General features: G+C 36.8%; 3 protein-coding genes and 1 non-coding gene across 18 annotated transcripts in view; 2 read left to right on the forward strand and 2 right to left on the reverse strand.

Annotated features, from left to right (window-relative positions):
* Positions 1-21,211, reverse strand: part of Alx1 (ALX homeobox 1) — a 21,703-nt gene extending 492 nt beyond the window's left edge. Inside the window, exons 1-6 of one of the 2 annotated variants that reach the window (XM_006513529.3) lie at positions 21,027-21,211; positions 20,592-20,715; positions 20,043-20,509; positions 16,797-17,101; positions 13,839-13,967; positions 1-1,170 (exon numbers count right to left, since the gene is read on the reverse strand). The exon at positions 1-1,170 is cut by the window's left edge and continues 206 nt beyond it. In XM_006513529.3, coding sequence (XP_006513592.1) covers positions 850-1,170; positions 13,839-13,967; positions 16,797-17,101; positions 20,043-20,268 — 981 coding nt within the window. In that variant the 5' untranslated portion in view covers positions 20,269-20,509; positions 20,592-20,715; positions 21,027-21,211 and the 3' untranslated portion in view covers positions 1-849. Of the gene's footprint in view, positions 1,171-13,838; positions 13,968-16,796; positions 17,102-20,042; positions 20,510-20,591; positions 20,716-21,026 lie in introns of those variants that run through there. The other variant, NM_172553.4, reaches the window with a different exon arrangement.
* Gm34298 (predicted gene, 34298) lies at positions 20,647-24,193 on the forward strand. Its single transcript, XM_006514426.1, has 4 exons — positions 20,647-20,718; positions 20,863-21,000; positions 21,396-21,525; positions 21,771-24,193. The coding sequence occupies exons 1-4, from the start codon at positions 20,647-20,649 to the stop codon at positions 22,235-22,237; spliced, it is 807 nt and encodes a 268-aa protein (XP_006514489.1). The 3' UTR covers positions 22,238-24,193.
* An 11,845-nt stretch (positions 24,194-36,038) lies between these two features.
* Lrriq1 (leucine-rich repeats and IQ motif containing 1) lies at positions 36,039-228,037 on the reverse strand. 14 transcript variants are annotated; one of them, XR_871734.2, is made up of 28 exons: positions 227,682-228,000; positions 225,675-225,819; positions 218,838-218,964; positions 216,542-216,633; positions 215,355-215,472; positions 212,898-213,121; positions 209,740-209,814; positions 206,122-207,774; positions 194,020-194,172; positions 192,219-192,369; positions 181,494-181,687; positions 179,009-179,136; positions 173,476-173,549; positions 170,384-170,477; positions 164,879-165,058; positions 162,083-162,520; positions 153,371-153,572; positions 147,999-148,118; positions 137,866-137,955; positions 137,069-137,190; positions 136,463-136,561; positions 136,144-136,226; positions 128,769-128,870; positions 62,712-62,862; positions 60,547-60,625; positions 55,051-55,171; positions 40,952-41,259; positions 37,751-37,835 (listed from the first exon to the last, which is right to left on the reverse strand). XR_871734.2 is itself a non-coding variant. In XM_011243593.2 (27 exons), the coding sequence occupies exons 2-27, from the start codon at positions 225,813-225,815 to the stop codon at positions 37,693-37,695; spliced, it is 5,154 nt and encodes a 1,717-aa protein (XP_011241895.1). In that variant the 5' UTR covers positions 225,816-225,819; positions 227,938-228,037; the 3' UTR covers positions 36,039-37,692. The 14 variants fall into 14 exon arrangements, 13 of the variants coding, with proteins under 13 accessions (XP_011241895.1, XP_030101198.1, XP_030101197.1 ...); XM_011243593.2 differs by lacking the exon at positions 40,952-41,259 and having other exon boundaries at positions 36,039-37,835; positions 227,938-228,037; XM_030245338.1 differs by lacking the exon at positions 40,952-41,259 and having other exon boundaries at positions 36,039-37,835; positions 60,565-60,625; positions 62,712-62,844; positions 136,463-136,558.
* On the forward strand, positions 112,898-113,030 carry Gm25376. The gene has a single exon (XR_003949106.1). It is a non-coding gene; the product is annotated as a small nucleolar RNA SNORA17 (small nucleolar RNA).
* Positions 228,038-288,358: the final 60,321 nt, after the last annotated feature.

The following is a 288,358-nucleotide window of genomic DNA, read 5'->3' on the forward strand; positions in this document are numbered from 1 at the left end:
AAAGTTACCCTTTATTTGCAAGATACGTTTGTATGCGATTGAATCAACATGATTTTAGTATAAAAGCAACAGCACGTTTACTAATGAGTTCTCAGTTTTAATCACAAAATTGCAGTCTGCCTGCTGGCCTCTTCAATTGAAAGTTGGATTTATAAATCCTGTCCAGTTGACTAGACTTTAAATCATACGCGAATACTTCAGTTGTCACCTTTAACCACATGGTTGCAAGAAACTGTGCCCAGATATCCATGCAAATACAGAGCAGTTCAGAAGGACTTTTTTTTCCGACTGAGTGGAAATTCACCAAAACATTGAAAGGTTAAAAGAAAAGAATCTTGAGGCTGCAACAGAGTGTATGACCATTGTGTCTTGGAGCCAAAGAATTGAAAATGGCATTAGCTCTCAAAGCCCCCTGTATCAATACTGCCTTTTTCCCCCCGGGGTGTTTCCTCGTTTATCAGGTATCACTTTACAAGGGATTTCTTGTTATACAGAACAAGCATAAATCAATCTATCACAGAAGGATTTGTTTAATACATTTATTCCTTTAAGAAGTTGCCTGACCATATTTCATTGACTTGTACAATAGGAAAAAAAAAAAAACCAAAAAACTTACTACTAAAACAGAGTCTGTGGAGGCTGGTGCATGGTAAACCTATTTAGTCCTTTCAGGGATCCATTCTTAGATTTAAATGTTAAATAATAACAACTATTCATGTAAGCTGGTCTCACCGTATATCTTGACCTTTAGCCCTTCCACACACAGCAGCTTATTGTGGTATCCTTTAAATACGAGAAATAAGAATGTTTTACTTTGCTATGAAAAGAAAAATAAAAGAGTACTGTATGTTACATGGCCCATGAAATATTGGCGGTGTGCTCCTTGGCCTTCATTCTCAGAACAGCGATACTGGAAGACCTCCTTTCAAACTCCGGCTTTGTTTCAAATGCGTGTCCGTTGGTAGCTCCAGTGAGAAGAGAGTCAGTGAAAAAATTATTGAGGGGCACGTGGCTGAACTGATTCTGGTGGTTCGAAAACCCCGTATAACTGGAATCTGTCCGAGGCGAGTGAGAGTAAGGTGTCATGCAGGAGGACGCGTCACGTGGTAGCATGCATGACGTAACCACAGAACCACCGCTAGCATTTCCTGCCCACAAATTGTTCTGGATCTGGAATATATAAAACAACAAAGATTACATTTACACATTCTCACTTTCACACTCTTATTTTCCTTACATTTACAAAGTTGGGTTCGTTAGTTAGTCGTTTTTGTTCCTATGAGGAGGCTCGTAATTTCCTTCTAAGGATTCAAATCAATAACGACAACAAAAACAACAAAAAACATTGAGAAGTTACTATTGTTTTTTACTATAATAGATCATCAGAGCTCACATACCTAGCCACAGAAAATACTCTCAACACAGGAAAGTTTCTTAGATGTTCTGTTTATAGCCATGATTTCAAGGTGCATATAGGATATTTAGTCATGAGCCATGGCTTCTACTAAATCTAAATATAATACTCATCTTTCTAGACACGATGATACAGTTGTGATTTTCTTTTTCAATTCTGAAGCAGGAGTCAGCACAGAAGGTTTTTTTGTGTTTGTTTTTTGTTTTTTGGGGTTTTTTTGGGGGGGGTTGTTGTTGCTGTTGGAAACCATTGCTGACTAAATTTAGGCAGTTTTGTCTGAAGTATTTTTAATTGAAATCATTCAGAAAATATTTTCCCTCTCATTGATTATGTCCTATATCTACCCTTCAATAAATTGCTGAGAGCCTGAAGAATACACACTTGAAACATTTATTCTACTAAGCATATAAGAAATAGTGAACTCAAAACAGACATGTGACATGTAAAATCTATAATCTTAAAGCATAAGCCATCACAAAATAATGGAAGCACAGATGAAAACTGAAAATGTTAGGAAGGGCCGAGTGAGCACAATTATTGTGCTACAGAATATTATATATATATGTGTGTGTGTGTGTGTGTGTGTGTGTGTGTGTGTGTGTGTGTATATGTATGTGTATATATACGTATATATACACATATGTATATATATATTTCTATTACTAAATTTCTAAAGAAAATAATTACACATGTTAATATCATTGAGCACAATTTTTTCATAGTACCATATTAAAGGAATACTAAGACGAATTTTAAATTTGAATTTTAAATAAAAGTATCTCAACTACAATAGACAAGCTAAATAAACAACAACAGCAATAATGATTATAATAATAATAACAGACCATAGGAATTACTGGAGTACACAGGAAACCCTGACAAGCAGAAGAGAGGACAAGAAAGACTGGAGACTGTGACCTGGAGCAGCAAGGCAGAGATGCAGCCTCGGGAGATGAATAAAGCAGACACATGGTTTGTTTTTTGTTTTGTTGTTGCTGCTGCTGTTGTCTGGGGGTGGCTTATGATCTTTCAGTTTTGCTGTCTGAGACAGAGACTGACCGTGTAGCCTGGATATACCTGGAACTTGCCACGTAGCCCAGGAAGTGTTCAAGTTCCCAATCCTTCTGCATCAGTCAACTGAGTACTGGGACTACCAAAATGTGCCACCACCCCAGGCACGTTGCTTTGGCAACCTGTGTATAGTATTTTTAACCTAAACATGGCTCCACTCTGTGTTGTCACCACATCTGGCTTTCTTTTTCTAAGTCGTGATAAAAAGTAGAATCTTCAATGGTTTGGACACATATGGATATCTTGTAATTTGCATATTCCAGGCTTCTGCATATAGCCTCTGATGTTTTCTTACAGAACCCAAGCTGAGTAACACTCTGTGACAGGCTATGTCTACTAATGATAGAACATTTAGTAAATCTAGCTTACACTGATAGAGACATTACTTTGTGTCTCAAAACAGGTTGGTATTCCTGTTTCCAAAACATGAAAGAAAATGTAACCTTTTTAAAACACTTTTTGGGGGATTTACATGAATAACAAAATACAAAAAAATTATTTCTGATTTGTTCTAAAATTAGTTCCCTATATAAAGATAAATTGTGTATATCTATGTAAATATAAATATAAATTCACAGAATGGACCAGTATACCAACATCTAGATGTATATAATTATTTGCATACATGATTAATTCTTAAGTCATTATGGGCTGTTTTGTTTTACTTTTGACTTACTCCTCTGCACACATTAAACGTCAGCCAAAATGATTGCTGGGTTATATATCTCAAACCAACAAGAGGGCTGTTAATGTCATTACTCCATCGAACTAGCTCTTCCAATGTAATCTGGATACTTTTCTCAACATTTAATCTAACATCATAAAACATCTCAAAAGCCACAGTAACATGCCTGAAAAGGAAAAGTAAACTTGTTTGCTTATTTAAAAAAAGAATAATGATAGGGAACATTACTTGCTTCTCCTCTTAAGGTATTTCCTAATTTATAATGTCATTAAAATTTATTATAGCCATCTATTATATTGCCTATGAATAGGTAACACAGCTAAATGAAAGGGCTTATGGGCAAAGAAATGATCCATAAAGTTAAATTAAGAAAATATTTAATTCTGAAAAGAATTAGCATTTATCTACTTGTAGATCTAAAAACAAAATCTGAAATCTATTACAGTGAAAAATTAAAGGGTAAATGATTTTGTTTTGTCATAAACTTATCTGGATCTGATCAAGCATATCAATATATTATTTGTGATAGAAAAAAAGGTTTCTGATAGATAAGGAGTATTTTCTGAGCAGACCAAATTGATAAAGGAAGTTACTCATAGCAATATTTTAGCTCGGATATGCAAATATTTTGAAGACTTTACATTTTTTTCCTTTTCCAGACACATTAATGTGGCTTTTGAGATGTATTATGATGTTTGATTGCATGTTGAGAAAAATATCAGGATTACATTAAAACAACTCTCAGAAACTTTCCCTAATACATTCTTTTATTGTACTATCTATCCTTCCTCAGTCCTATCCAAAATATGGCTTTTATTTAGAAAAAATATAACTTCAGAGGTTTAATAGTTTTCTGTAGCACAACTTCAGGTGAAAATTATATTATATATCTCAAGAAAATATGATTTTATTTTCTCTAAAATATTCCCTATGGACATTTATATATTTAATAAGGATGACTAGTGCCTAATATATGACAGTGTGAGTCTGTGAATTGCCTTCTTTAGTGGCATAAACTACAAACACTTTTATTTTAACCCACAAATACATGGATATTTTACTATTTGTAGAAGGTAAGTTTATAAAAGCAGAGACCTAAAAATTTTACCCAAGATTTAATAATCTGTAAGGTCAAATCTAACCCAAAGAAATCTAAAGAAATTCTAAGGGAATGTGGCTACTACCTTTATAAGTAAGTTATAATTGCTTATTTATTTATGCATACTCCCAACTTTATAGTTCATAGGCTGTACCATTTAATAGACTATCGAGTGATTATTGATTGTAACTATTTCCATATCCTACCCTACAAAAATAAATAATAAGATACCATAAAATATATTGATTGATTATAAAGCTACTAAGAATGTGAGATGTAAACAAATTAATTTCTTCAGGTATGGTTTTTTTAAAATGGGAACTAGATGAACTAATATATTTAATTGTGTTTATGGCTTTAAATCTAAATCACCACAGGTATAATCATAACAAAAATCAGATTCATATTCCTGTATCTTGTTATCCATACTTACATGCAGGGGTTTGTCATCCATACCTATTTTGCATCACAGATGCATTTTAAAGGTACTTACTGTTTAAGTGTATAGTATCAGCTCATGTGATCTATATTAAAATGATAGTGATAATTTACAGTGCTATTTTAAAAATCAACTGAAATGAGGAAGCCCTTCTTGAGTCCCACTTCCTAATCCCAACAGCTTTAATTTTATTCATTTCCTGTGGACTTAAGCTCTTCTTTTATAAGAATTCCATTCTTCCATTTATGTTCCATAAAATGACACAAACTTATTTTTTTACATATGGAAACCCTAACCTTTCATTTGGCAACTGTAACAATCCCCATATCTGTCTGTCTGTCTGTCTTCTTCTTCTCCTTCTTCTTCTTCTTCTTCTTCTTCTTCTTCTTCTTCTTCTTCTTCTTCTTCTTCTTCTTCTTCTTCTTCTTCTTCTTCTTCTTGTTATCATCTCTGGTCCTCTCAACCACTCCTCAAATGGCATGATGTTAGACTGCCTCATTGATTTTGTTCCTACAGACCCTCTTGACTTGTCAGTCACTTTCCCTGTAATCAACACGCAGCTTCTACAGTGGGTTCATTTTAAAACAAGTGTGATGTAACCACTGGAGGACACGTGAAGCTGCTATTATTGCTGGTAATCCCCTATTTTTAGCAGATTAGTGCTCAAAGACAGTATTTGATACAACATCTAAATCTACTACAGTCTAGGCAAGCCCTCTTCTTACCTAGGAATATGACAGCTCTATTAAAGTGTGTCCTGGAGTCCATAAGTTGCATCATCCATAATTGTGCATTGCTTCGTCAATGGCAAGCCTAAGAAACCCTTATCATCCCACACGTTAATAAAAAACGCTCCATGTTTTTATTAGTTTTGGAAGAAACAAATTATTTTACTCCTAAATAAGGCAGCATTGTTTTTGGACTGTTTCACAGACATGGCAATAGCCTGTAGCAAATGCTTATTTGAATGATTTGGGGGATCTCTAAAGTGCATAATATTCACATGTTGTATCACATGTTGTACAACTATAAAATTCCCTTGTGTGTATTTACTACACAGTGTGGGAAAAGGCTTTAAAACATTTTCAGAGTTCTAGGGAGGTGTTCAAAGCACTGTCCAGGAACTTAACCAAATGCCTCTCATCAGGAAGATTTGAAGCTCTGCTCAGCTACAACACTCTGTTTAATGTGTTCCAAATCAAATAGAAAACCTAACACATGTAATTGGAATTATTAAGAAAGTTGTTTAGCTTGATTCTTTAAGGAGAAACTAATTACACTCATTTGCTTCGAGACATTGAAAACATCAGAACAGAAGTGTGTGTGTGTGTGTGTGTGTAAATTTAATGTTTGCTATTTAATTTTTATGAAGCAACCATGTTCATATAGTACATTTTCCAGACATTTCTCACAGTTTCTTCATAGATTTCAAAGTGTGCATGACAGTTTGATCCATCAGTGCTTGATTTGTTTTCATTAACATTTTTTTATTAAATTCAAAATAACCCAGAAAAAAAGCTAAAATTTTCATTTGTTCATAAAGTGTACCTTATGCATAAAATCTATAATATAAAACAAATGCTTTAACTTTCATAGAATATGTTTAATACTAGCTACTCCCTTTTGGAGTCATATTAGCGTTAGATGTATTCATTCAAACCTGAGCAGTTATTAGTTTTATTCTTGTTGTTTTGTTGTTGCTGTTGTTTTGTGTTGTTTTGTTTTGTTTTGTTTTAAGACAGGGTCCTGCTTTTCAGCCTTGGCTGGCCTGGAAATTCTTAGGTATATTGAAGTTGGCCAATTCACAAAGATTCTGCCTCTGCCTCTGCCTCTGCCTCTGCCTCTCGCCTCCTGCCTCTCGCCTCCTGCCTCAGCCTCTGCCTCTGCCTCTGCCTCTGCCTCTGCCTCTGCCTCTGCCTCTGCCTCTGCCTCCTCTGCCTCTGCCTCCTCTGCCTCTGCCTCCTCTGCCTCTGCCTCCTCTGCCTCTGCCTCCTCTGCCTCTGCCTCTCTGCCTCTCTCTCTGCCTCTCTCTCTGCCTCTCTCTCTGCCTCTCTGCCTCTCTGCCTCTGCCTGCCTCTGCCTCCTGCCTCCTGCCTCTGCCTCCTGCCTCTGACTCTGCCTCTGCCTCTGCCTCTGCCTCTGACTCTGCCATGAATGTTTGTATTAAAAGCATGACCTACCGTACCTGGTAATTTTATTTATTTTTGAGCTGAATTTTATTATTTTTAATTATTTTTGAGACAAAAAAAGCCGACCATTTTTCTTCTTCTCTTTCCTTCCTTTAACAATTCCTATGTACCAGCCCTTGATATCTCTCAAATGCATGATGGGCGGGCTCTATTTATTTACTTATTTTTAATGCTTACACACACACATACTGTACTAAAGATATAACTAGAATTTTATTTTTTGTGATATTTTTTAAATAACTTGATTTTGTTTTTAGAAATCTATAATAACATGAGGAATAAAAATAGCATTAGACCCAGCAGGGCAGCATAATGAGACACTACATCAAAAACAGATACATTAATTAAGTTAAGTATGATACAGGTAAAATTTTAAATAAGAAGTTAGACAAAATTCTCAGAGTAATGAAAATGAAATTCAGGTTTTAATTCATCTGTTCTGGTAGACAAGCCAAACTTTATTTCCTATTGGGCTCTTCTCTATTCTTCCAAGAGATCATACACACACACACACACACACACACATATATATATATATGTGTGTGTGTGTGTGTGTGTGTGTGTGTGTGTGTGTGTATGTATATGTATATGTATGCTATTTATGCTAATATATTTGTGCTAACATGTATATGCTAATATCCCCTTTCATGTTTTTATGTATACTTGTGCTCTATTCAATTAACTGGTTTTTTTTATTTTTAAGGTATAAAAGAGATAAGATAAAATAATTAAATCTCATATTATAACAGTGCACACCTACTTATTTTAAGCATTGAGGAAAGGCCATGAGTCTTCATTCAATTACAATTTGAAACTTGCAAATCAGTATTATCGATATGATTTGTTGATCTCATGACACTATGGTTTCGGTTCTTGCTGTAGCATTTCATGACTGACCATACCAGAGTTATTTTATAAAGTAAGAAGATTAATTTTCTGATATACCAAATATAATTTTATAATTAATTACTTTAAAAGATATTGATTCACCTACTTTAAAATTTTTGAAAAGGAATACAATACATGATAAAGTGACTACACGTGCATTGGGTAAAATGGACTTAGTGACGTCTCTCTTCCCACAGAGTATACAAAACTCCCTTATATTTTAGGTAGTACAAGTGAGACAAAACAATGACTTTAAGCCTTTTACTGAAACGTTTTGTGAAAACATTTTCTTCATAAGAAAGTTATTGTGATGATTTCAATCTTATGGATCCAAACTTCCAGTTACCATGATTTGGTTGTCTTAGTTTAACCTGAAATGTGCAGTTAAAGGAATGTGATTTTTTTCCTTAAGCCCTTAATTAGTAATTTTCTCTCATTGGATAAAATTAAATGCTACAGTTTTAAAAGAGCAAGTAAATACTTTTTAAAAAGTAACTATTGATAACCAGAGGCTATAAGGATCATGGCCACTTACAGAGAGCTTGTTGTGTGCAAGTCACTGTCCTGAGGACTTTGCATAAACTACTTTATTCAGCACTCACAAATGTCATCTGAACTTTTATTCTCATATCCTAAGTGAGGAGAGATGTTCCTAGAAGTTAATTCACTTGCCAAAAATCTGAAAGTGATTAAGTGGTAAAGTCAGAGTTTGAATGCAAACCATTATGTTAACCCTCAGATGTCCTCACATCCCAGGCCTCAGCTCCCCAGGAATCACATAAGCAAGGGCTTTTATATTCAGAAATCAGTTTAACCCTCAGAATAAAGGAAAACAATTATTATCAGTTGTGGTTCTAGTGTCTCCTGCGTTAGCGCCAGAAATACTTCTAAGTTTGGAAATAAAGACTCCAGAGGAAGTCTTTATTACCAAAAGCACCTTGCTAGTACATAGCACAGTAAATATCCCTGTGGTCCAAATGGAGCCTGACGGTGTGAAAATAGCAAGCTTTTGTAGGAATAATGGTTGGTAGAAAATATTCACACCTGAACAGAAAATATTTCCTTCAAATATCATTTTAAATACTTTAATTTTCTCAATTATAAATAAATGAGTATCTAATGTTGATAGGTTCATGCTCACTTTTTAAGTCCAAGTCTAAAACCATTTAAGTCTCTAGTTAGTTGGGTCTTGTTTACGTGCAGAGGTGTGTGTGTAACTTAATATAAACATTTCCTAGCTTGTGATCTACCTACAGAGCAGAGGATTTAGTCTAAATGATTCACATATCCCTTATGCCTAAAGCAGTGAATAACATGAATTTGTCGATTAAAATATAAATAACATTGGAAAACCAATATGATAAAATGATGGAAATCCAGTCTATTATAGAAGGAAACAGGGGAGGGGTCAAGTACTTAAACTGAAAGGATTCCATCTGATAGAAACTGCAGAATCCATCGACTTTACTGATATTTTATTTTGGTTTAATAGTAAAAAATATTGAAGTAAATCAGTACTCTCCTTTACATCTGTTTACTTTTTAATAGTTTGTTTACTATTACTGTGATAGAGAGGTGATTGAAAAATGGGTCATATTTTTTAAAGACTACATTGAAGACCTATAGAGATCTTGCATACCACACAGTTCTCTGCCTCAGAGGGTTCTGATAGAGGGAGGACTTAAGAAGGTCAAGGACCAAGTATTGCATGGGTGGGGAATGGACTTATCATAGACAAGCAGAATTCACTCAAACAATGAGATGTATTAGAACAGTCATGTCCTGAGCAACAATTAATTTAGTTGGATCACGGTGGTACCTGATATGGTCGGCCAAAGCAATGGACTTTTAAGAGAAAAGCTTTGTTTTGTTTTTAACTATATGACTGTGTGTGTGTGTGTGTGTGTGTGTGTGTGTGTGCCTGTAAGCATGTGGACACAGGTGTCCAAATGAGTGGAGTTGTGAGTCTTCAGACCTGGAGCTTGGGAATCAACCTCAAGTTTTTACTAAGTGTAAGCTCCAGTCTTGAACTCACAGAGATCCGATGATCTCTGCCTCCTGAATGTTGGACTAGAGGTGTGTACCACCATGTCTAGCTTTAATGTATATGGAGTGGTTAGTTGCTTGGTTGTTTGGGTTGGTTGGTTGACTGACTGGGTGTTTTGGCTGGTTGCTTGTGTGGTTGAATAATGTTTCTTGAATCCCAGGTTGACCTTAAACTCATAAGTTAAAATGACCTTGAGCTCTTATTCATTTGGCTCAGCTGCTGAGTGCTAAGACTATAGGTACAGACCACATACTTAGTTTAAACTATCTTCGGCACATTTAAAAAAAAAAAGTGACCTTAATGTATGTGGCTCGAGAAATTATTCAGCTCATCTTGTTCATTTGCAACAAAAGACATGCACAATTGTTTAAAAATATATCTTATTATACTCTGGAAAGTTTCAACACTTTTGAAATATTCTATATTATTCCTCAATAAATTTTAAAATGGTAGAATTTTTTGATTTGCAAATCAAGAAAGTCACATTTTAACGTCAAAAGTGAGCATTTCCTTGTGTAAATTTGAAAGACAATATTGCAAAAATAGCTCTTGATGCCTAACCTCAGAGAATGTGAACTCAAGTGGGTCTGTGTCAATAAGGAAGAAATATAATAACTGGGTTTAAATAACACCTGGGTTGTTCACATTTACTGATATTTCTAGAGTAAAATTACTACTGCAAAGTAATGAAAGCCAGATGAAACATGTACTTAAAACATATTCCCAGCATTAATTACTGTTTATGTCCACTATAGACATCTCTCTGCAAGGTACAGTGATTTTCCATACTTCAAAATCTGTATTTTTAAATCCTTTCTGTTTTTCTTGTATTTCTGTGTATGCTTTTGCTTCCCTGCCAAATTGTTAATTCTTTATTTCTGCCCTGCCTCCAACATTTTCCAGTTTCCAACTTTTCTGCAGTTAATACTTTTCTTCCCGCTGTAATTAGTAACAGTACCAAATTCAATGTCTTATTGCTCTGAGTTGGAGGATGCTATTTCAGTGCCCATTTCTCCCGTTATGTTTCTATTTTCAGGCTGCATGGTAGAAAACATTTCCTTTAGGCTGAAACTTGGAGGACCTAATCTTGGCATATTTTTTTTCAAAGAAACTAAAAACAGTCTACTCTATACTTTTAAGTTGAAGGAAAATTCTTCCCTGGCTTTTGCCAACCTGTAGTGTGACATCTGCTTGATTTCAGAGTTCCTGACCAAAAAGAAATTTAAAAATCACTAATACAGAATAGTATGAAACTTTGTTACAATGTTAATTTTATAGGCATTTATCAACTTCACTGTCAAAATAAATTCAGCACAATTACTCTGTATTGCCATGCTTTAGTATATAGCCAATTTATTCAAATGTTCAAATCCCTTGGAATTTAAAAGAAATTATAAGATCGCCATAATTTATGAAAGTGAAAAAAATAACTCCCCAGTGTTCTCCTAGACATACCATGTTCTCTTCCTGTCTCAGCTGTTTTCCTGCCTTACCGTATTGTGTCCACTGATGCACAAAGCTTTAAGTTGAAGCAAGTCAATGACAAAAGGATGCTAGGAAAGGGGATGGCTAGTCACTGTTGGAGGCCCTCACGAAGATACTAATTGGTGCCAGACCCTATTCAAAATGTTTTACAGAACAGCAAATAAGAACGAGGAGCCAAAAAATAAATAAGGTAACCAACAGTCAGGAACACAAAATAGAAACTAGAAACAGGGATCCAAGGCTAAGGGATGAAGACAAGTAGCAGCATTCAAAATGAGGGAATCTCAGTCAAGACTGATGCAGGGAACTTACTAAGTGCAAATGCTTAAATTCTACTGGAAAGCAGTTCACAGTTTGGTGTCTTTCTCTTCTACAGTCTGCAGTTAGTAGCTTCAAAAGGATGTAAACATAGTCTCACTCTTCCGTTCCTTATTTTATTGCCTTGGTGTACATTCCCTGCTCCCCTGAAGTAAACTGTAGAGTCTAATAATGGAGCTCACCACAGAGACTGTTTTATAATTATGTTTCTGATAATACAAAGAGTGACACCTGTTCACTTGGAAAGACAGTTTATTGTATGAATTAGGGTCAGCCTTAAACCACTCTACAGAAGCAAAACAAAACACTCTCAGCAGGTGTGTGTGTGTGTGTGTGTGTGTGTGTGTGTATAAATGAAACAATCATAACTGAAGAAGAACACATTGTGAATTTTAGAGTAAGTAGGGGACTTGGGAAGAATTGTAGGAGGAGGCAGGGGTGAAGTGATATGATATATACTATATCATATAAAGTATTTGTGTCTGAAATTCTAATAAGTATTTAAATGATGTTTTCAAATAGAACTTGTTGAAAGTTAGGCAAAATCAACATGGTTAAATGTATACCTCCTATTCCTGTGCCTCATTTCCTTAATGTGAGAAATGGAGAAAATTATGGCCCCTTACATAAAGCTATTGTTTTTTGTTAAGTAAGTTATTATGTAACTTTGGATAGTACATAAGGGTCCTGCAGTAACAAAAACTGTAAGGTATGACAGTTTCTCTCCCCATGATGTTGTCAATTCAGAGGAGAAACATATTCAAAACATTTTGCTTTGAATTCAACTAAGTTACCCAAAAAATATGAGGTGAATAAAATTTCACTAGCTCTGTGACCATAAACAAGCAACAGATAGCCATGCTTTTAACCAGGTAGAAATATGGTTACTGCTTTTAGATAAATTTTATAGTATACAAGATATACTAATGGAAGCATGTGGCAATGATTCAAATCATTTCCAAAATACTGGCCTCTGGAAAAGGCTGATGCATTACAGTTGCTTATTGGCTGCCCTGTAAGACACCATGGATGTGTTCATAAGCCAATTCCTTAACATAACTAGGTTTGTTTTATTCTAAGTTTTAAAAGGAAGGAGCTGAACCTGGTACTGACCAACAATCTTTTTAATGTATAAAATTTCACAATAAATTTAAGTAATTATATACAAGCAAGAAGTTCCTCAAATCATTTTTAAGAGAAATTTTAAGGACAAAAGAATACTGGGAAAGAACATTATTAATGGGCTGGACTTACAGAGAGGGTGTGAGTTTACAGTGGAACGGAATGGCTATTCTCACATTTGGAGCCAAGGTGATCTTGATACAGAACCACTAAGGCACTTATTGAGAAGACATTTCACCTGTGTTTCTGCAGCAACGGCTTATAAAGCATGTACCAGTAAGTAACAAGGAATAAAACAATGCATAGCTTGCTCCAGAAAATTCCCATGTCCTTTATCAAGCATCAACAGTGCAGTTCTAACACCATTATTCCATATCAAGACAGATTTCTTAAGACGATAAATAAAACTCATGTGAGTATCACAAAGTGTAAAAATGGAGAAAGCCTTATTGATCAAAAAGAAAACAATGAAAAAAGTGAAATATCAACACATTTAAAGATGAAAAATATTTCTTACCTTAATTTTTAAAATTGGCTGTACAACCATGTAGTTTTAAATAGTGCTCTTTGAGAGAATGAGTGATATTAAATGTGAAAAAGGAAGTTGGCAGACGAATAAAGTTTTGAAGTAGAGTTGAGCATTTAAAGGCCACATTTAACCTCAGTAGTTTGCATGTTGCACGAAATTATGGCCACAAATTTTATGACAGGCAACATATTGTTTTAAATTAATGAAGCAAATAAGCTTGAATACTTAAAGTACACAATAAAATTAAGGCATATTATTAAATGCTATTTCTTTTTTTTTTCTCTTTTTCCTTTCTTTTTCTTTTTTTGCAATGTATAGCAAACCCAAAAGGCACAGACCATGAAATATTTTTCAGTGACTGACTCTGAAAGAAAATAATAAAAATAAATGAATAATTTAGTAGATAAAAATTTGTTAAACATGGAAAAAGTTTTCTGGAGACTAGACTTTCACTCCTTACTATTGCAGTTGGTGTAATAAAACCCTAAGCTCACTCTCTGAATCAAGCCACACCCACTGCCCTGCGAGAGCATTCTGTGTCATGGACCATACCTGTGGGTAGCTGTCCGTCCTTGGTAAGACTGATATGTCGTACGTGGCAGCGAAATGGCTTTTAGCTTGCTGTATTTGGCCGTATCGTTCTCTTTTTCTCCACTTGGCCCTTCGATTTTGAAACCAAACCTAGTGTATTGTATTGGGGAAAAAGGAGCATAATTTTAGCTGAAGAACATTACATAAAGCAGACTTGACATTCAAATTTTCAAGTCAGAAAGAAAAACAGAGCTAATAAAAATTAACAATTTAAAAAAACTGAATTTCTATACATCCAAACTGAATCCACGTGTTTTACTTTCTCTTGTATACTGATATCATGGTACATCAGTGAGGCAACATAACTTAACAGAAAGAACCAAACCAGCCTTCAGATAATCCATTTATGTATGTGTGTGAGTGTGTGTGTGTGAGTGAGTGTGTGTTTGTGTGTGTGTGTGTGTGTGTGTGTTTAAATATGTCTGTGTATTAATTTGTGGACATAAAACCAAAAAAAGGCAAATTTGTAAATATAATCATCCTGTTGTCATGGTTACTCACTCATCCTCTAGGTGGATACAATGAGCCAGATAGACAATATGGTACCATACTCTCTTCCAGCCAATTCATAACACAATTATCACCCTTGTCTATACACAAATTATCTTTAAAAGGTGTAATAAGCCGAAGACTCTTCTGAATCATATTTAAACTTAAAGAATGCTATAAAAATTAAAAATTTGTATTTTATCTAAAATCGCTGACAGCCATAATACCTTGATTCTTTACAAACTGCAAATTAAGATTATATATCTGTCATAAGACTTGACAGGGAAAGTTCTACTTGACGCTAAGCTGTGGTTTTAAAGCACATAACTGCACTCATTACGTACAGTGAAAAATCGCTTATAAATAGTTAAGTAAGGGAGCAGATAGCACCAAGTGTCATGAATGCCTGAGTCAGTATGCCTCTCTCAGCTCATTAGCCTTTCTTTCATGATTTCCCTAATTATATCTTAGAAATCCTGGTCCATAGAACTATATCCCTAAAGGGGGGGGGGATCTTCATCCTTGCTTGCTCTTGAATTTTTTTTTCATTCTCATATTGCAGTATTTTAAAAGGAGAAACAGAATATTATATTTGACATGGAAGCTTTGATATATTTGAATAAGCACCACCTGGGCAGCATTCAGAAATCGCTCACTCCTCTTTACACAACTCTATGCAGATTAGAAATTAAGAATGAATAAATATGCATTGCAGAAATCTTTTCATTAAACTTTACTTGAAATTTGTGGATACATTTTCAATAGTAAATCCTAATTTTGTATATTTTATGTTACCACAACTTTTGCTGCTTACAGTTCACGGCCTACACATATATAACAATTTTAGTATTGTTTTTTGTAGAGTTTTCTGAAATTAAAGCAAGACGTTAAGAAACTATCTGTTATCATTCTCAAGTTAAATTACTAGTATCAAATATTGGTCCTGGTTTCCAGGAATGGAGACATCAACAGAACACATATTTTCCTATATTCTACACAGAGAGGCACAAAGAATATTCTGGAAATCATGTCTTTTTTTAAATAGGTGTGAATTTCTGCCCTTCTGTAGAGCGCATGAAAGAGAACAACATGAGTTAAAATGGATCAGGTTGCTCTCTCTGAGTGTCCTCGAACAGATATGAATCTGCACTGAAGCGGGAACATGGATGGAACAGCTGATTCATCTGCATGTAAACATATTTTTCTATGGTTACAAGTATAACTAATTTAAATAATAGTCACAGGACAGAAAACACATGCAGACCTGGTGTTAATACGAGACAAGTCTTGCCTTCTTAGTGTGAACTTTCTATGTTATTATTTTGCTGAACTGTGATAGGATTTCCATTTGTTTCAGTAAAGTCAAGCACAACCTGCTGCCTGTCATCCCAAGTCACTGTGTGTGGTCAGTGATGACAAGCGGACCTTACAAGCAAACTAACTATTAACAAAAGGAAAGAAAACACAATTTATACATCTTTCCATCATAAGCGTGTATGGAAGAGGGAATTCAATACTTTCCCACTTAAAGCAAAGCAATAAAAGTAAATGAAAAAAGTCCTTTCTTTTGATTTATTACTGTCTTTCAAATTAGTACTTATTACTTGACAACTAATAAAGTGTAATTTTAAAATATCAGCTCTACTTACAAGAAAATACTGCTGAGAAAGCATGCAACATTTTATCTAGATCTTTTTCTTTTTAGTTTTTTTAAAGAAATTAAATTCATTGAATTATAATTATTTGACTAAACAATTTCTAAATATAACCAAGGGCATGCAAAATTACTTAAACTGCATTATTAATATTTATGCTGAAAAATATGTATAATTACCTAGATCTTTAAAACTAAAATGCAGTATTACGTGCTGAAGTGGTTGGGCCTAAAGAAAACTCTAAATGAGCCATTCTATGTATCTTAAATCTTATTAGTAAAAATAACATATGATATATAATATATAGATACATATATATATAGTTTGTGCTCTTATTTTATTTTCCATTACAATAATTCCAACTAAAATAAAGCTATAGACCTATGGGATAGTATATAAATAATTTGCATATAACTGGTATATAATCTAAAATAAAATATGAATAGTTGAAAATAAAACAAAAAATAAATTAAATATATGTATTTATAAAGTAAGGATAAGTTTAAGGTTTTATTTTTAAATCACATGTATGTTAATTCTGGGGTTTTTTTTTTTAATGACTTCATTATTAACCTTCTGAAATACCTCCTGTCCCTATACTTAGTAAGTTTTCAAAATTTTTGCAAGTATAAAGAAATTTTTATTGGCCAATTTCCTCACATGTTACTTTGGTACAAGTCTTAGCTGAGAATGCTTCTTCCTTTTTGACAAAATACAAGTATTTAATTATTCTAACATTATCCCACCCTGAAAAGCCCTGCCTTTTGGTGCCTACCTGGACCCTGGCCTCAGTGAGCTCCGTTCTCAGGGCAAGTTGTTCTCTGACATATACATCTGGGTAATGGGTTTTCTGGAAAACTTTCTCCAGTTCCTCCAGCTGCAAACTGGTAAAGGTAGTTCGGTGTCTCCTCTTTTTGCTGCTGGATACATTGCTGTCACATTTGTCCCCAAGTTCATCCAGTTCGCTCTTCTCTGGCATCCCTTTCACGGGAGACATCCTGAGATTGTTGCAGTTATCCATTGCTCTATTCAGCTCGGTGTGAAGGGGCTGTCCTTCCACTTTGGTGATTCCATAGTTCACTGTACTCGGGAAGGAAAACAGCGATACTCAGGGTGGTGAAACATACTTTGATGAAGCAATTAGTGTGAAATAATTTAGAGCATCAGAAAATAATAACAGCTAATGATTTATTTTGCCAGTATTAATTCTATCATCACATGATGTGCAATGCATTATTAATTCACTGTGGATCGGATTTAAAAAGAGTTCTAAACGTGTACGTGAACTCAGGACTTGTCAAAGTCCACAGATCTATTTTATATGGCTAATGTACTGTTTATGCATATAGTTTATAATCAAATTAAAATAGTCAAGGGAAAATTTGCTCCAGACTTAAAAAAAATCTAAACAGCCATGACTTTTTAAATATGGATGTACAAAACTTATAGCATATACATCTTTTTACATATGACAAAATTAAAGTCCTTCTGGTCTTCAGAAAAAATTTACTTCAAATTTAAATAGTATCTCTCTCCCAGTACCACCCACATCTTACAAAACAAAGCTGTGCAGAGACTGCAATGAGGTATGAATCCATTACATTGTACACATTCTAGTTCAATGAGTTAGTCGTGACTGAATTTAAGTTTTCTTCAGAAAGAGATCTACTATTTTTTTAATCCTTATCAAGTTCTGAAAGTACCTTTTACTAGAAAAGTATAAGATTTAAATACATTTCTTTACATTAAAAACGACTTCCATTCCTTGAAGACTTTATACTTCCGTTTAACTAGTGCATAGTTAGGACAATATATATATATATATATATATATATATATATATATATATATATATATATATATTGTTTACTCTAGGTACGCTTAGAAATGAAAAGCACAAAAATACAAAAATAAACAAGATAAAATTTAAAACAACAGTTTGCATTCTGTCAAGAGTTATGTCAATTTTAATAATTTACTTGAGATCGGAGTTCAAGCTTGCAGCATGACAGGAAACATATATTGCATCATAAAAATTTACAGACAGATACAACGAACATAAGGAAATAGTGCAGTTTGGGCTTGTGTTGTTGTTGTTGTTGTCGTTGTTTTGTAAGAAAAACAAAGTTAACCCAACCAGAAGAGTGATTTCCCAGGACTCATCTATTCTTATTTGCTTCTTTAAAAGAGGGTGGGGGGTGGTGGGGGGGAGGGGGATTCCTCTTAACTGTTTGAAGAACCTTTTTATGTGTTCCACGAATACATTGAATTTTATTGTCTACATAACATATATTGCACATCGATTTTATGCAAAGGAGGATGTGCTGTAAAAATAAATATGAAGACAGCTATGACTGATCAACAATAAGGTTTTGTCTTCGCAGACAAGAGTTAAAACCCGGGAACTGCGGCAATTAGAGGGGGGAGGGGAAGCCGCAAAGACGCTGGGGGCAGGACTGGAGAAAGACCGCTTTTTCTTCAACGTAGCCGATAACCATCCTTGTTCATTTTATTCCATATTTTCCAGTTAAAAATTCTTCCCAACAGGGTGATGAACATTTAAAAGTAAATGAAGCACTCCAAACCAATCACCATTCCTCTTTTCCTTTTCCCCGACAATTTAAAGCACGGTGGGGTTTCTCTAGCAGTTAACGCAGGCCACTACAAAACCATTTGTAAAAATCCTGTCAGTTCAAATAACTTCAGGCACGCATCTAAGAGAGCCGAAAACACTTAACACCACCGAAATGAAGCCAGGAAGCCAAAAAGTTCTTGTATGTAATATTGGTTGTTCCAGTCTTTCCAAATAAACGATTGAAATCCACTAAAAAAAAAACACGGGCATTTATTATGTGCATTTTTTGTTCTAACCGGCCAAGTCAAAAGTCGCCCTCTGCACTGAATAAAACGAGTAGAATGTGAGATTCGTTTAAAATCTGTATAGAGTGTTGTGCGAATCAGCTCCCGAAAGTGAAAAGGTCTTGCCAGATTTTTGAACCTCCATTAAAATAGGGGGCGGTGGCTTGTTGTAAATATTTCACACTTAATTCGTTTGTTGTTTTAAAGCGCCCCGCTTCTTTCCTTGCCATTTAAGGGCGGCGTATACACCATGATAAGGAAAAGTCCTCTTAGAATCATAAACCTGTTTTAACTGTCGGGATGTGAAATGATAGGGATTGCACTGGGCTACAAGATAGAAAAAGATAGATGGTTTGTTTTGATAACATTTTGACTTGGAGATAGTCTGGCATTCAGAGTTGAAGATTCTGTCCAGAAACACTCCGAAAGGCTCCTTAGGTGACATTTTATGTGGAAGAAGAAAAACAGACAATGCAGAATCCCCAAGTGAGTGGTTTTTATCCGGAATGCTTTGCCCAAAAGCTAAAATGATTAGGTTTTTTACCAAAATGTATGTTTGCTCATCACAAACGCAATAAAGAAGTAAAGAAAATCGGCAGAAACTTAAGTTCACACAAGCTAATATATATATAGCAACAGAGAAATACAATAAAAATGTCGTCACTCCTAGGACATTAAAAACGGTTTCGTAGCTTCCCACTCATGCACACATAAAAGAGCTCAAAGATTTTGGTTTTCCTGACCACTATGACATCTAGTGATGGATTTCACATCCCCGAGCCCCGGCATCCTGGAGGGTTCACAGCGGTGGTGCGGTATTTTAACTCAATTATGACTTATTTGGAGTCCTGTTAACCTACACTGTGATCCTGGTCAGATCCTTCTTGTCCAGTTGTGAACTCTATCCGAAAGTGAAATAGAATCCGGCAGGATTTAGCTCTGGACCCCGGCCGGTTGCGGGAGTCCCAGAGTGCGCGGCGCCCGGTCCCCAGCAATCTGGATTCCTCTTGCCACATTTCTTTACTTCGACCCGCACCGTACCTCACTTCGGGGAAGGATGGCTGAGACTGGGGCTCAGTTTGGAGCCCTGGTCAGGCCGCTAGGGAGTAGGGATTAGGATGGGGTTGGGGGCTGGAGGTCAGCCGGGGTGCTGGTGACTTACCGCTGCTGTCCTGACAGGGCGAAGTCCTGTCCAGGCGCACGTGATGCTCCGCTCGCGGCAGCGGCCCGAAGGCCTGCACGCATTTGCCAGCCGTCGCTTTGCCGTAAAAGGACTCATTGTCCAGCGTCTCCATAACGTGCTCCAACGCGCCTCCTGTGCCCATGTAAAAGTCACTGTTTTTACTTGGCGGGCTCTTCAGGGCAAACTTCTCGCTCAGAAACTCCATAATCCTGGAAAGGCTGTCCGCGAGCTCTCCGGGGCGTGCGGAGGCTGGAGGGCGCGGAGGGAGGAGGGAGCAGTGGGCGGGAGTAGGGAGGGTCAGAGAGGAGGGAAAGGGGAAGCGAGACCTGCGACGCCAGGAGCTGCCCAGCTCCCAGACTCTTAATACGTCCCGGCTGCAGAAGGGGCACCCGAAGTTGCTTTTATATCTTGAAACTCAGCTGGGCTCCTCCGGCAACCTCCCAGTCCTAATGAATATGAAAATAGGCAAGGACTAACTCCACCCCAGGCCCCCTCCTCCCCCACCCCACCCCCATCTTCCCTCCTTACCCAGGGTAGGGCGCGTCCCCGGCCTAGTTCAGACAGACAGTTCCATTTCAGACAAATGCCAGGAGAGACAAGGACACCCAGAATCGTAGTCGCCTCGACAGTGGGACTGGCATTGCCGAGGAGCCTGGTGAGAACGCAGAGCGGTTAACGCTCCACTCCCAGAGGCCTTGCCGGGCCATCTCCCCCACCCCCGCTACCCCCCACCCCCACTCCCCCAACACCCGCTGTACACCCCGCCCCCACCCCAGCCACTCACTCCCAGAAGATTTAGAGGCATCTTAAGAACTTGAAAGGAAGTATTGCTCTAAAGAGCTTTTATTTCATCCGTAAATCGTTTACATGGAAGATCCACATTAATCTGAGCCCAAGACGCCGGATACAGCGGCGGCTGTTAACCGGCTTGCTGGAGGTAAAGGGGCCGAGGTTGCCTCTAACCTAAAAGGCTGGCGTCGTGGCGGCCGCAGCGCTCTCCCTTACAAGGCCCTGGCCTTCTCGTTTGCTGTCGGATGCACCGGAGTAAGGATGCAGTGGCATCTAACGGAATGGAAGGTTGAGGGAGAGTCTTTGAATATTTGATTTTACCAATACCAAACAATAACCACCTCATTCTTGGTCCACACGAATCATTAGGACAAAATGTATTGTTGTTGTTGTTGTTATTATTATTACTATTATTGAAAATTCATAGAGACAAGTGGCCCTGAAACCCCTTTCTTAGTGGAGGTCAGAGGAACTCATCACGCAAAACAGCGTTGGGAGATGAATGCGGTCAGAGTGTTTTAACAAAAGTTGTACTATATACAGGTTTCAAGAGTTGGGGCGGTGCCTTCGAAAAGAGTGTTGCAGAAGCTAGTGGCTCCGCGGACTGGGGTTGGACTCACAGTTGCGGACCCAAAACCCTTCCTTGGTCCAGCTGACCGGGATGCTAGCGAAGGTAAAACGGCGCTTTGGAGATGAAAACCATTCTGCTTGGCCTTGTGCCCCACTTCAGCTTCTGAGGAGCCCGAGGCGTCTGAGGCGGGGGAGGGAAAAAAAAGAGTTCCTTGCCTTGGGCACACTCAAGAAGCCATTTGCAATAGATCAGCCAAGCTTGCAAATTTGGTGAAACTCCCCTACAAATTATGGACAAGGGAGGTCTCTGCCCACCGATCCTGACATAACCTTCCTCTCTCACCACAGAGGCCTTCCACAGCGGCTGCCCCTTTTCTCCGGGTTACGTTGGCAATTACAGCAGAGCCTTAGTCACTTCGGGTAACCTCGCCGCTGCGGGTGGCCTAGCCCTTTTCAGTCGGGTGTCTGTCCGCCAAGGTTCGGAAATTTCCACATTCTTCTTCGTCCTCGATCCACAGGTGGGACCCTCATTGACGCCCGACCTGGACACAGCTTGCGAGCAAAGATCCCAGGCACAATGTTCTGCACAACTGTTGCTTAGCACTGCCCCAAAGGCGGGGCTGCCAGTGAAAAATGAAGATTCCATCCGACAGGACCTGAGAAAAAGTGTCAGGAGCAGCAGCCATGTTCACCCGGTTCACCACATTTCCTCCCCAAGAACGGACCCTTTGCTGAGCTACCACCAATTGACACCGTTTTGCCTTTTAACGGGTTCTATGATATTTTTAATTGTTTTCTCCGGAGCCTTGAGATAGCACCATCAACAATGAACTGACGAACTTCCAAGAGTGCGGGGGGGGGGGGGGGGGAGGTTAAAGAAAAGCAGGGACTGTCCTGGGCTCTAGCGGAAGGGGAGTCAGGGCTCTAAGATGGGCATTCTCCGAAGTGCGAGGCGTTGCTTGCTCCACCTTCTCTGGGGTGGCCTGCAAGTGGGGAGGAAAAACCCAGGAAATGTGTGCATCAAGTTTGCTTACAAAGAGAGAAGCTGTATTCTTCTTGACCCTTTATCAGATTGTTCCTGGTGGAAGGTAGACTGAGTTGAGTTGGCCACTCATTCCTTGTTAGCTTGGTCAGTTTGCAGGATCTCCCTTTTAAATCTATCTTACCTCTAAATATTCTGAAAGTCTGCTTTGCCCTAATAAACGCGAGAAAGAGGAAAGAAACAAACAACCTTTGATGGGTCTTTCAAATATTCACAGCGGCAAGCGCTCCTATGACTGATGAAGAACTATGCAGAGAATTCTCAGTTATAAACGTAGCTATGTCATGGAGCTTTGTCTGTCTGTTTATAAATATGCGTTTTAGGAGCCCCAAATTCCCTGAAAAACATTCGGTGTCTTTTAAATCAAAGACATATGATACAAGCTCTCCAGCACTTGTATACCAATAGACTAGGTCCGATTTAGGGGGAAACTTCTGTGTAGTCCGGGTCAACTGCAGCTTCGGAAGCCTTTTCCACCCCATTACCCAAACCCACTTTTGACCGAAGTGGTTTCAGGGGTGGGGTCCAAGGTGTCACCCACCCACTTCAGATCCCGGAAACCTCCTGAAAATTCAAATCTATTACACGGAACCCCCTTGCGTTTTGTGACATGTAACCACATGAGCCCATAACAGAGGCAACAGTTAATGGCAAACTCCCATAACGAATGCATAATCTGCAGGTTTTGGCAAGAAGCTGGGTCTTTGGTTGCCAAGAGTTGCATTAAATAAATTTTGAGGGGTTGAGATAGAGTTTATAGCAATGACACAGCCCTAGCCAGTTGAGCATTAATATTAAATTTAGGATACTAATTAAGGCAATAATAATTGAATGGTTTCTGGAAATCACAAAGAAGTGGAATCGACTGGGAGGTCACTGCACCTGGGCTGCGCTGGCCTGATGTTTTGGGACATAACACCAAATATAGACTGAAATACTTGGATAAGTGCTCTCCTATATATGTAGAACCAGCATGCCACCCACTCAGTTTTTAAAATTAGCTGCTACTTCTAGTTTTTGCACCATCCTAACCCTTCCTGATTTTTAACCACCTAAAGTAAGCGGTCAACTGGGAAGGGGGAAGAACCAGTTAAGTATGAAGTAAGGTGGCTTTTTTTTTCCCTCTCAGCCCCAGCCTGTTATTTCAAGCTTCCCACTTCACTTAACAGTTCTGCACATACTTTGCACTTCACAAACCTTGTGATCTAAAGTCAGGATTCTCTTCCTTCTTTTTACTTAACCCAATCTGTCAAAACTTTTTCTTATCTGCTTTTTTTTTTCACGTTTGAATTTTGAGGGTAGTGTATCCACAGAGATTAAGGGACATTTCTTTTTTTTTAAGCCTGAAAGCATGCCGGACATCTCAGGATTCCAGCCCTCTGGGATCCCTGGGAGTTTCATAGCCTTTGCAGGAGTCTCAGCACCTGCAGAGGACTTCAGGGTGGAGGACCAAGAGATCTGGAGAGGGGTAGGAGGAGTCTTTGGGCTAAGGCCTTGGCTGTTTGCTCCTCTGGTGATTAAGATCTGTCTGGTCGGCTAAAGCATTCCTCTGCTTACAAACACGGAGAGGGAATTTCGTGGAGAAGATTGCTCCCTTCGCATGTCACACCTAATATTGTTCCTGCAGCTGGCAGTCTCCCATACAGACATGTGATTTGGGTGTTTTTGAAGTTTTGCTTGCTTTCCCTTTAAGGAATGAATATCAAAATAAAATCAAGAGCTAAAGCTATTTGAAAATTCTATTGAAATTATTATTTTACACTCTTCTTCAGGAGTACCAAATTAGAAGTTTAGGTGGGTGATTTACCAGAAAGGGCAATTTGACTCATTTCACTTAGAAAGAGAGAGAGAGAGAGAGAGAGAGAGAGAGAGAGAGGGAGGGAGGGAGAGACAGACAGACAGAGAGACAGAGAGAGACAGAGAGACAGAGAGAGACAGAAAGAGAGAGAGATTTACAGATTAGAACTGCTTTGAATGATTCTCTTCCCTATGCAAATGTAATTTTAATTTTGGACATGAAAGATACTTCTACTTACATCAAAGCTATAGCAAGGATAACATGTGGACCCTTCTAGTTTTTTTTTTTTCTTTGCTCACATAATGAAATATAATGCTTATATGGTAATAGTGGGCATGTCAAGATAAGATTCCCCAAATTTACTTTTAGCACTTTCATATTGTAGGGAGAGTTTTGGGCTTATGGGTAAAGCATGGGGTAGAAGGACATGCATGCATGCTAAATCAGGCAAAGTATACCAAATGTAGAAAAGCAATGGTCTGGAGAAGAAAGGAGGAGCTGCTGAGAGAGAAACTCTCATGAAAAAGGACTAAAATAATTGAATGTCATGTATCATGGCAGGAAGCCAGGTGGCCTATGTTTATGTGTTCTCCTTCCCTGGCTTCATCTGTAGTCTTCCTGCAGTTCTGTAGAGGAGTGATACAGACATATATACTGCATCAAAGCAGCTTGGTAGCTTACACACACATGCCCACGCACACGCACACACACACACACACACACACACTACTGGGGAGAGAGTGAGGAGAGAGAGCGATTTAAAATATGTCTCAAGTTATAATAATCCCTGGAACACTTGCCTACAGACCTACAGACAAGTGTTGAGTTTGTCCTGTTTGAGGAGCCTTGAGTCGTACACAATAATGCTGTGAATGTTAAATGAATCTTGAAGTCTTTCAACTGTGTGGTTACAAAGCCCCCTGACATTACGAATGATGTGTATCTTGACATAATGGTAATATTACTTGGTATTTCAAAGAAACTCACGAGTTTTCAGAGCGATATATTTGTTCATGAATTTCAGCTGGTTCCAGGAATAGCTTTTCAGAATTGACTTTTCATCAAAAGAGAGGGAGTGGCATTGAGTTTAGTTCTGTGGTTCTACAGGATCCAAGTTAAATTTAAAAGATTCCAGTGATAATCTGACTTATTTAGCAACTGGTAATATTAAAGGCATTTGCTTCTATTGTGTTTCATTATGATTTTATATATATATATATATGCATATATATGTGTGTGTATGTATGTATGTATGTATATGTATATATTTACATATATATAGTAGCTACACAATAATAGTTTATTTTATTATATAAAATAATAGCTATGTTTGAGATAATAAAGATAACTAACTCCATTTCTTTTTAAAATTGTGTTAGTTGTTCTAAAGTGTTCTGGACATAGAAGATTGTTGAAGTTTTCACATGACATTTATACTTTTAAGTGGTAAAGAAATTCAACTAAACTCAATTCACCAATCCCAGTTGCACTATTAAATTATTAATCATTCAAAACTTACTTCCTAATATCATATTTGGTAAACAATTTGCTTACATTTCAATTCAGTACATTTTGAGTTTACTTTCCTTAGTGATTTTTTTTGGGGGTATGTCTTAAAGACAGACATGCTTATTTTCATGAAGCTATGTGTGAGTATCTGTAAGCTTTTTAATCTCTCATGTGCAAACTTTTTAAAAAGAAATCACAGTATAGATTTTGAGCTCCGTTGACAGATGTTTCCCCTTTGCACTAGAATTAAACTACATTAAGTGTAAAGTCTACGGTCATTAAAACAAGTCCATGAGGGTGAGCCACATAGGCAAAGTCAAGGCAGGTTCAAAGAGAGAAAAACCTTCTCCTGTCTGAGTACCTCCCCTACCAGGCACCTCCATTCCTCTGCCCTTTGACTCCACTCAAGAAGACAAGGTTTGGAAGCTGAGATGGTAAATTTGGCACTGTTTGGTAGGCCTGACATTTACTGGAAATCTAACAACTTCTTAATCATGGTGTTTCCTGCTTCATAAACCTAAGGACAGTGACGACAAAGATGGCAAGAACACAATTGTTACACCAGGGTTTATTTCTAGAGGGAGAGTAAAAGGGGAGTGCTCAGAAAAATCAATAAAATAAAAGAGAGAGAGAGAGGAGAGAGAGAGAGAGAGAGAGAGGAAGCTCAATAGGCAGGCTTCTCTCTCCTCAAAACTGCCTTGCCTCTCACAGTGAGAGCATTTGGATAAGTGATTTTTATCTTGCAGAGTTTTCTAAGTAGAGTTTGGTAAACAGAGGTCTCCGGATCTGTAGGAGGTGCATGCTGGATAGGGAGCTGCAAGGAGAGTCCCTCTCTGAGTGAACTTGACCCCTGAGCCCAAGCCCTCACCTGGTAGCTTGCCAGGTCTATCTGATTATAGTTCTTAGAGCTTGTTACCTCACGGAGTTGGAGGTGAATCTACTACACCTGGTGCTCACCTGAGTAAGACTCGCCCTCCAGGATAGAATAACCTCCCTCAGGAAGTCTTGAGCAATGGAGGTATTGATCATCTGAAGTAGAGGCAAGGTTGCCAAAAGCAGTCTAGAGTCGCTAGGCAACCTAGGCAATGTGAACTGCAACCAGAGAAGCGTCTTTGTATAAGCACGCAGAAGGGGGGTCTCTTGAGTGAAAGGAGCGGAGTTTCCGCTTCCAAATGGAAACTTGAAAATGCCTCTTCTTGAACAAGAAAGAAGTTAGTGGTTAACCGATTTGTTGCTAGCATTGCATAAGCGGTGCTCCCCGCCTTTAAAGTCTAACTCCTGGAAAAACAACATATTTTAAGCTTTCCATCCAAATATTGATGTTGGCAAACAGATAATCTAACCGTCCCTTGGCAAAGACAGTGCCGTTTTTGTTTCACAGATTAGGAATCAGAATTAATCCACATACAGGAATTCCTGCAGACTTAGAAATGGCAAAAGGAGGAGGGACGCAGGTATGTTTGACAGTAGCTCCTTAGCAGCCTGGGTATTTGCTTGTGTGTTTATGGATGCGGTGAGTGGAAAGATAAGTTCCCTAAATTCACATACCTTCACCAGATCAGACAGTGGATCCGCTCTCAGCACTTCGGGAAGCCAAGTTTTCTGCGAGTCTCCTTGCTGTTTCTGACTTAATTCTGAAATGCAGGGTTTCCTCCCCTTAGCTTCTAAGATTGTGCTCTCAAGTAAAAATTTCTTAACATCAGCGAAAATTTTCTGTCATTTTTCATTCAACAGAGCTGACATTTTACCTTTACCAAGGTGCTGTGGGTGGTGCCAAGTTTTCTACAAAAGAGGGGTGCCCCGATCGCCAGGGAAATGTGTCATCTTTTAAATTCTAGCACCACGTGCTCACAAATGTACTCTTTTATCAAGTCAAAAAAAAAAAAAAAAAAAAAGTAGATGGAGTCCTGCTTCATAGATGTTCTCTAAAACCACACAAGCTTGAACGCAAACTTGTTTATCATGAGCAGTCCCAATATTTACTGTTGCTCCTGTAACCACTAAGGTGACAATATTTATAAGATACCAAAAAGAAAGAAAATCCTTTAGACATTTTTTCTTCTCATTTTCTTGCTTGGTTTTCACACTCGTGCAGTAGCAAACCCATTATAATAAGGAGGATTTTAATTGTAAAAGCGACTGTTTGGAGAAAATGGCTTTAATGCAATTAGTTATAGGGGAACCTAACTCCAATAGTGTGTGCGTTTCTGATTGAGGTTCTTGGAGTTCTTTCACACTGTATTTGATTCATATGTGCTACTTTTGGGGGGAGAATTATACAGCCCGTCTTTCTCTGTGTTAGGATTGGCTCAATAATTGAATTGAATTAAGCAAATCTAAGTAACTCATTGTTCTATTTTGAGTAAGAATGCTCTTTAATCTCGAATTCTAATGTTAATAAATCTTGAACACGGTCTTAGCATTTTAAAAGAAATGCAAATCTTGGCAAAAAGAATTAAGGGAAGAAACTTTAAAGTACTTTTCATTTTTAAAATGAAAGAAAGTGGGCTGTGTCTCCTTTAAGGTATGCAGGTCTCATGGCGTATCTAACCATTTAGATCACAGTTGAACCAAAGCACTTTTAGGATGCAAGGGGATCTTTACAATTAATTATGCAACGTTTTAGCTCCAGAAGTAATAATGGATCAAGTAAACTCTCCTACTTTTCTGTAGCTTTGCTGTTGATGAGCATTAAATTAATTGAAAGTCAAAGGATACTCTTTTTAGATAGTGTGTTTGTTTGTTTATGCTAATTAATTTTTAAAAAAAGATCTTTGGGAGAGGAAGGATGGCCTAATGTAATCAGTGGAGAGAAACACCAAGTTGTAAATTAAGGTTCAAAACATAAAGGAAAAAAAAAAGCTTGTGAGGTTCTGAACAAGGAAGGTCCTAGGATACTTCAAATCTACCCTGTGACTTAGTTACTAAGCCAAAACAAATTTTACTTACCCTACAGGAACAGAAATGAAATTGGTCACAGAAGAAAGTTCAGATCCATACTGTAAATCATGCTATGTAGAAATCTTACGCTGAGAGATACTTTGGAAAATGTTTTTGTCGACTAAAGTCAGGATTTAATTTTTTTTTTTTTTTTTTTTTTTTTTTTTGGTAGTGGCTGTGACTGAGTCAAAAAATAATTTAAAAGTCTACCCTAAGAATGGTTGAGGGAACTGGAGATTTTTGACCCAGGAGAAGATACATGGATGGATGATTAAATGCTGGACAGCTTTGGATCAGAAATAAACTTTTTTGTGTTAAAAAAGTTTTTAACAATTAATGATCCCTATGGCTATAGTGGGATAGCTCTCATAGCTGCACACTACTGGAGATTTTATAGTGGTGCATATGGGTTGTATAAATGTCTTTAAAATCAGTGTTTCCAAATGATATTCTTAACCCTTGAAGACATGTCTATCTATGGAATGGCTTTGCAAGAAAATCAGAGTACCATTGTTTTCTAAATTAGGATCAACTTTTACTAAGAAGAAAAAATGTTTTTCTGCCACTAGTAATTTCAAAATATGTAACATTTGAATGTCCTATTAATAGATGTTTGAATCTCTAATGATATACATGTTGGTCATAATAGAAGTTCATATCTATTAACCCATTGTGCCAAAATAGTAATAATTATGTGAGGGCTAGATTCAAAGTCGCAGCATGTATATCCAGATTTTACCACCTGTTTGCTGAGGATGATGGAAAAGCAATATCAATGTTCTGGTTCTCCATTATTGTGTGCAAAATGGGGATAATTTCCATCCCAGGGTAGAAAGTGAATATAAAGACAGCTAATATGCTTAGCTATGTAGGGCAGTGATCAGTTTTATTTTTTAATGTAATTTTCAAAATTGATGATGGAAAAATCACTCAATGAAGTCTATGAATCAAGAGGATATAAGCTAATGGTGATATGAAATGAAAATGGTTCACTGAAGAAGCAGTGTAATTCAACCATTAAAGAAAATGAAATTTGCCACACATGGTGATACAAGACTTAACTCCCAGCACCCAGGAGGCAGGAGCAGGTAAATCTCTGTTTGAGACCAGCCTAGTCAACAAAGTGTGTCCCAAGACAGCCAGGACTGTTACACAGAGAAACCCTCTCTGAATAAACAAGACAACAACAACAACAAAAGAAATGTATAATTAACTGGGCTTACTGCACATGCTACAGTTGTATAAGTTAGTCTTCTCCCTGGGACTCCTGACAGTGGAAGCAGGGGCTGTCATTTTACTCTGTTGCCTGCCTTTGGAACCCTTTCCTCCTACTGGATTGCCTTGTCTGGCTTTAATAGGAGAGGAGGTGCCTAGTCTTTTGCAACTTGATATGCCATGGCTGGTTGAGATCCATGGGAGGTCTGCCTTTTTTTTTTTTTTTTTTTTTTTAAGAGAAACAGAGGAGGAGTAGATTGGGATAGGGTGGAATTAGGTAAAGGGGAGGAGCAAAGAGGGGAAGAGGGAGGGAAACTGTGGTTGGGATGTAAAAATAAAAGAGAGGGAGGGTGGGATTTAAATCAAGAATCATACATAGGAAACACATTTCATAATATTGTTACGTCCAAGGTATGTGTGCACAGTGTGCAGTTAGGCACTGAGATATGTGTACCATGAAAATAAGTGTACTTGCTGCCACTTGCTTTTCAGTTAGGATATAAACATTAAGTGTTGCCTGTAACACACATTTTCCAAGACCTTTGTCACTCAAGAAACTAGTGTCTTACTCTTAGCTTTGTTAACTATCCCTATAACCAAAACCAAATGCAATTACCACACAAGGGCTCAGTTTCTACAACAAGCTATCATTGTAAAACTTTTGAAAAATACTACATTGATTTTTTTTGGACAAAATGTATTGCTTTAAGATGTTTCTCTGTACTAAAGGTATCACTCTTCTTCTTTTTTAAAAAAAAATTATTACATATTTTCCTCAATTACATTTCCAATGCTATCCCAAAAGTCCCCCATACCCTCCCCCCCTCTTCCCTCCCCATCCATTCCTATTTTTTTGACCCTGGCATTCCCCTGTACTGGGGCATATAAAGTTTGTGTGTCCAATGGGCCTCTCTTTCCAGTGATGGCCTACCAGGCCATCTTTTGATACATATGTAGCTAGAGTCAAGAGCTCTGGGGTACTGGTTCGTTCATAATGTTGTTGCACCTACAGGGTTGCAGATCTCTTTAGCTCCTTGGATACTTTCTCTAGCTCCTCCATTGGGGGCCCTGTGATCCATCCAGTAGCTGACTGTGAGCATCCACTTGTGTGTTTGCTAGGCCCCGGCCTAGTCTCACAAGAGACAGCTATATCTGGGTCCTTTCAGCAAAATCTTGCTAGTGTATGCAATGGTGTCAGCATTTGGAAGCTGATTATGGGGTGGATCCCTAGATATGGCAGTCTCTAGATGGTCCATCCTTTTGTCACAGCTTCAAACTTTGTCTCTGTAACTCCTTCCATGGGTGTTTTGTTCCCAATTCTAAGAAGGGGCTCTTCTTTTCCAAATATATGTGTTAGAGGAGTATAATCAATAGGCAGCATTCAGAGATGGAGTCTTTGGAAGAAATCAAGGTGAAGTTAGGTCAAGAGGAAGAGTCTCATGATGGGTTTTTTACCTTTAAGAAGAGATGAAGGTTGGAGAAAGTATTTTCCCACTCTATGTAGCCCACAGCACAAAAATGGCTTCCTTCAAACCATAACCAAGACTCCAGCAGCACTTTGCACTGTGATGCTCAGCGATGCTTATCCACAACTATGAGAAGTAAAACAATCTGTTGTTTCATCCCTTAGGTCTGTGGTACTGCCATGTAAGATAAGTGCCTCCCAATGTTTGGAAATACTGTTAGGAAACTTTAGCTTTTTCCCAGGCATCCTGGGTTTAGAAGCAGCACAGATTGCTTGAAAGACTCAAGGAAATCATATGTGGGGTAGAGTTCTTCACTCAGATTTAAGCATCAACATATAGAACTCTTACCAGAGTTTTAAAAGTTAATAATGTTCTCTGTATATCATTGGGATTTTGTCTTCCAAGGACAAATAAAGGAACCATTCCATTCTTTAAGTAGGACCTTTGATATAGGTAAACCTACAGATTTAATGTTAATCTCACACACACATACACACACACACACACACACACACACACACACACACACACACACACACACACATATATATAATTAATATTTGCTTATCTCAAAAAAATCCTAATAGTTACTACTAATAATACTCCTCGGGAATATTATTGTGGATGTGTTTTCAGAAACAATCACAAAACATATAAAGGCCACACCGGGATGGAACCAAAAGTTCTAAGGCTCTCAGTGTGCTTTATTATCCCTTGTTAGTTACATCTCTCCATCAACACCCTTCCATCTCTCCATAGGCACCGAACTTCTTCCCTATCATCAACTCCCTTGTTTCTGCTGCTTTCTATTGCCTGTGTGTGTGTGTGTGTGGCAGATTTATTGGTCTTAAGATATTTTGTTTTGGATGCATTCCTTTGCCAAAAAGGATTCAATGACATCAACTCATCCTTCAGGATGAAATAGAATATGGAAAAGTCCTTTCCATGACCATCCTCACTTGGAATTAATTCTTCTTGTCTCCAGTTTTAAACGTTGCTTTAATATTAAAATGAAAATTCAAAAGAGTATTTATTAAGTATAGATTGATACTCACTTAAAAGTTAATATATGAGAAGAAAAGGTTTTTTTTCTACCCAGTATAAAATATATCAAGATTTAAACACTGAGTAAAGATTAAGACTCAAACTAAAGAGTAGATGTTATTTGCTTTGTATGCCTAGAGGTGAACCAATATCATTTTCATTGAAAGAAGGATGAATAAAAAGAATATGGGCATTCTAGTTAATTATGTGACATACCCCTTGTGACTCTGGTGATGAAAATATTTCATTGGTTAATTCTGTGGCATAAAATGGTGCCTACAGAGTACTAGGCTGCTGGTTTTATTTTCTATAAATATAATTTTATTTGCCACTGTAAAAAAATTAATTAACATGCTATTAGAAATATATACTTTGGGAGCAAGCAAGATGTCTCAATGGGGAGAACTTTTTATTGTTTACCCCAAAGGCCAGAGTCTGATCCCAATCCCACATGGTAGAAGGAGAGAATTGACTCATTACAGAATTCAAAAACAAACATAAATAGATTTAAAATAATTTAAAATAAATATATTTTATAATTCCAAAGTATTATACTGGCTTTTAATGATGGGTAGTCAAGAGAAGTATTCAGAGGTTGCATTTTACACTCACCTCAAGATAGATCTAGAGAAGGCAATATGTACAGATCTTTTAAGCACATATTTCCATCAGTCATGGAAAGACGTACCAAGTACGCTATTCAGAATTGATCTACTTTTGGTCTGCTTAAAGAAATTTTGGGTTCAGTTTGGGAGATTAGTCTGCAAAGCTTTACTGTGCCATGATACTATTTATTGTTGACAGCATACAACCAAGAAACTGAGACTGAGGCTTCTCATACAATTTATTATTTGACCTCATAGAGGCCTGACACTGTGAATTGTATTGTTAATTTAATGGTAAGAAAAAACCTCAGAGAGTCTGTCACTTTTGCAAGATGATTCATCAAAGTGAGGAATATAACACGGGTCAGGCAGATTATAAAAAACATGTTCTTTTCACTTTCTTCCATATGCTTCATACCAAAATATGTACTGAGCAGGGTAAGGCTGCTGGGCTGAGTTCTTACTTTGTTCTATGTATCCTATTGAGTTATTCTAAACATTGGTTTCATTTTGAAGTTCATAAAAAAAAAATCCATGGTTAGACCAAATTTCAGTGATGCAGAGAGATGAGAAACAGACCCGGACTTACTATGTCTCCTTGTAATTTTCTGATGCTACATGAAGTTTGGTAGAGAAGTCTAGAATCCAGTAACTTTCAATAGAAACCTCAAATCCACTTCAAAGTTTAAAGTAATAAATTTGGCCTTTATGTATTTGATTTGGAATATGTTTAGTTACTTTATTAATAGTTATACATTTATAAATGTGTAAATCTAAAATTTCCTTTAATCCATAACTTTTATTATGTTGTAATGTTAAGGGATAACATAGTTGAAGTTTTCTACTGTAAGACAAGTTCCTCTCTATCAACCTTACCCACACATGCTGATCCTGCACATATACACAGCTTATATAAGGGACTAGAGAATGTTAGTTATATAATATGGGGTTCTTAAAAACCAATTGCTTGTGAGCAGTGAGGCGTATATAAAAGACTACAGAATATAAAAAGACTTTTATCAGTTTTTGGCATGTTTGCTGTAGCTGTCAGAAACTTTACATATGTTCCTCCTACTGCATTTGTAATTCCCAGGGATGGACCAGAGTAGTTCTGATAGGATCCGAAAATAACCCTGATAGTATCTTTAACAGAAATTATAGCAAATTCATAATTCTCATTAATTCCAGTCGCGTACTCATTATGGACAAGACGTTCCATTTACTTATCTGGTTACATCTAGCAAATGAGGCAGGATTTTGTAAACTACTGATGGACTTGCAGTGTTAAAGGTCTCTGAAGACACAATGTAGTAATGCTGATACAGAGGACAGCGACTCAGCAATTGTAAACATAAGTCAGGGAGAACAAGGGGTATTTTTTATGTTTTATTAATTAATTTGTCACCCCCGCTGTCCCCAGTTTCACAGAAAAACTGAATGAGGGTGTTACAAATGCCAGACGACCCCATTAAGGCTGAGGGCAGATGATCTCCATGAGTTCAAATACACCTTGGGCACTTTGTGAATACCAGATCAGCCAGAGCTACATACCAAAAGCCTGGCGAACAAAATATGAAGGTTTCTAGAAAGAATCCCCTTATAGTGCTTTACCTAGTGCTTAGTCTGGAGAAAAGGACAATGATGATATAGCAGACATGATCAAACTGCCCACTAGTCCAGGCTGCTTCATGAGGACTTCCTCCCTGAGCGCTGACAGGACATCATGCTTACCTCACACAGTTCTTTTTGACTTCTACTAGAAAACTCTTGACACCTATTGTCCTTTGCCCTAAACTGCTAACAACAGGGACATGGGTTCTAAGAAAATCAAACAAAAAGCTTCACTTCATGTTTTGGTTTAGGGAAAATCTGAGCTCCTTACAAATAGCTGATCACATGTGTATTTGGGAGGGAGGGCAGAAGCTTGATAAGAGGTGTCACACAAAGCTTTTATACATTTATAGGTACAACTCATTTGTTGTACCTATAAATGTATAAAACTGAGGAGCACAGCTCATAATGAAGTGGAATGACTTGCAGTAGGCTAAAGATATTTGTAACATATCTTAACAACAATTTGTTTACTGTGTTCACAAAGGTGGAGTTGGTGGCCCAGACTCTGAGCAGGGACTCTTATTACAAGCCAGTGTATTTGACTTTCATATCAAAAACATTTTGGAATCTCTAAATAAATCATCTAACACTTTCATCAGGCTTTTATTGTATAATGATTTAGTATAACCATTTCTACCTAACAAAACAAAACCAAAAACAACAAAAAACAACAACAAAACAAAAACATAAAACGAAAAAAACCTGGTTAGTCCTCTGCACCAGCAAGAGGATATAGAAAGGAAGAGAAGACTCTAATTCAGGTGTTAAAAATAAGACAGCTTCCCATAAAGAGAGTCAGTTGGACACTTGAATAGTACCAATGACTAGGTCTGCTACTGTAAGTATAAAATTCATTGTCAGATACCTGATAAGACAGGCTGATGTATTTATCTTCTTGAATTCTAAAGGCAATTATTTGTTTAAAATGCCTCAATGGCTAGCAAGATGGCTGGGCCTGTAAAGACACTTGGGCTCAGTGCTGACAAGGTAAGTTCCATCCTGGATCCCACAAGGTGGCAGGAGAGAACTGACTCCTGAGAGTGGTCCCCTGGTGTCCACTACCTAGTCTCTCTCTCCCTCCCTCCCTCCCTCCCTCCCTCCCTCCCTCCCTCCCTCCCTCCCTCCCTCCCTCCTTCCCTCCCTCCCTCCCTCCCTCCCTCTTTCTCTCCCTCCCTCTCCCTCCCTCCTTCCCCTTTCTTCTTCTCCACAAGAGACAGAGACAGAAACAGAAGAAACAAGAACACACCCACAATAGATAGATAGATAGATAGATAGATAGATAGATAGATAGATAGATAGATAGGTAGGTAGGTAGGTAGGTAGGTAGGTAGATTGATAGACAAACTTTTAGGAGTGTCTCCTAAAGAAAACAGAAGGGAACAATTCTTTGTTCAACCACTTAATGTTTTATTAAATTTCAAAAATATCAGTTTCATGAACACAAACATACTACCAGTATGACAAAATGACAGGTTTCCTTGGCTGATCACTTTAGGGTAGGTACAACAAACCACATTAAAAAGAACTTCTGATTTAAACACCATAATTCAGAAACAGTTTTATTGACATTTATTAATCATTGTCTACAAATTCAAGAGCATCAATACCAATGATCTTCACAGTTATTATGAAAAAAATCACAAAAGTTACAGAAGAAAAAACTATGAGGTTTATTTTACATATGAAAACAGTTTAATAATAAATATCTCATTTCTCATACTAGCCTTTCCACTTCATTGGGGAGGTTCATGAACCATAAAACCCTATCAATGTCAGTTTTTATGTGGTTTTTCTCCTTCAGAGTTGAAAATAAGCTGAGATAAAATATTTTCCATCATTACTTTATGCTGATTTGTGGATGTTGTTAGCAAAGGGATGGCCCAACTGTTCACAAAATAAATACATGTAGAGCTCAATTTCTAGGTTGAAACATATGAATCAATGTTTTCTTTATAGATTGACAGCTCAAGGCTCATTAACATTTCTATCTCAATCAGGTTAAAAGAGATTTACAGGTTTGAAATGCAACAGGAGACCAAAAAGTACATGGGGGATTACGTTTAAAAAAAAAAAAAGTAAACAAATTATGTTGAAATCTGTTTAGTCATCTCTGGGTAAAGAATTTCACTGGAGAGCAGGAGAAACAAAGGAGAAACCTGAAGTTCACTGGATCCTATTACACAGAGAAACTACCAAGCCTCCCTGGAGCACCCTGGTTTAACTTCCTGAAAGGCATTCCAGATGCAGAGTAAAAGCACCTCTAAGCCCAGAGCCCAGTGCAACATTCTGCTTACTGTATTTGCTGAGATAACAGGGGAGACTTACCCTCACACTAGTAAGACCTTGCTAAAAGTTGTCTGAAATTAAAGAAAATATACTAATATTTGCAAATGATCGTTTTCAGGTGTGAAAACAAATTTCAAATGGCAATTTAAAGGTGCTTTAACAAAATTTAAAGTGATTGGGCATGTGTGAGTGAGTTGAACTGTTCTAAAGAATTGGAATACACATTTACCTCTTATAAGCAAGGATAAAACACAATTGAGTAAAATATTACAGATATACGTTCAAATTATTAGGTTGATAAATGTTTAAATTCATCTTTCACTTTAACTTAAATGGTACATATACTTTTTGACCATAATAAATTCTAAGATACTAAGAATTTTTGTAGATTCAAACTTATTAATGCAGTAATTATCCACTAACATTTCTCTAAGCAATATCAACATCCATTCACATATTATATTAAAATAGCTAAAAGAATAATTTTGAATATATGTGTCATAAAATATAAATGAAAGGAGAAAGTGTACATACACATTTCCCTGAGGTGTCTTAAAAATTATTTTGGGATTAGGCCATTTCACAAGAATGCAAGAGGAACTGCAAATGCTGGACGACAACATAATAAATTATCATAATGAAACCAAAAGCGAAATGTTCCAAAACCTTGTTCCCAACTGATAACAGGCCCAGATATCCACAGAGTTAACTAAATCATGGGCTTGTGTTTGCAGTGCTGGAGATGGAAGTATTAGGTAGAGAATTTCGCTTTCTTTTTGCCACTTCCCCAGCTGCCACTGAGTCGAACAGGATTGTCACGGAATGATATGCGCTCTTTAATAGAAGGTCTTGTATGTGTTATCGCTGGTGCAATGATTCCCTTGCTTGAGCAACCTAAACAGTGATATTAAATATGCTTTCACTTATCATGATCCAGTAGACTTATAATCTAGAGTAAGAGGTCGTCCTAAACCAACAACAGGTACTTGAAGTTCTTATATTCTCCGAGTTTATTTTTAAAAAGTTAAAAAAAAAAAAAAAAAAAAAAAAAACCTTTGTTAAGTTTCCAAAGTGATAGGATAAAAAGGTTGGCGTGAATTACATTTAGGTTAAATAAAAAGAAATTCCATGAGATAGAACAGATGTGTTTGTTTCCTTCTTTCTATTTAGATTGTTCTATTTTCCTGGTTGTGGGTTCAATACGACAAGACTATGCCATGGTGGGAAATTATAATCAATCTATACATTTCTATGTTTCAAAGGCTACTATTCGGTGGTGTGTATTTTATAAAGTAAAGCATATATTAAAATTGTCCTAAAAAGTTGAATCATTGGATTATTTCTTAATATAAAGATTTTGTGAGAGAATCTACAGTGCATTAAACATAGAAATGGAGAGCATCGACAGAATTCAATCTAGCAAAACACACACGGAGACACACAGACACACCCCAGTGCTGTTGTATGTATGAATGAGGATACACAGGCATTGCAGGTTGGTGTGGGAGTGTCTTTGCAGCCGTATTGCAGTGACAGCAAACTGTCAGGCTATTTTGTGCCCAGGTGCTATAAAATGTTGTCAGCAGTGTGGGTGTGGGTGGGGTTAAGACTCCTTTATCTGGATCCAGTTATGGATTACTTGTAGAGAAGTAACAGCAACTGCTAGAGGTGGAAACAAATGGTGGTGGCAGAAAGGTGCAAGTGAACAAAGCATGTTTTGTTCTGCAAGATCCAAAGGGGCTATATCAGGAATACTGTTAAAGACTTCTGCTCATCTGCTTCAAATCTCCTGGGGATTAAGCAACTGGGCTGTGTTTGTGGGGAAAGCACTGTAAAAGCAGCAGAAAGACACATTCCAAGGCTTCCTCAATACTGGCTTGAGGCAAGGGTTCAAACCACAGGACTTAACATTCTGATGCCATCATAGCTAAATAAGTTTAGACAAAACCAAACAAACTCCCCCAAACCTTTTTCTGTTTAGGCTAATACATTCTAATAAAAAATTTCAATAAATTTTAAAACATTCTAAAAGAATTAGCACAAGGATAGTCCTTTGTGGGCAGTGCTTTGTGATTTAAATTTGATATAAGATAATGTGAGTGTGAACTTCAAAATGATTTCATGTTTAAAAATATTTTCATAAGCATTGTAGTACCTTTTAGGTTCTAGTGTTAATATCATGACTAAACAAATTCAAATAAGTTATTAAGGGTCTGCAAAGGAGTTTATTTTACTGACAGTCTACAGAAAGAGTATTTCTGGAAAGTGTGTGTTTGGGGACTAAAACCTATTGTTTTGGGAAATGGCATTTGGGACATAAAGAGGCTACAGTTCAGGAGCTGAGAGACTTTTCAGCTGGCATCCCCTGGATGCAAATCTCAGCATAGAAACTAATAAGTGAGAGAAATGACAACTGAAGTTAGCCTCCACATGTGGACAGGCTTAGCCTGTGTTAATCTATCCCTGTTGGTGAGACAGGAGAAAGGGATAGGAGGGGTGCACTCAAGTAACAGGTATGAGCTGGACTCGAAGCAGAGATTTCCCAGATGATAAACCAGTGGCCTAAAGCCTGCCAGTGGAGCATGCTGACAACACAGCCTCTTTCACAGTGTTATAGACTGGAAAAATTTAATTTATTTTTTCCCCAAATAAAAGAATGGAAAGTCTACTTTAGCCTTTTTAAAAAAGCGGTGAGAGAAAATTGTCATTACACTCCAGCAGCTAAAACTCTCAGAACAAACCATGCACATTTTTATTAGAATATATATATATATATATATATATGGGAATATATATGGCTAAGACGGTGTGGGATTGTAAGGCATCTGAGAAATAATATATTAAAATGACATTAATAGAGAGTGAGCATTAATTTCACTAATGTCTAGACAAATGTGTTGCTCAAATAGAGAGAGATAAATTAGGTTGTTGCAAGCACTATTCAAAGTAATAGGTAGAAATAAGTATGAGCTTTAAAACTGAAGCCAACAACGTAGCTTATTATATGGTTAATAGTATTCTTCATGAAGCTATCAAATTGCATGTATTATTCAAACACTTTGTTCTTAATAAAAGTTTGAAACCAAAATGCCAAAGAGCATCTAAACAGTATCTCTACATTATTTAAATATTTATAGATAATTTTACATACTTCCAGAACAATTATTTTAAAATTAGATTGAAATTAATTAAAACAGCATGTTAAAGACAGAAAGAGAGAAAGAGAGAGAGAGAAAGAAAGGAAGGAAGGAAGGAAGGAAGGAAGGAAGGAAGGAAGAAAGGAAGAAAGAAAGAAAGAAAGAAAGAAAGGAAGGAAGGAAGGAAGGAAGGAAGGAAGGAAGGAAGCAAGCAAGCAAGCAAGCAGCTTTTAATTAGAACAGTGTTTCTGCATCCTGAAGAATTCTCTTACTAAAAATGTACCAGGTGGCCTATTGGTTTTCCTAATACTGCTCTCAGGCCATTGTCATTTTGGATTTACTGATGAGCCTTCAGATCTTGTACTTATCCTCACTCTGCTCCTGTGTTTACAAAGGCTTTTTATACAGTTTTTTTCCTAGTACAGTTCATTTGGCAAATAATAACTACAATTTAAAAAACATTATGGGCCAAATTCACCGCAATTGTGAAGTATGCTGTTAGTGAATTGACAACGGGGGAATTAGGCTTTAAAATAAGCAACTGTGGTAAACAGAGAGCATTTTCTAAGACAATAGTTTAGGTGTGATTAAGAGCTTGAGTTTATTATCTTGCTATGTGAAAGTGAACAATTTAAGCAGTAATCCATATGGCTTATTTTCTCATTGCATTAGTGCATGTCTTTGTTATCATATGAACTCTTAAATCGCTAGACACGTTGAAAAAAATTGAAGAGCAAAAACAAATGTGAAGGAATCACTTATTGGCGCTCATAACAACATCATTACTTCATCTCATGATTACTCCAAGAATGAAGCACAGAAGTAAAAGGCAATTTAATATGGTCAATGTATAATCGTTCTAAAATTACTTACCCACATAGAAATAAAATAGCCAAAGGTTCTTGCTTCAAGAAACTGATAGTGGAGTTAGACATACCACACTGAAGAGATCTCCAGGAACAGAAAACTATGGCCAAAGGGATTTTAGCAGTCTTTTTCTGCAGTATAATTGTTCTGGATTTTACTTTTTAACAACAATCTACGGAGTATTCGCAGCTGATTGTAGAAGCCAGACAATTGTTCTCTTCAATTTGTGCGGAAAATGTTTCCTCAAGAGTGGGCACTGCTCCCCAAGAAGCTACCTCTTTGCCACATGATCTATGTTTTGCTCAAGATTTGTTCTGGTCATAAGAAAAAAATAAAACATTTTTTTTTATTTTTTTTAGATTTAATCCTTGGTTCCTTAACCAATGTCAAGGTCTAAATGTACTGTGTTTTGACAAGTAATTTAATATGTAAGATGCTCTGAATGACTCTCCTGGTATGTATAAAAATAACTGTTGAACAGGTCAGAATAGAGATCTCATGATGTATAGCCATACGTCATTGGATTCTCATCAGTGTAGCCCACACTATGTGTCTGGTTATAAAAACCTTTTCAAAGGCCTTCCCATATTGTAATACTTAACGGCAGATACAGGGTAAGTAAAGCATGGAGGGGGAAAAAAATCAACATTTTCATGAAGGTGACCAGAACAAATTTTTAGCAGCAATGCATTCACAGCAGTTTAAGTGCTATGAATTAGTTTATTGGTCAAGCTCACAGCAGAGTAAATAGGACAGACTTCAAATGACAACATTTTTTTTAAAGATATTTTCTTTATTTACATTTCAAACGTTATCCCCTTTCCTAGTTTCCTGTCCTATCCCCTCCCTCCTCCCCCTGTTCTCCAACCCACCCACTCCCATTCCTGCTCCTGGCATTCCCCTATACTGGGGCATAGAGCCTTCACGGGACCAAGGGCCTCTCCTCCATTGATGACTGACTAGGCCATCCTCTGCTACATGTATAGCTAGAGCCACACGTTCCACCATGGGTTTTCTTTGATTGGTGGTATAGTGACAACATTCTTAAAGATGACTGCTCTGTTCAGTCTTGGATCTGAAGGAAGTTCAAGTAGGTAAATTTAAAATTCAACACCAAGAATCCAGGTAATGATGCCCAGGTGACATAGGCCACATGCAGATCTCATCCCTCTTCTGCTTGCTTTTGGGATTTTAAATTTTATTTCTATAGATTGCAAGTTATTAACAGAATCTTTCTAATTCCCAAAATTGCAACTAATCAATGAAAATTATACGTCCTTTTTTTATTGTTTTGATGTTGAAAGAGTATAAATCTATGTAGCCCTGGCTGGCCTGGGAGCTCACTATGTAAACAAGGAAAACCTGGAACTCAGAGATCTGTCTGACTCTGTCTCCTGACTGCTGGCCTTAAAAGAATGCACCATCAAATCTGGCATATTTGAATTCTTCTTACTATTTAAGAGACAAATAATAAAAACAGTAGGCTGTATACACTTTATAGTCACAAAGACATCCACGGAGTTCATTATCAGTGTTACAATACATAAGGTACCTATGTTTCTGTTTTCTTTGTATTTTGGGGACTTGAAAATTTAAAATGTCAACATGTATAACAGAAATATTCAGCATTGACAAAGAATAGTTATTTTGAAATAAGAACACACAAAAATTAAAATGTATCACATAGAGAAATTTATCATGTAGAATATCTTGCATGTTTAGAGCTTCTATAATAACCATGTACACTTGACTTAGAATCTTTTTAAGAGACAATATGCAGTGTTTTCCAACTTCTAGTATATGTTTGTTGAATTAATTATCCTTTATCATTCCCTGTGTCCTCTTTCTGGACAGACACACAAAAATGGCTAGAATATGTAGCAAACAAAGGGCGCTAAAGTCTTGTTCTGTTCCGATATATTCTCTCACTATTGTTCATCTTAATCTTTTTCCTCCAGGAGTATTTTGACTGTGGTGTTTTGATTTGGCTAATAAAATCTGAACACTGTGTGATTTGTTTCAGAAATAGCCTGCTACCCTCCTATACAGCTCCAGGTTACCCAGAACCCTTCCTTCTATTGGTAATTGTTTTTCATTACCCCAATTGTTGTGGTTTTATGATCTCTCGACTTCATATTAGGTAATTATTGTACTTTTATTAAACACATCAGCATGTAATCAAAAGTGCATCTCATTATACACAGAGTGAAATTTAATAACCAGTACTTCTAACACTCACTTTCTCCTAAACTCTTTTATTCTTACACAGAATTTTAAAAAGTCAGACTACATAAGTACATTTGTCATGCTGATTTGGGTGAAGTCTATTTATAAAACACTCCAATCATTTTTAAAGACATTCTTTCCAGAACTGTACTCTGCTTCCATATATTGACATCTATGAGTCCACATGTGTCTGTAACTGAGGAGCAGTGACACTGATTGGGTAAATAATTAAATGTGTATTTTTATCTTAGCTTGACATAGGTGCTCATTTGATTCCTTCTTGCTCAGATGTAACACTGTATTTAAAATTTTAATTATCTTCTCTCTTCCTTGCTTCACCTTAATTTTGCCAAAGTAAATTTGAAGCAAAATGGTGCCTTTTGAGTAATCTCTAAAATGCCTGTTATAGCCTTTAAGATGCGAACCTCTAAAGCCTCCACTGCAGTTTCCAGTTCACTTGCTATCTTCAATTGAAAACACTGCTTCGTTCACCCATCCACTCATCATGTGTGTGTTTGTGACTCTTGTGTAGACTCTGTCCTTTTCCCGTTGTTCAAGGAGAATTTCTTGTCAGTTTACTTCTGTGAAGCAAATACTATCAGGAACTTTTATACTGTAGTGGGTTCTCATGTGACTCTACTCTCTGAATTTCATCTTTACCGTCCTCATATGGAACTTGTACGAAACAAATTCTTATTTCCACATCCTCAGATAGTGAAGACTTGTGGATAGGTTTCCCAAAAGTTTTTCATGGAAACTTTCATTATCCCTGTTCATGCTTATTAGTTCTTAGCAGAGGGACATTTGGCAACAATAAACATGAATAGCCTGAGGATTTATTATATTGTTTCCCTTTAGTTTCATTCATTTGACAAATGCATTTCACATTTGACCATGCCCATTTATTTTTGTACCACATTAACTGGTGTAAGAAATTGGCTTGAAAGCAACAACAATAATAATATAAAGGGAAAAAATAGGCTAAAATGATCTATTTCAGAAAGGAAATTGTCATGAAAAATTAGTAAGAATTAAAATGTTATAGCTAAAACATGCTTTAATCTATTATCAATAGAGCATGAATGGATACTGTCCTCAAAAAAAAGTTACTTTTTTTTTATTCAAAAGGAATAAATGTAGCTGACATGCTCAGCTATTTTCTCACAAAAGGGCAGATGAAGTTTGTCTTTCTTTGGACTGTGCCACTCTATATTTAAACTAGCTACTGTTTTAGATCTGAAAATATTATCCTTGGATTACTAATAACTGTTATATATAACTGGCCTTAAGACCATTGCTCACTGTTTCCAAAGGCTGTTTCAGACCTTGGATAGTACCAATTGGTTCCAAGACAGTAAGACAAGAGTAATTTCTTCTGTGTATCCTTTCTTATTAAGAGAACTTTAAATATGATTTATATTAGAGGAGTGCACTAATGGTATCAGCACCATCCAGTTTCATAACTATTCATTTTAATAAGTTATTTCAATGTTAGTTTGTTAATTGTCAAGTACTTCAGAGATAAAATATGAAGATTTAACAAGTCTGTATATTTTAAGTCCTTGTCCAATACCTTTTTACGAAAGGAAATATCAACAATTCAAAAACCATAAGAAAGAAAAAAAGAAAATCCTCCTCCTCCTCCACCACCACCACCACCACCACCACCACCACCACCACCACAACAACAACAACAAACCCAGATGCACACATTCTAAACAAGAATAAGAGCGAGCCTCAAAATAGGAAAAGTATATACTTGCAAGCCTACTGATCTGAGTTCACTCCTCTCCAGGTTGAAGGAGACAGTCATTTCTCACAGTGAGCTCACTTCTACAAAAGCAGAGTATACTGAATGTGTGAGTGCACATGCCTGTGCACACACATGCGCACACACACACACACACACACACACACACACACACACACACACACGTCATAAAAAAATGGAGCCTTAGAGGTTAAAAATTTACATTGCCACAGACCAAACTATAATGTAGTGGTTCTTTGTGATGTGTATATAACATTTTTCTTGATATATAGATTCTTGTGATGTGTATATAACATATTCTTGTGATGTGTATATAACATTTTTCTTGATATATAGAATAAAATGAGAATAAAATCTTTGATTTTATTGTATAGTATAAAAGTTTAAATCAGCCAAAAAAACCCCGCCCATGTTTAAATTTATGACTACATTTATTTCTTCACTTGTGTGTGGAGAGTGGAAGCAGGCACGTGCCACAGCCCTCCTGTCGTGGGCTGAGGACAGCTTGAAGGAGGTGTTTCTCACCTTTTACCTTGTAGTGCGAGGCTCGAACTCGGGCCCTTGGTCTTGGTGGTTTTAGCCACTGAACCATTTTGCTGGCAATGGTCACAAATATTTGTAATATCTAAGCTTATGTTTAGATCTGGGAAAAATATAATCTCTAGGAAGGATTATAATTAAATTTTTATAGACAGTATGAAAATCAGTTGGACATGTGCTATGATGGAGTTGTACAGTTTTCACAAATTGTGAACATCTCGTAATTGTTTTAGTGAATCTTGTAGGAAGAACATAGTTGCTATTAAAAGCATATATATATATATATATATATATATATATATATATATATCTGCACTAGGCTTTTAAAATTAAAATTACATTTTATTATTCAACTTGCTTACAGAGAATTTCATGTTTTTCCATATGCTTCATCACCCATATTACTATTACTGAAAACACCATACTGAAGGAAAAGCATGGGGGTAGGAATGTACGATGTCTCAAACTATTACTTGAGGCTCCCACTTTGATATCTCTGTAAAATATAGACCACTAATTTCATTTGCAAATTGGAAGACACAGGCAATGTAGTCTCATTGCTCAAAGGTCAATGATAGTAACAGAATTTAAATTTAATTTTGTATGACTGGAGTCTTTCTCTTTTCTCTTTCCCTTCCTTCCTTCCTTCCTTCCTTCCTTCCTTCCTTCCTTCCTTCCTTCCTTCCTTCCTTCCTGTCTACTTTTTTTAAAGGCAGGATTTCTTGGTGTAGTTCTGGATATCCTGGAACTTGTTCTGTAGAACATGCTGGTTTCCAACTCAGAAATCTAATCTGCCTGCCTCTCCCTTCTACGTATGGGGAATAAAGGTGTGTGTCACTACTGTCCACCTGACTAGAATTTATTTAAAGAAGAAATTTTGCTTCATATTCAGTAACAAAGCATGGCTTTAATAAAAATAGCAATATAGACAAAATCATTGGAAAAGAAAGAAATGTGAGGTGGATATCTGCTTATACAAGCATTGGGTAGCGTTTTTACCTTATATAGAAATCAGGCATATAAAACTAAAAATGAAGAAAAGTAATCAGTGTGTTAACACAGTAAAATCTCTGTCTATCTGTCTGTCTGTCTATCTGTCTATCTATCTATCATCTATCTCTATTTATTGTCTATTGATTTTATACCCTCAACAAAAATTTTAACTTCATAATCACTTCATTAAAAGATATTTTTAGATTTCTGAATCTTTTATATGTATTGAACCAACTTCCTGTCTACTACTAAAAGCCTTGGAAGATTTCTGTTACTGAATCTTTTAATGTTGAAAGAATACTAGGATATATTTGTGGTTATGGTCATAGAAGCATAAACATACTTTGAAAACATTATGAATAGTGTGTCCTGAGAACCTTGTAAAAGTAGACAGAAAAAAAAAAGATTTCTTCATATCATATTCCTTAGGATAATGTTTGTAGGAAGGATTCTAGCGTTATATAACTACATGAATTTTTTAATTATTCACTTAAAAATTTTTATGTTTACTTTAAAAAAAGCCAGGTATATGTAAAATTCTAGTCATTAAGTGGAAAACTGCAAAGAAAATTAATTTATTATTTTAAAAATATGGTTTAAGTTGATATGAAAACATGCAAGCTGGACATAATTAAATATAAGTAGAATATGTTTGGGCATCAAACACTGACAGATGTTTAACATAAGTCTAAGAAGTAGCTAATATTTAGTGAAAAAATCATGTTTATAAATTCAGGTTTTGGAATGTGAGGGACCTATAGAAAATCGCATAAATATCTAGATAGTCAAGTGCTAGCTGGAGTTACTGAAGCTTTGATGTTTTTTAAAAGGGGCTATATGTTAGGAATAGGCAAATACTCTTGTAAAATATGCTGATGAAATGAGTGGGAACACCCATCAAAGAAATGATAGTATTTGAAAACTTTATAAATCAATGTGTAGTTATAAATAGTCATGTACAAAGAATTAGGAGGTGGTATTCTCTACATTTCTATTTTACATAGTGTTGTCATCTTTCTTATCCAATGTATGTATGCATGCATGCATGCATGTAGGTAGGTAGGTATTTATATATTTATGTATGTAGAACTGTCATCTATCTATTATCTATCATCATCATTTGTTGATATTATAAAATATAAAGTTATACTTTTATCTAATTAATGTGGTACTACCAAGTGTCACATGATTGTGCTTTTCTCATCTTTAACAGCAAGATGTTCTGATGATGGTTCAATCATTTTGGCTGGTGAGATACAATCAAGTATGACCTGCTATTTATTTTTGTATTCCAAATGGTTTCTTTGTTGACCTTAAACAGGTGCTATTCCATAATGAAAGCCATATTAAGGTGTCAAGGTCCCCCTAAGGAGGCTCTCATACCAGTAGTCCATTAAGAATACTCCTAGTGATAGTTACTAGATCTACTCAGAGGACAACTTATAAAAGTAAAATATTAAGGAGTTCTGCTCAGAGGGAACACGTGCTATGTTTGTTGGAGTTTCTTTGAAAAACACACAACCTCATTTAATTAAGCATTCTCACAGTTGAAAGAGCTAACTGGAAGCTACATGCATTGGTTCTTAAACTGCAAAAATCACTACTTTGAAATATTAGCACATTTGTATTGAATGGAGTTTATTATAAATGCTTCCAGAGGAAAAAACAAAGGTATTTCATACAAGAAATACTGATATTTTTAAAATTTCTTGAGATTTTCACAATTTTGAAAACAAAATGTAGTTCTCTTTTCTATTGCAAAATCATAATTTTTGCTGTGGTAGACATAATTATGAGATATAGAGATGGACTAGTGTTTTTTAAATATTAGAATTTAGGAATTTAATTTAATGGAGAATTATATTTACAATACATTATAGTCACTGATTTATACTTGATGATCAATAAGTATTTGTTTAGTGACATACTTTTTTCTCAAATTCATGCCTAAAATACTGTGAATAAAATAGCATCTAATATTGTGCAAGATGAGAATGGTAGACTGGATCCAATTTACTTTTTATACAAGTGTTCTTTGTATATACTCTCAACATCTATACATCTATATGGTCTTCTAGTCAGAAAGCAATAATTTAGCACATGAACTTATAAATTATGTCCATTATCAAGTTATTACCATCTACCAACAAATGCAGCTTCACAATATGAACTGCAATAAAGGTATTGCTTTAAGAATTTCTCTTTTGTAATGAAATCCATTCTTAGCTTGCTCATGAAAATATTTTTAGGAAAGCGTTGCAAGAAGATGAAGATTTGGAATTTTTTTTTATGGAAGTGGTAATACAGTATGCCCTCCAATAAGCTTCCCTGAGTTTTGGTACCAAATCATGAGCCCAAATCCCCAGCAAATATTTATATAAATCAATAACTCTGTGATGGGTAGACAGGGTGGTCTTACTCTGTACTCTTCTTTGTGTGATATACTCAATCAACTAAGTGTAACCCGAATTCCCTTTTGAATGAACAAATGACGGCTTGACTTCACATAAATAGGAACTACAGAAGTTGGTACCTCATGACTGGCTTATTTGAAAAACTTACATGAAATGAAACCCTTCATATACTGACAGGTTGTTGTCATGAATGCTGATAAATGTGAATACTTAGGGCATGGCAGATACTCTTGGACACTAGGGAATCAACTGTTGGATTTCTATCAAGGTTTTTAGCTTCCTATGACAGCATACCTTTACCTCCAGTGAAGGAAGAAGAAAATGTCAGATGCTATCCTTCTTGGTTGTAATGGATTCAAGAATTTCTCATCGGCCCATACCTTCACTCCACATTCACACAGCCAATATACATTAAGGATCTACTCTAGTGAGAATATTCCATTAAATTCCCCAATGTGGAACATGCACTTTTGGAGTAGAGAACAAGAACCATTAACTTAAGAAATTAGTGTGGCATGACTATGACCAATAGAACCTGTTTAGTGAGTCTGGGAGAAATTTTTCCCAACTATAGAGTCCAAACTCTTAAAAATCTCAGATTCATTTTGGTTGAATTCCATCATAAACCCAGTTCTGGTACATGAAAACCTTTTATTATCACTCTAAATCACATATATGCTTTGAAGAGTTGTATATAGTTGTTTTGTTTAGCAACAGAAAATATGCACTGAAAGATAAAGTAATAAAAATATACAATTATAAGTTTAGCAGTACATCTATATTCTCAGTGTGTCTCTGTGTAAACATTGTATAAAAGACGACTTTGTATTTATTAGTGGCTTGTAGGAGTGTTTGACACATTGTAGATATCCAAGCTGCTGTAGGGATGTGTTGTTTATATAAGAACCCAAATATATACATCACAATACTTAAGCATTGAATTCATTCGCCATATGATCATAAGTATAGCTTAGCTCAAATAAGGTGCTCATATGTATGTATTTATATAAGTAGACATGTATCACTATGCAATATGTCAATGATTCCTGATTTGAAAAACTTTAAATTATATTATTAAATGTGCTCATTTCATTTGAAATAAAATTAGTGATCATTTTTAGAATTTACTTATAATTTAGATTCTACTACAGAATCTCAGTCTACATTAGTATGAAGATCACTATTATTTGCTGTTTATTCTTTTATTTATTCAGAATGTGGAATCTCTGACCCAGAAAGATTGCTCAATGGCCTTACAAACATATATTGGGTTTTACTATTTGCCTCTGCTTCAAAGGATTTCTTTCCACTTCATTCATTTCCCAATTGTCTTTCTCAGGACAAGGGAAGCTCACTGCTTATGAGAGGTCTACCACTCTCAAGGCAATTACACTTATTGAGTCATCTCTGAACAATTTTTACTTCCATGTCAAGAAAAATAAATGCCCGAGGGAAAGGGTTAACAATTCAAGAGATATTTCTATGTATCCAAATGAGGACAGGATTTGTGGTTTGTTCTTCCCTGTTACTTCAGAGCTATCATGGATCTCCAGTTCTTTGCTAAATGTACAAATGAAGGCTATGCAGAAAGCATAGTGATGATCAGAAGTCTCCATGGTGAGTATGTAGAAACAGTGGACTTGAAATAACTTGAACTGTTTATATTCTAGTCTTTATCAAGTAAGATATGACTTGGAGGATGCAAGTAGCTACTTTCTCATTTTGGGGACGGGGTGAGAAATGAAATCTAATTTTTTAAATTCTTCAAAATTATTTATATTATCTAAGAAATTTTCAAGAGTAAATGAGAGGAGGTAAGAAAAGGGAATGGTGTGAATGCTACCAAAATATATAAGTCATGTATTAAATTATTAGTCAATTAAAATTTTGTTTTAAAAAACAAGTATGTGAAAGGGAAAAAACTTGACTTTTTTTTTAAAGTGAGATCTCTACAGTTCTATTTTGCTTTAAGCAACTCGAAAACAAGATGGTCTTAAACAGTCTTTACAAATGTCTCAACATAAGCCTGTAAACGTGCAGACATGTGCATAGCTAAGCACTGGTAAGAAGGGTGAACAGCAATTACAAAATCTTAATAATCTACTCTTGGTGCACCACTCTGAAATCCAGCATGAATTTCCTGTACAGAGTCCAGTTAACTGACACCTTAAATGTCAGTTTGAGTGTTGATTTAATAAATAATGAGGAATTCTGAATAAAGAAATATTTTAAACTTCATGTATTCACAGCAAACTGTTTGGAAATAAATTGGCTTCACTCTTCAAAAAAAAAAAAAAAAGAAATCTAATCATGAAATATAGAACATAATAAAAGTATTTTAAAGCTATAAAACATATTTACAGTAAAACTATTATTGTGATATACATTAGATAATAGATATTAAATGAGAAAAATAGAGTAAGCCAAAATAATAAAATAAAACACTTTGCCTAACCCATTACTTAAATAAGATACTCTCTTGACATTCAAGTGCTGGACAGGAAAAAAACAAAACAAAACAAAAAACAAACAAGCAAACAAACAAAAAACCTCTTCTTTCTTTGCAAATTTTAAGATAGTTTGGAAATCTAGACAGTGATGGTGTACTGGCTAGTTTTGTGTCAACTTGACACAGCTGGAGTTATCACAGAGAAAGGAGCTTCAGTTGAGGAAATGCCTCCATGAGATCCAACTGTAAGGCATTTTCTCAATTAGTGATCAAGGGGGAAAGGCCCCTTGTCGGTGGGACCATCTCTGGGCTGGTAGTCTTGGGTTCTATAAGAGAGCAGGCTGAGCAAGCCAGGGGAAGCAAGCCAGTAAAGAACATCCCTCCATGGCCTCTGCATCAGCTCCTGCTTCCTGACCTGTTTGAGTTCTAGTCCTGACTTCCTTGGTGATAAACAGCAGTATGGAATTGTAAGCTGAATAAACCCTTTCCTCCCCAACTTGCTTCTTGGTCATGATGTTTGTGTAGGAATAGAAACCCTGACTATGACAGATGGTAATCTGGACTTCTTTTAATGAAAAGTTAAGATGAAAGGGACAAAATTAGTAAGTTCTGTAGGCCAGGACATAATTGGTTCTGATGGCTGGCACAGTAAAAGAACATACAAAAAGCAGGCAGTTCCACTGTGGGTTTGTTTTAAAATCACATTAAGACACAAAAGCTACAACAATAGAGGAAAACAGTGGATCTGATTGTTTCAGCTTTTCAAAATGTAAAATAATGTCACCTGTTCTTCGCATTTTTACTCATTTCTTCATAATACCCTGTGAGAGAAACATTCTAACCTCCACTTTCCAGAGGCAACTTCTCCTTAGAGTTTAATTTACCCACAGTCATATGACTTGTCTCTGATAGTAGATCTAGGATATTACAACCAGAATTCATCTGTTCACAAAGAATCCACACTATACTATTATTGTAACAGTGAAGGGAAATGTCTGGAGGAGTCCAAAGGCTCAAAGAGGGGTTCACAGCTGTGACCCATAAACCACTCTCTAGATTTGGCCTTCAAAGTAACAAAGAAATGCTTTAGTTTTTTAACAAGGTGACAAGCTTTGAGAGAGAGAAAGAGAGAGGGAACGCTCAAGGAGAAAGAGCTTTCAACACTATAAGTGGTTGGCCCAAGGCCATGAAAGTGCAGTTTGTAAAATCTTTGAAGGTTAAAGAATCTCTATAGACTAAAAGGCTAAGCTAACTATTTTTGGTCAAGTGACTAAGAGTAAAGTTCACACACACACACACACACACACACACACACACGGAGAGGGAGTGGGAGAGGACAAATGAGCCATTTATTTGTACCCTTGAGATCTCAGTATAATAAGTCAGCTGTCATTCCTTGGTGATGATTAGCAAAACAGTTATTATCTCTTATTTTGACCTGATATTATTCTAAATGCTTTCTATTTGATTCTAATAGCAACCCTTTAGGAATGACCAGGAAATGTTTGGTGACAGAGCTCACTGCCTTTACAATTGTGTTCTGCTTATGTCAGAGTAGATGAGTAATTACAATGACTACGTATTTATCCAGTCATTTTGTCATTTAATATAATCGTATCCTAAAGGGGTTTATTATAAAATTTCACCTGCTGAACATATTAAAAGATTGTTAGTGTTTGTGATACAGTCATCTATTGCCAACTACTAGGAATTTCATGCAATTGCTATAGTGTTCTTTTAGTATCTTATAGGTTATATTTGGTTGAGATGGGATTCTGTGGAAGATGGGGTAGAATCAAAGAATGTAGGAGGTATTCTAATATGTTCACAACACATTTATATGATATTGTTAATAATTTAAAAATAATGCAAAAGTAGGCACAAAAAATAAGCTAAATCAAAGAACGGAGCTCACAGATTTTATTTATGATTATGTATACATATGTACACATATGTACACATATGTACATCCATGTCCTCTGAGGATCAATGTCATACGAAACATAAAGTCATGTGCTAGAGTATAGTTGTTGATTTATTGAGCCATGAAGTTCCTGGTGGCATATGATGAACAACAGTTTCTTGATAGTGTTCAATTTGTTTCTATTTATATTTGGTTAGTGATGGGGATCAAACATAAGGTCTGTGAATGCTAAGCAATCTCTCTGCCAGTAAACTACATACAAGTCCTGATGAAAAGTTTTTATACTCTATATGGGGAAAAAACAACATTTTGTTTCTTGTTTTCATCCTAGATTGTCCATTTTTACCTACAGTGGTTAAAACTGATATTCAGTGTGTAAGGAAGACAGTATTATTCATATATATATATGTATATATATATATATATATATATATATATATATATGTGTGTGTGTGTGTGTGTGTGTGTGTGTGTGTGTGTGTGTGTGTGTATGAGTGTGTGCGTGTGTGTCACATTTGAAATCAATGTGATCAAGATATTCTAACAAGAACCCAGGAATTTATCTTCAATAAGGAATTTTATTTATGTCAACAAAACTAAAATATTTTTAAATCATGTAGAGAAATTTACCAGATTCTGTAATCAAGTAACAATAATGCAAGATTTGTAAGGTCTTAAAAGTCAGGAACATATGCAAACTAGATATTCAAATAATTTATAATAATTTATAAAGGTAGACCAACATTTGTCACTGATAAGTTAAGTTCATAAAGGGATTTAAATTCTTCTACCAAAGTCCAGGGACCTGGATGAAAAGTGGTAGCCTGAGAATGATTTTCAGGTTTTATCTGGGAAGTACCAACTATGGAAATTTCATATTTAATAGAATATTGATTTGTATAAATATAAGGAGTATTCAAGCTTTCAAAAGGAGCAATTACAATGTCATATGACCTTATGTATAGACTTGAATCTCACTGTGTTTTGAGAAATTAACACATATAATATGAAATAAAACACTTTTTGTATTAGTGTGTAATTACATATTACAGTATACTTCAAATTGTCTAGGATATAAATTAATGAAGATAGAAAAATTTAGGGTTTATTTTCCTAAAATGCCAATATTTTTCAAATTTTTCAATTATTTTCAAAGAAATATTTGCTGTTCCCAGTATTTCTAGCTACTATACATTTTGTTGATATAATTTATATATTAGTAAATCAAGCTGTTTTATTTGTAAATTAAATATAGCAGATAATAGACATATTGAGGTAGGCATGCCTATAAATTCACCTGTAACATAATGGCATTTTACAAATAAAAATACTTTTAAAAACTATCATCATTTGACACTTTATCATGCAAGATTCTGCTATATTTGAATTTTTTCTTTAAAAATAACTTTCTTTACAACAGTTATTAATGATAAAGTCTCAAATGCTCTGATTGAACATGCAAATTTAAATTTAAAACGTTAGCCTAAAAACTCTCTTAGAAAGCAGATCAAGTAATTCAACAGGCTCAGGAGCCTGGAGGAGTGAAGCAGCTTCATTTCCATAATATAATTAAAGAAACACTGATGCTGTTACATTTACAAGTAATTTAATTTAGTCTATATCAAAGGAGAAATGTAAAGGAAGAGAAGAGGCCAAAGGCTTCCTTGTGGGTAGCACAGGTGGCTAGCACCCTACCCCCTATCTGTAAAAGAAGTCTTGCTGCTGCCATTAGCCTCGGTCGATTCATTTGTGATTTCTAAATTAGCTCTGAAGGAAACCATAGCTTACTTGAGGATCCAGTCGAGTATCTGTGTGTCTGGCTCTTTTTGTCTTTGTTCACAGACAAAGCACTTGCACTGGTCATGGAAAAAAGGTCTAAATCCGTGTCTTCTCTGCTTACAAGCCTTGCCTGGGAGCAATGGGGGAGAATGTATACAATCATGAAACAAAATATGGCATTTTCTGAATGCGGCTCACATTACCCCAAATAAATAAACAGGTTCTGTCAAACAACCCTCTTCAAAATGATACCACAATCCTTTATTGCTGCCCAGGCAGAACAAATGCACTATGTCAAAGCATTTTTTTTGCAAATAAGAGCCGATTTTAAAATTGAGGTTTGCTATTTGAGTCTGTACAACAAAAGAAAACATTTTACTACAGTCATTTTGATGAAAATCAATCTTAAAAGCAGCGGGTGAAACTTTAAACAGCTTAACATCACTTACTGACCAAGTATATTATTTAATACTAATTAAATGTTAGAAATGTCATGTTAGATTATTTTTCCAGTATTTGTATTTAAACTAGATTATAGTGGTATTTTCTATCAACAACTCTCAAAATCAATTTTCCATATTTGTGTACCATTGCATTACAGACAATATACATCCTTTCATTATAACCATTATCTGTGTAAAATATTATACTTTAAATGATCTAATTTTGAGGTCATGTTAAATATATAATAATTACAAGACACATTTAATGCACCCAATCGATTGTTCATTTCATCTGAAATTATTTTTGTTCTTTTATTACTATGTAACGCTAATATTTAGCATCAGTATAGAGTTGTTTCTTACCTATGGGGTCTTCTCTTACAGAATGTCAGGCATCATTACGAATTTATCAAGACTGAGCTGTGAACTGGGGAATATGCTATTATGGAAAATATAACAGCCTCTAAGTGGATGGGATCTACCCCAAACCACTGCATAATTGAATCCCTGTGAGAGACTATTGTCCTAAATGTTTGATGGAAGGAAAATTTAAACACAGTGAAATAAAGACAAGAAACCACCACAGTAGTTAAAAAGTTATCTGTGTAACGAATTACATAGACTCAAGGAAACAGAATCTACGTATCTTCTTTCACTTTTTGATATTACCTCCTCCCCTCTGCCTCCCCTCTACCTTCATCTCCCTACTTTAACTTCAGAGCTCTTCTTTATTTCCTTTCCTTCATCCTCCTCCTCCTTCTCCTCTTCCTCCTCCTTCTCCCACTCCTCCCACATCTCCTTCTTCTTCATTCTCCTCTTCCCTCCTCCTCCCCTTCCCCTGCATACTGTCCTTCTTCATTCTCTTCTTCCCTCCCTATTCTCCCCCTCCCCCTTTATTCTTTGGAACTGTCTCCTCCTGATGGTCCTAGAACTTTCTAGTGATAAGATGACAAGCAGACACTGCATCTGGTTTGCCACTTTCCTTTCTTTTCTTCTCACACTCACTCACAAATGATGTAAAATATTGTGTTTTCTCAAATAAACTTACTTTTGACATGCCATTTGTGCATATTTATTCTGTATAACACATTTTAAATTTGTATACACTATGGAATAGTTCCAAACAGCTATTGACATATGAATTAATGAGCAAACTTATCAAGCCCGCCATAAACAAACCTTCAGACCGATTCTTGAATTCAAGCCATAAAACATAGAAAATCACATTTAAAGTTAAATGTAACAGTAACACATGATTTCACAAAACTGGCATCCAACAGCTTAAATTTAAACATGCAGAATTTTTTTGTCTTATTTCATGGAAGACAATGATCCCGACAGGTGGGATGCTGACAGCTTTCTCCTACAAAACCTAGGAATCATATACCGAGACTCAATCCATGCCTGCCAGTGAATATGGTATAGCCCATAGATTATTAATATTTAAATACTATATCCAAAATGTTGGCTTTGGCCCTGTTCTATCCACTAAATCTATGTGTCTATGTATCTATGTATCTATTTCTTTTCTACTGTATAGTTTCTGTTACTGGAATATGATGAATTTTCCAAAAGGCTCATGTTTAGCTTGGTCTGAGATAGTAGACCTAGTCTTCAGTGATTGGATCATGAGGCCTCACAGAATCTGTGGCTTAATCCACTCATTAACTGGAAATCTGTTGGAATAATTGGGAGATGGAAAAAATTGGAGGGTGGGCAACTTAAAGGGAGAAGTAGGTCACTGGGGGGCCGTTTCTTGTCCTGGGGGCTCCTTCATGTTTCTCTCTCTCTCTTACCTGCTATCACACATAATTCCAGAAATGCAGACCCTAGTGACTATGGACTGGAATTGCTGAAACAGTGAGGTTTCCTTCATTAAAATTTTCTTTCATGTATTTGCCACAGTAACATAAACATAGACTGAACACAAAAAAATTACTTCTGTAGCATTTCCTCTGAATCCACAGTTTCTAGGCCCCTGGTAAACACTGAAGATGACAAGTCACATATGTCAAATGATAAAATGCTTACATGTAACTTACAGAATCCATCCCTACAGTTTAAACATCAATACATTACTAGTAACAACGAATACAATATAAATGCCATGTGGGTAGATGTCATAGTATGTTGTGTAGCGGCAATGCAAAAGAATCATTTACAACTTCAGTACACAGTGTATTTTCCCAAATATCTTCTTTTGTATTTTAAGTCAAGCAATATGAGTTCAATGAATATAAAGGGATAGCTGTTCTTAAAGCAATGTAACTAACCACACATTAAATATTTATGTTACAAAAGTATATGTTAAATATCATAATGTTAAATAATGGAATAAACAAACTTAATTTATATAATATTATAAATGGAATTCTATACCAATTATTTACTAAACAGTAACTTTGAAAATAATCTTTAAAATTTTTTTTTCTGGACAAATTTCCTTTTCTAGTCCATCTGTGCAGTTCTAAAGCCTATACATATCTCATGGAAAGGACAGGAAATTTGAAAAGAGCTCTTTAAATATTTAGGGTCTGATTTACCTATAGCTGCCACAATTTAATCAACAAGAGAATTTTACATTATTTATTAAAGAACAGGAACAGCTGTTTAATCTACGTGATTGTGAGAAATATTTAAAGCTTTTGTACTTTAATAAGTGGATATAAAATATTATACTACTTTAAATTCTTATATATCTATTTTTTAATATGTATGTTTTTTACCTGCATGTACATAGATGTATTACTTGAATCCTGGCATGGAATAAACCAGGAAAGGGTGTTGGTTCCCCTGGAACTGAAGATACAGATTGGGCGAAACTCTATATGAGTGCTGGGAATAGAAGCCATGTCCTAATCAGGAGCAAGCAGTTATTTCAAACACTGAGCCATGTCTCTAGCCCCCTAATTTCATACTTTAATATCCAGGTGTTTATTACACAGATTTTATTTTAAGAAACAGAAAAGACAAGTGTTTTAAAGATGAAATTTTCTTGTAAGCTCTCTTGGGTTTTTGTTGTTTGTTTTATGAATTTTTAAATTGTTGTTGTTATTGGTGATGGTGGTGGTTGTTTGCTTGTTACATATATACGTATCCACTTTTGGAAGCATACGAGCATCCTTTTAGATGGATGTTTCAGTCATCAATGTATTTCACTTTAATACTAGTCCCCAAAGTTATAATAGTGGTGAAAATTCTTATGCCTATCAACATTATATCTATTGAAATACTGATATAGATCGATTCTCCACACAGACAATCACATAAAAGCATAACAATATAGTTATGTACATTACATAATAATTGACAGAGATAATGAAAGACTGGATATTTATTAGCTACTGGATATTTATTAGAACTGGAGTATAATTCAACTTATAAAAAATGTAGGCTGGCTGTATAGCAGTTTGCATGCTATACCAAAACTATTTTCTTACATATCTTGCATACTTTATATATAACTTATAAAAAGAGATCACATCAAGAGTTGGAGTAATGCCATGCATGTGTGAGTAAGTGCAGTATATTAAATCACACAGAAAAACCAACCAAGATAATAAAATTCTGCTCAGTCAGTGTCACTGTTAAGCATGACCTTTTATAACTAAGATGAATTCTAATAATTTCCTCTAAGAAGCTTTTTCACTGTACATTGTGCCTGTAAGATCTAAACTTAGTTTACTCATCTTAAGTGTTTCAATAATTTGCAGATTTAGTAAAATCATTACACATACTACAAATATCCTATCAACTTGACTGTTTCTAGCTGTTAAAATCCTTACTTATGTGGGGTTAAATTATGATGCTGTTTTCCTTCTTAGTAGATCACTATCATTGCACTTATTCACTTTCTTATTAATAATGCAGAGTGAGTGGGAAACTATGTTTGATGAGTGTGGGAAAGATAATTTCCATGTATTAAATATCTATCTATCCATCCATCCATCTAAATTATAGGCAACAAAACTCATAGAAATTAAATAAAGATCTACATTAATAATTATTTTCTGCCTTTTAAAGCTTTTTCCCTCCTTTGATTCTCAAAAATGGTCACTAACAAATATGGGCAAAATATCATTTATATATATGTGTGTGTGTGTGTGTGTGTATGTATGTATGTGAGTGTGTGTATGTGTGTGTGTGTGTGTGTGTGTGTGTGTGTTTGTGTGTGATATTCAGGAAAGCAGGAAAGAGCAAGAAAGTCTTGAAATTTCTTTCAAGAAATGGTATGTGAATGCTCTGAAAACCATATTATTTTTGTCATAAAGAAAAGTATATTTGGACATGAAATAGTTCATGGGAAACAAAATGGCAATCTATTTGATCAGTGTATAATCTTAGCAAGGAATATTTGTTAGTTTTCATAAATGGGAGGCGTTATCCACTTTCATCAACTACGGTAATACAACATACTCACCTCTTCTTAAAAGTTTCTGAGATGCTACTGAAAATTTCCCATTTGATGAGACCCACTTTTCAAGGTCCCATGGGGGCTTCTTTTCTCTATTTCTTCCAGTAGCTTACAGACAAGTGCATTTACCATGCAAATACATTCCATTTTCAAGGCTACACTCTTGTCATGTTTAGAATCTGTCCTTAAAGCTTCAATAATACTTATCAAAGTTTCACAATACTCCATAAAACTTAGAAGAGGTAAGCTAATGAAAATCACGTGTTTGTTTGAATAGGGCTTGATTCTCCAAAATGGGAACTCATCTTGCTGCTTTTTTCTTGTGTAATCTACAAATTCAACTCTTATGAATTTCAAGACTATAATCTCATTAAGCAATTTCCCATCTAGAGTATCTTTGTTTAAAAAATGGTGATAAGTTAATATTTTTACATATGTCAAATAAAATTATTATTTTAAACACTGTCGTATTTTAAATTTATATTAGAAATCAAGAACATATATTATTCTTTTAACACGTGGCATTTGAGGTTGCCCTAAAATAGATACAGTTGTCAACTTTTTATAGTTTAAACATATTATGAGCACACTCTACAGTGTTTTCTTATTGAGCACTTGTGTCTATAACATTTTCCATTTTTCTCTAACCTTAAACATATTTCTTACCACAAGTTGAACTCTTCCACCATTAAGTACATCTGGATCTAACTCAGGCAAAAAGTGATTGCTACATGGTGGCACCGGAAAAAGAAAAACAAGTTACAGCATAAATATTGAACAGGAATGTTTTAAAATGCTCAAAATGTCTTTATATAAAATAGAACAGCTTCAGTCTCTGTTACATGTATTAAATGCACACATACACATTACATACACTCACACACATTACACACACATCACACACACACACACATTATACACACATGTATTTCCTCTATTATATATTAATTTTTACAAATATAATTTCTAAATAATACTTCGAAACTATCATTTGAAAATATAGACATCAATGAACAGAAATCTGAAAGTATTAACAGTAAGAGTTATCAAATTTTAGAAAAACTAAGTGTATTTAAATTAGATTTATTTCCTATTCCTCCTTTTTCTTTGGCTCGTTGAAAGAGAAGTGATACAGCCCAGGCTGGACTCAAAGTCACCATGTAGTCAAGGACAAGGTTGACCTCCTGCTCCAATTGTCTGTTCCTCCAAATACTGTGATCTCAAGCCTGTATCATCACTCTTAATTTTTACAGCCATAAAATTTCACTTGAGACTGCAAAGTTTTCTACCTTTAATGTTCTACCATGTTTAGTGTGCACCATTAATATTTATAGTCAAGTTTAATTTGATCAGAATACTGATATATTTATTTTCAATAAATTTAGTCTTTGGAAGTTACAGAGAAAGACAAGTAACTAAAGAGCTTGCCATGCAAGCACGAGAACTTCAGGCATGCTGGTCAATGTTTAGAATCACAGAGCTGTGGTGATGAGAGCTGGGAGTATAGAAGGATCCCTAAGCTTTTTTGAACAGACAACTTTGCCTAAGCCAGTTATTCCCAGTCTAACAAAAGACCATATCTTTTCTCTGTGTAGCCCTGGCTGTCCTGGAACTCACTTTGTAGACCAGGATAGCCTTGAACTCAAAAATTTGCCTGCCTCTGCCTCCCAAGTGCTGGGATTAAAGGCACGCGCCACCATGCCCAGCAAAAGACCATGTCTTAAAAAAAATATGGTGGCGTACGTCTTTAATTCCAGCACTGGAGAGGGAGAGGCATGCTGATTTCTGAGTTCAAGGCCAGCCTGGTAACAGAATGAATTCCAGGACAGCCAGGGCAACACAGAGAAACCCTGTCTTGGGAAAACCAAAACAAACAAAACAAAACAAGAAAGAAAGAAAAGAAAAAAGAAAAAGAAAAACAGAAAAAAAATATTGTGGTATTAAAGGAAAGGACACAAATTGTCAAATTGTGTGGGTGGAGAAGGGGTTTTGGATCTGCTAAGAGCTGGGGAAGGAATTGACTATGATATGGTTCAAACACATGGTGAAAAATGGTTCAAGAACTTATAGTAATAATAATAAAAAATAGTAATAGTAATAATGATAATAATAATAATAAAGACTGACAGTTTCCAAAGAAGGACACTAAAGGTTGACTCAAATATATATGTACCCACCCCAAAATGTGTACCCAACACACAAACAGAGAGAGAAAGGGATAGAGAGAGAGAGAGAGAGACAGAGACAAAGAGAGACAGAGACAGAGACAGAGAGAGACAGAGACAGAGAGAGACAGAGACAGAGACAGAGACAGAGAGAGACAGAGAGGAGGGTTGTTCCATTTTTAAAAGTGAATTTTAAAATATAAAGAAATATTTTATATATGATAAATAGAAAATAGAGATTCTGAGCAATTGTTTGTGTCTTCTACTAGAGATTTTATTTTAGAGTATATTGTCATAAAATTTTTCACTTAGAATTTCAGCTTTCAATGTTAAAACTAATCATTTTTTTTTAAACCTATATGTTGACACAGCAACAGTTACTGAATACCACACATTTTCTTTATGAAGTAGAAGAGACTGCATGGTTCATGTGTTTGTTTTAAGCATTACAGAATAGAGTTTTTCCTAAACATTTTATGGTGAAAACTATAAAGAACAATTAAATCTCCTCTGTAGGAAAGCCTCTGGCGATATGATGTATTGGCTTTTGGCTATGAAGTTGTGTTTGTTTTAGCACAATTAACCCAGGTTTCACTTTTCAAGATATGTTTACAGTACAGAAATCTAATTGAAAGGCAATGACCTCACCATTTCAGGTTCCTGGAACTGGTTGCTTCAGGAAAGCCAACTTGTGTATGAAGCCACTGGTAGGTGTACTCCTGACTCCGTTCTAACTTTTCCTTTGCAGCAGTTGCCTTGGAGACTGCCTCTTCCTCCTCATCTTGGGAAGAGATGTGTGCTATTGTTATTCAATGAATTAAAGTTAGGGCAGGTAGCTCACATAATCTCACAAATTTCATCATAATAAAAGAGGCAATATACTGATTAAGGCATGGTGAGGAAATAATGTCCATAATTAAAAATTAAGTATCTTTCCTATTTGAGTTTCAATCACATCTATATTGAAGAATTAAAAAAAAATGAATGCAGCTTCCACTGTTAAGGTTAAGTATCAATTAGACAACTGGGGGTCATTTTTGGGAGACAGTAGACTTTTACTCTTACTGACAGGCTTATTTTTGGGCTTAATTTATGATTTCAAACTGTCATTATAAACATATTCATATACAATGGAACTTATAACAAAGGTATTTAAAACAGAATTTTGATTATACAAAACTGAATTTTTGTAAGTTAATTTTCTTTTCAATTATGAAGAGTGCATATAAATTCTCCAAAGTAAAGCTTTTCATAGTAATATTTGCATATATGGTAGAAGGAGAAATTGATTCTCAAAGGCTGTCCTCTGATCTACATATGCCACATATAGGTGAATCATATTGAACACATACCCAAAGTAAGTATAAAAAACAAACAAAGATGCAAAAACCAGCCTTTATGCTTTATTACAAGCATCTCTTGTCTCTGTTTCTCTCTCTCTCAGTGTGTGTGTGTATGTGTGTATGTGTGTGTGTGTGTGTGTGTGTGTGTGTGTGTGTGTGAAAACATGGCAGCTATGCCTACTCTGTCAGTGCCACACAATTTAGAGTTACACCAACAGGCAGCTGTTGTGAGCATTGCTTTGCACCAGGGGCTTGCTCTCTTACTCTGCTTCTTTCTTTGAGCCTTCATTAACTGCTAAGGGCTTGCTAGCTTTGTGACCTCAACAGACTACATGTTTCTAATATCAATTCACAGAAATTAAACTCCCAAGAATATAAAACTGCAACATCTGGTGGATAAAAATGCTAACTTCTCCAGGTACAATGTAACTACAGCATTTAGAAGAGCTGATACAACACTGCAAGTCAAGGCTCCTATAGGCTCCTGATCATTGTCAGACAAACCGAGACAAGGGACTGTTGATTTAAAAAAATAATAATAAAAAAAAAACTAATAAGTAAAAGAAAGTCAGATGTCAAGTCATTAATTCGAGACATTCTTTTACTTACTGTTTGACCTAGAAATCAGGATATTTGTAAGTTCTTTGGAAAATGGAACATATCTGAAAGATCATAGCAAATGCAAATAATACCCTGTGTACACACAGCATGGTACACATAATGCTGAATATGGTGTGAATGAACATCTTACATCAGTCGTTCCTGCATAGGTCAGTGAAAGCATGCTGGTTTTCAAATCGAGATTTTTAGAGCCAATATTTAGGGAAGTCTAAAAGAAAAGTGCTATTTTTCTCTAATGTCTAACTTCTTTTTTCTTCTGGTGTGCCCATCTGATTCTAAAATATCCATAGCTCATGTCTAATATCTCAAGGCAAGCTTGTCTTGGTTTTTACAACTGAATGAAGACTCCTTCATTTGCCTGGGCTGGCCAATAAACTCATGAGGAGAAATATTTGATAAATAGCCACGTGGGTACACAGAAAAATATAAATCAGACTGCCACCAAAGGAAGATGCGTTGTCACAGTTACTCTGTAAAGAATTCCCTCTGCAGATACTGGATTGTGATCTACCTTTCTTGCTTGACCATTTCAGGTACAGTTCAGACATTAAGTAAGTAGCAAGACTTAAGTGAGTCTTGTGATTAGCCAAGCCAAGGCTTGAACCTTAATCCTCAATATGTAGAAAACAAGTTATAATAAGTGTATCTTGCTTAAAAAATATGTTGGTCTACATTCTTCACAAATACAGTTCACTGAAACTTAGCTTCATGTTGCCATGTTAAATACTTAAAAAGCTATTGAAAATTCAACAGTATTGTCTAATTATGGCCATGCTATCTTTCTTTACTGCTAAGTAAACAGCATTAGCCCATGTGGTTATTTACTAATTTTATATTATATATCACAGAAAATGTTTTTTCATTCTTTCAGGTTAGAAACTGCCTGAGGGTATAGGCATCTTAATTTATATTGCTGTCTAAACATAAATCCTCTCTCGGTCATTAGTAGTGATAGTATATTTCTGGTTCATTGTTGATTTCAATTTCTACTCTTTTTTTCAAAGACTATCTTTCTAGGCATGCAAACTTGTGTATGCTCTAAAGGTCCTCAAAACTGCATGTCATTTTCTTCCTGTGATTTGTGGCTTGCATCTCTGAATTCAATAAACTGCATGAAGTACCGGACTCTGGGAGGAAATTCTACACATTTTCAGTGATCTGTCTTCTACCAAAAAAGCCTTTCATTTATTCTTGGTCTTTATTTTTTCACTTTCTGTTCTTTTGTAGTTTACTACAATATTATTTTGCTAAATTGAAATTGGACTTACTAAGGTTTGAGGGCTGGACATTTAGTTAAGTGGTAGAGAGCTTCCCTAGCAGTCATAGGGTGTGGGCTTCAGCTCCTAGTCTAGCAAAGCAAAAAATAATTTGTAAATGTTATATCCTATACCTAAGATGGATGTGGCGGATCATCTTTATACTCTCATTATTCTAGAGATTATGGTACTAGGATTGATGTAAATTTACAGCTAGCCTCTGCTACACCAGAGTGAGAAATGTTTCAACTATCTCCAAAAGATATAAGGCTTTAAATTTTATCTTATAAACACATTCCACTTATTATCATCATTGCCTTCTCTGTTGAATTAAATTACACAGACCAGTTCTCTTCTTTCATATATTTTGATTGCTATTCTTTAGGGTACTTCATAGATAATTTTTTAGAGGTTGGTTTATTGGGGTCTACATAGATAATGGGTCCCTTACTATATGCCTCATAGCGTGCTGCCTTCTGATGATGAGAGGATAGACCTATCTCATAGGGCTAATACATTGGACAGCTTAGAAGAGATAATTTCCATCTTACTCCTAAAAATATTTCATCTTTTCAGCTGAACTTCAGAGGCATTACTTGTATTCATCATCATCATCACCACCACCACCATCACCACCACCATCACCATCATCATCATCAGGTCTAATTTTGCTATTGAACTTCCAAGTTACCTAAACCAGAAATCTGCAATGATCCTTGGCTACTCCCTCCTTGTCACTAATAACACATAAACTGTAGTGAGTTTACCTTCATGATATACCTTTAACATTGTCCCTATTATCCACAGTTTGACCATTTTGAAAAGGATTAAGCATGCTTTCTTCTATCCCCATTACCTTCCATGATAAAGCCCTTCCCTCCACCAAGTGCTCCCCTACTCCACTTTCAGGTATTTTAGTGCAGGTGACTCACTGATTTTGAGTAGGGCTGTTAGCAATAACACAGATAGGTTATTTGCTGGAGCAGACTCTACTTTTCTGTACCAACTTCACTAAAGATAATGGCATTTCTTTGCCAACAAATTAATTGCAACTAGACCCTTAGTTAGGGATGGAGACTCTCTACACTTTCACTGATGAAATGTTGTAGATCTGGCCTAGTATAGGCCTTGTGTAGTCTCTTCCCTTCTCAGCCTTCTCTTCCACCTCCTCTGTCTTCCTCCACCTCCTCTCTACTGGGTGCTTGTGGATCAGTTTGTACCTCTCAGTCACTGTTCAAATGATAGGCTTACTCATGATATGTTTCTTACCATGAGGCTCTAACCCTCTGCAACCATGAGCCCCAATAAATACCAAGTTGTCTTTGTTATGCTGTTGCCTTGTTGGAGTAAGTATGGCCTTCTTGGAGAAAGTATGTCACTATGGGGATGGGCTTGGAAACCCTTCTCCAAGCCATATGGGAGCCAGTGTTCTCCTGTTTGCCTTCAGATCAATATTTATACCTGTCAGCTCCTCCCCTGTGCCATACCTACCTGGATACTGCCAAACTCCCATCTTGATGATAATAGATTGAATCTCAGAACTAATAAGCAAGACCCAATTAAATGTTGGTTTTTATAAGACTTGCCTTGGTCATGGTGTCTCTTTACAGCAATGGAAACCCTAACTAAGACAGTGACTCATCATTGAAATAGAAAAGTAGCAATGACTTCAAGACATTATTGTTATTATACCTCAACAACTTTGTTTCCTCTTGATTTTGTTTCATTACACTTGCCCATTTTTCTCTTTTGTAACCATACAAGAAAGTTACATTTGAGGGTTTAATTTTTGTCAGTATATTTGATCTCAGATCATATTCTTCCACTTAGATCATACCTTACTGTTGATCTTTTGTCTTTGACTATGTAGTATAATGCTAATACTGGCCCTCAAGATCTTAGTTATACTGCCCAGGTAATGTGACTTCACTCACATTCTTGAATCACTGTTTTTATCTCCTCGTTAGATAAAGGGCTTCTGTATGGTTTTAATCTGTAATGCCCTCAAAGGCTCAAGTATTCTTCACTGCAACATCCTTGAGATTGGAGTGAGGTAGTACTAGAGTCAATCTTTACTAATGCATAAATCCACAGGAAGCACAATGGTTAAAGGGGCAATGGAGGCAGCAGAAACTGTGAAAGGTGGGGTGAGCTAGGAAGCCTTTGGAGGGTACATTCTCTCTGTCTCTCTGTCTCTGTCTCTGTGTCTGTCTCTCTCTCTCTCTCCCTATCTCTCTCTGTCTTTCTCACATGCAGCTGAGCATCTTTGTTTTTGCATCTCCTCCCAACTATGATGCTTTGCCTTCCCTTTGGCACAAAACAATAAACTCCATAAACTGCAATCTCTGATGTTGTGAGCCAAAATGAATCTCTCTTTCTTTTAGCTTAATTGTTTGTCACAGTGATGAAAAGCTAACACATCTCTTACAAACAATCCACTATCTATCTTCAAATCTAAAACTGAAAATTCGAGGTGCTTTTTATTTTTATTATTTATTTATTTATTTATTTATTTATTTATTTATTTTTGTTGTTGTTGTTCTTTTTTATCTGGTACTGGGGATGGAACCTCGTGTATGCTAGACAAGCACTTTTGAGACCAACTAGTCACATCTATGGCCCATCTCTTGTTCTGTTATGATGATTTTGAAGTCATTTTCCTCTTTAGCAAACCAGAAAATTGGTTATCTTTCACTTTTCATTGCCTTGTAGACTGATGCTTAACATTTATCAAGTATATTCACCTCTTAACTTCATTCATGTGACATATGGAGTTTTAAATTATGTTTTAGACTCTATTACTTTCTACTTTGCTGTTTTGTACATGCTCAAACCTGGATATCTGCCATAGCCATTTACTTAATTTAGAGCCCATTATTTCTCTTCATGGTCTCAACAGGCTACGTATTCCAAGATTCCCAAAAGCTTCTTGTGTGTAGATAATTCGAGGTGCTTTTTAAATAGTACAGACAAGTCTTGTGCTAAATCTTGTGAGGCATCTTTTAAATTCTTACCATAATCCACCAGACACACTACAGTTACTCAGTTTCTTGTGATTGCATGTTTTCTCTTCATTAATGGCATTTCTACTTCAAGGCTTAAAGTATGTTTCTAAAAACTATACTTCAGAGGAAACTATCTGAAATTCCAACTATGTACTTTGTATTTAAATTAGGTTAGGTATTGGTATGGTTTGAACATTTGGTCATTAGTTGACTGTGCAGTTTTGGGAGACTATTGAAGGTCTTAGAATTTAAGCCATTATGGGCAGGCCTTTGAAGGTACAACCCAGGGTTATGTTGAAGTCTAGCTTTCTGCATCCCGACCCCTCAAGACACAAGAAGACCCCTTTTCCTACTTTGAATGCTAGTACTATGATATAACACGAACCAAAACAATGTGGGAAGGAAATGGTTTGAGTTATAAATCCTTATCATTGTCCATTACTGGGGGAAGCTGAGGGGGTAAGTTTAACCAAAAAAGAACTCTGGAGAGAGAAAGTGAATCAGAGACCACTGAGCAATGCAATTTTTGGCTTCCTTCTCATTTCTCATTCATAGTATTTTCTTATGCAACCTAGAATCACATGCTCAAGTGTGGTTCTGCAAACCATGGCCACGAGTTTGCTCATCAAGCATTCATCATGGAAATGTCCTACAGACTTGCAAATATGATGGAAGTATTGCTTCAGATGAGGTTCCTTACCTTTTTACACATGACTGTAACTTGTATGAAGTTGACCAAACAATAGCACAATTTATATATTTTTCAGCTTTACACCTAAACCTGTCAGTATTAAACTATAACATATTGTTCTTTTTAATCAATATAGCATTTTAATTCAATAAAACATAATATAAGTTTAAAAGTTCCATAGCTCTTAAAAATTCAAATAAATTAAGAGCACATTTTTAGATTTTCTCTCTGGTGACTGTCTAAGGCTGGACCAGCCAGGACCAATTAGGATGCAGGAACAGTATCTTGGAAGAGTTTTTCCTGCTTCCATCTGCATCCAGGAGCTGGAGCTGTTCTGAAGCCCTCTCTCCACTGTTCCTGCCAGGGGTAGCTGGTCTCACAGAACTGCTGACACAGGCTTATAAGGCCCACAGGAGGGACAAGCTCAAGCCAGAGATAGCAAGACCAACTAACATCAGAGATAACCAGATGGCAAAAGGCAGGCGCAAGTCTATTACCAACAGAAACCAAGGCTACATGGCATCATCAGAACCCAGTTCACCCACAACAACAAGTCCTGGATATCCCAACAAACAGGAAAAGCAAGATTTGGATTTAAAACCACATCTCATGATGCTGATAGAGGACTTTAAGAAGGACATAAATAACTCCCTTTAAAAAAAAATACAAGAGAGCACAGAAAAACAGGTAGAAAACCTTAAAGAGGAAACAAAAAAAATCCCTTAAAGAATTGCAGGAAAACATGACCAAACAGGTGATGGAATTGAATAAAACCATCCAAGACCTAAAAAGGAAAGTAGACACAATAAAGAAAACCCAAAGTGAGGCAACGCTGGAGATAGAAACCCTAGGAAAGAAATCTGGAACCATAGATGCAAGCATCAGCAAGACAATACAAGAGATGATGGAAGAGAGAATCTCAGGTGCAGAAGAAGAAATAGAAAACATTGACACAACAGTAAAAGAAAATGCAAAATGCAAAAACCTCCTAACCCAATACATCCAGGAAATCTAGGACACAATGAGAAGACCAAATCTAAGAATAATAGGTATAAAAGAGTAAAGATTCCCAATTTAAGGGCCACTAAATATCTCCAACAAAATTATAGAAGAAATTATCCCTAACTTGAAGAAAGAGATACCCATGAACATACAAGAAGCCTACAGAACTCCAAATAGATTGGACAAGAAATGAAATTTCTCCTGTCACATAATAATCAAAACACCAAATGCACAAAACAAAAAAAATTAAAAGCAGTAAGGGAAAGAGGCCAAGTAACATATAAAGGCAGACCTATAAGAATTACACCAGACTTCTTGCCAGAGACTATAAAATCCATAAGGTCCTGGGTAGATGTCATACAGAGCTTAAGAGAACACAAATGTCAGCACAGGATACTATAACCATCAAAACTTGCAATTGCCATAGATGGAGAATCCAAGGTATCCCACGACAAACCAAATTTACACATTATCTTTCCACAAATTCAGCCCTTCAAAGAATAATAAATGTAAAAGTCCAACACAAGAAGGGAAACTACACCTTAGAAATAGCAAGAAAATAATCTTTTAACAAACCAAAAAATAGGATAGCCACATAAATACAATTCCACCTATAACAATAAAAATAATAGGAAGCAACAATCACTTTTTCTTACTAACTCTTAATATCAATGGACTCAATACTCCAATAAAAAGACATACACTAATAGACTATGTAAACAGGACCCAACATTTTGCTGCATACATGAAACCCACCTCAGTGACAAAGATAGACATTACCTCAAAGTAAAAAGCTTGAAAACAACTTTCCAGGCTGGAGAGTTGGCTCAGCGGGTAAAAGCACTGACTGCTCTTCCGAAGGTCCTGAGTTCAAATCCCAGCAACAACATGGTGGCTCACAACCATCCGTAATGAGATCTGATGATCTCTTCTAGAGAGAGCTATAGTGTACTTATGTATAATAAATCTTTGGGCCAGAGAAAGTGGAGTCAGAGAGAGAAGACAAAGTGTATGAAGACAGCTACATATAATAAATAAATAAATAAATAAATAAATAAATAAATAAACAAATCTTTTTAAGAAAAGAAAAGAAAACAATTTTCCAAGCAAATGGCCCGAAGAAACAAGCTGGAGAAGCCATTCTAATATTGAATAAAATTGACTTTTAATCTAAAGTTAACACAAAAGATAAGGGAGGATATTTCATACTCATAAAAGGTAATATATACCAAGATGAACTCTCAAGTCTGAACAGCTATGCATTAAATGCAAAGACAGCCACATTCATAAAAGAAACTTTTCTAAAGCTCAAAGCACACATTGAACCTCACACAATAATAGTGGGAGAATTCAACACCCCATTCTCAGCAATGGAAAGATCATGGAAACAGAAACTAAAGAAAAACACAGTGAAACTAACAGAAGTTTTGAATCAAATGGATTTTAAAAATATCTATAGAACATTTTATCCTAAAGATTACAGCTTCTTCTCCGCACATCATAGTACCTTCTCCAAAAATTGGTTACAAAACAGGCCTCAACAGATACAAGAAGATTGAAATAATCCCATGCATCCTATTAGATCACCACGGCCCAAGGCTGGTCTTCAATAATATCGTAAGCCCACATACATGTGGAAGCTGAACAACACTCTACTCAATGATAACTTGGTCAAGGATTAAATAAAGAAGGAAAATAAAGACTTTTTAGAGTTTAAAGAAAATGAATCCACACCATACCCAAACTTATGTGACACAATTAAAGTATTCCTAGGAGGAAAACTCATAGCTCTGAGTGCCCCCAAAAAGAAACTAGAGAGAGCATACACTAGTAGCTCGACAGTACAACCAAAAACTCTAGAACAAAAAGAAGCAATTAGACACAAGGGGAATAGAAGGCAGGAAATAATCAAACTCAGGACTATAATCAAACAAGTAAAAAGAAAAAGAACTATACAAAGAATCAACCAAACGAGAAGTTGGTTCTTTGAGCACAGAGCACAGAGACACTATCCAAATCAATGAAATCAGAAATTAAAAGGGAGACATACAATAGAAACTGAGAAAATCCAAAAAATAATCAGATCTTACTACAAAAGTCTATATTTAACAAAACTGGAAAATCTCAATGAAATGGACAACTTCCTAGACAGATACCAGGTACCTAAGTTAAATCAGGATCAGATTAATGACCTAAACAGTCCCATATCCCCTAAAGAAATAGAAGCAGTCATTAATAGTCTCCTAACCAAAAAAGCCCAGGACCAGCTGGATTTAGTGCAGAGTTCTATCAGACCTCCAAAGAAGACTTAAAACCAATACTCTTCAAATTATTCCACAAAATAGAAACAGAAGGAACACTATCTAATTTGTTCTATGAAGCCACAATTACTCTGATATGTAAACCACACAAAGACCCACCAAAGAAAGCAAACTTCAGACCAATTTTCCTTATGAATATTGACGCAAAAATACTCAATAAATTCTCGCAAACCGAATCCAAGGACATATCAAAACGATCATCCATCCTTATCAAGTAGACTCCATCCAAGGGATGCAGGGGTGGTTCAATATATGGAAATCCATCAATGTAATCCACTATATAAACAAACTCAAAGAAAAAACCCACATGATTATTTTGTTAGATGCTGAGAAAACATTTGAAAAAATCCAACACACCTTCATGATAAAAGTCTTGGAATGATTAGAAATACAAAGCCCATACCTAAACATAGTAAAAGCAGTATACAGCAAACAAGTAGCCAACATCAAACTCAATGGAGAGAAACTTGAAGCAATTCCACTAAAATCAGGGACTAAACAAAGCTGTCCACTCTTTCCCTACCTGTTCAATACAGTACTCAATGTCCTAGCCAGAGCAATTAAACAGCAAAAGGTATACTTAAGTGACCCATAAAATTCCACCAGAGACCTCCTAAACCTGATAACCAACTTCATCAAAATGATTAGGTATAAAACTAACTTGAACAAATCAGTCACCTTCTCTACTCAAAGGATAAACAAGCTGAGAAAAAAAATAGGGAAAAAACACTTTTCACAATAGCCACAAATAATATAAAATATCTTGGTGTGACTCTAACTAAGGAAGTGAAAGATCTTTATGACAAGAACTTCAAGTCTCTGAAGAAAAATCTAAGAAGATCTCAGAAGATGGAAAGATTTCCCATGCTTATGGATTGGTAGGATTAATATTGTAAAATGGCTATCTTGCTGAAAGCAACCTACAGATTCAGTGTAATCCCCATCAAAATTCCAAGTTAATACTGTTGTTCCAACTTTATATTCCTCAGTACAGGGGAACACCAGGGCCAAGAAGTGGGAGTGGATGGGTAAGGGAGTGGAAGGGGGAGGGTATAGGGGGCTTTGGGGATAGCATTGGAAACGTAAATGAAGAAAGTACCTAATTAAAAATATTCCAAGTTAATTCTTCATAGAGTTAGAAAGCAATTTCCAAATTCATCTGGAGTAACAAGGAACACAGCATAGCAAAACCTATTCTCAACAATAGAAGAACTGAGGGAATGACCATCCCTGTGTCAAGCTGTACTACAGAGCAGTTGTGATAAAAAACAAAACAAAACGAAACAAAAAACCAAAAAGAAACAAACAAACAAACAAAACTGCATGGTACTGGTATAACGACAAACAGGTAGATCAATGGAATACAATTAAAGACCCAGAAATGAACCCACATACCTATGGTCACTTGATCATTGATAAAGGAGCTAAAACTATCCAGTGGAAAAAAGGCAGCATTTTCAAAAATGGTGCTGGTTTAACTGGCAGTTAGCATGTAGAAGAATGAAAATTTATTCATTCTTATCTCCTTGCACAAAGCTCAGGTCCAAATGGATCAAGAACCTCCACATAAAATCAGATACATTGAAGCTAATAGAAAAGAATGTGGGGAAGAGCCTCCAGCACATGAGCACAGGGGAAAATTTGTGGAACAGAACACCAATAGCTTATGCTCTAAGATCAAGAATTGACAAATGGGATCTCATAAAATTGCAAAGCTCCTGCAAGGCAAAGAACACTGTCAATAGGTCAAAATGACAACCAACAGATTGGGAAAAAAAATCTTTACCAATGCTACATATATACAAAGAACTCAAGAAATTAGACTCCAGAGAGCCAAATAACCATATTAAAATGGGGTACCGAGCTAAACAAAGAATTCTCAACTGAGGAATATCGAACGGCTGAGAAGATTCTAAAGAAATGTTCGACATCCTTAGTCATCAGAGAAATGCAATTCAAAACAACCCTGAGATTCCACCTCATATCAGTTAGGATGGCTAAGATTAAAAACTCAGGTGAAAACAGATGCTGGCAAGGATGTGGAGAAAGAGGAACACTCCTCCATTGTTGGTGGGATTGCAATCTGGTACAACCACACTGGAAATCAGTCCAATCAGAAAATTGGACATAGTACTACCTGAGGACCCAGCTATACCACTGAGGACCCAGCTATACCACTCCTGGGCATATATCCAGAAGATGCTCCAATATTTAATAAGGACACATACTCCACTATGTTCATGGGAGCCTTATTTATAATAGCCAGGAGCTGGAAAGAAAGATGTCCTTCAACTGAGTAATGGATACAGAAAATGTGATTACACAATCACAAAAGGACACACATAATATGCAATCACTTATAAGTAGATATTTGGAATATCCAAGATACAATTCATAGACCACATGAAGTTCAAGGAGAAGGAAGACCACAGTGTGGATACTTCGATCCTTCGTAGAAGGGGGATCAAAATACCCATGGGAGGAGATACAGAGACAATGTTTGGAGCAGAAACTGAAGGAAAGGCCATCCAATGACTCTCCCACCTGGTGACCCATCCCATATACAGTTACTAAACCCATACACTATTGTGGATGCCAACAAGTGTTTGCTGACAGGAGCCTGATAGAGCTGTTTCCGAGAGGCTCTGCCAGTGCCTGACAAATACAGAAGTGAATGTTCACAGCCATCCATTGGACTGAGCACAGGGTCCCCAATAGTGTAGTTAGAGAAAGGACTGAAGGAGCTGAAGGGGTTTGCAGTTCCGCAGGAGGAACAAAAATATGAACCAACTAGTACCCCCAGATCTCCCAGGGATTAAATCATCAACCAAAGAGTACACATGGAGGGACCCATGGCTCCAACCTCACATGTAGCAGAGAATGGCCTTGTGTGACATCAATTCCCCAGTGTAGGGGAATGCCAGGACAGGGGAGCGGGAGTGGGTGGGTTGGTGAGCAGGGCGATGGGGAGAATGGGATTTGAGGTTGTCGGAGGGAAAATGAGGAAAGGGGATAAAATATGAAATGTAAATAAAGAAAATATCTAACGTAGCCCACAGCTTTAAACAATATATCTTTCAACTATGGGATCCTATAAATAATAGTAAGTTCCATACTTCTTTTTTCTCAGAGGGAAGTACCAGGCAAGGTTATAACTAGATCAAAGCAAATCAAAATTCAAACAGTGCCAAAAGCTCACTGTCCAGTGTCTGGAACTCAGCCATGATGCTCTGGGTTCTAAAGGTCTTGGGAAGCTCCACTTCTGTTCTACTAACAGCATAATCAGTGTCCTGTAGGCTCCATCTTGCTTTACACCTGTACTTTTCATAGGTGAACTCCCACTCTCCTGGCATCTCCAACTTTCTGGGGTTCTCTATTGCAAATAAGGATATAGTCTTACCAATGACCTCTCTACAAGGAATTCAATCCTGATAGACAGTGCTAAACTTCAGCTGTCAAGATCAGTAACATGCGGGAGAGTCTTCTAGTTTACCAAGCTTGGCTGACTCCCTTAATTTCCCACCCAGTGACCACAGCTTCTCTATGCTGACCTTGAGGAAAGAGTCCCCAGAAGGTTCTTTTTTAAGGAAGGCTGATATCTCAGTCCTTCTTAACTATGATCAGTTGGCTCAGTAAACCACTTCCACTTGTATTTCGTGGTTCCCATCTCTTAATCACTGCTGTTTCTTCAGCCCCAAGTGACCAGAAACCAGAGGCTGTTAATTCAAATATGTCACATGAGCAGCCCTGATAGTCTTCACTTCTGTCTGAGATGTCATAAGACAAACCCCCACCTTTGAGGCATCTGTGAGTATTATCTTTCAAGTTCTCACAAGAGCGTATTAAACTCTGTGCACGCAATGGCTTTTCCAGCTGCAAACTCTAAAATCCTTCTGTAATCCATCCACCAAAATTCATGATCAGTCCAATCTCAGCCCAACCTCACTCTGTGGTACCAATTTGTCCTATTTTAGCTTCTGTTGCTGTGATAGAACACTGACCAAAACCAATCTGGGGAGGAATGTACTTATTTGGCTTACACATCTTAATTACTCTCCATCATGGAAGAACATGAAGGCAGAAACGCACACAAGGAAGGAAGCTAGAGGTAGAAACTCATCCAGAGACCATGGATGGGTGGTGCTTAATGGCTTACTTGGATTGCTTTCCTATATAAGCCAGGACCACTGACTGGCTCAGAAGTGTCACTACTCAGAGTGGGTAGGGTCCACCTGAACCATTTAAAGAAAAGGAATGCAGGTATTTCTAATAGAATTTTCTCAATTAAGGTTTTTGTTTCGTTTTGTTTTGTTGTAATTTTTCTTTCTTTCTTTTTTTCTTCCCAGATGATCGTATCTGTGTCAAGTTGACAAGAATTTGACAAGCACACCCCAACATGTTGCTGTGGACATCGTGTGCCACATTTACCCTGCCGTACGGAATTGAAGCCATGGAGCAAGTCCTTCTCCCTTTGCTGCTTTGGTCCAATACTATGTCACAACAAAGAGAAACACGACGAGCACATGAATGCTCATTTTAGAGGACCCAAGGAGAACTCCAGCACACTTTTCCAATGTCATAACTTGTGTTTTGCCTCTTATAGGATAAGCTCTTGATAATACTAATGCATAGTATGATGCCTGGTGTGCATAACGCATAGCATGAGGCTCAGTAAATATCGGTGAAGAAGGAGCATCTGCCACAATTGCTCGTTTTGTTCTTAAAAAGAGCTGAGCTAAAATGCAAAGGTTTTTAGCAGTAGATAAGCTGGAATATTACAGAGATAGCATGTGTCTAAACATGATAAATTTAGTTACTAGATTAGGAAAGGATCCTTAACTCTGAAGGTCAGAATTGCCTCAGAATTTAAAATAAAATAAAATAAAATAAAATAAAATAAAATAAAATAAAATAAAATACAACTAAAATTGGCAAATCAAATCAGAGTCAAAAGGATGACCTCTTCATAGACTCACAGTGCACATAACCTAGAGGAGAGCACTTTTATTTAAGAGGTTCACCAAAGAAATGAAGTAATTTGAAAATTCATGGAAATATTATTCTTTTCTTCATAAAGGGCAATAAAAGGTGCTCATTAAATCCATATGCTTCAAATAAATCAATTTCTAAATTTTCTGCATAATATCCTATACTGAGGGAAATTAAGATTCAATTATCATTTATGGCACAGAGAAATAAACTAAGTAGTTACATTTTAATTCATGTGCTAACTTTCCCATGACCGTTTCCTTTTTATCTAATGGCTTTTCTCCGTAATATAATTTTGAACTAGTCTTGGTTTCATGAGCAGAGATGAGTTCATCTGTTTACCAAAAGCTTTTGGAGGACATTGTTGTGGCTACACAAAATGCTTCTTCTTGTGCTGTGAAATATTTTAAGTCATTTTGATAAATGGTTGATTCTATGTAACTCATACTAGAAATACTAAAAATTTCTTTATAAAGTACAAGTGGTTTGGATGTGTTTACCAAAGAAATTATTACCTCATACCTCACAAATAAAGGACAACCAAAAGTGGAATTTGGCATAAATACACTAAGAGAATTTGAGTTTCATTAGCATCTGTATAAATACTTGTTGATAGGCTGTTTACAGCTTCTTCCTTAACTAAGCCAATCTGCGGCTGGAACACAGACAGCACTGGCAGAAAACCAATAACTCTCTCAGAGCCACTTGAATGTGACAGCAACATCACTATTCCTTAAAGACATAGTTAAGTATACATGAACTGGTTCACTGAGGGGAAAAAAATGACTTAATGAATAAAGACCAGGACTGTTGGTAAAAAGATTAAAAACAGAAACTAAGGGAGGGCAGCCAAAATTATATATGTAAGGTCAAAGGCTAAGAACAGCGTTAATCATTCCTTTACCCAGTTCATTCAATTTTTATGGCCAAACAGATTTAAAAAAAATAGAATGAAAGATACTTGTGAGTTTCTGACTTCAAATTAATTCTCAAAACTGGGTTGTTTATAGAAGGGTGAAGTGGGTGAGTTATAGAAGGAACACAAATGACTTTTACAAAAGCCCCACAAAACCACCAAATAAATATATTTACATATTTTATATAAATGAAATATATATGAAATATTTTTATATAATAGAATTATATAAAATAAAAATAGATAAATAAACAAATAAAGGTATTTGTGGAGCTATATATCTTTTGGATTTTATAAGATTGTTCTTTAAAAAGAATTGCTTGATGTGGTAAATACTTTTGAAATAGCAAAATAAATCCTTTAGTTTAATAGCTAATTACAAAAACTATTCTACCCAAATATAGAATATTTTTAATATTGTATTCATCAGCGATCTGTGTCATTTTGCTCATGTGTATATAATGTACTCTTAAAGATCCTTCCATAGTTTCTTTCTTGATAGCCACATACATTGAAAAAAAAACTTAAGTGGTCTAGATCACATATTCACAAACATTTGTAACTGTGCCTGGGACTAGGTTAAGGTAAGGAAGACAAGAAAGCTATTTTAGTTACACAAAACGTTTAAGGGAATGCTAAGAACCAAGAAATATTTTGATAAAATATATCTCTATATATATTTGATTAAAATTTATATACTTCATATATATGTATTATGTATTTACATGTTAGAAGAAATATTTATCAAAATTAATATTTTACTGTTATGTTGCTTAATAAAAAATTAATGACAAAGTTTTAGGGTCAACTGTTGAGAATCAGTAACAGTACTCGGACCAGACACCTGAAGCCTTGAGGCTCATGCCATCCTGATCCTGCGTCATGCTTGGTGTGCACTATTTCTAAGTAATACTATCAAAGGTGCCAACAGGACATCATTGTTAGAACTATGAAATAGCTGCTAGTTTACATTTTCCCCTGATAGTTTCATGTGAAGGTGTCACAGCACTTCATTATTCATAAACATAGGATTTGAGTTGTGGCATATAAGTTGATTTTGAAACTAATTTAAGGGATGTTTTTGGAGTTATATTTCATCTGTATTGTACTTACAAGAAAGTAACTTGTACAGAGAAAACTGGGTTTTCACCTGCAGGCTGTGTAGTGATACACAGTTGACTTACAACCTCTCAGCTTCTTTTTATTCTTCTTATGGTGAATATACTAATAATATAAAACGAATAACTACAGTACCCCTGATATATAAGTATTTTGTAACTGATTTTTCTCTATAAAAGACGTGTGAGAATCCTTACATACTATGAAAGAAAACATTTTTTAAATTTATGCTGAAGAATTTTTATGATTAGAATTTTTTTAAATAGAAGCTCCTGGGCCAACCTCTGGATTATATATACTCCCATAATATTGAAAGAAAATGTATTCCATTTTGAATGGCCTTAATATTGTCTTGCTTGACACAGGTCAGATCTGACCAATCATGCAAGGAAAAGATACATTTGAGTTAAAGTTTTCAGGGTCTTAATGGAAGGAAGGGAAGTATTCAGAGTTAGTCACAATGGTAGGGAGAACACTATTCTGTAAATTAGCCCTGGAAGTCCTCCTTATAAAAATTCTAAAGCTTCAGCAGATATTTTTAAAAACTATATTTTCTTTCATAATAAGTAAGGGTTCTCACATGTCTTGTACAGAAAAAAATCAATTTCCAAGAGATAAGAAGGGTGTATGGTCCTAATTGATTTTAAGTTATTTCAAATAATTTTTAGCAATTGCTTAGTAATAACCATGAAGGAGGTTCCATTGACATGATTCTCTCCTGTTTCACTCTTTTAATTTAATTATCCTTGGAAAATATTCCTCTGTCTAACCTAGATTCCCTCAGGGAGTGTTAATATGGTAGGTCATCCAAACTAGGGCCCACCCAAAAGAATAATCAAGAGTAATGATGTAATTAGGTTGGTTTTCAGAATAGTATAGTCATATGACCATATAAGTAGTATTGACATTTATTTTTATAGTTCATTTTTTTCTTGTTTTGATATAAACATGAATACAGGTTTTTGCTCTTTGATAAAAAGACATCTATAATTACATTTATTCATATATGTTTTTATTAATTGGTAGCTAAACTAATGACTTAATTTCCTTTACCTGTTTTATTTCAATAGAAGATAATAAGTGACACTATATTTATTCATTAATTCTAGGAGCTGAAATAAGTTATTTAAAATTTTCATGATATAATTGTAATCATAAACTATTTCATAACAATGTAACAGAAATATTTCTATAGCACACACATACATATTTATAATGAACTTCTCATTGTGCCTATTGCAATATTTCAATTATTTTTATGCAATGGTTTTTATGTTTTTAAAATTAAGTGCAGATGGTTTTGGTCACTAAAAATCATTCATATGAAATGCTAAATAGATCTTAAAATATTCCTTACATCATAAATAAAAATAAAAAAATCTTTTATTTAGTATATTGAATCGATACAGCCTAAAGAATATAAAGTCAATTTTGTTCTGCAGAGACCTCAGAAAGATACATTCTATTCTTATTACTTTATTCACAAAAAGATGTAACATTGTTTCTTGTACTAAGATTTTATTGTACACAAATAATGTCTTTCTGATGGATTTCACATTTTTCGAAACAAGTTAAGGACTTCTGATGTTTATGCTCATAAGGAATCCCATAAAGACAGTATGAACTAAACACAAAAGTCACTCTCAGCTTCAAACTATTTCAGAACACACAAAATTTTCTACTATATTTAATTTAGTTATTGCCCTGCTTTTAATTCCGTGCATGTACTATAGTTCATCAATAGCACCGTCCTTTGACACATAGACAGTTCTGTAATTTCTAGAAGTTTTGATTGATGACAGTTTACATGTATGACAAGAACTTATCTCTAGAGGTTTTATTTCACTTACTCGTGCACTCAACTTTCCACTCAAATTATAAACTCTTATTTGCCAAGTTTATATTTGGAAAATAATCTCTAAAAATTTAACTGACATTTTCCTGTTCCTTTAAGTCAATTTTGAAAAAATTAATACCCCAAGTGGATACCTTATGTTAGAAATAAAAACAGCACCGGGAATGAGTTAACCCTTTAATCTCTTGGTCATTGGGGTCCCATGGACTCCCAAGCATTATAGTCCACAACAGTACTCTTGACTCACCTCCTGAATTTGACAGTAAGATCCTTTTACAAGGGACACTGTATAATTGAGAAACATAGAATAGGGAAATCAGGCTTGTATTCAATGGAAGCTTCATCCCTACTGGCTAGCTTTCATTTTATTGGAAGGTGTTATATACACTACCAAACAAGATTGATCATAAAACACACTGAACTGTGACCTGCAAGATCCAGTTATGACTAGCCTAGCAAGATATTCCCGTTGTTTAAGTAGTGGCACAAATGTTATGAGAGTAACCAACCACTTTCTGATTGGTCCTAAGAGCCACTTCATGAGGTGAAACACTTATATGGGGTTAAGGGGAAAAGAATTTGTGTCTAGAGATATCATAGGCCCTAGGGGAAGGCCCAGTACTATTATTTTCCTAAGTGGACAGAGTATTAAAACTACTTTTAATGATCTGTGGCTATTAGGACAGATTGGAGCACTTCTCATCTCTTCTTAGAAAAGCTTCTTGCAGTAGATGACTGTCAACACAGAGACCTTTTACTAGTCAACATAGAAAGAGTATGTGTCAATGGAATTCTTTGTCCTAAACTGGACATATATATCACACCTCTTCTCTTAATATTCAGAGTAATTTTAAGAATAGAGCTATAAAGTAGGCATGACAGTTGTACATGTGAACACACAGTGATTATGACAACATTCAAAAACTTGTATGAGCTTAAAACAGATAAAATCCCAGCACAGAGGAACTAAGGTCAGAGTGAAAGCCCACCACTAACTGAGGGTCTATTGCCATTTAATGGCTTCCAAAAGAGGGAGAATAAGTTTTCTTTAATGATGTGGCCCCTAGGTCACATCACAATATGCCTGGCAATTGGGCTACACAAACTGGGCTTGATGAGCCCTGGAAAGAAGAGGAAAACTCAAAGCTGATTAGGAGGAGAGAGAAGGGTTGGGAGGATCGTTATGTGACAAGCCGTGGGTAGCGGAAGACTATATCCAAATTACATTGTATGAAATCATCTAAGAATTGATAAATGATTGTTTTAAAATATTTAAAATTTAAAGTCTTTCATTTCATACAAATACCTCTATAAATATTAATAGTTTAGGAAGCCGGCCTATTCACCACTGGTTTAGACAGCTATGTCACCCCCCCCCCAATGAAATGTTAACAAAGCATAAATGCAGGAGTCCCTAACTTGGCTCACAATTCTGTTGACCTACATAGCCACCTTACAGTAACAACTGTGCCATATTTCAGTGCATTTATAGTCTTAATTTCTGCAATCGTTTAGCAAATTGTATATTGACATGGTGACTTCTTTGTCATTTTAAATCTATTTCAGTAGTTTATGGATTTTTTACTTCATAAACTAAGCTTTGGATCTGCTTGTCTATTTCAAAAAATTACTGTCACTTGGAATTTATTGACTTGTATTATATAAGATGTTAACTTAAAAAGACTATATTTTATGACCAAATACATAAATATATATAAGGCTCTCCTGTAATTTTCAAAATGTTAACATTCCCCTCACAAGAAATTATACACATTTTAAGTGATATATTACTTAAAGTTATAGTATTGTGAGTTTATTTATTAATTTATATATTTATATTTAATATATATTTATCACTATTGTGCTTTAAAGTTATAGTATTACATTCCTTTACTCTCAGCACTAAGGAGGAGGAGCCAGAATGATTTCTGTGAAGTCAAGGCAAGTCTTGGCTACATAGTGAGTTCCTGGTCATTCGGGACTATGTAGTGTCTAATTGAAAAACTTTTAGCTTATTCATATGGTTATCTTTTAAATTGGATTTGGGCTGGTTTTGTAAGGTTTTTCTCAGTTTGTTTTGTTTTAATTTCTTCCATTTTTTTCAAATACATTGATATAAAGTCATTGCAATATCTCTAATTCCCCCTCTTTTCCTTCCACAAGGCTGCATCTGTGTGGTTTTCTCATGAAGGAGACTTGTCAGTATGCATCTAATTTATTAGTATTTTTAAGTTAATTATGCTTTATTGGTGCAAAATAGCATATTTTCCTGTGCTTTAAATTAACCACAGATCTTAGGAAATATTGCTTTATTATTGTATAATTCCCTTTCTGAAAGATAGTTATAATTTCTTCTATATATAATTCTAACAATTTCTAAACCTATGACCAAATGAACATCATTTTTGTTAGTTTAGTGCTATTTACTTATAACTTAATAGCATTACATTCAGAAAATGCACTACACAAGAATTTCATCTTTAATAATTTTCAGTCCTTATTTAATGCCAGCAAGATTTCATGTTTGGGAAATATTCTTTTGTGCTTCAGGATAACATGCGCTTTCAGACAATCAATGCACTATATGTGACCTTCAGCCATAATTTATTTAACATGTTTATCAGATTGTACCCTTACTGGCTTTTTGAAATAGTCTATAAATTCGTGAAAGATATGTCACGAATACAATATAATTGTTGAAATCTCTTCTTCCTTTTACAACTTTAATTTTCGCCCTCTCTTAGCACTGCATGTTATCCTACTTCATAAGAAATGAAGTGCACGACGACTGCATTAGTCACTTTCCTCTTCATTGTGACAAATTTCTTCCAAAAAGGATGGAAGACATGTTTTTCTTCATGGCTTCACTAAGTTTTGTCCACGATCATTTGTCTTCATACGTTTGGATACAGCTTCACTAGACTGTGGCACATTGCAGAACATCTGCACCACTTCAAGTTGGACTAGTTAGCAGAGAGAACTATGCGGCTACCCTGTCCTGTCACAGATAGCCTGGGCTCCTAGGCTTCCTTGTAAATATTTAGCTTAAATATGCATAACTTTGTACCACTCATATTGTTTTGTGTTTTCAACATATATATGTATTTAAGTTGTGTAAATAAGGTGAAGAGGTGTTATATGATAAAGCATTAACCAGGCTATTTGGATCATGGCTGCAGTTGTCTCTGAATGTCTGCACAATTGAGCACAGTGAAGGAAATTCAGTGGAAACAATATATATATATATATATATATATATATATATATATATATATATATATATATATATATATATTACTGCTCATAAACAACACTGGTTCTCAGAGATGATCTCTTCTCAAAGATAGACTATCAGATAAATGCATCTGCAATATTCTGACAATTCCTGACATTTCCTCAAGACATCTTTCATATTTTTCCATTATTGTCTTACCTGTTCATTAAAATACTAGGCCATCTTTAAATATTCCTCCCCTCTTCTCTCTCATATATTACATAAAAGGGTTTGCTGTTAATTTTAAGGTTACCATGCAAAGTGATGGGTGTCATTATAGAATTTATATACATAGACTTTTTCATAATTCATTTCTCCCCAATGACATTCTCACACCCATACCCGTTCCCTTTTCTGATGTCCTCCCTCTCTCTAAATAATTGGCTTCTTTATAACACTCATCTCATTGCCATCTGTATATTCCTTAGCCTAATAGCCTTTTATAACCACACTCCAAATTTTTATTCTTCCCGCTGTCTTTACCCCCAATTCTTACATCAACCCTTCCTTAAAAATCGGTAGTAATTATGCCACAGCTTGAGAAGTGAAAATTTCTCTAAGTAGCTCATCACATAAAATTAAGTCTTCTCCAATGTCTCAGGACATGAACAAAATGGAGATGCATTTTTTTCTGATAACGTATTGTGAATAGCTTTTAATAAAAGTTTAAACACTGTATTTATTCCCATATGTAATCTCATGACCACAGTGCTTGCTGTCTGAATTCTGTGCATTCTGATGTCCAGAACTCTTAACAGAACTACAAATTTAGTAAAGCTTGCAGAATTCTGTGTCTCCAAAATCTTCTGAATCCCAATCATGAATCAGTTCCCAGCATTTAAGGAGCACACAGTCATATTTAAACATGGCAATGACTCCACTCTAATAATGTATTTTCCATATTAGCTACTTTTCTAGTTGCCCTGACAATGTTTCTGACATAAATAATTAAAAACAAAAAGTGTATTTTTTTTTACTTCATGAGTTAAAGTCTAAATCACATGACCATATGGTTGGGCAAAATTTATGACTGTAGAAGCCTTTGAAGGTGTGGTTCTGTAGCCCTGAAGGCTGGGATTCATGCAAGCATAGTCTTCAAGGCAGACTTCCTTTTTCTTCTTTGGTGCAACTTCTAAAATATACATACTCACTCCAAATAAAATGAGCAGCTTTCATAGTTTGATCTGTGAGAAACATTTTATATTCTGACTAATCCTATCTTTCCTCAATTAAAGACTGTTCGACCTGATTTCTTTAGTGTTTGTCGTGTTTAGAAATTGTACTAACAAAAATGATTTCCTCATGTTTTAGATTGCTTAACCTAATCCTAACTGAATCATCTATAGCTAGGTTGGGTCGTCTAAGAAACTGCTGTTGTTTGAAATATCATTAAATTTTTGGCTGTTGAAAGATACTTGCCTAGTTCTCAATACTGTGTGTGCAGGTGGCATCCTTGTGGGGAGAAGTAATTTGTAGAGCCCACCTCCAGCAGAAAGGCAGTGCATCAAGTGAGGGGTGGGGTTGCCATCCCACACTCACAACTCTGACCCATAAATTGTTCCTGTCTGATAGAACTGCAGGGATGGAAATGAAGAGGAGCCTGATGAAAAGAAGATCCAGTAACAGGTTCAAAGAGGGAATCCAGCTCAAGGGATGGTCTCAAGGCCTGACACTATTGCTGAGGCTATGGAGCGCTCACAAAAAGGGACCTAGCATGACCAGACTCTGGAAGAAGCTGAAAGAGTCAGATGCAGATATTTGTACCCAACCAATGAACAGAAGTTGCTGACTCCTGTGTTTGAACTAGGGAAAGGCTGGAAGAAGCTGAGGAGGAGGGTAACCCTGTAGGAGGACCAGCAGTTTTAATTAACCTTGACCCCTGAGATCAATCGGGCACTAGACCACCAACCAGGCAGCATACACCAGCTGATGAGGCCCCCAACACATATACAGCCAAGGACTGCCAGGACTGTACTCAGTCAGAGAAGATGCACTTAAAGAGACTAGAGACCCCAGGGAGTTTAGAGGTTTAGTGGTGTGGTGGTGGGGGACATCCTCATAGTGACACAGGGTTGGGGAGGAGGTATGGGATATGGAACACTCAGAGGTTGGATTGGGAGGGGAATAAAATCTGGAATGTAAAAAAAAAGGTTAACTAAAAAGCAAAATAATAATAATAATAATAATAATAATAATAATAATAATAATAGTGGTGGTAAGTTAAGGGGAGTTAAATCATCAGGTATGTGCCATGAGGGGGATATTGAATCCAGAACTTGTTCTAACTTTTCTGCTTTTAGATAGCCACCATCATAAATATTGACTTTTCCCAGATCCCTTAAACAGACCCCTGGAAACATGGCCTGAAACCACAGGATTTATGAGTCAAATTTTCCTACTCTAAGTTGCTATTCTCAAGGAATTTACCAAGAAAATGGGAAACCAACTACTACAACTGATACATGTGAGTTGCCTGTACCAGGTCCTTTTGCTTGTCTTCAAATTGTATTGCCTGCTTTTTCTTCTTCTTCTTCTTCTTTTTTTTTTCCCTTACTACTGTGGAAGTTAGTTGCACCAATCCATTTAGTTTCTAACCCTAGAAACCACAATGCACATATTAGACTTAACAAAATATATAACTAACCATTTTTTTCTTTTTCTACTTTCAAACATCATTCTGTTATATAGCTTCAGCCAACCTAAATGGAGACCAGGATAGCTTTCCACTCAGAGATCATCATCTCCTTCCCCTGGAGAGCTGAGTTAAAGATGTCTTCCACCAAACTCAGCCCTAATTGTCCCTCTTCTTAAGGAATCTAAGACTAAGTTTATATCCATCTGACTGTATATTAATATTTCTTTCTGTAATTTACGTATATGCAATTTCATGATGTTATTTTCCAAATTCTTAACTTATGTTTAATTGTAAAAGAGGATTTTCTTGCTCATGTTTTATATCTTCTGTAACAATACATTTTAAAAAATATTGCTAGACCCTGAAGAGAATTAACTCTACCAGATGTTACCACTGAGTTAATATGCCTTGATATCATTTCAGTCTACTTACTTAACCTGATATTCAGTGTGTACAAAATTTAACTACTCACCACGACCACCATCATCACCACCACCACCACACCACCACCATTACCACGACACCCATCACCACCTCCACTAACAATCTCCCTGACTTATCTGTTTTAAAATAGTTCTATTTAATAGGGCTCTGCTAGAGAGTTCGGATGGTTTTACCTGAAAATATCTAACAGTGAAATTATATTTCTATGTTACAGAATTCTAGCTTGGTCATCACATTTCCTACATCAATTTTCTGGCTACTGTCAGCCTTGTCAAGTTTTCATCTTGGTGTTAAGACATCAACTTTCAGTCCCAGTGTCTGCTATTTAAAGGTGACAGGTTCTGCAAAGCAGAAAATCTGAGTACTTTAATCATAACTTACGAAACAGAAAACATACCTTTCCTGCAGTCTTACCCTGATAATTCCAGCTTTAAAGCTTATTAGTTTTTAAAATGCTTGTTCTTCTGAAGGATGCTTGATGCACCAGCTATGGATTTCTTTCCAAGCACATCCTATGTTCACCCTCATGGATGTGTTTTTATGCACTTCAGGATAATTTTCATTTGCCACCGTGTTGTATTTTACTTAGCTGCTTCTTTACCTGGAACTTGAATTAGCCACAATTTAGACCAGTCCTTCTCAACCTAGCTTTGAATATAGTTCCTCATGTTGTGATGACTCCCCAACCATAAAATTATTTCTATAGCTAATTCATAACTGAAATTTTGTTACTCTTATGTATTGTAATGTAAATATCTGTGTTTGCCAAGGGTCTTGTGCGACCCCTGAGGAAGAGTCATTCAACCTCCAATGGGTCAACCCGCAGGTTGAGAACCACGGATTGAGACCATCTTTGTACTCCTCCTGTATTTTGCCCTCTTTGACTTTTAACCCTTTGCACAGGATTTTGAATGTGTCCTCACACGCTTACAAATCCATTTTGTCCTCTGCCTGTGGTGGGGTTACAGCTAGACGATAGTATTTTAATTTTACTTGTATGATTTATATTTCTAAAATTTATATTTGTTTCTTCTTCAACTATTCTTCCATGTGCAAATATTTCCAAGATGGTGTTTGTTCACTAATGGAATATTATACTTGTCATTACCTGTGTCTATATGTAATTTGTAGTTGTAATAATTTTTGTGCATTTTTTTTTCTGATGTCATTTGTTTCTGTTGATTACTTATGGTGTCTTTTATATATAGTAATTTATTTTGACAGAAATGATAACTATATATTTTCACCACATGTGTGGTATATGATTAGGTTCATATTATATACATTTACATACTAAGCATGCTTAATGACATATTCATTAATGCTTCTTTGAAAAATGTATTGTAATGGTTTTCTTTACTGCTTCAAAATAAAATGCTGTAGCAGTCTTCCCATCAAAACCTTTTATTTTATATTAACTTCTCCAAAACATAAAATTCATATCATCATTTTCTCAGGAGTATTTCAGCACTTTAACTTTCCCATTTCTCAACATTTTGAGGCCTATATATATATATATATATATACATATATATATATATATATGCATATTATTATCTTTTCTAAAGTCAAGGAAAATGACATGACTGATGATCTCTATGTAGAAGCAGTGGTAACTTGAGGAGGTTTCCATTAATAGACGTTTGGCCTCTAATATATTACAGAAGGTTAAAAGAGTATCATTATATTATTAGACATTTTTGAATGGCTTAAATTTAAAATAGCCTGGTATGGCATATAAGGAATTTAGCTGTGAAGCAGGACATCTATTAGAACTTTAAATTATAATTTCACCAACTATGAAACAAGAAATATACACATCTTAAGTATTGTAGAGACCTATGGAGTCATTTGAGTTCTGTTGAAACTAAAGAATACTACCTTTTTCTTGTTTTTCTTCTTTTGAGAGCTCTCTCACTCTAGTTCAGGAACATTCTTTTTGAGTGGGCATGCATTTTTTTCTCTTTTCTTCCTTTTTCTTTTCTTCTCTTTTCTTTTTATTTTCCCTTTCTATCTTTTTTGACACGTTTTTAAGTTCTTCATATATTCTTGATATTAAACCTCTGTCAGATGTATTCATACCTAAAATTCACTCCCACTCTGGACTTCCTTGTTAGCTAACTGAATCTTTCTGTAGCTTTAGAGAAACACTTTAGTTTTCTGAAGTCCCAACTTGGCAACTGCTGGCCTTACAGAGTGGAATCTTATTCAGAAACTCCTTTCTCACACATATTTCATGAAGAATACTGCACTTGTTTTCTTCTGACAATTTTTGCGTTTCAGATTTCATGTTAAGTTCTTTGATCCGTTTGGAGATAGCTATTTATAAACTGATAGCTATATGAGAGTAATATCATTTTTCTGTATGTGGACATTCACTTTTCCTAGCAATATTTGCTGAAAATGGTTTCTTTTCTTTAGCATATGTTTCTGGTATCTTTGTCAAATATTAAAGCTCTGAAGTTATTGTGCTCACATTTGTGTCTTTACTTTTGTTCCATAAGCCTATATGTCTTATCCTCCACCTTCTCTTGTTCCCTCTCCTCTTCCTTTCCTCCTCCTTCTTCTCCCAATATCATATTGCTTTTATTACTATGGTTCTGTATGCCTGTTGAGATCTAGAATTGTAACCTCCCCAAACAGTATTTTTATTTTTAGAATAGTTTTGGTTAACTGGAGTTTTTTATTGTTCCACTGAAATTTAGGATAATATTTTCTATTTCTAAAAAGAAGGAAATGAGATGGATTTCAATTGTGATGACATTTTCTATGTATATAGTTTTTGGTGAAATGGTAATTACTATATTATTAATTATTCCAACCTTTGTACACAGATGTCTTTACAATTTTTAGTGTTATTATCTTTTTCTTTGGAAATTTAAAAGTTTTCATGGTAGAGGTCCTTTACTTCCTTGCTGATTTGTTTTATCACGAGAATTTTTTTTTAAGGCTAATATGAACAGGAGTGCTCCTATGATCACTTTATAGTTTGTTAATTATAGAAATGCTATTAATTTGTACAAGTAGATTCTGTATCTTGCCACATTGATGGATTAATTTATAATTTCTAGAGGTTTTCTATTAGAATTTTTGGAATATATATGAATATCACATCATCTGCCAGTAGGTAGTTTAAATCATAACAATAATTAATTTAAAAAGAGTCATATGTTTAAGAGAGAGCAAGACAGTATATATGGGAAGGTGTTTGTAATGAAGAAAAGGAAGGAAGAAATGATGTAGTTATGTTATCCTCTAGAAAGTGAAAGCCACAATTAAAAAAGAAAAACACATATAAGACATTACTATTATATCCTATTGGCAGCTATTATAAACACTATTTTCTAGATGATGAGTAAATATTCCTTGTGCCTAATTTGGGAATTTTCAGCAGAAAATGCTCATTTAATATCTTAAGGTAAATATATTTCCATCATTTTATTAACAGTATTATTTTATTAACAATAGAGTGCATGTTTTATTAGATTAAAGTCATCATGATTTTAATTATGGGCATAATTATGCTTTATTATTTTATCATTATACTATATTATTATGGTTATTACTATTTTATTACAATTATACTGTATTATTAGTTTATTATTATCTTGTATTATATTATTATTGTATTGTTATTTTACTATTGTACTGTATTATATTTTCATGAGTGTGTATGTGTGTGTTTATATCACTACATTGCGAATTTTTCCTTCTTGATTCTTAGCAACATAACTTTGTGTTTTCTTGTTACAGTGTTTCAATTTCACTAAAATTGAATATATTCTCTGATAAAAAACTTCATATTTTACAATATTATATATATTATAACTAAAAAAAGACTACTGCTGTATTATTTTTCTGGGTGGATACAAAAATAGAAAAAGGAAGTTCCATTTACTAAGCCAAGTTTTGTCTAACTTCAAGTTTCTCTCTGCTATAGAAAATGGCAATCTCTGAAATAAGCTTGCACTAGAAATCATATCCATAAAATCATATACTTCAATAATAGACAAAGACAGATAAATTAAAAGTGTTATATCACAAAATACTGTAAATTTTGTTTATAAAATCTATTATGGGCCAAGAAGTGGTAATTATATGTCCACTATTGCCAAAGAAGTCCATAATATGAATTCATAAAAAAATGGAAACCAACTTTGTACCTGAAGTGATAAATAGTTAAGTAATTTGAGAAACAGTCATGAGGATGGGAGTTCAGACTGAAGTCCCACAGGTAGCAATTCCATGCCTACCTGGAATGCCAGGCTTGATGAAGACAGACAAGAGGTATTGGGGGCTTGCTATCTTCTAGCTCAGCTTATAAAGCATAGAGTCCAGACTCAAAGTGGACACGCCTCAAAGGAAGTGTTAACAAGTGATAGAGGAGGCTGTCTGAGGCACTACACAGAGATACATCCACACATAAATAAATTAAATGATATAAGATTCCTATGTTAAAGCATGAGCATCAGGAAACTTTTATTGGTTCACTTCATCTTGCAATTTCAATAATGTGAGAGAGATGAGGATACTTCCCAGGGCTGGTCTTGTGTTGTAGCTAATAAGGTTATTTTCTTAATGGATAAACCAAACTACCATGTAGACCAAAGCATTTTCCAATACATTTAAAAGGAAAAATAACTCCCCCTGCACCACTCAAAGCTCACAAAGGAAATCAGTTCTAGTCTCAGCTCAAAATATTCTGGTCCTTAATAGTTTTCCAGAAGATGATCTTCAGAAAGCGATTACCATAGGAAGAGTGTAGCATTATGGGATATGTGGGTTTTGACCAGCTCAGCCATAATTCCCTATGGCTAGAATGTTTACTGCACTCTGCCATTCTCATAATTTAATATCAGGATAAATTTAGAAGAAATGTACAAAGTCCTCTGAGAGTAAATATGAGAAAATTGTATTCTAAAATTTCCCCCTTATTTTCCAAAAGTTATTCACAGGAGAAAATAAAATTTTGTGGGTTTTTTTTTTTTGCAGCTGTTATATTAATAACATAGTAAAAACCTTATGTGTTTCCATGTTTACAAACAATCTAAAGATGTTCTGTGGGAAAATACAGAATTTTAGTTACGTGTAACTGCCATATGTGGGCCTTTGAGTCATAAAGATAGAGGTGGAAATTCCAATGTATCTTTTCCAAGTGAAAAAAAAAAACCCTAAAGTTTCATTTAAAAATAGATGTTCTTCTCTTAAGGCTACTATCAAGATATAATTTTCTGTACAATAATATTTGTTTTCTCAACAAATGACACACTATGCTTTTTTCTCTTGTGGCATCTGTCTCAAAATATTAAGAATATTTGAAAGGTATATAAAGAAAATATCTAATAAAAAATAAATAAATAAAAAAGAATACACATACCTTATATATAAATTTGTTACCTGTAGGTATTTATTAGAGTTATTCTGTAAGGGATATGATTTTGTGTGGCAAGTGAATGATCTACTTCTGGTTCTGTGTCTATAGAATTGTTAAGCTAAGAGGTGACTGATCTTCATGGTCAATGGAGTTCAAGAATGATTGTGAACACATTTTTTTGAGATACAGGGATAAAAACAGGTAGAATCATCTTAAAAAAACAGAGCCAATATTTTAGGTAATAAAAGTCCTGGGGAAGCATATAATTTATAACATTTGGTGAAAATCTAAAATACAATTTGTGCCTGTATGTCAGATTATCAAGTTCTTTGTGTACACGTATGTGAGTGTGTTTGAGTGTGAACATATGTGTGCATGTGTGTGTGTGTGTGTTTGTGTGAGTGTGCTTGTGCATATGTGTGTGTACTTGTATGTGAGCTATTCTAAGTTCCCTTAACTTGTCATTACCTTTGTCTATTAGTTATTGTCTTCATTGTTAGAATCACTTCACAACTCTCTCTCTCTTCCCTCTTTCCCCTCCCGTACCCTCTCCCTCGCCCTCTATCCCTCTCCCTCCCCCTCTATCCCTCCACTTCCACCCCCTATCTCTCTGTGCATTTTTGTGTGTATGTGTATGTGTGTTTGTTAGTATGTGTATATGTATTTAGGACTTCACTGGGATTTGAGTCATCAGAAGATGGAGGGAAATTTTGTTTTCTAGTCATTACTAAGTGTTGATAAGTTCTCCAACTTTTGTTTTCAAATGAATTTGTTTCTATATTCAGTGTCATTCATCTAAAAGACATATTATTTAAGATATGATTATCAAGGTATTGTACTAACGAGCCAGTTTAATTTCAATATTTGTAGATGCTTCAATATATGCTGTACATGACAATACGTAATTTTACATCAAATGAAATAAAAGTATCCTGGAGTGGTGGGAAATACTTTGTTGACTCTCAGTGCATAGAGACAGAGGCACATGGATCTCTACGAGTCTGAGGCTATGTAAGGCTATATAAAGAGACGTTGTCTCCAAAACACAAAATAAATAAGTAAAATCAAAAGCAATATATGGAAATAAGCCAGCAAACACATATGTGAGTATAGTTTTTCTTATCTTTGTCAACAAAGTAATCATATTATTCTGTTCAGCAAATGACCCCAAACACCAAGCACCCACATACAAAAAAGAGAAAGAGGGAGAAAATGCCAGAGAGCTTGAGAAAGAATATGAATTAGATGTAAACCATCACATTTCATAATAATTTACATAAATTGAGGCAGATATACATATTAAAGACAAACTATAAAACTTTTATGAGGTAACATGTTATAATGTTTAGTTGGGCATGAGTTTCGTAGTGCATTTTAGACATAAAAGAAAACACATGATTATCAAGCAAAATAACTGATGTTATCTATTTCATTTTTAAAAATCATTCTGCTGTGTGAAAGACAATGCAAAGAAATAAGATTGCAAGTCACCAATAGAAAGAAAATAGTCGCAGAAGACACCTATGATAAATAATTGCTTTTCAAAAAATATAAAGAATTATTAACACCCACGGAAGCAAGCCATTTCATAAAAGATGGGCAAAAGACATTGATACATAACACTGAAAATATAGACAGCAAATCAGTACGGATAAAGATGTTCAATTTCTCATATCAGTAAGAAATCCTAAGAATAACATGACTTGACTACATTTGTACCAGAAAGAGAACAATCCAAAGCAAGAAAACATCAAGTGAGGAAGAAGATGTGAACCGATGGGGAATACATGCATTGTTGCTGAGAATGTAAACTGGACACACTTTAGGAAACTGCCTGGCAGCTGAACAGAAATTAAGTATATTCTAAGCATAGCACACAGTAATCACTCTTTGGATTTTAAAATGATTCAAAGGTTATGGACACAATGCACGCTACAGCTTTATAACTGCTAAAATATTCAGTAGGTGGGTGGATGAATGAGGTATATCTAACCGTGGACAGCTAATGAGTACTGAAGGGAAGGAAGATAAATACACAAACAAAACCACTCCCACCACCATCAAAACATGAGCTGGTGATAGCGGTCCTCAATTATAATATTACAACTCAGGAGACTGTGGCAGCAAGCGTGTGTCAGAAGTTCACTACTCTGGGTATGTTTCAGGTTAGCTGAGGCTACAAAATGATCTACTTATGAAAAAGAAGTTAAAAATCATAGTTATAAATTGATATTAAATACATATCAATAGGTGAAAGAAGCCAATCTTAAAAGTATTTATGTTGATAAATCCAATCCTATGATGGTTCTCTTTTTTTCAATTTTTTTAGATTTTTTTCTTCATTTACATATAAAATGCTATCCTGAAAGTCCTCTATACCCTCTCCTTGCCCTGCTCCCCTACCCGCCCACTCCCACTTCTTGGCCCTGGTGTTTCCCTGTACTATATAGTACATATAAAGGGCATATAAAGTTTGAAAGACCAAGGGGCCTCTCTTCCTAATGATGGCCGACTAGGCCATCTTCTGATACATATGCAGCTAGAGACAGAAGCTCTGGGGGTACTGGATAGTTCATATTGTTGTTCCACCTATAGGGTTGCAGACCCCTTCACAGCTCCTTGGGTACTTTCTCTAGCTCCTCCATTGGGGGACCTGTGTTCCATTCTATAAATGACTGTGAGCATCCACTTCTGTATTTGCCAGGCAATGGCCTAGCGTCAAACGAAACAGCTCTATCAGGGTCCTTTCAGCAAAATCTTGCTGGTGTATGCAATAGTGTCTGCATTTGGTGGCTGGTTATGGGATGGATCCCTGGGTTGGGTAGTCCCTGGATGGTCCATCCTTTTGTCTTAGCTCCAAACTTTGTCTCTGTAACTCCTTCCATGGGCATTTCTAAGATGTCACAATTACAAAGAAAGAGAAAAAAATCAGTGGATGGCTTACAGAGAGGGAGTGTGGAGTTTGGGAGAAAGGAAAAAAAGGTATAATGTCAACACAAACTTAACACTATGGTGATGTCATGCTAAAGTAGCTTCGACCACTCTGATAGTGATAAAGTGACTCCTACTGACATCCTTTTATACTCATAGATCAGTATCTTGCTTAGCCCTCACCAAAGAAGCTTTCCCCTGTATCAGAGAGAGCAAATATAAGAGGGGGGATGAAGGGAGGGAGGGAGAGAGCAGAAAGGAAGGAGGAACACCCAGCCCTAAGTTTGATGATTTAATTAAACTCCTCTCCTGAGAATTCAGGAGAATATTGTAGAATAGAAGGCAGGAAGATTACAATAAATAGACGACCCTAAGAAAACAAGATCCTTTAAATCAATATAATCAATGCTCCTATAATTTCACAGAAACTGAAGCTGCAAACACAGAGCCTGCACAGGGTCTCTGTATGTATGTATGTATGTATATATATATATATATATATATATATATATATATATATATATATATATATTATGGCTTCCAGTTCAGATATTTTGGGGGGTGGGGCAGATTTCCAAGTTGTGAACAAGAAAGTTTTTGATTTTTGTTCCTTCTCTTGGGTTCTTTTCCTTCTGTTTGTTAGTTTTATTCAACTTCTATGTGGGATTTTTTTGTTTTACTTTATTATATTTCACTTTATTATATTGTATTACTATTTCTTAGAAGCCTTCTATTTTTTATCTATTCTTTTCTCACACATTACGTCTTGACCTCAGTTCTCCCTCCCTCCACTCCCCTCAGACCACTCCCACCTCTCCTCTCCTCCAATTTACTCATCTTTTTCCCTTAAGAAAAGAGCAGGTCTCCCTGGGCTATCAACCGAACATGGCTCAAAATGTTACAGTAATACTAGGGCACATACCTTATTATCAAAGCTTAATGAGGCAAACCAGTACGAGAAAAGTGTGAAAGAGTCAGAGAGACACCACACTCCCAGCATTAAGAGTCCTATTGTTTAATGAGACAGAAAGTAACTGGACTTGGATAAGAAAGGAGGTGAAAAGGAATGGGGAGGTGTAGATAGAGGTGAAACTTATCAGGATATACTATGGGAGAAAATAATCGATTTATTTTCATTTAAAAAAATGGGTACTTGTTGGGCTACGCTGTGTGAAATTGTGTCTCTGTCCTTCCTCATCTACTTTAAGTCATTCTCTGATTGGCTTTAATAAAATTCTGATGGGCAATTATCTGGACAGGAAGTGGAAAGTGCGGCTTCCTGGGAGGGAGAAAGGGACCCTGGGAAGCAGGAGGAGGAAAGCTTTCTGCCAGGAGCTATGACATCTCTAGAGCAGATGGAGGAGTTAACTCAGATGTCCTAGCTGAGCATCTGCCCAGCTAAGGCCTAAGCTTTGAAATATTGAAGATGTCTCTGTGTGCTTATTTGAGGAACTACCCGGTTAAGGAATGATTGCCACCAAATAAATGTTCAGCATTAATTAATACATACAAAATTTAATTTAATCTACTTGTGCTAGAAATAAAAATAAAGGAATTATATATGGCCAAGAAAACTATATGTGTAAGATACACAGGAAATATGTACTCTCTATTCAATTTCTTTCTAAAATTAAATGACTGAAGACTCTATTTCAAAATGAACATGAACTTTTCAGGTAAATGGATCTAGAAAAGACTATACAGAGTAAGATAACCCAGACCTAGAAAAGCTACACCCATAAAGTATCTTTCATAAAACACATTGCCAGAAATACACATTTCTACAATTTGCTGAGGAAGCAGAATGTCAATTCTTCGGGGACATACATGACGAGCTTTAGGGATGCATGAGAGTCTGCTATGCTGGGGGTAGGGGGCATATTTGGATTTGGAAATAAGATTCTAACAGCAGTAAGGGTTAAAGTTATCTAGAAGGGTACCACGTGCCCAGCAGCCTTCTGACAAGATTGTAATGTCTTTTCTTGTAAAAGTTCCAAGAAATAGACATAATTTTGCCATTTAACATACACACTTATAATTTTAGAGAACACACAAATGAATCCCATATCACATTGTAGAAATTTTAATTTAAAATTTGTCTGAAGCTCCTATAACACATTAGTGATACAATCAAACTATTTGATCTTGCCAGACAAAGAGTATGTTATTTAGTTCATTCATGTCTAGTTTTATGTGTACAGCTGGAATTTCAGTATTAATTCACATTTTATTTAGTCTGTACTATGCATGCTTAATATTTAGTATATTATGGGTGGGGATTATTGTTGCTGTGATAGAACACTATTTTTAAAAACTGTTTGGGGATAAAGGGGGGTTATTTCATGTTACGACTTGGGTCACACTCCATAAGGACTCAAGGCAGAAACCTGGAGGAAGAAGCAATGGAGGATCGATGCTTAATAGGTTGTTTGTTGTTCTTGACTTGTTCATTTGGTTTCCTTAGGCAACCCTATAATATTTGTCTAGGGGTGGCATTTCCCCAGATGGGCTGGATACTCCCAATTCAATCATTAATTAAGAAAGTGTCCCACAAACTTGCTTACAGTCAACTTGATAGAGGTATTTTCTTAATTGAGACTTGACTTCCCAGATAACTCCAACTTGTGTCAAGCTGATACAGAAAATTAGACAGGGCATAGAGCATTATCTAGTATGTACTATCATGTATATCTATGTTGTATGGTGACTTTCATAGGCTTAGTATGGACAGGACACACATTAATCCTTAATTCCTTGATTTCACAATCCATACACATTTTAATCACAACCCATGCCATTTTTATCAACATGTTTTTCAAATTTCTAATCACACCATTAATTTTTAGCCTTTTATATTCCCCGACATTATGCCTACTGTTTCATTTTCCTGGTTTACTATATTATAGCATGAAGATAGAAAACATCTTCTAGAATTGTGAGAATCTGAGTGGCAATCTATAGTGCCATTTCTTGGAAAGATCATGAAAAGATCATTCCATTGACAATGTAAAGACAGAGCTGATTAGAGAATCCAACGTATCTTAATATTGAAGCTGATGTTACAGCTTTCTTAGCATCTTCTGTAGGTTCAAAACCATGCATTTTGGGATATGAGAGACATCAATAAAAAGCACACTATAGCATTAGGCCGAGAGACACTTTTGAATTAGTCACCTATTTACCTTTTCTTTTTATTTATGTTCTCAATTTCACATTTATTTCCTGACTGCATAGTGTCTTGTGCTCTATCTTTGACTTTTCTTTTCTGCTTTTCATTGTTTGTTTGTTTGTTTGATTATTTGTTTTGTCCTACTATTCTGGCTATGTCAATTTGACACGTTAGAGTCATCAGAGAGGGGGAATTTCAATTACAAAAATGCCTCCAAAAGATCTGGTTGTAGGCAATCTGTAAGAAATTTTCTTAATTAGTGATTAGTGTGGGAGGGCCAAGCCCATGGTAAGTGGGGCCACTTCAGAGCTGGTGGACTTGGCTTCTATAAGAAAGCAGGCCGAACAAGCTATGGGGAACAACCCAGGAAGCAGTATTCTTCTATTGACTCTGCCATGTTTGGATTCCTGTGCTCATTGCTCTTGATGATGAACTATTATATGGACCTCTCAGTAAAGTGAATTCTTTCTTTCCCAAGTATGTATTCGTCATGGTGTTTCATCACAGCAATAGTAACTAAGACACTGGTTCTGGTTTGCTTTTATTTTATTTTACTTTACCCATTATTTTAGATCCTTATTTTATTTTCTCTGAGAAGGAGGAAATGGAGCGGTAGATTTGGGTAGACAGGCATGTGGGGAGGATCTGAAGGAGGAAAAACTATTATCAGGACATATTGTATGGAAAAATCTATTTCAATTCAAAACATAAAAATTAATTTACAACATGAAAAGAATGCTTATATTATCATCGTTGTTTATATAGAAATATTTTCTTTAGCAACAGATAATATAATTATCCAAAGCTACCATCAATATATAGTCTGGGGGTGGAGAGATGGTTAAGCTGTTAAGAGCACCGACTACTCTTCCAGAAGTCCTGAGTTCAATTCTCAGCAACCACAAGGTGGCTCACAACCATCAGTAATGGAATCTGATGCCATCTAGTGGTGTATCTGACCACAGCTACAGTGTCTTCATATTCTTAAATACATAATTCTTTAAAGAAAGAATCATAATCCTTGAACTTTAATAATTAGGATTTCAGTGAATTTTAAGTAAATTGCTTCAGCTTTTATTGAGCACTTACTATATAGCAGGAATTTTTCTTTTTTCTTTTTTTTTCTTTTTATTAGGTATTTTCTTCATTTACATTTCCAATGTTACCCCAAAAGTCCCCCATACCCTAACCTCCCTCCCCTAACCGCCTCCCACTTCTTGGCCCTGGTGTTCCCCTGTACTGAGGCATATAAAGTTTGCAAGACCAATGGGTCTCTCTTTCCACTGATGGCCGACTAGGCCATCTTCTGATACATATGCAGCTAGAGACATGAGCTCTGGGGGTATTGGTTAGTTCATATTGTTGTTCCACCTATAGGGTTGCAGAGCCTCCCAAGCTCTTTGGGTACTTTCTCTAGCTCCTCAATAAAGTATAGTTATGACACTACAGAGTCCTAAACTTTAAGCAGGATATGAAAAATAATTACTTAACACATACTACACAGAAAATTTAGCACAATAGATAAGCACCAAAGATATGTTAGTCCTAGGAGTAACAAATGAAAAGATATGGAAGTGGGGCCATTTTTTTGTCAAATTACACTTATTATTCATTGTGCTATGTGAAGCCACAGAAACTTTTGCAAATGGAGCCTAGTGTCTATTACAGAAGGTAACTAACTGATCAGATCTACTTCCTAGACCAGTGGTTCTCAACCTTCTTAACCCTTTAATACAGACCTTCATGCTGTGGTGACTCCCAACCATAAAACTATGTCTTTTCTACTTCATAAATGTAATTCTGCTACAGTTGTGAATCATAATACGAATATGTCTGCTTTCTATGGTCTTAGGCACACCCTATGACTCTCCCAAGGTCACGTGACTCTCCCAGGGGTCGGAACCCACAGATGAAGAACCACTGCTCTAAATCTCTAAATCATCGTTGCTTTACACTACTTTGAATTTCTGAAAACATTTTATGTGAAAAAAAGAACTTTGTGCTAAAACATAAATTTCAAAGACCATTAACCGATGGACAATCACTAAATCTGAACATGGGGATACTTGCTAAGTACTCCAGCCAAATGCTCGCTTACACTTTGACGTCACATAACTAAACTACATGTAAACCCATAAAATACAAGATGAACAGACCGATGGTTCCAAATAACCCTGATCACTGTGTTCAGTTAAACTATAAATAAAATTATATGCATCATTATTTTAGATTGTTTAGTATGGAACAACCTTTATTCAAGCAGTCATTAGAGGGATTTGAGAAAGGTCTGGTACCTACCAATGTGCAGGTTACAGACACTTTTTCCGCTATGAGAGACATAAAATGAAATAAAACAAACAAACACATATACAAGTACACTAAAATGTGGTAGATGCACCTTTTGGACACGTGACTACAGACACTTCTCATGATTTGAGAACAAACTCTATAGAATCCGAAGGTGACATGCATAAGATACAACTGATAATCCCACCCAGCTGTAAAAACTATGAACCAAAATAGTGACCATCAGAGCAAGAAGTCCGGAGGGTGCGACAGTAGTGGTTACATCTTGGAGCCAAGCAACAATCTCCTGAATGGACTTCATGTCCTTTCAGTAGGAGGAAAAGAAGTCATGCCGTGGTACTATAAAGCTACCCCACATCCATGGTGAGGTCATGAACACTAGATAATAACCTACTAGGGTCATTTTCCAAAACCAGTTTGATATCTAACTTCAATCCAAAAGTGTATCCTTATAATCACAGATAAGTGTAACACTCATTTATCATTAAAGAAACTTATTTTTACAACAGACAGACACTATTATGGAAAATCTCAGCTTGGCCAAAGTAGAACGAATAAATGACTGTGGTGTATCCAGCTTCAATGTACACTTCTACAACACAGCTGCGATGACATGGGAGGCTCGGGAAACATTGTGGAAGACAGGGCAGAAAGACTGTAAACTCCACAGGCTCAGAAAATCTGCTGTGAGATAGTGTTTTCTATGTGAGACAAGAAAGCAAGATCCATGGAATCCTGACAATACGGTTGCCTAAACAAGATCCATCCAGTGACACTACCAATAAGTCATGGCAATATGGGTGGAGCAAAACCTAAGTCCTACCAGATATAGGGCTACAGATACTTAGTGGCTATGGAGTGAAGGATAATAAATAGGCCGCCTAGTTCCAAATGGTCAGCTATAAATTTAGCATACATATATGAGTAACAATGGACTTTACAAAATGTGTGTGTGTGTGTGTGTGTGTGTGTGTGTGTGTGTGTGTGTGTGTGATAATTAAAGAGGAAGGGTCATGGATTTGAGGAGTGGAAGAACACAAGAGAAGATGGAGGGGAAAAGGAAGAATACAAGTGATGTAAAAGATGGTCTCAAGTATGAAATTCTCAAAAAAAAAAAAAGAAAACAAAGTAACACCACCCCCAAAACAAACTTATTGTTGAAAGCTGTACCAGGTTTGCTACATTGTGTTCATTTCATTTCAGTCTAACAAAATTCTAAATAGTAAACTTGACTTGGGGGTAAAATAGAGTCTAAAGATGGAGTGACTTGCCCATAATGATAGTGATGAGGCTGAAAGCCAGCTCTGTATTTGTCTTTACTAACCATTTTCATGAACTGATGCCATCCTGTCCCTTGGCACCAACTTTATTACCTCGACGTGATCTGATTAAGGGACTTGGCAATGGAATGTAAAGGCAGATTTCTCTGAGTCAAACAACAACAACAACAAAAAGGTAAGAAATTGTTTTTTAAAAATATAAAATTTTAAATATTCTAAAGCCAGCAAACCTTTTGGATAGCAAATGAATATTCTCTAAGAAAGAATAAAAAGTGAGAAAGCAATCACTATATAATTCATTAATATTGAATGTTGCTATGAAAGTTCTCCAACAGATGTATGGGGAATAACACTGGTATACCATGGCAGGAGAGGTAGCACATGTAATTTGCACAAATCGAGGCAGCCTGAGCAGCCTTCCTGGCTAAAAACTAGGAGTTACGCTTGTTATGGGGAACTCTCAAGGGTACCGTGCAATCAGAGGTCACAATCGAGGCAACAGAAGCAATGTCACCATATCACAGAATGGGCCAATTCAGAGTGGCTCATGACAGTCACTGAGGTCAAGGCTTGCAGCGAGTAATTGTGTTAAGTGGGAATACCCCCTGTATAGTTTTAGAACAGTCATCTGAACAAACAGGTCCAGGTCATCTATAGGTTACATCTGAGTTCTTTTCCTGGTATTTAAGATTTACTTTCTTGCTTTAATCCCTCACAGTTTTTTTTTTTTAAATCTTACAACTGAAACTTTGTTTTGATCAGGTAGATGCATCCAAAATTTCTGTTGTCTAACCTGAACTCCCACAACCAAACAAAACATTTAATTTCAATGTCTCTTTCTGTCACTTAATTGTGTCAAGGTTATTTGTTCTAAAATGTATTTTTAAAATTCTGTCACAGTAACAGAATATACATGATTTAAACCCAACATTTTAGTGTATTACACTTAATTACATTATACTTAAAATAATAAGAAAGTAATTGTCTGCACAATTGAAAAAGTTCAAAATTCATGTATCATATGGTGTGTTTTACTAATAAGCAACTAAAATTTAAAAAAAATTTTAAAAATCTATAAAATTTATAAGTATTATTTAGTACGTAGAAAAGATATCTGTAAAGTTGTTGAAATATTATATAAGTTAAATAACAAAGATAAGCAGAATATACTTCTCTTTAATTTTATATGAGACTTATGTTGCATAATATGCTTATAATTTCCTAAAAATTCAATTTATGAATTATTCCTATTATTTTTGAACCACTAGACAATATATTTTAAGTTGATAGTAATATTTAAAGCACCCACATTGTGCTACAGTTTTCATTTTTTATATAGTTTTAATATCTAAAGTTATGCTTATTATTTTGAATATGTATTCTTATTTTTATATGTAGTTTCCACAAGTAATGCTTGAGAAAGATTATATTCTAGGGCATTTCATTTGTTTAAAAACTGATCAAGTCACTTGATGAATAGTTATATTTAATAATGATTTCTATCTTCTTTTTGGATGTCTTTAAATTTACACTTTAAGCAGAAAATAGATGCACACAGCTCCCCACAATAGTTCCAAATAAAGCTCACCACAAACCAAATTATGATATCTTAAATCATAATTTCAGATTGTGAAAGCAGCAGTCAACTAAACTGAGGGAAAATCTTTATTTTTTCATAACTTTTCAGTTAGTGTATTACCAAACTGTGAATATTGGGTGTAATGTGCCATGTTACTGTCGAGAACACATTAGTCATCTTTATAGTGAGTAGTTGTCTATTTTTAAAGCATTCTTTAGAATGTGCCAGAGGGGGGAATTGAGAATTTGTTGTCTGGTAAGTATGTGCTCATTGTCAAAAGTATACATTTCAGTTTACACAGCTTATTGTAAATGTCAATTTCAGTGACATCTTTCAATACGTGCATTTTTCAAATCATACTTTAAGGAATTTAGTTCTATTATATTTTTGATCTATGACTTCATTATCTATACAAGGAAGAAAAATATCAACCCTATGTTAAACATAAAACTGTTATTTTAAGGAAACACTTCTTGACCTCATTAAAACAATTAACATTTCATAACATTATATTTCACATCCAAGTTATGGAAAAGCAAAAAAAAAGTTATCAAAGCAAACCATGGTCAATTACATTTTCAGATCAGCAAAATGCACTTGTAAAAGTCTTCCTTCCCTTAATTCAATTGTCTAAGGTATTTTAACAACTCGGAAGGTGATTAGACACATTCCTGCCTGCTGTGGGGCAGCGACAAGCTTCTCTCTTTGTTCACCTTCTGTCTTTCCATAGGTACTAATGCTATCAGAGAAATAAGACTACACACATACATGTGTGTATATCTATATAAAATTAGCTTATTTTAATATAACTTATTTGTGAGTATAATGATGAGTAATTATAATAGCACTATTGTCATGTAGAGGGCATTTTAAATTTTATACTCTGAATTACTTTAATAGAAGGGTAATGAGAAATTTGACTTAAATTCATATTTTAGAAATACCTGTTGATTTTTAAATCCTCAGGAACAAGAGGACCAGTGCCCCAACAATTTTAAATACAATACACACTTAGAGGTAGCTCACATTATTTTTATACCCTTGTATTTAAGAAATAATTTCTTTGTTTTTTTGAAAGAAAGAATTTGGTGAAACACCCTTCTCTAATTCTATGGTGTTTGATTTGTTTCTAAAATTATCTGGGTTTCGCACTCTTAGACCTGGGTCACAACCTTATGGAGGGACAGGAAATAGTTATCAGGTCACCCAGTGGTCAAATGAAAAAGGATTTGAAATGCTTCAGCATTTCAAATAGTCCTCAGTGGACCCTATTCATTCAAGTGATTGACTTCTCCACGGAAAAGGTTGGAAATTCTTTCCTAGATCTAGGCAGCCTACACCTCTACAATTACTGCAAAATTAAGAAAAATGTAGTATTAGCAGAACATAAGACTGTCAGCAAAAGCCTCATAGGTGTACAGAACAAACGGCCTCTGGAACTGGCAGGGATAGTTTAATTAACAATACTAAGTTGGACTCTTTTTGGTAGACTTGAGCAATAAAATGGCGGTGCAAAAATACAAAAGGAAATAAAATTATCTCTTTATGCTGTATTTCTTCTCAGTGGTTTTCAAACTCTGTGCGGAGTGAAAAGTACAGTATAATCAGGCAGGATGATTTTTCCTGCGCATGTATGGCTAACGGCATGCACATGGTAACTTCTCTTCTGTTTTTATATCCGCTTGATACTATTTCAAGGAAATTTTGAAAAAGGGGAGATGGGATGAAGTTGAGGGGGATGGAAAATAAATATTTAAAAAGAATTACTCCGTACTAGTCAATTTCCCTTAAGTTCGAATCACTATTGATAAATAAAAATCATTTTTTTGAACCAGTAACCAAATGTCTCGGGGTTTTGATACAATGAAATCTCATCGCTTTAAAAAGTATTTTAAACCTATACAGGCAGGGAAGGAAGGCAACCAACCCAAAGTGTTGACGGAACCCACTCATTTCTAAACATCGACACGCCTACGGGGCAGGACTTACGAACCTGAAGACCACATGAAACAAAGGTGTGACGTATCCACAAATCCATCTACCTAACCTGCCTGAAATTAAAAATCAGCCGCGATGCTTTGCTCCACAAAAGTGGAGGCCAGAAGCCCTACCACTGACAGACAGAAGGTTGGAAAATTAAGTACAGATTTTATTTTTAAGTTTTATTTTATAATAAGAAACCAGGCCACTAAAAGTCTGTAACCGTAGCTGAAGTGTGTGCACTCGAAGGCCCCTGAAGTCTTTTACAGCTTTTCAGAGGCCGTGGTTGTGAACTGGGTTTGCACTCTACCAGCAGAGCAGATCTGACCCATGGAGAGCACTCTCAGATCAACACTGCCTCGGGCCTTTCTGCTTTCTCCAAGAAGTCTTACGTTTCAGGCATCAAGTTGAATTTCTTCTGGAGATGATTAACCCAAACCCATGACAGATTTTTTCCAAGATATCCAACCCCTTATGTTTATTTTATCCTGGCTCTTTTTTGGATGTACTGGACACAAGTAACTTACTCGTTTTACATGTTAAAGGGCTGGTGGGGAGCCATTAATTCCCTTAAAAATGAGAAAATATTTCAGTGTGCGGGGCTTGATTGTGTTTGCTCACATTAGCTATAGGATTTTGAATTTTAAGAAAGATTTTTCTCCTGTACTATAGATTTAAAAAAAGAAAGAAAGAAAAGAAACATTTCACTGCATCTCAAGATACTGATCTTACTTGTTAAAGGAGGAGGGGACGCATTCTTGTGATGTCCTAAAAGACACAATGTCAGAAGGATCAGTTTCTCTTTCCGTAAGCTCAGTTTGTAGGGGGTTTCAACTAACCTAAATCTTGGCACACACAATTTCAGTTAATAGTCAATGAAAACCTATAAAGAGTCTATTCTCCATGTGCTATACCAGCCAAGCCAGTCATTGTTTTTGGTCTCCGAGTTTTCTTCTTATCAGTGAGATGAGTAAGTCAGGTGCTTGATGCCATGCTTGGTGTGGGGGCTTTTAAATTTCAAGATGATTACACGAATTTTTAAAACATGGCTATTGCTTTTTAAAACAAGTTTCTTTTTTTAAAAAGAAGCATTACAAAAGATGAGGTCAATACAGCCTTTTGAGGATGTATTAGGACCAGTGATTCTTACTAAAATAGTCATAAATATTTTTAAAGTATTTTATACATTAAAGTATTTCAAATATATTAACTGTCAGCAAACAGCAACTAATATTGTATTTATAACATTATAAGAACTATTCTTATACTTGAAGAACTGTATCATAGGAAAATGTGTAAATTCTAATTTAACATTACATACTAAGAAATAAATGTATTTTGTCAGATAGTAATATGAGCAAATGCGTATCTGTGAAGACTGAGGAAGAATGGCACAATCTGAGCTGGGGAATTCAATTTTGCACACCACCACAAATAAAACTCCATTTGGATATAAGCTTGACGTTTATTTATTCATATTGTTTAAAGTTTCTTGAAACTTGGATTTAGCATTTGGCTTATGATAAAAATTCTATCCAAATATTAAATATAGCTTTGTTTTTTAAATTTCTTAAAATTAAGTTTAAAAACTTATCATAGAAATCCATTTAATATATATCCAAAGAGTATTTCACATAATCTTTTCCATTAAAGAGAAATATTCTCATACAAAGCTTATAGTCACAGTTATAAGAAACACAGCAGATATTCTTAGGCAATTCTCAGTGATTATTTCTCATACTAATAAATATCTTTAAGATGTTTTAAAATTCTAAAATCATAAGAATAAAAGAAAATTAATTCACTCTATGTACTGAGGAATTCTAGAAGTGTTAAGTTTTCTCTGCGCTTGAATAAAATGGCAATGCAAATTTTGTCTTTATAAAACATATATCAATATCTGAATCAACAAATTTAATCGCTAGGTGAAGGATAAAACCTAAGTTAATTTTTGTAATTAGATTTATTGCTGGAATGTTTAGAGATATCAAGTTGTTCTTTAGTTCATGCTTCAGTGGGCTACCTAAGTTCAGGACCTTGTATAGGGCAAGGAGAAGAAATAGCCAGGGACAGCATATAGACTGGGGCGGCAGGTTAATGCCAGAGGTGTGGCTGATTGACTGATTGACATCACCTTGAAAAATCTGGATTAAGGCACCTTATTAAATTAATCCAGGTAAAAATTTAAGAAGAACGGATCACTGACTGGATTCAGCAATTTACACACTTGCCACAACCTGGAAAATTCCTTTACTTTCAAAAATAATTCACTATGCAGAATAATAAATGTCTCGCCGCACAACCACCTACCTATGCAAACTATATTCAATATGAAATGTACCAAAATGTACCCAGTTACTCTAATAGAATTAAATGTAAATATAATTTTGTTACAAGTGGCTACTGGTTTTGAAATTGGCAAGAGTTAAATGCGGTTCCAGTATTTTATGTGTATTTGTTTTCTAAGCTCTGAATTATGCATCACTTCTCTAAAGTTTACCTAGTTTAAAACTAGCAGACACAGGAATCCTGAAGAACAGAGGTGAGACTTCAATCTAAGAGGTCTGAGTCCACAGCCCAAGTTTTGAACTGTTAGGTACTGTTTTATTATTTTTTTAACCACTTAAAATCAGGTTGTTGATATATCTTGTAGATGAGAGTGAAGCTTTAAGATAAAACACAGGGTCTTGAATTTTCCCAAAGCTAACATGAGATCTCTATAGGAATACATTAATCTTTTAGCTTTTTCTGACAGATGGGACACATAATGACTACAGGCTTTTGGGGGGTGGTTGATTAATTTTATTAAATATACAACACAGAGCTCATATTTATTATATAAATGATTTTAAAAGGTGGGGGTGTTTATTTGTTTGTTTTTTGTTTTTTGTTTGTTTTGTTTTTCTTTCTTTTTAAAAATTTTTAATTAGATATTTTCTTCATTTACATTTCAAATGCTATCCCAAAATTCCCCTATACTCTCCCCTCACCCTGCTCCCCTACCCACCCACTCCCAGTTCTTGGCCCTGGCGTTCCCCTATTCTGGGGCATATAAAGTTTGCAAGACCAAGGGGCCTCTCTTTCCAATGATGGCTGACTAGGCCATCTTCTGCTACACTCTAGCTGCATATGACTATATGCTTAATTTTATTCTTTCTGATAATTTGGAATTTTATGAAACCCTAAAACTGATGAAATCTTGAAGACAAAGGAATGATATCTGTACTAAAGTTTTAAGCTCAACACCCTCACAGTTGGTTAGGCTCTACGAGGATATCATTGAATGAATTGAGAAGTTTGCTAAATAGATCTCAGGGTGGTGGGGCAGTACAATGGACACCTTGAATATGAACACTGAATGTAGAAGCTTTAGCTGGAACAGGCAAGCATCTGAGTTTGAGGAATAGCAATTGACAGGAGGAGTGCTTATAAGGAACCATTTTTTTTTTTGAAGTCAGAAATGCAGTTTAATCCACTAAACAGTTCTTTAGTATAGATGAATCCAGTACTGGTTAGTGGATTTCTAAGGAATGGAGGAAATGACATGTGACCTACATTTAACCCCCGACTTTGAAATGACTAATCATCTGGACGAGACAGATAATAACATGTAGTCACAGGGTAGTGGGGAAACAAGAGTGGGGCCTGAGAGAATTAGGAATGACTGAGAGATAAAATGATACGCATTTGAATCATGAAGAGTAAGTACAATTGACAGTGGAAAGTTGAGAAGGGCATTGCAGATAAAAGCAATGGCATGCCCCCAATGGAGGAGCTAGAGAAAGTAACCAAGGAGCTAAAGGGGTCTGCAACCCTATAGGTGGAACAACAATATGAACTAACCAGTACCCCCAGAGCTCTTGTCTCTAGCTGCATATGTAGCAGAAGATGGCCTAGTTGGCCATCATTGCGAAGAGAGGTCGCTTGGTCTTGCAAACTTTATATGCCTCAGTTCAGGGGAAGGCCAGGGCCAAGAAGTGGGAGTGGGTGGGTAGGGGAGTAGGGGGGAGGGTAAGGGGGAGTTTTGGGATAGCATTGGAAATGTAAATGAAGAAAATACCTAATTAAAAAAAAAGAAAGCAATGGTATGAAAGAATGAGGATGAGAACTAAATTTATATATGTTTATGTTGTTATAGCCTATATAAATCATATATGTACAATAAGTTTATTAATATCTGGAGAAATGTTGAAGTTTGATAGTCCCAGAATCTATTTTGGGGATGAGGAAGAATGTTATAAAGTCAAAATGGAAAGGTAGTTTACAAAACAGGAAAGCAAGGGCGTAGCCTCCTGAAGACTTGGGATTTTAACTAGAGGGAATGACGGGGCTGAAAGCAATGTTCACTGACAGCGGCAGGCAAGATTATGGTACAGCAGGTAGGCTGGCTTTTGATCCTATCACAGGAAAGGCTGAGGCAGGAAGATTATACAAAGTCAGAGTAGGTTACATAACGATACCCTGGCTAAAAGGAAACAAAGAAAGGAACATGGAGATAATAAAACAAGAATTATGGTTTAGAAGAACATAGCAGTAGAACTGTGGATAATAGCTTTTTGCAAGACAGATTGTAAATTTTGGAATGAAAATGGGCTATTTCAAAACAAAGGGATGTGAAGGGCAGTTCTTAGATTTAAGATATGAGGCTTAAAAAATGAGGAATGACTTAATATTGTAAGAAAAAGTAAATGAATGATCAACGATCCCTTTAACAAAGTGTAATACAATGAATCAATTAGGTGTGGAGTATGGAAAGACACTTCACAGTACAAATGTCAGGCTTGAAATTATGTAGAAATGTTAAAGGGAGGATGACTGCCGGAGATGTGGTTGTCATCACCTATGACCACACGTTTTGGGAAAGAATTGCCTCCCTGAAAAGATCCCCACATAGAATCTTTATATTGTATTGTAAGGACTGTCTCCCATGGAATTACCCTGTGAGGGTCAGGTCCCAAGTATCACAAAGTTCCTTGTGGTGGAACCATTAAGGAGGGACATAGTACGAAGCTGGATGTCGCTGAGTTGTTGAGGAGAACATATGGACGGATTTATGCTTTTCTTTTAGAATTGATTAATTCTCCAGGAGTTGGTTGTTACAAAAAAGGAGAATTGGCCATTTCCCACTTTGGATGCCCTCAGTCTCTGTAAGTTCTTATCTTCACACACCTCCCACTAGACCATGCTACCATCTGTCAGGAGGGTCTCAGGGGAAGCTGAACAGGTGAGGACACATCTAACTCAATCTCCGACAACCGACTTGATTTGAATAAACATCTTTGCTTTGTAAGTTCCTGAGTTTAATTTGTTTTGTTTTGTTTTTGTTATAGGACTGTAAATGTTCAAAATCTGAAGCAAAGACAAATACCCAGTCATGGACAGGAAAGATTATTTACCACTATAAAGGGTATCACTAAATGGAGCATCGCTTACTGAGAAGTAATGTTATCGAAAAATTTGTAGGTGATAATGACATATAAAACAACCACTCTCCATAGTGATAACTGTATACTATGCCAAGTGATGACCTTACACCATGCATGCACCATGACTGACATACTGCAGTTTTCTTCAGTAGATACAGGCAAGGTGAACAGACCTGCCTCATCTCCATGCCTCTTCTCTCTGAGTTCTACGGTAACATCTCCATCTGCCATAAACTTGTAACTGATAGCACCATCTCACTTAGTCCTCACCAGATGCCCCCCCAAATAACTTGATAGAAAACTGATTATTTCAATTTTTTTTTTGCTTAAAATCTTATAATGCCTTTTGGTTTTGGAATACAGGAAGTGAAATTCTCAAGGTATACTGCAAAAATTGGGTTAGCATTGCCTTGCCCCCTGCCGTGTTATCTAGTTGTACTTCAAACTTTGTCCTGCCTCTACTGTGTTTATTTTAGTTTCTTGAGTGGCCTCACCAACACCCACTTCTAAGGACCACGTCATTAATCAGATCACTCGTGTTACACAACTGTAACTTGCCTTTCTGTACTTTCATTCAACCTTCCAATTCTTCTCCAATGGCCATTTCTTCCCTAAACCTTTGCACTAGTGTCCTATTGGATTTTCTTTACTTTTCTTCCACAGAACGCTATTCAGTTGTTTTCATAGACTGAGATAATATTTACCATAATAGACAATTCCATCACCCAAAATCTGTGTTTACTTCATTTACTAATTCTCCATTCTAATTCCCATGCACAGTAACAGTGTCAAGGCAGCATTTCAATGAATGTGGTCATGGACTAAACAGCTAAGTGTATCTCCAGGACCTAAGTTTTAAGGGCTAATTCATTCCAATTTTTAAAAAATAACTTTGCTTTTTTACTGGGGACTTTATGTGGTACATATTATTTGTTTATTTGTTTTAGAATATATTGGTAAAACAAATTAAGTTTTTAAAAGTACTCAAATTAAATCTATTTTAAAATCTCTGCTAGCAACTGCTCCCCACCACCACCACCTCTCTCCCTCATTCTCAACAATTAGAAATATAAAAGAATAAAAGGAGTGTAAAGCAAAAGAAAAATATGTTTGGGACATGACAAGAAATTTGATTCTTAAGTAAGAAACAAACTGAAGTCTTTCATAGGTATTTGTAAGGGGGTTAATTCCATGAGAACCCTACGACCAACCTTATTTCCAAAACGTAAGTTTCACAAATTTCCCATTATAAGAAAAGCTGTAATATTTACATATCACCTATGTATATTTTCCTGTGTGCTTTAACATTCTCTAGAGAATGACTAAGACATTGCAAGTGTGTGTATCTGTTGTGTCACAACTGCATCAGTAGTTGTCAGAGAGGAGAGAGGCTGTGTCGATACTCAGTGTTCTGACCTGTGAACATCTGAATGATTAGTAGCCTAGCATTCCTCCAAAAAATAGTAAGCCTGAGATGACCGCCAGTCCAGCATCATGGGTATCAATTAGAAAGCTATCCAGTGACAACCACAAGTCTACTGTCATGCAGGCCTTAGGGAGAGGCATTAATGTCCAAGATTACTCCTGCCCAGTGCCATAACTCACAAGCATGGTGTTGTACTCCAGAGACCACTCCTAAGATGACCCTGGACACTCAAGAGACCACTGAGCATCACTAAGAGAATCAAGTAAGTGGAGGATAAATGGATGAGAAAGAAAAACGATACGGGGACAATGAAGAGAGGCAGATGTGGAGATTCAAGGTAGTGAAGAACAGTCGATGTGAGTAGCCAGTAACGCCACTTAGGACCATGGTTGGGTCCTGGCCTGTACTGCCACCAGTGGCCATGTCTATGTCCCTGATGCTGCAGCTGCAGGGGATTGTGACCCTCCAAAACCAGGAAGATATCTCTAGTCTGTACTGCCATCTAGAGACATGTAGATGTCCGATGGCTGTGCAGAACTGCCCCTACCCCTCAAGTGGACATCAATGGGAGAGTTGGTCCTAACAAGGTGAAAACAATAGAGCTTGCCCCACATCTTTTCAGCTGCAATACCCAGGAAAAATGGCCCCACATATTGCAGGAGTTGCAGGTGAGCCCGACTGAGGATGTGCTCATGAAAGAACTGGCACTGTCAATCATCTCCTGAGGGTGACATGGAATAAAGAGAGATGTCTTCCTCCCCTTCCCCCTTCACTATCTGACACAGGTGGGAGAGCTGGCCCTGGTGTCATGAGAGTCAGAGAACTGGCCCTGCCCCTCACCTGCAGTAGTACTGGGAAGTCTGGGTCCTGCACCTTGCCTGGGCACCACAGTAGAGCTGATCCTGATGGCAGAGACACAGGTGAGCTGGCCCAGTGGAGTGAGTATGGAGCAGTTGCCTCTGAAACTTGTATGCCATGCTGCAGATTGGGTGAGGAGTGCTTGTGTGTTCCATTTAGAGCTGAGAAGTATACAGTCTTATATTTTCTGTTTGTTGACCAACTGTGGTTCTCTAAATTAATCACAACCTACCACAATAAAGGCTTTCTGATTTATAGAGTTGTGTGCATGTATGTGTGTGTGTGAGCTTCTGTGCCACAAAAGTAATAGTTACAGAAAAGAGGTCATAAACTAGAGAGAGAGTAAGGGGAATATGGATAATATGATAAAGGGGGATAATATGGGCTGTGTTAAATTGAAGAAAAGAGTAGGGAGCAAGTGATATAATTTTATACTAACCAAAAATAAAATCAAAAAGAGGCTTCTTTAATTAGGTGAAACGTGTACTAACACATCAGTATAAAGATAAGAACCTAGGAGGTCCTTTAGCAGAATAATAAATTTAGGTTTTCCTATATGGAGAGTAATTAGCCATGTGTTTCAGACACAGTTAACAGTATCAGGCATACATTGTCACTTGTATATTAATTATATGTCTTAAATCTAATGAGGATATCGTTGGTTTCTTCCTACTATTTCACTAGTAGGTATAACTTGCCAGGCTAATTATCACTGAAGCTCACGTGGCTCAGAGTTGACTAGGGCTATTGAGTACTTTTCTCTTCCAAGACCACTCATAGAAAGTTAGAGCACCATAAACCAGAACAGTAGGGAACAAAGCTGCTAGGTCACTATCACCTTGATCTTTTCAAGACCCATCACTCAAATGTGTGTTATCGTCAATAATAATATCTTACCATTAAGCAGTACTAGAGTGTAATTAAGAGCTATGACATAATATCTAATGTTTTGGGGAGGAATTTGATGGAACTGATCAACAACTTGAAAAGTGGTAACCCATACTGGGCCCTGGGAATTGAATTAGATAGCCAGTGGTGTCTGAGAGACGAACTGCCATTGTTCCTTCCCCCATGTTATACGTTAAATCCATTTATATTGCTTGATATATGTATGTATAAATATTTTAGAGACCTTAGAGAGTAGTTGGCCCTCATGTGGAATTCTCAGAGGTCTTTAGTGTTAGTTATCCTTCCTCGTGATATCTTCTTGACTCTATGCACCCTGAATAGAACTTACTGTTCAACTCTGCCTCCTTTTTTAGTGGTTTGAAATATGAGTTCTCAGCTTTTCCTACTGCCTGTCTTCAGGCTACCAGAACATTTTCTAACTCTCTGGAAATTTAGGCCCAATTACATGGTTTCTTCTTAAAGTTTTCTTTGTCATACTATTTTATCACAGCCCTGGAAAATTAACTAATACAGAAGTTGGTACCAGGAAGTGAACTGTAACTGTGACAAACCTGGCTAAGTTTGTGTGTGTGTGTGTGTGTGTGTGTGTGTGTGTGTGTGTGTGTGTGTGTGTAAAGGTAGAAAACTTTGGGATTTTTGAATTAGAATAGCATTTGAATATTGTAAGTGGAGCTTAATATGACATCCTAGTAGAAGCTTAGAAGACAATTATGAGGCCGGGCAGTGGTGGCACACGCCTTAAATCCCAGCACTTGGGAGGCAGAGGCTGGCGGATTTCTGACGTCGAGGCCAGCCTGGTCTACAAAGTGAGTTACAGGACAGACAGGGCTATACAGAGAAACCCTGTCTCAAGACAAAAAACAAACAAACAAAAAAAAAACAAAAAACAAAACAACAAAAGACAATATGAGAGCTATATAGACTATGAAGTCTTGTTACAGTTATAGATCGTTTCCTTGTACCAACTTCTGTACTTGTTATAATTAAATTTTAATAGTAAAAAAGTGTGGCAAGGAAAAGTTGGCTACAGATCATTATTATGATATTTTGGCAAAGAATGTGGGATTCTTTCTGCCCTTGCCCAGAGAATTTGCTTGAGTCTAAATTGAAATAACAGACTCATATCTTTGGCTAAGGAAATTTCAATCCTAATATTGACTTTGTTGTGTGGTGGTGAATATGAATAACTCAAGTGTTCATTTACAATGAAAAAGAGTAAGGGAGACAAAAACAGCAACAACCAAACTCAGAATATGTGTACAATAGAGAAAATAGTACCACAGAATTTAGTGAATAGAATAAAGGGAAGCCTGTCCTTGGGCAAGCAAGGGGATGCCCAGTGAAGCTTTAGACTTGTGAAAAGAAAAGGTGTAAGAAATTTGCTGATCCTGAAAAAAAAAAAAAAAACAACCAACCAACCAACCAAACAAACAAACAAACAAAAAAAAAAACAAATGAAAGCTGCTGTTAATATGATTCCATCTCAAGCAAGGAGAAGAACTCAGCACTGTCATCCAGGTTGCTCTGACTTTAGAGTCATGAAGGAGACACTAGTAAATGAGTTTGGAAACTTCTATTTAAGGAGAATCACTCAGGTTAGTCAATATGTGACAGTGTAGACCATGCATAAAGGCCCAACAGCAAGAGGTATTAAGAGACTGTGAAAGTGTGAAAGCTGTGAAAGTGACGAATAATGTGCAATAGAAACTGTATGATGTCAGGGACGTGAGACATCTGCCAAGGAGATACAGACAATAAGTAGAACCAGACCAAGAGAGAAATGCATATTGCAGGTACCAGAGCCAGAAGGGTAGAGTTATCTGTTCCTTCTAATATCAGATATGAGCTAAAGGATTTGAGGTTTGTTCTGCTGGATTTCTGTCTTCCTTTGAACCAGTATTTCCTCAATATTTCCATAGACTTCCATGTAGGAGTGCTACTGTATGTTGGAAGTATGTAATTTGCTTTTTGCTTTTTACAGGGGTTATGGCAAGAGATTGCCTTGAGTTTTAGAAAAGATATTGAACTTTAGGCTTTTAACCAGTGTTGACACTGAAATACTGAGGACTTTTGAAGGTAGACTAAATAAATTCTGTGTAGTAATATGGCCTAGAGCCTATGGGGGCTATGGAGTGTAAGGTCATTGTTTGAATGAGAATGACTGCCATAGGCTCATTTAAACTATTCATTCAAGGTTTTTGGAACTATTTGAGAAGGATTACGAAGTGTAGCACTGATTGACGAGTTGTGTTACTAAGATTGGCTTGAATGGCTTGGGCCATTTCTAATGTGCTACCTGCCTAGGCTTTTGATTTGTGATGTGAGCTCTTGGCTCTTCTGCCACCCTGCTTTCACTCCACAACCATGGAATCCAACCTCTGGAATCTTAAGCCTAATTAAACACTCTTTTTAAATGTTGCATTGGTTATGGTGATTTATCAAAGCAATAGACTAGTAAACTAATAAAGAAGGTACTACAGGAAATAGGTTTCATCCCCATTCTTTTGAAGTATGCCCCACATTGAATTTTACTACTTCCCTTACTTCTATTTTTACTCCAATCAAACATATATAACATCCACATATAAGGGAGAATATGTACTACATTTTTTTTATTTTGGTGTGAGTTATCTCATTAAATATGATTGTGCAAGTTGCATATCATTTTCTCTTGTATATGTTGTATTATTTTCACATAACGACTTGTATAATTTTCACATTCTTTTCTTTGAATTGTAGAACTCCAAATTCTTAGTTAGAAAAGTACATCTTCTATAATCTCTCTTTCTTTCTCTCTCTCTCTCTCTCTCTCTCTCTCTCTCTCTCTCTCTCTCTCTCTCTCTCTCATTCACACAGACACACACACACACACACACACACACAGACACACACACAAACACAATTTCACTATAGCACTTTCCTGTAAAGCAGTGCATGCACTGTCTTATGATCTCAAGGACGCTACACAATTAAGGTTCCTTTACACAGTTTTATGACATCTTTCCAAGGTTTGTCAAAAGGATGGATTTGGTTTCTTTATCTTGACATTGAATGCGTCATCTAAAATCTGACATAATGCAAGTGTAGGATGTTTCTAATGATTTTGCTGATTATAGCATTTCATCAATTCATTGTCAACACTGTTGATGCTTCTAAATTCCTGATTATTTTTCAAGCTGGAACTGCCTGGACTGTGGTGCTGCTTTATGTATTTTCTATCAGGTTTCTTTTTAATTTTATATTCACAATGTGTTCTGAAATGTCTTAAATACTAACTTTTGTAACTATTTTCTATACAATAATTTATATATTTTTTTTTTACTTCAAGAGACATGTTTTTCTTTTTCTGACTTCTCTCTTTCTTATTGAAGCATCTCAACTTAATTTCTGAATATATTTTTACTTTATATCTATGAAACTATTCATAGCATTTTAAAAATTTCCCCTAGTACAATAGTTGATTTTAATTTATATTTTCTCTAAATTCATGCTGTAAGTTTAGTTTTTTAGTTTGAAATTTGACAACTCACACACAGACATACACGGACATACATGGACACACACACACACACACACAGACACAAGCGTAAGGGCAATAGTTAGAGAACTTCTATTTAAGATGACCCACCTGAGTCTTGGAAATCCCTGATGTTAATGGTAGGATGTATAGATAAAATTCTACAGGAATTCTGTTATACCCTCTTGCTTGCTCAGTAAGTGTCTTGAGCTAAATTTGTATCCACATACAATCTCTCCATTGAAGCCTTGTCAATACAATGGTGTTTAGAGTGAGCTCTCTGGGGATGTAATTTGTGTTAGGTTAGGTTATAGTATTAGTTCGTATTCTGATGTTATGGTAAAACTGCTCAGACACTGTCAGAATTTATTTGTCTATGGTTCTAGAGTGGTAAGAGTTCAACATGGGGAGGAAGTCCAGAAACAAGCTGCAGGCATGTTGGCTGGCAGAGGAGGCTAAAACCTTACACCATCAAATGCAATCATGAAACACATAGCAAGCAGTAAGTGAGGTCAAGGTATGAACACTAAAAGCCACCCTCTGTGACATGTTTCCTCCAGCAATGTTCCATCTCCCAGAGTCCACAGTCTCCCCAAATACCACCAACTGGAAAAACAGCATCTAAATACCTGACCCTGTCGGGCACAATTTTCATTCAAACAATCCAAGTCATGAAGGTAGGGTCATCAATGGGTCTCCCCCACACCTCTCTCTTTCTCCTTTCTTTTCATGCCCCCTACCTCCTCTGTCTCTTTGTTTTCTCCCATCTCTAGGAAAGCAGCAATTTGGAAAGCAGAAAGAAAGCTATTGATAGGAACTGAAGTGGCTAGATTCTTGATTTAATATATAGACTTAGAGGAAAATAAAGTTCTGCTAAGAAACTTGGTTTTTGAAAATATTCTCATACACACTCTATAGCATAAGGTTTGGTGTACATGTCTATGTTTCCACTTAGTGTTACCAAAGTGACAAGGGCTAGTACTATTGAAATGACAGGGTTATCAACGAAGCTTCCATGTTCTTGAGCTAAAACACTCTATTTAGAGTTAAGGTCAGCAAAACACTTTAAAATATAGCTCAATGTTCAAGAGTCTGCAACTAAATGTTAACTTTTTATGCTAATCCTTTCTTCAGTCCTTACTTCCCTAATAGTTGTTTTTTTTAAAAAGTAGTTTATAAACCAATTATAATGCTAATTCATTTTAATTCCTTGCATATAAAAGATTTTCACTTATATCTAGTCCCAAAATAATGAAGATGTTTCTTTTCTTGGATCATGAAAGTTTTTCATGAGGATTACAGTAGTTATAAAGATAAAAAAACACTTGGAACAATGCATTATACAAACTGTAAATGACAGTAAAAAGCAATGAGAGTATTATATATTTATTATATTGTAATATGTTATAGACAAAACATTATTTGGAATATGATGGAAATGTAGTGAATAATGGCTTTAGGAAGTCTTTCAAAATGACTGATTTTTGAGAGAACAAAATGAAGGTAAATGAAAGGATCTTCTGATATTGTCATAAAAACAGACATGTTAATCAATGGAATCAAATTGAAGACCAAGATGTAAATCTACACACTTATGGACACTTGATTTTTGATAAAGCAAGACATATACAACGGAAAAAATAAATCATTTTCAACAAGTGGTGCTGGTCTAACTAGATGTCTGCATGTAGAAAAACACAAATAGATCCATATCTAGTACCCTGCACAAAACTCAAGTCCAAGTGGATCCAAGACTTCAACATAAACTTAATCTGATAAAAGAGAAAGTGAGGAATTAGTCTTGAACTCATTGGCACAGGAGACAACTTCCTGAACAGAACACCAATAGAACAGGCACTATGATCAACAGTAAATGAGACATCACAAGACTAAAAATCTTATGTTAAACCAAGAACACCATCAATAGGACGAAATGGCAGCCTACATAATGGGGAAACGTTGTGGGTGAGGGGAGTTGAGGGTGAATCTGGAGAAGAGGGAAAACATGCAGGATGGGAGAAGCCTGAAGGGAGAGGAGGGAGGAGAAACTGCAGCTAAGATGTAATATATAAGAGAAGAATAAAGAAAAAGAAGAAGTGAAAGGATTTTCTGGGTTGCAGAAAGACAACCATCCATTAGGACAAAAGAAGGCACATGCTTAAAGACATGAGCATCTTTAACCTCAGCTATATTTGAAATTATTTAAGGTCAGGGGTCTGTGTGTTGTTACTTATTCAGAAAACCACTTACTGATGACTTACTATTTAATGGTTCTATTTTCCCAACATACATTTTAAAATAAGGTACATTACAGACATGTTTAATATTGTCATTCAGTGTTGCATGTGAGCATTTTTCTTGTCTTTTATACACATAGGAAGCCAGGTCAAATCCAGTAAATGGCATACATTTCTTCATGGTTCTGTGGCCTAGGGCTCTACAAATAACATCAGGGGATATAGAGATGATATAAGATATTCACAATGTGGTATGAATGTAATAATTCAAATTATAGTAATTGTAGGAAACCAAGCTACTGAAAAAAATACACCACATTTTATAAATCTTCTTATCCTTGTCTATTCTGATCATTAATGTGTTTTTCTCCACAGAAATAAGACTGCAGAGATCTTTTAGCAGGATGCTCTTAGGTTTTCTTCACTGGCACATTCCCTGTGGTTAATACTAGTCAGTCTGAATGTTAGTAAATCTCTGTTAACTCTTAATACATAAACACTGCGCACCATTAGCAAGTATTGTACATACAGCTATGGAAACACAAGACCTACCCTAAAACAGTCTGGATAATATGATTTTGTGCTCGAACCTGTCATTAAAGAGAGAAAGCAGGAGAAAATGCTTGTAATCATAAAGCAAAAAAAAATACCACAAAAGAAGAAGGTTTGATTACAATGCTCTGAAGTAAAAATTATAGAAATTAAAGTTTGTCAAAAGTCTTCATCACTTGAAAATTTAACACAAAATATTTAAGCATGTATGACATGTAGGAACATATGGTATCTGTAAATGTTCTATTTTTCACGAAGACAAATAGGATTCATGTTTGCGATGACAGCACCGGACTGGGATTTAAGAAAACTTGCCTTTAAAAATCAAGTAAAATTGTTCCAGGGAATAAAGAACCGAGGTTTAAAATTATCTTCCTGAGAAAGTTGTCAGGCTAGACCCATTTTTTTTTCTGGCTTCATTTTTATCCTCTGGCGAATCCCAGAATTCTAAATTTGCTATAGATTTTGAGGCAGCCAATTTAGAAGTAGATGAGAGTAAGCAAGATTTTCATTTATGCATAAATATAAATGAGCATTGATGAATAAAAATACACTGTTCACATTGGGGCTGTGTGTGACAGTTGCTAAGATGAATGGATGTGAAGTCAAATATTTCCAATAATTATCATGAAACCAGAGTCAAGTAGTAATTTGGTTCTCAATAATGTAACACTATCGTAATTTTAATACTATTACCTAATACAGCACAAACACCAAATACTAGTTGCTATGACAGCAGAAATCTACTCCCTCATTTATATTGATGCTAACAAGTATATAGGAATTAAAAATGAAGTTCACCATCGGTCTCCTAGTCTGCATTATATACAATTAGTCTTTACATTTTCCTCAGGTTTTTTTTTTTAAACATTTCAGAGTTACTCTGAAATCTTGTTCTTCAAATTTTACATTATATTTTGATTTCTCTTGTTTTGGTTTCATGAAGAATTTAGGTCCCTTTTAAAGGCTTTTACTTCCTATAAATGTATAACTCTCTATATATGACTTTGGACAAGTCAATTCAAGACACTGGCTCCCTACTTCTGAGATGGGGACAGTTATAATACATGTCTCTCTTAAAGAAATTAGCCTCATAGTGCTTAGTAAGAAATGCAAAGTTTAATAAAAAGCCATTAACTTAAAATTTATAAATGTCAATAATTACAGTTTTTGACCACTTCCTACATAAGTATATTGGGTATTTTTGTACTTCACAAACACTATCTAGGGCCATAATGTCCATATTGACCAAACTTTCTATAATTATTAACCAATTCTATGAATGTAGTTAATGACTCAGTAGTAAAGAACATCTTCAGAGACAAACTATAGTTCAATTTTCAGCACACGCACGCACACACACACACACACACACACACACACACACTTTTAAAAATAGCAAAAGTAAGCTTTAATTAAAATAAAACGAAATACATAATGAAAATTGACACAAAACAGTAAATTAACATCACTTTGCCTCCTGAAGACCACAGAGCTGGTAAATGTTAAAGTTTAGATTCAAACCGTTATGAAAAAAAATGGCATTTATCTTTAGGATGTATGAATGTTGTGACACATGAAACTTAATAAATATGACACAACATATTAACAAAATGAAGGATATTATCCATAGTGAAAATTTGAAAGCTTTTTCTTTAAAATAATAGAATAAAAATGACTGCTCTGACAACAGTGTGCTAGTAATCCTAACTAGAGAAATTAGGCAAGAAAAAATATAAAAGGTAGTCTATGGAATTGACCCTAGGTGAGATTCCTACCAGCAAAGTTTATAGAGACTGAAGTGGCCATTGCCTGTAGCCAGGCAGGACTTCCAGTAGAAGTAGGAGCCATAAACCCAATCACAAATCTTCAACCCAAAATTTGTATTGCTTACAAGATGAACAGGGATAAAGATGGAACAGAGACTGAAGGCAACAGTGAACCAATGACTGCCCAACTTGAATCCCATCCCATGGGAGAGAGCCAACCTTTGGCACTCTTAATAATACTCTACTATGCTTGCAGACATAGGCCTAGCACAACTGTATCCTGAGAGGCTTCATCCAGCAGTGAGTGGAAACAGATGAAGAGAACCACAGCCAAACATCAGGCAGAGATTAAGGAGTCTTTGGAAGTCTCAGGGCTAGGGCTTAGGAAGCTAGAGGGTTCAAGGACACCACAAGAAGATCTAAATAGTCAACTAATTTGGGCCATCGGGGCTCACAGAGATTGAACCATCAACCAAACAGCATACAAAAAATGAAATCAATAACTTGCTTACAAAGCAACAACAATAAAATCTTTCTATACAAATTTAGTTACAGAATTGAAAAAGAACTCTATTTTGAAGGAATATCAAACACATTAGAAACACAGCCAACTGAAGAGTATTTCAGAAAATAGAAAGCTATTCCAAGCTAATAGTCTATAAGTTATTTTTTCCAAACATCTTCATACAAAATTTTTGGATAGATTCAACATAATTGTTTCAAAATTCCAAGGTTATTTTTCCACAGAAATATAATAAAATTATTAAATTTGCACAGAACCACAAAGGACTTAAAGCTATCATGAGCTTAGAGAATGAAGCTTAAGGCATCAAATTCCCAGATTTCAAAACTTATTAGAAAGTTATTGTCATCAATACAGCAGAATGCTGGCATGCATACAGACACATTAGCCAATGAAATGGGACAGAAAACTCAGAAGCAAACCCACACATTTATGGTTAGTGTCATTTATGCACATGAGGTTCAGAAATATACAACAAGGAGCATATAATGTTTTCAATAAATTGAAACTGGATCACTAAAAGAAAACAGGGGGAGAACTCTAAGACACAATTTAAAGACAGAACTTTAAAATAATCTATCTATCTATCTATCTATCTATCTATCTATCTATCTATCTATCTATCTATCTATCCATCCATCCATCCATCTATCTATGTATGTATCTAAACAGTATCCATACATTTATCCACTTATCCATAATCTATCTATCTATCTATCTATCTATCTATCTATCTATCTATCTATCTATCTACGTATCTATCTATCTATCTATCTATCTATCTATCTATCTACGTATCTATCTCTATCAATCTAGAATCCTTTATATCATGTATCCATTATTCTATCCTTATTTATCATCTATCAATAATTTACCTATTATTCTTACCATCAAATTATCTATCTATCTATCTATCTATCTATCTATCTATCTACCTACCTACCTACCATCTATCTATCTAAAAATATGACATACAAATGACAGACACGTAAATGAGAAAATGATCATAATCACTAACATAAGGATAATGAAAACAAGGATGATGTTGCTACTTTACAAAAACAGACGATAAGAAGCCATCATGTGGAGAAAATGGAACAAATATCCATGGCTAGAGGGATATAAATTAGTACAAGCTATTGTTTCAAACACTGTGGAAATTCCTCAGGAAACTAAAAGTGGAAATAATATTTGATCTAGCAATCTCACTACTTGACAGTTATTCAAAGGAAATGAAGACAGTAAATTAGAAGTAACTGCAAATCTGCATTATTGATGTAAGTGCATTATTCATAGACACCAAGATACGTAAATAACTGGAGTGCATATTACAACACGAATGTATAAGGAAAATATGGCACACAAGCGAAAAGCAATATTGGTCAATTAAATAGGCTAAAAGGAATCCCATTATTTGTGACAACATGAATGTATTTGAAGGAAATCAATGTCAGTAAAATAATATAGTATAACCAAGAAAAGGGGAGTATCACGGAGCACAAATGTAGAATCTAGTAATGGTGACCATATGATCATAGTGGAATCAGTCACCAGAACTTCGGGTATTGAGGGTGAAGGGAGTGAGAAACTACTGATCAAAGGCTACCAACACAAGAAAAATAGGCTCTGAGATCCACCATATAGCAAAGCCACCACAGAAAGTAGTGATGCGGGATATGCCTCATAATAGTTAATAATAATATAAAAATTCTAGATTGGATTGGAGAGTTAATAATATACACTTTAATTGGCTGCATAGAACCATGTCACATAATATAAATATGATAAATAACACATTGTTCCTCATAATTTTGTAAAATGATTTATCAATGAATATAATATTAAAAAGCATAAAATAACTTAAAATAGGAAATATCAAGACAGTAGTGACACAGCCATCTACATACCATTTTTTAATAACTGAACCTGAAAATATCTTTTGTAAGTCAGTATAAAGAATTTCATTCTAAAAATATTTAAATATAATTGCTTTGATTAACTGTGCTTACATAAATTGATTAAAGGATATAGTTGAAACAGCTAATTTTTTTAAAAAAGATTTATGCTGTGTTTGATAAGTTGTGGCATATATACTTAAAAGACGATGACATTGTTTCCTCTTAGGTCAATGACAAACATTGAAGAGTGATTCCAGGAACTGTACCTGTTCACTTACAAGGAAACAAAACAAAATATGTCTTCAGAGACTTTCAAGGCAAGATTAGATATTAAACCCCAGTGAGAATTATCTCTGATAAGAGAGGTAGGCTGAGGTAGGTACCTAACAATCAATTGAGCAAACAAACAAACTGTAATAACTACAGACTGTACAGTCTGTAGGCCTTCAGTCCTATAGGAAGAACCAGATGATATCGATCACATCGTCTATACGTTTGGTTACCTTGGATACAGATGTGGTCAAATCTTAGCCTTCATTAGGTTTAAGGTAAAGATGTATTTTACATTTCATGTAAATGTAAAACTATATAAAGAGGTGTTTTATAAATATGGACTGATGAAAGCTAAGGTTGTTAACCTTGTACTATTTAATATAATCCATATCCAATATTCCACAGGTGTAACCATAATTTTCATTTGAATATCTTCATTTATCTATTGACATCTAGAAAAGAGGCCATAGTAATAATCAAAGCATTTAATACAATTTACAATATTCATGAAATTTTACATGGTCATGACTGTAAAATTGAAAAAGAATGTTTTTCTATAACTCATACCATGTTACTATAAAATAAATTAGAATTATAGAATCAATACTCAAATAATACTATGATCTAATTTGAAGAAAATCAAAAAATTATTAAACAGTGCTGGCGTACCATAGTTCTGAAATACTATTCCACATGGAATTACTTAATCTGACCTATAGCAAATTTAATTTTGATTTCTCTCATTGGAGGGGGGCTCAAATTCCCACTATTAATTTTATTTCATTTTTTTCTTAAGGGAAAATAAGTTCTAATGTTCTAAAATAAAGAGGTAAAGCTGGTTACATAACACTAAAATTAATTGAATTTTAGATTTATACTATATATTATAAAATAATATATAACTATATTCATATAAGCAATATACTATTCTATTTTATAACACTGTATACTCTATAACAGCTAAGCTTTATCTCAAAAGACTTGGTTTGAGAATGCAGCCATGACTGGGCAGCTGCAGCAGGTCAGCCTGCTACCTTTTATCTTCTACATTACTGAACATATACTTAGGAGCAGGTGGAGTTCAGAGCAGTATTTCAGACAACATGGGGTTCAACGCAACAACAACAACAAGCATTTTATCTTTAACTCTTCTTCACAAAGTAAGACAAATGTTAACATGTTAACTGTAAATTGCCATTCATGTAGAACAATTATTGTCAAGCTCTTCTTAAAATCAAAAGCCTTAAAATAACCACAATAGTTATTATCCACTAGTTAGGAAATCTATATGTACATAACATTTATTCAAAATAATGAAGGAAGTTGCAAATATTTTGGATTGCAAAAAAACATAAAACAAGAAGACAAGTGCATTTCACATGGGAGGAAAAAAACTAAAACCAATACCAAAAACAACTTTGCTGATAAAACTTACATGCAAACACTCAGTGCTCTTTCGTATATGCCTGTCTCCATTGTGAACATTTCTTTGCCTAGCTTATTTTTGTTCATAGTTTGAAAAACATTCTGTTCACATGTAATATTATGGGGAGGAACACACTAGAACATTTTTTAGAGAGCTTTTCTTTCTAAATATCAAAGTCATCCAAATTAAATGTTTTTCTCTTCTAAGTATTTCTCTTCTATAATAAGGGTGTCTCTGTATAACAGGGAAAGGTTATCTATGTAGTTAACACTAACCTCATCACAATTGCTACTATTTACTTCTAGAAACAATGAACTAGTAAAGTTAACATTATAACAAGAAAAAGAATGCTGTTTGAAAGTTCATTTTTATTTTATTGGGAAATGGAACTTAACTCTATTAATAGATTTCTCAACATTTGAAGTTTTTATATCTTTTAATTTTAGGCATATAGACCATTTTGCTTGCATGTATATCTGTGCATCACATGTGTGTGTAGTGCTTGAAGAAGACAGAAGATGGTTTTGAATATCCTAGGCCTGGAGTCACAGGTTATTGTAAGTGAAGTATCCAAGAAGATGCTGGGACATGAAACCAGAGCAGCTACTATGCTTAACCGATGACTGATCCCTCAAGTCCCAATACTAAGTTGATCACCCTTAATGTGCACAAGATGAAGTTGTCTTACCATGAAAACAACTGTAAATAATCAAACAATAGAATGGATACCCATACCATATACATATATACTTGCCAACTTGCCATAATCTATGTCTGCAACAAACTCAGTGAACTGCCACACCTGTTTCACATGTCTTTCTAAGTATGTGTTTATTACTGCAAACGTTCAAGAAAACTCCAGATGTCATGTGTTCTGATATACCATCTTTAATATGACTCTCTATATCATAATACTATGACTCTCTATATCATAACAAAGTAGTCACTTCCAAATCATAGTGAAATGCAAGTCACAATGAACCCCTTCAAAATCAGGCTACTCATTATGTGTGTGTGTGTTTTAAGATTAATTACATAAAAGATACAGAAGACAATAGTTACTTTCCATTCAAAAATATATACCCTTTGCCCCTGTTATAAATGATTATCAGAAAGTACAGGGAGAATAAACTGTAAAAAAAAAATGTTAGTTCTACAAACAGGTATGAAACTGGTCACATTGTGGTTCTGTTTAATAATATAAGTCTAAAAGTCTTATGAATGCTGAAATCAGAAATGCAAACCATCATGAAGCTATAAATATAAAGTAACAGAAAGCTTTCACTATTGACTATGTATGATATAAAGGATATGTTGACTATACTGTCTACCCTGTTAGTCAACAGATTTGTGTAGCTTGAGGGAATGCATTTTAAATAATAGAGTATTATTTGTACTCTTTAATAAAATTTGAACATGCTAACTATAAGTATATTAAAATATCATTTTGGCTTGTGATCAATCTCACTAATTGAAGCTAATAAAATTTGCACCTATAAATATTTTGTATAAACATTAAAAGAACTGATGATGTAGTACTATAGGCTTATTTACACAAAAGAAAGGGCATTTAAAATCTAGATAACTCAAATGAAAAAAATACTAATATTAATGCTAATAATGTAGCATGATGAATAGGGGTTTTAGTTTGGTAAATATATTTAATTCTTATTCAAAGCTAGTTAACATATATATCTTTCATATGTGTACTGTAGGTCTTATAAGGACTGAAAACATTTTAATAACACTTTTTCTATTCTTAGAGACCTTTCTCTTTCTGCTTCTTTCATTAAACCTTACCTTCAAAGTAATTGTCTCTTCTGAGCTGTGTCTTCTTTGATGACTTTGTAACAGAAACTTTATTTTTGGCTTTTTTGAATAATGCTAGTCGCACAGAAGGTTCTAGCAGAAAAAAGATAAAAAGACAACCTCTAGGTTATTCCTTCTCTAACATGGCCATATGTTTCCTTTATCTTGTTACTACATGCCTTTAGATTACATTATAAACATCTTGTGGAGCTCTTGAAATAGATGATGCCTTCTTAAATTTGATAATCTAAAGTAATCTCAAACCAGGTGTGGTGGTGCACACCTTTAATCCCAGCACTGGGGAGGCAGAGGCAGCCAGGGTTACACAGAGAAACCCTGTCTCGAAAAAAACAAAACAAAACAAAACAAAACAAAACAAAAACAAAACAAAAAAAGTAATCTTAGTCAGAAGATGCTCTAGTATAATGACAGAAATATTAATAATACAGTGACATTTTGAATGCATATATATTTTTCTAGGTGGCATTTTCTTGTTTGGGAGTCATGCTGTTTATTGGAAGATGATATAGTCAATACATCCTTGCTACACTACACAGAGAGCACATATGAGAGATGGTAGCATGACAGCAAGAAAATAGGTAATAGAATAATTCTACATGCAAAGTGGTGTTTTCTCCTTTGTCTTAAGTAATTTTTGTAACAAAGAAGTTATATGAATTCTTTCTTTATTTTAAAGTTAGAAATAGTATTAATCTAGCATATTAAAAGTGAGTCATTGTGAATATAGGGCCTTGTAATTTCCTCTTAATAAAAAAGTGGCTTTATGGAATGTGAAAATAAGATCAGGCATTGCATTATTTAGAGGTTTTTTCCTAAAGACTCAGAAGAGAGTGATGTAAGCACCAGAAGATGAAAACACATCTATTTTTTTTCTTTTAACTATCATATATTATTTGGAAAAAGCCAAAGAGTAAGAATCTTTTATATAATATCTAGTATAATAGAATTAAATATATCAAAGAGAAAAGTCAAAATCTTAATTAACAGCATAATTACCAAAGCACATTAATAGCTTAATGCAAGGTAGAAAGGTTCTGGCTGTACACTGGGAGGAAACAGAACAGCATCTGTGGAAGGATGTTCTGTGTTGAGCACTCTGGTAATCTGTAATAGTCTTCCAGCAGTAACTGAGCCCCATTGAGGCTCATTTGTGTGTTTATAAACGCTATGCTGAAATTATCAATCAGCACCTGGCTCCTTTCTGAGGTATCTGTGGCTTAAGGTACTATGAGATTTGGGAGATTTTGTTTGTTTGTTTGTCTGTTTTTACAAAAATTCACTATGTATTAGCAATGATCAATGCACAGACGTGCCATAGCACAGGGAGCATGTGTTGTATAAGCCATTCACATATCTGGAGAAATCTCAATATATGTCTAAGTCAATTTGAGAAGGTATAATTCCAGAAGCTTATATTACAAACTCAGTTTTGATTCACTACCTTAATGCCATTATTCTCACACAAAATATCATAAAAACGTAGTCATTGTGGATTTTTTTTTTAATGCCAGGGTCTCATATAGCCTAGGGTAGTCGCAAACATTTTGGATAGCCTTTAGCATCAACCTACTTGCCTCTACCTTCTGTGGGGATTTCAACCATACACAAATACGCACAGTTTTGTGAGCTGTTGGCTTCTGGCCCCAAGGCTTCTTGAGAATAAAACAAAGATTCCTCATGCTGACCAACTGTGTTCGCTACTTTTATATTGTTGTAATAAGACACCAAGACCAAAAGCAACTTAAGAAAGACAGGGTTTATTTTAGCTTATGGTTCCTAAGGGATAAGACCTCATTAGTGCAGACCAGAGTCATGGCAATCAACAGTGGCCATGGTCACAGGGGCAGGGTACTGGGAGCTCACATCTTGAACCAAATGCACAACACGGAGAGGCAAGATTTAAAAACCTCCTCTCCCTACGTGAGTTCTCTACACCCTAAACATCTCCAAACAGTGTTATCAACTGGGGATCAAGGGTTCCAATGCCTGAGACTGTGGGGACACTTCTGACTCAAACTGCTACAGTCAATTCCCTAGGCATAGTGTTATGTCTAGATATCATTTGAAATTAATACATTCAACTTCAAATGTTTTCACAGGTTTTTACAGTTCTAATACTGCTTGAAAGTTCAAAGTCTCTTCTGTTGATTCAAGGCAATCTCTTAATTGCAACCTTTTGTAAAATAAAAACACAAATTACATACTTCCATCATACAATGACATAGAAATATATGTGTGAATATATATATATATATATATATATATGTATGTATGTATGTATTTAGAAATATATATATATATATATATTTCTAAAAAGGAAGACTGGGGGCATAGCAAAGTAATACTAGCAAGACTGGATCCAAGCAAGGCAAACACCAAATCCTACAGCTTCATGTCTGCTGTTCAGTACTTTCATTTCAAAGGGCTAGGTAGATCTTTCCCTGCAGCTTTGCCCCCTGCAACATACATCTGTCTCTGGATGGCTCTGTTCCCATGGCTCCATTCCCTACACATAGCCCTTCTTGGCAGATAGTCCACAGCCAATATCTTAGAGCATCCTCTGAAGTCAGACTCACTCTAATACATTCACACAATGGTCTTCCCACCCCCCCCCCTTTTCAGGGTCTTCATATAGGAACTCCTTTGTCACATTCTTAGCATGAGACCATGGAGTGAAAATCCAGACTCTCTTGTGTCCATCATGTCTCTAAGACCAGCACCACTGGGAAAACACTGCTAAGTTTGGATTGGGATGGACTCTGGCCTCTTGAACCACATTAACACCAATATTTGTTTGCATATACAAGTACTAATTTAAATTTAACTTCCCAAATATAAATCTGCAATTTACTAAAGATCCACAAAGCCAAAAATACATAATTTTCAATGTTTATTCATAACTTTAATGTTGAATCAGGTGCCAGATATGTTAGTGGATTCTGGAAATTTTATAGGTAGAGAGACTCAACTGCTTTATAATTCAGAGTGAATTCTATTATTGTTTTTGAAGCACAACAGAGTAGTATTTGACTCAAATTCTTATTATTTCTAGACGTTTCGACATAAATAAAGTAAATCTTAAGTAAATCTCATTTTGCTCAGGTTTTGTCATTCTTGATCATTCTTGATCTCTCTTATTTAAAAATTCATTAGCTGTATTATTATTTTGGAAGCCCCTTTCCCACAACTCTTCATCCCCTTAAAGCACATAAAATGAGTGTGTTAAAATATTCTGCATTGCTTAATTCTAGGATATGATTTAATAATACAAAGTTGGCTTAAGCCTGTTTTATTGAAAGTAAAGCTAGCAACTACCCACTGAACAAGAATCATATACTTGATACATTCAGGAATTAAAAGAGCTGGTGAATCATTTTGATCCTTCTGTGTCACTCTTTCTTCAAAAAATATAGACCTGCTTTCACCTTTTTTTAATTATAAAAGCAAGTCCAACATGTATAAATTTGATATACAGATAGAAACATGCATTCTACACTTTCTACCCTTAGATTTTGCCAGCGTCTATGCACCCAAGTCTCTCCACTTAGAGCTTCTAAGGCGTGCTAGGCATCAAAACCAGCCACCCACTCCCTTTCCCTAGCCTGCTCATCTAGTCTTACTTCCAAATATGCTCGCTCCCCTCAGGTTATTGACCCAGCATGTTTTCAATAGACTTGGGCCTCTCGCCTTACATACGGTGTTCTTTATGGCGGTTCTGAATCTTAAACTTCCCTCAGTATCTGATAACTCCAGTTCTGGTCACCAAATTCTGAAATCTCTTTTGCGTGGAGGAGGACAGCAAAACAAACTGACAGACAATACACGGAACAGGACTAGTCACTACTGTTTTAGCTGATGTCAATCACAAGGAGAGAAAATTACTTACTAGGTAAAACAAAAACAACCCAGATCCAAATGTCAACTAAGTAAACAATAATAAAGTCACAAAATTTTAGACTGCCTATCAAGACCACCAAGCAATTCCTCTACCATCTTTCCATTCTTCCCTCTTCAGCTTCTCTTTATCTTTTTTCTATGCAAATAATATTTAGTAACAAAGAAGTAAGATGAAATAAACCAGGCTTGCTTCGGAGGCCTGCAATCTCAGCTAGGCAAGACACTGGATCCTGCTGCTCTTCAAAGCAGACAGCCTGATTTATACCAGCAGGTTTCATCAGCACTGGGGTTTCCCTAACCTCTGTCCACAAACTTTGCTCCCTTGTTGCTCCTCAACTCTGTTTCTTGATTAACCAGTTTCTTCGGCAGTTTTTATTCCCCATCTCTTGGCAATTTATTCCATCACCCACCGCTGTCTGAAATCGGTGGACTTTCTGCCTCTGCCATGTTTTCATTTTTGCATTAAATAGATATTTTCAATTCATATTTCTTGGCCAATACAAACATATAAAAATACGAACGGGAAATATGAAGTATTTTCTCTTGATCAGCCATGACTGGTATTTAATGTTCCTCTACTCTGTATGAATGCTAGGCCTCCTTGAGGACAGCTCTGTTAGAATGCAGAATAGAGTCGACTCCATTTTCTTACCAGATCCTGTCTCTGATATCCATCCTGACACCCTCAGCCAACAGAACTAGCGATTCTTACAGTACTTTTGTGGACAATGCTGCCCTCTCATGGCTTCCAATTTTCACGTTGGCAAACTTTCTGTATAAGATGTGCTTAGTATCCCCATTAATATGTTAACTCTCCTAAGTAAACATTTTCAGGTTTAGCGGAGTGTAGATATTTAAGTAAATACTTAAGATTTGTTTTAGAACATCAGTGGCTAAAATTTTAAATCATGGTTATTTTCAAGTAAATTAATGACACCTCACCATGAAAACTGGAAAGGTAAAATGGCTTGATTAAATTTTAATTTCTAAAAGAAATCCCATCACAATCTGAGTAAATTATCATCAAATAATTTACTCTGAGATGAACATAACATAAGTGCCATGAACATAATAGAAGATAAATAAAATAAAATATAAATAAATTCACTCAGGATGCTCTCTCTCTCTCTCTCTCTCTCTCTCTCTCTCTCTCTCTCTCTCTCTCTCCCTCCCTCCCTCCCTCCTCTCTCTTTCTTCTCATTTTTTTTTGAGGGGATGGGGTGTCCAAGACAGGGTTTCTCTAATCCACCTGTGTCTGCCTCCCAAGTGCTGGGATTAAGGGCGTGCGCCACCACTGCCTGGCTTATTCTCATTTTTAACCCTCTCTTATTCTAACTGATTTGTCTACTGTCTGGAGGGTATAGAGGAGAACCATGAGAACCATAAAAGGCTCATCAGTAAATTCTGTATTTAGGCAGTCAGATTTTAAAGTCAAATTGATTTTGTGTCTTTAATTTATTGATGTTAAAAAAAGAAAGAAAGAAAATCTACAACAAATCTGTGACAAAGTGATTTAAAATCCCCCCTCCCGCCCCCGTGGTAAATTGTCTATTGGGATTTTGCAGACAGTTGATGATCTCCATCTAAAACATCACAATTGTACAATTGTCACCTACGACTTTACCTAACACGTTATGCTTATTCAGCATTGCCAAAACATTAAGTTAAAAATGGAGTTACAAGTTTCACTGTGGGTTTTTCCCTTTCTATTTTTGACCCTATCATGCCCCCTTGTGACTGATAAAAGAAACTTTTTTTTTTTCCTTAATTATATCTAGGTGTGACCACAAATGCAAAACAAGTAAGTAAAAGAGCAAGAAAGGAAAAGTTACAACTATGTCAATATTGCTTGGTGAATCCTTTGCTGAAACATATTTAACAGGCTAATTGATCAAAATTTCTCACATAAAGTTTTGATGATATCGGCAGGAAGAATGGCCTTCTGAATGGCAGAATCCTGTACAAATTCTATTGACATAAACGTTTTCTCAGTTCTCACTGTGGGAGGGGACTGCAAACATGGTGTTATTTCTTTTTGAAGAAGACCTAGCAGAAATAGGCATGGAATTTTGACTGGGTCAGTTCTCAACCTTATTTTGCCTTTGAACTTGGGGAGTTCCATATACTTTTGTATTATTCGTAAAATAGCTCCTTCTGAAATTCATGTAGAAGGATAATGAAACAAACCAAAAAAATAAAATAAAATAAAGAAGATTATTGAAAACCTTAGTTACAGCCTTTTATTCCACCTACTCAGGCTGAGCTTCAAAACTCTCCGGGTTTTGAGTTCCTGTTTCACTGAAGTAGCCATGAAATGGTTTGGTTCAGAGCAGATAACCTTCATAGTGGTTTACAAAATGAGTGGATAGCAGGCATAGTCAAGGGGAGAGCATTGTACTTACTTAAATTCATTTAAAAATGTTTAAATGTTCAATGCTTTGTTTTTGAAAAACAGTATACAAAATTACAGTTATCTCAAAAGGATGCAACATAGAAATTAAAATAACTAATATCACACTAAGAAAAATTATATGTTTAAAAAAGAAAAATAAGTTACCATAAATTTATCAATGGCTACTGACTGATATGAAAGGTATTTTATGTATTAAAAAGCATTTCTGTTACTTTAATTCAGAAACTACATGTGTATATAGCTTGGAATTTAATAAACATAAAAAGCTACAAATATTCATTTTTTTCTTGATTCCTTGCAACAAAACCGCACATTAGAAGAATAGGGTGTCTTATATTAAGCTCATGAACTCTTGAGATTATAAAGATTGAAGTTCAATGCAATGTGTAGATAATTTTTAAAGTTTTGAACAAATATAACTTCATAACCATTTGTTATTTCTTGTCAGATATGTCCGCATTTAGCAGGGGTACATAAATGAGAAGTGAGCAAAAAAGGACAGAATACAATCACAAGGGGATTGAAAAATGATGCCTTCCAGTTTTGTTTTTTTGTTTTTGTTTTTTTTTTTTTTTTTACCAAATTCTTCAGTCATGAGAGAAATCAACTGTGTCTCTTTTCGTGTGTGATTATCTACAGCTAAAATCCACTAAACTGATGCATTTCTGACCGGCCAGGCAATCTAAGAGTGCACAGAGGAATGAGGACACAGAGAGGTTGGTTTTTCAATCAACATTCCACGATGTACCATCTCGGAGACAAATTATAACACAGTTGACAGAGCGCACAGCACACAGAGAAGTCATTGCCCACGTATATAAAATTGGGACTATTTTAAAAATTAAAAGGGCAAAATATATCATTAAGTGTGATAGAGAAATTTTCTTTGAAAATCGAGGATATTGCAGTTACTGTCTTAGATGTAATTATCTGTGTATTAATTTCTGTTCATATTAAATGTAACATAGAGAACATGAATTTAAAAATGTTCTAGTCAATATCACATACAGCTGCTGCTCAAAGGACATTACTTACCTAATTTCTTCCTTAATTTCTTTGATTTCATTTTCTTTGCTCTCTTTAGCATTTGCTGAGCTGTAGAGATATCCTTAAAGCCCCTATTGAAAAGATGTATTGAAAATATCTAAAGTATATTTAGACATAGATATACATGTAAATGTACATGGTTGAACTATATCACATGCAATAAATTTGTAATCCCAATTATTAACTTATTTCAAGGTAAGTTTAGTAAAGACTAATGGCTTTTTGAATGCCCCAAAATATCTACCTCCTCGGATATCCAGTAGTCCTTCAAATTCTTAATTTCTTAGGTGTAAAATACAGGACTTACCATTCTTCTGAAATTTTTTCTTCCTTTTCAGATTGTAGTAAATTCTTCCTACTTGTTTTTGAGTCAGGTGTCCAGGATAAAATTCCGCTTTCTGATCTGCTAACAGAAATGCATGTTTTAAAAACAGAATCAACAGAAGTGCATCAGCTCTTTTAAGAACTACAAGCTGTTATTGTCTCAAACTTGGAAATAAAATCTATTTAAGCTACAGCGGAGCTTTATCTTGAAAAGTAATAAAAGTCTGCCATTAATTTAAAATGTTTACATTTCAATTACATGGGGCATATTTCAATCCTTTTGCTGAAAGGACTGTGGCCCTGGGACTCTTATTCTAGTCCCTCTCTGTACCTGCCAGGCCCTGAAGATCTGTCTGTACAATTATTGCATTATTTCAGCAAAATGTAAGGTTTTGCATTGCTCTAATGCATCTCCTCCACACATTTTTTTAACACTAGAATTTTCATATTTTAACTTTACCTGTTCTCCATCTCCTAGACAAATCAATGCACAGCAATTTTTATCGTTATTCTACTTCCTTTAGGGATGTGTACTTATGTATTTTCTGTTCCTAAGTCAATGCCCGCTTGACTGGGTAGCTTAGCTTACCTGCTGCTTAACTGTGTGTACTCGGACGACATCACATTTTCTTTCTCATTGCACAGCCATGCCTGAGCTGGACGAACTGGTATGGTAGGTGAAGTTTCGTCATGTCTCAAAGTCCGAGAGTTCTTAGGTTAAAAGCATACATAAATGTAATGTAAAGAAAATGGAACGATTCCAGCGTTTGTATTGGTACCTCACAAATTGGGTCAGCCTGGGCAGTCTTAAAAGGGAAACTCATTACAAAATTAAAATGGTAATAAAATGAAATTTCTGGAACATGCCTACATAGTCTTTTGTTACATGGCGAATAGTATGCTGTTTGGTATAGCTCACATATACAAAATGATGAATTGCAAAGATCTTTAGAAATCTCAGAAAACAAAAACTTCAAAGATTATCAAATAAATAACAGATATTGCGGTCCCTTGACCTCTGGCTGAGGATCTTCAGCTGCCGCCTCTCCGTGTGCATTTCTGCATTTTTAAAGGACTGTCAACCAGTGATTTTAGTCTTCTGCCAAATATGCAGCTGAGGCACATCATGTCTTTTTTTCTGGCTACTGTGAAATAAAGCGTTGAAAGAAATCCAAAGTAAAGCAAAAAAAAAAAAAAAAAATAGAGAGTAAATGAAAGAAAAGCTACATGAAAAATTACATCTGGGGATGAGGAGGAAGTCAAAGGTTTCTAAAGTAATTATGTTTTTCAAGCCAATAAATTGTATTATTAATCACCACGCCAGAGCAGAACCTTCAGAAGCCAGCAAAGATCGAGCGCTCAGAAGTTTCCATGACATGTTGTTACCTTTGGCCAGGGCAGCTGGTTGGAGAGAGGCAGTGTTTGTGAAGGGAAGCCAGTAGAATCTAAAGCTGGCCAGTCTTTCTCCAAGGCATCCTGCAAAATTAAGAATGGACGTTTTGCTTGCAAACCTTCACCATGTTTCCTTTAAATTGTGCAATTCTTGCAAATGTACACAAAGTTCGCAGGGTCTTTTGTGTATAGGAAATTTTTACATGCCATATGAGAGGCTGCACTTCTGGTTAAGGCATGCATTGTAAAATGCTTGATCCACACACTTTGGTTAAGGGAGGAGCTGATATGTAAGTGCTCTATAAATGAGGTAAACACTGTTCTGAGTATTCATTACTGACTCTCAGCTAAATAGAAGTAACAAAGAGAAATCAGATTTTAGCCCATTGTGGTGCAAATTGCACTTTCTACTAAACATATAAAGACCACAATATTTTAATAAATTAGAAGCTGTTTTCCTTAAGTATTGCATATAAGCTAGGGTATAAAGTATTGCTTTAATTTTCATTTTCAAAAACCTCAGAAGTTTTATTTTTAAGAGGATAGAAGGAGAAATTTATATTACTGATTTAAAAGATGTATAGTATGTCATTTCTGATGTAATTGTATTCCAACACTATTCTGAAAATGGGTAAAGAATTAGTTTATACTTCAAGTGTGAAATTTTTACTGTATAAGAACTTTCTCTTCATCCTGAAGCATGTTTGTTCCACTTATACAATTCCCAAGTTTATTCTTTATTCAATAAAGTTTTATTAACTATATAAATGGTGTACATTTAAGATATAATTATCTGGATTTTATTTAATTGGCTTATCTTATCTGATGTATATTAAAGTAATTGTGATTCTTTATGAACAAGGATCACAAGGACAATTAATAGCATTTAAAAGGCTGCAAAATAGCCAGACCTTTTGAAAATTAGAGTGACTATATTCTGAGAGGACGTTAACAAAGGTTTCCATTCATACAAGTTCAATGTGCCTTGCTTTTTAAATGACCACTGAAAATGTGAGACTAAGGCATACTAGTGGCTGCTGGCAGCTAGCTAACAATGCACTTATTACTAAGGCATTATTCTTAGGAGACAGAATCAATGTCGTGGTATTCCAATATCATGTGAACAGAACAACTATATCCAGTAAAATATTTTATTGGTTTTCTTATTACAAAGGAATTATTAACACATAAATATCTATATTCACAGTTATATTTGGTTTAAGAATTACTACTTGGAAATGCAGAGTAAGTTCAAGAATTCTACTAAATTCTGTGGTGATTCTAACAAGTAACAATCTGAGAGAATTTTAAAAACTCTTATGACAATACATATACTCATTACTGAATTTGACAATAAACTTATTTTTATCAATTTTATTAGAAAGACATGTTTTAAAGTATTATGCTGTACATAGAAAATACACAAGTTTTATTTTTCAAACAAATTATTCAAATATTCCCAAATAAAGCATTATTGGACAGGGAGAGGGCATGGGAGAGGACTCTCCCTTGAACCTTTAGTGGTCTTCTTCCCATATCTACGAAAGATAAGAAAATGGCAGCCAAGAAACAATGCTGTAGTTTTGGAGAAATAACGAGAGGAACCAACTGATGGTTGTCAGAGTTTGAAATGAGAGAGGTGACACAGAGGGCATTTGCATTCATATTTCTGAAAATAAGATATTGAAACTGTTTGCAACATACTAAAGCTGATAATATTAACTACTTGCTAAACCATGTTAGAAAACCAGTAAACTCCCATTGACATTCCGAATGGTTTTTCTGTTTCATGACAGATGATAAAATATTTGATGACTGCCCTTTAAATACAAAGAAAAGAACTGCAGTTCAATGCAAAATTCCTGACAAGATTGAGATTCAAAGTTTTAAGCTATTATTTTTTCCTAAGTGGCAATGCATATTTATGTGGGGAAAGGTCACAAGCTGCTAAACAGCAGCTATCATGAAATTCGTGATATTATTGTAAAGGAAATGGTTAAAATGAAGAGAGTATGAGAAAATGAGATGATGAAAACTAGGAAGAGACATTATGCCATCTGACCGCTGGCTATGACTGCCTGCTAACTATTGGGAGACAACTGGTGCTGTCCATCTGACATTCACTTATCTTCTTGTCACTTTAAAAGAATGTCTTTTTAAGCACCTGTCAACTCATGTCTTCTTTATTTTTTTTTTTCTGTTCTAAGAAAGTCTAGCTCCCCGCTCCCCTCTATAGCAGTACTCTACAGGAGTACTATAGTAGCAGTACTATAACAATAGTTCCCTTTATGGCAGTTCTCTCTCTAGTGCTACTCAACAGTAGTACTGTCTATAACAGTTCTACCTGTAGCAGTACTCCAGTAGCAGTACTCAATACTAGTACTTTATATAGACTTTCACCCTAAAGTAGCTCTCTCTATAGTTCTTATCATAGCTATTGCTATATGCTCCGATAGCAGTGCTCCCACAGAAACACTCTATAGTAGTACTCTTTATAGCACCTTTTTCTATGCAGAACTCCAATAGCAGCACTAACTTTAGTACTACCCTCTCTAGCAGCTCAGTTTAGAGCAGTCCTCTCTTTATCATATTCTCTATAGAAATATCCCAATAGCAGTTCTCCCTAGAGCAGGAATCCAATAGTCACTCTGTCTATAGCAGTATTCATTGCATTGGCGGTGCACGCCTTTAATCCCAGCACTTGGGAGGCAGAGGCAGGTGGATTTCTGAGTTTGAGGCCAGCCTGGTCTAAAAAGTGAGTTCCAGGACAGCCAGGGCTACACAGAGAAACCCTGTCTCGAAAAAACAAAAACAAAACAAAAACAAAAACAAACAAACAAAAAAAAAAACAAAAAGAAAAAGAAGAAAAAAACAAAACCAAAAACCAAAACAAAATAAAACAAAACAAGACAGAATCTAGGAATAGTACTTTCCTTACTTTCCTTTTCAGACTACTTAAGTGAGATATAATGAATTCGGGTAGGTAAATTGAAGAAAACAATCTATTGCTTTTGAAAACAACACCTTAGATCCTGGGCATGGGGTTAGGGGGAGAAAGAGCAATGATCTCTGTTTCGCAAGTGTGCGTGTTCTTTCCCTTTCCAAGGGAAATGCCTGCTCCCGTGGGAATCTACCAAACCAGGAAAAGCATCTGACAATTAACTTACTGATGGATGTCCCAGGACAAAATCTAGGCTAATGACAATGACCTCAGTTAAATCCACTGTGAGACAATTTACATGGAACCTTCACTAACCCTGTCAGTCAGACTACTCAGTGGCCATTGGAGTGCATTGTGAGAAAAATCTGCCTTTGTAGAGCTAAGGTATAGATATTCTTGGGAAACTATTCATTTCTGAATATTTTATAGTAGCTTTAGATGTTCATGATAAACTAGATAACACTGCTGCTGTTTCTTTGGGGTGGAAAACAAGTTATTTGTTGTCCAATAGAGTAAAATAACTAGCATCTGGAGTATAAAATAATATAGAGTTCTAAATGTCAGGGTTAGTCAGAGGGTGCTCTGCAGTTATCCCATAGGAAAGTTCTAGGTAGAGAAAAGTGTTAAAGGCACAAAGTTCTCGCTGCTTGAAATGAAGTTACTTTTGTCTGGAAATCTTAATTCCTCCACAAGCATCCAGAAAGTATGCTAATATAACCTGTTATATTATATGTGATAAACTTCATATACCTCAAAGTTCTTGACACTTAATAAATTTGCTAAACTATATTTAATAAAACAAAAAATAGCTGATGGTGAGAAGTGTCTTTGGTTAACCAGTTTCTATACACCATGATATTTAAGGCCTAAAATCAGAGTAGCCTGGCATGGGAATCTGACCCTAGGTAACTGGTCAAGCTAGTTGTATACTTATTTCCTTTTGATAACTACAATAGAAGTACTGAAATGCATTTCTAACAAGCTGTGTGGTCACGTTGCTTTCATGTAGCTATTCTGGCATGAAGCATGGCATCTACTATGGTATAAGCATTCAGCAATTCCTGCTAAAAATAGAATAAATTTGAATTCATTCTATATGAATATATTGTGATGTATCTCTTAAATGCAGAATTTGGCTCAAAATATAATTATTTCTATTACGTACATAAGTAAAAGAATAAAATTTTAGTCAGGTAGGTCATATACTTGTACACAGGAAATTTTAAGAAAAGTTAAAAATAACGGAACCTTCTGATTATTTGGTTATATGCTCTGAAGTTAGAAGCTTCAGGAGGCAAAGTAGGTGGAAGTAACCCTTCTTCTCAGGGTTAGAAGTCAGCCTGGTCTACAGATTGAACTCCATGACAACCAGAAGTACACAGAAAAATCCTGTCTCAAAAACCAAAGCTAAACTAAAATAAAGGTAAAACAAAACAAAATAAAACAATCTGCAAACTACACATCTGGTAAGGAGCTTGTAGCTAAGATGTTAAAGAAATTCAGAATTATTCCCAGGACAGTACTTATCTAGGATGTATGAGACCTGAAGACCAGTACTTAGCTCTTGAAAAACTAAATCAACAAGACTTTAAGCCTACACATGTAAACATGTAGCTAGATTTGAAAGAAAATAAACAAATGGTCTGAGCAGACTCTTCAAAAGTACACATACAAATGACCAACATGGTTCTGGGAAAAAATGCTTAATATCATCAAGTTCAGAAAAATGTGCATCAGAAACACAATGATGTGGCCCTGCATGCAGAAGAGATGGCTAGTAATAAAAAGGCATATGATGAAAATCATACAACAAGGTATGAGAAATGAGCTCCCTCACATTACTGGGGGGGGGAACATAAAATTACTATAGTCCATATTAGGAAACAGCATAAAAATCTCTATAAACTAAAAGTTGAACTAAAAAAATATTAAGTGACCCAACAATTTCTCTACTTGGTATGTATTCAAACGAAATGAAATCAATGTGTTAAAGAAATGCATGGGCCTCGTGTTTATTACAGCACTAGGCATAATTTTAGGCAACGAAATCAACCTAAGTACCCACAGAAAGTGTACAAACTAAATGTGCTGTCCATGTATAGAACTGGATGGCATTTAGCCAACAGAAATGATAGAAACTCATATGCAACAGGACAGATGAACCTGGAGGGCATGGAGTGAAAACAAAACAAACAAGAACCCCCTTGCCATTGTACTCATCTATGTGGAATCTAAATGAGGTGAGTCATAGAGGAAGAGTGAAATAATGATCTCAGTCTGTAAGGAGAGTCAGAGAGGGGAGAAGAGATGCTGGTCAAAGGGTCAGCATTTTAGTTTGGAAGCTGGAGTGACAGTTTGGAGAATAATGTGCTTGCTGCTGAAGGATGAAGATCAGTGTTCAGAATCTCAGAGCTTATTTAAATGCTGACCTTGATGGCTTGTCTACAATCTCTGCAAGCAGGAAGGGGAGACCAGGAATCGTTGGATCACGCTATTAGCCAGAATAGGCAAAATGTCATATCTGGGTTTTACTAGAAGCCTATACTCAATATAAATGGTGGTGACTGACGTGAACACCTGGTGTCAATCTGGATCCTTCATGCAACGTTCATTCCTATACATGTGAACATGCATATACATATGATGTATACATATGCATAAACAAAAAATTAACTTATAAGAAAATTCAGTTCATTACCATACAATATGACTAATACTTAACAACATATTACCTTCTCTGTAAAATTCTAAGCAGATGACAGAGATTCCCTCTACAAAAATAAAAATTTCTTTAATTAATGCATATGCTAATTAGCTAAACTTAGTTATGAAAGAAAATTCTTGAAAGACATGAACCACAAATTTAAGAAGACTTGACTTTTCTTAAACCAAGCAGGGAAATTTGAAGTCAACTATGCAGAGGTTAAACAACAACAAAAATAAAAACAGAAAACAAACTTAAAAGAACTTGACAATCTGTCAAATTTAACTGAAAGTAGAGTAAATATTAGGGAGACCCTGATGAGCAGAGAAATATAATCACAGGGTTATTAAGGATGAAATAAAGAGCTCAGACAAGGCCAAAAATCAAGTAAAAAGCAAATGATAAAAGGAAAAGAAGAAAAGCAAAAATATTTGATTAATGTAAAAGAAAGGGTCACAAGAAAGCTGAAAAATTGAACACAAAACATATAGAACAAATGGTGAAAAAAAAGAAAATATCCCTAAAACAATTAGTTAAGCAGAAAAACTAGCATAAAGGGGAAATATGTATTCCAGATGGTTCAGTGATACCATGACGTAATTATCATAGATATTTATGCTCCAAAGATGTTTAAGCTAACCAAAGCTTCCAAGAGGTGGGAGACCCTCTGGAATGTACCAGAGAACTGGGAGGTGAGAGACTCTCAGGACTCAAAAGGAGGGACCTTAGATGAAATGCCCTACTGTGAGGAGAAGGATCTTACAGAGCCTGTCTCCAGTAGAAAGACAGAACATCAAGTGGAGGGATAGTATTGTTATCCCATAGTCAAAAACTCTGACCCAGTATTATTCCTATTTCAAAGAACTACAGAGACATAAATGGAGAAGAGCCTGAGGTTTTCCTCAGGAGATCCAGTGACAGGCCCAAATTGGGATCCATCTCAAGAAAGGCTACAAGACCTGAAACTATTACTGATGCTATGGTGTGCTTACAGACAGGAACCTAGCATGGCTGTCCTGCGAGACACCCATCAGGCAGCTGAAAGAGTCAGATGCATATACTTCCACCTAACAAATGGACAGATGCACAGGGGACCACTGTGGTTCGGTTAGAGAAAAGCTAGAAGAAGCTGAGAAGGAGGTCAACCCCATAGGAAGACCAGCAGTCTCATATAACCTGGACCACAGAGATCTCTGGGCCACTGAGACCACTGAGCCTCCAATGAGGCAGCATACAGGAACTGATAAGAGGCCCTGACACATATAAAGCAGAGGACTGCCTGGGCTAGCCTCAGTGAAAGATGAGCCTAACCCTTGAGAGACTTGGTGCTCCAGGGACTTAGGAGTTCTGGTGGTGCTGGGGTGGATAGATTGGGACATCCTCTCGGAGACAGAGGAAAAGGTATGGGAGGAGGAACAACAGTCAGAGGGCTGACCGGGAGGGGGATAACAAATGAACTGTAAAAAAAAGATTAAAAAACAATAAAAGAAAAAACCTATAACCAGAAGATTTTAGCATTGTTTTCTTGGTAATGCCTAGATCTCTAGTGGAACAGAGGAAAACTATTATAAGAAATCAGTTTTTCACAACAGTCTGTGCTGGGAAATGGTTCAATCAGCAACATGCTTGCTGTTCAAACACGAGGACATGAGTTATAATCCCTAGCACCTACATAAAACTACTACTGTGGACCACCCATGTGATCTCACTGCATCTCAGCAGCTGCAGAATATTCCATGGGAATCTGTTAGTCATCCTTTCCCATCAGTAAGTCCTAGATTCACTCATAGACCCTATCTAAAAATTATGTTGGAAAACAATATAGGATGGTAGCTACAATAGCTGACATTTTCCTCTGTCCTGTACACTTGTCCACAACCACACACACACACATACACACACACACACACACACACACACACACACACACACACACACACACACGAAAAATAGTGGAAATTTACTTGCTTGCAGAATATGTACATAATTTTCCTTGTTTTCTAAATATGTGTATGCATTTCTATGTATCTGGGTTTGTGCACATGACTGGAATGCTCTTGCAGTCGAACAGAGGAAGTCAGTACAGATTTTTTGGAGCTGTCTTAATGGTTCTGGTTGTAAGCCACTGGTTAGTGGTCCTGGGAATCCAATGTGGATTGTCTGGAAGATCATTACTTGGCTCTGAACCACTGGACTATCTCCCCAGCTCCATTCCTTTTATGTTTATATTGAATATATCTCTAGACATGTATGAAAGTTACCAAACCTACAGTAAATTCTTTGTGAAAACAGAAAGACAAGAATCATATCAAAACCAATGTATGAGACCAAAACAGCCTACACATCAAACCAAAACAAAACAAAAAATTGACGAGGTAAACATTTAAAACAAACTGTAAAGAAATGTTATAAGTGAAACTCCTTATATGATCATAACTACACTATAATTAACTTGGTTTGCTCAAGAAATGCAGTTATATATTTTATATATTAAAGTCAAAAATATATAAATATATAGATATCTATTTTGATCAAATTAAAAGAACACAATCTTTATGACCACTTTCATTGTAAACTATAAATATTAGGAGAGGTAACACAGACTTAATGTGTAACATTTCTACAGAAGGTAAATAGGAATCATTTTACTTAGAGAATACATGTTAAAAGTTTTTATATTGAAACCAGAAAATGGAAAAAAAGATGTTTGTTGTGATCACTACAATTCAAATTTGAATAAACATAGTAATCAAGATAATAAAGTGAAAATATTAAACCATGTAAGAATAAAAAATAAAAAAAAGAAGAAAGATTTTCCTGTTTGTAGATTACATAGTTATACATATAAGGTGTTTAGAAACTTTGATAAATTATCCACTAAGTTAGGAAGTAATTTCATCCAAGTATCTGACTAAAAAATTAATGTGTGAAAACAAATAAAACTTATAGAAATGTCTTTAACATGCAAATACACCAAATACCAAGGAACAAATTTAACCAAACTACACAGATGACTATAAAAGAAAACTTCATACTTTCTTTCAAATGTAGACAACTCAGAAAGTTTTTATCTTTCTGTTGGCAGTATGTAACAGAGCTGAGCCTGGATCTCATACATGCAAGGCATCATAAAGCAGGATTTTCTGTTTTGAATGAACTGCTAATATATTTGATTCAATGAGAACACAGGTTCTGATCCACTCATATCTTCAAAAATTCTCTAATTTATTTTTGAAGACCAGCAGAGAGAAATTTACAATGGTAGCTAAAGTAGAATGATATTACATTTAAGCTATTAATATGCTTTGAAGAGCAATTAACCTATTTTCAAAATAACTGACATTAATCATTAGAAATATACTTTTCCAATGACAAATAACTAATTCTCACCAATGTGTCACTATGCTAAAAGGCAGTCATGGAATTGCAATAACCTTTTGGGGCCATTGAGTAGAAATAGATCAGAGACCCTATCATGTACCACTGGGAACATGAAAGCAAGGTCATCATCAAGACCTATATTTACTGTTTTCTTGTATACATAAACACATAGCTATGATAAAGTTTAATTTATTAATTATTAATAAGAGGTTCAAAACAATATTGAATAATAAATCAGGACAAACATTCGTAGGTGGTATAATAAAGTTACCAGTACAATTAATTTTGTACTTCCAACTATAACTATGAAATAAGCCTAATTTGAATACAATCATTCTAGTTATGTATGGTTTGGCCTAATAATTAAAACAGCATGAAGTAGCTTGTGAGCAGGTATGGCATGTGCTGTAGACATAGAGCACAAACAGTAGAGCAGACCTCTCATACTCCAGGCAGGGTGGAGACTGATGGTTGGAGACACCATCACCCTGCTAAGGACTTTGAGCAATTGATAAATTAAATTAAATTACCTATATCTGGAATTTCCCACTTCATATTTTCCTAGCACAAATAAGTAGGGAGTTTTATATTCACTTAATGTATCATAATCACGAAATACAGAATTAAGGAATTGCTCCATTTAAAGAAGATGAAGGAAACGATGCCAAGTATTTGCCACTTGCAATCAAAGCTTACTAAGACTCAGACTAAAATTGGGACAGGTGCAAGTTTGAATAAGGTCAAATACATGATAGTGTTCTGTCATGCTTTTCCCTGAAGTTTCCTATGTGGATAAGTAAGGCTAACCTTCAGAGAATCTGGTCCAAGAGGACAAAATGTCTTGTAGCCATTCCATTGCCCCTTTATAGACTGTACAAACTAGGAGGGCAGATTAGGAAAAGAGTAGAAATTAGCAGGGATACCCATCTTATAATATTACTAACCACCTTTGAACGTGGCACAGAATACTCAAAATGGCCAGGGCATCTCTGAGGATGATGTTACCTACAACATCTGCAGCCACTAGCTAAGGAGTTGCCATTAAAACACTCTAGAAGAGTATTACCGGAACAATATTTGTTTGATGCAGTTGGCACTTACCTCATCAAATTCAAAATCCTCTAAATCAATTTCTTCATACTCTTCTCCAGATTCCTCATCTTTGATAGCCTTTCGGGCGGTCGCCAGCTTCTTTCGTAAAATAAAGCCCTTCCAAACTGCCTGAACAAAAATGTGAAGTATGTTATGCAGGGTTACAGATCAAACCCTAAACCAGATTCTCTATGTTATCCCATTAGGGAGATAAAACATCTTAGAACGTAGTTTAATGGCTCAATAATCTGTTTTTTGAATTTTATGTGACACGTATGACTGCAAGATAAATTAAATAACCTCGTGTGTCTAAATCTCTCGAGACTTCTTTCGTGGTAAGCAGAGAGGAATCCTTAACCCTCCCTCTACTGCACATGGAGGTCAACCAATCAATTATCTGACAATTCCTCCAGGACTCATTCGGAACCAAGAAGAAAGACATTTTTAAAAGGTCAAATTTGCTCATTTTCAAATCGTTATGTTTAAAGTAATACTAAGCTCATTTAGAAAAACCCCAGTGTATTTAAATGATCATGTTAGGGAGATGGTATCATGGCCCAAAATAAATTAGTTTCAGGAAAAAAAAATTAAGTCAGCACAGAATAATGGAACTAGTAAAACTAAAAAAAAATTAATAATCCTGGAATAGAGAAGCTCTCCCACCTGTGTCCCAGGTGCAAGAAAGCTCCAAACAATAGATGGTGTTCATATAAAGCTGGAGAGTGTGCACTGAGGTACATGAGGTACCAAACCAATGGTGAGGTACATGGACATATTAAAGTGAATTGTTTACATTTCAGAAAAATACAAAAGTATAAAATTAATTTTTAAAATAGTTATATATAACTGTTAAATAATACATCAGTAGGAGCTCAAATTTTCCAGCATTTGGGGGGTCAAGACCGGATCTTGGTGAGGCCTGAGGTCAGTCTAGTTTACACAGTGAGTACGAGGCCCTGTCTTGAAAACTAATAAGAAAGATTTAATTCTCTAAATAATCAACCTTTGTTTATTAAATATGAGTTTGAAACTATGTGCATATTCAAAATAACTGTTAAAACTAAAGTATTAAAAACTAAAGTAAATATATATGATCTAACAAGAATCAATTAGAAAATGAAAATATGATTTACACTGGGTGTACAACTCTACAAGTTATTAAGGTCATTTTTTAAATGGGTTTATTTGATTGTAAACTAAAAAAAACACACCCCCAAAGACAAATTTGACTGCAAAAAGTATTTTAGAGCACTTTTATAACATTAATATTGTTGTCATTTTTGCTACACTGAGAAACAGAATATACACAGTGACTGGACTGTATCCAAGAATAGATATAACCCACATCTACAACAACCACTCTCAGAAGTCAGACGACATACTTCTCGGAAAAGAACCCAGGAAGCTGAATCAAAACCCAAGCAATTGGCCAAGAACCATTGAGAGTGGTCAGCAGACTGATGGCTTCCCTGCTTTTATCCCTGTGTAGGACTCGCTGAAGGGTGATCCTGATGCTTTGCCAGCTAGTCAGCTTGCCCCAGCACTGGGTCCATTCACAACCCCTTTCTACAGCCGCAATCCCCAATCAAACCATATCTGACCCTTTCCATTTCCTTGACTATAAAGCAAAACCATGCTATTCTCCGACTTTGAGAGGGTGGAGGAGAGAGAGAAAAAAATAGATGAGCTGAATATATAGAGTTGAATAAATTTAAAAAAATTAAAGTCTTCAATGTAATTTTAAGATAACTGGATGAACCAGCGGTGTGAAGGATCAGTAGCTGGCATGTAGTCCATCATATCTAAGTCTGGGACAGAAAAGACCATTGATTTGGAACTTTATGAAATCTCTCTCATGTGCCGTGCACAGATGGTACAGCTTAAAGCATGCAAACAAGCCTATTTGAGTGGACTTTCTATTCTAATAGTGGTAGGGACTGAAAATAGACAAAATAAATGCAGCAAATGCACAGAGGCTGAAAGTGATAAAGTATAATAAGGGGCAGGGGCAGGAAAGCAATTTACGACGATTTCATTACAGAAAGAGAATATCCAAAGACTCAGTGTATAGATGTGCACTGCATTCCCATCCTATAGCTATCTTTTGAAAATTAAAATGTCAAATACTTCTTCAGGACACATTCAAACATATAGAAAAGTCCTGCAATGCCTGGCACTTTCTGGACAAACACAAGCTGTGCTAAACAGATTATTATTAATAACACTATCAGTGCATACGGTCATGGGCAGAACAATGAGAATGTTGATACAGGCAGACACAGGATGTACAGTCCCTCACAGTGTCACTACTATATCTGTAGCTATGGGATTTTTAACAAATGAGGAATCAATTCCTTAAACTTCTTTCTTCATCATGACTCCCCTATTTTCTCTGACAGGGTAATGAAGGTTCTCTAGCTTGATTCAGCCAGGAAGGAAGAGATTAATGGTTGAATAAGTTACTGAGTATTTAAGTGATTATTGAAGGGTAGAAACTTCAGCCTTTCATTGTTTCTATCTTTACTCAACACCTGTGAGTCTCCCTGGCTTTAGGATAGGAGCCTTACTGGTCGGCTACGCTGTCAGAAGGACCAGTTCTCTCTTATTCAACTCCTCTAGCCATCTGTGGGGCCATGGGCTGTGCACAGACAGCCTAGCAAAGGTCTGGAACCCTGGTGACCCTCTGGGTGGAGACTTCCACCTGCATGGGACAACAGGTATTCGGCCACGCCTCCTGGGTGCTATATATTAAATTGCTATATATTAAATTGTATAATGTACATATAATAATAAATGTAAATTTTGTATAGTAATGATCATATGTTGAAGGATAATTGATCATACTATGAACCCTGAGATTGCATATTTATTGAAAAATCCTGTTTCTAGTTGTGGTGTGGCTCAGCCGTTAGCATGAATCTTTAATCTCTCTGGCTAGAATACAAACATGCCCTTATTACACACTTTTAATTCCAAGCAATGAAATAAAGTTAGTTTGCATAAAGATGTTCTGATATTTGAGAGTGATATTTAATTGCATATCAAGCAAAGTGAAAAATCAGAAAAATATTTGACAGAATAGGATATGCCCAACTCTGACAGGGAGAGGAAGGGGAAGCTACTTAAGAAAGAGCAATACAGAGAAGAGAAAAGAAGGTAGGTTTACTAGGAGAGCTGTACAATGACAGGTTACAGAGAGACAACAAGCTACGCACAGATAAAGACAGAAGAAAGACTAGAAGATTTGAACAGATTGCTAGAATTAGTGTGAGGTCAAGGAGAGAGAGAGAGAGAGAGAGAGAGAGAGAGAGAGAGAGAGAGAGAGAGAGAGAGAGAGAGAGAGAGAGAGAGAAGATTGAATCAGTCAGTTTGCAGAGAAGTGTGAGACAGAAAAGCTGAGTTGAATCAGTCAGTGAGAGTTATTAAAGAAATAGAAAGGTTGAGCTTAGTTTTCCAAGTCAGAAAGTCATGTGACATTAAAGATCATATAAAGAGGCTGAAGACATGCCTCAGCAGTTAAGAGCACTGGCTTCTCTTCCAGAAGTTGTGAGTTCAATTCCCAGCAATGACATAGTTGTTGGCTCACAACCATCTGTAAAATGGGATCTGATGCCCTCTTCTGGCACATGCAGATAGGGTACTGATATACATAAAATACAGCTCTCCTAGTAAACCTACCTTCTCCTTCTTTTCTCTTCTCTGTACTGCTCTTTTTTAAGTAGCTTCCCTTTCCTCTCCCTGCCAGAGTTGGACATATTCTATTCTGTCAAATATTTTTCTGATTTGTCCCTTTGTTTGACATGCAATTAGATATCACTCTCAAATATCTTAGAGATCATGTAAAGTTAAAAGAGCATTGATTGATTTTTTTTTTAGTTGCTTTTGTTTTTAATGGTGAACTACATTGTAGAAAACGCTTCAATGAGTAAATAGAATAAAAAGATAATCAAGTTAAAATTTATTTTGAAATCTTGTCTTGATGGTGCTAAGGCAAGTATTTCACATGTTTATTTGCCTATTTATTTATTTATTTATTTTGCCAATTAGCACACAATGTAGTATTTTTCCCTCTGGCATTTTACTGAGTGTTTTCTTTTGATTGAGTCACCTTTCCCCTATTCTCTGCCATTTTTCTCGGCACTGGGTCCACTGGATCTATCCTTCTACTCCCAGAATTCCTCCTTTCACACTCACTTCTTGACTTCTAAGTTTTTAATTAAAGCAGGCATTTGAAGAACTTTACATTTTGTTACATTTTCAAATATATTTCTAGCATAGCTATCAATTTGTTCAAATTACTAGCTTTCACTAAAATCTTAGAAGATTTGAGAAAAATATTAGATTGCAATTGTAGTGCTTGGGAACAGTAATTTAAAATCTCCCCTTTAAAAATTGTTCAAGGCCAGATGGATTCAGTATAGTATTCTTCCAGACCTTCAAAGAACTCACATCAGTACCCCTCAAGTTATTCCATAATCAAAAAGGAAGGAGCATTTCCAAATTCCTTCTATGAAGGGTTCTTTTTATCACTCCAAATACCAAAACCAAATATGCATCAACAACAACATAATGATAGTCCAATCTCTCTAGTTGTTAATATAAATGTAAAAATTATCAATAAAATACTTGCATACTAAATTCAAGAACACATCAACAAGACCAGTCACAATCAAGTCCTTGTCATTTATTGATGTATGAATTGTTTAACCTATGTATATGACATAGACTCAAGGACAGAGACAATCAACTTAAGCTACTGCTTTCTGGTTAGTTTTGTATTCTGCTACTTTGCTGAAAATTATTATTAGCTATAGGAAAACTACTCATGGACTGAGTGGGTAATTAAAAAGAGAACATAAATTGGAGAGGGAAAGGTGAACAGGGACATGGAAAGATGGAATGGGGGCTGGGTTTGATCAAAATTCATTATACACACATATTAAATTCTCAATTAAAATAAACTAAAAGCAGATAAAAATAAATGGAAAGGTCTAAAAAAATTAGTAAATTTCCTTTATATCAACTACAAACATACTGAGAAACAAAGCAGGAAGCAATCCATTTTCTAATAACCTCATAAAATATCTTGAATAAATCAAATCAAAGAAGTAAAGGACTTAATACAATGAGAATTAAAAAAAAAAACATTGTATGGGTTAGCTTCAACAACACTAAAGGTAACAATATTTCAGATTGAAGGAGTATTATTTACAGTCTTAATAGTCAGCGGAACCACACCTCCTGTTACCTAGCTTGCAGCCTGTAAATCCAAGCAAGTGTGAAATAAACTCAATTAACTTTAAAACTCTGAGCAAAAAAAAAAAAAAAAAATGAGAAATACATTTTTGTGACTAACTCTGCTATCAAAAGTTTGAATTAACCTGAATATGAAGAGCAGCCTTCTCCCTCTGTTCTTGGATATCCATATTAGTTTTTCTTCTTTCTTCATTAGAAGTAGTCTGGTTATTGATGAGGGGATCTTGCAGGGGTTCTGTTGTGGTAGGATGCATTTCTGCAGAGCAATTAATCTGTCTGTGTGCAATGTAACTACGCCATTGTGCTTGGATTACCATAGCTGCCTTGCTAAAAACAGAAAGAGGAAACTATTTTAGTGTACATGAATACTCAGAAAGTAAATAAGAGATCTTGATAAGATGCTGAAAATATGGTGTTCTATATATCACAGGGAAACTACACTCAGGGAATCTCAGCAATATTGGTGTTTATATTGGACCATCAACATGCTAGCAACATTTGGTATGCCATTGCAGGTGAGAATAATCTTGCTAGGCTCCACCCCTAAATGAAGACCTGCAGATAATAAATTCCTGAGGAAAGAGGGTAGATTAGTATTATCCAGGAGTGAGCCCTTGATAGGTTATCTAATCACATATTATAAGTCCTAGATGCATAGGAACATCATTAAATGGATAAATCAGGTTGTATTTATACACACACACATATATAATTACAAATTTATAAATTTGGTAATGGGTAAAGGAGACATAGAAAGAGGTACAAAGAGAGAGGGGGAGTGAAAATTATATGAATACAACACTCTTGTAAAAATTTAAAACCATACAAAAAAGGGGTCTGAATATAAATATAAACAATCTTATTTAAAATCTTATTTAAAAACAAAATTCCGCCAGGCGTGGTGGCGCACGCCTTTAATCCCAGCACTCAGGAGGCAGAGGCAGGTGGATTTCTGAGTTTGAGGCCAGCCTGGTCTACAAAGTGAGTTCCAGGACAGCCAGGACTATACAGAGAAACCCTGTCTCGAAAAACCATCAAAAAAAAAAAAAAAAAACCCAAAAAAACAAAAAGACAAAATTCCTTCTTTGTTTAAAGATAGTCATAAATGTAAAGCAGTAGGGATATCCAATCTGAAAGAGAGAACGAGCCAAAGTTGAGAGAGGGATTTAGCTTCAGAAAGATTTTTAATTTTTTTAATAGCTTTTAAGATGAAAGACGTTACAGAGATTCTTCTACATAATAGGGGCATTGTTCCAGAGTGGATGTGGATGGTAAAGAAGAAGGGTCCCAAAAGTATAGAAACCAATATGGGCTTGGCAAAGGAGGGTTAGGTGCTTGTCCCCATGTGTTGCCTTAGAAAGGAAGAGAAAATGACATTCTTCACAGTCTTCATAGCAAGAGGAAAGACCCTAGAAGGTGTTTTACCAGCTTCGCTTCACTTCTTGGACCCTTGAAAACGCTCTGCTCATGCATACACCCACTAGGATGTTCTAACGTGTCCTAGCCCATGGCTATTTGCAAATTTTAGACACTAAGTTCCTTTCCTGAGTTGGAATTAGTTTCCTTTCTCACAGCTTATTATAGGAATTTTTACAAGGTACAAGGTATAATGGAAGTGATAGCAACTCTATCTTAACTTCTTGTAGGATCTCTGTGTTTGATTTAATAGGTATATGAAGAGCAGCAAATCCACTCCTTAACATTTCCTCAACAGAGTTTGCAATAACGTTTGGCTTGTTTGCCTGGGCTGAATGATATGCTCCCCATAGTTGAGCGTGTAAATACCAAGTCTCCAGATTTTAGGTGCACACTCCCAGCTTTCAGTTCAAGACATCACGACTCCCTGATGCCCTGTTGTCTTGATCTAATGATGACGGACTCTTATCACTTTGGTGCCATTATGGTCAAATAAAGCCCTTGATTATGGTGTATTCTCACAACAATAGAAAATTATTTATACAGAAGTTGGTACCAGGGAGTGGGCTACTTCATGAGGAAGATAAAATAAGCAAGTGGATTCTTGATGGAATCCAGAGAACTTTGGGACTTTGAACTAGAATAGTGTTTGAATGCTGTAAACAGAAATTAATGGGCCATCTTCAAAGGAGCTTGGGTACCCAGGCCGATGACGTGCTGAGGAGAGCAATATTAGCAACTGGATTAGAAAATATCATGGTTATATTTTGGCAAAAACTGTCACTGCTCTGTCTTTGTCCTAAGCATCTTCTGAGGCTTAATCTAAAAAGTAATGGTCTAAATTCCTTGGCAGAGGAAATTGTAAAGGAATTTAATATTGATCCTGCCTTGTAGTTACTACAAATCACTTTAATTCAGATCTACAATGAAAAAGATCAAGGGGGCAGAAAGAAATATACAGTTTGAAGAGAAAAAAACAAAAGAACAATATTGAGGCCAAGGCTTGTACTTAGAGAAGTCAGGAGCCCAGAGTAGGCTTGATTTGCTTTGGAACAAAGGGAAGGGTATCCAAAGGGCAAAACCATTCAGCCAAGCTTCTAAAGTCCAAAAGCAGAACTCCAAAGGAATTTTCTGCTCCGAGAAATAAACAGCAAACAAAAGCTTCTGCAAAATCATTCAAGGGACCAAAGATGTATCCCAACCTGTCAAACCTCCCTCCACAACCCACTAATGGGCACTGCCAACTGAGAACCCAGTATTCAAATGTCTGATACAAGGGAGTCATATCCAATCCAACATACTCCACCCCTCTTGCGTCTCAGGTTCCTGGCTATATTGTGATGAAAAATGTATTTAGTGTGATGCCAAAGTCCTCATAATCTTTCGATCTCGATACTTGTCAAAAGGCCAAAGTCTCTTCTGAGACTTAAGGCAATCTCCTAATTGTAAATCCCTGTGAAATAAATAAATGAATGAATAAATAAATAAAAATTACATACTTCAAACATATAATGGTTTTCTCACATGATGCTGGCTTTAGAGTCATGAAAGATATACAAACTATGGAGTCATGGGATTTTCTGGCCATTTTAGAGAGCTGAATGAGGTGAAGCGCATGGCAGGGCAGTCATGTGTGAAGGCCTCCAGAAGCTATTTCTGAAGCTGTGAAAGTGAAGTCTTGGTTGTAGTGAATATACTGGTAGATGTTGGAGCCATGGCATATATGCCAAGGAAGCTTCACATAATGAGAGTACCAGCCCAAGAGAGATATTTGAGTTGCTGGCAGCAAGGGTGGGATGAAGGAGACATTGAGTACTTTAGACATTAGAGATGGAGCTGTAAAAGGATGCCCTGCTAGATTTTATCCTTGCTTTGGTCCAGTATGTCTTTAGTATGCCCTTTTTGGAATGCCTTTTGTAATGGTAATGCCTATCCCGTGCCATTTTATGTTGGAAGTATGCAATTTGCTGTTTAATCTTACAAGAAGCTACAATTAGGAGATTTTCTTGGTCTCCAAAGGGACTTTGGATGTTTAAACAGTGTTGGGACTAAAAGACTATGGAAACTTTTGAAGTTGGAATAAATGCATTTTATAGTAAGAGATAGCTATGAGATTACTGGTGCCAGGGAACAGAATGTGGTGATTTAAATGGGATGTTCCAAGTCTTAGAGGTTTGAATATTTGGTCCCTAATTGGTGGTGCTGTTTAGTTAAGAAGTATGGTCTCACAAGAAGAAATCACTGGGGGCAAGTTTTGAGTTTTTAAAAGCCATGTGCTATTCCCAGTTTGCTTTCTTGGCTTCCTGCCTGTGCTTTACGATGGAGCCCTTGATGCTTTGGACACCATGTCTGTATGACGTTACATTTCCCCACTGAGGTGATGATGGACTCTATCACTCTGGAACTCTAAAGTCCCTAATAACCACTTCCTATAAGTTGCTTTTCTCATGGTAATTTAATAATAGAAAGAGAAATTAGCACAATTGTTAAAATAAATGTAAATTTCTCTTTCCTTATGATATTCATCTACAAAAATAATGGCATTAAGTAATAGAGTCTCTCAGATACAACCATATATTTTTTTCTCAAAATATATTTGAAGGGAATTACGATGCATAAAGAAATTATTTTCTATTGGTCTTTACTTTTCCATCATGATTTCAATAATCATAATCATCATCACCACCACCACCACCATCACTATCACCTTCATCACCATCACCACTATCACCTTTATCACCATCACCACTATCACCTTTATCACCATCAACATCGTCATCATCATTATCACCATCACCTTTGTCACCACCATTTTACTTACAGCCAGCATAATCCTCCAATCTGTTTTTGCCATGATCATAAGATTGAAATTAGTGGCTAAAACTTTTGGTCAAATCTAAATCACACATATGTAGTAGTTTGCATGAGAAGGACCCTAATAAGCTAATGTATTCAAATATTAGGTCTTTATTTAAGGACTCAGTTTTAGGAGACAAGTTGTGTCGTGAGGACTGGGGTTTGAAGTTTCAAAACCCACACTAGTCCAAGCCATCCTCTCTAACTTCAACTTTCTGACAAGACATAAGCTCTTAGCTACTACTCCATTGCCATGCCTGCCTACCTGCCACCCTGCTTCCCATCATGACAGTCAGGGACTCTCCCTCTGAAACCTTAAGCAAGTCACCCACTCAATGCTCTCTTTCGTAAGCTGCTTGATCATGGTGTCTCTTCACAGCAACAGAAAAGTAACCAAGGCAACATAGCTTTAATATTCAGGAAAATATTGGAATTTCTGAAAATCATTTTCACCTTGGAGAATAAACCAAAGTTCATAAAAAGTGCTAAAGATTTAAATTACGCTTACACAACTCTTTTTTCATTCATTTAATCATCTTTTGAATGAAATTAAATGAGGGTATCTCAAAATATATGATTCAACATAATATAATAGACATAATAAGGAAAATAAGCCTGGTATAAGTGTGCATTACTGTAATCTGAGAATTTGGGAGCCTGGAATAGGAAGTTTCTTGGTAAAAGGCCTACCTGAGATAGATAAGGGGATCTCTGTAACAATAAAAAAGAAATAGAGTTAGCCCAGATATCCAGCAGTATATGAGTAGATAGTAAAATATGGTTATACGTGCAACAGAATTTCATTTGAACATATAGAAAAATGGGATAAGACTTATAGGAAAACAGATGAATCAAGAATTATTTTATTAAGATAACTATACCTTAGAAATATACATGGCATGTTTTCTCTTGCATTAGGATCCCAGTTTTAGTGCTTATATACATGTATGTGTGGGGGAATGAATGTGAGGATGAATCCATGAACAAAAATGCAACATGTTGAGGTTTGGGAGGAGAATAACAGAAGATTTGACTTGAAAGTGGACAGGACTCATCTTAAAAATTTTAACTCAGAATTGTTCCTGTCTAAAGGAAATGCAGGCACAAAAAAAAAAAAAAAAAAGGAGCAGAGTCTGAAGGAAATGCCATCCAGAGACTACCCCACCTAGGGATCCATCCCTTCTGCAAACAACAAACCCAGACACTATTGCTGATGCCAAGAAGTGCTTGCTGACAGGAGCCAGGATTAGGTGTCCTCTGAGAGGTTCTACCTGACTTATCAGATGCAGATGCTCACAGCAGGCTGAGCATGGGGAACCCAATCAAAGAGCTAGGGGAGGGACTGAAGAAGCAGAAGGGGACTGCAACCCCATAGGAAATAACCAGACCACCTAGATCTCACAAGGTCTAAACTGCCAACCAAAGAGTAAACATGGAGGGAGGCACGACTCCAGATACATATGCAGCAGAGGATGACCTTTTCTGATATCAATGGGAGGGCAGGCTGCATGCCCCAGTGTAGGAGGATGCTAGCTAGCACTATACAGCATCTTGAGGCAGGAGAGGGTGAGTGGGTGGAGGAACATCCTCATAGAGGCAAAGGGATAAAGGATGGGATGGGGGGTTTGCAGAGGGGGAATCAGGAAGAGAGGATATTATTTGAAATATAAATGAATAAAATGATTAATAAAAGAAAGAAAAAGAAAGATGACAAGAGGCTAAAGAGGTGACAGAACCATGAGAAGGAAACAAAACCAGTTGATGTCTGAAAATGCCAGAGTAAATTCTAATTTGTTGTATGTAAAGTTAAAGTATTTTTTTTAACTAATGGTTAGGATGTAGCTCAGGGATCGAATGCTCGCCTAATATGTACAAGATCTTGGATTCAGTGTCCAACACTGAAGAAGAAAATGCGAAGTATGAACAGTAAAACCTGAAAGGCATTTTAGAAAATACATAGACATTCTTAGGCAAATGGATGGAACTAGAAAATATCATCCCAAGTGAGGTAACCCAGTCACAAAAGAACACACATGGTATGCACTCACTGATAAGTGGATATTAGCTCAAAAGCTCACAATACCCAAGCTACGATTCACAGACCATATTTAGCTCAAGAAGGAAGACCAAAGTGTGGGTGCTTCAGTCCTTCTTAGAAGGGGAACAAAATACTCAGGGGAGGTAGAGGGCAGAAGGGATTTGGGAGGAAGAAACGAGAAGGAGGAAGAAAAAGGGGGGCAGGATCAGGTATGCTAGGAGGCAGGTGATATACAGAGGGTCAGAAATTTGAACAGAGGCATGTAGCAATGGGGGAATGGGGAACTGGGGGTTAGCCACTCCCAAGTGTCAGATGGCAGGAAAGCAAGAGTCTCCCAGGACCCAATGGGGATAAGATTAGCTGAAATGCCCAACAACGGGGAGGAAGATCCTGTAGAGACCATATCCAGAAGATAGGCAAGGCCTCAGATTCAGGAATGGGGCCAACCACTCATCTCCAAATTTTCAACCCAGAATTTCTCCTGTAAATAGAAAATACAGAGACAAAGTGTGGAAAAGAGACTGAAGGAAAGGCCATCCAGAGACTGCCCCATCTGGGTATCAGTCCCATATGCAGACACTAAACCCAGACACTCTAGCTGATGCCAAGAAGCCAAGAAGTGCTTGCTGACAGGAGCCTGATACAGCTGTCTTCTGAGAAGCTCTGTCAGAGCCTGCAAATACAGAGGCAGATGTTCGCAATCAACCATTGGACTGAGTACAGGGTCCCCAAGGGAGGAGTTAGAGAAAGGACTGAAGTTGCTGAATGGGTTTGCAGCCCCATAGGAGGAACAACAATATGAACTAACCAGTGCTCCCAGGGACTAAACCACCAACCAAAGAGTACAAGGAATTTCCCTGAGTGAAACTGACCTAAGAATCACTCTTCACCATATTGAAAGAAGGAAAAAGGCTGACTGTAGGTTTCCCTCAACATGGAATCACAGGATTGTTGAGAAAAACAGCTCTGTTGTCCTCAGATTTGTTTTACTGAGTGAAAAATCATGAAGTAAAAAGCCGTCCTCAGCTTAGTGTATGAGAATTTCCCTTGGGAAAGGGATGTAAAGTGGGCTGGATCTCCTGAAGCCAAATGCAGCAAGCTTTGACGTCTTTTTATTTTTTTTGTTGTTGTTCCTGTTGTAGCTGTTATTGTTGTTCCCTTTTAGGTCTTTGGTACAATCTCTATTTTCTTGTCTTCATTAATACATGTTAAAATCATTTGGCTGTTATCCTTATCATCTGTCAAGAAGATCTAAGTACAGATCATTTTAAAGTCTTCATAAACAACATTTGGAGTGTTTGGAGTAAAGATAAATAAGCAACAACAACAAACCAAGAAGATACAACATTGGAGTGGGGGCTAGAAGGAGGGTCAGCATCTAGGAAGAGCAGAATGAAATTCTCAAAAGTTATCAAAGTATTTTAAATATTTTTACAGTAGGAAATAACCATCTTATGTACATCTGAATGTATCAAACAAACATATCTTCCAGAAAAAACAAATCACTGTTTCCACAGACATCTACTGGAATAAAGATAGGAAAAGCAAAACAGTCCCCATGCTGTTGGCTCTGGTCTGTTTAACACCAATCCTTACAGGAGAAGCTTAATCTCACTGATCTGACCCTAAAGCTAAAGTACAGAAAACCAAGAAGTCGATGGCCAGAGCCAAAGCCGTCCTTACTGGTTCAACAGTTACAGAACTCCAGGAGATGTTTTAAGGAATGTACTGCTTACTAGGGATCTGATGTGATTAATTACCTTCCAGAGCTGTTATGATAGAGAAATCTATGACATATACATGCAAAAATCTCACATACATACTTATTATATGTTTACTAGATCAGTGGAAATTATAAAGACATATTTCAGAGGGTGAAATAATTTGATTATTTGGAAATTATTTTAGGATATATTCTAAATTTTATTAAAGTAATTTTATGTATTTAGAAGTTTGGAAGCACAAAAACAGTTTCACATTAATTCAAAATTAAATAATCCTAGGTAACAAATTAAACCTGCTTAAATTTAACCAAATTAATTTCTACTATGATAAGTTTTTTCATGCATATTATGAAAAGGATTTAAGGGAATCAATATAAAAATAATATAGATTTAGATTACCTAGTTACTAGGTTTTACCACTGACTATGATCAGTTAACAAAAATAGTAATCATGGTTCTCTTTCTGGGGAGCTGTCAATGGAAACCAGCACTTGCTGAGAAACCCCGGGAACTATATTTGTAAGCGACCACATCACGAGCCAGGGACAGCCACATGGCACCTGTAATTCCAGTGCTGCACTAGATCAAGACAGGAGGACAGATGACAGCATTTGCTGGCTGCCACCAGAGCTATAAGCGCAGTGAAAGACATTGACACTAGAGAACAAGACAGTGAAAGGACATGACGCCCAGTGTCCTCTGCTGGCATGATCATCCACATCCACATGTGTGCACGGCATACATGTACTCAGCACACACGTACAAACAGTAGATATAACATCTAGTAAGGAAAAGGGGCTTACGTTGGTGAACTTCGTTCAGCATTGTGATGATTACTCATTGGAGAATCTGCCATCTTCATTTCTATGAATGAGGCTCTGCTGTTGGAGCGACTACTGATCCTACTCTGCTCACTCTTGTGCGCCATAAGCTTTTCCTGATTTCTTCCTCTCAGTTCTTCACAGTGTGATGTAGAAGGTCTGAAGACAGTGTCCAACGGGTTTGGAGAAGTGGCTGGTGAATCGGCCTCACAACTGTTAGTCTGGGCATGAAGGGTCTTGTTTTGCAGTGCGCTGTCAGTGTTTGAGAAGTCTGGATGGTTTTTGTTGGTTTCTGCTGCAGACCTCTCAGTGGTATTGACATCCCCTTGTTCATGTGCACGTCTGCATTCATGACTGAGTTTCATTAAGTCTTTATAGTACTGTGAGAGTCTGTCTACAGCATGCAGAGTGAGAATGTCCCTGAACAAATAAAAAAATTGGAACATTGACTAAGTACATGGATACACACAAACACAGAAATTTGGGTAAATTTTAAAAATAAAATTTAATATATGGCCAAAGAAGAACTTAACATTGGGAATATTTTTCATTATTATTTATTTCTAATCACCTATATACCACTTAATATTATTTTGAGCAAAACTCAAAACAGTGGTTTATTATGATCTGTGTCAATCAAGATAAAATGTCTGAAAAATTTAGGTTCATTATGATTCATTGTATTTTTGTTGAAAATGAGAAAATAAGTCAAAGGTTTTGCTATCATAAGCATGAGAAATAATGACTGTAAAAAAGTGGAGAAGTTATTCATGAACTAGAAGTATTTTCTACACTGACTCTTGTGATACAGAATATTCAAATTGGATGGTCAAAGATATATTTTGGGAAAGTCTTTGTTTCTGTTTTTCCAGGGACAACTGTTATCCATGGCAAAGATAACAAGCACAAATGGCTAAGGTCCACTTGACCAATGGCTGTATATTTTGGGTTTTATTCCTGTGTAATTTATCCACGTTCCACCTACTCATTTGAAAGCCTGCACAAATGCAGAGGTTTTGACTTGCCTGGCCCGCATTCTTAGTCACGCTTTTACCCTCCATTATTCCTGCTTACTTACGAGCATACAGCTCACTTTACCCTGGTCTATTGTGCACAAGGTACTCTATTCCATCCCTACCCCAGAATAAAGATGTAAATAAGTAAGTTCACTATTTGAAGACTATTTTATGGATACAGTTAAAATATAATAATAATTTGTTTTACTATCTCTTATTACATAAAAATTATTTACAGATATGGCAATTTTCATATGAATTACCCATATATTCACAAAAATATCTAATGGAAAATGAGCTGATGTTAGAGAAATATGTTCGATAATGTAAATAGTGACAATTGAGATGTGACTTAGGCTCTTAGACACTCTCTGAGCAAACTGACCATACCAGGTGTCTATCCCTTAGAAATGATCAATCCTGAAAACATAAACACAATGACAATATACAAACTGAGTAAGTTTCATTATGTACTTAGGAGTGTGTGTGTGTGTGTGTGTGTGTGTGTGTGTGTGTGTGTGCCATGTGTGCACATGTGCATGCATGTGCATGTACATGTGTGTACATCTTATGTGCTCATGCTATTGCTACTAACACACACACACACACACACACACACAAACAATGGTAATAAATATTAAATAAAAAGGAGTCCGTGCATTTAAAAGAGGTCTTTGTGTCTTTCTCTCTTGGCTAACAATTTGTTATAATTATTTAGCAAATATTTCAGAGAACATGATGAACTTTGGCTCTAGACCTTTCCCATTCAAGGAGGTACATGGGAAGGCTTGGAGTAAGGAAAAGAAGTGAAAAATGATGTAATTATATTATAATCACAAAATTAAAAATGGAAGAAGAAATAGCTTAGTAATTATCTGAAATATTAAGTAGGACATATTATTTTTCTCTTTATATTGGAACTATATGTGAAACAAATATTATTCAAAAATACTAATGCACATGTATTTTCTAGGCCAATTAAAAATGTTAAATTCTGATATAGAAAGATCATTATAATTCATCCATTGTAATGCATTAAGAAATCGATGTCCCAAAAAATGAAATGGGAGCTGTCCCTAAAGCTGTTGTCTGTCTGTAGAATCCATTCCTCTGATTGGGCTGCCTGTCTGGCCTCAGTGGGAGATGATCCACCTAGCTCTTCAGAGACATAATATGCCAGGGTTGGGAGATACACAAGGGGACCCCCCACACTGTGGAGAAGGGAAGGGGGCATATATGAGGGAGAGACAGGAGTAGGGGCAATGATCAGGATGTAGACTGAAAAAAATTAAGGAAAGAAAAATAATTCAAGGTCAGGAAAAAAAGTAATTGGTTTCAATATCAGATTATAAGAACTCCCAGCTTTTGTCCTTGGTGCATGTAGAAACACAGGCTTTCTCCACTGTGATGACATGGTAGAGTAACATGTAATATAGCACATGGTATGTACATCACATGCTTTCAAACTTACCTTATTCACTTGTAACAATAAATTCTTAGAGGATACTCAATCTTATGAAAATTATTGTTTAAAAATTATTGTTAAAATAAATTTATAACTATTAGATAATTATGTTCAAAGTACATATTGACGTATTTTAACATATAAATGAGCTTCAGAATAATACTACAGATAGAACAATGCCCAGACACATTGCTTCTAGTCAAACTAGTGTCAATGTGGTAATTATATATTTAGTTATGTATGTGTTTATATTACGTTATTTCTTTAAATACAACAGAAAGAATATTAGAACCTTACCTCTTCTGTGTGATATACTTTTCAGGTAATAAGTTGAACTCTTGAAGCTGGTACTGACAAAGTGCCAACAAACATCTTAAGTCTTGATGATAGTGCTCTTCAATACGGTCATTGGCGTAAGAGTTCAGCATGTCACCGTTGAGGACTCTCAGAGCAGGTAATGTTTTAAGTATAGAATCTCTATTAGAAACAGGGAAGAAGTTACTAATTTCGATAAGGACTGGTGTTTTATATAAGAATAAATTTCACATAACAAGCATAGAATGTTTATCTCAGAAAATGCGGTTGATTTTTCAGAGGAAGGGATAGCTAAAATACTCAAAACTGTAAAACATTGTCATATACAACATTGTCTTGCAATGAATAATAACCTCAAATTGCAAATGAGAGAACCAATGTTAGAAACTTGGGCCAAAATTTGCAAAACAAAAAGGCTGCTCTTATAAAAAATGATGAGAGAAACTTCATCTTATAATGATAATATTTTTGAAAATTGCTCTTTATAATAAAGGCAAAATTTTATTGAGTCTCATTAAAATAGTGTCAGTAGTGTTAAAACAGGATAGAAAAGGTTTTGTTTTGTATGATCAAAGACATCTAAAATTATATTGTCTCTTGGGTTGCTAAAGATTGTAATAATATACCTTTTGAGGCTTGGGATAAAAAACAAATCAATTTATAATGCAGAACGCAAGAACAGGACAGATAGCAAGCGCTGAGGATCAAGCTCAGCCATTAGAAGTACCGTACTAAATCTTTCACAAACAAAGAGTATGTCTGTTTTAATGCACTGGACAGTCACAGAGGAAGACTGGCCTGCTTGGACAAGTGAAGCTTATACATAAAGAAATGAGCTCCTCTTAGAAAACATGAAACCAATGCCATAGAATAGAGAGATAAAACACATTTACGGATAGGAGTCAAATGTTACCAAAGCAAGAGTTCCTCCCAAACTAAATTACAGATTAGGTTGAGTATCAGTCCGAATCTATGAAGGCATTTACCCAATATTAACAGACAAACTCAAATGGAGAGGTGGAAGATACAGGATACCAAACAACTGAAGAAGAAACAAATGTCAGACAGACAAAATCTGATTTCTAGGGAATGACTGGAGATACAGTATGTAAGATAGTATGGATTAGGATTTGGTGGAGAAGAAAAACAAGAACCAACACCAAAACCAAAACCAACACCAACACCAACACTAAAATCAAAACCAACACCAAAACCAAAGCTAACACCAACACCAATGCCAACACCAACACCAACACCAATGCCAACACCAACACCAAAACCAACACCAACGCCAATGCCATCACCAATGCCCACAACATCAAAACCAAAACCAACACCAACACCAAATGAGACAAAAATAGAAACACAGTCTAGTGAATCAAAGCTATGGACATTTACATGAAAAAGTCTCATAGAAAGATTTATGCCTTTAACAAATGTTAAGTCAAAATGCATCATGGACATAACTGTAAAATGAAAATATATAGGAGATAAATGAAAAATGGAAAAAAGAACAGGGTAAAGAAACGAAAAAAAAACTAGAGCTCTGATAATCTTTTAGATCAAACATAAAAAGAAATCATGATCAAGGGAAAAAAACATTGAAAAGTTTAATATAATTAAAATTAAAACTTCTAGTATATGGGAAATAAAAAAAAAACAGGAAAATAAAACCTTAAGGGAGAAGAAAATATTTGAGAAATGTAAATATAATAAAGGATTATTCAAAATATACATATGAAAATCAAAACAAAGAATAAGACTAATTTAAAAATGAACATGACAATGGAACAGATACCTTAATGAGGCAGTTTGAATAGGATTGGTCCCCATAGAATAATATATATGAATGATTAGCCAACAGGGAATAGTACTAATTAAAAGGATTAGAAGGTGTGGTCTTACTGGAGGAAATGTGTCACTGTGAGTGGGCTTTCAGTGTTCAAAAGCTAAAGCCAGGTCCAGTATCTCTACTCCTACTGTCTGTGGATCCAGAGGTAGAACTCTCAGCTACTCTGCCTGCTTGCCACCATGATAAATGCCATGACCATAATGGACTAAATCTGTAAGCCAGCCCCAGTTAAATGCTTTTTCTTATAAGAGTTGTGTGGCCATGCTGTATCTTCCCAGCAATAGAGCACTAAGACACTTACTAAGGAGGTTTTACAGAAGACAACTATGTGTAAAGATGTGCAGCTTCAGATTCATGACAGGTGTGCAAGTTAACATAGTAATGAGCTACCATGACAGTGGACAAAGGCCAAAACACTGATAACAATCAAAGGACAGGAGAGATCCAGAGCAACAGAATTCTCTTACATTTCTGATATTAACCACAATATGTCACAGGCATTTTTAAGTACAGTTTCACAAATCTGTTGAAAAGCTAAATATACTATTCTATAAAATCAAGTAAAAATCCTTAGGATTTATTCAAATGTATTATGAACCGAGGTCGACACTAACCTCTACAATCTATGTGCCGATAGCTACTTTACTCATAACAGCCTATACCTTGGAGCAAGCACTTTGTCCTTCAGGAGGTGGGGAGAAATGAACTTGTACAGAGGGCTGGGGGATTACTGAGGGCCAAAAAGAAGTGAGCCACAAAGCCAAAGCATGAAAAAAACAAAATTCATACTTAAAGAAAGATGCAAATATAATGGTGCTTCTTACTGTTTGGCTCTCATTATATGATCCACATGGAAATGTGAAATTATGGAAGGAGGTTAGAAAGAACACTGTCTATCACAGGTTTGGAGACCAGAGGAGCATGGAGTCTGAAGGAAGTGGAATTCTCAATGTGGATTAACGTGATCATGCACTTGCCAAAACCCACAGGATATGTATTTAGCAGAGTAAATTTGACATGCCTTTGAGTGACAACACGGTGTCACTATAGGCTTGCCCACTGTAACAAACTAACAATCAGGTGCAGGATATATACAGTGTGGAACTTTCTTTACACTTGGTGGCAAGAGAGGACATGGGTCGCTGTACTTAGTGCTGGATTTTGCAGATGGCATAACAAGAATCCATTTTTCAATAAGAGGGAAAAACGTATGGAATAAATAGTTCATAAGTATGTATAATAATAACTTGGAAAAAGATAACTAGTGGATATAAATTAATTAGATGCATGACTCTCTCCTCTAATATTAAAATTTAATTGCAAAATTTTAATTTTACTGGAGAAAAGCTAGCATGAATAAATAAATAAATAAATAAATAAATAAATAAATAAAATTTTTATGCTACCAATTCTACATTCTCAACTGACTTTAAGCATGGAATCCTTATGAAAATTTAGGAAAGGGTAAATCCTCTCCTGAAAATATTCAGGGATCTTTGAGGAAGAGGAGTTGCAAAGACTGTAAGAACCCAACCAGATATAATCCCTGAATGGTTAAGTAGAAAGATTACCACCAGCTGAGTATGTATTAGCATCTGATAGCTGCTGAGAAAGCGGTTTTTGTTTTTGTTTTGTTTTGTTTTGTTTTGTTTTGTTTTGTTTTTTAATGTGTGACTCATTGTAGGTCAGCCATTCTAAGAAGCAGGTCTCATCCTCAAGAGTAGTAGTTGGGCTGCCTACACACACACACACACACACACACACACACACACACACACACACACACAGAGGACAAAAAAGAAGAGGGGAGAGAGGAAGGGAAGGAGGGAGAGAAGGCAGAGTACTAGGAGATAGGTGGTAGGAAGGTGAAGGTGAACGTAGGAGGTATTGAGAGTGAATATAATCAAACTACAGTGTATGAAACTCTCAAAGAATAAAATATTTAAAAGGAAAAAGGAAACTATAAAAATTAGCTAATTCTGATAACTTGTAAATTGTAAATTAAAAACATTAGCCACAAACTTGTAGCATTATCTTATATATCACAAATACCAAGAAGAATTTGTCTAATAAAAATAAAAACTATTATTAACATCTCATTTTACAGAGAGGTTCTAAAAACTATTTTTAACCTCTCATATTACAGCGATTAGTTCACTACTTAGGTCAATACTACAGGAACACTGGGTGGTTAATATGCATCAAACATATAGAAACAACAGCCTTCAATCCAAAATAATTACAAAGTAAAAAGTCATTTTAACTGTGTATACTAATATAAACCTAGAGGAAAATATAAAACTATTTTATCAGATCCAAGATGATGTAAGTGCGTATGATCACACATATTTCATCTAAAGATAAGTGAGCTATCCCTGAATTTCTATGTGAGGCATATTTTGATGTTGTCTTACTCATTTTGACTCACAAAAGTCCCCAAGCAATTCACTTTAATCAGATTAATTTGAAATTCTTTTACATATCAAAATTTGCTTGGATGTTCAAGACAATAACAATATGTTACTTTGAGACATATAATCAAGGTTCAAATAGGGTTTACTGTTTTATTTTAATCATTTTTTTCCTTCCTTAAGTTTTGAAACGAACTGTCTTCAGACCTCTAAAAGGCAACAGTGTCTAGATTGTCCTTAAGTTCACCAGTCTGACACTCGAGCTTACGGGGAATATATGAGAAAGCTGATTAATGTTGGGAATGAAGTATAAGAACACTGTGAAATTCCGAGATTAGTTTTTCCAGCTGGGCTCCTCCTACTCAAGAGCCAAATCAATATTTCATTCAGTGAAAACTTCCTGATGCGTATTCTGCCACTTAACAAGCACCATTAATCATCAGTCAATGAAGCAAATTCTCAGAGGAGATTTCAAATGTTGCCTGTGGATTATGTTTTAAAAGAGATTTTTTTTTCAGTACATCAGTTTTTTTGCATGTTATCACTGGCTTGACATGAAAGTAAGAAATCCATTGGGAAAATCTATAACTAATCCCTTTGTTGGTACCATGGGGTTATATAAAGTTCACCAAAGCAAACTGTATCAAAGTTGAGTTTGTCCTTTCATTAACAAATCCATATTTTATAGTCTTCTTGATTTTAAACCCTCTAGATAAATGAATCTCTTCTGGTAGATAATGAAATGTATATTAGAACAATTGATCTCACTGAAATATGACAGGCTGAGTTTTTAAATAAGGAAGCACACCAGCCGAGTTTTATTTTGTCAGTCCAACTTTCTGGAGAAAATAGCTTAAATGGTAAGTTACAAGATTTAACTGGCTCACAAGGAGTTGACAAAAGATGGTTCCTCTAAAGAAAAGCACCGTTAATATCAAGTGGGTTGACTTGCCACCAAGTACTTGCACCACAGTCAAACTTTCAAGTTTCCATTAATTCACTGATATGTGAGGAAATGTGTAGGCTAATGATATTTTAGAACTGCTTTTACGACACTCAAAGAGAATATAAACTATTTTCAAGTAATTTGAATAATTTTCATAGGAAAGTTTGTATAATATTTTGTCTCAAGAACTGGTAAATATATGATATCATTTTATCAGCATTTGGCAAAATGAAAATCAGATATCCAAGATATTCATGGATTACAGACAGATACCTTACCTCCAGTTTATTTCCTGGAGTACTGGGTTTCCAGTGAGACAAAGCTCACGGAGAGAGTAGCATGCATTGAACCAACACATGACATTTGTCAGATCTACAAAGAAGAAAATTGGTTAAAATGTATTTTTAAAATGTTAAAAGTATAGATGTTTTTAAAATAAAATGTCATAAATTAATCACCATTTTCCTATTACTCCATTAAAATGAAGTAATAGTTAAGATTTTCTATACTTTCGCATCAGAGAGAGAGAATAGATGAGTATAAATTATGTTTCTACCATTTAGCAACTGTGTGAACTTACGCAAATCATTTCTAAACTTCAGCTTTAGGCTGTCTTGATGTGTGAGGACTAGAAGAGATGATGTACTTCATGTTCGACTATGAATGGAACAAAAATTCTGACACCAAACATAAAGTAACAATATTTGTTAAAGCTAAATATAAGCAGAAAGACTCACATAGACCTATTATACTTTTAGAGGAAAAACTTGTAAACAAATCTGGGCTGCTATACAAAGCAATGTGTGTGGATTCATTTCCCACAAAAAAAAAATTAATACTGAGTACAGATGCAAATGTACGTGTTCACGAAAAGATACTGACTTCACATACCCATTTCTCCATCTGACTCTGACAGAAAAGAAACACACAAAGATCTTCCTGGTCTTTCTTTGATCTTAGTAATTTTCTGTCTACAAAAATATTATTGTTCCTCTAGAAGTACAGTAGAATATAGATTCTGTTGTGCTGGATCAAAGTAGAAATGTTATGAAAGAAAATAGAATTTATAGAAAAAAAACAAGGACTGAGAAGAAGGTGCTTAAATATTGAGAATTCATCACATGTCACTGGCAAAATGATGGGTGTCATTCTGGCTGGAAAATACACAAAATAGCCCAGGTCGCCAGTGTCAGAGGAAATGGCTAATAAATCAGACACTAAAACTTATGCAATAGTTTCAGGTATTGGGGCAGAGGGAATAGGAGAGAAGCCCTGAGGGACAGCAGAATAAATAGAAATATGCAACCTTGAGGGGTGAGAAGTGGGCGGACCCTCTATAATTTACCTGGGCGATGAAAGACCCTCGGGACTCAAAGGGAGAGACCTTAAATTAAATGCCCAACAATGGGAAGAGGGAACTCGTAGAGTCCATCTCCAGCAGAAAGACAGGGCATCAAGCAGAGGGATGGGGTTGCCATCCCACAGTCAGAAACTCTGACTCAGAATTGTTCCTGCCTAAAAGAACTGCAGGGACAGAAATGGAGAGGAGATTGAGGGAAATGATATCCAGTGACAAGGCCAAATTGGAATCTATCTCAAGGCCAGGCTCCACGGCCTGAAACTATTACTGATGCTATGGTGTGCTTACAGACAGGAGCCTAGCATGGCTGTTCGCTTGAGAGGCCCAACAAGCAGCCAACTGAGACAGATGCAGATGCTTAACAGCCAACCAATGAGCTGAAGTCAGAGACTTCTGTAGTTGAATTAATGAAAAGGCTGGAAGAGGCTGAGGAGGAGGGCATCAAGAAAAACCAGCAGTCTCAACTAACCAGCACCCTTGAGGTCTCTCAGACACTGAGCCACCAAACAGGCAGTGTACACCAGCTGATATACGGTCCACCTCACTCTGGCATGTATACAGCAGAGGACTGCCTAGTCTGGCCTCACTGAGAGATGTGCCTAACCATTGAGAGATTTATATACATATTTTTTGTATTTTTATTAGATATTTTCTTCATTTATATTTCAAATGCTATCCCCAAAGCTCCCTATACCCTCTCCTCACCCTGCTCCCCAAACCACTCAACCCGCTTCCTGGCCCTGGCATTCCCCTGTACTGGGGCATATGATCTTTGCAAGACCAAGGGCCTCTCCTCCCATTGATGCCGACTAGGCCACCCTCTGCTACATATGCAACTAGAGACACAGCTCTGGGGGTTATTGGTTAGTTCATATTGTTGTTCCTTCTATAGAGTTGCAGACCCCTCTAGCTCTTTGGGTACTTTCTCTAGCTCCCTCATTAGAGGCCCTGTGTTCCATCCAATAAATGACTGTGAGCATCCACTTCTGTATTTACCAGGCACTGGCATAGCCTCACAAGAGAGAACTATATCAGGGTCCTGTCTGCAAAATCTTTCTGGCATATGTAATAGTGTCTGGGTTTGATGGTTTTATATGGGATGGGTCCCAGGGTGGGGCAGTCTCTGGATGGTCCTTCCTTCTGTCTCAGCTCCGAACTTTAGTCTCTAACTCCTTCCATGGGTATTTTGTTCCCCATTCTAAGAAGGAATGAAGTATCCACACTTTGGTCTTCCCTCTTCTTGAGTTTCATGTGTTTTGCAAATTGTATCTTGGGTAGTCTAAGTTTCTGGGTGAATATCTGCTTATCAGTGAGTGCATATCAGCAGAGGACTGCCTGGTCTGGCCTCTGAGAGAAGATGTGACTAACCATTATGAGACTTGCCTGCTTGGTGGTGGGGGTGGGAGAGTAAGGGGTGGGTGGGAACATCTTCTTAGAGACTGGGGAAGAGGAACAGTGTGTGGGAGAGAGGGCAGACCAGGAGAGGGGTTACTACTGAATATAAAAAAAATAAAAGTAAAAAATAAATAATATCTGCATAAATTTTACATTCATGGTACCTAAAATTTCAAACCATCAGTCAAAAGAAAATGTAGACACAAATTGTATACTTTTAGTGAATAGATAACAAATAGATAACATTATCACTAACATGCATAATATTGAAAAAATATGTTATGATTTCATAAAATACTAAGTGAAAAATTTTGAGGGCAATACTATTTGTTTAATATAAGGCAAAATTAGCTTACGGTAGCAAACTCAGATTGTGGCTGCTACGTGGAGGCAGCTGACTGGGAGTGGACTTGGGAAAAACATTTTAGGGCTATCTGTGCAATTCATGATGCTTTAATCCACTTTTAATAGCCAGGAATAAAAGCTGTAGCGATGATCATTTTACTCATCTTTATATGGGCAAGCACATATGTATTCATACCAACCCTTTGCACTATTTGAAGCAGAAACTCGAAATCCTATTATTCAAAATAACAAATAGAATTCCACCCTTACCAGAAAGACAATTGTTGCTGACATCCAGCTTCTCCAAAGAGACAAGATGAAAAAGTGGCACAATTGTGGCTAAGCTAAAAAGAAAATAGAAAAGCCCTTTGAAAAAAATTAACAAGCATATTCTTAACAGAATTCATTTGAAGTACAACCCATTTACCTAATACAATTACATAATTACAAGAAATTATATACAATTATCTATAATTGCATAATACAATGCAGTACAATTAAAACATTGAGTAACAGTATTTATTAAAAATGTAAAAAGCCTAAGAATGTAAGTAATCCTATTATGGAAAAATCGTTGTTCATTTTTAAAGAGAATTTACCATGGAACATTACAATAATGGAAGATTTTGATTCATTTAAAAAAGACATGACCGTGGAATTGCACATTTCAGTCACAAATACCATGGGCTTTGATGTGTATTTACTATTCAATTTAAAACGGGTAACTATTTGGTTATTTTTTTGTTTTATCTTTTTATAAAGCTAGTCATACAGAAAATACATTATTTGTTCTCCCATCTTTAGTTTAATTAAACACATGGTCTAAATCTTTAAGAGACAATCTTTGGGGGTTTACTATAATATTTTAAGTTTTTAGTTTAAATAAAACTGTATCACTTCCTCCATTTCATCACTCTAGAGCATAGTCAATTTTCCATTATTCTTGTTACAATCATACACACACACATGGCTGTGTGTGTGTGTGTGTGTGTGTGTGTGTGTGTGTGTGTAAAGCACAACTGGACACACTGTAGAGATTAATAAATTATGGGGAGCCCAGCTCCAAAGGATACATCTACATCACAGTTATGGAATCTTTGGCTTAGGGAACACCCTGAGAAGGGTTCAGAAAGACTGTAAGAGTCAGAATTCTCTGTGAAGCAGTTTCTCCTGGAAAAACTTGTACTGGCATTATCAAGGGGCATTTTAACATGAAAGGGGGAAATATTTTAGGGTTCTATTTCTAGCCAAAAGTGTAGAGGCAACGAGTGACTACTGGAAGGAGGAAAATGAGCCTCTCCCAGGGTTTAGCTCACTTCTTAGTAGCCCAGTGAAGAGTGTAAACCTTGAAACCATATAGTGCACACAAATAAAAAGAACAAACTCAACATATTGTATGTGTGTGAGTATATACAAATACATATAAATAATAAGTCCAGGAGGAATAAGGAGGAATAACATTATAAAATTTTATATTGATAGAATGGGTTTAACCTTGCCATAAATAATTTAAAATATATATTCTCATAATGTATGCTAAATTGTAATAATGAAACTATTGACACAAAAATTCTTCTATTTATTTTCCATATTATAAAGGTCACTAGAAAAATTTTCATGCAAGAAATATAAAATGATTTTTGACACATAACGTATATAGCATTCTAAATAAAAGCTGTTTTCACAAATTAATTTCATCTTGATTGACATTTCTTTTGGAGACAGATTAATCAGTACTTTGTAGCATTAAAATGCACTACTATAGTTATTTCCAAATTAAAATCACACCAATTTACCTGAATCTTTAATACAAACACTTATTTACCTAAACTCATTATTATAACTGGAAATGTCTTTGCAGTTAACTCTTCCTGTTAACACTGGAACTTTGTAATTGTTCATAACATTCAGATAAAGAAGAGCTGGGTCTAATAATAGTAATAATTTTCTGTTATTTCTGTCTGTGTCTTTCTAGTTCTCTCTCTCTCTCTTTTTCTCTCTCTTCCTCTTCCTCCCTTCCTCCTTCCCTCCCTCTCTCATAAGTATTATTCTAAGGTCAGAGGCCACACACCAGCACTGTGCCTTAAAGCCTCCTGGGGTCTGGCACAGACTCACCCTTGTATTCACCTTGACTCCTTCCTTGTACTACCCTGGTCTGCATTAGTAGAGGGAAAGAAGATACTACTGATGGAACGTAGATGAAATAATGAGGCTAGAAGAAAATGCCTTTCAATGTTGTCACTCCTAAGTACAATCCAACCATTCATTCTAATCCTGTCTAATACTACTTCTTTAATAGAGTCTTATGGGTGACAGGAGTAGAATGAAATAATACTAAGAGAAAATATAAAAAACATTGGCCCTATAAACACTTCTTTGTACAACATAACAGTACAATTGACTTAAATGTCACATGGATGTGACAAGAAGAAAAGCAAGAGAGGATAAACAAATGATAGGCAAGGTGGTGTATGGAAAGGAGGAGGGAGGCAGGGCAAAATTAAAACATTGTGGTTAGATAATTATTGGATTTAAGTCTTAATACTATATTATTTTATGCCTCATCTGGTTGTATGACAATTTTTATTATATGAAATGTTAATTTTTATGTGAGAGTATAAAAGATCATACATTGTTATTTTTGTAACTTTACTACATCTTAATATTAAGTCTTGTCTTTTTACTAAAACTCAATAGCTACTAAACTATTTTACCCTTTATAATATGGTTACTCCAGAATATTTTGTGTACTTCTCAATGCTTTATGGTGAAATATATTTGAAATCATCAAAGGAAAATTATCAATGCAATCTTATAATATAAAAACAATATGGCTTTTTATCTACAAAATCAATTTATATAAATAAGCATCTGCTATCGTCAAATATCTCTGCAATGTTACATTTTATCTTTTCACACAGCAGTTCTTTTAAAAATCATGATTTGTAAATTGCCCTTTTTTGAAATCTAAATCAAGAAAGTGGATAGTCATGATTCTTTATGACTATTTGTTGTGATGGTAGAAATCTGATTATAGATTTCTTTTTCTCAAACATCTATAGGTTTTTTTCCCTTTACTGACATTTCATGAATACTTTTTCCAAGAAAATTCAAACCAGAAAGACAAAGGGACATTAGTGAAAACCTAATACCACTTGACCTTGTCACATTAGCCTTGGGCATTAAACGATATAAATTTCAAAGACGACAAAAAAGCAAAAGATTTGTACATTGAGCACCCAGTGGATAAGTTTCCACTCTGCTCCCACTTAGAGTCTCAGGACAGTTTATATAGCCAGAGTCTTCTAGTTAGAACTGCACTCAGTCAAACTGAAACCAGTCACATGTCTTAATGAAAATTTAAAACAGAACACACGATGAAACAAGCATTCTAAACAATATTCACAAAATAATGTTCTTTATATGTATTCCATTTGCTTGGAAAGAAAGTACGTGAATGTATAATCTCTTCCTTGTGATGAAAATAGTTACCAAAAATACATACATACATATATACATACATACATATCCTAATTACTAATTCCAAAGATGTCTGTATGAATGCATTTTAATATCTGTATCATAAATTCACAGGTTTCTGAAATGGACTCAGACATATTCCCTATCTGGATGACAGCTACACTTTGGTAATTGCAAGTTAGGCAACAGCAACCCATTGACACTTGGGAAGAAGTTAAGGCTCAGACAATGAAAAGAAATGCTCAGTGTCGATTGACTAGAATGTCATAGGTTCAAACCACAAACCTGAACTGCCCTATCCGAATTTTAATATCCCGCATATGGCTCTGCAGACAGTTCATACACAGAACACTGTGACACAGATCATAGGTAAAGAAATAAATCTGCTGAGAAAAAAAGGAGTAAGCCTTGAGTTTGTTTATATATTATGGCATTAGGAAATAATTTCATTTCCTCTTGTGCCTTTAGATCTCCTGCTTTACAAATAACACACACTGACATATGTAAAGCATTTGATAGCATAATATATATTTTAAAATGTGACAGTATTATTAAAAATTCAATGTGGTATGTGTAATAATTATATGTACTATATAATTTTGTTATATTGATTGTAAGTAGTACTTTCATAAGGACATTTTAAAAAAACAATATACACTGTACAATGACTGTATTCCTCACATACCTCCACATTCACATTCCTGCCTGTTCCCTTTGTCAAAGGTAGGCAGGTTTATCTCTATTACCATGCCATATATACATGCATAGTGCTTTTTACAAAATCTAGACATCATGGATGGAAGAAGATTTAATGCGTCTCTTTTTTAGTGTGGATAACATTTTGTGCAGAAAAGCTACAAAGGTTAAAATATCTTTAAGACATTTTTTTCGGGTTATGACACATGCCCCTCATTATGACAGCTCTCAAAATAACAAGACCCAACTGAGTATTCAAATGTTATATCTAAGTAAACAAAATTAGAAATAACAATCATTTGAAGGAATTATTCCAGTGATAATTATCAGACCTAAAATCTGAATTGATCCAGCTGATAATTCTCCTTGCAACAGACTGATAAGTGACTATGCCCAAGAGTGATAAAGCCAAAGTTTATCCTCTGAGCTAATTTTAGCTTTGAGAGATAAGGATTTGATTGTATGTTTAAAGGAGTCAAGGAACTAAAATTCTTTTAAATTTTTCTTAATTGGGATGTTTTCTGGTAGTCTGAGAACTGCTCTGTCCAGAATTATGCTGTGCCCATTTCTGCATGGTTTACTACAGATGTCTGTGACAAAACCGATCCTTTAATTTGGAGATCCTATTTATTGTAAAATGATCCTATGTATTCATGGAGGTCAAATGTACTTATGCAGTTTCCACTGCAGGAGCTTTCTTCAAATCCAAACAATATCCTGTTAAATGCAAGTCAGCTTTCATAATTAGATCTGGTTAAAACAATCTAAAGGGATTTTAAAACGTATATTCAATTTTTAATTCTCAAAGATTGATATATGGGTGTTCAGTCATTTGATATAAACATGTCCAAAATAGGAGTGCTATTTGGCAATGACTGAGAGATAATTTTATATGACTTTAAGCACAAACACATTTGTCCTTTCTCCTTGCCCTGTAAGCCTCATGTAACTCAAAGAATACATTTCTTGTTATAGATAGTCCAACCACCTTCCTCCATATGCCAGTGGTGAGCAAATTAATCATATTACAGTCAACAGGTTTCAACAAAATGTTAAGAGCAGGGAGAAAGAAGGACACACATTGTGATGATAGTTTGACTTTACACACTGATTCTGTCCAAATATACAGATGTTTGGCCATCTCTGATGTGCCTTTGGATTCGGGTACTCATTTCATGTAGTGTTAAGACAATGTAAGGGTTCCATTGTATCCTTCTAGAATTCAAATTTAAACCCATTCTAACAACTACAAAAGACAAGCAAATTGAAAGAAGACTAAAAGCTATTGTTTCATGACTTAATAAATACCACCTGAGAGAAATGAGGCATCCTTCTGAATAAAGTCCCTTACAGTCTCTATTTTTCAAAGACTGAAACTCTATAAACATAAACAAATCTGCCATTAGGTGGTTCTATAAGAACATTTAAGAGAGGGGACCAAAGGAGGAGAATAAACTGATACAATTTTACTAAAAGTCTAGGGTTAGCTTGCCACTTTATATATTGTGTACTGATAAATTTTGTTGAATCCCGATTTCCTAGTTTTTTTAGTTGTTTGTATACATCACACCACAATTTTCAAATAATTATTGTTTGAATCCATTTCTAAAATGATATGCATTCTCACCTGTTTTGTGAAATGCTTAGATACTGTAGTAAAGGCAACCAACAAGAAGAAAGTCCTTCCACACTTGAGATGCTGTTGTCATCCAAATGCAGCTCTCTGAGCAGAACATGATTTCTTAAGGACGGAGGCTACAATTAAATATATTCTGTTACTTGATAACATGTAAAAAATCTTGTAAGCAAATTGCAAAGTATAGATTCTACCAAAGCTTATAATATATACATTCTGGTAAAAATTAAACCATAATTCAGATTATATTATTTTGAGTCTTCCAGTATGGATGAAATGCATCCAGAATAACATTATTTTTGATAATCTTTATAAAAGAAGTTTAAAGACAGAATAAAATTTAATTTCAAAATAGATAATTGTGGTCCAGCTTATAACATACGTAAAAGAATGATATGATACTCTATAACTTAGTATTCTGAGAATCTTAGGTTAAATTAGATTTATAAGACACTAGAAGCCAAGGCAGGGGTGGTGCACGCCTTTAATCCCAACACTTGGCGGGTTTCTGAGTTCAATGCCAGCCTGGTTCCAGGACAGCTAGGTCTACACATAGAAACCCTGTCTCAAAAAACCAAAAAAAGAAAATAAAAAACTATAAGCATTTGGGGGGTTTACTAAATGGTTAAAAAAAATAAAATGATGAAAAAGGGCTTATTAGTGAAAGAAATATTACTTCGAAGAGGACAGTAGAATGTAAAATTACACATATGTAAGGGAAGACTCTGAGGTTGGAGGGTCAGATAAAATTCGTGATGTGTGGAAAAATCATAAGGGAATCTAATAAAAACAAGAAATGCGCTTTTATTGATGATGCCCAGTACAGGGAGATTAAGCTCTCCCAGAGGCTACAGGTTACTTAGTGAAGATGCCAGTTCCAGGAGGCTCCTTTCTTCTTTAGGTTGTTGGTCCCTAAACAGTATAATAAACAGTGACAATTGCCACTCTTCTTGAATGTCCACCAGAACCAGCTGGTCAAGAGCCTACCGATGTAGACTGCAGCTACCTTGGTCACATGGGGTAGAGATATAAAATGAAACTGGGCTGTAGCTTCATTGCTGTGTAGCCTTCATCAACATGTCGCAAAAATGCTATACAGTTTTCTGGGAGGGAACTGTCATCAACCTTCATACTGCTGTGATGCTTGCATGCAGCAATATTCACAAGACTGGTGTATAACTACTGTGTACACAGTAGTTCAGTAGTGGCACATATGTTATTGATGTAAACAACGGCTTACTGATTGAATTTGACACCTGCTCTATAGGAGATAATTACTCTCTGGTTATTGTAAAGCTGGTATAAATACTCATAGATGGGAAGTTCATATGCTCCAATGGGAAAGGCACTGATGTTATAAATGGGAAGTTCATAGGATCTAATGGGGGAAGGAAGTACTGCAGTTATTTTGTTAACTAAACGGGATGTGCTTCTCAAAAGCACTGTCTCAATAACTAAATTTATTATCATATAATATTGCTGCTGTCAGTTTCAGAAAGGCTTAGTCCTATTTTAGTGACTGTAGAGACTCATAACAGATCAAAATAAAGAAAATAAATGAGTGTTGAATGCCCAGCCATAAACGGGAAGAACTTAGAAGGAGCAGAAAGACTGTTGGCACTTGAGTGAATGAGGTGGAACAGTGTGAAACGCTGTCTTCGGGGATGGTCAGACACATAGCAGCTCTGATTACCTGCACAGGGTCTCTTCAAGAGTAGGCATGTCAACACCTACCTAGTCATTAAATGGGAGGTGTCCTGTGAAGCCCTATCATTCTCTGATGATTTCTATGCAGTTAATAGTGGGGCTTACATGCTACTATAAAAAAAACAAAAAACAAAAAACAAACAAACAAACAAAAAAAGTCTAGTTATGTTCCTGTTCACAGACCTAATAAAACCCTCTCTGTGTCTCTCTATACATTCACACACATACAAAGAAAGAAATTATTTAAGAGGGCACCTTGTTCAAAATGAAGATAGCTGGCACTGGAAGCAGACAAAAGATGGCAATGTGTTTTGTAAATACAGAAAAAAAAATATGTTATATACAGGTATGAAAGAATCAGAATAAAATCCATTTGGGGGGTAATTAGTATATGCTACCAAAACCTAAAAAGGAAAAAAAAAAAAAAACAAAAAAAAAAAGTTAACTTGGGATTAGCATACAGTTGGATAATTAAAAAGTAAGAAAAATGTTCAAGGTCAACCTGGTCTATAGAGTGAGTTCCAGGACAGCCAGGGCTACACAGAGAAACCCTGTCTCAAACAAAACAAAACAAAACAAAGCAAAGCAAAGCAAAGCAAAACAAAACAAAACAAGACAAGACAAGACAAAACAAACAAAACAAGACAAAACAAAACAAACAAAACAAAACAGTAAGTAAAATTATCAAAAGCTTTTTGAACGTGTATGGTAGATATTTCTATTAAAGAAAGATCATAGTTACAGAAATCAACGACTTTAAAGAATTTACCTCTCTTAGGTAATTTCCCTGCAGCTTTATTATCTGGAGCAATCCACAATTTCCAATGCCGTCAATGCCAGTAAGATGGTTATGTGAGCAATCCAGGTACACGATGGTGGGTGCTTCACAAAGACCTTTAGTGCTAATTAACTGATTGTGGTCCACAGTTAGTTCTTGAAGATATTTCAAAGATTCTAAACCACCTGGAATATATAAGTTTTCTAGTATCACATGTGTATTATACATTCTATTGATATTGTATTATAATATCATGCAAACCAATAACCAATATTTGGGAAAAATTTTGCATCTATATCCATACCTGTTGGGTATTGTGGTGTTGTTTTGTTTTGTTTTGTTTTTTTTTTTTTGGTTGGTTGGTTGTTTTTTTGTTTTTTGTCATACAGAGTTTCCCTCAGTGTAAAATATTATCTTGAACTTCTACTCTAACCTCCCAAGTGCTGGGACTACAGACATGGGATGTTGTGCCTAGGCTTGTAAATACAGTGTTTAGTTAAATAGTTATATATTAATTGAAAACTGAAAACAAAACTGAAAATAATAGTTGATGCATACATTGGGCAGTGAGAATTTTGAAACAAGAAAACAGGAGAAATTGTTCATCTCAACCAGAATTTTACTTGAACTCAGAGTGGCAAATATATAGACTTTTAACTTTATCCAGTGTTACTCGATACAAGAAAAATGAATGAAATATCACATTACAGAAGTAAATATTTTAACAAAAGAAGCTGAAATGCCACATCAGAGAAAACAAAGAGCAGTTGGTAGGAACAGAGAGGAAAAAGAAAAGGGAGTCATGTGACACACAGGAAACTGTAATGGCACGTGCCTTTAAATTATAAAAAATACTTCTATTTATACTAAATTACATACTGTATATAATGTCAGGCATAGTTACCCAAAGTATGTCAAGAGGAGGCCATTGCTTTGGCAGTGGTAATATCACTTGCATGCTAGAGACCTTAATAGCATTATCAAGATAAGACCTGCAGTACAGTGGAAGGCAGAAAATGGATATAACTACTTGTGGGTTTTTAGTGATGGACAAAGCCTTTAAATAACCCATAGGAAGACCAACAGTGTCAAACTAACATTGTCCCCTGGGAGCTCCCAGACACAGAACCACCAACCAAAGAGCTTACAAAGGCTGGCCTGAGGCCCCTGACACAAGTGTAGCAGAGGGCTGCCTTGTCTGGCCTCAGTGCGAAAGGATGTGCCTAATCCTGCAGAGACCTGATGCACCAGGGTTGGGGGATACAGGGAATGCTGCCATCTCAAAGTCAAAGAGGATAGGGGTAGGGAGCAGAACTCTGTGAGGGGGATTAGGAAGTGGAACAACATTTGGGATGTAAATAAATAAATAAATAACTTGATTGGGTAAATCCACTATGATTAGTTTATCTTTATACAATTTTAAAGTCTTCTGTGTATTAATCATTGCATATGGTGATACATGATGAGCATATTTTCAGTGCATATTGTATGCTGAACATATTTTCTTCCATAATCCCCCCAAAACAAATTTTAAAACATTTTCTTCTCCTTCAGGAATAAAAAGTATTCCTGTCCATTTATTGTGAAGGGGGCACAGGTTTATGAGATGCTAATGTCATCGCTTTTATCAAAAGAAAGGTATTGAAGGTACAAAAAGAAGCCAACATCATCCCGAATCCAGTACAGCACAGAACACAGGTCACTAATAAGTTGGTTCCATCTGATAAGAGGAAACACTGATATTCCAAGATAAAATGCAAGCCTAAACTTTAATTTTTACTTATAAATTTTGCTCCCAGTAAATTCCATGTACATTGGGTATGTATTTGTTATATAGAAAAACAATGCTCATTAAAATATCATTTTAACCCATAAGTACCTGATTAGTATTTTGGTGCTAACCAAAGACCTTCAGGACTCCAAACAGAGGTAAATGATAAACGTTTGAGGGGTGGAATAGCTGACATTCTGAGTGAACACCTCACACTATGTGTAGGATCAAATTTCCATAATTTCCGCTATTGTTGAGCATCTTCAGAGTGCTTAGGAAAATATAAAATCTGCCTTCGGTTAATTCAGACATTTAGAGTTAGAAGTATGTGAACAGTGACCCTCATTTCACCATATCATTTTGTTTAGAACATAAAGCTGACACAGAAAATTTTATAACTTCTAAGGCTTTACTATTGACATTTTAGAGGAATAAGTTCTATTGTCCTCTTTCTTACACTGTCGATACTAATACATAACCAATGACATGAAACTGTGTGTGACAAGTGTTCACTATTTGTTTTAGGGTATCTCACGGTCCCCTATATCGACAAGAAAGTTGATTTGAATGTACCAGATGCAATGACTAAAAGAGAAAACTTTACTGTAGATGAAAAGAGACAGAAAACTTTACTGTAGATGAAAAGAAATATTTAAAAGTTATAAATTTTATCTAATAAACTGGAGCCACTTATGAATTTAATGAATAAAATTTCATGGTCTCAAAAGTATTTAAAGCAATATATATATATATGTATATATATTTATATATATACATATATATATATATATATATATATCAAAAGAGCAGGGTAAAACTGATCTGATCAGAAAAATGCAAATATGGGGATCTTTAAGGAATGGGGAAGGAGATAAAAACCAAAGGATGGAGGAGAGTAAAATAACAATAAAAATTTCTAAAATTTGTAAGGAATCATTCTATTAATTATTCATAAGAAACTATATTACATATAATGCAGCCATGTGTGCGTGTGTATTTGAAAGTTTTTGTATCTAGGCTGACAATGTTCACATTAAGATACATTAACAATCTAATAAAAACCCCAATACCAGCTATGAGAAGGATTCCTCAGAGTTGTTAGTCAGGTGTGTCCAATATACTCCCAAAGCATACAGTATATTGCTATTGCCCTTAGTTGACCATTACAGGTGGAGAGAAAATCTCTATTGCTGAATAACCCATGGATTTCAGATACAGGGTTCAGTGGTTTCTGATCTGGACCTGATCTTAATGGCCTCTCTTTGAAGACTAGCTTTCATGGTCCCAGCTCATGCAATGCAAGCTTCCAAATGAGGTAAGTGACCAACAGTCCTACCCAACTAGACCGCCTATGAGTGGCAATGGCCAGGATGGTACAAAAATCCTTAGGGTGCAGTAGTGACAAACCAACCTTGGTGCTAACCAACAGGTCTCAAAATTGGCCATAAGAGCTGCTCAACAAGAGGTAAATCATATCTGGTTATAAACCTAGCCAACTATGCCTGGCAAGTGAAGTCATGGATCTTGGAGGAGAACTTACAACCACCACCATATCAAACCAGCAAAATCCCTAACTACATTCTAAACATTTGCCCTTGTTTGTATAGGTAAGTTTAGTCCTCACCTAATCAAGGTAACTTCCTGCAACAGGAAGGGACCATTAAAGAAAAGCACAGTCAAAAGGACGTGTGGAGCCTCGTTCCAGTGGATAGTTATATCTAGAAAATATTCCCTAATGTTCTTGGAACATTACACATGAGTTGGAAGACACATTGTAAGAGCCAGAGAATCAAGAAATATTCATTGCAAATCAAACAAAGGAAAGACCACCAGGCATCAACCATACATGAAGATCAATAGACAACTAAAAATGCAGAGTAGGAAAAAATAACACATAGCAAGAAGAGCACACCAATTGGTTTTCAGCCCTGAAAACATACATATGAGTAACATTATTGAGACTGAAAAGGTTGTACTTAGGAATATATATATATATATATATATATATATATATATATATAATTGTACTTAGGAATATATATATATATATATATATAGTAAAACAAGAAATTAAATAAACACAAATCTACAAATATAGAATCTGTTATCTTCAGGAGGAGCATATTTCAAGAAAAACATATTAATAAGTATTCAAAAAAGATGAACATATTAGGATCAAATATGGGATATAAAGAGATGGGAAGAATGATAGTTGATTTCTAATTCGTACCTTTCTTCTTTTTATCTTATAAAAAATTTAAAAGCAAGCAATAAATGAGACTAAAACAAAACATACATGAAGATTACTTTTTGTTAACACAATGTAGATTCACCTCAGAAAAGCCTCAGGAAGGCATCATCCAGACAAGTTGGCCTGTGAAGATGTCTGTGGGCACTATCCTGGCTATATTAACTGCTATGAGAAGATCTGTCCTTTGTGGGTGGCACCATTCCTTAGGCAGGGCATCCTGGACTGTTTAGGTGTGGAGAAAGAACACTGAACACTAGCACACAGGATACAATGCTCTCTACTCCTAGGATGTGGATATAACATGAGTAGCAACTGCTTCAAGTTACCACTGCCCTAACCTCCTTGCAATGATGGAATAATTATGCAGATAAACTATTTCTCTTTTAATGTCTGTTTGTCAGAGTGGGTTTTTTTTTTTTTTTTCTTTTCACTCAGACAGGAAATGGAGCTGAGACAGTACTTCAATGCTTGGAAGAAAATTTTACTTTCCTAGTCAAAATAGCAAATAGTTCTTTTTCCCTATCAAAACCAAAACAAACAGCAACAATAACAACAACAACAACAAAACACTCAAATTCTCTTTCAAAAGATTGAAATATAACCCAATAGAAAGGGATACTAAAGAATTCTTGACATTATTGCATAAAGAAATTCTTTCAAAATCTCTTTTAAAGTCTCCCATCCTGGAAAATATGCTTGGACTTAAGCCAAGTGTGTCTTTCAGGTGATATTACTGATTATACTAATGAGTGTAAAAGGACCTGTCCATCGTGGGTGGCACCATCCTGTAGGCAGAGAATCACGGGCTATTTTAGTATGGAGTCTTTCCTGTTGCCTGAAAGAAATCCTGAAATAAATAGCTAAACTAACGATGTGAAAGTAGCCAGGAAACTTTTGCTAAATACAGTGTTGACGTCTGAGCTATCTTAGGTCTTCAAAGATGATTATGTCCAAGGACTTTTCATCCTACATAGCTCAGATCAGCTTAAGAGTTGTAATTGCAGTGCAAAATTCTCAAGGACTCTAAAAGAAGTAAAGAAATAAGAGCACAGAAGTGGTACTCAGAAAACTTCTCCAAACTATAAAAACTTGCCATAATTTTGCCATAATTTAGGCAAAAACCTACAGTCATAATCTTTTGTTTGTTTGTTTGTTTCATAAGGATTTATTGAACATCTCCCAGGTGCCAGACAATGATACTAAAGAGAATCTTATCCACTGGGTAACCATGACGGCAGATTTTTACAGTACACTAGGGCATTGTGCCTTTCAAAAGGTGATCTAGTGCCATCTAGTGGACTCCAAAGATCAAGGCATATTAGTAAAAACATTTCTACAGGAAAAATGTCTAGAATTTTTACTTTATCCCTCAATAACTTAAATACAACTCTTTGGAAAAAAGGTAACCTTGATATATTTCTTTAACATCTGGCACAATGACTTTGAGCTTTAGGTTCAGGAGTTGTGTTGCAGATGTATGGCATAAATAGATTATAATCTCATAAAAATTAAAATACGGTGATTTTCAAGTCTCAAATCCTGCCTACGTTGTTTGCTAGTACTGTAACTTCAACTGGTTTATCCCAGTATCTGGAATTTGGCTTTTTTAAGTGTGTGTAGGAAGAGGTGAATCATCTGTACGTATTTCATAGTACCGACATGAAATGCAAGTGAAACTGCGCATGACTAAAGTATTTGGACAAAGGCTCCCTCTTTCTGCTACATTAAATTATTTTTCTGTAAATGAAAAATAAAACTTGCTTTTCATAAAATATGGAGTTAACTTTTCAAAAAAGTATAATTTTATGTTTCTGTTGAAGCCATTAAGAACCAACATGAAAATTAAAGAACTATAGATCACTTGATTGTAAATTACCTGTTTTTTACTGGCATTGCCTACTTAAAAAAAAACATTTCAAGAAAACTCAAAAATCTAAAGATTCTCTGTAAGCTAATTTTAGAAACATTAACCATCAGTGACACACTTCTATTCCAAAAGTGTTTCTTCCTCTCACAAGTAGAAAGCAAATGTTTTACCAATTTTAGGCAAAAGAAGACACGAATTGTACAAATCATACAAAACACCCCATTTATCTGCAGGCCAACCAATGTAAACTAAATTATGAATAGAAAATTCCAGAAAAATAAAATACAATTTAAATAATAAAAATAACCCAGTGTCTAGTCTGATAAAAATTAATTCTCGCCGGGCAGTGGTGGTGCATGCCTTTAATCCCAGCACTTGGGAGGCAGAGGCAGGTGCATTTCTGAGTTCGAGATCAGCATGGTCGACAGAGTGAGTTCCACGACAGCCAGGGCTACATAGAACCCTGTCTCACAAAACCAAATTAAAAAAAAAAAAAGAAAATTAATTCTCTAAATATAAGTTGAGCAAAAAAAAAAAAAACATTTGTGCGCTCATGTTGAATATGCACAAATGACTCTAGATCATGTCAAATTCTTCTCCAATGAAAATGCCCTGACAGAGAGTAAGAAATGCACTTTATACTACTATACAGTTTGTAAAAAAGTGCATACTCCAAAATAAAAGGGCTTACCTACTTAATGTCATTTACTAAAATTAGTATGTACTTTGTTCTATAGAACTATTGATACTGCCTCTCAGTTCACAATTAAACATACATTTCAATTTTGGTTGTGAACTATGTATATTCCCATAGACATTTCAGGTAAATATATTTGCATGTCAAATTCAATAAAAATTTAAAAATCAGTTTTGTCACTTGAATTTAACATTATTTTTATTAAAATATCTTTTATTTTGAAATTAATCTAAATATTTCATAGTATCTCCAAATTACTATATTAACTTATTGTAAATTAATTTTTATTTCAAATGAATTGCTGTAAAGAGTTTACTGGTAAAAATCACTATCCTTATCTTTCTTAATTCAAAGAAAATCAGTAAGATAAAGATTAGCTAGAACGAGCAGGTTGCATACAGCAAAGATGGTAGGGGCTTAGCAAAAGCATTGGCAACCAGTTAAATTTGAAACCAAAACTATAAAATAGCATGGTTTTCCTGCCAATTTTACTTCACCTCCTTAAGAAATATTATACAGGCGAATTGTAACTCACTGACTTATAAATACTAATCCATCTTTGTGCTCCTTCGTGAGACTTCTTAAGAACAATAATTCACCCAAATGACAAAAATCTATCTTCCCCTTTAGCTTGACCAGAATTTCTAAGCTGTTCCTAGAGATGAGAAACAGACTCTGCTGGTTGTTAGGAAAGCACTTGCAAATATACAGGCTCCTCACACTCAATAAATACAGCATTCTTGCTACACCCAACAGACAGCAGAGACGTCTTAGCTGTGTTCGCTCTGTACTACAGAGATACCTCAGCCACATCAGTTAAAGCTGTGGCAGTTTTCACATAAATCTTATAGATATCCTGTCCCAGGAAATCCATTACTTACACAAATTCCCACACAGCACTACTGCCAATGAAAATGGAGATTCTACCATTTGTTTTTACAAACAGCTTCTGCTTTTGTTTTTGCTGTTGTTGTTGTTGTTTCATTTTATTTTTACTTCACTCTAGTACTCTAGTGTGTGTCAACATAGTAACACATTATCAAGGCTCTTACCTTAATCAACAACAACAAAAAATCATTTTTTTCCTATATGTATTTACACTAGAATTTCAAAACCATTAATGAAGCAAGAGTTTCAGTACTTCCATTTGGGAAAATTCATGGGTGGCCTCAGAGTATGTGGTAGAAGAACACAGAAACAGAATATGAGAGAATTTTTTTTTTTTGGTTTTGTTTCTTTGCTTCTTTGTTTGCTCTAAGAATATCCATTAAGACAATTAAAAAAAACAAAGATGTTTTTTCTTTCCCAAAATAAAATAGAGGGAATTGGCTGATGGATAGTACTCAAATCTAACTGCCCCTTCCATACAGAAAATTACTGGAGAGAAATACAGGAAAACTTTCCATACTTGACACTTTGAGTTAAAATTGATACAATCGCATAATCCAGTGTGAATACATTTGTGCAGAGAGAGTCTTTGGGAACTGAATGAATGCACTTATTTGGTGGACAAGCTATGACTAATCAAGGTTTCCCTCCAGCAAGAGAACACCCTGCCAAATAAAATGACAGAGCTGAAACCTTTAAAAAAAAAAAACAAGTTGTTTATCATTACAAATGATAATGTTCAATGTAACAGGATAATATTTACAATAAAAATAACACGATCTTTTTTTGAAACGGTAGACATTCAGTGTCAAAACAGAGAGCCAAGGCTATACAAAGCAATATATTGTTATTCCCACATTAATACCTGACATTCAAAACAACCCTCCACTCTAAAAACAACCAAATAGACAGAAAGCTTATATGAAATGACTGACTAGATCTTATAGAAGAAAACTGTCTCACACTGAAAAAATATTCAGCCTCCTTTAATTCATTAAGCGTAACACCAAATAGGAATGACAAGTAGCCACACAATATTCTAGACCTTAGAAATGCAAGTTTTTCTCTGGCTGTGAGAGAATGAGAAGGAAATGAGAAACAAGCATAAGAAACCTTTTCAAAAAGAAATCTAAATCTCAACCTACAGCTCAAGCCGTAGCTACAGAGCCAGTTAAAATATGGATCAGAACCTGCACAAAGGAATATGTGGATATTTAAGTGGATACAATGAGAATAGCTACCTGGAGCCCTTCTCCTTAGGATGCTTCTGTAGGAGTAATTCATCACAGTAATAGAAAAATGAGCCATTCCTCTCTTGGAGGACATTTGGGAACACCCTCATAGAAGCAGGAGGAGGGGCTATGGGATAGGGGGTTTCATGGAGGCGGGAATCTGGGGATAACATTTGAAATGTAAATAAAGAAAATATCCAATAAAAAAAGAAAAGTGATCCAACACATACATGCTTACATTGGCATATAAGAATTGTATATATTACATATATGTATTATATATAATGCATATAATATTTATAAAATGTAAAATATCAGACAAGAGGATTAGAAATTATGCAACATAATTGCAGATACACAGTTCTGGGCATTAAGATGTGAGGTACCAGGAGGCTCAAGAGAAATTAGTAGCCTCAGTGAAAGAGGAAGGGATCAATTCAAGTAATATATTTAGTGACATTCAGCAAGTAAAAGAGAAAATGATTATTTCAAATGCCAAGAAGTGAAGCAAGTAAAGGGTTGGTGAAACCAGGCCAGAGAATTGGGTTTTAAATTCCCCAGTAGAGTTCAATTCACTTCTATAGGAAAGAAACCAAGAAATGAATGTCTTAACTTCAGTGACTACTAACTGCTGCTCATTTAATAAGCATAGGTCTTATTGTTTTAATATATATTAAAATAATGCCATTTTCTCATCTGGATTAAATAGGTATAAAAATAGTAAAATATGCAAATGAGGGATCCTGTTCTACAGTGTGTGTGCTTATGCATGCATGTGTGTGTGTTTATGACATGTGTCTTCACTGGACTGGAACTCTCTTTAGGCCAGATTACTCCAAATTTCTGAGTGTTTTTACCATATTACTACTGAAATGACAAATATGTGCTCCCAAGCATGACTTGTTTTTCATTTCTCATGTGTATATATGTTTGTGCATGTGTGTATGTAGTGTGCATTGTTGTATGCATGTTAAAATACATAGATGCAGGTTAAAACACTGTAGATGTATGCGTGTCTGAAAATATAAGTGCCAGAGTTTACTGATATGTCTAATTTTGTACTGAAGATCTCTTGTCTACTCCTTTGGTCACTGGGATTACAGGTAGCTTTCTGTAAAAGTAACATTCATTCACCAGATGTAAGTGTCATCTTTGGAGGCTTACTGCTAAATAAGCTCACCCTTTCTAGTTCATTCTGAAGTCAGGCTGACTGGTTCAAAATGGCTTCTCTTAGCTTCTTACTGAATTGCTCTGCTTGGAAAAAACTGTCTCTGAATTCCACAAACTGAACTGTACTGACAGTATGAACTGATCAGAACTGCATGAACTCAACCAAACTCAACGGCATTAAATAGAACTCAACTGAAGTGCACTCACTGAAATTACCTCCCCTCCTAACTCAACTCTGTGCTGCTTTCAAGTAGCCTCTCTTTCCTGTCTGTTCTCCTGACAGTTGAGTGTATCCTATCTCTGACTCATCAAATCTTTCTTTGATTTATCACATTGTCTTCTGCTCAATTTGTCATCACTTTCAAATGTGGCTGCTTCCTTCTACAAGCTAACTTAACCTTCATTGTTTGGGATTAAAGGAGTATACAAAGGGCGTTCTATATTCCAGCCATAAGGATTAAAGGTGTGTCATTCCAGCCTGATCATCCAGACCTAAAAGGTCTTTGGATGTCATTCCTTGCTAGAGCAGCCATGTTGCAAGATTAAATTTTTTCTACAGATACCCACACTCGTGCAACATTTAGATGGATTCTGTAATCCAAACTCCTATCATAAAATTTGAATTGCAAGCATTTTTACCCACTAAGTCACTCCCTCATATCTCCCCAGGATTTAATATCTAAGTCCTGGAGATCAACCTAAAGTGCTCACGCTTGCTACTCAACATTTTACCAAACAAAGTATCTTCCTAGTTCTTGGAGAATCTTATTCTAAACAAGAATGGATGAAACAAGGTATACTTATACAAAATAAATGTTTGAATATTAAAATTGCCCTTACTGATTCGAGTGATTTTATTATGTGAGAGTTCAAGGCTTTGGAGATTAGTGCATCCATCAAAACCATGAATAGAAGTCAGCAGATTATTATTAAGAAGAACAACAGAGAGATTTTCCAAATTTTCACAACTGATAGCTTCAATGTGGTTTTCCTAAGCAGAGAAAGAACAAATACATTCATTTTATTTCAATGTCTTAGAAATAAAATAGTTAATCCTTTCAAAATGATTAAGGTTAAGACAATGTCTAAATTGACACATAAGTCTCTAATTTCTAAAATAATCATGGAAATAGCTATACTATCCAGAGGAAAAATTAATTGTTACACAAGAATTTTTTACATTTGCTTAATATTTTTTAAAATATATACAGGACAATAAAACAAAATATTTTGAACAAGCAAAAGACCACATTGAAATACTTGTTAGTCATATATATTGTGTGTGCTCTTAGATGGGAAGGGTTGTGATGGTTAACTGAGCCCCATTGCACCATTATTCCTGAGTACATAAGGGAGGATAACTTTCCATTTTACTTTGCAGCTCTCTAACATGTGGTACATGCTTCCACAATGTACCCGAGAAAGGCCACTGAGTATCAGCTCCTTCACCACAATCTGATCTAGAAATCAAAGTCCATGAGCTAATGGCATAGACTGATGAGATCTTGTGGTCTTTGAGACATGAGCTTATCTTATAAATGTGATCATTAGAAGACAGCAGGCAGTGGATAGTGAAGGACCAGTAGTGTGATAGTTTCCACAGAACCTGGTGACCAAATATTGGCACATATGTGATTCCCTCAAACTTGAACTCTGAGCTCAGCCAATGAAACACTGAGCAGAATGACATAGAGAGATGCTTGGTATGCTATTGTCCATTGGCACATATCTGGTTGAACACTCAGTCTTGAAACCAAAGAGCCTGGAAACCATAAGAACCCCAAGAAAGTCTTACTTCTGAGACCTAGACAAAGTACAAAAAAAAGAAAGGAAGGAAGGAAGGGAGGGAGGGAGGGAGGGAGGGAGGAAGGGAAGGAGGGAGGGAAAGAAAAAAAGCAAAAGAAAGAAAATACTTTTTGGAAATTCTAAACCCAGCTAATATGACAACCATAAAAGAAGCCAAGTCAACACCTAGTTTAATGAAATATTAAAGCAGACCTGACTGCAGAATAACAAGAAATCACATTGTTGCTTTCTATAATACTACCTTAAAGATTGTTGTTTGTTATAGTCACCACACCACTCACAAAACACAGTCATTAGTCTCTGGCTCCAGATGTCAGCAGCTTCTCCTGTCAGCCCCTAGAACCTCAAGACAATCGGGCTTGTGTAAACTGTGTATCAAGTTATTTTACTACATCTTCAAATTATCGTTTTTGAGATATAAGCATGACACCATGTGATGGTTTGTATAGCCTTGGACCAGGGAGTGGTATCATCTGGAGGTATGGCCTTGTTGGAATAGGTGTGACCTTGTTGGAATGGGTGTGTCACTGTGGGTGTGGGTATAAAATCCTCACCCTAGTTGCCTAGAAGTCAGTCTTCCACTAGCAGCCTTTGGATGAAGATGTAGAACTCTCAGCTCTGCCTGCACCATGCCTGCCTGGATACTGCCATGCTCCCACCTTGATGATAATGACTGAACCTCTGAACCTGTAAGCCAGCCCCAATTAAATGTTGTTTTTTATAAGACTTACCTTGGTCATGGTTGTCTGTTCACAGCAGTAAAACCCTAACTAAGACACACCAAAACCATTTAATATTTGTTGTGTGGCAAATGACAGTAAAAGCAACAACTTGCCTGTGCATCGATGTACTTAAGGCGTGTGCAGTGGCTCAGTCCCTGCAAGGAAGTTAATCCACAGCGTCGGAGAGACAGGATCTGAAGATTTGAGCACTCTGCCAGTGTAGAGAGACTACAACCAGGCAAACCCTGAAATGTAATCACTGGAACCTAGAGGTTTCAAGAACACTGCGGTGAGTGACATTGTTGCACACCATAATGCAGATTATATTATCCTTGGAAAGGTTTCCAAAAGTTCACCTAAGTAATCATATTCTTCAAATCCTACCTTTAGTAGGAATTCAGTTTAAATCTAGCTCTCTCAACTCTTTTTCTTGCAACATAGCAACATAAATCAATGCGATCAATCACAATCAATTCTATCTTACAGGTAAAATACATGCAGAAATATGGTAATAACTTATTAACTTTCTCCCTAAGTTTTAGCAATTTTTTGTTGCTTTTTTTAGACTTTAGAATATAACATATCTCATATATATACATATATGTATATACATGTATGTATATATACATATACGTGTGTATACATGTATATATGTGTGTGTATATTATATATATATGTATATATATATATATAAATATAAAATTTAACAGTAGCTTTGCAATCCCTGGATCTCTGACAGGGACATATATTAATGAAGATACACAGACATCATTTGGTCTATATATATATATTTTTTTGCTTAACCAGTATAAGTAATAACATTTCATAAACTTTTGGTAAATAAATTTTCCTATTTCATAATCATCTCAGAGTGTAGCAAGTATTCATTATTGAACACAATTCTTGCAAACAATTACCTTTCAATTCTTTACAGAATGAAAATGTATCACCCACATATGTGACAATGGCAAATGCACTGCTCTCTAAGTTTGATTGCAAACAAATAAATCCTATAATTAGAGAGGTGGCCATGTACTAGAAAATGAAAGCAAATAAACTGAGAATTTAATAACTCAACATTTGACAATTACAGCCAACTATGTAATGACAAAGGTTGACTGGCAGTAAAATACATTATTGGTTTTATTTGATAACATGTCTATTTCAGCCAAAGATAGATGCATAATTGAATTCAGTTTCTTAGGAGGTGGCAAACTCTCCAATCTCTGTTGTCTCACTTCATTACAATTCATAAATGAAGATTATGTTTGTACGTTGTTAGAAGCATCTATCTTTGACTGTATGGGGAGTCTCACAGTATTTGTTCTGTTTTAAATTTAAACATTTAAAAAATATTTGAAATTAAAAATTTGATTGTCTTTCATGCAATATATATGCTATATTATATATTTTAAAAACTGAAAAAAAAACAACAAAAATTGGCTAAAACTTAGGGAGAAATATCAAAACAATTAAACATTTAAAAACTTCTACGATACAGGAATGTATCCTATACCTCCTTCTAAAGTTTTCCAAACATATGTCATCAAAATAAGCATACATATTCATCCTTTGAACCAGGTATGATAGAAATCACGTGTTTAAAGTTGCCCTGTATCTCTCAAATTAAGGTCAATATAGCATGGTAACCATGTGTATCCATCATTGCTTTCTCGGTTTGAAAAATAAGAGAGAATGATTAAATGTTTCCAAAATTAAAAAAATAGGAATTGTCTCAACTCAAAGTAAAACATATATATTCATAGCATTCATTTTTTTGTTTTCCTGTTAAGGACAATATAAAAACATATTTGAAACTTTTGTGTTCTCGTGTTCTTTTTGTTTGAGAATGAACTGTCTCATCTATGGAGCAAAATGATTAATTCATTATCGTTTTAATTATTACTAATTTTCATGTAATCATAATATTTTTGCAAATACTTGACATATGTGTCTATGTGTATAACCTAAGATTGCCATAATACTTTAGAGATTTAATTATCAATTATTCTCAAACACAGGTAAGGAAAAGTATAGTTTTACCCCACAGCAGCTATAGAAGAGTCTTTCAAAGACAGTGCTAGGGGTCAGGATAAGCACAGCTTATGTGAAGCTAAATGACTAGAAAATCAAAGTAGGTCTGTGAGTTGTCACAGACCATATGAAGCTCAAGTAGAAGGAAGAACAAAGTGTGGATGATTCAGTCCTACTTATAAGGGGGAAAAATATAATCACAGAACTTAGAGGGAGAGAGGGACCTGGGAAGCAGAGAGGAGGGGGAGGAAAAGGGGAGAGCAGGGTCAGGTGTGGGAGGAGATGGGGGAGAAGTACAGAGGGCGGAGGTGTGTAGCAGAGGGGAATGGGGGACTAGGGGTAGTCACTAGAAAGTCCCAGATGCCAGGGAAACAAGAGGTTCCCAGGCCTCAACAAAGCCAGAATGCCCAACAAAAGGGAGATAGAACCTGTAGAGACAATATCCAGTGGATAGGCATGGTCCATGATTGAGGGGTGGGGCTACCCACCCATCTCAACATTTTTTTTTCATTTACTTTTTTTTATTACGTATTTTCTTCAATTACATTTCCAATGGTATCCCAAGAGTCCCCCATCCCCTCTACCCCCCACTCCCCTACCCAACCATTCCCACATTTTGTCCCTGGCATTCCCCTGTACTGGGGCATATACAGTTTCCTTGACCAATGGGCCTCTCTTTCCAGTGATGGCCGACTAGGTCATCTTTTGATACATATGCAGCTAGAGTCAATAGCTCTGGGGTACTGGTTAGTTCATAATGTCCACCTCAACATTTTTAAACCAAAATTGTTCTTGTGTAATAAAAATGCAGGGAGAAAGAGTGGAGCAGAAACTAAAGGAAAGGGCATCCAGAGACTGCCCCACCTAGGGATCCACACCATCCACAGACACCAAACCCAGACAGTATTGCTGATACCAAGAAGCACTTGCTAAGAGGAGCCTGGTATAGGTGGGCACTTCACAAGTCTCCTTTTTTTTTTTTTTTTAACAATTTTCTTATATTGATTTTGCTCAAAGATTTCAGCTCAGGGTTTAAATGTTTTTACACAAGCTAGTCTCCTTTCCTCAACTGAAGATCAATACAGATGCTGACACTTGTGGCCAACCATAGGACTGAGCATGGGGACCCCAATGGAAGAGTCAGGGGAAGGCCTGAAGGAGTTGAAGTGGATCGCAACCCCAGAGGAAGAACAACAGTAAGTACATAAGGAGGGATTGTTGTTAGTTTGTTTTTGTTTTTAAGTAATGTTTACTGTTATCATACTGAAAAGCCTGAAACAAACTAAGTGAAAGGCAACTATAAAAAGAATGACTGACTTGAGAAATGGTATCGTCCCAGAAAACCTAGTGAAGAGCCAAGGCAAGAGTCTATGTGGCCGCACAGGTCTGGTAGCCATGTGTGAACCCTGACTAGGAAACAGAGGCCATGTTAGTGAGTAAATTCTACCTCTTGTCCCTTAATATTGTTTTTCTCTGACTAAGATGTCCCCTCTAAACCTCATCACTGGTCAGAAGTGGTGGTGCAGACTTGCCCTCTGAAATACCCAGAGGGTTGAGGGAGGAACATAACACTTTCAGCTTGCCAAGGATATGTTCAGTGAGCTCAAGGCCAGCCTGGGAAATTCCATGAGACCCTCACTCAAAACATTTTTTTTCCTTACAAAAGAACAAGGAATATAGTTCAGCTGTAGGGCTCTTGCAAGCACAGTTAAGTCCCCAGTACACAACAAAAGTAAATCAACAGACTCCACTAATTTACTTTCCTTTCACAGAATACACACGAATCTTATTTATAGCAATTGAAATTTATGGGACATTTCAATGCTTGTGTTCCAGAGGGACAAACACTGCATTTTTCTTTTCAGTGCACCAATAATTATTGGCCAAATATATTAGACAAATGAAAAATTACCAAGTGAATAAAATACTGTATTATTTATCATTGTGTTTATTTGTCTAGGCACCTGTCTATATAAGAAGATGAATATAGTCTGGGGGTGGCTTGCTCCAAGAACACTGGAGTGGCAAAAGTGGGGCCCTGGATATGATCTGAAGCCCAAAACAGGAGGAACACACATGGTAGTACAGGCCTGTATCTTAGCACAAGGAGGTTAAGGCAGGAGTATCATGAGTTTGAGGCCAGTGTGTGTGCTCCATGACACAATCCTGTCATTTTTTTTTAAATAAGGGCAAAAAAATCATGAAGGCATAAAATATCATGAAGTCATTAAGTACATTTTAATTAAAAGGAAACTTAGAAGATATCGGGAGACTTATGAATGACTTATTGTCTGCAGTTCCCCCAGCTACCTCTTGATGTAGGGACTAGTGTCCTCTCTTACAGTTTATCTCCAGAATCATGGTCTCTCACGGGCAACAAGACAGACCCTACTTGTCTTAGAGTAAGGAGCTAGTGACACATCATTGCTAGTTTTCCTTCCTGTTTATCTTGAGGACACAAGAGCCGAAGCTGACCTCCTACTGCACACAAAAGGGCTTTGGTTTAGGTCTCTCCCTGAAACATGTTGGAGCTTCTCTTAACGTTTGGTAGGTGGAACTGGTGTCTGTCTTCTGCCCCAGTCAGTGTCCATGTGTGATGAGTCGCCGGGTGTCTTTACATATTTTGAAGCATTTAAAATAGAATTCTCAAACTCTATGGAAAACCAGTACCAGGTTTCTGATAATCTGAAATTTCTACCCCAATTCTAACTAACAGTAAGTACCTGAAATTTGATTCTCAGCTTCATTGATCTTCATATGTCACCATGTACAATTTACTCCAATAGTTAATCAAATGATAGATGGCAGCCATGCCAGCTCAAACTAAACTTGTTAAAACTGAGATAAAAAAATGTTACTTCTATGCCTCTAAAATAAATTTTATAAAATATATTTGACTTCCAAGCCACAGATAAATAAAAGTTGTAACTTGTTTGAAGCACCATGCCATCAAAAGAACCTTAAACATCAAATTGTGTGTCTTAAGTTTGGTTGATTTTGTGTTTTCCATAGCAGGAAATTAGTAGTTCCTAATGAAAACTATGCCATGTTTCTAGCATCTGTGTGTTGCCACTCTATGGCATATGGTTAAATAGCATTTCCATACAGGAAATCTAGGGTCTTCAATCCTGAAAGCACCTATTTCACTTCAGGAGTAACTTTCATGTGAGCCAGGGTGTGGTCCACAATCTGGAGTGAACTCCTAAAGAGGAAAAGCACTAAATGTTCTTATCTAATTCTTTTTTTTTTTTTTTTTTTTTGGTTTTTTTTTTTTTTTTTTTTTTTTCCATTTTTTTTTATTAGGTATTTAGCTCATTTACATTTCCAATGCTATACCAAAAGTCCCCCTTACCCACCCACCCCCACTCCCCTACCCACCCACTCCCCCCCTTTGGCCCTGGCGTTCCCCTGTACCGGGGCACACAAAGTCTGCGTGTCCAATGGGCCTCTCTTTCCAGTGATGGCCGACTAGGCCATCTTTTGATACATATGCAGCTAGAGTCAAGAGCTCAGGGGTACTGGTTAGTTCATAATGTTGTTCCACCTATAGGGTTGAAGATCCCTTTAGCTCCTTGGGTACTTTCTCTAGCTCCTCCATTGGGAGCCCTGTGATCCATCCATTAGCTGACTGTGAGCATCCACTTCTGTGTTTGCTAGGCCCCGGCATAGTCTCACAAGAGACAGCTACATCTGGGTCCTTTCAGTAAAATCTTGCTAGTGTATGCAATGGTGTCAGCATTTGGAAGCTGATTATGGGGTGGATCCCTGGATATGGCAGTCTCTACATGGTCCATCCTTTCATCTCAGCTCCATACTTTGTTTCTGTAACTCCTTCCATGGGTGTTTTGTTCCCACTTCTAAGGAGGGGCATAGTGTCCACACTTCAGTCTTCATTTTTCTTGAGTTTCATGTGTTTAGGAAATTGTATCTTATATCGTGGGTATCCTAGGTTTTGGGCTAGTATCCACTTATCAGTGAGTACATATTGTGTGAGTTCCTTTGTGATTGTGTTACCTCACTCAGGATGATGCTCTCCAGGTCCATCCATTTGGCTAGGAATTTCATAAATTCATTCTTTTTAATAGCTGAGTAGTACTCCATTGTGTAGATGTACCACATTTTCTGTATCCATTCCTCTGTTGAGGGGCATCTGGGTTCTTTCCAGTTTCTGGCTATTATAAATAAGGCTGCTATGAACATAGTGGAGCATGTGTCCTTCTTACCAGTTGGGGCTTCTTCTGGATATATGCCCAGGAGAGGTATTGCTGGATCCTCCGGTAGTACTATGTCCAATTTTCTGAGGAACCGCCAGACTGATTTCCAGAGTGGTTGTACAAGCCTGCAATCCCACCAACAATGGAGGAGTGTTCCTCTTTCTCCACATCCTCGCCAGCATCTGCTGTCACCTGAATTTTTGATCTTAGCCATTCTCACTGGTGTGAGGTGGAATCTCAGGGTTGTTTTGATTTGCATTTCCCTGATGATTAAGGATGTTGAACATTTTTTCAGGTGCTTCTCTGCCATTCGGTATTCCTCAGGTGAGAATTCTTTGTTCAGTTCTGAGCCCCATTTTTTAAGGGGGTTATTTGATTTTCTGAGGTCCACCTTCTTGAGTTCTTTATATATGTTGGATATTAGTCCCCTATCTGATTTAGGATAGGTAAAGATCCTTTCCCAGTCTGTTGGTGGTCTTTTTGTCTTATAGACAGTGTCTTTTGCCTTGCAGAAACTTTGGAGTTTCATTAGGTCCCATTTGTCAATTCTCGATCTTACAGCACAAGCCATTGCTGTTCTGTTCAGGAATTTTTCCCCTGTGCCCATATCTTCAAGGCTTTTCCCCACTTTCTCCTCTATAAGTTTCAGTGTCTCTGGTTTTATGTGAAGTTCCTTGATCCACTTAGATTTGACCTTAGTACAAGGAGATAAGTATGGATCGATTCGCATTCTTCTACATGATAACAACCAGTTGTGCCAGCACCAATTGTTGAAAATGCTGTCTTTCTTCCACTGGATGGTTTTGGCTCCCTTGTCGAAGATCAAGTGACCATAGGTGTGTGGGTTCATTTCTGGGTCTTCAATTCTATTCCATTGGTCCACTTGTCTGTCTCTATACCAGTACCATGCAGTTTTTATCACAATTGCTCTGTAGTAAAGCTTTAGGTCAGGCATGGTGATTCCACCAGAGGTTCTTTTATCCTTGAGAAGAGTTTTTGCTATCCTCGGTTTTTTGTTATTCCAGATGAATTTGCAGATTGCTCCTTCTAATTCGTTGAAGAATTGAGTTGGAATTTTAATGGGGATTGCATTGAATCTGTAGATTGCTTTTGGCAAGATAGCCATTTTTACAATGTTGGTCCTGCCAATCCATGAGCATGGGAGATCTTTCCATCTTCTGAGATCTTCTTTAATTTCTTTCTTCAGGGACTTGAAGTTTTTATCATACAGATCTTTCACTTCCTTCGTTAGAGTCACGCCGAGATATTTTATATTATTTGTGGCTATTGAGAAGGGTGTTGTTTCCCTAATTTCTTTCTCAGCCTGTTTATTCTTTGTGTAGAGAAAGGCCATTGACTTGTTTGAGTTAATTTTATATCCAGCTACTTCACCGAAGCTGTTTATCAGGTTTAGGAGTTCTCTGTTGGAATTTTTAGGGTCACTTATATATACTATCATATCATCTGCAAAAAGTGATATTTTGACTTCCTCTTTTCCAATTTGTATCCCCTTGATCTCCTTTTGTTGTCGAATTGCTCTGGCTAATACTTCAAGTACTATGTTGAAAAGGTAGGGAGAAAGTGGGCAGCCTTGTCTAGTCCCTGATTTTAGTGGGATTGCTTCCAGCTTCTCTCCATTTACTTTGATGTTGGCTACTGGTTTGCTGTAGATTGCTTTTATCATGTTTAGGTATTGGCCTTGAATTCCTGATCTTTCCAGAACTTTTATCATGAATGGGTGTTGGATCTTGTCAAATGCTTTTTCTGCATCTAACGAGATGATCATGTGGTTTTTGTCTTTGAGTTTGTTTATATAATGGATTACATTGATGGATTTTCGTATATTAAACCATCCCTGCATCCCTGGAATAAAACCTACTTGGTCAGGATGGATGATTTCTTTAATGTGTTCTTGGATTCGGTTAGCGAGAATTTTATTAAGAATTTTTGCATCGATGTTCATAAGAGAAATTGGTCTGAAGTTCTCTATCTTTGTTGGATCTTTCTGTGGTTTAGGTATCAGAGTAATAGTGGCTTCATAAAATGAGTTGGGTAGAATACCTTCTACTTCTATCTTGTGAAAAAGTTTGTGCAGAACTGGAGTTAGATCTTCTTTGAAGGTCTGATAGAACTCTGCACTAAACCCGTCTGGTCCTGGGCTTTTTTTGGCTGGGAGACTATTAATAACTGCTTCTATTTCTTTAGGGGATATGGGACTGTTTAGAAGGTCAACTTGATCCTGATTCAACTTTGGTACCTGGTATCTGTCCAGAAATTTGTCCATTTCGTCCAGGTTTTCCAGTTTTGTTGAGTATAGCCTTTTGTAGAAGGATCTGATTGTGTTTTGGATTTCTTCAGGATCTGTTGTTATGTCTCCCTTTTCATTTCTGATTTTGTTAATTAGGATTTTGTCCCTGTGCCCTTTAGTGAGTCTAGCTAAGGGTTTATCTATCTTGTTGATTTTCTCAAAGAACCAACTCCTCGTTTGGTTAATTCTTTGAATAGTTCTTCTTGTTTCCACTTGGTTGATTTCACCCCTGAGTTTGATTATTTCCTGCCGTCTACTCCTCTTGGGTGAATTTGCTTCCTTTTTTTCTAGAGCTTTTAGATGTGTTGTCAAGCTGCTAGTATGTGCTCTCTCCCGTTTTTTCTTGAAGGCACTCATAGCTATGAGTTTCCCTCTTAGAAATGCTTTCATTGTGTCCCAAAGGTTTGGGTACGTTGTGGCTTCCTTTTCATTAAACTCTAAAAAGTCTTTAATTTCTTTCTTTATTCCTTCCTTGACCAAGGTATCATTGAGAAGAGTGTTGTTCAGTTTCCATGTGAATGTTGGCTTTCTGTTATTTATTTTGTTATTGAAGATCAGCCTTAGTGCATGGTGATCTGATAGGATACATGGGACAATTTCAATATTTTTGAATCTGTTGAGGCCTGATTTGTGACCTATTATGTGGTCAATTTTGGAGAAGGTACCATGAGGTGCTGAGAAGAAGGTATATCCTTTTGTTTTAGGGTAAAATGTTCTGTAGATATCTGTCAGATCCATTTGTTTCATCACTTCTGTTAGTTTCAGTGTGTCCCTGTTTAGTTTCTGTTTCCATGATCTGTCCATTGGTGAAAGTGGTGTGTTGAAGTCTCCCACTATTATTGTGTGAGGCGCAATGTGTGCTTTGAGCTTTACTAAAGTTTCTTTAGTGAATGTGGCTGCTCTTGTATTTGGAGCATAGATATTCAGAATTGAGAGTTCCTCTTGGAGGATTTTACCTTTGATGAGAATGAAGTGTCCCTCCTTGTCTTTTTTGATGACTTTGGGTTGGAAGTCAATCTTATCAGATATTAGGATGGCTACTCCTGCTTGTTTCTTCATACCATTTGCTTGGAAAATTGTTTTCCAGCCTTTCATTCTGAGGTAGTGTCTATCTTTTTCTCTGAGATGAGTTTCCTGTAAGCAGCAAAATGTTGGGTCTTGTTTGTGTAGCCAGTTTGTTAGTCTATGTCTTTTTATTGGCGAGTTGAGACCATTGATGTTAAGAGATATTAAGGAAAAGTAATTGTTGCTTCCTGTTATTTTAGTTGTTAAAGGTGGCATTCTGTTCTTGTGGCTGTCTTCTTTTAGGTTTGTTGAGGGATTACCTTCTTGTTTTTTCTAGGGCGTTGTTCCCGTTCTTGTATTGGTTTTTTTCTGTTATTATCCTTTGAAGGGCTGGATTCGTGGAGAGATAATGCGTGAATTTGGTTTTGTCGTGGAATACTTTGGTTTCTCCCTCTATGATAATTGAGAGTTTGGCTGGGTATAGTAGCCTGGGCTGCAGTTTGTGTTCTCTTAGTGTCTGTATAACATCTGTCCAGGCTCTTCTGGCTTTCATAGTCTCTGGTGAAAAATCTGGTGTAATTCTGATAGGCTTGCCTTTATATGTTACTTGACCTTTTTCCCTTACTGCTTTTAGTATTCTATCTTTATTTAGTGCATTTGATGTTCTGATTATTATGTGTCGGGAGGAATTTCTTTTCTGGTCCAGTCTATTTGGAGTTCTGTAGGCTTCTTGTATGTTCATATGCATCTCATTCTTTAGATTTGGGAAGTTTTCTTCAATAATTTTGTTGAAGATGTTTGCTGGACCTTTGAGTTGAAAATCTTCATTCTCATCCACTCCTATTATCCGTACGTTTGGTCTTCTTATTGTGTCCTGGATTTCCTGGATATTTTGAGTTAGGATCTTTTTGCATTTTCCATTTTCTTTGATTGTTGTGCCGATGTTCTCTATGGAATCTTCTGCACCTGAGATTCTCTCTTCCATCTCTTGTATTCTGTTGCTGATGCTCAAATCTATGGTTCCAGATTTCTTTCCTAGGGTTTCTATCTCTAGTGTTGCCTCGCTTTGAGTTTTCTTTATTGTGTCTACTTCCCTTTTTAGGTCTAGTATGGTTTTGTTCATTTCCATCACCTGTTTGTATGTTTTTTCCTCTTTTTCTGTAAGGACTTCTACCTGTTTGATTGTGTTTTCCTGTTTTTCTTTAAGGACTTGTAACTCTTTAGCAGTGTTCTCCTGTATTTCTTTAAGTGATTTATTAAAGTCCTTCTTGATGTCCTCTACCATCATCATGAGATATGCTTTTAAATCTAGGTCTAGGTTCTCAGGTGTGTTGGGGTTCCCTGGACTGGGCGAAGTGGGTGTGCTGGGTTCTGGTGATGGTGAGTGGTCTTGGTTCCTGTTAGTAAGATTCCTCCGTTTACCTTTCGCCATCTGGTAATCTCTGGAGTTAGTAGTTATAGTTGACTCTGTTTAGAGATTGTTCTTCTGGTGATTCTGTTACCGTCTATCAGCAGACCTGGGAGACAGATTCTCTCCTCTGAGTTTCAGTGCTCAGAGCACTCTCTGCTGGCAAGCTCTCTTACAGGGAAGGTGCGCAGATATCTTGTATTTGGACCTCCTCCTGGCCGAAGAAGAAGGCCCAAAACAGGACCTTTCTCAGACAGTGTGTTGCTTTGGCAGTTCCCAGGTGGTACAGACTCTCACCTAAGCAGACTAAATTCCTAAGTTCCTTGGAGTCCCGGGACCAAGATGGCGACCGCTGCTGCTGTGGCTTAGGTCGCCTCCCCAGCGGGGCGGGCACCTGTCCTCTGGTCCGGAAGGTGGCCGGCTGTCCCCGGCCCACACAGGGTGCTGCCTCAGCCCCTCTGTGCTTCTGCCTGTTCCAGAAGCTGTCAGGTTCTCTGGCGCACCCTCTCACCTGTTCAGACTAATTTCCTAAGTTCGGCGGGTCTCGGACCAAGATGGCGACCGCTGCTGCTGTGGCTTAGGCCGCCTCCCCAGCCGGGCGGGCACCTGTCCTCCGGTCCGGACGGTGGCTGGCTGTCCCCGGCCCACAAAGGGTGCTGCCTCAGCGCCTCTGTGCTTCCGCCTGTTCCAGAAGCTGTCAGGTTCTCTGGCGCACCCTCTCACCTGTTCAGACTAATTTCCTAAGTTCGGCGGGTCCCGGATCAAGATGGCGACCGCTGCTGCTGTGGCTTAGGTCGCCTCCCCAGCAGGGCGGGCACCTGTCCTCCGGTCCGGAAGGTGGCCGGCTGTCCCCGGCCCACACAGGGTGCTGCCTCAGCCCCTCTGTGCTTCTGCCTGTTCCAGAGGCTGTCAGGTTCTCTGGCGCACCCTCTCACCTGTCTCTTATCTAATTCTAATCATAATTTCCAGATGTTCTTACAGGGCATTAAATCAGGGCCTAAGATACCGAAAAAATTCAATCAAAGCTCTTTAGACTGCTAAGATGGATAAGGTCCTGGTAAACTCTACTTGAGAACTTAAATATATTAGCTCTCTAAAAGGAGACAGTATTTCAATACTGTTTCACTAGTAACTCCATTTATTAAGATGCAGAATTCTTATATATAAGACCATTGAAAGATCAAATTACATTATCAGAAGTTCATTTTAATTCAGTCTACAAATAGTATTGCTAAATTATAAATACCTGCTTTAAAGATTTCCAAGGGCCATACTGGAGAATGGCTGATGGATCTAAAGGAGGCATTGTATTTGGTGGGCACTTCACAAGTCTCCTTTTTTTAACAATTTTCTTATGTTGATTTTGCTCAAAGATTTCAGCCCAGGGTTTAAATGTTTTTACCCAAGCTAGTCTCCTTTCCTCAACTGAAGATAAAACTGTTAACTGTGAAACAGAGCAAGTCAGGACACCATCAGCTTCAGCCTTTGTCTGCTGTCCTTTTTCCAGAGCTTCTTGAATTTCAGATTTAGGAGAGTCTTCCACTTCTTCAGTGGCCAAGAGGTTATTAGCACTGTGACTACCAGCTTCTTCACTGGGAGCAAGCTTGCCTGAGGCAGAATCCTGCAGGTCTGCCTCGCCTTCTGTATGCACAGAGGCATCTGCGTTAATGACTGCAGCATCACAGGACAGCACACCTTCTTCTGGGATTTCCTCAATTCTTTCTGATTTTAAATCAGTCTCTTGGTCTTCTTCTAGTGTTACACTTCTTTCTACAGGTTCAGGATTGTCTGGTGTCAGTGATGGTAGGCTTTTCTGCATGGAAATAGGTGAGCTATTATTCTCATCCGATGGCCCACCTTGCTGTGTCATCTCTTTGATTTCTATCTCTTCAGCCAATCCCTCCCGGGTCTCCTCCATGACTCCTTGTGCTTGTTTACTGTCTTCTGCACTCACTTCTTGATTGAATCCAAATAGTTTTTCGGTTTCTTGTCCCACCTTCTCCTCCCTGACATGCTCCACATGTTCCTCTGTCTGAGTATCTGACTCTAGTCCTTGCCACGGGTACTGTTCATTCACACTTTCCTTTAGGTTGGAGTTTTCCAATTCATTTTTTTGGTCTACATTTTCAGCGTTAAATTCTTGGTCAGAAGGTTGTTCTGAACATTGGTTTTTTGATAAGTTTTCATTGATTTTTAATTTTGGTAAACTTTCATTTTTCTCGTTCATTTTTAATTCTACCAAAATTGCCTGGTTTGGTTTTAATTTTATTCCTGTTGATTTCTTCATCGCAAGCTGCTGCACGTGTGTGTTTTCTCTCTTGTTTAATTGCTGAGCGAGGCAAGCATCTTCTTGCTTCTTTGAGTTGCTGTCCACTGACTCTTTGGCTATAGTACCCTTACCCTTTGGCACATGTGCAATAGCTTGCTGCTTGCCATGGCAATCTCCTTTCTTTAAAGCACAGGTAATGATCAGTGGCGAGTGGGCATGTTCCCTCAGTCTTATCACTTCCTTGCTTCGTTGCTCTTCTCTCTCTTGTCTCAGGATGCTCTTTTTCTCTTCGTATTCCCTCTCTCGTCTCCTCCTCTCCTCCAGCATCTTCTTCTTCTTCTCCTCCTCTACCCTCTGCTCCTCTTCAAGTCTCCTCCTCTTTTCTTCCTCCTTCTGTCGTATCTTTGCCTCCTTCTCTTTCAACTCCTGTGCTCTCCTCCTCTTCTTTTCCATTTGCTCTTTTATGATTGGGCTATATTTTCGGTAAGTTACTGATGCTCTATAAGTGGCTTGAATTTTTACAGCTGCATCATACCGCAGTTTGAATAAACGTGCCTTTTCTTTTTCTTGTAGCTCACTTAATCTTGTTCTCTCCTCCTCCATTTTTAAGTGCAAGTTTCTGATATGTTCCTAAAACAGACATAGTTATGAGCATCAGGTAAATCTGTAACTTTGTAAGTGTACTAAATGTACTATAAACCCTAAATGACGGGTGAAAGTGCTCTAGAATTCCCTGAGGAAGACTAGTCACTTGTTTTATAGGAAATTGTTTTTTTTTTTACTACTTAGAAGATTTGGGTCTCACTGGGATGTTGATAATACAGTTAAGTTATGAGCCAATGAGTTAATTATAAAGGAATTATCTGCAGATGAAAAGCACTTAAAGATGAAACAGGGAAACACTTAGGGGGAAACAGGCTTAAATCCAGGTAACAGGGTGGGGGTGGGGGCTCAGTCTTCCTGATACGGATGCTGTAATAGTGGAGCCTCAGGATGACACCCCTTCTGAAGCAGAATGTGAACTAGGACAAGGTATCCTCGGACAGACATCAGCATGGGGGAGCTTTGGCCCAGTCACACATCTTATCCCTTCTAAATCTCATGAGAGGTAGAAAACGCAGAAAAGAAATACTTTCTGTTTTGTTTATATCTAGCCTCTCAGTAAAATGTTTGACACATACTTAAAAATGACTAAATATCTGCGAACCAATACATACTGTGAAAATCTTAAAGCCTCATTAGAATATATGGATTAAACATAAAATTTGTCATCACTAAAATGAATGAGAATACAAGGACATTATATCATTGAATTGTCAAGAGATAATAGAAACAGGGCTGCATTTCATGTTCAAATAAAGTCAAAATTAGAGTAAAAAGTTTCCTAATTTATAAAGATTGAAAAAAAATTTCTATTCAAAAATAATTTTTTCTGGCACATAAGTATACATAGCAGTAAATGTGAAATTAATACAGACACTAGAGAAACCCAGGATATTAACACTGAGGAAGAACAGAGTCATGGAGTCAATTCAATTGCTCTTTCTCTTCTAATTTTTACTTTTGAGGTCAGAGATTAGTCTTACTTTTGATGTTTTGGGCAGTATGTGTTATTCCTATATTCTAATGTTTCCTTACTTCTGTGACTCAAATTTAACTAATTTCACTACCACATTCCAACTGTGATTCTCATTTTACCTATTCTTCCTGAAGATCACTGTCTTTGAATGTTCACTTTTAAATGATATTTTCAAAAACAACCCCCCTTGCCAGACTGTGGTGGCACATACATAGTTTAATCCCAGCATAGGGGAGGAAGAGGCAGGTAGATCTCTGAGGTCAATGCCAGCCTGGTCTACAGAGTGATGTACAGGGCAGCCAGGGCTACACAGAGAAACCCAGACAAATATCTAACAAGACAAACAAAACAAAACAAAACAAAACAAAGTAACAAAACCAAAACCAACAAGCAAAAACGCCCATTGACCTTCATGCTCTTACCTCTCCCTTCTGAGTCACATGGTCTCCCTTTATAAAACATTATTATTATGAAGATTTAGCTATTTTTCAGTGGTTCCTAGGCTATTTTCTACTTTATTTTCTCATCCTCTCCACTCAACACTGTCACTATTTCCTTTTAAACTCTCTTCTGCTTCACTAATGCCCCAGTATATCCAATAAACTGTCACACTCAATCATCAATTTTTAATGTTCACATTAAATGCTCATAAAACATACACTTAACATTTTATAATAAATTATAATTTTCACTTATATGTTATCTGTATAGCTATTTAGTTAGTGGAAAAGATTTATGGTTATTTTTATAGACCTATCTTTTCAAACATTTAGATGGCATGTCATTTATAATTATGCATTTTCCTCTTTTTACTTAATGAAATTTTGTTTACATGTCTAGTGATCTCTGCATATATAGGTGCATATATATATATATATATATATATATATATATATGAAACTAACCTAGATTATTTCCATACCATATAGGAAATATTATCTTAAAATGGTCATTATTTTTAAAAAACATAATAGTTTAGTTCAATTAGAGAATAACAATAAACATATAACATATACCTCATGCTGTCTGTATTTTTCTTTCCATATTTTCTCTTCTTTATGGAGTTCATCATTCATTTTGTCTTGGTCTTGCTGAATATAAAATAACATCAGAATATTATTATATTCAAATATCAAATGACATATTCAATATTTCAAATTCATTCAATACATTTATAAACAATGATTAAATATGACAATCCCCCAGAGTCTTCCCTTATTAGTAATGAAAACCCAAGATACCTAAAATACTCCTGGATGATTTAGAAAAATAAAATAAGGAAGAAAACCAACCTAACAAATAAAAATACCATATGGCTGAAGGTATCACTGTGCACAGTCTCATATTGTACTACAAGCTACAGAGATATAGCAACAACAACAATAACAAAACCCTTATGTTACTTACACAAAAGTAGACATGTTGATCAATGGGATAAAATTGAAGACCTAGACATAAATGTACGTACCAATGGACATCTGATTTTTTTTTTTAAAGAAGCCAGAAATACATTCTGGAAAAAGAACGCATTTTTAACAAATAGTACTCAACAAACTGGATGGCTGTATGTAGAAGAATGCAAATAGATCCAGACTTATCATCCTGCAAAAATTTTACTCCAAATCAATCAAATATATCTACCTGACGTCAAATATATTTAATCTGAAGAAGAGAAAGTGAACTTAATGGCACAGGAAGAGACTTTCTGAACAGAAACACATTGAGAACAATTAACAAATGGCGCCTCATAAAACTATAAAGCAAAAGACACTGTCATTCAAACAAAAGAGCAGGGTAGAGATGAGAAAAGATTTTTAACAACCACTCATCTGATAGAATGCAAACATTTAAAATATGTGTAAAGAACGCAGAAAAAAAAAAAACTCCATCAAGCAATGGGGTACAGATCTAGAGAGAGAGAATGCTGAAAAGAGGAAACTAAACTGGCTGAGTAGCTTAAGAAATGTTTATCATCCACAGTCATCAGGAAACTGCAAATCAAAACTACTTTGAGATTTCACTTTAACAACAGTCAGAATAGCCAGATCAAATAAAACATACGACATCCCATGCTGGCAAGAATATGGAGTATTAAGAAGAGTCATCTGTTGCTGGTGGGACTACAAACTTGTGCACCGCTATGGAAATCAGTGTGGTGAGTTCTCAGGAAGCAGGGAGTCTAACAACCTCAAGAGCCAGCTATACCACTTTTGGGCACATACCTCAGGGACACTTAATCCTTCCCTATACATAATAGTCAGAATAGATGGCTGCCAATGGTTGAATGGATAATGACTTTGTGGTATGTTCACAAAATGGAACATTAATTGCCTGTTAAAAATGAAATCATGAAATCCACAGGCAAATGGATAGAGCTAAATAAAATCATTCTGAGTGAGATAATAACCCAGAACCAGAAAGACATAAGGTAAGCATTCACTTCTATGGGGATACTAGCTGCCAAATCTTTAATAAGCTTGCTACAATGTGTAGAAAAATATAGTCTAGGTATAGAGTAAGGGACTAGGGGGAAGGGAAAGCTTCCTGGGACAAGGAGATAGAATAGATACAAATGTATTTATTGGGTTGGTGACTCTGATGGAGGCTCTAACGCCAGAGGAAGAGACAGTAAGGGAGGAAATATGGAGAGAGAAATGTAAAATTAAGGCCATTTGAGGGGTGGTATGGTAACTTCATGGAGTAGAAGACTCCATATATACATATGTGTGTATGTATAAATGACATATACATGTACATATTTGAATGTCATCAAAATTAAATCACCAAACCATGGGAGAGACTGAGTCCCAACTGAAAAGTTATAATCAACAAATGAAGCCTACTGTTCCAGGAATAAACGACCTAATTGTGAATCTCCAAACAACCCAGGCTATTGCTAAGGTTGTTAGTGACTCTTTGGGAAGACAGTAAATTATATATTCTGAATTCATTATAAGAATTTTGAATAGTCTAATGCAAAAGCTTCCAAACAACAAAGCATAATAAAGAGTCTCTTTTGGAATACATTAGATCTACAAAGGACTAATTTTCTTGTATCAGAATTTTGTGAAGCAAATCACTCTCAGTTTCAAAAATTAAGTTACAGGGCTGGAGAGATGGCTCTGTGGTTAAGACCACTGACTGTTCTTCCAAAGGTCTTGAGTTCAATTCCCAGCAACCACATGGTGGCTCACAACCACCTGTAATAGTATCCGAAGCCATCTTCTGGTGTGTCTAAGGACAGCTACAGTGTATTCACATAAATAAAAAAAAATAAACCCTAAACAATAAACAAACAAACAAACAAACAAATAAATAAATAAAGATTAAGTTACAACCATGGACAACAGAGACCAGAGACTGGTATCATTAAAACATGCACCTGAGGTTTTATTTTAAATCTTCCAGTGGTAACTAAAAGAGACAACTAGCTTATTAGAATTTAATAATTACTATTGTCTAAAACTTAAAGCACCACTATTCAAGTTGATGACACCTTTTCGTATAAGCTAGTGAACACTGCTCTAATTAGCTACAAGTAGAACATTAAAAAATGAATTCTAAATAATACACAGACCAACCTTACTTAGTGAAAAACAAAATTTGATCTTGCCTTTATATAGGCATGCAATTGAACTCCCAAATTCCATGAGTTTACCATTAACATGTTAGTATGATTTGACCATACAAACCTCAATTTTGACACAGCTAACAAATAGAAATACAAATGGAATAATATACAGTGAAAAATCTTAGCTTTAAAGGCAGGGCCGAGAATGTCACCTAAATTACTCAACCACTTTAACTTAATATATCTTAGATAATGTGGCATATGTCAGATAATAAAGAGCGTACATTATATAATCAAAGGAACTATCTTTTTCTGTGACTCAAAAGGCATAAAAAGTAGTAGGATATTTTGCAAATTTCAAATTATGTAGGATACTCCTTGAAATTCCATAAGCCCTAGTGGCCTCCAGGATCAAGAGTTCACATCTGAAGTTCTGATGGAGTTCATGCAAACTAATCCAGACACTGAAGACTTACTCCATGAGCAGATACTTCCCTCATCAAGAGTCATTAAAAACCACAGAGTGATCTCCATTTATCCTACAGACATCAGTGCCTTCCCCAGAGTGGCTATGCTTTTAGCGCGAGGTGAGAAAGAACGAACCTTCTGAAGATCCTCTAAGTGTTTCTTTTCAACTTCAAACTGTCTCATCCAGCACTGTCTCTTCTCGTCTTCCTCTTGAAAGGTCCGCTTTTCTCTTTCATTCTGAGCTTCCAGAGTTTCTTTATCCTTTTCTTCTAGTTCTTGTTGTTTGTCCTGCCAAGCTTCAAAAGATTTTCTACATCTTTCTTCTACTTCAAAGTATCCGAAACTCAAATCAGCCTCATCTGCATTCGTTCAGAGAAACAAGCGTGGTGCTCTTGAGATCAATCCTATCACACTCATCAATTATGCCATATAAACATCATGTAAAAGCATATAACCCCAGCATTGAAAATGTTGACATTTTCAAAAGTAAACTGATGTCAACTTAGCAGATATGCAATCTTATCTGACTACATGTAAAAATTCTATGACTGTCAATAAAGAAAGCAAATAACTTTCCTGAAAATAGTCACTAAAATTTAAAATAATATTGTGTGTTTGGGTGTGTCTGTGCATTTGGAGCTAATAGCAATGATATTATGATAGCAATGATAGCAATACTCCCAAACCATGCATATAGGAGATCTTTTCAACTTGTGGTGTGTTCTTCAGTTCCTTTCGTCAGTGATTTTTCTTAGTATTTATTTTGTTTTTTTTAATTTTATACATGAGTACTTAAATTTTTCCTTGGACACTATGCTGGCTGGTTTTATATCCACTTCACAGAAACTAAACTTAGAGGAGGAAACCTCAGTTGAGGAAATTCCACCTTAAGATAAAGCTGTAGTTCCTCCCCCTGTCGGTCAGTTTTTAAAATAGTGATTGATTTGGAAGGACCTAGCTCATTGTTAGTGGGTTCCCCCTGAGCTGGTGGGCATGGGTTTTTTAAGAAAGCTGGCTGAGTGTCCCAAGACAGAAGAATGGATGCAGAAAATGTGGATACTACTCATTTATTAAGAACGAGGATACCCTGACTTTTGCAGACAAATGGATGGAAATATCATCCTGAGTGAGGTAACTCAGACCCAAAAGGACATGCATGGTATGTACTCACTAATAAGTGGATATTAGCCAAAAATAAAAAAAAATTAAAAATTAAAAAAAAAAACCATACAGAATACCCAAGATACAGTCCACAGAATTCAAAAGGCCCAACAAGCTGAAGTACCCAAGTGAGGATGCCTCAGTCCCACTTGGGAGAGAGAAGAAAGTAATCACAAGTGTGAAAAGAGGGAGGGAGGGACTTGGGAGAGAATGTGGACAGGGTAGGGAGACAGTGGGAGGTAGAAGGTAAACTGATCTGGTATTGGGTGAAGGAAAAGGACTGAAACCCTGAGGCCCAGCAGAAAGAATGTAAACAGGCAGCCTCAGGAAATGGGAGGTTGAGGGGACCTTCCAGAATGCACCAGAGACCTGGGAGGTGAGAGACTCCCAGGACTCAAAGGAAGGGACCTTTAATGGCATTTATAGAGTCTACCTCCAGCAGAAAGACAGACCATCAAGTGAGGGATGGGGTTGCAATCCCACAGTCACACCTCTGACGGTAATTGTTCATGTCTGAAAGAATTACAAGGATGGAAAAGAAATCCCAGCAACAGGCCCAAAGTTGGATCCAGTTCAAGGGGAGGTTCCAAGGCCTGACTCTATTACTGAGGCTATAGGGATTTCACAAAAAGGGACCTAGCATGACTGCACTCAGGAAGACCCAACAAGCAACTGAAAGAATCAGATGCAGTTATTTTCATCCAAACAATGGACAGAAGCGGCTGACCCCTGTTGTTGAATTAGGGAAGGCTGAAAGGAGCTGAGGAGAAGGGTGATCCTGTAGGAGGACCAGCAGCAGTCTCAATTAATCTAGACCCTGGAGATCTCTCAAACCCTGGACCACCAAAAACACAGGATACACCAGCTAATATGAGGCCCCAACACACATACAGTAAAGGACTGCCAAGTCTGTGTTCATTCAGAGATGAAGCAACTAACCCTCAAAAGACACTGGAGGCCCCAGGGAGTTTAGAGGTCAGGTTGGTTGCGGGGTGGGGGCAACCATGTGGGGACGGGGTGGGGTGGGAAGGAGGTGTGGGAGGTGGAGCAGTCAGAGGGTGGATGGGGTGGTAAATGGAATATGGAGTGTAAAAAATAAATTAAAAATAAGTATTTAAAAAAATAGTCATAAACATGTATTGAACCATCTCTGCCTCCTGGGAATGAAGCCAACAAGATGTTGAGTGAATTTTAAAAACTAACTAAAAATATTCCTGTCATTTCCATCCCTACCCTTCTCCCCTCCACCTTACCCCTTGTCTTTTCTATGTATTCTGGAATTCATCTTTTTTTGTATTTTAGTAAGAAATAATAACTTTCAGTTTTAAAATTTTATAGCTGTATATTTACAAGTATCCATAAAAATTTTCAACACACTTCAATACATCGTGTAAAAAAAAGTTTAAGCATATAATTGGGAATATTGCCCACCTGGTAAAATATATTCATCCATGGGTGTGTCAGGAGTAATAATCTCACGAACGGAAACACACCTGGCAGAAGGAGCTAGACTTCTCATAAATTCTTCCTTTTCTATTACAGATAATATCTTAGAGGTTAAAAGAATATCTTCATTATTTTATTATTGAAGAAAGCCAGAATAGGGTAAAACTATAATTTTACTAATGTCTAAATATACATACTGAGAATATGATTTACTTTAAACCTTTCAAAATACTAATATTTTCTTTATAAAAATATTTATCCTCTTAAGCTTTTACAAATGAAATCATTACTAATTTATAATAGTCAGTGAATATGCTTAATTATCCCTTCAAAATGTCCCTTGCCCCTGATGGTTTTCTATCTTTATTTTCTTCTCTTGTCTGTCTTTATTATGTCTACTGATTGTTCATGTACACGGGTTATAAATATACTCAGTATAATACAAAGAAAACTATCACCTACTTAAACCTGAATCGTCCATATTGTTTTGACTAATAGTATTATATAATTATGTTTCCACTGTAGTTAAAAATATACAGGATGTCTTCAATGATGCAACAAAATTCAAAATTAGTATTTCAAATCTGCATGTTAACAAAAAAAGACTACAAAGCATACAAAATATTTTTCAAGTTATTTTCAAACTCTTGCAAAGTCTCAACAGAGCTAGATAGAATAGATACTGAATTTCATCGAATGAAAATGAATCTACGTAGAAAATCTTTAAAAGACATTTTTCAAAATACACTTTCAAGGTTTCAACCTATAAAATGCGACGTTTTACATTGATTTCCCTAGGAATTTTTCTCCTGTGCTATTTTCCGAATGTAATACATAACCTTCTGCTCTGGAAGATTCTCTGCAGTGAAGTATCTTCTTTCATAAGAAATACAATAAACATTATAACACATTCACTGCTTTGCTTCAAAAATGATAAATGCAGCATCATTCTATTGTTCTGTGTATGTATTCCCAAATACATATGGATCAAACCATTTTTAAGAACAGAAATTTGTGTAGTTTTATATAATATGACAGAGCACACTATGAAACAAAAAAATGATTTGCTTAAAATAATCAAACTGCAGGCAATAAACTAACATCCTATGTAATAGAAAATGACAAATTCCTAGCTGCAATAGGAGCCCTTCCATTCAGATGCTAAATCATACCTTCATTAATTGCTCAGCATTTGCTTTAGATTCCGGCAATGACCCAGTCCTCAAATGCATGTGACTGTCAGTCACTGTGCCATGGTTACAACCTAGAGAAAGCATGAGGGGACTATAATTTCAAATATTAGCGCACTTGTCAAAATCTCAAACCTTTTTATTACTCTTTCATCTTAATTTCTATCAACATACTTGATCAGTAACATTAACTCCAAGAAATAGAAAGTACTTTTTTAAAGTTGTAAAAAAAAATTATCAGTATTTGGAAAATAAAAGCAAACTTCTAAAAATACTCACTGTCTTGCTATCACTTTTCATAGTCTAGACAGTTTTGGGTTTTATGTATATAGGATCAGAGCTGTTTGATAATATAATATTGTATAACTCAATTTCAGAAGACATGAACAAACCTCTACTAACTCCAGGAAGAAATCTGAACACAAAATAAAAACTACCAAAGTCGAACTTAGTGAACCAACAGGGCAAAAAAGTGTGTATATTCTTACATGTAAGGTGTTTCTTACAGGAACAGGATTGGTCCAGACAGCTCCATTAGCACAGTTCACCCCAGCATCAGCAATAGCTTAAGAAAGCTGGAACCCTGGGTCTTAGTACACGATTTGCAAAGACTCTAAATTTTGGAGAGCATCCCTTGAAAGCCATTCAGTTGGTCTCAACTTCTTGAAAGCAGCTCAGCTGGTCTCTGCCTCTTGACAGGTAAGATGGACTGAGTCTTTTCTAGGGAGTTATGCTAATTTAAGTCTCTTCTTTTCCAGCAGGTGTTTGTCTGAGAATGTCTCTAGGCAGTTGTTACTGTTTATCTAAGCCTGGGAGTGAGGGGCCTAGCTTTTAGAATGTCTAAAGCTTTGGGTATGGTTATTTCCTGAGTCCTGAGGAGCCTCCATTTATATTAATATCCTCACTTGAGCTTCCTGTAGGATGGAAGCTTTCACTTTCCTTTCGAACACCCGAAGTTGTGAGATTCCCTTCAAAATGGAGTGTTTTCTTTCAAGGAAATTGCATACACATATAGCATACACTGACAACTTGATAAGAGAGAGAAATATATGTAGTCTCAATTTGATCTGTCAGGAACTGACATTAGAATTCTAAACTATGTAAGAAAAATATTTTACTAGAAATATTAATTTAAAAGATTAAAATTACCACAATGAATGATACTAATTCTATGAGATTTAATCAAATTTTATTTCCTTTTTATGATCAGTTCAAATGTAATTATATACCTTTTATTTAGTGTGTTAAATTTTTGTCAGTGCTTTCTAATAGTAAAACACCTTAACAGAGGACCTGTCAACTCTTCCCAGTTACTTTACCAAATATGATATTTTTCTTCTTCAATATTTATTTAAAATCTTTCTGGAATGCATTATAGTGCAAAACTGAAAGAAAATAATATAATTATCCACACTCTTTTCCAACTAACTTTCTGTGAGTGAGTTAAATCAAATTTTATTATCAGAAAGCTGTTATATATAAGGGGAAGCAAGTGATATTTCCATTTTTGACCCAGGTTATGATAGAGGAAGTGTGAATCATAAGTAATACTCTACAAAAAAATCTAATATAGTACTTGTATGTGTATATGTATGTGTGTGTCTGTGTACATGTGGGATGTGTGTATGTGTGTATGTGTGTGTTGTCTGAGTATGTACATTGAGTGTGTGTCTGTGTTTATGTGTGTATGTGTATATTCTGTGTGTATGTACATGGGTATGTATATTGGGTAAGGGTATATGTTACATGTGTGATGTGTGTGTGTGTGTGTGTATACATGGTATGTGTGTATGTATATTGTGTATGTATGTACATGGGATATGTATATACGTGGTATGTGTATGATGTATGTTTGGTATGTGTGTGGTATCTGTCATGTGTGTATGTACATGGAGAGTGTGGGTTGTGTGTGGGTGTATATGTGTATATGTGTGTATATGTATGGTGTGTATTTGTATAGTGTATGTATATGTGTAAGAGTATGTGTATATATGTGTACATATGTGGTGTTTGTGTATATGTGTATGTGGGTATGTGTGCATATGTTTGTGTGTGTGTGTGCCTGTGTGTGAGTGTCTGCATACTGACACTGACTCTGTGTTTTCTAATTATAGTGGACAACAATATCTACACAGTACTATTCTGGAAAAGGCAGAGTTAACCTTCGGTTTTCATCCTACAGTCTGTTTCTGCAGTCTTTGTAATAATTATGCGTCTGATTGTGGCAACTGGCCCTCAAAGATTGTTATTCAAAAGAACAACTCGCTTTCATTTATACCTTTCTTATAATCACTGAAGATATCAGTATCTTCTACGTCTTGAAGAATGAGTTCTTCAGCAGTTTTACTCTTGTTCTTTATGACGTTGATATAATGAAGAACTGACTCTGGCAATTCAAGCAAATCCTAAAATTTTGAGTAATAAAAATATGAGACAATTACCAATGGTCATATGTCAAGTATTGCAGTCTTTATTTCATACCAAAAATTTCAACAAACTGTGTAAATAGGTAAAAGTGCCCATATAAAAGGTCTATTTCAAAGAAACATAGTTGCTTGTTTTCATGCAGTTATGTGTTCTTAGAAAATTCTAAGAAAATAAGTGAAAAAATTAACTAGTTATAATTTGCATCTTCATTAGAGGTTCTATGTTTCTGATGACATCCTTAAGTTCTTGATATTTTGTTTCTATATTACAAATATTTATTGTCAAATAAAGACTAAACTTTTTATAAAATATAATATTAACTAATATCTTATGCAATTATTTAAAATGTAATGATCAAATACAGTTGAATTTATGGGACATTATAGAACATTGCAGAGAAATTTTAATCCAGCAACATGGCTCCTTTGATTGGGACATAGAAATGCCCTTAGTACACACCTTTAATCCCAAAAAATGAAGGTAAAGTTGGTTGGTAGAAGGAAACAGCAGTGTTTGGAAGTAATTTCTAATTGAGCAACAGACAAAGTGACGAATCAGAAAGATTTGACAAAATGAGTGGAGATAAAATTTGCCCAGCTCTCAAGAGAACAGACAGAGAAGAGAGGCTACTTAAGAGAGCAGTGCAGCCCAGGCTGGCCTCGAACTCATGATCCTCCTGCTTCTACCTCCTTCAGCAAATCCTACTGGGCAGTTGCTCAGAAAAGTGGACATAGTACTACTGGAGGACCCAGTAATACCTCTCTTGGGCATATACCCAGAAGATGTTCCAACTTGTAAGAAGGACACATGCTCCACTATGTTCATAGCAGCCTTATTTATAATAGCCAGAAGCTGGAAAGAACCCAGATGTCCCTCAACAGAGGAATGGATACAGAAAATATGGTACATTTACACAATGGAGTACTACTCAGCTATTAAAAAGAATGAATTTATGAAATTCTTAGGCAAATGGATGGACCTGGAGGATATCATCCTGAGTGAGGTAACCCAGTCACAAAAGAACACACATGATATGCACTCATTGACAAGTAAATATTAGCGCAGAAGCTCAGAATACCCAAAATACAATTCACAAATCACATGAAGCTCAAGAAGAAGGAAGACCAAAGTGTGGATACTTTGATCTTTTTTAGAAGGGGGAACAAAATGATCATCCAGAGACTGTCCCAACTGGGGATCCATCCCATATACAATCACCAAACCCAAACACTATTGTGGAGGCCAACAAGTGCTTGCTGACTGGAGCCTGATATAGCTGTCTCCGGAGAGGCTCTGCCAGTGCCTGACAAATACAGAAGTGGGTGCTCAGAGCCATCCATGGGACTGAGCACTGGATACTCAATGAAGGAGCTAGAGAAAGGACCCAAGCAGTTGAGGGGGTTTGCAGCCCCATAGGACTAACAGCAATATGAACTAACCAGTAGCTCCAGAGCTCCCAGGGACTAAATCATCCACCAAAGAGTACACATGATGGAACTCATGGCTCCAGCTGCATATTTAGCAAATATGCAAAGGATGGCCTAGTCAGACATCAATGGGAGAAGAGGCCCTTCACTAGGCCTATTGGTCCTGTGAAAGATGTATGCCCCAGTGTAGGGGAATACCTGGGCCAGAAAGGGAAATGGGTGGGTTGGTGAGGTGGGAGAGGGGATAGGGGTAGGGGATTTCCGGAGGGGAAACCAGGAAAGGAGATAACATTTGAAATGTAAATAGAGAAAATATCCAAAAAAATCAAAAAAAGAAGGAAAAAACAAACAAACAAATAAATAAATAAAACAAACCTTGTTTGTTATTAGTTAGAAATTTTGAATGTGAAGGGAAATAAACATGTATATATGTAGTCTGGAAAAAAAAAAACAAAAAACAAGAGAGAGCAGTGCAGGGAGGGGGTAGGGGAGGAGGCAGTTTTACTGGAAAATTTTATAGAGACAGGTTCAAGAGTGAACAGCCCAGACATAGGTGAGGACAGAAAGAGCCAACGAGTGAGGAGGAGCCAGAAGATTAGAAAACATTACCAAATTTAGTTTGAGGCCAAACAGAGCAATTCAGAGTCAGAGAAGGAAGCCAGATTAAATCAGTCAGATTGGAAAGGAGTTTGTGCCAAAACAGCTGAGTTGAATTAGCCCGTCAGAGCTCAAAGTGTAAGCTTATTTGCAGGAAGTCTCAGAGGCTGAAAACATTCTAGGCCTAGATTAGATTGTACTGAGTTTAGAAGCTTCCAGAACTATGCCTATGTTAGCAGACAGAGGCAGTATACCACCAGATGACAACTTAGATGAGGCAAATAAAAATTACTTCTACAAAACTTCTAACAACAGAGCCTACATAAATTTTTAAATTTTCTAAATACCTAAGTAGAATTATATGGATATGTTACATGTATAATTTAAGTTCATTCCTATGGAAATAAAACCTACTGTTAGACAATATAATGCAAAATTTACTATTAATAAAATATTTCAAACATTTAAATATGTTTTAATAACAATCCTAGAACTATTAATACATGAATAAAAAACCATCAAGGAACATAAACCACAGAATGATTGACACATACAGATACTCCTGATACAGAAAAGATGACAGGATTAGTAACAGAGGACTAAGCAAAGCTTTCTGTTATATTGGGTTTCCACTAGTTAAGAAAATAGCCTTTGTTTCTATTATAATTAATGAAATATATTATTATCTTTAACAATTAGCAGCACCCAGTACATACCTTTTCCTTACCAAACCAAACAAAACCTATGACATAAAATTAAACTTATCTTAACAAAAGAATTCACTCTCTTCTTTTGCTCTCTGTACTTTACTGTGATTGCTACTTCCTGGCTAAGAAGTGTTTTTAATACAAATGGCCAGTAAGACTGAGAAACAAAATTAACTAAAAGTCAGAAAAATAAGATCCAAATTAACAGTTCTGTCAGAGACAAAAACAGAGCGGAAACTGAGAAAAAGCTAAAGAATCATAATGACATAATTTAAAAGGTGAACTCGACCAAACTGGAAACTCGAAAAGGAGTGAGTAATTTTCTTGAAATACGCCACTTACCAAATAAATGAAGATCAGATAATCAAATTAAAGAGACATAGAGATCCTACTGAAATAGAAGCAGTAACTAAAAATCTGCTAACAACAATAAAAAGCTCAGAGCCTGATGGCTTTATATAGAATTTTACCAGATTTTGAAAGAAGAGTTAATGGCAATACTTTTCAAATTATTCCACAAAAAAAAAAAAAAAAGAAACAGAAGAGGCACTGTCCAGTTCATTCTATGAGGTCACAGTTACCTGATACCCAATCCACAGAAAGATACACTAAACAGATTAGAGATCATTTTCCCTTATGAACATAGATGCAGAAATTCTTAATAAAATACTTACTTATAAACCAAACTCAAAATATATCACAAGGATAATTCACAATGGTCAAGTCGGCTTCACCCCAGAGAGGCAGGAATGGTTTAACATATGTAAATCAACAAATATAATCTACCATATATACAAACTGATAGACCAAAAAAAAAAAAAAATACATGATCTTCTCCTTAGATGCAGAAAAGGCCTTCAACAAAATCCAACACCTCTTCATTTAAAAGTTCTGGAGAGTTTAGGGATACAGAAAGCAAACCTCAACATAACAGAACTGATGTACAAGTTCACAGCCAACATATACCCAAATGGAGAGAAACTCAGCATTGCCACTAAGATCAGAAATGAGACAAGGTTGTTCACTCTCTCCATACCTAATACACTACTTGAAATCTTATATAGAGAAATAAGAAAACAATTACAAATGGTCATAAGGGATTATTTTTGAACAATTATACTTCAACATGCTTGGTAATCTAGAAGAAATAGATAAATCTCCAGAGACACAAATATTGCTAAAGTAAAATCTCAGCAACTAGGATGCCTGGAGCTAGGGGTGTGGTCCACTTATTAGGAGTGCCTGTCTGGCGTGAATGATGAAAGCCTGCATTCAGTCCTTAACACTGTGTGAAACGGAGGGTACTGAGTGCTATAATCCCAGAACTCTGGAGGTGGAGGCAGGAAGTCAAAGGCTTGATAGCAAGGCTGAAGAAAACACCCGCATAACTCACAGAATATGGAGAACTCAGACTGATGCCTACCTATAGTCTACACATCTATGAACAAGTGTTCATAGTACAAGGTACTCTCCACATTATCCCAAAAGAAAGGGAACCACCAACACAGACAGAAATGGTTTGATACATAATGATGAGCTGCCTACAAGATATCCTAGTGTAGTAGTGGCATAAAGCTTATGGAAGTAACCAACCAGCATCTGATAGGTTTAAAGTCCAATCCATGAGACAGGACTCATTCCCAATTCATTGATCAGCCAAAAACTGGAGATCGGGACCTAGGGGACATACTACCCTTTCTGCTAAGATTATTTCTAATTATACTCTGTTATACTAATGATCAGTGCCCTTTTTACTATATATTTTCTTTATTTACATTTCAAATGTTATTCCCTTTCCTGGTTTCCCCTCCAAATAGCTCCTATCCCATCTCCCTTCCCCCTGCTCACCAACCCATCCACTGCCACTTCCCTGTCCTGGCATTCCCCTACACTGGGGTATCAAGCCTTCTCAGGAATAAGGGCCTCTCCTCCCACTGATAACAGATTAGGCCATCTTCTGCTACATATGCAGCTGGAGCCATGGGTCCTTCCATGTGTACTCTTTGATTGGTGGTTTCATCTCTGGGAGCTCTCAGGGTACTGATTGGTTCACATTGTTGTTCCTCCTATGGGGCTGCAAATCCCTTCAACTCCTTGGATCCTTTCTCTAGCTCTTTCATTGGGAACCCTGTGCTCAGTCCAATGGTTGGCTGAAAGCATTCACCTCTGTATTTGTCAGGCATGATGAGTGTCTTTTCTAGCCACCATCAAAGAGGCATCCTCCTGCAGTAGATGAGAACAAATACAGAGACCTACAACACACCCCCCCCCAAAAAAAAATCCAACTAGTGAGACACTTTGGAACACTCAGTTCTAACTGGATGTCTTCATGAAATCTCTCCCATTCAGGACTCAGGAAACCCCATGGAAAGATTGTGAGAACAAGAGTGAATGGAGCACACCATGTAAAGAAGACCTTCTAAATACAGCAAGGACTAAACACATAAGAACTCAGAGGCTGGTCCAGTGCACAGGGCCTGCATTGTTCTGTACCAGGTAGGCTCTCAGCACTGAAAGCAGAAGTGGGCACAGGCCTCAGCCCTAACCCAGAAGCTAACTCTAATTCATAACTACTCCACAAAGATAAATGAGTCCTCTCCAATTCAGCCTCAGTGGGGAATAGAAACCACTATTAAGGGCAGGGCTCAGGGCTGGAGGTAGGTAGAAATTCAGTGGCTACTTCAGAGGATCTTTGTCATATGGAGTTTTGTTGGGACATTTTTAACTTTACACGATCCTTTGCATAAACTGTTTTATAGTTTCTATGGGATTCCTGTGTATGTGAACATGTGTGTTTGTGTGTGTGTGTGCGCGCACACATCTGCATATGTTTTCTATGCTTTTTCTTTGCTACTTGTTCTTTTGTTTGTTTGTTTGTTTTTTCCATTTTTTATTAGGTATTTAGCTCATTTACATTTAGCTATTATATTATATTAGCTATACCAAAAGTCCCCCATATCCACCCACCCCCACTCCCCTGCCCACCCACTCCCCCTTTTTGGCCCTGGTGTTCCCCTGTATTGGGGCATATAAAGTTTCTTTTGTTTGTTTTTATCTTACTTAATTTTACTAGTATTATTTTGATGTCTCTGTTTTCTTTTTTTTTTTACGTATTTTCTTCAATTACATTTCCACTGCTATTCCAAAAGTCCCCCCCCCACTCCCCTACCCACCCATTCCCATTTTTTGGCCCTGGCATTCCCCTGTACTGGGGCATATAACGTTTGCCTGACCAATGGGCCTCTCTTTCCAGTGATGGCCGACTAGGTCATCTTATGTCTCTGTTTTCTAAGGAGAGAAAGAAAGGGAGTGCATTTGACAGGGAGCTGAAGTACAGAGGATTTTGGGGGAGTCGGGGGAAGGGAAACTATAATCAGAATGCGGTACATCAAAAATAATCTACTTTGAATAAAAGTAAAACAAAACAAAACAAAACAAAACAAAAGGCTTAAAAGTAAAACCCTCCTTTCTTGGCTCCAGGTTCTTTGCAGATATGAGAACAGAAAGAATTTAAGAGCCAGAGGCTTCTCTACAAGTTAAGAGTGTTTTACAGACACATCGGGAGGTTGCACTGTGAACGCACTGTAATTGAAACAGTATGCACAAAGTCTGTGCCAGCTCAATTTAGACGAGATACCAACATGAAGAGGAGAGGGGCCATGGAGTCTCTCCCCTAGCTAAAGAGCTATTGGGACTCGATAGCCACTAGGAGAGGGGAACTCATTTTTCTTTAAGAGTGTGACCCTTGTTAGGTGGACCACACTCTAGCCAGTGGAAGGCCACACACCTGAGAGTATATGGGTAGCACAGATGGTTCATTTGTGTTTTTTATATAAATGAGTGGGCAGGGGAGGGGAGATGGATCTTGGAAGAAGAGTGGAGGGTAAAATAAATATGATCAAAATACGTTGTATGAATTTCTCAATGAAAAACGAAAAGCTATGGAGAAACACTTACAGTGTCACTACTGTCACTCTGTGTGTCTGACACTGAATCATTTTCAACCTCATCATTTTCCAAGGAAGAGATGCTGATTTTATCCAATTCAGCTTCGATTTCTTCTCTGAGCTTTGCCTCGCTGTCGTCACTGTCCTCCATAGCTCTTAATGACAAAAAGTAGAACTTAAAAGCAAAGAATCCAATCCATCTCTTAAAAACATGGGTTCAAATTTGTCACATGACCCACTATGTATATAGACATTTAACTTAACAAATGTTTATGGCACCATTTTAGGCTAGCATTATGATTTTTAAAAATTGCTTTGCCTGTCTACTCATTCGATTTTAAAAACATTTGACTATGAGATGATCGAAACTACTCTTTCATTTCTTTTCCAGAAGAAAAAAATCGTATAGAATTGGCAGGCTTATCTTCCACAAGGTAGTATTGTCCTTGTAAGTTCAGTCCATTTTTAAAAATTGAACAGTTTGAGTATATAGAAATTAAAATGCACCCAAGAGAAAAACCCAAATCTATTTCTGAGAGGGATCTATGTCTACTTTGTATTCATTGAGTGGAAATTCTAGTAATTCTGACTTAGGCACATGCTCTTGCTAACATAGCACACAGTGACAGATAATGGTTGACCACTCGAATCTGAAATGTACTGTGCTTAAAGTCCTTACTACTTGAAATGGATTTAGATCTCGCATTAACGTGTCTCTACATCCTCAACATCACCTTCGTCACTACCACAATGATCTTCAAGAGACTCAGGACTGTGGTAGGCCAAGTATTAAAGGATACATACATAATTAATGACCTTCTGAAGAAGTTAAATGACTGCTGATCATATACTCACTATTTACAGGAGAACACTGATGTTTAAAATGGCTATTTAAGGAGGCCAGAGAGATGGCTCTGTAGTTAACTGCCCTGACTGCTCTTCCAGAGGTCCTGAGTTCAATTCCCAGCAACCACATGGTGGCTCACAACCATCTGCAATGGGATTCGATGCCCTCTTCTGGTGTGTCTGAAGACAGCTATAGTGTACTCACATATATAAAATAAATAAAGCTTAAAAAACAAACAAACAAAAAAACCCTCACAAACAAAATACATGAAATGGCTTTTTAAGCATCTAAAGCCAATAAGTTAATGTATAAGGGGGACAGAACCTTAACTCAGAGCTGCTGTGTCCAAAGTCAGCGATCCTCTCACCACTAAATTGCTTTCCAGTCCTCTAGCTCATGTGAGCTTCTCCCAGACTATGCACTGTGCCTCGCATTCCCAGCAGTTCTGAGCTCTCACACAAGCTGGAGTAGGCTTTTGGTGATCCAGCTGTCTTTCAGTCATTTCTGTTCCTAAAAATAGCTCATTAACGGTATTCATTTACGGAACTCCAATAAAACTGATTGGTTCACCGAGTTGGATTTGGTTGGCACCCTTATTTTGGTCTGCCATGGATGGACCACCTGCAGTGAGTAGTTTTTTGTTCACATCTCTCCAGGAATAGTGACACACAAGGGAACCACCTGCTTCATACCGTATAAGCACTCTTCTTGTTCTCTAAATCAGACTTGCCACCTACTAAATTATGCCCCACTCAGTATTCCTTTCCTATATAGACTCACCTTACATGTTACCTCATCGGAGTCCTCTCCACACCAAACTGAACTAGTATCTAATAAGCTAAGAGGGTAAAACAAAAACCTGTACTTTCCTCTCCTCTAGCTATGGACATCAGATTTCTTCCTTTCCCACAAGCGATTTCCTGGCCACTTTCTGTGTTGCCTGGGACATGAACACCTAAAGTTTACACCTAGACGCATATGTAAATGTTCGGAAAACAACTTTCTCCTTAGGCTCCTGGTGTCAGGAAGCTTCCTTAGACTACTTCACGCTGGTAGTGAATCACCGAGCTCGCTAATTATCTAAAAGTAGGAAAAGAGTAGGGCTCTCCTAGTCAGCCAGGGAACAGGGAAATGCACCCGTAAAGTAAGAACAACAAAATCATTACATACGGGTAAAGGGGTCGGAGGTGGATGGGAAGAAGAGAACGGACAGTTGAGGTGGGGTGCAGTCAGAGGAGCATGACTGGCTTCTCTTTTGACAGAGCTCGGAGAATCGTTAAAGGAAGGGGCTGGAGTCCCGCGTACTGCGCAGTCCCAGGTCCTTCCAGGAGTCCAGCCTGCAGTGGCCGCTCAGTGACCTGGCGACTGGACTGGGCGCATCCCGATAATCACAGCAGACCCACTCACAGACACCCTCCTCACTCACCAACGCTATCTGGACTTCCTGCAAGACAGCGCCCACAGACGCTCAACAAACCGTAGCCATGGCAACAGCCAATCTGCAGACTGTGGAGCAGCCCTTCCTTACCGGTGCCCTAGCAGGACAAACAACTTTGATTCTACTTTGGAATTAGAATTGCATTTCGGGACCTGGAGGAGGAAATCTTTTTTTTTTTTTTTCTCGAGGTTGCTATTAATACTTATATAGTTTGGTGAATTATTTAATGACGATATGCCTTTTTGTTATAATGATTCAAGTAGAGGTGATTTTGTTTTTGAGCAAAGAACATTTGTCTACTGGATATGTATATAGACACTATATCTTTTACAAAACCTGTGTTTCAAAAGTGATTTTTGACGCAGAGATGTGGAGAAAACGCCAATGAATAGCTTGCTTTCCATGAGAATAGTTTTTTCAAGAATTAAATAATTTCTAGTTATGAATTAATGCCTATCAAAAATTTTAATCCTAGCCTAGTATGATGTAGCAAATTTGAAAACTTATTTCCTATATAATAATATAAAGATTATACAATATTGACAGAAACTACTCAATACAAATCCTGAAGTTCTATGGGTTCAATTTTTAAAACTGTGTCAAAGTGTTTCTTGCAGAGCAACTATATACATTCATAAAATGTATTACTTTAATAAATGATGGTTTACTACAGTCAACCCGTGTCATTCCTGCTGTTTGGCTGTCTAGCAGAAATCTAGACTGGCTGACCCACTCCTCTGGTGGGCTCAAGTTTTCTGCTTTCTTGAGTCTAGATTGTCAAGTAGAAGTGTATATGCAATATGCACTGTGACCCTTGCGGCTAGGGCTGATGGGCCACTGTGTAGCCTGCTGGGTGGTCAGTGCACCTGTGGGGGCAGCGGGAGACTTGCTTCTCTCCCATGGCTGGCAGGGAAACGCCCATCCCAGAGGCCCCTCCCGCAGGTTGTGACTGGAACACAGCAGGCTGCCTTCTTCAGTTAAGTTCAGTCTTTGAAACTGACAATCTTTAAAATGTGAATACTATAACAATATGTTTTCTTGGATTGTTGTCTTTAAAAGGATTTTTGTGAAGCAATTGATTTATCAAAGGAAAAAAATTAAAACCAGAAACACGCCTTGTGGAAATAGATAGATAGATAGATAGATAGATAGATAGATAGATAGATAGATAATGGTTTTATAGTTTGAAGCTTTCAGCAAGGCATTATATTCTAAAAGGAAATATTTTTTTTTTTTCCATTTTTTATTAGGTATTTAGCTCATTTACATTTCCAATGCTATACCAAAAGTCCCCCTTACCCACCCACCCCCACCCCCCTACCCACCCACTCCCCCCCTTTGGCCCTGGTGTTCCCCTGTACCGGGGCACACAAAGTCTGCGTGTCCAATGGGCCTCTCTTTCCAGTGATGGCCGACTAGGCCATCTTTTGATACATATGCAGCTAGAGTCAAGAGCTCAGGGGTACTGGTTAGTTCATAATGTTGTTCCACCTATAGGGTTGAAGATCCCTTTAGCTCCTTGGGTACTTTCTCTAGCTCCTCCATTGGGAGCCCTGTGATCCATCCATTAGCTGACTGTGAGCATCCACTTCTGTGTTTGCTAGGCCCCGGCATAGTCTCACAAGAGACAGCTACATCTGGGTCCTTTCGATAAAATCTTGCTAGTATATGCAATGGTGTCAGCGTTTGGATGCTGATTATGGGGTGGATCCCTGGATATGGCAGTCTCTACATGGTCCATCCTTTCATCTCAGCTCCAAACTTTGTTTCTGTAACTCCTTCCATGGGTGTTTTGTTCCCACTTCTAAGGAGGGGCATAGTGTCCACACTTCAGTCTTCATTTTTCTTGAGTTTCATGTGTTTAGGAAATTGTATCTTATATCGTGGGTATCCTAGGTTTTGGGCTAGTATCCACTTATCAGTGAGTACATATTGTGTGAGTTCCTTTGTGATTGTGTTACCTCACTCAGGATGATGCTCTCCAGGTCCATCCATTTGGCTAGGAATTTCATAAATTCATTCTTTTTAATAGCTGAGTAGTACTCCATTGTGTAGATGTACCACATTTTCTGTATCCATTCCTCTGTTGAGGGGCATCTGGGTTCTTTCCAGTTTCTGGCTATTATAAATAAGGCTGCTATGAACATAGTGGAGCATGTGTCCTTCTTACCAGTTGGGGCTTCTTCTGGATATATGCCCAGGAGAGGTATTGCTGGATCCTCCGGTAGTACTATGTCCAATTTTCTGAGGAACCGCCAGACTGATTTCCAGAGTGGTTGTACAAGCCTGCAATTCCACCAACAATGGAGGAGTGTTCCTCTTTCTCCACATCCTCGCCAGCATCTGCTGTCACCTGAATTTTTGATCTTAGCCATTCTCACTGGTGTGAGGTGGAATCTCAGGGTTGTTTTGATTTGCATTTCCCTGATGATTAAGGATGTTGAACATTTTTTCAGGTGCTTCTCTGCCATTCGGTATTCCTCAGGTGAGAATTCTTTGTTCAGTTCTGAGCCCCATTTTTTAAGGGGGTTATTTGATTTTCTGAGGTCCACCTTCTTGAGTTCTTTATATATGTTGGATATTAGTCCCCTATCTGATTTAGGATAGGTAAAGATCCTTTCCCAGTCTGTTGGTGGTCTTTTTGTCTTATAGACAGTGTCTTTTGCCTTGCAGAAACTTTGGAGTTTCATTAGGTCCCATTTGTCAATTCTCGATCTTACAGCACAAGCCATTGCTGTTCTGTTCAGGAATTTTTCCCCTGTGCCCATATCTTCAAGGCTTTTCCCCACTTTCTCCTCTATAAGTTTCAGTGTCTCTGGTTTTATGTGAAGTTCCTTGATCCACTTAGATTTGACCTTAGTACAAGGAGATAAGTATGGATCGATTCGCATTCTTCTACATGATAACAACCAGTTGTGCCAGCACCAATTGTTGAAAATGCTGTCTTTCTTCCACTGGATGGTTTTGGCTCCCTTGTCGAAGATCAAGTGACCATAGGTGTGTGGGTTCATTTCTGGGTCTTCAATTCTATTCCATTGGTCCACTTGTCTGTCTCTATACCAGTACCATGCAGTTTTTATCACAATTGCTCTGTAGTAAAGCTTTAGGTCAGGCATGGTGATTCCACCAGAGGTTCTTTTATCCTTGAGAAGAGTTTTTGCTATCCTCGGTTTTTTGTTATTCCAGATGAATTTGCAAATTGCTCCTTCTAATTCGTTGAAGAATTGAGTTGGAATTTTAATGGGGATTGCATTGAATCTGTAGATTGCTTTTGGCAAGATAGCCATTTTTACAATGTTGGTCCTGCCAATCCATGAGCATGGGAGATCTTTCCATCTTCTGAGATCTTCTTTAATTTCTTTCTTCAGGGACTTGAAGTTTTTATCATACAGATCTTTCACTTCCTTCGTTAGAGTCACGCCGAGATATTTTATATTATTTGTGGCTATTGAGAAGGGTGTTGTTTCCCTAATTTCTTTCTCAGCCTGTTTATTCTTTGTGTAGAGAAAGGCCATTGACTTGTTTGAGTTAATTTTATATCCAGCTACTTCACCGAAGCTGTTTATCAGGTTTAGGAGTTCTCTGTTGGAATTTTTAGGGTCACTTATATATACTATCATATCATCTGCAAAAAGTGATATTTTGACTTCCTCTTTTCCAATTTGTATCCCCTTGATCTCCTTTTGTTGTCGAATTGCTCTGGCTAATACTTCAAGTACTATGTTGAAAAGGTAGGGAGAAAGTGGGCAGCCTTGTCTAGTCCCTGATTTTAGTGGGATTGCTTCCAGCTTCTCTCCATTTACTTTGATGTTGGCTACTGGTTTGCTGTAGATTGCTTTTATCATGTTTAGGTATTGGCCTTGAATTCCTGATCTTTCCAGAACTTTTATCATGAATGGGTGTTGGATCTTGTCAAATGCTTTTTCTGCATCTAACGAGATGATCATGTGGTTTTTGTCTTTGAGTTTGTTTATATAATGGATTACATTGATGGATTTTCGTATATTAAACCATCCCTGCATCCCTGGAATAAAACCTACTTGGTCAGGATGGATGATTGCTTTAATGTGTTCTTGGATTCGGTTAGCGAGAATTTTATTAAGGATTTTTGCATCGATGTTCATAAGAGAAATTGGTCTGAAGTTCTCTATCTTTGTTGGATCTTTCTGTGGTTTAGGTATCAGAGTAATAGTGGCTTCATAAAATGAGTTGGGTAGAATACCTTCTACTTCTATCTTGTGAAAAAGTTTGTGCAGAACTGGAGTTAGATCTTCTTTGAAGGTCTGATAGAACTCTGCACTAAACCCGTCTGGTCCTGGGCTTTTTTTGGCTGGGAGACTATTAATAACTGCTTCTATTTCTTTAGGGGATATGGGACTGTTTAGAAGGTCAACTTGATCCTGATTCAACTTTGGTACCTGGTATCTGTCCAGAAATTTGTCCATTTCGTCCAGGTTTTCCAGTTTTGTTGAGTATAGCCTTTTGTAGAAGGATCTGATGGTGTTTTGGATTTCTTCAGGATCTGTTGTTATGTCTCCCTAAAAGGAAATATTAAACACAACAGTAAAACCAATTTTTAAGCAATATCCGAAAGTGAACATTTCATGACATCTCTGAAAGAAAACAAACAGGGTAAGGGGGACTTTTGGTATAGCATTGGAAATGTAAATGAGCTAAATACCTAATAAAAAATGGGAAAAAAAAAAAAAAAAAAAAAAAAAAAGAAAATATTTCCTGGTAATACGAACTTTAATAATACCAACAGTTGTAACAAAATACAGAGAGAAAGTAGCAGCTATTTTGTACTGAAAAAAAACGCATTAATATTTTATAAAAAGATAACTTAAAGTCGGCCATCACTGGAAAGAGAGGCCCATTGGACTTGCAAACTTTATATGCCCCAGTACAGGGGAACGCCAGGGCCAAAAAAGTGGGCTGAGCCAGAGAATGATACGTGGGTATACCAGAATGGCATTAGGACTCATTTTATTGCTATGTTCTTTCAGCAGAATAATAATAATTGTTGGGTTTTCTCTAGGTCTATAATTGACCTAGGCTCAGATTTTGGCCAATCAAGTCATGCCAGGCACAGGTTCTATCACTTGGAGTGAGCCTTAAATCCGGTGAGGAAGTGGTTGGTTACTACCATGAATTTTATACCACGATTGCTCCAGCATATCATTCTGGCAGGACAGCATTGTAGACCACAGGGTTTGAAGCAGTGTAGACTGTTATCTTTTTCTCCCCTGGCAGCATGCAGTGCACGTTCCAGTAGCATAAACAGTAGGCAGTAGGGTCAAAGGCTGTAGTTGGGTGCCAGCACACCCTCTCTGTGTTCAATGAGATATGTAAATGTTGTCTTCAGTAATAGGATCTTCCTATAAAATTGAGAAGAACAACCAATAGCCTAGACAATAGACTGAGCTATTTGAGGGTTCCTTTGGTGCTCCTTTGGCCAAAAAACTCACTGTAGTATTTTCTTTTATATATATATATATATATATATATATATATATATATATATATATATATATATATATTTATTTATTACGTATTTTCCTCAATTACATTTCCAATGCTATCCCAAGAGTCCCCCATACCCTCCCCCCACACTCCCCTACCCACCCATTCCCACTTTTTGGCCTGGTGTTCCCCTGTACTGGGGCATATAAAGTTTAGCTGTCCAATGGGCCTCTCTTTCCACTGATGGCCTACTAGGCCATCTTTTGATACATATGCAGCTAGAGTCAAGAGCTCCCGGGTACTGGTTAGTTCATAATGTTGTTCCACCTATAGGGTTGCAGATCGCTTTAGTTCCTTGGATACTTTCTCTAGCTCCTCCATTGGGGGCCGTGTGACCCATCCAATAGCTGACTGTGATCATCCACTTCTGTGTTTGCTAGGCCCCGGCATAGTCTCACAAGAGACAGCTATATCAGGGACCTTTCAGCAAACGCTTGCTAGTGCATGCAATGGTGTCATCGTTTGGAGGCTAATTATGGGATGGATCCCTGGATATGGCAGTCTCTAGATGGTCCATCCTTTTGTCTCAGCTCCAAACTTTGCCTCTGTAACTCATTCTAAGAGCAATCTGCAAGTTCATCTGGAATAACAAAAAACCTAGGATAGCAAAAACTCTTCTCAAGGATAAAAGAACCTCTGGTGGAATCACCATGCCTGACCTAAAGCTTTACTACAGAGCAATTGTGATAAAAAAAAACAAAAAAACAAAAAAAAAAAAACAAACAAAAAAAACTGCATGGTACTGGTATAGTGACAAACAAGTAGACCAATGGAATAGAATTGAAGACCCAGAAATGAACCCACACACCTATGGTCACTTGATCTTAGACAAGGGAGCTAAAAACCATCCAATGGAAGAAAGACAGCATTTTCAACAAATAGTGCTGGCACAACTGGTGGTTATCATGTAGAAGAATATGAATTGATCCATTCCTATCTCCTTGTATTGTAGTATTTTCTTAAAAGGAAATTTATATAATATTTGATTTATATCAATGTGTGTATGTGTGTGTTTGTTTGTGTGTGTGTGTGTGTGTGTGTGTGTGTGTGTGTGTGCGTGCAGGAAGATGTGCCCATACCAGTATGTGTGTGTGTGTGGGGGGGGTGGCGTGGGGTGGGCAGATCACAGGACAACCATTTGGAGTCTTGTCCTGCTACTTTGTGGGATCAAGGGATCCAACTCAGGTCACCAGACCTGTACACAAGAGCCTCTAATCATTGAACTGTATCACAGGACTGAGTGATAGCAGTTTCCACATAGGCATGATAGGGTTAAACTCTAAAGATTGTTCTACTTCCTTGTAGAATTCCATATTAAATGTCCTTTGCCAGCTATCTGTGTGTCCCCTCCTTTCAGCTGCTTTAATAAGATAAATGCTAGGGCTCATAAGTTCCCATCAATTCTCTGCGTCTAACACCTATGCAAACTTTCCTTGTATCATCTCTGCCATGTGACACTGTGGTGTGATGAGACCATAGGAACTTTTACACTGACATTTGATTAGTCTTTTGTCCCTTTAATTTTCACAACATTCCTTTAAGAGGGACACTATTAAAACTGTCCTCCTACAGATAAGGGCACTGAAGCTTAGAAGCATTGTCAACAGTAATCTATGGCTTTCTGTTCATATTTTAGCTTTGAGACTTTTGTTTCTTGATTTTCAATTAAAATTAAATTATACAAACTGTTTTTCTCTTTCCTGTCTCCGCCCTCCCCCATCCTCTACTTCTTGCTCCCTCTCAAATTGAGGACCACTTTTTCTTTAAGTGTTATTGTGACATACACATATGCACAACTATATTAGTAGAACCCGATAAGTCCATTTAGTGCTGCTTGTATGTATGTAATTTGATATAGAAAACCAAAGTAAAGGACTGATCCTATCCCTGTAGAAGACTAATTATCCCAGTTTCATGATTCCTTAGTAAATTGTAGTTCTTTAACTAGGGGTGAGGCCCTCTGAGATTTCCCCCTTCCATATTAACCTGCCTACAGGTATTTCCTTGTCCAGGTCTTGTTTAGGCAATCATATTACTGAGTAATCATGGTTCCCTGTTATTTCTAGGAGACACTATCTCACAGAAGTCCTCCAGATCTCAGGGTTTTATGGACCTTCTTTCTCCATGCCCAATTAAAGGTCCTTTGTTTGTGGGATCTCCCATGTTCTTTCTACCTTAGCATTCCTCTGTCTACCCTGTCATCCTCCATACTCCCACGGAACCTTCTGACATTTCTCATTTCAGTAGTTACATATGGCTACGGGCTTCCATCAGCAGAATAGGAACTAGTAACCACACACAAGAAAGGACTGTGGCATGTGCCTTTCTGGGTCTGGCCTAGCTCACACTTCATTATTTCATGTTTTTTTTTTTTTTACAAATGAATAATATTCCACTATGTATACATACCACATTTGCGTTATCTACTAGTCAATTGAAGGCTGCATAGGTTGTTTTCATTTCCTATCTATTGTGAATAGAATGGTAATGAACATTGTTAATCAAGTATCTGGGGAACAAGATGTTGAGTCCTTTGGTATAGGTAACTGATATAGTAAGGTTTTTGTTTGTTTGTTTGGTTGGTTGGTTGGTTCTATTTTTTATTTTATTTTATTTTATTTTATTTTATTTTATTTTATTTTATTTCCTTTGAAAATCTCTCTGCACCAGTTCCCAGAGTAGCTGCAATATTTTTCAATACCAGCAATGGTGAATCAGTTTCCCTTTCACCACATCCTCTCCAGCATTGGTTGTCAGTTGTTCTGTTTTTCCTAGACATTCAGTCTGTGGGCTTCTTCTTTCACACAATTTACTTCCTTACCTTTGAAGAGGCTTCTTAGTTTTATAAGATCATGTTTGTCAACTCTGGGTCTTAATTCCATGAAGTTATTTTAAGGAAGTCCTTTCCTAAACCTGTATCCCATAAGGTATCAAAAGTGATAGATGAGGGCCTAATTTCATTCTTCTACATCCAGTTTTCACAACACCATTTGTTGAAGATGCTATCTGTTGTCCTCAAGATATTTTAGGTAACTTTGAGCTCTGATGCTCTTTAACTGAGTGATTTCAGACGAGTTATTTTGCCTTCCCGACTTCTTATTGTCCTTGGTAGTACTAGATATTGTAGCTCAACCATGAAGAATCTATAAAATTTTGATCATCAGCAGAATCAGTATAAATGATACATTGTAGGGTGTGGGGAAAATAACACCTTAATTATCAAACTCCACAGCTTTGGATTCAAATTCTCTTCTTTGACTCCTTACCAAATGCATTCCCTTCCTTCCTTCTTTCCTTCCTCCTCCTTCCCTCCCTCCATCCCTCCCTCCCTCCCTTCCCTCCTTCCTTCTTTCCTTCCTTCCTTCTTTCTTTTCTTCCTTTGTCTTTCTTTTTTATAGTCATGTTCTCCATCCTCATCTCAATCTTGCAATCTAGATTACATTCATCTCTTATGAAATGGTATATTGACTTTTCAAATTATGTCCCTGTCTTGTGCTGCTTTTCTACTTCATTGCCCACAATGGTGCCAGAATTACCGTTCCAGTTACCTTTAGAGGAAAAAACAAAAGAGCACATTCTGTATTAAGTCTTCAAGATGTTTCCCAGTCTTTACTTTACCTTCCGTTTATGTCTTTACCTCTGTTGAATCATGCCTCCTTTTACCTTTCAGCAAATCTATTAGCATTGGAGTTCTCTCTCCCCCGTCCCTCCTCCTTCCTCTCCCTTTCCCTTCCCCTCCTCACCCTCCCTCCCTCTGCCTTTCTAATGCCTCTATGACTACTCTATTTGATTAACTTTTCCTTTTTCAGATATTCTTCAAAGGACATAGTTTATTCATTTTTTTTTCTATGAAACTTCACTGTTCTCTTTATCCTTTGTCCCTCAATTGACACTTATTTAGACTTGGCACCAAGTTTGAATATTTAATTTCTTAACATGCTCTGACTTGTTCAACTATGCTTTCTCCTCATTTAATACTTTGAGGGAACACAAACAATAGCAGCAAGCAATTAAAGATGATTTAACTAATGAAAAGTAGTCTATGTGATTAAGTGAGTTGCTTTAAAATGTTAATCCTTATAGCACTCATGGCTTTGAATGTGTTCGCTATTGAACCATGTAATCACCTATGGGGGAGCTGAGCAAAATAAATAAATATCAAGACCATATTTAATTTAAAACAAATGTCTTGTTCATAGTAAATCAGATATATATCTTCTTTTATTGTTTTGTTTTGTTTTTGGGGGGGTTGGCTTTTGTTGTTGTTGTTTTTTTTGTTTGGTTGGTTTGGTTTGGTTTGGTTTTTTTTGTTGTTGTTGTTTTTTTTGTTTTTTGTTTTTTTTTTTTTTTTTTTTAGACAGGGTTTCTCTGTATAGCCCTGGCTGTCCTGGAGCTCACTTTGTAGACCAGGCTGGCCTCAAACTCAGAAATTCGCCTGCCTCTGCTTCCCAAGTGCTGGGATTAAAGGCGTGCGCCTCCACGCCTGGCTCAGATATGTATCTTCTATATCACAAATATTTCTATGAAAACTGTAATGCACTTGAGTATTCTTGGGTTAGCCCGTTTTTAGTATTGCCACCTTGTGAGACTTATATAAATGAGCAGACCCTCAAGTAACCATATCCTATCCTTGTAAACATCATGATCTTTCTTGGATTATTGCTTCAACAACCTGCTTGTCATGTTCTAACACTTTCAAGCTCTCTTTTGAAATGACTCTTGTCTGCCTCTTTACCAACTCAACTCCCTTTGAAAGTGTTTAGCCTCTTTTGACTCTTTTGATAAAACATACCTCCAGCAATATCTTCCTCTACTGATATCCTTGACAATCATGCAACTTTTTACTTAAAAATTCCAAGTTCCCAATTATACTGTTCTTCTTCATCTGAGCTGTACATTTTCTAATACATATTCAAGTGCCTCACTTTTTGCTCACTCCATTACTTTGGATAACTTCATCAATATCCCTCATATATACTGAGCTCCTGTAACTCACCTCAACTCCATTCTTAGTAACTATAGATCCTAGTCACACTAAAACAATTACTCTAATTGCTGAATTTATGAAAGAATCCTCAATTTTTCTCATTTCCAGTGCTTGCTGTTATTTTTAATTTTTCTCATCCTACATAATTTTTTCTTATAATCCTCCATATTTTCCATAAGAAAGAATTTGGAAACTATATACAAAGTTTCATTGCCCATTTCTTACTTGTAGGTATCTTGGGTTTAGTCCTCTGTACCTTAATTCATCATCTTCCCAGGAATTTATTTGCCACCTTCTACAGCAGATTCAGGCTATATGACACTGTGTGAGTGAAGTATGAAAGCAAAGAGTATGTATAACTTCACCTCACTTGCATAAGCAACACTTGCCTGGGTGATTTTTTTGTCTTTTCCTTTCCACTTCAATAATGGGTGACACACAGAGCAAATTGGGGAGCCACACATGAAACCTACCAGAGGAATTCCATGTTTCTAAGGACAGAAGAAATCTATCTTTCTTCTGCTGAGAAATTACTATCTTATACTTAGGACTATTATTTATTATTATTATTATTATTATTATTAATCTTTTTTAACAGCCCAGTTGTTATCTTCCTCCTGATCTGCTCTCTGACAGTTCCTCATCCCATTCCTCCTTCCTCCCCAACACCTACCCCTGCCCCTGGTATTGAAGAGGATGTCTCCAGACCTCCCCACTCCCTGGAGCCTCAACTCTATCAAGGATTAGGTGCATCTTCTTTCACTGAGGCAAGACCAGGCAGCCCTCTGCTGTATGTATCAGGAGTCTTGTATCAGCTAGTGTATGGTGCCTGATTGGTGGCTCAGTGTTTGAGAGATCTGGAAGTCCAGGTTAATTGAGACTCCTGGTCTTCCTATGGGGTCCTTCTTCTCAGCTTCCTCCAGCCTTTCCCTAATTCAACCACAGGGGTCCTGGGATTCTGTCCATTGGTTGAGTGTAAGTATCTGTATCTGACTCTTGCAGTTGTTTGTTGGGCCTCTTGGAGGGCAGTCATGCTAGGCTCCTGTCTGTAAGCACACCATACCATCAGTAACAGTGTCAGGCCTTGGAGCATCCCCTTGAGATGGATCCAAATTTGAGCCAGTCATTGGACCTTTCTCTCAGTCTCTTCTCCATTTTTGTCCATGCAGTTCTTTTAAACAATTCTGGGTCAGAGTTTTTGACTGTGGGATGGCAACCCCATCTCTCCACTTGATGGTCTATCTTTCTACTGGAAGTAGACTCTGAAATGTCCTTCTCCCCACTGTTGGGCGTTTCATCTACGGTCCCTCCCTTTGAATCCTGAGAGTCTATCACATCCCAGGTCTCTGGTACATTATAGAGGGTCCCCCCCCACCTCCTACCTCCCAAGATTGTCTGTTTTCATTCTTTCTGATGGCCTCAGGGCTTCACTCCTGCTCCCCACCAATACTTGATCATGTTTCCCTTTTCTCCTCTCTTTTCCCTCTCCCACACTAACCCTCTCTGGCCTCCCCATGATTATTTTCTTCTCCTTCCCAAGTGGGTTTGAGGCATCCTCACTTGGACCCTTCAGTTTGTTGACCTTCTTGAGTTCTGTGGATTTATACTTGTGTCTTTGAATAGTGCATTTTGACTCTATGTATTACACTAGATCAAGCACATGCTTTTCAACATTTCATACCAGGACTACTGGTGAAATTGCTGGTTCACTAGCTAGCTTTTTCCTATTCATTAGCAGAGAACCAGAAGTCAGGAATTTGGACTTAACTTCTTGTTAAGACTATAGGAGAAAACCACGACTTTTCCACATGCCTGGCTAAGTAAAATTGAAGTCAGAAGTATAGATCTCCAGAACTGTGGAGAGATGCAAATATAAAAATCAGCCAGCTGGCAGTGGTGACACATGCTTTTAATCCTACACTTGGGAGGCAGAGGCAGATATCTGAGTTCAAAGCCAACCTGTCTCCTGGAGAAAGAGGAGGAGGAGGAGGAGGAGGAGGAGGAGGAGGAGGAGGAGGAAGAAGAAGAAGAAGAAGAAGAAGAAGAAGAAGAAGAAGAAGAAGAAGAAGGAGAAGGAGAAGGAGAAGGAGAAGGAGAAGGAGAAGGAGAAGGAGAAGGAGAAGGAGAAGGAGAAGGAGAAGGAGAAGGAGAAGGAGAAGGAGAAGGAGAAGGAGAAGGAGAAGGAGAAGGAGAAGGAGAAGGAGAAGAAGAAGAAGAAGAAGAAGAAGAAGAAGAAGAAGAAGAAGAGGAGGAGGAGGAGGAGGAGGAGGAGGAGGAGGAGGAGGAGGAGGAGGAGGAGGAGGAAATTTTATTGGGGTTGGAGAGATGGGAGGTGGCTCAGTGGTTAAGAGCACTGACTGCACTTCTAGAGGTCCTGAGTTCACTTCACAGCAGCCACATGGTGGCTCAGGACCATCTGTAATACGATCTGATGCCTTCTTCTTGTGTATCTGAAGACAGCAACAGTGTACTCACATTAAAAAATAAAATAAAATAAAATAAAATAAAACCACCCAGACTTTTCAAGTAAGTGTCCTATCAAGATATACCAGGCACTGGAGAAATCCAGGAACATGAGGGGAGAACAGAAACTAAAGGAGGAAACAAAGCCTGGAGAGGTGCACAGCAGAAGAAGGAAGAACCTGGACATTTTCTGAGATACTTGCCCATAGATAAAACCTAAGGAAGGGTGCACATAAAATAAAATGTAGTATTTAAGATTTCCAACATGTTCCAGTATTTTCTGTGGCTTGGCAAAGATGTGAGTTTCTATCTATGTAGGAACTAATAGCTTAATATCAGCATATCGCTTAACCAATTTAGATATCAAATTGTTCTGAACCACAATACATTCTATAATGTTCTAGTTAGAATTGAAACTATGAAGGACAAAGACAACCTCAAACATACCCAAACAATGTTAAGCCTTCCCTGCTAATAAGGAGACTTCCAAACCACTGAGGCATAAAATAAATTTTATTTAATTTTATTTAATAAATGAATTTTATTTATTTCACAAAATTTTAAGGGAACTGATTGTTTGGAAATTTATTTTTATTTATTTTATTACTTAAAATCATTCTTCAATATAAATATATTGTGATCATATTCTCCCCCTCCCCAAGTGTGTTTACAACATCTCTTCTGTCACACCCAATTCCCTCCCTGGAAAAAAAAAAAGAAACAAACGTCTTAGGGTTTGTATTCCTGCACAAGACATTATGACCAAGAACCAAGTTGAGAGGGATGTGTTCAGCTTACACTTCCACACTGCTGTTCATCACCAAAGGAAGTCAGCACAGGAACTCAAACAGGGCAGGAACTTGGAGGCAGGAGCAGATACAGAGGCCATGAAGGGATGTTACTTACTGGCCTGTTTCTCCTGGCTTGCTCAGCTGCTTTCTTATAGAACCCAGGACTACCAGCCCAAGGATGGCACCACCCACAATGGACCCTTTTCACCCTTGATCAATAATTGAGAAAACACCTTACAAACGGATTTTATGGAGGCATTTCCTTAAAGGAGGTTCCTTTCTCTATAATAACTTCAGCTTGTGTCAAGTTGACACAAAAGGCCAACCAGTACACCAAATAAAACAAAAATACACTCCCAACCGAGAAAACAAAATATATCATCACCCTAAAAGGAAAACAACAAGGAAAAAACAAAACAAAGAGTCACACTGTAACCAAATTTAAAAAACCACTAAAAAATTAGTGTTCGTTATTTCTTGGCCAATACTCCTGAACATGAGATCTGCCTTGGAATGGTTGATATATTAGAGAAAACTCTCCCAGCAGGTAAAAATGACAATTCCGTTGTTAACCTTGACCCCACTGGCTATATTTTCTCTCTCTCTCTCTCTCTCTCTCTCTCTCTCTCTCTCTCTCTCTCTCTCTCTCTCTCTCTCTTTCTTATTACAAAATATTATAAAATAAATAAAAAACTGTAACATTGAAGTTGGATAAGATAAACCCACTAAAGGAAAAGAGCTCAAGAGAGGGCCCAAGAGTCAAAGACACTTGTTCACATGCTCAAGAATTTTCCCTCAAAAGATCTACCAAACTGGAAGCCATAATACAAGTGCAGATGACCTGACGCATACCTAAGCAGGTCCTGTGCATTCTGCTTTAATGTTTATGAGTTCAGATGTAAGCTCTTTGTCAATTTGGATGATTTTGTTTTTCCTCCCTCTCCTCTGGATCTTAACGATATTTCCACTCTCTCTTCTTTAGGGTTCCCGGGGGTCTGAAGGTAAGAATGTGATGGGGAAATTCCATTTGGAACTAAGTTCCAAAATCTCTCACACTCAGCGTAATGATGGGGTCTGTGTCTATATATTTGTTCCCATCTGTAGCAGGATGAAGCTTCTCTGATGACGGCTGAACAAGGCACTGATCTATGTATATAGCAGAATATCACTAGCAGTCATTTTATCACTGCATTGTTTTTCTTTTCTTCTTTTTAAAACTAGTATTACCCTAGGCTTTACCCTAGATACCTGGGCTATCTAGTCTCAGATTCTGGGACACTCTAGGTATAGGTTTCACCTCACAGAGTGAACCTTAAGTCCTATCAGTTATTAATTGGTTACTCTCACAAGTTTTGTGCCACCATTGCCTTAACATAACTTGCAGGTAGTACAACTTTGTAGATGAATGTTTGGAGCTGGCTTGGTATTGGTGTTTTTCTTTTGACAGCATGTACAGTATCCTTCTGTTACAAAAATACTGGAACATAGGCTTAGGCGTGAAGCCTCAACGTAGGCACCAGCTCCCCATCTTCATCTTCAATGAGCTATGTGGTTGTTGCCTTCAACAGTGAGATCTTTTTGTCAATTTGTAGAGAAAAACCTACAGTCTTGGCAACAGTCTGGGTTGTTTACAAATTCCTATGTGGCCCCTTTAGTTCCTTTAACAATTCTATTAGATGTAACCCAAAATGTTACACCATTCAGACACCTGAGTTTTAATAAAGACGCCAGAAATATACATTGATGAAAAAAAGACAGCATCTTCAAAATAGTGCTAATCAAACTGGATGAGCACATGTAGAAGAATTCAAATAGGCCCATACTTATCACCCTGCACAAAGTCATCCAAATGGATCAAAGACCTCAACATAAAACCAGATCCGCTGAACCCTGCAGAACAGTAAATGGGGGATGGCCTTGGACTCTTTGGCACAGAAAAAGGCTTTTTTTTTAAAAAAAAAACAAAACAAAACAGAACATCATTAGCACTGGCACTAAGGTCAACAATTAATAACTAGGACCTTATAAATCGGAGAAGCTTCTGCAAGGCAAAGGAAACAAGCATTTGGACATATTGGCAACCTACAGAATGGAAAAAAGACTTTTACCAATGACACATCTGATATCCAAAATATATAAAGAACTCAAGAACCTAGAAACCAAAATGAAAGACATGAATAATACAATTTAAAATGAGGTACAGATCTAAACAGAGAATTCCTAATAGAGGAAATGCAAATGGCTGAGATACGTTAAAATGTTCAACATCCTTAGCCATAAGGGAAACACAAATCAAAACGATTTTGAGATTATGTTACAACTTTCTGAAATCCTAAAATCAGCAAAGTAAATGACAGCTCATGCTGGTGAGGATGTGGAATAAGAGGAACACTCAGCCATTGCTGGTTTAATAACAATATATCTAAATTGGTGTCTTTCCTTATAATTTATAATAAACTAATTTATAGGCCCATTAAAGAATTTAGCCCACCTACTCACAGACTTATTACACATCTGCTATATCTTTTCTATGTTCTAGATTTGTATGTTATTAGACAGAAGGTTTCTGTCTGAAGTAAGCACCTTGGACACTTCATGGGAAAAGAGACACAAGACAAACTAGAGTTGAAGAAAGATATTAAAGCTGTGACTTCAGTGAGGGAGTTGGGGGCAAAAGAAAACCAGTCCGGCAGAGATGAAAAATCAGACAGACATTAAGAAAAACTTTCAGCAACGGAGGAGAGCTATGTTAAGACTGAAAAGAAAGCAAGAATTCTTAATTTCTGAAAACATGTAAAAGTTCAATATAAAACCTTCTATTCTTCCAATGTGTACCTAGAAGAAAAATCAAATCAGGTCCTTCAAGATATCAAGATACACAAACAAGTGGTACCAGAAGAACAGCAAGCAAAGCAAAGACCAGCGTCAGTAGAATTAGAAAGTGGCACTTGCGAGATCAATAGCACAAATTATACAGAGAGGAGGGAAGGAGGAAGGGAGAGGAAAATTCTAAATGGGGTGTCTTCATGAAATACCTCTTCTCAGAGTTCAAGGAAACCCATGGAAAAGATGCAGAACTAGTGTAAGTGTTAGAGGGAGTGGAAGACACCAGGAGAACAAGGCCGTCTAAATCAACTAAGCAAGGCACATATGAGCTCACAGAGTCTGAAGCAGAGAGCAGAACACAGAAAGGTCTATGTGGGTCTACACCAGGTGCTCTCCATATACAATATAGCTTGCAGAGTGTCAGAAAAAGTACTTTAAATTCTTAAAGAGGCTCCAATTCTTATGCAGCCTCTTGGGGCTCCTTTCCCTCTGTTGGGTGCCTTGTCAAACTTCAATATGATAGCTTTTGCTTCACCTTATTTTATTTTGTTGGGTTAGGTTCTCTGTTTTTGGAACTTTGTTCTTTTCTAGTGAGAGATAGAAAGGGGGTGGGTCCACAGGGGAGAAGAAGTAGGAAGAAATTGAAGGAGGCGAGGGAGGGCAAACTATAATTAGGTTGTATTATATGAGAAAAGATTCTATAATCACTAATGGGAAAATGCAAAGAAAAAGAAGTTGGCATGTTTGAGTTTCTAGTAAAAACCGTGGTTATCTTTTCAAAATCATCAATATCAAGAGAAAAGAAAGGACGTTGAAGAACAGTAAAGCATTAATTTTAAAGTACTTTATAAATCTCATTAATGATGTTTTATTATATATACACACACATATATAAAATCTTCATAAATAATCAGGGAAATGTAATATATTTTATAGGCAATTATTACAAAGTAGGGTTGATTCTTTTGTAAATTATTGGGCTTTTATTCGTGGGATATGGTGATTTGTGGGATTTGATTTTATTTCTGTGTTTTATTGGATAGAAATATTAAAAAAAAAAAAACCAATGTGAGTGTGTTTTTCTTTCTTGAAATCAAGGCAGCCCAAGTTAAACAATTGTATACATGATTTGCTCAGCAGATGGCAGTATTTCTCTAAGGTTCATAAACTGTGGTACTGCTACTTACAGAAGAGTAGGACTAAAGTGCTAGATCATATCATTGGAAGAATGTGAGGAGGTGGGTTGAAGAAAAGTTGCTCAACAAAAGAAATGAGAAAAAAGAAAAAAACCGAATTATTTTGAACCTCTGGGCATTTGCAAATTTGAAAACTTGAAAGTGACTGAAGCTAAATACAACCACAAAGCTCATGTTAAAGCATGTTAAATGTATTTATTTATTTTAATCCTTAATTTATTTATCCACTTTACATCCTGATCAAAGGCCCCCACTCTCTTGCCAGTTCCACCCTGACACCACATCCCCCCATTCTCCTTTCCTCTTCTCCTCTGAGAAGGGATGCCCTCCCACCCTTGTGGACCAACCCAATAATAAGTCACATCAAGTCACAGCAGGACTAGGCACATCCTCTGCCACTGAAGCAAGACAGGGCAGCGCAGCTAAAGGAAAGGGATGGAAAGGGAGAAAACTGAGCCGGAGTCACTCCTCCCCCTGCTCTAACTGTTAGGTGACCCATATGAAGACCATGCTGCAGATCTGCTACAGCATATAGGGGCCCTCGGTCCAGGCCATGCATGCTCTTTGGTTGGTAGTTCAGTCTCTGGGTGGCCCCATGGGCAGAAGTTAGTTGGCTCTGTAGGTGTTCTTGTGGTGTCCTTGACCCCTAAGGCTCCCTCAGCCACTCTTCCCACTCCTCCACAGGACTCCTTCTATTGTTTGGCTGTGGATCTTTTCATCTGTTTCCATCACCTGCTGAATGAAGCTTCTCAGGAGACAGTTATGCTACGCTCCTGTCTGCAAGCACAGTAAGGTATCATTAACAGTGTCAGGGGATGACTCTTCCCCATGTCATGTGTCTCAAATTGGACCAGTCATTTATTGGCCATCCTTTCAATTTCTGCTCCATATTTATCGCAACACATCTTATAGTGAGGACAAATTTTAGGTTAAAGGCTTGTAGGTAGGTTGGTGTCCCCTTCCTTCTACTGGAAGTCCCACCTGGCTACAGGAGGTGCCCACCTAAGTCTCCATATCACTTGCTGCTATCTCCTGTCTATTTTATTTTCCCTTCTGAGTGAGAATCATCCATCCTTTCTTGGACCCTCCTTATTAGTTACCTAGTTTCTTTAGGTCTGTGGATTGCAGCATGGCTATCATGCACTTTATGGCTAAGGTCCATTTACAAGTGAGTACGTATCATTTCTGTCTTTCTGGGTCTAAGTTACCACACTTGAAATGATCTTTTCTAGTTCCATCCATTTGCCTGCACATTTCATGATGTCTTTGTTTTTAATAGCTGAATAGTATTCCATTGTGTAAAGGTATCATATTTTCATTATTTATTCTTTAGCTGAAGGACAGCTAGGTTAGGGTTAAGATATTAGTCACCATTACATGTTTAAAATAAACTTTACCAAATCACAAATTTGAAAATACTAATTATTGAATAGCATTAACTTTATAAAATACTTTCAACCTTTATAATACTATTAGCCATTTTCGTAATGTGTGTTGCTCACTGTGGAAAATAATTTTTCAGCAAATAGACTATGGCTCATTGCCACATGAATATAATTGGCAAATGGGAAGCTATGAGTGTTTCAAGTGCTTAAGAGCTGGCTTGTGGCTATTAGGTTTGGCTACTCTTTTTGGCAACATTGATACAGTACTTACCTAATTAAACCAAATTGAATGACTCGGTTAACAAAGTACACAGATGGCAAAACTATAAAATATAACATATTCTTTACTGAATATCAAATAAGAAAAAAATGCAGGGAAGAAAATCCTGAATGGAAATCTTATTATGAAATGAGTCCTTCAAAATGTTGAATAGCAACAAATGAGTCCTTCAAGGTTGAAAACCAGTAAATTGCAGGCTTATTAAATAAGTGTCATCTTTGTTCTGGTCAGCTGTATGCTTTACTTACAGTAAAGCAGTTGTGACATATGACTGCAGGCTTAAGATTTCCTTTCCATGATGACAACAATATTTTGCACTTACTGAAAGCAGAAGGCGAGCCAAGCACTAGGCTAAATGCTTCCCACACAATATCTAATTTAATAGAATAGCTCTTCAAGTGGAACAAGAATCATTCTCATCTTTTCTTCTTCGTGTCCCATCATTATGAAATTGACAGCCAATTCTTATGAATCCTAGTGTGCCTCATTGTAAAAATCCCCCAATAAAGAATCCTGGAACTAATCCTTTATGTTCCTTGAAATACAAACAACAAACTAAGCCTGTGTTCAAGTCACTCGGTAAAATCCTGATTAAAATAGGTCCTTTTTGTTTCTTTAGCAGCAATTTTCAACCAATTTACCTGCTTTTTAAATTAGTTTTCTCTTACCTTTTTCATCAAAATAACACCTTCTTTGTAGGGTTTTTGTCTCTCTTATAAGTTGTCAATACCCTTGAGTGTGCATCATTTGTCCAAGTATTTTCCACAGGTCTCTGAAATAACCAAAAGGAAAAATGTAACCACATAGTTATCTTATTAAAGCCCTTCCCAGTTGCCTCATTGTCTTCTTTTACTCATTTGCCAAATATTGTCCTCTGTGCTAGATATAAAACTGAAAAAAATCCACTAGTACCTGTCCTCCTAGAACACAATTTCAGTGGAGAAATCAGGAAATGGCACATCCATTCAGGTCTCATCTGCCACACACAGTATCTGCTATTAGACTGATTTCCTAGACACGGCTTCAGCTGAGTATTGGAGAAACCTTTCTACTGTGCAAACTTTATATTCTCCTTATTACTTAAAGCCAAAAGTCAGGTGATAGCTTCTCTAGTAATACTATCCAAACCTTTTGAACTCCCTTCTGATGAAAATAGGTGTCTCTGTATGCAATAGCATGCTGTTAAATGTCTACTGGTAAGTTCTAGAGTAGAAAATTGACCCATTCACTCATGGTCATGACTTAAATGTGATCACAGCGTGCAACATCAAGAATCCAGTGCAAATTTATTGGGCTTTCACATTTCACGAAAATGTAATGGGTAATGTGTTTATGAGGCTGCCCAGTTGTTGCAATGCACGGCAGCTTCCATTGTTCCTATACACAATCTAAGACATTTAGTTTTATTTATTCAGTGAAAGTCAAAGATTGTTGATCACTTACCATCTTCTGTTGATGTGAAGACACTCTTTGCTAGCAGATATACCTTCATCATGGTGGAGGGTACCCTCTGAAATTAAGCCAAAATAAATCCTTCTTCCCTTAAGTTTCTTCTTGTCATGCATTTGGTCACAATGATGAAAAAAAAGCACCTGAGACTATCATCAGTGAAAGCAACACGTACACAAGAACACACAAACCATAGTTATTCTATAGTAACAATTGTTAATGAGTACATTGATGAATATTTGATTGTGATTTTGGAGAGATAATCACAGGATAATATTGTCTTCTACACTAGAGGAAAGTGAAGACAAGGTAAAGTTAGAAAGATCTTCTGATATTAAAGATATTCTCTCCCTGTAAGGAAAGAAATATAGGTCATTGGTAAAAGTACAAAAAAGAAAAAAAAAGTGTTGCTAGCAAGAGCTAAAAAGAGAACCTGAGATATTTAGCAACAGATCAATAGAAAGACCATTAAGATGTGTCATTGTTAAATAGAAACAAGTTATTGTATAATAAACCATCCTTTTGTTTCTACAGATAAAGATAATCACTTCATAATGTGTAGTTTCCAAAATTCCTTTAAATGTGATTTGTGATGGCTCATCTCTGCCTGATGTGTCATTTGATGAGTCACACAAATCATATATACTTGAACTTATAATCCTGGTGTGTCATATATTTTAAGTATCTAAGTTACACGTGATTTATGGTATCATTATATTTTTCTTGACTGCAAAATGCAGGAATCAATGTAGCTTAGCCCAAAACAAGGGAACCATAATATAATGCTGTTCACAGTAACACAACTAAAAGGCCTCTCCCAGAGGAGCTTTTCCAGAAACTCTGGTGAGTTTTCTATGGATCAAAGAAGTACTTTCCCCATTGCTTTGATCATTTCTATTCTTTTTTTTTTTTAAGTATTTTTGTTTTATACAAATTGGTGTGGATTTTTTGCATGTATGCCTGTGTGACGGCATTGGATCTCCTGGAACTAGAGTTACCAGACAGTTGTCAGTGGCCATTTAGTGCTGGGAATTGAACATCGTTCCTCTGGAAGACCAGCTAGTGCTCTTAACTTCCAAGCCAGCTCTCTAGCCCCTCATTTGTAAATTTCCAACTTTGAGTCAATAGTAATCCATTTTCAAAAGTGATCTAGAGTTAATCAAACATTAATCCCTGAAAGGTATGCAAAATTCAGGGATCAATGTAGCTGAGCCCAAAACAAGGCCACAAGTCTTTATTTAATACTCCTTTTCCCAGGCACTCTAACATGTGGAAATATCACTTGTAACTGAAGTCATCATTTGTGATTCATAAGAGTAGTTAAGTCTAACAGAGACAAACTCCAGCATTTGGCCACTCCATCATTTCTACCTAAGCCTCTCCTATAAAAGATTGATGATGTCCAGTAGTATTGATCTGAATATTAGCCATATTGAAAATCATTAAGGCAGGCAGGTATCACTTTCATATACTCAGGCAAAATATGCCTTTAAAATTTTGGAGCCAAGTTAATTTTAAGTCACAGCTATCACTTTATCCAAGAGATTGCAAATTCATTTGTGGTCATTCTGTTCTTTTCTGGGAAGGTAAGTGTGGCACTGAAAGTCTACGTGGCACTCTGGAACCTGGCTGTCATCTACATGGCTTTCCATGAAAACAATGAAGTTACCAGTTCTTTCAGATTAATCTATACTGCTTCTTGGGTGTCCTGGGTTGGCAAAGACAGTGTCTATTTATCCAGTGTGCAGCAGTATAGGCATACCAGTAATACTTCTGTGAAGGATTAGCAAATGACCATGACCTCAACTTCTCTCTGAAGTGTCCATCCTATCCTATGAAAATCAGAAGTTTTCAGTGACACAGCAATAAAAGGCTTTGCGATGAAAGGATCAGTTGCTACCTATAATTAGCACTTGCTACTTCTACTATTTGACTGTTATCCCTGACACGAGTGTTTTAATCAAATGCTAGCAACCACATTATCCTTTCTCTGTGATTTTTGTTAGTGAGAGGCCAGGAAGCCTGATGGTTACTTCTCTAGGAGCAATAATTTCCAGAATTAGTTTCAGATTTTTTTAATACTAAAAAAACATTCTACTCGCATTCCTTTCTTTTCTCAATAGCACATCCTTTCTTCTCAACTAATATCTGTCCCTGTTTCTGACACTTAGCAAATGTTCTCATGAGTGTTCAGCGATGAGATGTAGAAACAAGTATTTAAAGATCTTGGAAGAAAATTTTGATTTGTCTCCTTGCCTCAGAGTTTCATGTAAACCAAAGTAATACAAAGCCACTACTAGTGCAATTTTGGAGATGATGGTGGTTCTTCCAAATGCAGGTCTAGGCTAGATGCATTCAAATAAGAAAGCACAAAAGATATTATCACAGTGAGTGACATGTGTGGACATGGAATCTGAAGATTAAGTCCTGAAGCTAACACTATGTTCTCCTTGAGAAAAGAGATACTGCTCCTTTTAGCCATCATGACACTTGTTATTCTCTCTTAATTCCCGATCATTTTCTGATGAACACATTTCCCAATTAATAATTTCAATTCACACAGCAGATGTGCAAAATGCAGAATCATGGCATAATGATTTTATATATATCCACTCTAATTCAGAGCCTACTTATGTTTCTTGTGTGTCATAAAAACTTCCCTGCCTGTAGATGATAGTGAACATTAAGGTGGCCTATATAGCTATTACAAATCTAAACTTCTAAAATGTTGCAAATATTTTTGATGTAATTTTATTGTTAGACAGATGTGACATTAATATTAAGGCAATATAATTATTCTTTATGCTTATATTACCATGAAATACTCAGAACATTGATTTTTACCTTAATTAATCCTACAAAAATTGTATCAACAGTTGCAAATATGTTGTAGAAGACTAAAGTAGGTATAAAACTAAGCATATACAAAAATCTAAGAAATGTGAAAATCATTTTATTAGATTCTTATGAAGGTATTTTGATTTCAAAAAACAGATTCAATGAACATTCAATTTGGCTATTGCAGATAATATTTTATGTTATCTCTTTTTCTAATAAGATAAAATAGCCTGTTCTCACGTTTATTAAAATAATAAGCTAAGTGAACTACATAAGTGAACTGTCCTCTATGACAGTTTTGAATCTGGATTAAGATAATATTCTCATAACCCTTTTTTTGGCTTTATGAATGACAATCAGTTCTTTGTAATTTTACCCATGTATTTTATTCCTTGTCTCTCTATTTTATTAAGTTCATTAATAATTATGAAGGGAGAACAACTCATGGATATATATATATATCTTCATCTCTTCCTTTGTTCCTCCAGACCCAGTCCCTTAGTCTCACCACCAGTTCTGCAACATACCCCTGCTGCAGCATTCCCTGCTCCATCTGTCCGCACCTACTGTGGATTCTATACATCTTCTCTTAACCAACCTCCCTATACTCATTGCTTCATCTTGTCTCCAAATTCCAGCCATCTAATCCCCAGACCTGTAGTGGAAAATCTGCTGTTTGGTCTTCCTTTTCTTTCTGACACTATCCTCAATTGATCACAAAGGTACTCTCCTCCAACCTTCTTTGTAAATGTAACTTTCATTTACTAGATGTAATTGATATCTTGGATGCTTAGTGATAAATAAATTTACCCTTTCTCTCTCTTTCTGAACTCTGGCTGGCTGGTTCAACTCAGCTGCTCTGGCTCAAAGTAAGTCTGGCAATCTCTTCTAATCCTCCAGCTCCTTCTCTCTCTCTCTCTCTCTCTCTCTCTCTCTCTCTCTCTCTCTCTGTGTGTGTGTGTGTGTGTGTGTGTAATCTCTTGTGTTTTCTATCTCTGATTTATTCTGTCAAGTCTTTCTCTGATTCATCACCTTGTCTACCCTCCCTATTAGATGTCACTTTCAAAGATGGCTGCTTCCTTCTACAAGTGAACTTTACCTCTATTGTTAGAGATTAAGTGTGTGTACTAAGGGTGTGTCTGCATTCAAGCCAGATTATATACAACTAGAAGGTCTTTTGATGTAATCTCTTGCCAGAACAACCATGTTGCTGGATTAAATTACCTCTTTACTTTCTTCCTCCCAACTCTTCCCAGTTTCCCAGCCTCTGTCACAGCAGGCACTCCCTGTGTACACCTCAGCTGTGCAAGCCAAGGAAACAAGTAAACTAATTGAAGATATTTACCACTTCCTCCTCTCTTCCAAAGTCACTGCCCCAGTCTCATCCTCATCTCTACAACAAAACATGTGTTTCTGCACCCCTCTACACACACACACACACACACACACACACACACACACACACACAGAGAGAGAGAGAGAGAGAGAGAGAGAGAGAGAGAGAGAGAGAGAGAGAGACATATATCTCCTGTGGATCTCACAGACCTTTCTCACCTAACCTCTCTCTCTTGTTACACCCCAGTCTCTAACTCCAACAGGTACTCCCTACTAACCTCCAGGCCACTTCTGCCAAGGAAGCAGGTAAGCTGGTAAGCTGATTTGCTGAGCTTCCCCTTTTCTTCTGCTCCTCTAGATCTAATGCTCCAGGCTCATCTCGAGTACTACAGCAGACTTTTGGGGTGACCTCTCTTTAATGTCTCCACACATTCCAAGGAGACTAAATAAGCCGATCCTGGTCGTACACTCTGTTCTTGTCCCTACCTCCTTCAGATCCCTAACCTGTCATGTGTTTTATTCCTTGGTTTCTGTTGCCTGCTCTGTCTCTTAGGACAGTGTGGTGTCTGTGTGTTGCCTGGTAGGAAATTCTGGGATCCTTGCATGTTTGGCCACTGGGTGTTCCAACTAAAATGTTTTGCTAGCTACTGGAAACTGATACTTGGGAATGGGAATGAGCTAGGATTGGGGATCTGCTCTGTTGATCCAGAAGAGAGAGAAAAGCACAGTCTTCCTGGGAATGGGGACACAGAGTAGGGCGATGACACATCACGTAGTAGCAATGGCCTGCTCAAGTTGGGAGCTAAGATAACAGGATGAGTGGGGAGAGAGGGTGGCAGAGAATATCTGCATGGAAGACTGGAGACAGAAGCAGATAGAAGGCAGAGGCCTCAGCAAATGCTCTGCTGCAGAGATGTAGGTAAGTTTGGTGGATTGGATTTGGAGAAGATTTAGCAACGGACACCCACAGATAATCTACTACCTGCTTCCCAGGCTCAAGTAGCCTTCGGGTTCCTATGGAATGTCTATTGGAGCTGAGGACTAGGATAAAGGAATGAGTGGGATGAGGTGGTGGCAACATAGGTGAGAGGGGACATTCTGTAAGTTTCACTGGAGATGGGGCAGGGAGGAAGGCATGGCCCAGCAGTTATTCTGCTATAGAGCTTGAAATGTGAAAGCGGAGTTGGATTTGGAGGCAAGTGGGGAGAAGTGAAGGTCTACAGTTAGCTAGAGCTAGAGGCTGGGATAAAGCAGGGAATAGAGGTAGGAAATTTAGAGGGGAAGAAGATCTATGACATCTCCTGAAGATGAGGGCAGGACGTGGTGATGAGGCTGGGGCAGTAAGTTTGCTACAGAGCTAGGGATTCAACTGGGTGATGCATTTGAAGGGATGGAGAGAGAAATCTAGTTAGCTTACATACTGTCCAGTCTAGTTCTATACATGAAAATTTTATGAACAGTTTTGTTTTGTTTTGTTTTGGTTTTGGTTTTTTGTGGAGAGCCGTGCAGCGAGCAATCGCGTGCGTGCCATGAGCAATCGCCATTATAAGATGACGCTGGCTTCCACTGCGCCTAACTAGTAAATAAGCCTTATGCGCAAGTGCAAGAGTGAACTCACGCCTAGTCACTGCCCATCTCGCGGTGTACTAATGGGGTGATGGGCGAGCAATGAATCAAGAGCTGTCACGCCACATCAGGTGCTGAAACGTCACGCTGCAGGCTATATAAGCAGTGCCATTTTCCTGGTTCGGGGTCTTCCCTTCTGATAGGTAAGCAATAAAAGCTTTGCCGCAGAAGATTCCGGTTGTCCTGAGTGTGTTCTTGCCAGTGGGGACAAAAGCTCGGGCAATAAGTGGTGCTGAGGAAACCGGGAACTACCATCACACCTGCACAAGTGAGATCCCTCTTTCACGAGGCAGAACCAGAACTGCAGGACATTACAGCTTTACGAGGTATGTCTGGCCTTGAACTTTCTCCAGTGTTAGAAGCCTTTTTGTTCCTTTTCACATGTCAACAAGTGGTTAAGGCAGGGCAGAGAATTCTGGATGAAATTCAAGACAGTCTATCAGAGGTAAAGCAGGGAGAGAGAGTAGGATCAAAGAGGAAACATGGTGCACCAATTAAGCATACAGGCCTTTCCACGGGTCTTGAACCCGAGGAAAAGTTAATGTCAGGGAAGAATACCTGGGGAGAGATTGGAAGGAAGGAGAAAGAAAAAGAAAAAAAAAAAGATCAATCAGTGGAGGTTTCTAGGAGAAGGAACTTATACCTGCCACTAGATGAGTTTAAGTGGCTAGCTCTTAGTATCTCAGAATCAAATGAAGGACTTAGCTCCTCTGAAGAAACGGACTTGGAGGAGGAAGCAGTTCGTTATAAGGGAGAAAGGTACCAGCAAGATAAAAAGCGAGCTACTCAGTCCAGAAAAAGGCAAAAAGCGGCTGGTGAAAGCCAGCTTGCTGCTCGGCCTCCGGACTGTTGGCTTCAGGGTCCTAGTGCACCTCAGCCCTATGTGCAGAGGTACCATTCAGAACCTTATGTGCAGAGGTACCATTCAGAACCTTATGTGCAGAGGTATCATTCAGATTCATTCATTCCAAAAGAGGAACAGAGAAAAGTGCAGCAAGCGTTCCCAGTTTTTAAGGGAGGGCGTGTTCATGCTCCAGTAGAGTATATACAGATTAAGGAGCTCACAAAAGCTGTTCGCAATTATGAATCAGCGCTAATTTCACTATAGCACAAGTCGAAAGGCTTGTGAATCACGCTATGACTCCTGGTGATTGGCAGACTGTAGGAAAAGCTGCAGCCCCCAGTATGGGATGTATCTTGAGTGGAAAGCCTTGTGGCAGGACTCCTGCCAGACACAGGCAAGGGCCAATGCCACCATGGAAGGGGACCAAAGAACATGGACGTTTGAATTACTTACAGGTCAGGGACAGCATGCTGCTAACCAAACAGATTATCATTGGGAGTGTACGCTCAGATCTCAGCTGCTGCTGTTAAGGCGTGGAAGGCACTCTCTAAGAAGGGAGAGGCAAGTGGGTATTTGACCAAGACTACTCAAGGTGCACAGGAGTCATTCTCAGATTTTGTGGCCAGAATGACGGAGGCAGCAGGGAGGATATTTGGAGATCCAGAGGCAGCTATGCCTTTAATTGAACAATTGGTTTATGAACAAGCTACGCAGGAATGCAGATCAGCAATTACACCTAGAAAGAATAAGGGGTTACAGGACTGGATAAAGGTTTGCCGTGAGCTTGGAGGGCCGCTTACTAATGCTGGATTGGCAGTAGCCATTCTGCAGGGAATGAGGCGTTTGGATTCAACTGAGCTCAAACTTTGCTTTAATTGTGGCAAACCAGGACATTTAAAAAAGGACTGCAGAGCCCCTATAAAAAGGACAGCACCAGGATTGTGTACTAAATGTGGAAAAGGATATCATTGGGCTAAGGACTGTCGTTCAATTAGAGATATACGAGGCAGGTCCTTGCAGCCTACAAGGTCTTATTGTCCACCCTGGAGTTGTAGATCAGGATTATAAAGGGGAACTTCAGGTTCTCTGTTCTTGTCCTCAAGGTGTCTTTTCTATATCACAAGGGGACAGAATAGCTCAACTAATAATTTTGCCAAGCCTACATGGCTGTTTTCCTTCCTCTGGTATTCCTCGAGCTGCCAGAAGGATTGGTTCTACTGGAAATGATTCTGCTTACTTAATAATGCCTTTAGATTCCAGGCCATCCTTGGAGTTAGTTATAGAAGGGAAACAATTTAAGGGAATTTTAGATACAGGAGCAGACAAAAGCATTATTTCTTCTCACTGGTGGCCAAAAACCTGGCCCGTAACTCAGTCATCACACTCTTTACAAGGGCTAGGCTATCAGTCCTGCTCCACTATTAGCTCCCGTTCTTTGAGCTGGCAAATGGATGTCATGCATATTTCCTCCTTTGGGAAAAATAAATATTTACATGTTTGCTAATCTGTCTAGGCAGATTTCTTTGTATCTTGCAGGAAATTGGTCTGAAAGAATCGATGAGACCCTTGAGGCCCTGAGAGCGGCTGTTCTCAGGATCAACTTGACACGAGTGGACCTGTCATTGACAGAGGGTCTCTCCTCCTGGATTTCATCTGCATTTTCTTATTTTTAAGGAATGGGTGGGGGTGGTTTGTTTGCTGCTGCCACCTGCTGTGGACTTGTGTTTATGCTCTGGTTAGTTTGCAAGCTCAGAACCCAACAAACAAATGACAAGGTTGTGATTGGTCAAGCACTTGCAGCCATTGAACAAGGGGCCTCCCCTGAAATTTGGCTGTCCATGCTTAAGACCTAAATGGCATCTGAGTTCTCTGCTATTGCGTCCCACGGATTTGTGGATACATTGCACTGGGATGTAAGAGACTCAACTTTCATTGATCAGCACTTACATCTTGCTGAGGTTTACTAATTCGTTTTTTGGCTGGCCTCTTTTATAGAGTTTGCCCTAGGTCATTTAGCAGTTACTGTCACACAGTACTGTGGTATCCAGAGACGGGCAACTTTCCTCATGCACAGACCAACCTAAGACACGGGACCCGGTAGCGATAGGGTTACCCTATGACAGGAAAGGCTGTGACATTGGAGGAATGACCTAAGACAGGAGCCACAGCAGATGGACATGACTGCAGAGGCCTAGACCAGCCTCAAATTTTAATAAAATAAAAAGGGGGAGATGCCGCGAGCAATCGCGTGCCTGCCGTGAGCAATCGCCATTATAAGATGACGCTGGCTTCCACTGCGCCTAACTAGTAAATAAGCCTTATGCGCAAGTGCAAGAGTGAACTCACGCCTAGTCACTACCCATCTCGCGGTGTACTAATGGGGTGATGGGCGAGCAACGAATCAGGAGCTGTCATGCCACATCAGGTGCTGAAACGTCACGCTGCGGGCTATATAAGCAGCGCCATTTTCCTGGTTCAGGGTCTTCCCTCCTGATAAATAAGCAATAAAAGCTTTGCCGTAGAAGATTCCGGTTGTCCTGAGTGTGTTCTTGCCAGCGGGGACAAAAGCTCGGGCATTAGTTTTTGTTTGTTTGGTTGGTTTTGGTTTTTCGAGACAGGGCTTCTCTGTATAGTTCTGGCTGTCCTGGAACTCACTTTGTAGACTAGGCTGACCTCGAACTCAGAAATCCGCCTGCCTCTGCCTTCCGAGTGCTGGGATTAAAGGTGTGGGCCATCACGCCTGGCAGTTTGTTATTTTAAGCGTTCTGGTTTTCTCCAAATGAATTAGAAGCTATATTGGATGTCTACTTTCCTCACTACAGCAATACAAAAAGAAGAAATTTATTTTAAATAAAAATTAGCTTCAAGGACCAAATAAATCTAAAGTTTCTTCATATTATAATCTTTAGGGTATTAGCAAGGATATGTTACTATATTTAATTTTTGTGCATTTGATAATTACAGCAATATTCTCAATATTTATATTAGTTCTCATTACTCAAAGGCATCTTAAGACAATGACAAAACATCGGTCCACTATTAAAACTAACCACCTTTACAATTCTAATCTCCCTGTAAATAAAAGCAAATAGTTAAATTCTTTTAATGGTTTTCTCAGAAAATAGAAGTTACATCTGTTCCTCCTATATATAGTTTTATGTAGAATTAAATTAGAAGTTATTTATGAAAACCGTGGGACTTTGAGATGCTTAGTTAAGTTATGATTTTCTAGCCTTTGAAGTAGCCATCATTTTTCTTCTCTGCAATTGAAATTTGATGCGTCTTGTTAGGACCATAATACTCAAAAGCAGTATGTTTTCTTCATCTACTGCTATGTTCATGGATGTGACCTTTGAAAGAAAAACCTGACAAGAGAAAAGCATAGCCAATTTACCTAACCAAAGTTTATTGAGCATGTATTAAATGAGTTTTTTTTAATATCAACAGATTCAAGGAAAACTAATTTTGTGGATTGTATTCAGACATGTAGTTGGAAGACAAAGGTGTATGATGTAATGACAATAATTTAGAGGACTTTCTCAGGAGGCTGTTATTTCTATTCATCTTTCACTCTATTGTAATCTATTTTCCTCTAGAATAAGAACTTGGTGACCTCCTTTCAAGAGAGATTGGTCTTTTGTGACCTGCTCCAGGAGTCAGAAGCAAAGAGAGTACAGAATGTACCCTTCTGTTTCAATGGCACTCTCTGTTTCCTACAATGTAAAATGCTGAGTATGTCAGGGTGCCATCGTCTTGGACTCATGTCCTGAGCCTTAGGAATTATAGAAAACAATATTTTGTGAGTCATAAAGTGTATTTTCTTCTGACAGATATTTATCTGCCTTGTTTATTGTTTCCATTGCTGTGATGAAACACCATGACCAAAAGCAATTTGGGGAAGAAAGGGTTTATTTTGCTTCCACTTTGGGAACACTGTTTATTATTGAAAGATGTCAGAACAGGAACTCAAACAGGACAGAAACCTGGAGGTATATAAAACCCAGGACCACCAGTGGCTCTACCCACAATGGGCTGGGTTCTTCTCCATCAATCATTGTATTAAGAAAATGCCCTACAGTCTCATCATATGGAGACATTTTCTTAATTGACATTTTCAGATAACTTTAGTTCATGTCAAGTTGACCCAGAACTAGCTAGCACAACTGAACTATCGTCAACTTGTGACACAAACACACCACAGTTAAGCCACAACCTTTCACTTCTTATTCATTCCCAAGATCACACATTAATAAAAACACCACAATATAAAACATTCCACAAAAGGAAAAAGTCTCAGGGCCTCTAAATTTTCAAACACTTAACAGTTTTTCCACTTTAAAGTACTGTTTCTCTTAAATTCCGAAGTCTTTTAAAATATAATGTCTCTCGGTTGTGGGTTCTTATTTTTAAAAGAAAAGAAGGAAGAAAGGAAAGAGGGAAGAAAGGAAGGAATGAAAGAAGGAAAGAAAGAAAAAGTTATCTATTTTCTTACTTCATGAGCAAAGAACCAGGGCACAGTCAAAATGAAATCAAATCAAACAAATTATGAAAATAGATCACTTCCAATATCTGGGATTCACTTGCTATTTTCTGGGTTTCTCCAAAGACTTGGATCAAGTTTATGACTCTGTTTCTGCAGAACACACAGCTTGACTATCCGGGTACCAACCGTTCTGAGTTAGGGGTTCTACTGCTGCAATAATACCATGATCAAAAAAAGGTGGAAGAAAGGAACTGTTTTACATAATGCATAATATGGATATTTGCCACAGACTGGGCCTAATGCCACGGACAGGCCCTAATCAGCCCCCCCCCCCAATCCATGATCAGGGGTTCCGGCAGATGGGCATAGAGTCGGCGGGAATTGGGATGACAAGCTGACTCGACCCAAGGGAGTGTGGATCTGAATGTAATTAGTCAATCTAGCATCAAACTTTTTATACAGAAGAAAGTAGTGAAGTTAGGTGACAATGAGGTTACTGGATTCTTACATAAAACAGAGGAAGGCAAACAGGGAAGGATTGGCAGGAACCAACCGGGATAAAATTCAATGTTAGTAACTGGGATCAAAAACAGCCCCACCTAAGGTCCACTTCATCTTAGAAGCCATAGTTCCTATTCTAGTCTATTGTATAGTCCACCTTCCCCCTAGGCCATTGTAAATACTTGCATTTGGGTGTAACTCAGCTATCTATAATTCTAAGTATCTACTCTGCTTCACAAACTTCCTTCTTCCTAGATAAAGGTAAATTTCTGTATAGGGCAGTGACTTAGCTATCCATGCCCAGGATCGGATCAAGGACTGCCTAGAAACTAACTTAGCTATGTGTCAAAATATCAATCCTTAGGAGCACTTGTAATAAAGCAATATTAAGGGAAAGCACACAGATCTGTTAGCCAACTAAAGCAAGGACATTGGAGCATTCGTTATACAGGATGCCACAATTCTAGGAGACTAAGTTTCTATGAACTTTTTGCCTCGGGACAGCGCCCAGGTTTTGGGGGCCTGTCGCGCTTGTCACTTCTGGAATGGATGTAGCAGATATTTATCATGGAAGGATGACAGGGCAGGAACTCAAACAACCAAGGACCTTAGGGTCAGAAGCTGAAGCAGAGACCATGAAGGGGTTCTTCTTACTGCCTCACTCCTCAGGGCTTGCTCAGCTTGCTTTCATTTTCTTTTCTTTTCTTTCTTTCTTTTTTAATTTAGTTTTAGTGTTTTACTTATTCATTTTATGTCCCACTCACTGCCCCCCTCATGGTTACCACCTCCCAGAATTCTTCTCCATCCCCCCTCCCCTACTCCTCTGAGAGGGTGAGTGCCCTTGGATATCTCCCTACCCTGGCACTTCAAATCCAGATGAATCTTCTCCCACTGAGGGCCGGACAAAACAGACCAAACAGGCAATAGCTTTTGGAACAGACCCCGTTGCAGTTGTTCAGGATCCTCATGTAGCCTAAGCTGCACATCTGCTACATATATGTGGGGAGGCGTAGAACCAGCCTGTGTATGTTCAAGTGGTATATGGTTGGTGGTTCAGACTCTGAGCGACCCAAGGGTTCAGGTTAGCTGACTCTGTTTATCTTCCTATGGAATTTCTATCTGCTTCTGGGCCACAATCCTTCTTCCTATTTTTCTATAAGAGTTCCCAAGCTCCACCCACTGTTTGGCTGTGGATGTCTGCATCTGTCTGAGTCAGCCGCTGGGTGGAGCCTCTCAGAGGACAACATGCTTCTGTCTGCAACATAGCATCATTAATACTCTCGGGGATTGGTGCTTGTCCATGGGATGGGTTGCAAGGTGGACCAATTATTGGTTAGCCATCCCCTCAGTCTCTGCTCCATCCCCCGTGCCTGCATTTCATGCAGACAGGATAAATTTTGGGTTGAACGATTTGTGGGAACGCCACTGGGGCTCCTGCCTGGCTACAGGAGGGGGTCTCAAAACCCAGGACAACCAACCCAGATGTGGATCCATTCACAATGGTCTGGAACGTCCCCCATCAATAACTAATTAAGAAAATGCACTATAGGCTTGCCCACAGGATGCTTTTATGGAGGTGTTTTCTTGAGTTTTCCTCCTCTCAGGTGACTTTAGCTTGTGTCAAATTGCATAAAACTAGCTAGAACAGTGTCAAGGTTTTAATTTAACATTTTGATTAAGGAGGGGACTGCTAAAGCAGAGCAGCTAACGCAGGAGACTCCAAAGAGAAGAGGGTCATACAGGCCATCACTTAATAGATAAAAACAGACCCAGAAAAGGCAAAGCTGGTTTCACATTCTCTCTCTCTCTCTCTCTCTCTCTCTCTCTCTCTCTCTCTCTCTCTCACACACACACACACACACACACACAAATATACAATATTTTTTGTTTCTTTTATCACGAATAACTTGGATAATAACTTTCTAGAACTTGAAAAGTTGAACAATGTAATCTATAAACCAGGAAAAGACAGATATCCATTGGATCAATCAAAGAATGGTAAAATTTGCTTGAAAATGCCTAAGACGCATGAAAAGGATAATTGGTCAACATTTTTGTTCTAGTTTTCCAATTTTCCTAAAGATGATTATTTAGAGTACTCGTTCATTAGATTCCCTGAATTGAAACTAACCTCACCTTTTCCTATAGATGGAGAAGTGAAGAGCAAGAAATTTGACTTTTATGGTGGCTGCTGAAAAAATTCATTAGGATGTAAAAGGAAACTTAGATATAAGAATCTTGGCCCAGGATAGGGTAACGCTAGGCCACTGCAGCAGGAGCAGGTGGGTGGGGGAGAGCCTTCATAGAAGCAGGGGGAGGAGGAGGGGACAGGAGGGCTTGTGTAGGGGAAATTGGGAAGGGGGATAACATTTGAAATGTAACTAAATAAAATAACCAATAAATAATGAAAAAAGAAAACAAAAAACCAAAACAAAACAAAAATAAACAAAAAAATCCCTGCTTCCCCAGGGCAGAGGAATGAAGAAATAAGGATCTTTCACATTGTGCCCTCTGTTCTGGGGAGGCATTGAGAAAAATTAAAATGGAGTTTTCATTTTCAAGGCAATATTAACAGGTTGCCTGACGGGTGTGATCAATCTGACCTAATCATTTCCAATGGCACTAAGGATAAAGCCCCAAAGATACATTCAAGTTGGAGATTCTGAATACCTTGCAAAGAACAGTAAGATGAAATTATCACAGCTGCCACCAAGTAGTGGGGTATGAATCTCAGGAGTGATCGGAAACTCTATGATTATGGACAAGTAACCCTAAACCTCAAGTCTATACAATTCATCGAAAATCATAAAACCCACTTCGGTTTGGCTGAATGAAGTCCAATATATATAGAATAATGGGACTGACACTTTATTTGGATCATGGTCAAAATTAACAACTAAAGGGACAGAGAAATTGCTCATTGGTTAAGGGCAGTTGCCACTCTTCTAGAGGACATAAGTTCAATCCCAGCACTCGCAAATCAGCTGACAACTCTCTGTAACTCCAGTTCCAGGGAGTCTGACTCTGTCTTCTGTCTTCTGTCTTTCTTGTAACATATGTGCAAAATATTGCTATACTTAAATATCATATTCACACACACACACACACACACACACATACTTGCAACCAGTACTTGTTGGCTTGTGTTGTTAAGATTACTGTTTTGTTCCACACAGCTCTAGAAGGGATATCTCCATCTAATCCCTCTCCTCAGAGCTCAGTGAACCCCACAGAAGAGGAGGCTGAAAGAATGTGAGAGTCAGGGAGGATGGAGGACATCAGTAGAACAAGACCCTCTAAATAAACTGAGAAAAGGTCATATGAACTCACAGAGAATGAAACAGCAAGTGCAAGGCCTACATGGGTCTGCACAGGTCCAATGCATAATATATATATTACAGTTTTCCGTTTAGTGTCTCTTTTGGTTTAGACTCTTGGTGGGACTCCTGAGTGTGTGAATAAGTGGATCTCTGACTCTTGTGCCTTCTCTTCGGGTCTTTTGTTCAGTTATATTGCCTTGTCCAACTTCAGTATGATGATTTTTGTTGTCGTTTATTATATTTTGTTTTGTTGTTACCCCTTAGAAGCCTGTTCTTTTATAAGGAGCAAAAGGGAATAGATCTAGATGGGAGGGCAGGTGTGAGGAACTGGAGGGAGCACAGGAAAGGGAAAGTGTAATCAGGGTATATTGTGTAAGGAACAAATATATTTTTAATTAAAGGGGAAATTTTTGCTATTCCACAATACAGATTATTATTATTCTCTTTTTTTGACAGTTGTAGTAAAATGGAAAGGGACTAGTTTTTGCCATCTAAAAGTATTACAAAAATAGATCAGGCCTTGGAAATAAAATAATCTCTGTGTTAATAAAAAAATGAAATATTTAGATAGAGTGAGATCCTTTTGTAAGTACTTTGAATATATTGTCTCATTTTAACTCCTAATTCATAGAAGTGTGGACCCAGATTTCAGAGATGAAGGGCAAATTTAAAGCTTTAGCTAGAATCACATAAAAATATGTGTATAAGATGCATATGATATATGACCCTCTAGATACAAACCTATCCATTTTATACACTTTACAATATGTAAGAGTTATCAATTTTATCAACTTTTCTTTAGTAACTTTGGCAAATGTATTTTCAGAGAAGTGAATGTAATTACAACTTTTCTTTGCTCACTTTCTCTTGATGGATGATATATATATATATCTTTTTCAGATTACATTACAGTTTATGGCAGAGGACTGAACCATATTGAGTAGATAAAATAATAAGAAGAAATATAGTTCTGTGTGAAGCCTAACCATTATAAATGAGATGTCAGCTAATAGTCCCAGCCACAAATACGGTTGAGATAGCATTGTGTGAGGTTTGGTAGAACAAAATAATAATTCAGATCCCTGCCTCAGAAGTGATATATTAGCTATTCAACTCCTATACTTATCCTGGTACATACTGTAACATGATAGTCATTCTAATCTTCCCAAAGTTTAATGCATATTGTAACTTAGACATTACAGATGTTGAATCTTTCCCCAAGCCTTTAGAAAACAGTGAAATGCTGGCTTCAATCACCCCTTTCTAGCAAAGGCATCTAGGCTGACTTAAAATATCATATGCTGCTTTGAATCACTTGGACATCATGACACCCCAAGCTAGTTCTTCAGCAAGTTACTAATTCATCTTGATAGGATTCTATGATCAGCAGTGGAAGTGAACTGTTTCTTAGAATTTCTTGTGATTGTTTTTTATAAACTTTTTATTTCTTTTATTTATTCATTTATTTGTTTACGGTTCCCAGTGACAGTTTGTATACAACATAAAATTGAGGCTGAGCATCTCATTCTAATCCTAAGAAACAGAAATATGCCAAATCTCTTTTTAGATAAAAGTATAATGGCTGCAAGTGTGGTAGCCATTATAGCTAAGTCTAGAAAGCACATGTGTCATTGGGAGCAAGCATGGCTAAGTGATTCCTCATACTATATTCTGTCTGAAGCATAGTTGAAATGTATTCAATCCAATCTTTTCCTATCCTGAACTGCAGTAAGACAAAGTAGAAATATAATAATTCCACCCAATTGGAGCCCACTTCTAGATCCTTTTCTCTAATGAACACCAGCAGCAAAGTAATAAATTAAACAAAAATATATGTGTTCATTAAATGCCAATAAAAAATACATTCAAGGGGCTGGTGAGATGGCTCAGTGGTTAAGAGCACCGACTGCTCTTCCGAAGGTCCCGAGTTCAAATCCCAGCAACCACATGGTGGCTCACAACCATCCGTAACAAAATCTGATGCCCTCTTCTGGAGTATCTGAGGACAACTACAGTGTACTTACATTAAATAAATAAATAAATAAATAAATAAATAAATAAATCTAAAAAAAATACATTCAATTTCTTCATCACAACACACTTCAGGATGCAATGGAATTGCATGAATAGTAATATTTTAAATACTCAATGAAAAAATTAACAGAGCATTTTCTTTCTAACTTCAGTGTTGGGACCAATGTACTTGTGAACAGCCATATACTGATTGGCTGAAGATCAAGAACAAAGAAAATTCAGAACAGGTGTCTTGTAATGGCCCAAATTCCACATTATGAATTGGTTTTGGAAAGTCAAAAGTCACATATCCAGTGTCTCATGATGACAAGGATGAGGACTAATTCATCAATTGCTGGTAGGAGTGGAAGCTGGTACAGCCACTATAGAAATCAGTGTGACCATTCCTCAGAAAGATGGAACCCCATCTATCTCAAGATCCAGCTGTACCACTTTTGGCCACACAAACAAAAGATGCATCATCCTACCATTGAGACACTTGTTCAACCACGTTCATTGTAGCGCTACTCATATTGGCCAGTAATCAGAAATATGCTAGATGTCTCTCAATAGAAGAATGGACAAAGAAAATGTGGTATATTTACACAATGGTGTATTACTCAGCTGTTTAAAAATGGCATCATGAAATTTGCAGCCAAATGTATGGAACTAGAAAAAAATCACCTTCAGTGAGGTATTCCAGAAAGACAAATATGGTGTATGCTCACTTAAATGTGGATATTAGCTGTTAAGTCAATGATAGCCAAGCTATAACCTACCGAACCACAGGAGGGGATACAGAATACAGGTCTAGAGGGAGCAGATAGATCTCATTAGAAAAAGGAAATAGAATATAATAATGTATGAATGACATGGCAAGGGTGAAAGGCTGGCACTGGAGGACCAAATGGTCGATGAGGAGATTGTAGGAGGGAATATAGGGTGAGACAGCTAAAATTAAGGGACATTTGAGGTGTAGTATGGAAGCCTAATACATCAGAAACCTCTTAAAATATATACATATATAAAGGTGATCTAAATGGAAAATAGTGGGGAGACAGAGCCCCAATTGGATGCCACATGTCAGAAAATGAAGCTTTCGGTACCAGGATTGAACTACATCTAATTGAGTTGTTGGACAGAAGTGCTCCATAGAAATCCACAAACAAACCAGAGTGTTGCCAAAACAATAGGTTACCCTCTATAAAGTGTCAACAAGGCCACATTGCTGAAGACAACACCCTTGCAACTCATTGATCACTGAGAAGTTGAACTGGTGCCTACATAGAGCCTTCACCCATAAGTGCTAGTAGAGGAAAACACTCTGAATGTTATCAAAAGAGAAACATGAGCACCTAGGCAGCCACAACACCACTGATCTACAGCTGATCTACAGTGGTGTCCTCCCTGAAAGGTAAGCCAGTGCGATGGTGACACAAAGCTTGGGGATAACCAACTAATAACTGATTTGAATAAAGGTCTGCTACATATGATGGAACCATAGCAGACACCAGACACTGTTTGGGTGAACAAGGACCAGACACTAGATAGCTCAGTAACCAGAAGTAAAACAACAGCCATCATCAGGAAACCTTCTTCCTGCAGAATATTTGGAAACAATGCAGAGACCCACAGTCAGACATGAGAGAGAGAGAGAGAGAGAGAGAGAGAGAGAGAGAGAGAGAGAGAGAGAGAAACAGAGAGAGACAGACAGACAGAGACAGACAGACAGAGACAGAGAGAGACAGACAAAGAGACTAAATGACTCCATTAAATTCTTCCTTCAAAGTTCATGGAACTTTTGGAATTGAGATGCAGAAAGAGTGTAAGAGCTAGAAGGTATGGAGAACACTAAGAAAATAAGGTTTTCTAAATCCACATGAGCAAAGCTCATATGAAACTCAAAGAAACTGAAGCAACATGCCCAGGATCTGTACTGGTCAGTGTCACATCCTCTGCATATATAGTATGTCTTCCAGTTTCGTGATTTTTATGTGATTTCTTAGAATGCAAATAAATAAATAAATAAATAAATAAATAAATAAATAAATAAATAAATGTGTTTCGATGTTTGTTCCTTTTTTCTTTATTTGGTTTGTCTTGTACTACTTTGATGCGATAGGTTTCATTTTATATCATTATAATTTATTTTGTTATAGTTTGTTGTTACCTCTTAGAAGCATGTTTTTTTTTCCAATGAGAGACAAAAGAGAATGGATCCAAATGGGAGGGAAGATAGGGAAGAAATTAGAGTAGTAGAGGCAGGTGAATGAGTATTCTGGATATATTGAGGAAAAATGTATTTTTGTCTGTGTTTTTTTAAAGAATATATTTTTAAGCACCCTTAGAAATGTTTAACATCCTTAGTTATCATGGAAATGAAAATCATATAACCCTGAGATTCCACCTAACACCAGTCAGAATGGTTAAGATAAAAAATTCAGAAGGTGGGTAGTGGTGCTGCATATTTAATCCTAGTACTACTTGGAAGGCAGAGGCAAGAGGATTTCTGAGTTTGAGGCTAGACTGGTCTACAGAGTGAGTTCCAGGACAGCCAGGGCTATACAGAAAAACCCTGTCTGGAAAAACCAAAACCAAACCAAACCAAACCAACCAACCAAACAAACAAACGAAAACAAAACAAAACAAAACAAAAATCTCAGCTGGCAGCAATTCCATTGTTGGTGGAATTGCAAGTTGGTACAACCACTCTGAAAATAAGTCTGGTAGTTTCTCAGAAAGTTGGACATAGTATTACTTGAGGACCCAGCTATACCACTCCTGGAAATATACCCAAAAGATTGTCCAACATATAACAAGAACACATGGCCCACTATGTTCACAGGAGCCTTATTTATAATAGCCAGAAGCTAGAAAGAACACAGATGTCCTTCAACAGAGGAATGAATACAGAAAATGTGGTACATTTACACAATGGAGTACTACTCAGCTTTAAAAATAATGAATTCATGAAATTCTTAGGCAAATGGATGGAACTGAAAAGTATCAGCCTGAGTGAGATAACCCAGTCACAAAAGAATACATATGGTATGCAATCACTGATAAGTGGATATTAGCTCAAAAGCTCAGAATACCTAAGATACAATTCACAGAGCACATAAAGCTTAAGAAGAAGGAAGACCAAAGTATGGTCCTTCTTAGAAAGGGTAACAAAATATAGGAGCAAATACAGAGATAAAGTGTGGAGCAGAGACTGAAGAAAAGGCCATCCAGAGACTGCCCTACCTGGGGATCCATCCCATATACAACCATAAAACCTAGACACTATTGTGGATGCCAAGAATTGCTTGATGAGAGGAGCCTGATATAGGCGTCTCCTAAGAGGCTCTGCCAAAGCCTTACAAATACAGAGCCAGATGCTCACAGCCAACCATTGGACTGAGCTCAGGGTCCCCAATAGAGGAGTTAGAGAAAGGACTGAAGGAGCTGAAGGGGTTTGCAACCCCATAGGAAGAACAACAATATGAACCAACCATAACTCCCAGGGACTAAGTTATCAACCAAGGAGTACACATGGAGGAACCCAAAGCTCCAGCTGCATATGTAGCAGAGGATGGCCTTATTGGACTTCAGTGAGAGAAGAGGACCTTGGTTCTGTGAAGGATGGATGGATGCACCAGTGTTTTGGAATTTGAGGAGGGGGAGTCTTGAGTGGATGGGTGGAGGAACACCCTTATAGATGCAGGGGGAGGGGAGATGGGAAAAGGCTTTTCAGGGGAAAGGGCGAAAGCAGGAAAGGGGATAACACTTGAAATGTAATACCTCTCCTGGGCATATACCCAGAAGATGTTACAACTGGTAATAAGGACACATGCTCCACTGTGTTCATAGCAGCCTTATTTATAATAGCCAGAAGCTGGACAGAACCCAGATGTCCCTCGACAGAGGAATGGATACAGAAAATGTGGTACATTTACACAATGGAGGACTACTCAGCTATTAAAAACAATGAATTTATGAAATTCTTAGGCAAATGGATGGATCTGAAGGATATCATCCTGAGTGAGGTAACCCAATCACAAAAGAACAGGGAATGCCAGGGCCAGGAAGCAGTAGTGGGTGGGTTGGGGAGCAGGGCGGGTGGAGGGTATAGGGGACTTTTGGGATAGCATTTGAAATGTAAATGAAGAAAATAATCTAATAAAAAATTGTTTAAAAAAAGAAATGTAAATAAAGAAAATATCCAAAAAGAATGTATTTTTAATATAAATAATAAGTCCAACCTTCTTCAAGTGTTACAAAGTTCATTATTTTTTTATTTTTGCTTAGAATTCTGAGTATATACATATATAGCCAATCTAATGAAGTGGTTTAAAAGTTATATATATATATATATATATATATATATATATATATATATATATATATATATATCTCCTTCATTAGATTAACTATATATTAGATAACTTATGAAGTTATGTTAGATGTTTAAAATAACTAAGCAAACAATATAGAAGCATATGGTTCACATACACTTGAAATTTCAATACCCTCCATCTTTCTATCCAATATTATTTAAAAACCACATGCAAAGGGGAGACACTTTTGTCAAAGATTTGGAATAAAAATTGTTAAGGAACTTATGATTCATGATATAAGATGATGTGACCACTGGTGATAGTGAAAAGAGGTATGGTGGTGAAAACGTGAGAGAAGGAAGAGCAAATGGAGATATGGTGAAACAATTGCTAATGCCATTAGGATGCTGAGAGGCCAGGGATATCCATCCACAAGAAACAGTAATAGTACTTAGTATAATTAACATGCTAGTGCTATTCTAACATGAGTTTTTTCAATAACATAATTAACTCATGCATATTAGTATCACTGTTTTGAGAACTACAGTTTTGAAAAATATTTACTATTTCAGATTTTTTTTTTTATTTTTTGAGACAGGAGTTCTCTGTGTAGCCCTGGCTGTCCTGGAACTCACTTTGTAGACCAGGCTGGCCTTGAACTCAGAAATCCTCTTGCCTCCGGAGTGCTGGAATTAAAGGCATGCGCCACCATGCCTGGCCTTATTTCAGAAATATTTTAAGCAGGATTATATATCTTAATTAATTACATTGTTTTTTAAAATCTAAATAAGTAAAGTTCCAAAAGCTAGTAGTCTGATTTATAACTACTTTGGGTAACTTACCTATTCCTTTTATCACTAGTCATGATATTGTGAGAAGAAAACAGAAATAATTTGAATGTAATAATTTTAGATTATGTACTCTCTTTAATAGTACCTCTTTAATAGTCTTTAGGAGTAAAATGCTGTTTGATCTTGAGAGAAGAAACAGCTTAAGTGATGATTTTTTTTTACCTCCTGTTGTGTTTAAGGCTCGTTCTAATTTGCTAATTCACTGATTATTCTTTTCATCCATCCATCCAAAGCCCTGACAATGCCAAATATTACATTCTAAAGTGAGAACACCGAAAACAGAATAACCACATTCTCTAAAGCACCCTTTAGATGTAGAGATGTCAAACGAGATAGCTTCTGTTCTCAGAGGGACACTCTATAAAGATGCAAAACATACTCCAATTCATTCTTTACCTAAAATATGCCAAGAGAACAACAATAAAACTTTTCATTATGTCTTATGGCTTTATTGCTTTGGACAGACACCGTGACTAAGGCAACTCTTATAAGGACAACATTTAATTGGGGTTGGCCTACAGGTTAGGAGGTTCAATCCATTAATATTGAGGCAGAAACATGGCAGCATCCAGGCAGGCATGGTGCAGGATGAGCAGAGAGTTCTACACCTTCATCTCAAGGCTGCTAGCAGAATACTGGCTTCCAGGCATCTAAGGTGAGGAACTTAAAGCTCATCCCCACATGACACACCTACTCCAACAAGGCGACGCCTACTCCAATGGGCCACTCCCTGGGTCAAACATATACAAATCATCACATTCCACTCCCTGGGCCCGATAGGCTTGTTCAAACATATGAGTCTATGGGGGACATACCTAAACAAGCATAATAAAAATACATTTAGTCCAACTTCCAAAACCCACATGGTCTATAGCAGTCTCAACAATGTTAAAAGTCCAAAGTTCAAGGTCTCTTCTGAGAGTTATCAAGTCACTTCATTATAATCTGCAAAGCAAGACAGGAAACCAGCTGAGCAAACTCCAAACTCTTCATCTCCGTGTCTGATGTAAAAGCGGTGTGCAGATCTATAACTCCTTTTTCATGTTTGTTGACTGTAACAGACATCTTTCTCCTGGGCTGGTTCCACTCCCTGTTAGCAACTTTCCTCAGCAGATATCCTCTGGCTCTGACGTCTTGAAAATTGGGATCTCCAAGGCAACTTCAATGTTACTGCTTCTTGTTTTAGTGTCTGGGATACACACATGATCTTCTGGGTTCTTTCAAGGGGCTGGCATCACTTCTCTAGCTCTGTCCTCTGTAGCACTCTAAGCTCAGGTTGATTCACTCCACTGTGGCTGCTGTTCTTGGTGATTTTCCCATGGTACTGGCATCTTCCAATATACTGGTGTTTTCTGCTGCAACTAGGCTTTGCCAATAGCTTCTTATAGGCTCTCTTCATGGTGCCAAGTCTCAACTCATTGGCATGAGTTGGCATCAGTCCTGGGCTGTCAACTACAACTGAGGCTTCATCTTTCCCAATGGCCTTTCATGACCTCTCATAGTACCAAGCCCCAGCTGCTCCTCATGACTCCTTCATGTCTTCAAATCCAGTAACCACCTAGGGGACTCTTGCACATTTAAAAAAAATTTTTTATTACATATTTTCCTCAATTACATTTCCAATGCTATCCCAAAAGTCCCCCATACCCTCCCACCCACTCCCCTACCCATCCATTCCCACTTTTTGGCCCTGGCGTTCCCCTGTACTGGGGCATATAAAGTTTGCATGTCCAATGGGCCTCTCTTTCCAGTAATGGCTGACTAGGCCATCTTTTGATACATATGTAGCTTGGGTCAAGAGCTCCGGGGTCCTGGTTAGTTCATAATGTTGTTGCACCTACAGGGTTGCAGATCTTTTTAGCTCCTTGGATACTTTCTCTAGCTCCTCCATTGGGGGCCCTGTAATCCATCCAATAGCTGACTGTGAGCATCAACTTCTGTGTTTGCTAGGCCCTGGCCTAGATATAGGTGTCTCTTGTGAGACTAGGCTGGGGCCTAGCAAACACATAAGTGGTCTCTTCTTAATCACTACTAATTTCTTAGCTCCAGCTAACCAGCATCAATTATCACAGTAGTCCTTGCAATTCTGGACTCTAAAGTCAGAGCCATATGGCCAAAGCTGCTGAGTACTGCTGCTTGCAGGAGCTGGAACATGGCCCCCTTGTTCTATTACATTGTCACTAGCTTCCTGTTTTCCACCTCCTTCACTGCCTAAGCTTGGCTGTTCTGGATTTTGCTCTGTAGATTGACCTTGATCTCATAAATTTTCATGCCTGTCTCCTGGGATTAAAGGTGTCTACCACCACACCTGGATCTAAATTTAGCTGGGATAGAATCTTGCAGAATAGTCCCACTCCCTTATTCTGCTGTGTCCTAGAACAAAGGATTCAGCTCCTTCCTTCTTTCCTTTCTTTCTTCCCTTCTGTCTCTCTTTCTCTGTTATTTCTTGACATGGTACTCACTGATTTGGCTAGACTGGATGGCCAGCAATTCCCAGTGTTCTTCTCAGTGCTATGATTACAGATACATGCCACTGATTCAAGGTGTTCTACATAAGTACTGGAGATCAAAATCTGGTCCTCTGGGTTTTAGGGCAATCACTTTACCAGTACATTACTTCACATTCAATTTTCTCATTATTATTATATAGCTGTTACCATGTGTTGAAATAGTAAATGATTTCCCAATACAAGATTTTCCTGAAAGGCATCATCACAACATATTGTGCATTTTAAAAAATTATTTTGTTTATTTATTTTATTTATTATTCCACAAGTTGCCCCCCTTCCTGATATCTTCTCTCTAAGATCATCATCCAATCCTCCTTGCCCCCACCACCTCTGAAAAGGTGCTTCCTCACCTGCCCGCCCATCCCTCACTTCCATCAGATTTCCTCTCCCCTGGAGTATTCAGTTTCCAAAGGATTAAGTGCTTCCTCTTCCACTGAAGCCAGACAAGACAGTCCTCTTCTATTAATGGGTCCAGGGACATTGACCACCCCATGTTTGCTCTGTGGCTGGTGGCTTGGTCTCTGGGAGTTCTGAGGGGTCCAGGTTAGTTGGCACTGTTGTTTGTCCTATAGAGTTGCAATCCCCTTCAGCTCCTTCAGCCCTTCCCCTAACTATTCCATTGGGGTCCCTGGGCTCAGTCCAATAGTTAATTGTGAGTATCTACATTTGTCTCAGTCAGGTCCTGTAGAGCCTCTCAGAAGACAGACAAGCTGGGCTCCTGTCTGCAAGCAAATTATGGTTTATTGTGCTCACATGGGATGTTTCCCAAGTTTGGTTGGTCACTGGGTAGCCTTTCTTTCAGTCTCTGCTCCATTTTTTCCCCTGCATTTTCTTTAGACTAAAACAATTCTGGTCAAAAATTTTGAAGATGGGTGGGTAGTCCCCTGCCTCAACTGGAGTCCATGTCTATCTACTGGAGGTGGTCTCTTCAGGTGCTATCTCTCCACTGTTGGACATTTTGGCTAATGTCATAACCATTGAGTCCTGGTAGATTCTCCCATCCCAGGTCTCTGAGATTATCTAGAGGTTACTCCCCACCCCCATCCCACACTGGTGTATATTTGTGTTCATTGTCCTGGCCTTCTGGGCTTGTCACCTGTCTCCTCCCATACATGATTCTGCTCTCCCTTTTCCGTCAGCCTCTCACCCAGGTTCCTCCCTCCCTCTGCCTCCCATGATAATTTGGTTTCCCCTTCTAAGTGGGTTTGAGTTTCTCACACTTAAGGCTTACTTCTTGTTAAACTTCCTATGGTCTGCAAGATGTATTATGGATCTTCTGAACTTTTTGACTAATATCCACTTGTCAGTAAGTATATATCCTGCATATCCTTTTGGGTCTGGGTTACCTCATTCAGGATGATATTTTCTAGTCCAATCCATTTGCCTGAAAAATTCATGATGTCCTCCGTATTGTGCATTTATACTATAGACCAGTTTATGTATTTGTGATACCTTATGTTTGCACATTTTCACTGGAATTAACTATTTTTTCCAGCTGAAGGATTTTTACCATTCTATTTGCTACATTTTAAGACTGGGCTGCAGATATAAGACCCTAATACACAAACCATCAGTATTTCATGCCTGTGTGTTCAACACTAAACACCCCAAAATGTATTAAAAGAAGAGAAATGTAGAAAAAGCCCGAGTAATCCAAGTGATACCTTTTCGGTATTTACCTCCAGTACCATAACCATTGCTATGGGAACTATTTCTATGTTTAGGTTTCTAAGGGACACTCAGTTGTTCTCCAGACCTCACAGAGTAAATCCTGCCAGCATCCAGCTCTCATCCAGACTCCATTATACCCTACCATGAATTCTTAAGACTTTGAATAAAGTAAGTATAATAAAATTGGCTATTCTCTCTGGAAGACCCAAAATATTTTCTTGCATTAAGTTAACATTATAAAAAGACTAATGCTTGTTTCTTTTTCTCTGTGAAGTCATAATCGTACTCAACATATAGACAAGTTTTATGCCCTAGGATACCCTTATCAGATAACAAATATTTATATATCAAATAAATTACATTTTTTAAATAGATACTTTTTTTTTAGATACCTTTTTCAAAACCTTTTTTTTTTTTTTACTTTTTTTTTTAATCAAAGTTTTCTTTCCCCAACTCTGGTGATGTAACTCAGTGGTAAAACACCTGACAAGTAGGTATGAATTAGCCCTGGATTCAATTCTCAGTGACACACACACACACACACACACACACACACTTATTCACTTTTATATGCATATGCACACACACTGTCTCTCACAGAAATACAGACACATGCATAGTCAATAGTCAGATTTTGTTAGTGTGCTAACAATATCTGAGGTTGACCAGGTTCTGTGACTTGCAATTTTGTCGCGCAGGACAAGACAGAGCTTTACACATGAGTAAGATTTATTACAGTGAAAGGAAGCATGCAAAAACCCATGAAAACTAACCAACAAACAAACAAAAGTACAAACAAAAGCAAAACAAAAGAAAAACAAAAAAACAAATGAAGCAGATAGCGTTAAGATAGAAAAAACAACTGTCACCTTTTGAAAGTACAATTGTATTTACACAGAACACGTATAATTTTCTCAGTAATAATTTTCCATAGTACATGACTAATTGTGTTCCCAAAAAGTTTGATTAAGGCCTACATACCTTTGATATTTTTATTATGGACAGGACATATAGATATATTCTGCCGACCATGTGTGCACATTTGCTTTTTATATTATTTTCTTAATGTGCCTTTAACAACTAAGACATAAACATCAACGTTGTACTTTCTTTTTTTTATGTTTCACTTTCTTATTGCATCCCTATATCAAATCATTCAGAATCAATCTGAATGTACTGTGCTCATCAACGATTTCTGATGCTTCTCCTTACACATTTGCTCATTCTGTTTCTATGACCTTAAGTACCTCCTTTCACCTTTTCCATTGAGAGACTTTCTTTAAATATTATTATAAAGAAGCAGAAAAACTGAGTGATAGTGTTTTATGAATGTTTTAGCATCACAATCAATATCCTGGAAACTTTGTACTCAAAGTCATAAACATAGTATTCAAATTCCCACTCACATTTGAAAGATATACAGCAAAACCTCCAACTTCTTCCTCATGATTGCAATCCCATGAAACACCTGTGAGGCCTTGATTATCCATTTAATATTTAAAGATTCCCTAACTGGACACAAAAGATACATAATAAGCTGAACACTCATTTTCAAAACCATTAGTATTATTTATACATGAAACTACAGGGTATATATATATATATATATATATACAGAAAGGAGACTGGCAGACAGCTAAAGACTTTGCACCTTTAGCAAACTTTGAATGGAGATAAATTTGACTTGCCACACTATAGGAGAGACCATTTACTTTCTTCAAATAATTTCATACACACACACATATATATATGGATAGATAGATAGATAAAAAGATAGATAGATAGATAGATAGATAGATAGATAGATCATAGATTCACTGAGCTAAGACTTAATTTCCTAGCTACTCCTGAGGAAAAAATGGGACTATGAATGTAAATAGAATATTCTCAACTAACACATCAGTCTCACAAGAACTTAGAGTCTATTTTCTTCCAGAAATTTCCAGGGCTAAAATATTGCTGTGATGATGAATTCTGATTCATTCTATGAAGAAAAACTATACTTTGGTTGTAGAAGAGCAACAAAATGGAAGGCTAAGACTCAAACAGAGAGTGAAGGTGACATCTTGGCCAGGAACATTGATGCAGACAACTGATTCAAAGAGAAATAAGGTATTTTTTCAACCAGCCATATTTTCTAGACCCTTACAGCAAAACCTTACTATGATCATGACATATACATTATAAGCCGACAAAATTGGGTTTTTCGTATGTGTGCATACATATATGTGTGTGTGTATAAATATATACACTTGTACATATATGTATGTATACATCTACATATATACATATATTCATATATATTCTATTTCATATAAGATACAAGTTATAACAATGAAACTAAAATTAATTACTAGATTAAAATCACAGTTTTTATGTGGTTAATTAGTATTTGTTTATTGTTATGTGTTTATATAGATTTATGGTTACACATTATATATGTATATGCATATGTATACATATATGTATATATACCTTATAGCTTCCTGGAGGAATGTAAACTCATACAGCCATTGTGAAAATCAGTTTGGAACTTTCTGAGAAAATATCTTATGACCCATCAATAACACTTCTGCTTATATAACCCAAAGGCCCTCATCTCCTCATCACAAAAATACTTGCATATCTATGATTATTACTGATCTATTCCCAATAGCTAAAGCCGGGCTAGCTAGATGGGTTTTTTCCAGATGAATATATAAAAAGATGACATATGTAAAGTCATTGGGGTTCTATTCTACCACGAAAAAAGGTGAAATTATAACATATGTAGAAAATGGATAGAATTCAATATATTAAAAAAATAGAATCAGGAAAAAATTGTCTTTACACTTGCAGAAATTGGATTTGGTTCTCTCCATCTCTATACCGTCTTTCCCTCTCCTCTTTCCCCCTTGTGCATGAGTGTGTGTGTGTGTGTGTGTGTGTGTGTGTGTGTGTATGTGTGTGTGGTTAGAAAAGAGGCTAAGAATATGAGAAAGGATGAAGAAATTTTATCAGTGGCAGAGAGGAAGAGTTGGAAAGTTAGAATACATTACATAATAGAAAAGGGAATACTAGGGGAGTGGTGAGCAGGAAACCAGGGAGGAGGAGCAGTGAGGCAGTAAGCAAACAAGAGCCAAATGTGAATAATGCCTTTACATTGCTACAATGAAGCCCAGTAACTTATGACTTTGTAAACTCGCTTCAAAGTGAATACAAACTAAGTGGTGATGGAGACAATCTCAGTACAAGGGCGGCAAGGCAAAGGCATGCTGCTCCATATGGGAGCTTACAACTTCCTACAACCTTTGAAGATCCTTTCTTACACTTCTCTGCTGCATTTCCCATTTTCAAACGTGTTTTTCACAGCGTGTCCCAATTTGCAGGTTTTCCTAAGAACCTTGTAATGTGAAGGAGTCAAAGCCTGTTCTTCAGGAGAAGAATATCTGAAGGAGGAGGTGATTAAATGCTCTGAAGAGGGGGCAAATGTTCAGGGTTCGCTGCTGTCATTTGTTCTTTTTTTTTTTAATACACATATCTCAAATTTGCTGCTCATATAATTACATTATTTAACCTTCTCAACATCCAAACCTAGAGAACAGAAGGCATCCAAAGAACTACACCACATTTTGTATCTAGGAAGAAAAGTAAATCAAGTTTGACCTGGAGGTACCTGGCAGGAGCAAGCTGAGGTGCATGGAAAAGAATAAAGGAGAGAAGCAAGCTGCAAAAGTCAAGCACCCAGAATCCTCTCTGCCCATAAACAGGGTAAGGACTTAAGGGGGATATCTGAGTTTACCAGTTTATAGCACCATTGTAGTACTGCACTAGCGAATGCTTGTTTCATAGTTGAGAACAGGCTGAGGTGACATTCTTTGTTCTGAAAGTGTTTTGCTTAGAAATCCAAAACACCATCAGATCCTTCTACAAAAGACTATACTCAACAAAACTGGAGAACCTGGATGAAATGGACAAATTTCTAGACAGATACCAGGTACCAAAGTTAAATCAGGATCAAGTTAATGATCTAAACAGTCCTCTATCCCCTAAAGAAATAGAAGCAGTCATTAGTAGTCTCCCAACTAAAAAAAGCTCAGAACCAGATGGATTTAGTGCAGAGTTCTATGAGACCTTCAAAAAAGATCTAATTCCAGTTCTGCACAAATTATTCCACAAAATAGAAGCAGAAGGTACTCTACCCAATTCATTCTATGAAGCCACGATTGCTCTGATACCTAAACCACAGAAAGACCCAACAAAGATAGAGAACTTCAGACCAATTTCCCTTATGACTATCGATTCAAAAATACTCAATAAAATTCTCGCTAACCGAATCCAAGTTCACATCAAAACAATCATCCATCCTGACCAAGTAGGTTTCATTCCAGGGATAAAGGGATGGTTTAATATACGGAAATCCATCAACATAATCCACTATATAAACAAACTCAAAGACAAAAAACCACATGATCATCTGGTTAGATGCAGAAAAAGCATTTGACAAAATTCAACACCCATTCATGATAAAGGTGTTGAAAGATCAGGAATTCAAGGGCCATACCTAAACATGATAAAAGCAATCTACAGCAAACCAGTAGCCAACATCAAAGTAAATGGTGAGAAGCTGGAAGCAATCCCACTAAAATCAGGGACTAGACAAGGCTGCCCACTTTCTCCCTACCTATTCAACATTGTACTTGAAGTCCTAGCCAGAGCAATTCGACAACAAAAGGATATCAAGGGTATACAAATTGGAAAGGAAGAAGTCAAAATGTCACTTTTTGCAGATGATATGATAGTATATATAAGTGACCCTAAAAATTCCACCAGAGAACTCCTAAACCTGATAAACAGCTTCAGTGAAGTAGCTGGATATAAATTTAACTCAAGTCAATGGCCTTCCTGTACACAAAGGACAAACAGGCTGAGAAAGAAATTAGGGAAACAACACCCTTCTCAATAGTCACAAATAATATAAAATACCTTGGCGTGACTCTAACTAAGGAAGTGAAAGATCTGTATGATAAGAACTTCAAGTCTCTAAAGAAAGAAATTAAAGAAGATCTCAGAAGATGGAAAGTTCTCCCATGCTCATGGATTGGCAGGATCAATATAGTAAAAATGGCTATCTTGCCAAAAGCAATCTACAGATTCAATGCAATCCATATCAAAATTCCAACTCAATTCTTCAACCAATTGGAAAGGGCAATCTCCAAATTCATCTGGAAAACAAAAAAACTAGGATAGCAAAAAATCTTCTCAAGGATAAAAGAACCTCTGGTGGAATCACCTTGCCTGACCTAAGCTGTACTACAGAGCAACTGTGATAAAAACTGCATGGTAGTGGTATAGCGACAGACAAGTAGACCAATGGAATAGAATTGAAGACCCAGAAATGAACCCACACAACTATGGTCACTTGATCTTTGATAAGAGAGCTAAAACTATCCAGTTGAAAAAAGACAGCATTTTCAACAAATGGTGCTGGCACAACTGGTGGTTTTCTGTCACGGGAATTCAGTGGAGTCAGCTTGTCAGATGAAAGTCTGAAAGCTTTCTCATGAGGAAAGAGTTTCAAGGAAACTTCCTCCCGGATCTTTGGCTATTCCCCTAACCCATAAAATTAATTTTCCAAATCCACATTAGTCTAGTATATGGATCCACATGCACTCTATATAGTATTACCTTATAGAAAATGCCTTTTAAGATTGTATTCTAACATAGCTAAAGCCTTTTCCCAGTGTTCTTAGAATCCAGATAGCAGCAAGGAGTTTAACCTATTCAGTAACTAATTAAGCTCTACCATAAAACAATAAAGCACTTGCCATTAACTCAGCTGTTTACAAAAAGAAACTAAAAGTCTCACTGAGATAGAATTCTTTTACTACAGGCTACATTCCATGTCAAGTATAAGTTGATATACTACCCTAATAAGGGGGAACTCTCCAGACAGGATAAGTTTTACTAGACCTAAGAATTTAAAGCTCCTGATAACACACTACTCTTAAAGACTATCAAGAGTTAACAACCCCCTGATGCTTTTAGGCTGATCCTAGGCAGGGCTTGTTATCCCTAATGTAAACATTTAATTAGCCCCTGCAAATTCCTTTCTGCTGTAACTGGTGAATTTCAGTGTATCTTGTCTTTTTGTGATTTGTATCCTCTGATAATTCCTTGTAATATAAGTCTGAAGCTCAACCAGAACATTACATTTAGATTCAACACCTCTCTTGTGTGTGGCTGATTGTCACTTCATCTGAATCTTTTGCCCATCTGCCTAAGAAATTCCGTTCCTTGAAGACCAGGGACCCAGAGGGTCTGTGGCAGTTTTCATGCAGAAGAATGCGAATTGATCCATTCCTATCTCCTTGTACTAAGGTCAAATCTAAGTGGATTAAGGAACTCAACATAAAACCATAGACACTGAAACTTATAGAGGACAAAGTGGGGAAAAGCCTCGAAGATATGGGCACAGGAGAAAAATTCCTGAATAGAACAGCAATGGATTGTGCTGTAAGATCAAGAATCAATAAATGGGACCTCAAAAAATTGGAAAGATTTTGTAAGGCAAAAGACACCGTCAATAAGACAAAAAGGCCACAAACAGATTGGGAAAGGATCTTTACCTATCCTAAATCAGATAGGGGACTAATATCCAATATATATAAAGAACTCAAGAAGGTGGACTCCAGAAAATCAAATAACCCCATTAAAAATGGGGCTCAGGGCTAAACAAAGAATTCTCACCCGAGGAATACCAAATGGCAGAGAAGCACCTGAAAAAATGTTCAACATCCTTAATCATCAGAGAAATACAAATCTAAACAACCCTGAGATTCCACTTCACACCAGTCAGAATGGCTAAGATCAAAAATTCAGGTGAGAGCAGATGCTGGCAAGGATGTGGAGAAAGAGGAACACTTTTCCATTGTTGGTGGGATTGCAAGCTTGTATAACCACTCTGGAAATCAGTCTGGTGGTTCCTCAGAAAATTGGGCATAGTACTATTGGAGGATCCTGCAATACCTCTCCTGGGCATATATCCAGAAGATGTTCCAACTGGTAAGAAGGACACATGCTCTACTATGTTCATAACAGCCTTATTTATAATAGCCAGAAGCTGGAAAGAACCAAGATGCCCCTCAACAGAGGAATGGATAAAGAAAATGTGGTACATTTACACACTGGAGTACTACTCAGCTATTAAAAAGTACGAATTTATGAAATTCCTAGGCAAATGGATGGACCTGGAGGGCATCATCCTGAGTGAGGTTATTCAATCACAAAAGAACTCACATGACATGTACTCACTGATAAGTGGATATTAGCCCAGAAACTTAGAATACCCAAGAGATAAGATACAATTTGAAAAACACATGAAGCTTGGGATGAAAGAAGACCAAGGTGTGGATACTTTGCCCCTTCTTGGAATTGGGAGCAAAGCACCCATGGAAGGAGCTACAGAGACAGAGTTTGGAGCTGAGACAAAAGGATGGACCATCTAGAGATTGCCATATCCAGGGATCCATCCCATAATCAGCCTCCAAATGGTGACACCATTGCATACACTAGCAAGATTTTGCTGAAAGGACCCTGATATAGCTGTCTCTTGTCAGATTATGCCGGGGCCTAGCAAAGACAGAAGTGGATGCTCTCAGTCAGCTATTGGACGGATCACAGGGCCCCCAATGGAGGAGCTGGAGGAAGAACCCAGGGAGCTAGAGGGATCTGCAACCCTCTAGGTGGAACAACAATATGAACTAACCAGTACCCACCCAGAGCTCATGTCTCTAGCAGCATATGTATCAGAAGATCACTGGTCTGCCATCAGTGGAAAGAGAGGCCCACTGTTGTACAGACTTTATATGCCTCAGTACAGGGGACCACCAGGGCCAAGATTTGTGAGTGGGTGGGTGAAGGAATGTGTGTGGGAGGGTGTGGGGGACTTTTGGGATAGCATTGGAAATGTAAATGAAATAATTACCCAATAATAAAAAAATTTTAAAAATGGGGCTCAGAGCTAAACAAAGTATTTTCACCTGAGGAATAACAAATGGCTGAAAAGCACCTGAAAAAATGTTCAGCATCCTTAATCATCAGAGAAATGCAAATCTAAACAACCCTGAGATTCCACTTCACACCAGTCAGAATGGCTAAGATCAAAAATTCAGGTGACAGCATATGCTGGCAAGGATGTGGAGAAAGAGGAACACTTTTCCATTGTTGGTGGGATTGCAAGCTTGTATAACCACTCTGGAAATCAGTCTGGTGGTTCCTCAGAAAATTGGGCATAGTACTATTGGAGGATCCTGCAATACCTCTCCTGGGCATATATCCAGAAGATGTTCCAACTGGTAAGAAGGACACATGCTCTACTATGTTCATAGCAGCCTTATTTATAATAGCCAGAAGCTGAAAAGAGACCAGATGCCTATCAACAGAGGAATGGATACAGAAAATGTGGTACATTTACACACTGGAGTACTACTCAGCTATTAAAAAGAATGAATTTATGAAATTCCTAGGCAAATGGATGGACCTGGAGGGCATCATCCTGAGTGAGGTAACCCAATCACAAAAGAACTCACATGATATGTACTCAATGATAAGTGGATATTAGTCCAGAAACTTAGAATACCCAAGAGATAAGATACAATTTGCAAAACACATGAAACTCGAGAAGAATGAAGACCAAAGTGTGGACACTTGCCCCTTCTTAGAATTGGGAACAAAACACCCATGGAAGGAGTTACAGAGACAAAGTTTTGAGCTGAGACGAAAGGATGGACCATCTAGAGACTGTCATATCCGGGGATCCATCCCATAATCAGCCTCCAAACGGTGACAACATTGCATACACTAGCAAGATTTTGCTGAAAGGACCCTGATATAGCTGTCTCTTGTGAGACTATGCTGGGGCCTAGCAAACAGAGAGGTGGATGCTCACAGTCAGCTATTGGATGGATCACAGGGCCCCCAATGGAAGAGTTAGTGAAAGTACCCAGGGAGCTGGGGGGGGCGTATCTGCAACCCTCTAGGTGGAACAATATGCACTAATCAGTACCCCCCTGGAGCTGGTGTCTCTAGCTGCGTATGTATCAGAAGATGGCCTAGTTGGCCATCAGTGGAAAGAGAGGCCCATTGGTCGTGCAAAGTTTATTTGCCTCAGTACAGGGCCAAGAAGTGGGAGTGGGTGGGTAGGGGAGTGGGGGCGAGTGAATGGGGGACTTTTGGGATAGCACTGGAAATGTAAATGAAGAAAATACCTACTAAAATTTTTTTTAAAAAAGCTTCCTTCCTTCTTCCCTCTCTCTCTCCCTCCCTCCCTCTCTCTCTTTTTCTTTCTCTTTCTTTCTTTCTTTCTTTCTTTCTTTCTTTCTTTCTTTCTTTCTTTCTCTCTCTCTCTCTCTCTCTCTCTCTCTCTCTCTCTCTCTTTTTCTTTCTTTCTTTCTTTCTTTCTTATATGTAAGTACACTGTAGCTGTCTTCAGACATGCCAGAAGAAGGCATCAGATCTCATTACTGATGGTTTTGAGCCACCATCTGGTTACTAGTATTTGAAATCAGGACCTTCAGAAGAGCACTCAGTGCTCTTAACTACTGAGCCATCTTACCAGTCTGCTTTTAAAAATTTTTTAATTGATTGATTTATCAAGTAATTAACTTTATATCCAGACTGCATTTCCCCTTCCTTCCTCTCTTCCCAGTCCTTTCTCCACTTGCCAGTCCACCCTCCTTCCTTTTTTTTTTTTTTTTTTCAAAAAAGGGGAGGTGTCCCATGGATATGACCAGTCTTGGCGTATCAAGTTGCTTTAAAACTAGGCTTTTCCTCTTCTCCCATTGGCGCCTGACAAGGCTTTCCTCTGCTACATATATTGCTGAAGCCATGTGTACTCTTTGGTTGGTGGTTTAGACTTTGGAAGCTCTGATTGGTTGATATTGTTGCTCTTCCTATGGGGTTGCAAACCCCTTCAGCTCCTTCAGTATTTTGTCTAACTCCTCCACTGGGTACCCTGTGACAAGTTCAATGGTTGGCAGCAAGCATCTGCCAGTGTATATGTCAGACTCAGGCAGAGTCTCTCAGAAGACAGCTATATCAAGGTCCTGTCAGCAAGCACTTCTTGGCATCCACAATAGTGTCTGGGTTTGGTGTCTGTATATGGGATGGATCCCCAGATAGGTCAGTCTTTGGATGGTTTTTCCTTCAATCTCTGCTCCACACTTTCTCTGTATCTCCTCCAATGAACATTTTGTTCCCCTTTCTAAGAAGGACTGAAGCACCCACACTTTGGTTTTCCTTCCTCTTGAGCTTTTTGTGGTCTGTGAATTGTATTTTGGGTATTCCAAGCTTTTGGGCTAATATCCAATTATCAGTGAGTACATGTCATGTGTGTTCTTTTGAGATTGGGTTACCTCACTCAGAATGATGTTTTCTAGTTCCATTCATTTGCCTAAGAATTTCATGAATTCATTGTTTTTAATAGCTGAGTAGAACTCCATTGTGTAAATGTACCACAATTTTTTTTATCCATTCCTCTGTTGAGAGAGAGTTGGGTTCTTTCCAGCTTCAGGCAATTATAAATAAGGCTGCTCTGAACATAGTGGAGTGTGTGTCTTTGTTATATGTTAGAGCGTCTTTTAGGTGTATGCGCAGGAGTGGTATAGCTGAGTCCTCAGGTAGTACTATGTCCAGTTTTCTGAGGAACTGCAAGACAGATTTCCATCCTTTGTCAGCATCTACTGACATCACCTGAGCTTTTGATCTTAGCTATTATGACTTGTGTGAGGTATAATCTCAGGGTTGTTTTGATTTGCATTTCCCTGATGACTAAGGATGTTGAACATTTCTTTAGGTGCTTCTCAGCTTTTTGGTATTCCTCAGTTGAGAATTCTTTGTTTAGCTCTGTACTCCATTTTTTTCTTTTATTAAAAAAGATTTATTACTTATTTATTTTATGTATATGCATATACTGTATGCTGTACAGATGACTGTGATTCATTATGTGGTTGTTAAGAATTGAACTCAGGACCGCTGCCCACTTCAGCCCAAAGATTTTACTTATTATTATATGTAAGTACACTGTAGCTATCTTCAGACACACCAGAAGAGGTTGTCAGATCTCATTATGGATGGTTATGAGCCACCATGTGGTTTCTGGGATTTGAACTCAGGACCTTTGGAAGAGCAGTCAGTGCTCTTACCCAGCGAGCTATCTCGCCAGCCTTCTGCACCTTAATAGGGTTATTTGATTTTCTGGAGTCTAACTTTTTGAGTTCCTTGTATATATTGGATATTAGCCCTTTATCAGATGTAACATTGGTAAAAATCTTTTCCTAATCTGTTGGTTGCCATTTTGTCCTATTGACAGTGTCCTTTGCCTTACAGAAGCTTGGCAATTTTATGAGGTCCCATTTTTCAATTCTTGATTTTAGAGCATAAGCCATTGGTGTTCTGTTCAGAAACTTTTCCCCTTTGCCCATGTGTTCGAGGCTCTTCCCCCACTTTCATTTCTATTAGTGTCAGTGAAGGCTCGATGCCCCAGTGTAGGGGAATGTGAGAGCAGGGAGGCAGGAGTGGGGGCACACCCTCATAGAAGCAGGGGAAGGAAGGATGGGGTATGGGGTTTCTGGGGGGTGAAATCAGGAAAGGGGATAACATTTGAAATGTAAATAAATAAAATATCCAATTTTTAAAAAAACCTCACATTTGATATGAAAAGAAAAAGGACTAGGCATGTCTTGTATTCAATCTAGAAGAGGCAGTCCAGTAGAGGGAAAGGGATCCAAAGGCAGGCAAGAGAATCATAGACAGCCTCTGCTCCTGCTGTTAGAAATCCCACAAGAAGACCAACATGAGGTGACACACAGAGATTAAAAGTATTTTTATGTATGTGGAAATTTTAAAGTTGTAGCCTCTGCTTCTGACAAAGTAGAGACTTGTGGCTACAATTGTCCTTGTAACGCTTCGCCAGCAAAACACACTTGGACAACCAGATCCTTCTACGGCAAAGCTTTATTGCTTACTTCTCAGGAAGATCCCGAACCCAGAAAAAGGAGCTGCTTAAATACCCCTCCGTGTGACGTGTCAGCTCCTGATTAGCTGCTCACTCATCACCCCACTGCTACGCCCCGAGACGCACAGTGACTTGGCACGAATTTACTCCAGCACCTGCGCACATTGCTTGTTTACTAGTTAGGCACTGAGGAAGCCAGCGCCATCTTGTAATGGCGATTGTTCACGGCTCTCCACATACAATAACACACAGAAACAGACATTCAGACTTAAGGCTTGGACATGGAGTCAGGTCATATTTAACCAGAAACACTCTCTATTCTCTATTTCATAGAATGCAACAGAGCAGCATTTTTATTAGATATTTTCTTATTTTACATTTCAAATGTTATTCCCTTTCCTATTTTCCCTCCAAAAACCCCCTATCCCTTTTCCTCTCCTCCTGCTCCCCAACCCACCCACTCCCTCTTCCTGGCCCTGGAAGTCCCCTATACTGGGGCATAGAACCTTCACAGAACTGAGGCCCTCTCCTCCCATTGGTGACCGACTAGGCCATCCTCAGCTACATATGCAGCTAGAGCTATGAGTCCCAGCATGTATTTTCTTTGGTTGGTGGTTTACTCCCAGGGAGCTCTGGAGATACTGGTTAGTTCATGTTTCTCCTATGGGACTGCAAACCCCTTCAACAGAGCACCATTTTATAAGCTAATATAACATTGAAATGTTTCTTTATGCTTTTTGGTACTATACTATGTATTTGACTTAATTTGGTGTATATTTTTTTATTATTACGTATTTTCCTCAATTACGTTTCCAATGCTATCCCAAAAGTCCCCCACACCCTCCCCCCCACTCCCCTACCCACCCAGTCCCATTTTTTTGGCCCTGGCGTTCCCCTGTACTGGGGCATATAAAGTTTGCCCATCCAATGGGCATCTCTTTCCAGTGATGGCCGACTAGGCCATCTTTTGATACATATGCAGCAAGAGTTAAGAGCTCCGGGGTACTGGTTATATTTTATTTCAAGGCATTAATATTGTTAAAAAATTAATTGTCTCATTTACGTGTTAGTAAAATAATCAATAAATTAGTAATTAGATCATTGCCTTTGGAGCTTTAGATATGCTACAACTTATACACTAAAAAAATGCTGACTTTTGTTATTACATCTGTAATTTAATAAAAAATGGCTCTTAGAACCAGT

Source organism: Mus musculus, chromosome 10 (genome assembly GCF_000001635.26).
Source record: "Mus musculus strain C57BL/6J chromosome 10, GRCm38.p6 C57BL/6J".
Lineage (NCBI taxonomy): Eukaryota > Metazoa > Chordata > Mammalia > Rodentia > Muridae > Mus > Mus musculus.

Excerpts from the sequence above, each read along its gene's own strand:
- Lrriq1 (XM_011243593.2), bottom strand. The coding sequence starts at position 225,815 with ATGGAGGACAGTGACGACAGCGAGGCAAAGCTCAGAGAAGAAATCGAA. Across the intron at positions 162,521-164,878 it reads AAGTATATCACACAGAAGAG|GGACATTCTCACTCTGCATG; the intron begins GTAAGGTTCTAA and ends TTATTTGTTCAG. Across the intron at positions 136,562-137,068 it reads TACACACAGTTAAGCAGCAG|CAGATCAGAAAGCGGAATTT; the intron begins GTAAGCTAAGCT and ends CATTTCTGTTAG.
- Gm34298 (XM_006514426.1), top strand. The coding sequence starts at position 20,647 with ATGCCAGGAGAGACAAGGACACCCAGAATCGTAGTCGCCTCGACAGTG. Across the intron at positions 20,719-20,862 it reads TGGCATTGCCGAGGAGCCTG|AGGCATCTTAAGAACTTGAA; the intron begins GTGAGAACGCAG and ends CAGAAGATTTAG. Across the intron at positions 21,001-21,395 it reads TGTTAACCGGCTTGCTGGAG|GTTTCAAGAGTTGGGGCGGT; the intron begins GTAAAGGGGCCG and ends TACTATATACAG.